Consider the following 263658-nt stretch of genomic DNA (forward strand, 5'->3'; position numbering starts at 1 on the left):
GAAAGCATTGGTTTGCGAGTAGGAAAGTGTACCTGAATTTCCAGAACCTTCTGGTTAGGTTGTACCTTCTGGTATCAGCTAATGGAGTCTTGCAGACCGACTTTCCGCTTTTGAGGGTGATAGGAACAGACATGTTAACACCGAAGTTTGTCTTTTTTGGGTTTTTGGTGCTTTTTTGTTTTGTTTTGGTTTGGTTTGGTTTCATTTTTCAATTCTAGTCTTAGGTCTTTTATAACCTTGATATTTTACACCATAGGTTTGTACTGCCGTGCTTTTGTTTTTAAACTATGTAGATGTGGGATCCTGCTACTTCCCCTTTCGGAAGTCCAAAGTATTTCTTTTCAGTACAAATGGCAGTATACTCTCAAGATACCAAGCTCTCCTGACCTAGAATTGAAAGGCTTCTTGCATAATTTCAATAATTCCAGAAGCTTCTGAGGTTAAGCCAGTTTGAACAGACATCTCACCATTGCAATGAGCTTTTGAGACACAAAATCCCAGCCAAAGGCTTGGAAAATTTGGCAAATGGATCCCAAATGGCTTCCCCCAAAATGCTTTTTTGTCCTTAGCTAGAAGAAAGCAAATTAACAAGAGACCGGATTTAGAGTACCTCAAATGACAAACATTGCTGTTGCCTTCACAACATGAACAAATTATTACCAGAAATCTAGGTTTTTTGTACCATCTAGTGGTACGTCCCAATACAAGTGATACATAAATGGGTTTTTTAAAGTTCACAGTTCTTTGAGAGCGTCTCTAAAGGCTCGGGTCAGTGGCTTGTGTCATAATAGAGCTTGTCAGGACGAGGAGATGGTCGCTTCCTCACGCTGTTATTCTGAGCTTCGCAGCTTGATTCCTCACCTGTTGTCAGCACCACAGATTGGGGTCTGCAGTTTGCAGAGTCCGGGTCAGCACTAACCACAGAGTGAGAGCAAGGAACACACTCACGCTGTGAGAGCAAAGAATAGAACGCGTCCACCTCCTTGCTCTTAAAGCTCCCAGCACTCTCTAAGGGGTTTTTAAAGCAATTTTTTTAATGTGCTCAAAAGCATGTAACATAAAATTGCCTATCTTAGCTATTTCTAAGTGTATAGTTCAGTCTATCAAGTGCATGCCCATTGTTGTGCAACCCATCTCTAGAACTTTCCATCTCACAAAATGGAAACTGTGATTCTGGGGAAATACACCTCCCAATTCCCCCTCCTCCACTAACAGCGTTTACGAAGGGATCACTTCAGGCACGTATTCCTCTAAGGGCCTGTGTTTTTACCGTGCTTATTAAATTACAATATATAAATATGCGAATAATGAATAATTGTCATGAAAAAGCAGTCATTATCACAAAAACAAACAGCTCTCGCTTGCTCCGGGGCCTACTACCGCGGGAACAAAAGGATGATTCTGCAGTCGTGATGTCTTATCTTTTGTTAACCAAATCTCGGAGCCGAGTTCCTGTTTGCCAGCCCTCCTTGCTCGCGACGGAGGGGAGCGGGAGCTTCGAGACTTTTGCATGCAGGATTCTGTAAAAAGAAAAAGTTAAAATTATTATTTTTTGCAATTGCAGGACTATCTCAGAGGGATTCCAGGCGCACCAGGGAGAAGTCGCGGAGATCCCTGGGGGCGAACGGGGGCCAAGGGAAGAGCGGGTTTGGAATTGTGGCTCGGCTGAGTTTCTAGTTGTGTGGCGGCTATAGACTGAATGTTTTTGTCCCCTCCCCGTCCCCCTCCCCCCCCCGCCGGCCCTGGCCAACTTCTAGGCTTTACCCTAATCCCTGAGTATTTAGTGACGGTTTTCGGAGGTGGGGCCTTTGGGAGGTGATTAGGTCCTAAGGGTGGAGGCTTCACGAATGGGAGCCGTGCCCTTGTGGAAGGGACCCGAGAGCAACCTCGCCCCTTCCCCCTGTGAGAACCCAGCAAAAATGGCCGTCTATGACCCACCAAATCTGCCCGTGCCTTGGACTTGGAATTTGCAGCCCCCAGAAGTGTGAGAAATACATCTCGGTGGTTCAGAAGCCACCCAGTCTGCTAATTCGTTATGGCAACTAATGGAGCGAGACAGGGGCCTTGAGGGAAACTACTGGCCCTCTAACAGCCTCTATTTCCTCATCTGCAGGATGGGGGAAAGATAGAATGAAGTAAGTTGTGTGCCGTGACGAGCACATAGGCAGTGCTCATTAAACACTCACCCCGTCCCTTCTCCCGTTGTTGGCAACACGTAAACCTATCTCCCTAAGCCTCAGTTTCCTTGTCTGTCAGTCGCATGGGTCACTGTGATGTTCAAAATGGAGCAGTGCGTGTGAAAGTAACTTCGGAACAGACAATAGGTGTTTTTAGAAAATTCATTTTTAGGTCTACAGAGTTGTAACCAGTCGAGAAAGAAAATAATCATTAAATACAGGTAATTAGTATTTCCCAAAGAAGGTTATTAACACTTCCTGATAAACCATGATCTGTCTTGAATCACTTCAATAACGTGAGCGTCTGAAGCGGGGGGGGGGGGGGGGGGGGGGGGGGCTGGCCTGGGTCATCTCTCCAGGCTGTGTCTGACCCCGGGAGTGTTTCACTCTCCTCCAGTCTCACAAAAGGACCAGGACTCAAAAAGAGAATGGCTCTGGGTTATTAGGGAAGCTTTGAAAGAACAGAACACATTTGCTGCTTCACAATAATCACACCACTTAGAGAGAACCACGGTTCATTTTCTAAGAATTTTCTGCGTAAGCCACGTATGAAAACTATTTTCTCAGGAAAATTACACATGCTTGTAAAAAGCTCCAACAGCGCAAAAGGGTATAACGTGAAAAGTAAAATTTCCCTGACCAACACCAGCGGACACAAATACACACTATGCACACATCAGCTCCCCAAACCCACTCGGCAAAGAAATCACGGTTGACAGATTGAGATTCTCCCACTAAGTATCCATGCATGTTCTATGCATGTACAAATACGCATACACTGGCTACATGCACACAGACACACAGACACACGCATTCCTGCATATACATACACACACATACACACACCCTGTGTTTCAGAGAGACCCTTAGTTCCATAGAAGATCACGATAGGGGGGTGGGGGGATGGGCTAGCCCGGGGATGGGTAGTAAGGAGGGCACGTATTGCATGGAGCACTGGGTGTTATACGCAAGTAATGAATCATGGAACTTTACATCAAAAACTAGGGATGTACTGTATGGTGACTAACATACCATAATAAAAAATTTTTTAAAAAAAGATCATGATAAAAGTGAATGGTACCCCTGAAATTGCATAATACCGGGCAAAGCAACCACTCGTTCCCCCCGACACACACACACACACTCACCTCTCCTTTTCCAAGAAACCACAAAAGGATAACACCAAACTGCTATTTTGTAACTTGCTTTTCTCAATGATATTGCTTTCCATTTCGGCATACGTAAATCTACCTGACTCTTTGTGTTCCCAGTGTTCGATCGTAGAGATGTATTATCATTTATTTAGCCAATTTGTTTTTGACAGAAACTGGGGTCACTTCTAGCTTTTTTTTTTTTGCCACTACTAATACTGTAATAAACAATTACACCTCTTCGAGTAATATGCGGCTATTGTACAATGAGCTTTAAGTCCCTCTGTGTGTGCAGTGCATGTGTGGTCGGTTTTTGTAGTTAATAATGTGCATTTTCAGGACTATAGACCTGCAGGATCGTTTTTTTAAAGTTTATTTATTTATTTTTTTATTCACGTCATCTCTTCGCCCCATGTGGGGCTCGAACTCACAACCCCGAGATGAAGAGTCGCATTCTCCGCCCACGGAGCCAGCCAGGTGCCCCTATAGCATCATTTTTAAAGGCTGTACATTATATTGGATTGGAGTGGATGGATGAAATGTAATTTGTTTAACAAATGCCCTGCAGTTGGGGATTTATGCTGTTGCTGATTTTTCACCATTCTACACAATGCAGCGTTGAACACCTATATACTGAAATCTGTGTGCGTTTGTCAAATTATTTTCCTCGGATACATCCCTAGAGGTGAGGTTGCCAGGCCAAGGGGTATGCCTATTTGAAAGAGTGGCCACTTCATTTAAAAGAAAAACTGCTAATTTTGTCATGGGAATTTGCCACACAGAGGGCCTCCGATACGATAGCCTGGGGTGGGGGGAGCAATTACATCAGATAGGTAGGTGGTTTCCAGCCCTGATGTGGCAGGGCAGGATAATAGCCCCAGGGAGGTCCCCGTCCTAATCCCCGAACCGAACCCCATGACTATCTTCAGCGACACGGCAAAGGGGAACTAAGGGTGCAGATGAAATTAGTTTCACTTAGCCAATCAGTTTCACTTAAAATGGGGATTATCCTGATTATCTAGTGCCCAAGGTAATCGCAAGGATCCTTGACAGTGGAAGAGGAAGCAGGCACTTGAGTTAGGGGTGCGAGCTTCTGGGGGCTTCAACCTGTGAAAGGTATAAGGGGGGAGGAAGCGGAGGTGAACAGAGGGAGACTCGGGCCAGGCACTCAGTGAACCGCCCTTCCGGCAGCGGAAAAGCAAATCTGGGACCCGCACAGTTCTTCCTTCTGCTCCTCAGTCTTCCCGACCCTGGCTGCTTCTTTGAGCCCCGGTATGGCAACTCTTGGTAGGCCTTGTTGTAAATACATTTGTTTCAAAATGCAGCCCATCAGAGCTGGAAATGACTTTAGGGATCATCTCATTTTCTACAAAGAGAAAAGGAGACCGGGCAGGGTGGGGGCCTCAATGGAGAGGAGAGCCCGCTGCAGTCAGGACTGGAACCCAGGGGTCCTCGCTCCGGGCTTGCAGCAGCATTAGGAAAAGGCTGCTTGGAGGCGCCTGAGTGGCTCAGCCCATTAAGGGTCTGACTCTTGGTTTCCACTCAGGTCATGATCTCAGGGTTATGAGATGGAGACCCTTGTCGAGCTTCCCCCTCTCCCTCAGCCCCTCCCCCCACTCGCACACACTCTTTCTAAAATTAATTAATTAATTATTTTAAAAAAGGAGGGGCGCCTGGGTGCCTCAGTCTTTTTAAGAGTCTGACTTCAGCTCAGGTCATGATCTCAGGATCCTGGGATCAAGCCCCATGTCAGGCTCCCTGCTAAGCTTCTCCCTCTGCCCCTCCCCCTGCTCATGTGCTCTCCCTCTCTCTCTCTCAAATAAATAAATAAAATCTTTAAAAAAAAAGTCTGCTCATTTGGAAAGATTAGTGGAGGGTCACCGTGTTTTCACCAAAAACGTAACTGTCATTGCTATAAATAGACTCAACTGCGTCAAAGCATAATCATTAAAAGGAAAAAAAATAACCAGACTGCTCTTTGAGAAGATCTTTGAGGCTTAACTTAATCTTAATTAAATTTATTAAAAAATAGCGATAAAACTGTAAGCCTTATAAAAATGCGAGAGCCCAGTTCATCCCCACTAATCTGTAAAAATTCACAGCGACAAATGGTTTTAAAATCTTACACAAGGGGGGCGCCTGGGTGGCACAGCGGTTAAGCGTCTGCCTTCGGCTCAGGACGTGATCCCGGCGTTATGGGATCGAACCCCACATTAGGCTCCTCTGCTATGAGCCTGCTTCTTCCTCTCCCACTCCCCCTGCTTGTGTTCCCTCTCTCGCTGGCTGTCTCTATCTCTGTCGGAAAAATAAATAAAATCTTTAAAAAAAAAAAATCTTACACAAGGTAAAGGCATTGAGATGGGCCATTGCATTATTAATTGCACATGTGGAAGATACAAATGGTTTACTAAACTATTTTCAATTCATTATATCAAGCTAGGAAAACCATTATGGAAAGGGCAGAAACCGTGTTTATGAGAGAGAGAACAGTTATATTCTAGTTAGCATTCATTTGTGGAGGGATGACTTTATTTCCAGTACTACCCGTGATGCTGATTCGTGGAATGGAAACGTGCTTCCAACACCAGCTCAGTCAGATCTGCAAACAACATTCTTATTCAGAGTTCTTTTTTTTTCTTTTAATGTTTTAGTGGGGGTTTTTTAAGTGATATCTGCACCCGACATGGGGCTCCAACTCACAACCCCAAGATCAAGAGTCACAGACTCTTCCATCTGAGGCAGCCAGGCACCCTTCTTACTTGGAATTCTTAAGATGGTCTTTGCTTCTAGAAAAAGTAAGTTGTCACCTTTTTCTCCTTGCTTTTTTGGTACAGGCATTATTCAAGTATGGGAGTTTCCCATTTGAAGCAATTACCATTCTTCCCAACTGTCAAGTTCAGGAATGGGCTTGTGTTTTGGGGGGAGGGGCGGCAGCTGGTGAGTCAATCAGGTCACTCGCCCATTTCCTAAAATTATAAAGATGTAAACGAGGTTTGTGGACTCTAGCCCTATTGGGCCCCAACTTCCCAGGTTCAAACCTTGATCCATCTGCTAATTCTACACCCCTCACCCCCAAACTAGCATCTCACAAGATTATCAACTAGGAGTGGAGATGAAGCCACAGACAACACAAAGGGCCAGCCACGCCACCTTCGTGTGTGGATTTTTAATTCCGAGAGTAAATTGCCAAAAGTGAGTCAAAGAAGTGCTTTTCGAGGTAGCTTTTGGAAGTGAGGTGGGAAAGGAAACAAAGGACAGGTATAGAAAGCCAGAAGTCTAACTCTAGAATTAAGTAGGAGTTGATCTGGGTGGGGATTTACTGGTGTATGTCAGGAGGCCTGGTCTTCCCTCTTTATTACAGTGGGAACATGGTTTATGGCTTTCAGCTTTACTCAAGAGAGAGCTTGGGAATCCGCAAGGAAATGTGATCAGATTTTACCAGTCTGCAGAAGATGCCAGCCTTCTTGGAATCATTTCTTCTTTTTCCCTAAACAGCATATTAAGAGTTCGATCCTGATGGTACATACTATCTTTGAGCACAGATTAATCTTTCTAGAGTGAGTCGAGAGAAACACACACTTGTGTGATTATGCAGCAAAGTGCTAGGCTGAGCCCCCACCCTGAATTTCCCCAACCATCACCTAAAAAAGAACATGGCTTTTGAAGGTAACTCAGAAACTGTATTAGCCAAGTATCTTTTCTCTCACTAAATCTAGGAAACATATGTGACACACTGGAAAAGCTGTAGTCTCGAGACAGTTACTGTATTAAACTGCCAAGGTCATGGATTCACTCACACAAGAGCTGTGGTCTTTATTTACACAGCAGGCGGGAGGAAAAAGATGGAAAAGCCACGCTGATGTTAACCCTTGATAAGTAGTATGGTGGGGAGACCTTGGGCAGGTCACTTACCAACACCAAGCCTCAGTACCCACATGTATTACATGGAGGTAATGCCAGTCTCAGGGTTGCTGGGAAGTTGGCATGAGATCATGGATGTGAAAGAATTTGGAACCAAGAATAGCATAACCCAAGAGTGGTTTTATTATCCACCCTCCGAGCTATGACACAGGAGCAAGCAGGGGGGAGGGGTGCTGCATGGATGGCGTTGACAGCAAGGGCTTCTGGGGTTGTCACAGGCTAAGTGCCAAGCTCACACTGGCCACAAGGAGATTAGAGCCATGAAGGAGTTTGAAGAAATATGTCATTTTGATCTGGAACAATCTGTAGGGAGGTCCTGCTGCCATGTCTTAGATGAAGCCTTGTCTTTCCCCTCCAATTTGTCTAAGATGCTGTGGCTATCCACATGGGTGGCCACAACGGCTCTGTGCTGAAAAGAGCTAATGGTTCCCAGATGTCACTAACGGTGAAAGAGCTAAAGGGAAGGCTTCCTTGTTTGTGGAAGCCAGGTGGGCCCCTGTGTCCGGCTGGAAGTTGTCACCAAGGTCCAGATGAACACCCACGGGAGGTCGGATGCCAGAGTCCTCGCCCTCAAAGTGAGGGCAGAAAGAAACTCATGGATCCGCAACTAAGAAATGCTCTTGGCACAGAACTTAGTGTAGGCCCAGCCCAGAATGGGGCAGTCTGCTAACTAATTTCCAATAAGTTAGTTCTCAGATTTCTCAGCAACTCCACTGGGAATCACTTTTTTTTAGAATTGAGGAATCAGAAATCCCAAGCGAAAGGACCTCATTCATGAGAGCCTTCCTGAACTTTCTCAGCTTCCTTCCAGACTCTGAAGATGCAGGGAATACCCAGCCTCAACTTCTTCAATGGGTCTTGCCCACCCCGTTTTCATTTTGCCTTTGGTAGAGGCAGGAGGGCAGGTGGCCATAGTCTGGGTTAAGGTTAAAAACCTTTGGGCCGTTCCTGGTATCTCCTCCATTCAGTTAACAAAGTGGGACAACCCCATAGGACCCCACGTGGTCAGTCTTGGTTTGAAAGACCCTGCTGGTAGAGGGTAAGGGGACTGATTTCTAAGTAGGAAGGCAGCAGGTGCAGGGAAGGTGGGAGAAGCGGGGGGGGGGGGGTCCTCTATGGTTCCCATCTCTGAACTGCTCTTTTAACCATGTCATGCGCTGGGGAGTCACTGAAGTCTGAAAACGCCTGCTGCAGCGCATAGGTGCCAAGCAAGAGAAGCGTTGAATTTTAAGGGGAAACAGGTGACAGAAAGAGGAAAAGGACGGTGCGGTCTCTAGGCCCTCTAGATTCACAGTAGAAAATCACAAGCAGGCTTGGAAAAAGGAATTCTCTTCTTCGGACTGAGGTTCAGTAAAAGAACACATTTCTTCGTTCTGGAGCCTGGTTTTCTGAAAAACAGGATAAGCATAATGAGGAAGAAGCTGTTTGAATCCTGACTCCCCTCGTTGTGCGACCGAGGACGAGTTACCTAGCCTATCTGAGCTCCACATTCTCATCAGTTAAACGAGGCCGCTAATGCAACCTACCTCCCAAGGTTCTGGAAAGGTGAGTGAATGCAAGTCAATTAAACACATGGAAAGCCCTACGAACAGTGTCTGGCGCATATATGCTCAGTAAATGTTAGCTACTATTTTGTTAAAGAGGCAGTGTCTTTGGGGCACCTGGGTGGCTCAGTCGGTTAAGCACCCGATGCTTGCTTTCGACTCAGGTCACAACCTCAGGGTTGTGAGAGCGAGCCCGGTGCTCGTGGGGAGTCTGCTTGAGATTCTCTCTCTCTCCCTCTGCCTCTGCCCCTCCCCACCAACACATACACCCTCTCGCGCTCTCTCTCTTTCTCTCTCAAATAAAATCTTTATACATATATATATATATACACATATATTTTTTTAAAGAGGCACTGTCTTTATACGTAGCAGAGTGGAATCGGCATTGTAGGGAAGACCAAGGACTTGGAAGTCAGAGAAAAGGGACTCTGGCATTCACTCACCTTGACTTTGGGCAAATTACTTAACCTCCCTAAACCTCAATTTTCCCATCCTGTGAATGAGGATAATAGTACCTGCCTTGTAGGTAGCTACTGGTTCTTATTTTGCTTCACTTCCGTGAATCTTACCGTTCTCATCTCTAATGACCTTTTGCTTCCTTCTACCTCAGCCAGCCATTCCCACGGCCAGACACTAGACTCGGTTGTCGCCTACACAGGGGGCACCCTTGCCATTTCCATTTCAAACATCCACTCTCCACCCACCACCTCCCATGTCATTGGCGTAAGTCGTCTTAGCGCTACATGTTTCCATAACCTAATCTTCCAGTTCATCGACCTCCACTACCCATCTCCCCTCATCGGCCCCCTTTTCTGTCCTTCTTTGTGCAGCTCAGAGACCAGGCTCCCGTGTTACAGCCACTCACTTGCAAATACCCTCAGGGTGGTGGGATGGAGCCCCCATCGGGCTCCGCGCTCAGCATGGAGTCCGCTTGTCCCTCGCCCTCTGTTCCTCCCCTTGCTCTCTCTCTCTCTCTCTGTCAAATAAATAAAATCTTAAAGGAGAATAAGGACACAGGTGCAAGTCAATTTGCACGTTTGTTTGTGGGGAGTCAAGGGCACTAATCAGATGAACCCTGCTTTCTCCATCAACCCTGGGGCTAGAGCATCAGCTGAGAGTGTGAATCTGGGGGTTGAAAAGTGGGCGAGTATGGGAGTCATCAGCTTCCTGAGTGCCCAGCTGAAGTCTGAGGTCAGGAGTCGCAAGTAGAAACAGCCGGGTGGGGTGGCTTTCCTGAGCACTGTTTGTTTAGGGTGATTCACAGAAGGGAGACAGTGAGGTTCGTCTGGGATGGAGGCTTTGGTGGGTGAGCGTGATGGATGGGGGGAGAGGAAAAGTTGCTGAGGGAGGTGTAGGGAGGTTAAGTAATCTGCCTTGGCTAGCAGGAGGGGACTGGACCCATATCGGAGGGGCAGGAGGAGACTCAACCTTCCTTCCTTTGACCAATCCTTATCTGGGGCCTCACACACGGAATCTTTCAGAACTACTGAAATTCCTACTGAAAGGCTCATCCAGTTCACTTTGAAATCAGGTTCATACAAAATATACAAAGAATCGAACGTCTAGAGGCAATGGAGTTCCGTGCGGAACTCACAGGAAGTGAGGACGCGGAATCTGTGCATTTCCCACGCTCCCCCGTGGTCCTCACCATCAGCAGACACTGGGAACCTGGCGGCATGCTGAAAAGCAGGGGCTTTGCTGGGGTTCCCGGAAGTGGACCCCTTCCCAGTCCCTGGGCCCTGCTGCCTCCCTGTGCCCAGAGCCACAGTGGCAGGAGAGCTGACTTGGGACTGTTGGCATAGCCAGGGTCCCACTCCCCATCTCCTTTCAACCACTCTCTGCTCGGAAAGTCCATCCACTTGCCCTTTGCCCAAGGTGATATTGTTCCTGTGCCTGCTTTCCAAGCATCCCCCGCGCCCCGGCTTATTTTAGGACAGTGTCTTGGCCACAGATAGTGAACCCATATGCAGTGAAACGATCTTAACCGTTGCCAACTCTCACTGTGGTACACTTGATTTAACTTGGAATTGTTTTTCAGGATTTATGTGTATTGTCATTTATGGTTGAGGACGGCTTTAAGACTGAGAGCAAAGAGAGGAACACCCCTGCCACCTGCTTGAGACCCCGTCTCCTCATCTATGAAATGAGAGTATTTATGCATCCGTTCAATCCCTATTCACCGAAGACCTGTTGTCTCAGGCACCTAAGATATGCACATGCCCCATTCACAAGGTCACTGTGGGCACGGAGCAGGATGGCGCGTGTGGGATTTGGCTCATAGTCCCCCCCCCCAACCCCGTACATGTTGTTGCTGTTATTTTTGGCCTAGGAACGATTTAAAGCATCAAGCTTTCAGTAATTCTAAGGCTTAACATTAAGAAACGTACAAACTATTAACAAATACTTAGAGGAGACTTTATAATCCCGACTGTCATTCATTAGTAGGCTAGCAGAACTCAGCCTCTTGGGTAGACTGATGTGAAGCCTGACTCAGCCACACTAAAGCTCTTGAACCAGCCCTAAATCCCTCTCCTCACTTGGGCACGGCCAATTAATCACCAAGGGTGGTTCTGGCTTGTCTGTTGGTCTGTCTTACACAAGGGCTTCAAACAAAAGAATTTGTACTGGATCGGTGATGTATTTTTACTATTTCTGTCTTCAACGTTCTCTACTGTTTCCAGCACTCACTCATTCATCCATTCAACAAATACGTCTTCCCCTCTGTGCGGCGCTCTGTTGCAGGTGCTGGGATGTGGGTATACGCCCCTCGAAGTCTTGGCCCTCATGGAGCTAACATTCTAATGAGGTCTACTGCCGCCCTCCCCCCACTCGACACTAGCCTGTAAAGCATTTGAGATCGGGGCCACGGTGGCAGCTCTTGCCTTCCTTATACCCACAGCCCGGAGCAACAGTCACTTTCTGATGGCTTAGTGTGTGCCAGTCTTACTCTGTGGGTTTGGTAGCTTACTTTTAATGGCTTACTGCGGCTAATTTACATTGGAATGTAGGTCCTAAGCATTTACATATGCTATGTCATTTAATCCTCATAGACACTCTATGGGGGGATACACTATCTTAATCCTCACTTTACAAATGAGCCAACTGAGGAACGGAGGGGTTAAGAAATGTGCCCACGTGTCTGAAGCTAGTAAGTCATGAGCCCAGATTAGAATCCAGGCCATAAAGATCCTCATGCCTTTCCACCCAGATTGCTCCCCATTGTAAGTTTCTCCTGACACCACTTTCAAATTGAGCATGGAGCCCAGAGTCCTGGTCATTAGCCTCAAGTGGCATTTTCCTGGGTCACAGAGTCCTGGCATGGCCGTATGTCCTAGGCTGAAAATGAAACATCTGGGACAAGCAAACTAATCCTCATGAATTTGTTCATTTCGCTGAGTCATCTGGGTTAAATGTAGTTCAGGTAAAAGAACTCAATTCAGCTGCTCGGAGAACAAAATAAGAAAATGGGGAAAAAAAGAAGAAGAAGAAAGAAAATGGTCAAGACATTTTACAAGGCACCAAGCGCATGGGTTCTTTGAGATGAAGATGAAACAAAGTCCAACTATGAAAACACCAAGTAAGAGAAATCAGGGTCTTATCAGCGGAAGAGCCTGGGTTTCACACCATGAGCTTCTCCTCCAATATTGTTCTCAGGCTCTAGTGACAAAGTGTGAAAGGCACAACCAGATACTTACTTTCACTTGCAAGGTTGGCAACGGCAGGTCCACCATCTGGGGGGAAATATATTTTCTTATCTAGAAAGGAAGAACACAGGATTAGAAATCTCCAGGGACTCCAAATGGCCTGCCCCTCGCTTTATTTTTAAAGATTATTTATTTATTTGTTTGTCTGTTTTTTTATTTATTTATTTGAGAGAGCATGAGCAGGGGGAGGGGCAGAAGCAGGCTCCCTGCTGAGCACAGAGCTGGACGCGGGGCTCGATCTCAGGACCCTGGGATCATGACCTGAGCCCAAGGCAGACGCTTCACCAACTGAGCCACGACCCAGGCGCCCCCTCCCCCTCCGTTGATAGACACTGGGCATATTTTCTCTTATCAGATGTTACAAAAACAGGGAAGTTTCTGTTTTTAAGGTACCTTGGGGGCTTGTTCCCATCTTACAGGCAGTGTTCCTGTCTTCCCCAACAGAATCCTAGACCATCGGGCCAATTAATACAACTAACGTCAATGTTAGTAGGAGAGCGTGAAGTTCGCAGTAGTCAGCCTTGGTGATGAACATTTAGGAATTGTCTAGAGGTTTCAGAAATAGGATCACGCCTGCATCCTAATTTTGCCACGATGCTCCTGGCGTATAGTAGATGTTCACTAAATATTTGCTGAATTGGGCTTGAACCGTATAGTTGTTATGTTTGGGAGGTGAGGATTGGAGCCATCTGTGTTCTAACCAACTGTTGAAACAGGGCTCTGCTGTGTGTATGCACAGGCATATATGCAAACACAGTTGGCCTAATTTTTCCTCTGAATCCAGGAGGAACAGATTTTTGAAAAAGAGTACAGGGGTGGGAATTTTCATGGGTTTCCCAAGCATGACACTTTTATGATTTACTCTTGAAGTACATTCCTAATCAGACTCTGGAAATGACAGAGTGGTATTTTAATGGGAAATTTGTTTTTAACATTAGGCTGGAACACAGTGCCTGACTTCGGTAGGCTGCACTGAACAGGCCCTTTGTGTACTGTATATTTAGTTCCGAGGAAAGGCAACTTCTAGCAATTTCTTTCAGGCGTGGAACACTAGAACTACAGACACGTACGGACTAGGGGGCTGTAAAAGAAAATTCATCCCGAGTATACAGAACGCCAGAGGATGTGGACTTGGCCCCATGAAACCATAAAATACAGACTATTACCAATGTTTCATATGAAAGGCAAATTCGAGGTTGTTCTGTTGGTGAAAGTCTACCTCAGGCCAGTTCTCCCCCAGCCTTTCAAGAAGGGAGTCTTGTGTTTTGGTAGGCATTTGGCACCTAGTAGGGGCACTCATTAAATATTTGTTGGGTGAATGAGTGAATGAAGAAGTGAATGAGCCTTATAAGGTGGTTTTCGTTCAGGAGGGAGGGGTGGTGCCCAGGACACAGGCACCCAAGGGAGACCGAGCAGGAGGGACCCAGGGCGCAGGCGCGAGCCAAAGACAGCCAGGCACTGTGGCGGTCTCCAGGCAGCAATGCGACCGCCTCTACGGTGGCTTTGAATTTTAATGTTTGGAGCAGATGGTTGGTATAGATTGCCCTTGTTTCTGCCCAGGAACCTGGCATCACTGCAAGTTGCCAACCTGTTTAGAGAATAGAGTTAGAGCCTGTAGGTATGTCAGAGAGTTCTGTTTTACAAGTGGATTATTTGGTGGCTGACGGTGAGGTGAACGCAGGACCCTGAGATTTTAGGCAGCAGCCTAAATCATTTTTCTAGAATAAGTCTAAGTCAACAGACTGGGGTGAATATCCGGGGCCAAGTCCATCTGGCAGCCTATCTCTGTAACCCTGACTCATTAATCTGTGAATGTTGATGAAGCTTAGTGAAGATCTACAGAACATCGAAGCAGAACATTCCATCCCTCGGAAGCCCCATGTCTGAAGAGGGAGCAATTAGCCTTAGCAGCCCATCTCATTGCCAACTCCCTCTCCACTACAACCCATCAGAGGCCATCCTCCACGTATCTAGAGGCATTTCCCTACCGTGGGCTGAGCTGGAGGACAAGTCGCAGAGCAATCCCACGCTTCTGGCTACCTGGGCAGAGCTGCAATCCTCCCACACTGCCGATTCCGGAGGGTGGACTAGGTGTCGGTCTTGTTGGAGGAGACTTAGGAAGGGCTCGTACTTCTCATCAGGCTGGGGCTCTGGAACCATGTGCCCACTGGAGTAGGCCTGAGGGTAGCCAAGCTCTGAGGAGCTGGGGCTGCCTAGGGAGGGGTAATGCCACAGCTCGTCAGACTCAACGGAGGGGCTCCCTGCCAGGGACACTGGGTACTGATCCGGAGTCAGGAGACTGGGCCCGTGCAAGTCGCAGTGGGTGGCGCCATATGCAAAAGATGCTTCTGGCTCTGGCTTGGTCCACGGAGAAGAGAAACGCCACTGATTTGGAGGCATGTCAGTATCTGGGAAGGAAAGATTCACAAGACATGTTAGGTGTTTATTGCTTTCAAAATGGAAATAGCTTAATTGTTTCGGGTGACTACAGACTGTTTTTTAATGTGAAGAAAATGTAGAAAAAGTAAAAAAAAAAAAACAACCAAAACCCCAAAAAACAAACCCCACTCAGACTACAACCTTTAGGTATACTTCTTTCTAGGATTTGTTTCTATTCAGGTCCACGTGGTTTTCACATCACATAGGATTTTTAAGGCTGCTTTTGCATCATTAAAATATTGCAAATACCCTCCCATGGCACTGAATAGAGCCAGCGCCAGCATGGGATTCACTTATATTAACAACACCGTGATGAACATCTTTGCACCCATGTCCAATGAGCCCCTCCAGGAAACTTTTCTAGAAGTACAATTGCTTGATTCCATGTGATGTGTGTTCGGTCATTGCTGGTTGGCTTGATTTCATAGCTCGCGGTTTGAATACACCAGAGAGAAGGACACCTCCACAGGCTTTATAAAGGGCTTAACGCTTGCCTGCGTCCAAGTCACTCATACCAAGTCTAGGCGTCGAAACCCCATTTTCTAGAGGGATCGGGGGCATGGGGACGCTAAGACCGGACCAAGTTAGCAAAGCAGATCAGTCAAACAGGGATCTGAGCTGCAGCAAGAAGTGACGGGTAGGGAAGGGATTGCTTGGACCTCGTTCTGCAAAAGCAAAAAAAACGTGCTCCAGGTCAAGCAGTGACTCAGTTTCTTCTCACAAAGTTCTTGTGGACTAGCTGGGGGGGGGGTCTCCTTTGGTCTCATAGATGCTATTCTAACTGTGCCTAGGGTAGCAGCTGAATCTGAGTGTTCGAAAAGTCTAGGGCAGCTCATGACATGGATGGATGTTTTCCCCATTCGCAACACCCACTCAGGCGAGAGGGGAGGAGGGAGAGAGCTCCGGCAGATGGTGCTTAAAGCCTAGAGCCTCTCATCTATCCAAGATAATGAAGGGGGGCGTGGGCGTGGAGACAAAGGAAGATTGGAGGGCTGGAGAGACTGTCTGGTCCCCTCCCCCCCTCCCCCCCCCAGTCCATGTGTGCCTCTCCCAGCTCTCCCGAATGTTCCACTTGCCTGGATTTTGTACAAGATAAAAGCGTCTTGAGTGGTCTGCACAGCGACACCGGAGCGCCCGCCCGCCCCCCCCCCCTCCCTCCGCTCGCCCTCCCATCATAGCTTTTCATGTAATACACAGAAGAGCAAAAGAAGTCCAAACCTATGTGGCACAAATATTCTACCCAACATTTCACATTGCTCGCAATGAGCGGGGGGCGACGGTTGGCCTCTTTTAATGAAACCAAGGGCAAGGAAACATACTAAGATTTGTTCTTGGGGATGAATGCTACTTTTTGAGAATTGGTATCTGCAGACCGGTAGCCATTCAGGGCACTGTGCAGCACAAAGAGAGTGATTAAGCTGACTTAGTATAATCGCGAGGCGTGCTTCACGTTGAATAAGTGTACTACGTGTTCTGAGCACAAGTTAGAAACAATGTGTAGCCCGACAAGCGGGCAGTTGCCATCTGAACTGGCCTTACAGGTTTCATACATATGACCTAGAGACTGAATGCTTGAAATAGACAAGGCAGGACCCCAGTGGCTTTTGAGTATTTCCTTTAAATGTTTCCGTTCCAGAATTTTCTTTTCTTTTCTGTTTTTTTTTTTTTTTTAGGCCTTCCAGAATTTTCCAATCAAAATGTCCAAGGCCCATCTGGTCACTGACTGCACCAGAGCACAGTTTGGATGGCAGCATGGGGGGAGGCAGTGTCCCAAATCCCAAATTCACAGCAAACCCATAGTGGATCCTGGGGGACCTAGGGAAAGCCATCTTTCCAGAGCAGACTTGGATGTTGGTGCCCCGTGGAGTGGAGACCCTGAATTTTTTGGGGGGCACTCTTTGCTGCAACCACACTCACCTACCCTGTCAACCGTGAAGGCATTCTAAGCCACAGCCCTGACTGGCTCGAGGTGGCTGCTGCCGCTGTTAGAAGTGGCCCTGGTGACACTTTCTTACCCAAGGTCCCCGCCTCTTAGTTACCTCTAGAGATGAGAGAGAGGGAGCCCCAGGGAAGACTGCTGCTTTATCAAACCCCAAAATACATGAATGAATGGAGACCAGTCCAGGAACGTTTTGGTTCTGGGACTCTTGGGGCCGCCTGGATCTTCCTTTCAGTAGGGATACAGAAGGCTTCCATCCCATGTACCCCAACTCTGAGCATCTAGACCGTGCCTCTCAGTCCCGTCCTAGCCTCAGACAGTGCTGGGGAAGGGGAGAGCCCGGGGCTGAGCGCAAGAGCCCGCAGCAGCAGCAGCAGCACTCGAGGGCAGGTATGGAGGGCGGGTGGTGTAGACAGTACTTGCAGGAGAGAATTTTCAGAAGCCATTGCTCAGCGCGTGTCCATTTCCAGGATTTGATACGCCAGACGCGGGTAGGAGCGATCGCAAATCCACAAGTTTTGTTTCCTGAGCGCTTATTAGGGGCCAGGCGCTTCGCTTAGCATTCTGCCCGCGTGAGCTCACGTGATCCTCATGGCGACCCAGATGACAAAATAAAGACTTGGAGTGGCTCAGGTAACTCGCCTAAGGCCACGCAGTTGGCAAACGCTCTGGCTGGCTGATTGCAAACCTCATGCCCTTAGCAGCTCTGCCTCCCCGGGACTGCAGAGAATGCAGTGAACTGGGTGCTCTCACACACGGGGGGCTGGATGGTGGCAGATGGCATTTCGTTTCTGGGGGCTATTTGTACGCACCCTTTGATCCAGTCATTCCCCTTATAACAACTGAGGGATATAATCAATGATGTGTGTAAAAACGTAGCTCCGAGGGTTTTCAAAAGGATATTTATAATATAGTGAAAAATTGGCAACAACCTGATGTCCAAAAGTGTAACAGATTTGGTGCATCTATGAAAAGGATACTCTGGAGCCATTAAAATGATATTGTAGGGGCACCTGGGGGGCTCAGTTAAGCGGCTGCCTTTGGCTCAGGTCATGATCTTGGGGTCCTGGGATACACACACACACACACACATATATATGTATATATACAGGTGTGTATATATATATATATATATATATATATATATATATATATAAATACACACATACACGACTTAAGTACAAAATGATGTTACAGTGTAAAACTTAGCATGTATGCATAGATACACATGTGCTTATGTCCTGAATGCTTATCTTCGTTTTCTAATTTTCAAAAAATAACAGTACTTTTGTGATTAAAAAAAGTTATTTTTTTTTAAGTAAAAACTGAGGAAGCTACTTCACTCATTGAATCAGAGTCGCAATTGTAAAAGAGCAATGCATAATGGTGGCTTTCCTTCCACCCATCCTTGCTTCTCGTCCGCCTCCCCCCTCTCTGTCTCTGCCTTTAATACAAATCATGCTTTATGACGAAGTTAAGACCAAGCACCCTCCGAACACACTCACATCTTGCATCGTGACAGTCCAACCTTCGGCCTGTCCGATCTGTGCGCACTGACTCTCCCTTCTCGGTCTTCTTGGCTAGTGGCACTGGCCTCTTATTCATTCACCCCAGAAACAAAGAGGATATTGTTTGTATTAGCCGAGGTTGAAACAACACCGGGGACAGAAGGACAGCTTACAGGACACGGTCCTGTTCCAAGGCGCTAGGGTGGCCTGCTCAGTCCCACTCCTTCCTTTACCGTCACCTCCCCAGGGTACCAGTCTTTTGCTGATTATCCAGAGACTCTGCCCAGATGAAAAGGAAGATGAAATGCAGTATTTGAAAGTGTCTAAGAGCTCAGGATCGGAGTCAAACTGCCCTGGTCTCGAAGAGCCACCCCTTATTGGCGGTGGAATCTTGGACAAGTCATTTGGCTCTCTGAGCCTCAGTTTCCTTCCCAGGATAATGGGCACAGTGAGAGTTAACCACTAGCTGGTGTGAGGATTCAATGAGCTAATCCATGTGGGAGCCCCCAGCAAAGGGCCCCGCACACAGGATGTGCTCCAGAATTCTTAGCCATTGTCAACAGCATTAGCGATAGTCCTGCGTATTAGCCCTCTCACTGGAGTGCTGTCAGGAGGGTCTACAAAGGCGGGACAGTGGACTAGTAAAGAGTCCGATGGCCCTGGGTTTCAATCTCTAGCCCTCACTGGCTGTATGACCCATCTCAACGTTTAACCCTACCTGGGCTGCGCTTCCTCCTCCGTGAAGTGAGGCTATTAATACCCCTTGTAAAGTGGCTTTGGGAAATACAACAGGCATGCAGGAGAATGTGCCCGTGTGCCGCTGGGGGAATGTTCACGAACTAGGTAACAAGCACCCAGATCAAGGAACAGAACATGGCCACCATCCCAGGAGCCCACCTCCCTAGAGGTAACGGCTCTCCTGTTTTCTGACACCATATTCAGTTTGCCTATCTTTGACCTTCCGAAATCTCAGTGGCCTTTGAGGACTGAAGTGCCTACAGTCACTGGAGCATGGGGTCTCGCATCCAGTGGGAGCTCACTCTATGTTGGTGTGGATTCCTCTCCCTCACTGGAAAGAAAGACACGAAGTTATCAGTGTTCACGGGAGCCAGGAACAACTAACATGACTCTATTTCAAATGGATATTCACACTCAAAAAACAAAACAAAACAAAAACCCCAGTGTTTCTCCCCCACCCTCACTGGATTATGGTTGAGGGGAGAGAGGAGGTATGATCTTTTGGGTCTCACTACAGAAGACCTCTGGGTGCTCATTCACCTTCTCACGCAGCCCTTTCCCGTGGCGGGGGGAGGACCATGGAGTGGGATGTGCATCCGGACCCTGTCCCCCCCCCCCGGAAGTGGCAACTACTGAAGCTTCCCTGGTTACCTACTCTGAAATCCTCAATGTCCTTTAAAAAGGGAGATCATTCAAAAATGCCTCCAGCCTGTGTTTTCTTTTCTAAAGTCCAGCCAGTATAAAATATACATAAGTAAATAAAAAAATAATTTGGATTTGGGAAAAACAGCCAGCAAATTCGATGGCATTTCCTAGCCACATGGGCCTCTGTGTTTGGGCTTTGCATATTTGGCTTGACAGAGCGCCCTTAGAAAGTGGCCGAGTCCGTAACGGGAGCCTGTGAATGGGAGCCTGTTCTGTTGGGCATGGTTCAGCCAGGGCTTGGCGGCCTGGGGCTGGCCTGCAGGGACTGAGAGGCTGCTAACGGTCAGTAATGAAAGGCCACTTTATGGATTTCCCACCATTTCCGAAGCTGCTGCGGGGCTCTCACATAACACCTCTTGTGAGAACCACTGGGGGACTGGCCTTCTTTCACGGGGGCCTCCCGAGAGGCAGCAGAGCCTCTGAGAAACTTGATTCTTAACCGTGATGAGAGGCCTTGAGGAAGACAGGCCTTCCTTTGCTCAGTCAGCTGGACCAACTTTTGCCCTGCCTGCCCCACACTCTGTGAGGAAGACATCTTCACAGTCAAGGGACCCATGAGATTCCCACAGGGTAAATGCAACCAAGAAGGTAAGCAGAAAAGATGGCTGCCGCTCTGTCTGGCCTGGGAAGGTTGGCTTGGGCAAGAAACAGGGCCACGTCCCAGTTCCCTTCATGCACAGGGGTGTCCCAGAATAGAAAGAAGTCAGAAGGCATAGGAAACCATACAGCTGCTACATGGCAGAAGCCCCCTAGAAAACTCACAGTCTTCCAGAAGAGGCCTGCTGCTCTGTGATCCTAGTGTTTTGAACGCAGGCCCCCATATCCGCCCTAGCCACTCAATACGCCAAGCTTTCATACCCACCACACAAACATAACGAACACCTACATGGCACTGCGTGCCAGTGGACACGCATGATCTCACGGACTCCTCCTATAGTTGAATAATACCCAGCTTTAGAGAGGAGGAAGCTGAGGCACAGATAGAGGGAGTGATGTGCCCTGAGATCACATGGTTAATAAACCATACACCACACTCTCTTCGGCGACTCCATCCGTGGCAGACATCAGTACCCTGTGATCTGAATCACGATTTCATTCATTCAAGCAATATTTGACTGTGCACCTTCCGTGTGTCAGGCTTTGGGCCAGGTACTGGGGAAGTAGCAATTAACGGAGTCCCTGCTGCCACGGAATTCAGAGTTTAGAGGATGGGAGGAGATAAGAAAGAAAATACATAAATATATAATATGCCCGGTGGTGACAAATGCTAAAAAAAATAAAATAAAATAGTGTAAGAAGACAGAGGGTGACGGTGGGGGAGTGTTCTTATTTTTAAAGGAGGTTGTGCGGAGAGGGCCTGGCTGGAGAGGGGACATTCCGATGGAGACCTGAATGGAGAAAAGGGGGAAGTCATGCAGTTATCTGGGGAAAGAGCATTTCAGGGAGAGGGGTGGGGAGGTGCAAAGGGCCTGAGGTAGGATCATACTTGACATGTTCTACAAATAGGAGGAGGCTAGATTGGATTACATGAGGTGGGGGTGGTAGGATATGAAATCAGAATGAAAACGGGGCCCCGTGCAAGACTTTGGATTTGATTCCAAGTGAGACGAGAAGCTCCTGGAGGGTTCTGACCAGAAGAGACATAGGATGAGACTTTCCATTTAGTGGTATTGTTCTGACAGCTATCTTGAGAACAGAAAGAAGGGGAACAAAGGTGGAAGCAAGGAGACCAGTCAGGAAGCTACTGCCAAAATCCAGGGGTGAGATGACGGTTTCCTGGACCAAGATGATAGCAGCAGAGGTGGGGAGACGTGGTCAGAACTTGGATATATTTTGAAGGTAAAACGGACAGAATTTTTCAAAGGGCTGGGCATGGGGTAGGGGATGAAGAGAGGAGTTAAACATGACTTCCAGTTAACTGGAAGGATGCAGCTGCCGTATATTGAGACGGGGAGACAGTGGACAGAGCAGCTCGGGGAGGAGAGTAAGAGCTCAACCTGACACTCATTGTTTGTGATTCCTAGTAGACATGTGAAGGGATCAAGTAGGCAGCTGGATAGACAGGACTGAAATGCAGTCTGGGATGGAGGTAAATGCATTTGGAATTGATACAGATGGTACTTAAGACCAAGAGACAGAAGAGATCCCTTAGGGTGTGAGTGTAGATAAACAAATTGTCCGAGATCCGAACACTGGGGCCTCCAAACATTTAGAAGCTGAAGAGAAGAGGACATCCAGCAAAAGAGACCAAGGAGTAGTAACCTGGGAGGAAGGCGGAAAACCAAGAGAATGTGATGTTATGAGATCCAAGGAAGGAGGCATTTCTAAGAGGGGGGAGCAACTAACTGCAGCCAATGTTGCTGACAGGTCAAAAAAAGATGGAGACAGGGAAAGACCATTGATTTGGCAAGTGGAGGTCACTGGCTAACCTTGATGAGAGTGGTTAAGGAGTGATAAGGGTGAAAGCCTGAGTGGAGTGAGTTCCAAAGAGCAGGAGAGGAAGAGGACAGAGTGTGCAAGGGTGCCATTTTTGAGTCTTGCTATGAAATGGGGCAAGAGGCCAAGAGTTGGTTTTATTTCAGGCTGGGTTTTATCAGGCAAGCGGGACGGAGGACGTGAGGGACTATAGGTAGATGGCGCTTACAAGGGAATGATTATAATGAATCCAAGCCAACGTGTTCAGAAGTCGATCAAAGCCAAATAGCCAAGGTCCATGCATGTGAAATCCATGCATGAAGAGCTTGGGGTTTTGACTCTTCCAAGGAGCCGATTAGATCCTCCGAAACCCACTTATTCCATTTATCAGCTCTTACTACACGTTAATTCCCCAAATGACTCAATCAGTCATTCCTGCTCCTGCTCCGAAGTACTCAATGCGCTCTTGGCCATCACCACCCCACCCTCCATTGTGCCCATTGTAACTGCAAACCCTACATAGTTTCCTCTGTCTACTGCTACCACATCCCCTTCCACATGTTTACTTAACTCACAAGAGTCTCCGAAAATCTCGTCACCTGACTGGAAAAATGATTTCTAGGACAGAAGTAAATTCTGCAAAGGTGACTACGTCAGATATACACCAACTCCCCGTCCAGGCCCAAAGAGCAAAGCCGGAACAATGGCTCCTGAAAAGAGGGGAGATCTTCCCCCACAGGCAGACGTCCCCCACTTGGCATCTTTGCACAAAGTGAACAACCCTTTGGAGGCATGTACATCCTCCAGTGGGGGCCAGGCATTCAACGTGGGTGCTGGGCAACTACAACAGAGAGTTCTTAAAATCAACCAGACCCTGGTCTATTGCACATTTCAAAATGGCGGACGGACTCCCAACCATCTGGTGAGGGTGACTTCTCCATGAGGCACCGCAGGTACGGTGCCTGGGGCCCACAGATACTTTTAGGGGCCCATGAAAATGTTTTAACATCTTTTAAATTCGAAGAAAAACGAATATAACAAAATAATGAATACATAAAAATGAATCCAGCCTGGATTAAAGTTGTTTTTATACCAGTGCACTCACAAGATGTCCTCTTTCATAGCTGTACTGAGGAAGAAGCCCATAGAGTCAGAAGTGGCTAGGGTCCACGAAAGTCCTACTAACAGCCCTGCAAGCTTAATTTTTATAGCTTTCCCCAAACCTGGGTATTCTGATGAGAACTCTTTGACACAGCTTTCCTGAAATACTTGTTTGGAGATGTAAGCATGCTTATTTATTTATTTATTTATTTATTTATTTATTTATTTATTTTAGAGAGAGAAAGCGCACACGAGTGGAGTGGGCGGGCAGAGGGAGGGGGAGAGAGAATCCCAAGCAGACTCTGCACTGAGCACAGAGCCCAACTCGGCCCTTGACCTCATGACCCTGAGATCATGACCTGAGCCAAAACCAAGAGTCGGACGTTAAACCGCCTGAGCCACCCAGGCGCCCCAGGAATGCTTATTTTTTAAAAAATTACCAAACAGTGTGTGCAATTGACGGCCCGATGCTGTTAAGGGCGGGGAGAGAGGTGCGGCGAGACTCTCCGTGGACTTCTCTGGAGCCCTGCCCTTGCTCAGCGGATCATCCGCTATTAGCTGAAAGGAGGCTGGGTGCACCTTCCCAGGACACACTGTCAGGCCAGTAGTAGGAGCAGTAGTCATAATCATAATAATAAATAATAAAGGCTGGGACGCCTGGGGGGCTCAGTCGGTGAAGCGTCTGCCTTCGGCTCAGGTCATGACCCCAGGGTCTTGGGTTTGAGTCTCGCATTGGGCTCCTTGCTCAGCGGGGAACCTGCTTCTCCCTCTGCCTGCCGCTCCCCCCGCTTGTGCTCGCCTGCTCTCTCTCTGACAAATAAATAAATAAAATCTTTAAAATAAAGAAATAAATAATAAAGCCTAGTCATGGTGAACCGTCATGGCGCTCTTACAGTGTACTAAGCAGTGAACCCAGCACTGGATTAAGGAAATAATGAAATAGGTGAACTAGCTGGATTACAGTGTTGATTTTCACACTAAACTTCCAAGAAATGGGTGCAGCTTCTCACTTACAGTGTGACTTGCCTTCCGCAAATACATACACCCACCAGTGCATCCAGGGCATGGGAGAACTGCTCTTTCCGTGATCGCCTGGATTGAGAATTCCAGCCTCCCCCCTCCCAACATGCTCACCATTCCTCAGGATCACATCTGAGCTCTGGTTCAAGGGGCTCCATGCCTGGGGGCTCTTGATATTGCTCAGAGCTCTGGAGAAGTGTTCGTCCACTACGCTGCCGATGTCCCCCTGGAAATAGGTGAACAGGACACACCGGGAATTCCACTCAGTCTTTACAGGTTTCTGCAGCTGGACACCAGTCTTCCCCATCTCTTCCATGGTGAGCAACACCGGCAGGGGACAGCTGCGGATCGAACACAAAATGTTACTGGCGCTCTATTTTCCAGGTGGCTTGGCTATAGTTTGAATGAGAGGCGCTTTGGGGGCAAGCAGTACCAGGTCTCACTGCCGTTCCAGGGAGCCACTGAGGACCAGGTCAGGAGCCTCGTCCGATCGATGTTCTGGGAACAAGACAGAGCTCTACGAGGTGCCGAAGGGGCCCTCAAGAATCACACAGGAGAATTATCATCTGACGACCCACGTAGAAGAACAGCGGGAAGTTTAAAGAAAAAAAAGGCATGGAGGACAAAAGGGTAACTTGACTTCTGGGGAAGTGCCTTCCTCTTCCAAAACCAAATGAGCCAAGACTGACCCAGAACTGCGCGTAGATGCCCCTGGACAAAGGCCTGGGCACCCCTGGAGAACTTGACTAAGCCATCTAGTGGTTAGTCCCCGACTTCACTTTCCGTAACAAACATTGCTCTCCATCTTGACCCCTTGCGTGCGAGAATAAGACACATCAAATTCTCAGACTCCGCTGTTGCCGGCCATCCGCCTCCGATGGTGTCCTACCCCCACCCCCCGACCCCACGCCAGGAACGGCCAATTACAAACGACACGAGGCCTAAGGCCTCCAGACAGACACATTCTGAACCAAATACAGATCTCAAAACCCAACGTTTTCTACGCTAATATATGTGGCAACATGGGTGCAAAGTTCCTGGAAGATTGTCCGATTGTCAACCCTGTTCACCGCCGTATCCTCCGCACCTAGAACAGAGCCTGAGACGGAGTCGGCGCGCAATTGCTGTTGGCCGAGTTGCCTTAAACTTGGCCTCCATCACAGCATCCTAACCGCGAGCTCCTTTAGAGCAGGGGCTGTCCTCATGCACCAAAGTCAGGACCGGGCACACCGTAAAGGAAGGCCGCACAGCATCTCTTTACTAGAAGTAGCCTGTCCAGAAGCTTCTTTAACTTTAGCCACCCGACCGGACTTGGCAGCGTGCTCTGGCTAATGGCACTTTTATTCGTTCTTGGGAATCTAATGCAGTTGTTTAGAGTTTAATAGTCTCTGTTCCTCTCTAGTCCTTGATGGGGGGGGCCTTTTTATTCATTTCTTTATCCCTAGCACCTAGCATAAGTAGGTCAGTAAACAATTGGCTGAATGCCTGAGTTGCATTTCATGCAGAGAAAGCACAATGCAAGGAAATCAGACCAATTAGGAGTCAGAGGACCTGGGGTTTTCCTCAGCTGTGTGATGTTGGGGAGAGCACATAGCCTCTCTGGATTCAGATTCCTCTTGGGTAAAAATAAGAGGTTGGAGAATATGAATTCTGCAGCCTATTCTTTCATGGTCCTGCTAGAAATGTCAAGAAGGAATCTGGCAGCGAGCAGGGGGCCCTTCTAAAAAGGTCTCCTTTCAGACTCATTCTGGCCCCAGCCATCATTGCATTCTGCCATCTCCAGAAGCCTTCCATTAAGCACATCACTGTTTCCCCTGGTCGACAGCCGTGCTAAACAGAACCAGGCACCACCTGAAAAATGAATCCATTGCATCCTTATTCCCAAAGCCATGCAAACAGCCACTCTGTTGGGCAGTTTCTTCTCAAGGGAAACACACGCTTATATATGGCCCAGCAATCCTACTTCTAGGCACGTACAATCAAGAGAAACGAAAACGTATGTCCGCACAAAGCCTCGTCCGTGTGGTTCACAGCGGCTTTGTCTAAAGTAGCCAAAAAGTGGAAACGAGCCAAATGCCCATCATCGAGAGGATGAATACACGAGCTGTGGCACTGTCACAGAATGGACTGTCATTCAGCAATAAAGAGGAACAACCTACCAATCTACCCAACAGCATGGGTGAATCACGAAAACATCATGTTGGGCGGAAAAAAAGCCAGACACAAAAGACCACAGATTATAGGATTCCACTTACACGGGACAGGCACAAACAAACTGTGGGGACAGAAATCAGAACAGTGGCTGGCAGTGGGGCAGAAATGGGGAGGGGAGGGAGGAACTCCCCGCGGTGTTGGCAACATCTGTCAGAACTCATCAAACTGTATGCTTCTTAAGATCTGCGCATGTCACTAAAGGTAAGTTGTTTCTCGATTTAAGAAACAAAACCACATGCTCTATATCCAGCTTCTTGGAGTTAATCTGCATATAACTTGACTGCTTAACTACTAACAGCCTACTGTTGACCGGAAGTCTTACCAACAACATAGTCAATTAACACACATTTTGAATACGTATTATACGCTGTATTCTTACAATAAAGTAAGCTAGAGAAAAGAAACGCAAAAAAATCCTAAGGAAGAGAAAATACACGTACAGCACTGCACTGTAAAAACATTCGCGTCAGTGGACCCACGCAACTCAAACCCATGTATTTTCCGCGTGGAATTTTAAAAAGTTCAACTCCTAGAAACAGAATAAAACGGTGGTTACCGGGGGCTGGGGGCTGGGGGGGACTGGGCAGGTGTTGTTCAGGGTACAATGTCACAAGCAGTAAATAAGCCCTTGAGATCCAAGGCACAGTACAGCAGCACACTCCCCCAACTTGCAAAGAGACTAGGACTAAGTTATTCAAGCTACTCAAAAGAAAGGATAATTATTCGAGGTGATAGAGGTGCTAATTATCACTATAATGGCAATCATGTTACAATACATAAATTTATCAAACTAACATGTAACCCCTGAAATTTACACAGTCATACGTCAAATCTACCTCCCAGACACAGCCAAAAAAGAAAAAAGAAAGTGGAGGTGTTACAAATTATAAAATAATGATAAATGTTGGAGCCAGCCCTTTTCCTAAAGCTACAGTTTACAAAATACCGCCTCTGTGCCAGAAGCTCTATGCATATTTTCTCTAGTCTTTACAACTCTCAACGTAGGTAGTATTAGCCCCGTTTTATAGATGAGCAAATTGGGGCCCAGAAAGTGAGATGAACTGCCCATGCCACACAGCTAGGTGGGAGCCGAGCTGGAATTTGAACCCAGGGCTCTCCGGCTTCAAGGTCTGTCCTTTCCCCACCATCCCTTGCTGTCTACCCGGTGGGACTCACAGAACCCCTCCATGAGCTCCAGTTTCCCCATTTATCAAATGTGAAGGCTGGACTTCTGATCTCTAGGGAGGCTTGAGCCAGGCCGTAAGCCGGCCATCTGGTTTCCTTTAGGGACCGCAGACAAAACATCTGTCCACTCCCTCCCTCCGGGCTTCTCCTTAGAGCCTCTGCTTGCAAGGGCTGCTTAGCACCTTTGGAAGACTCACAGTTTTACCCCTGGAGATGCCAGTGGCCACTTCTCTAGGCTCAGGCTTAACACAGTTTTGCAAATCTATCGTAGAGGAGTCCCCCTTGAAGTTACAAGGAAGGCAGCCGACCAGACCTTTGGGACATCAGGGCCATGGAGATTGCTCCTAGTCTTCTCGAGTAAGGACCACAGAGACCACAGGCTACTGGCCACAGCCAGGAAAGGTTCGAGAGGGAGAAAGTCAGAAGCACTGTCTCATCCCCATCACCTCGGAGGGATCAGACCTTAGGCAACTGGGATCCTGATTAAGGTACAAGGGCGACCTCTCCCCAAACACACGGACACACCTCCCAAAGGAGAATCATGGCTTACTTCTCTGGATTGAGCTCTCAAGCAGTTCTCCGGGCTGCACTCAGACCTCCGTGGAGAAGATGTGCATCTCGGGGATACTGAAATTCTGAGAACCGTTATTGGCTACAGCCTTTGCAGAGCTCCGTCTCACTGCCCCCTCTGCAGAAACGTGGACAGTTCCATCTCCAACTGAGCCCTCTGCGAGGGGTCTCCTGATGCAGGGGTGAATTGGCTGGGGTCTGGCTTAGGAGAAGGGGTGCTGCAAAGCTGGAACCGAGGGGACAGCAGTGAGGGGAAGGGGGGGGGACTTTCTGGGAGAAGACGATCCTGTCCCAGTCCCTGGCTTGTGGTAAAAGCCCCTTGCAGACAAAACCCTGAGGTCAAGCTTTGCTAGCTGTGCAGTTAAAATAGCGTAATTACGAAAGTACACGGCACCTTGCAACCTTTCCCCAACGCACAAACTATAAAGACACCTAGCGCTCCAATTCGACCTCAAAATGATGCCCAAACGTCTGCACAATATTTTAACACGGCATCCAATGCCAGCAGTTCGGCCTCAACTCTACCAGTCTGCCTGCAAGGACACGGTTACCACCCTGCTGCAGAATGCTACCCAGCACCTTGGGCGTGGGCTGGGGTGTCAGAGAGGTTGTCACAGGGATCACTTGGAACGAAAGCCCCAAAGGGACCAGATTGTATCGCGGTGAGCAAAGCACGTGATGCTCACTGCTCCCCCTGCCCCAATTCCTGCCCAGCTGAATCTCCATCCCTCCCTGCCCCCCAGAAATCACCAGCTTCTCCTACCTTAATTCCTGACCATGGACGGAGATAGCTGAGCAAAGGCGTGTAGTGATGCTGAGTGGTTGGGCCCACCTAGGAGCAGCTCAATGCTTGCGGAAGCTGGGGCTGGGGATTTTGTACCCTCCCCTCGCTACTTTCTACCCCTCCAGCCCGGGCTATAAGAGGCATTTCCTGCTGGCTATCTATTAAGAATGCAGAAAATGCGCTCCAACAAGTCATTCGGGTTGGGCACCTGCAGGAATGAGGAAAATAGGTAGCTCTTTTTTATTTCTTTCTTTTTGCATTAAAAAAAAGCACTTAGTGATATCGTGTCTTAAAGTAGGCTGCCAGTTGTTTGCCGGAAACCACATACAGAGTCAGTAATGTCTGAAACGTCAGTTATGGGGCTAGCCTTAGACTGATGACACCTTCACTCTCAGGAACTGGGCAAGCGTGTTTGGCTCATCACGACTTTCTCCCCTTCTCCCCGCGGGAAGAGAAGGGGAGCCCAGACTCCTAGAATTCTGGACATGTCGCGGGCTTCCGTGGGCCCCAGAGGGAGGGAGTGTGTCTCCGAACCCGCGACAGTATGAAGCAGTTCAGGGACCACAGCTGGAGGCTTGGAGCAGGGCGTCCCGACTCTCACCTTGAAAAATCTTCAAGATGACCCCGGTCGGCAACACCGTCATTCAGGTCCCAGACCCTGGAGCCATTCTTTGCTCCATTCGTTTCTCCGTTTCAACAATATTTCACAAACTTTTAGTAAACACCTGCTGTGTGCCGGGCACTGTTCTGGGAGCTCTGTTCTAGCATGAATGACACAGACCAGGTGTCTGCCTTTGTGGAATAAATATGCACAGTTTATATGCCCTGGTGTTCATGTTACAGGTACCCACTATATGTATCGGGCAGATGGTAGTAAGTACAACAGAGAGGAATTGACCGGGAAAGTGAAGCAGGGAAGGGGGACATACAGGACCACCGAGAAAGGCTTTTCTGATAACGTGACATTTGATCAAACCATGTGGGTATGGAATACCAAATGCAGAAGGGGTCTCATGCTGGGTCTGTTCACAGAAGGGCATGGAGGCCAGCATGGCCGAAGAGGAGGGAGGGAGGAGAGACAGGCCTCACGGGCCCTGCCGAGGCTTCTGACTTTTGCTCAAAGTGAAAAGGAAATCCACTGCAGGATCTGGAGAAACCCATCAACAAATCCTGAAAGTTCTACCTTCAAACTGCATTCCATCCTGTGCTTTCAAGCCACCTCCACCCCCAGGCTCGCCCTCGGCTGAGCGCCCACCATGGCTCGTCAGCCCACGCCAGAGCCTAGCGGCGCTCCCTGCTTCAATCTGTTCACCTCAAGACAGCACCAGTGATCATTTGAGAACACGCAGACAATCCAGTCACTCCTTGTTTAAAAGCTTCTTACGGCTTCTCTTCCCAAGTCTGGGCTACAAGGCCCCAAGGGAATGACCACCCCCCCATCCTGATCTCACCACCCTCCCCTTCACTCCACTCCAGCCCCACAGGGTTCCTGGCTGTTCCTTGAATAGGGTCAACATCCTCTTGTCTTCACCCTCCCATTTCCTCTCCCCGGGGATGCCCATCCCCCACACGGCCTCTGGACTTGCCCTCTGGTTGCATTTACATCTCTGCTCCGACAGCCGCTCCAGAAGTCTTCTCCAACCATCCTACCCAAGTCAGCAGGCTCCCATAGTCTCTGCCCAATTACCCCGCTTCCCTGTTCTTCCCAGCACTTTTCACCGCTTGCCGTTATATTGTGTATTTATTTCTTTACAGTGCGTGGCCCCTTCTAAAATAATGCCTGGCATACAGTAGGGGGCTCAGTAAACATTTGTGGAATGAATGAATGAATGAGTGGCGAGGGAGAGAGAAATTATTCAGTCACACAAATAAACGTACAACAGCAATGGTACTAAGTCAGCGTCTGGTACTAGAAGAGCCTCTGATAAGAAGCTCTGACTCCATCAGGGAAGACCGTCTTCCCTGGGGAAATAACGCGGGGCCTGAGATCTGAGAGGCTGAGAAAGGGTTAACCACATGAAGAGGGGAGAATAGCTAGTGCAAAGGCCCTGTGGTGGGAGGGGCCTGGCACAGAGAGTGTTGGAAAAAGGAAGCCGCGCTGGTGTTGGAGACAGTAGAGGGAGCACTACGTGAGGAGGAATGACCTAGAAAGCTGAGCAGGGGCCAGAGCCAGCAGGGCTTTGCAGGCCATATTGAGGAATTTTGTCTTTTTCCCAGGAATAAAAAGAAGCTACTAAAGGGCTTAATGGAGGTCTGTGTGGAGGGCCGTGGGGATAGGGAGGGGGAGGAAATCGACCTGAGCAGATACGGCCGAAGCCATCAGTCTGGCTGTGGTGCGGAGAAAGGATTGCGGGATCAAGGCCACGGGCACAGACCCGTGAGAGCGGCGCTCCAGTGGTCTAGGGCAGAGATGAAGGCAGCTGCCTCTGGGGGCTGGGGGTTGGGGAGGAAGTGGATGTAGAGAGAAGCGGATGGATTCAAGACGAAGTCAGAAAATAAAATCGACAGGTTTGGCGCTGAATCGGCTCTAGGGGATGAGGAGTACCAAGGAAAATGTTGGTTTGGGGGTTGCATAACTTGATCGATTAGCGTGCCTTTCACTGAACTATGAAACATTGCGAGAGGGTGCCTTCTTCAGGAGAGAAAATAAAGCTTTCTGTTTGAACATGTTGATTTTGAGGTGTCCTGGAGCCATCTAAGAAGACATGACAGCAGTCAGTGAGTAGAGGGAGAGGTCTGAGTTGGAGATCTAAATGCAGGGGCTGACAGTATATGGATGGCTAGCGAAGCCTTGGGCTCTAACTCACAGGGAGTGTAGAGAGGGAGACATAAAGAATTAAGCTACTTTGAAAATGAGGAAAAAGAGAAGGAAGACCAAGCCTTGTGTGACCACAACATTGACTGGCCAGGTTGGCATCAAGAGCCAGCAAACATTACTGAGAAGGACTGGGCAAGGAAGTGGGATAAAAGAGGGGAGGGTGTTAGCGTCCCAAAGCCCAAAGAAGAACAGGTTTCACAAAGGGCGGAGCTCAGCACCTGGGTCCAGCGTTGCCGAGAACTGGAAGAATCTGGTGCCTTAACATGTTCTGTTGGACTGAGTGGCATGGGGGTCACACAAGATCTTAATGAGAGATGTGTGCTGGAGTGACGAGGCCAGAGGCAGATGCAAGTGGGGTGGAGGGGGGAAAGGAAAGCACAATGGGGAGGGTACTTTGCAGGAGTTTGGAGGTGAAAAGGAGTAGGAAGATGCAGCAGAGTCTGGGGGTGGAGGGAGGGCTCCAATAGGTTTGTTGTTTCTTTTTTTTTTTTTTTTTTAAGATTTTTAAAAGTCATCTCTACACCCAATGTGAGGCTCGAACTTACAACCCCAAGATCAGGAGTCTTGCACGCTCCACGAACTGAGCCAGCCCGATGCCCCTGTTGTTTCTTTTTCCACATGATTAAAGGACCTAGTTTAAAGCAAGAGGTTGAAAATGCCGAGGAAAGCCGGAGAGGATGGGATGAAAGTCCGGGTGGAAGGATTGGCTTTAGATAGAAGGAGGGACTGTTCTGTCGTAAGGGGAGGAAAGGGTACAAGATGGGCACAGACATATGAAGTTTGTAACCTTGGTACTTCTGGTTTTTAGTGGTAGGGACACTGGACTGGGAAGCAAGGATCTGTCCCTCTAAATAGATCCGCAAACTTGGAGAAGGTATTTCTCATTTCTTTGCTCCTTTTAAAAGAGAGAGAGCTCTATTAGATGGTCTCCAAGTTTTCCTATAGCTGTGCTAGTCTAAGTAACTACCCAGAACGCTCATTTTTACCGTTTTCAAAAGCAAGTGCTCACGTCCAGTTCAAGGTGATGGACAGAGTTTATGTATTTCACCACCTCTTCCTTCCAAAATCCCACTAAAATGCCAGAAGAAATATAAAAATAAGAACAACTCCGGAGCAATGCTGGGAAACCAGAAAAGGTCTCACTAGCAGACCAGAGGAATGGACCGGCTGAGAGCTATTCGGTGTTTCCAATGGGCCACCGCAGCACTAAACAATTTACATGTATTAAGCCATTTAAATAATTCCACAAAACAGGCACTATTATTATCCAAATTGAAAGATGAGTAAACAGAGGGGGTTGGGCGAAAGGGGAAGGGGATTAAAAGATACAAACTTCCAGTTATACAATGAGTAAGTCCCGTAGGGAATATGGTTAGTAATATTGTAACAACACTGTGCGGGGACAGACAGTAGCTAGATGCATCACGGTGATCACTGCCTAATGTATATAAACGTTGCATCACTATGTTGAAACTAACATATTGTTATGTCAACTACACTTCAGCAAAAAAAGAAGAAGCAGAAAAAATGTTTGCCGATGCTATAGGGCTAGCCCAATGAGGCAATATCAACAAAATAAAATTTCACACTGCAAAAACAGTAAACAGAGCCACAGAGAGGTTAAGAACTGTCCAAGCCAAGCAGTGTGACCTTTCGAAAACAATAAGAAATTTCTGGGAATCATAAGGTGGAACCCATAGCCTGCTAGCACAGGAATAAGAGAAGGATATTGGAGAAATGATTATGAATCTTCCAAATAGAGCCCCAGAAAAAGCTCTGAATTAGTAGGGGCTAGAGTGAGTCATGGAGCAGAAAGCAGAGAAGTTAGTTAAAGGTCTGCCAAGGCAAATGGGCCCTTCTCCAACTCTGTGCACAGTGTCTTGCTGTAGTTTTCACCCCTGGCTACAGCCAGTGAGAACGACTTTCTAAATAAAGCACTTCTTGTGCCCAGAGAGGGGGCCCAGCATGGACTTTGTGGTTGGAGAGAGTAGGGAGTGCCCAGGTAATTGGGGGGCCAGCCGTAAGAATTTAGAGACAAAAGGCACCCCAGCAGAACAGTTTAAGTCTCTGAAGTTCTATGCATCTGGTTAAGACACTGACTGCAACCTGTTCCCTACGTCTGCTTCAGAAATCGGAATCCTCCCGTGGGCATACCCCCAACCATTCCCCTGCACAGCTGTGTCAAAGGCAGAGTGAAAAACCTCTCAGGTGAACAGCGACCTTCACAACCGCAGAGGACCCCAAACCACTTACCAAACTGTAGTGATCTAGTCCTTCCGATGAATGGCCAATCACCAGACACTTAAACAAAACCAACAGCACAGCAGAGAAAAACTAAGATGAATGAGCAAAACCACTGACTTTTCAAGGAAAAGCCAATGTGGAAAACGTTTTAAAAATGCCAATCAGTATCTTGAGAGATGTCCAAGAGAATATTGTGTCCATAGAACAAAATCAGTCTGCTATGAAAAAGAAGTAATCAAGAGAGTGAGGCAGAGTTCTTACAAATTGGTAACATAATCGCCGAAATAAGAAAGGTGATTAGCAATGGACATAACGTGCTTGGAAGCCCAAGTCATGGACGATCAGAGGAATGATCTGTAAAGTACACAAGGGAAAATTCATTTTTTTGGAGGGGGGGAGCAGGGTGAAAGGGGCAGAGGAAGAGGGAGAGAGGGAATCTCAAGCAGGCTCCATGCCCAGCACAGAGCCCAACTCAGGGCTTGATCTCACAACCCTGAGATCACGACCTGAGCCAAAACCAAGACTTGGACGGTTAACTGACTGAGCCACTCAGGCACCCCTGAAATTTTCATATTTTTAAGATTTCAAATCAGTAGGGAACAGATGGATTAATCAATTGATGGTATTGAGACAATTGCCAATTCACTTGGTAATGAATCAAGTTGGAAGCTTATCCCAAACCTCTGTTATCCCCTTTCTCTCCTGCTTCTATTTCCCCATCTCTGCTGTTTCCATCATCGTTCAGATACGCCCACGTATCTCGCATTTTTATCAACCGCCTGCCTCCACTTCCATTCCTCTGTTCCCCTTCAGCAAGACTTCTTGAACTTGCTGTCCACAGCTGGTCATTACCTCTGCTTCCTTTCACTCCTAAAACCTCCTTTAAGAGGAGACTGAACACATTTGCACACTGTTGCTCTGAGTGGTGGTGTGAGTCCCACACTTGTGGAGGGCAATTTGGCAGCATCAATGAAAATATAGAATATACTGATTTACGATGCAGGAAAGATGATGCAGGGAAGCTACTTTATGAAGTCTCTTTTAAAGAAATACTAAAAGATATGCAAAAATAAATTTGCATTTCACAAAAACAGATTTTTGATTTTAATGCTTCTTCTTCTTCTTTTTTTTTTTTTTTAAGGAGGCTCCGTATCTAATGGGGCTTGAACTCGCGACCCTGAGATCGAGTCGCCCGATCTACTGACTAAGCCAGCCAGGCATCCCAAAAACAGATTTCAGATTTGTAACAAGATAATTGCAAGGCAGCTGCGGGGTTTCAACATGAACACCGTTCATCGGCACGAAACTCCAGAGAGACTGATAACACTGTTAGTCTTTGCTTAATTTAAAAACAAGACAAAATTAGGGGCGCCTGGCTGAGCCGGAAGAGCATGTGGCTGTTGATCCCGGGGTCGTTTAGGTCTAGCCCTATGTTGGGTGCAGAGATTACTTTTAAAAAAATACACTTTGGGGCACCTGGGTGGCTAAGTCGGTGAAGCTTCTGCCTTCAGCTCAGACCATGATCCCAGGGTCCTGGGATCAAGCCCCATGTTGGATTCCCTGCTCAGCTGGGAGTCTGCTTCTCCCTCTCCCTCTGCCCCTCCCCCACCCTTGCTGGCGCTCTTTCTCACTCTCTCTTTCTCTCTCTCTGAAATGAATTAAAAAAAAATTAAAAAAAATTAAGACAGAGGCGCCTGGGTGGCTCAGTCAGTTAAGCATCGGCCTTCGGCTCAGACCATGATACAAGGGTCTTGGGATCAAGCCCCCGCTCCACATCGCATTGGACTCCCTGCTCAACGGGGAGCCTGCTTCCCCCTGTCCGTCTGCCCCCTACTCATGCTCGCTGTCTCTCTGTCTCTAGTGCTCACTCACTCGCAAATAAATAAATAAAATCTCTAAAAATACAATCAAAAGAAATTTAAAAATAAAGCAAAAAAAATACACTTAAAAAAGTGTTATAAATGAATTATGATTCCTATAATCTAAATTCACAGTACAGAAATAACCAAGGGTCATTCAAAGCTTCCCCCCTCGTATTTGTTTACTAAAACACATCCAATAAGATTGCGTTACCTGAAATCAGTATTTCCTTGGAATGGTCGCAGATGCATTCATTATGCTTGTGTTAACAATCGGTGTCCATTGCCACGTGACCAATTTAATCTCAGCTGCCAACACCACACAAATAAATAAACGCCCTTCAACTCCTCCTGGTGCCGGCATTCCCCAAACTTCCACACTGTTGCAGCTCACATACCTCTCCTACGAAGCTTTTCCTGACCTCCTCCACTGAGAAGGAATCTGGGCTTCCTTGGGCCCCACTGGTCCCAGACCAGACTCCTATGAAGACCAGCAGTCGCAGTGGCACCCGAGATCCTGCTCGAAATGCTGGATCTCAGACTCTACCCCAGACCTACTGAATCACAATCTCTGAAGAGGGAGAGCAGTGTTCACGAGTCCTTTGGGTTTTACATGCTTAAGAAGCACCGACCTAAGAGCACTTCACCAGAGCCTTGTCAGTCTCTGCGCACAAACGAGGTCACATTGACATTAGTATTCAAATGATCTGAGCTCCCTTGATCACCTACTTTTGCAGGACTCTTAAGCCCTTGTTGGGTCTGCTTCTTCCCCCCAGAGTATTTCTGGGAGTCCCCAGGCTGTGCTCCTACAGGCACCAGCACTGCTGGGGGACTGCTGCCCATCTCTGCAGTGCCGGATCTCCACTGCGATTCAACATGCGACTTTTAAGCAGACTGTTCTGCTAGTCCGGTGGCCAAAGTGAACGAAAAGTACAAAGTGTGTTTTGGCCTGGTAGGGTGAGATGAGAAAACTGCTGGACACAACGCAGGGCTATAGGTGATGTTGGCCACTAGACAACTCGCATCGATCAATGAAATTGCCCAGCCAAAGGCCACTTGATTGCATCCCTCCCACTGAAACAGCCCTACTCCGGGGCTTGAACTCGGCCATTATCCTCTCCTCTCCTGCACAGCCATTCCTTCCTTCTGTGGCATCCCAGCAGCACACTACGTGATTTAATAGAACCCACTGAAAAAAAAAAAAAAAGATTCCCCCATGCAGGTCTGGCAAGTAAAAAGCTTGGAAGCCACCACTCTGTCCTAACAAGCGGAGAGCTGAACCAACTGAAAAATCAACAACTCTTCTTTGACATTCACTAGAGAAGTGAGGTCACAGGGCAAACTGCTGCCCTGAAAACTGGAGGGATGGACAGGCGAGTACAGAATCACAACCTCCCGGAGCAGAAAGCTCCAGGGGAAGCAGCGCAGGGCAGGAAACCTGCCATGTAATTGACATGTCGCTGGAGGCTTCGCGCGAGAGACCGAAGAGTCCAGGCGAGCCCAGGCATCAGTGGGTCGCCACAATTTTGTGCGTTTTAGCTCTAGGAGCTTGGTCAGGTTCTCCCGCTGACTCTCCAAGAAAAATCCCGCCTCCTGCTTCTGGCAGGGGGAGGGGGCAACGGAGCACTTTGAACACATCAGACCATTCTGGGGTTTTTGTTTGTTTGCATTGTTTTTTCTTAACAAGGTCTGCCCTCAAGAGAAGCAAGTTGCTAGGGCTTTTATCAGAGCTTAACTGACCTGGGGGAAGGGAAAGTTGACTCATGAACAGCGTGGGTTTGAAAGGCACGGGTCCACTTACACACGGATTTTTAAAAAAAATACATTACTGGAACTGTAGTTTCTCTTCCTTATGATTTTCTTTTTTCTTATGATTTTCTCAATAATATTTTATTCTTTCTAGCTTTACTTTATTGTAAGAATACAGTTTATAATACATACACCATACCAAATGTGCGTTACTTGGCTTTATTTTATTGGTAAGGCTTTCAATCAACAGTAGACTGTTAGTAGTTGAGTTTTGGGGGAAACAGGGGCGCTTAGCTGGCTTAGTCAGTGGAGCATGCAGCTCTTGATCTCGGGGTTGTGGCTTTGAGCCCCACGCTGGGTGTGGAGATGACGTAAAAAATGAAATCTTTTAAAAAAAGAAAAGACAAGAAGAACTTACAAGACGTATTAAAAGGCAAAAAACAGTTGGAAGAGACAGACAGACAGAACCAGAGTCAGATATGGAGGAATGTTGGAAGGCTGAAGACTCCTCACCCAGGCCCCTGGCTTTAAATATCATCTCTATGCTGATGTCACCAAATTTCAATCTCCAGCTCTGACTTCAACCCGGGGCTTTAAAGGCATATCAGATTGCCTGTTTGGCATCTCATGCAGATGTCATATAGACATCTCAAACCATGTGGCTGGGACGGAAGCCATCCGTTGCTCCCCTTGTCGAACCCGTCCCTTCCCCAGGCTTCCCTACTACAGCGAGGGGCACCAGCAGTCACTCACTTGGCCAGGACACAATCCTAGAAAGTCATGCTTGAGTCTTCCCTTGCTCTCAATCCCCACATCCACTCCATCAGCGGATGCTGTCACCTCTGTCACCTCTACCTCCGAACTGTACTTGGATGAAATGCGGTAGCTTCTCTCCATCTCTACTGCTACTTGTCCAGTCTGAACCACCATCATCTGTCACCTGGACTCCTGCCCTCTCCTGCATTGTTCTCCTCTCCAGTCACAGGGATCTTTTATTTATTTATTTATTTATTTATTTATTTATTTATTTATTTCCTATTTTATTTTATTTTATTTTATTTTATTTTATTTTTTAAAAGTAATCTCTGTACCCAATGGGGGGCTTGAACTCATGACCCCAAGATCTCCAGATGCATGTTCAACCGATTGAGCCGGCCAGGCACCCTACAATGATCTTTCTGAAGCATAAATTAGATCACATCACTCTTCTGCTTAGAAGCTCAAAAGGCTTTCTCTTGTACCGTCTGTTTGCTACAGTGTGTGTTTCTTTGGTGGGAATTACCGGATAAGCGATAAGCGATAGGGGACTGACGTTGGTATAACACAGAAATTGTGTTGGTTCACATGCTGTTTTTCTAGCACGGCAACATCTGAAGCAATCTGTGGCAAATGTCCTCACCATTAAAAAGCAGACCTTAGCAATATAGGAAGAGCCCAAGCAGAAAGCAGGAAATCTATGGAGACCTTCCCTTAGTGCTAGTGTAGCTAGCTTAGTGGTTCCGATCACGGCTATGGTCTTTTCTATGGGAAGCTATCTCTCAAAGCTGTGAGTACAGATGAAGCTGTTATAAAGGCATTTCTCCCATGTTAAAATGATGAAAAATAACAAAGCCTATGTCCTGGATTATTTATTTAACTTCAATGAAAATGGTGTCTGTTAGAAGGGAACGCCCTCCAGGACTCCCATCCTGGAAGAGGAAGCCCACCCGGGGTTGAAGGCGGGGGAACGATTAACTGGCTGGGGGACACAGGGCACAAATGCCATCAGAGGTAGAACTCTAGCAGAGATATTACTATTATTGGAATTGGTGTTGCTCTTCTTAATGCTTTGGTTACAATGTTCTAGGGGTTTTGAGGTGGTTTACGTTAACCCTAGATTTTCCCCAAACCCTATTATTTTTAGCACACGCTTTAGCAGAATGTGAAGGTTTTCAGAATCATCGTTATAGTAGAAACACCTGTACTTACAAAACCCAAACTTCTTAACGTCCTCATCTCCCACACTATACCTACCTCCGGAATGTGTTTCGAACCCAAGCATTTCTCACCACTCTTACAGCTATGACCCGAGTCCAAACCACTATCTCTACTTGCCTGGTCTACCAAAATTGCCTCCTTTCTACTCTTTCTTCTAGTTCATTCTCTACACAGCAGTTAAAAAGATCCCTTTGAAACAGAAATCAGGTTGCATTACCGCTCTGCTTACAAATCGACTCTCGGGGCGCCTGGGTGGCTTAGTCGGTTAAGCGTTTCACTCTTGATTTTGGCTCAGGTCATGATCTCAGGGTGGTGACATGGAGCCCCGCATTGGGCTCCATGACCAGAGTGGAGCCCGATTAAGGTTCTCTCCCTCCCTCTCCCTCTGCCCCTTCCCCCTCCCCCTCAAATAAATAAATAAATATCAACTCTGTAATGGCTTCCCACGCCATTCCAAATAAACCCATAGCCTTTCCATGGCTCTTGAGCCATGCCTCAGAACCTTTCTGTTTGTTAGTCCCTCTGTCCGGAACCGTCTTCCCCAGCTCTTCACCTGGCATGATGTTTCTCATCATTTGGGTGCTGTCTTAAATGTCACGTCCTTGGCCACCTTCCCTTCTTATCACCCTAAAGAATGTTCTCTCTCTACCAAATCATCTGCAGCAACTCACCCTGATTTGATTTGTTTCCAGCACTATCTGAATTTATCTTTTTTAAAAGATTGTATTTATTTATTTATTTGAGAGAGAGAGAGAGAGAGAGCACGTGCAGAGGGAGGGGCAGAGGGAGAGGGAAAAGCAGACTCCCCATTGAGCAGGACGTGGGGCTCGATCCCAGGACAGTGGGATCATGACCTGAGCTGAAGGCAGCCGCTTCACCGACTGAGCCACCCAGGCGCCCCCTGAATTTATCTTTTAAAAATATATGAGTATTGTCCTTTTCTCCCCCAATTCCTTCTTGTTAATCCCTGTATTCACAGACCTAAAACAATGTCTGGCCCATAGTTTGAGTTCTTCTGATGAATGAGCAAAGGAACTAATACTTCAGAAAGTTTTTTTTTTTTTTTAGATTTTATTTTCAAGTAATCGCTACATCCAATGTGGAGCTGGAACTCCATCCTGAGATCAAGAGTCACATTATTACTCAGCCATCAGAAAGGATGAATCCCCACCATTTGCTGCAACATGGACGGGACTGGAGGAGATTATGCTAAGTGAAATAAGTCAAGCAGAGAAAGACAATTATCATATGGTTTCACTCATTTATGAAACATAAGAAATAGCAGGCAGATCGGTAGGAGAAGGAAGGGAAGAATGAAGGGGGGGGTAAACAGAAGGGGGAATGAACCACGAGAGACTATGGACTCTGGGAAGCAAACTGAGGGTTTCAAAGGGGAGGGCGGTGGGGAATGGGATAGACTGGTGATGGGTAGTAAGGAGGGAGCACGTATTGCATGGTGCACTGGGTGTTATACGCAAACAATGAATCGTGGAACATTACATCAAAAACTAGGGATGTACTGTATGGTGACTAACATACCATAATAAAAAAAATTTTAAAAAAAGAAGAAACGCATCGTCCACCAACTGAGCCAGCCAGGCGCCCCACTTCAGAAAGTTTTATAAACAAACTCCCAATTGCATGGGACTCAGATATAAAAGTCTAAGATTTGTAGACCTGTTCTTGTATTCCATGCAAATGCTTGTACACTCCCACTCTTTCATTTGAAGAGGTTTGCTGGCTTCACCATCACCCCTGTCATCATTCTGGGTGATTTCCACATCCAAGCGGAACTGGAGATGAAGTTCCCGGCCTGGGTATTAGGGCAGCGAATTTGTAACAGAGCTATCAGTAAATATGTAAATGAAATGTAGTCTTCTTGCCAACGGGTCCAAATCCCTACAGTAGTGCTGACATCTGCATTTGAATCTCTGGCTCTCATTTCTTCATTGTCATCAAAGACGAAGATAGTTCCAATGGTTAATGATAACGTGTCTAGTCAGACTGGAAGGGACCCAAACAAGTCGGTAACGTCACAGATTTGTGGTAAAATTTTCCAGTTTGCGGAGCAGGTAGAGAGAATAAATGATAGGGAAGAAGAGTGTGGGAAGCCAGAGAATCAAGTCATTTTATTTCTCTTTCAAAGATTCCGTCTATTCATTTAGAGAGAGGGACAGAGAGAGAGAGAGAGAGAGCGCACAAGCAGGGGGGAGGGGAAGAGGGAGAAGCAGGCTCTCCGCTGAGCAGGGAAGCCCACATGGGGCTCCATCCCAGGACCCCGGGACCATGACCCGAGCCTAAGGCAGATGCTCAACCAACTGAGCCCCCCAGGCCCCCCAAATCAAGTCATTAAGAAATCAAATCGGTATTTTCCAAAGGAAATTTTACATAATTCGTTTAAGAAAGACCTTTTATATCCAGTAATTTCCAGAAATGTGGATTCCATAAGCTCCCCTCTGAGAGGTCCTGGTGATGTTAGAAAGCTTAACATGTCTTACCAAGACTTTTTACTCTAATACAAATCCAGTTCCCCATGAAGATAATGAACGAGAAGATAATACAACTGTAATAATATAATCTTTACGTCCCCAAGTAGTGATTAACTCTACCAGCGAGCCTCGTATTTTCAAAATCTTCTCTCACAGGTTTAATATTATAGATAATTGTTATTACTCCTCTTCCCTTGCCCTACTTGAAGTTCTGCACATTTCTCTAAAAAATGTGGAGCTCCTTACAGAATACAACACATTCAGGATGATTATTCCCAAGCCTGGAAAGGTATTCGGTTGTCTATTACGTGCCAGTCACTGCTGTAGGCCCTGGAGAGACAGAAGAGGCCAGGAGAAAGCCTGGTCGTTATGGAGCTAGGGGGAGGGGAGGAGGGAACAAGACAAGTAAACAGAGAAACCAGAAAGTGTTAGAGTGTATGACTGCTCAGAAGAGGGTTCCACGGTGGCGGCATGGAGGGGGAGCTGGGGGGGGGGGGCGGGGTCCTGCAGATAGGATTGTCAGGATTTCTAAGTAGGTGAGACTTAAGCTGTCCGAAGGATGACACAGATGTAGCTTGGCTGGGAAAACGGCATCTCAGGCCAAGGCACGTGCAAAAGTCCTGAGATCAGGATGAGAAACAGCTAATGCCCGCGTGACTGAAGGGCGGTGCGCTAGGGAGAGCCACGCTGCGATGAGTCTGGACGGGCAGGCCAGCAAGACCACTCTGAACTATGTGGGCAGGCCACAGTAAGGAGTTTGGATTCTATTCTAAGAGCCACTGGAGCACAGTAATGGCGTGCTATCGGGGCATTTCACGTAGTGAAGTTTTAATTGCCCTGGAAAGTAAGGAAATTCTTGGAAGGGGACAAGGGTACAAATAGGGAGCTCAGCTCAGAAGCTCTCTGAGGGCTGATGGCGCTTCGTACTGCTGGGGGGGGGGGGCAGGGCATGGGGAGAAGTATTCAGATTCTGGCTGTATTTGGGCTTAGAAGCCCCAGCAGGGCTTGGAAGTGGCGGGGTGGTGAAGGAGACCGAGAAATCAATGATTCCTAGATGCTTGGTTTGCACAGCTGGGCTGCTGGGGCAGGAAGGCTGGGGAGAAGAGCAGCATTGTTTACTTCAACACTGAAACCACCACGAATGGTAACAAGGTAGTGGGGAAGCCAATGAACTTCTTCAATGGTGATGAATGGGGGTATGCAAATATATCCATAGCATAAATGAATTCATTCAGCAACTGTTTACTGAGCCTCTATTATGTGGCAGGCACTGTTCTAGGCTCTGGAAATGAGATTGCTGGACCAATGCCACATTGCGGGGGCTGCCTTGTCTCACATAGATTACGACTGCCGTTTGAGGGGGGTTTATGCCTAATGCTGCCTTTATCCCCACCGTCCTACCTCTTCTAGCATATTAATGGGCAAGCAGCAGCCTAATCTCTACTTGTTAATTGATTGAACCAAATTATATTAAACAGATGCTTATAGTAACTGTAAATACACTAACACTTCTAGTATTTCAGTATGTGCTATCAAGTGCAGTGAAGAATGATAGCAAAAGCATTGAAGTGGGGGCGCCTGGGTGGCGCAGTTGTTAAGCACCTGCCTTCGGCTCAGGGCGTGATCCCGGTGTTCTGGGATCGAGCCCCACATCAGGCTCCTCTGCTAGGAGTCTGCTTCTTCCTCTCCCACTCCCCCTGCTTGTGTTCCCTCTCTCGCTGGCTGTCTCTGTCAAATAAATAAATAAAATCTTAAAAAAAAAAGATTGAAGTGATATATAAATTTTTGAGACCCTAATCTATAATTTCTTAAGAATCACCAATAAACCAAAGCTTTATGGGGCTCCTGGCTGGCTCAGCTGGTAGAGAATGTGACTCCTGACCTCGGAGTCCTGAGTTCGAGCCCCACATTGGGTGTGGGTTACTTAAAGAAAACAAAAAACAGAAACCCCAAAGCTTACATTGCTTAAAAGTAGTATAAAATACTTTAAGAACAAAAGAGGTCAAGTTATCACTATTATTTAAATCTAATTTCTATGAAGAAGTTGGGAATGGCAGATCAAAAAATGCTTTTTTATTTTTTAGCCAATTAAAAAAAAATTTTAGGGGCGCCTGGGTGGCACAGCGGTTAAGCATCTGCCTTCGGCTCAGGGCGTGATCCTGGCGTTATGGGATTGAGCCCCACATCAGGCTCCTCTGCTATGAGCCTGCTTCTTCCTCTCCTACTCCCCCTGCTTGTGTTCCCTCTCTCGCTGGCTGTCTCTATCTCTGTCAAATAAATAAATAAAAATCTTTAAAAAAAAATTTTAGTAACCTCTACACCCAGTGTGGGGCTTGAACTCACAACCCCCCAGGTGGAGTTACATGCCCCCCCCTCGCCCCAGCTGAGCCAGTTAGGCATCCCCAGGGTTTTTTTTTTCCAGTATAGTTAGCGTACAGTGTTATATTAGTTTCAGGCGTGCAGTATAGTGATTCAACACTTCCATACCTCACCCAGTGCTCAACACGACAAGCGCGCTCCTTAATCCCCCCCCCCACACCCATCCCTCTGGTAACCATCAGTTCTCTATAGTTAAGAGTCTGTTTCTTGCTTTGTCTTTTTTTTTTTTTTTGCTCATTTTTTGGTTTCTTAAACATGAGTGGAATCATATGGTATTTGTCTTTCTCTAATTTTGCTTAGCATTATACTCTCTAGACCCATCCATGTCATTGCAAATGGCAAGATTTCATTCTTTTTTTATGGCTGAAGAATATTCCATTGTATATGTATGTTATACATACCACCTCTTCTTTATCCATTCGTCTGTGGATGGACACTTGGGCGGCTTCCATCATTTGGTTAGTATACATGACGCTGCAGTAAAACACAGGGGCGCATGGATCCCTTTGAATTCGTATTTTTGTATCTTTGGGTCAATACCCAGCAGTGCGATTGTTGGATCATAGGGTAGCTCTATTTTTAACTTTTTGAGGAGCCTCCATACTGGTTTCCAGAGTGGCGGCACCAGTTTGCATTCCCGCCCACAGTGTAGGAGGGTTCCTTTTCTCCACATCCTCGCCAACACCTGTTGTTTCTCGTGTTGTTTTTAGCCATTCTGACAGGTGTGAAGCAGTGCTTTCTGCTTAGAGCTTTACTCTTCTCACATCACCATTGCTATTGCAGCAGAAGCATTAAGAAGTGGTGGAAATGCTGGTGTCGGCAAAGCCACCTTCGTGCTGCCGCTGGGCTCGCCTTCCTTCCCCAGCCCGGTAGCAGCAGCGCACCTCACTGTCATAGTCTGGAAGTTCTACAGAGAACTGGACTATAGACACAAGCGGCCCTGCTTTTGTTCTCTATGTGCGTGTGAGAAGTGAGACAAATCTGTGGGACTTAGTTATGAACTCAGTTTAAAGTTTACTACTTTACACCACGAAGTATTTTTCTCAAGCAATTGATCCCTGTGATAACTGGTGTCCGGGATTTTCGGCTGTTTGCAGTCCCCGATTTGTGATTTTATAAAGGGCTAATTGTCACTTTGTTTTCTTACATCAGGCTAGTATTTTACTTAGAGATGAACAAGCCAGTCATGTAAATGAGGTGCGGTAAGAGGCAAAAATCATCCGAGCAGTCTGATATTAAATGAAGTGACCGTCTAAAAAAAAAAAATCAAAATCAAAATGGCATGCAGTTTGTATGTGAGACTTCATAAGGAAAAAATAATCTCTAAGAATACAGGCAAATACTCACATGGGGCACATTTATAAGCCTCTTCCTATTGTCCAAGCCCTGGCTTTGTTCAAACAAATTAAGAGCACTTCTTGGCATTACATTGAAATGTTTGGTTTACTTAAAGATTCACATTATTTGAGAAAGGCGTATTCAGAAAATCAGCTAATGCCAACCTTTTCTCCGAGCCTCAGAATGCTCAAATAATTTCATACCAGAAAAATAGACTCCGCTCTTAAAAGGAAAAGGCAATGGCTTCCAAATGGACCAGATTTGGCCACCTGGGGCTTCAGAAAGAGCACAGAGTTCTCACAAATGGAGGAGAAAAGCAGAGACCTTTGCAACCAATTACTCCAAATTTGCCCTGTCAGGTTTCTTTTGTAGAAAGCAGGAATAACTTCAAATATCTCGTGAATATTGCAAGGCCAGTAAGATCTTTTTTTTTCTTTTTTCATTTTTTAAAATTTTATTATGTTAGTCACTATATAGGTATATGTATTTTTTTAAATTATGTTAGTCACCATACAGTACATCATTGGTTTTTGATGATTCATTGTTTGCATATAACACCCAGTGCTCCATGCAATACGTGCCCTCCTTCATACCCATCACCGGGCTAGCCCATCCCCCCACCCCCCTCCCCTCTGAAACCCTCAGTTTGTTTCCCAGAGTCCATAGTCTCTCAGTGGTTCATTTCCCTGTTTTTCCCCTTCCCTTTTCCCTTCCTTCTCCTACCGATCTCCCTGCTATTCCTTATGTTCCACAAATGAGTGAAACCATATAATTGTCTTTCTCTATTTGACTTATTTCACTTAGCATAATCTCCTCCAGTCCCATCCATGTTGGTGCAAATGTTGGGTAATCGTTCTTTCTGGTGGCTGAGTAATATTCCATTGTATATATGGACCACATCTTCTTAATCCATTCGTCTGTCGAAGGGCATCTCAGCTCCTTCCAGAGTTTGGATATTGTGGATGTTGCTGCTATGAACATTGGGGTGCATGTGCCCCTTCTTTTCGCTACATCTGTATCTTTGGGGTAAATACCCAGTAGTGCAATTGCTGGGTCATAGGGTAGCTCTATTTCTAAAGTCTTGGGGAACCTCCACAGTTTTCCAAAGTGGCTGTACTAACTTGCACTACCACCAACAGTTTAAGAGGGTTCCCCTTTCTCCACATCCTCTCCAACATTTGTTTCTTGCCTTGTCCATTTAGCAACATATTCTTAAGGAAAATCGAGCTTAGACTTTATCAGGTAATTGTTGAGCATCGCTGTGCTTAAAGCCCACCCCTGCACTGTTCTGTTCTTTTGCTACCAGGATGTATTGTTGCCTCACAATAAACTCCATCGTCAGGACCAGTAAGACCCAACTACTTAGTAAATGGGTGACTGCACGTGCGTGTGTGTGTGTGTGTGTGTGTGCGCGCATCCACGCGCATCTGTGCACACTTCATGACTCTTAATGTCTGTCTGTCAATATCACCTCCCAAATCATTTACCGTTTGACAGCTATTTGTCACCTTTGCTTCCAGGGTGTTTACATAAAAAGAGCATGAGTATTTCCTATCAGCCAAATTATTGAGCAGGGGAGAAAAGTTAGAAAGAAAACAGCCCCCCCTTCTAACGGTCTTGGGAGTTTGTCTGTGCTGTAGGTACGCTGTGTATGGAAGAGCAGCAGCCCGTCCCTTGGGAAACCAACCCTCCAATAAATGGAATGTTGAAATGCTTCTGGCTTACCTTTAAAGGGAACCTGAGTTTGGTCTGCAACTTTTCTTTCTTTTTCTTTCTTTCCTTCTTTCTTTCATTCATTCATTCATTCATTCATTTATTTATTTATTTGACAGAGACAGCCAGCGAGAGAGGGAGCACAAGCAGGGGGAGTGGGAGAAGAAGAAGCAGGCTCATAGCGGAGGAGCCTGATGTGGGGCTCGATCCCATAACGCCGGGATCACGCCCTGAGCCGAAGGCAGACGCTTAACCGCTGTGCCACCCAGGCGCCCCTGCAACTTTTCTATATTTACCTTTCTTTAGCTCTTTTACGGATTTGTCCCTGATGAAAATCCCGAAATTTTAAAGAGATCCCAGACATCAACTACTAAATTCTCAGCTTTGTCTTGAAATACAAGAAATCTTTTTTTTTGGTCTGAAGAGGGTAATGATTACACTTACAGGCGGTATAATGAAAAAGCACCAATGCAGTTTATTTTAATGCTTCTAATTCACGAGTCACTTCTTAATGCTACAGCAGAAGTCAATTCACCAATACTTAATTTGGAAAGCACAATCAAGAAAGACTCCAATTTTTATTGGGACTACACAACTCAGCACAGTACTAGGCACCATGAATCTAGAACAAAAAACTAAAGTACACATGATACAATTAGATCTTAAACTCGAGGGGATCCATGAACCTCTGAAAAGTGTATACAAAAAAGCTGTGTAGTGTGAGCATACATTTTTCTGGGGAAAGGTTCCATGACTTCAATCAGCTTCTCAAGGGGCCCAAACAGTACACAGGAGAATTCTCATCTCCTCCATATTTCCAGTAACGGGAGCTGCAGACCTCAGGAAGTTCACTTTCGCACATCTCAGAGTCCATTTTCGCAGAAAGAGGATGGAAAAGAAAACAAATGAAAGTAGCTCGCAAGGACTAGGCAGGGAAAAACTCCAGAGTGTTATTTACTTCATAAGTTTAGTAACATGTTCTGGGTTAGGGAGGGGAAGTGGGGATATAAGTGCTAAGGGAAGCTGGAAGCAAGAAGACTCCTACGAGCTTTATCAAGTCCTCACAAACACCACACTTTAGTATGAATAAAGCAACAGCAAGAATTTAAAATGCAATGTAACGCAAGTCCAATTTTTCAGTTTCGGCATATTAACAACTTATTTTTATTTTTGAATTATCACAAACTTCAATCGGAATACTTTAAAAAATATTATTCTGCATGCGTTTAACAAATCTGACAAAGGACAAGTACCCAGCTGACTTGCATTATACTATGAAGCTTTACCTGAACGGCCAATTAACACAGATTTAAAATCATTAAGTACAGGGAACAGTGAAAACTTCAATGCTGGCATCCTACCACTAGGCACACGTTCATGTAACACTACTAGCAATTACCCTGGAGCGCGGGCAGAATGCAGATGGAGGAAGCTCCCTACAAAGCAAGTTTAAGGGATTAAATGTTGTCGACGTCGTCGTCGCTACTGAGGACAAAGCTGCTGCCCGTGGACAGGGGACCTTCATCTTTCACATTCCCCACGCCCCTCACTGTCCCTCTCTCGTCGGAGTCGTCAAACAGCTTCTCACTGGAATCCTCGTCGTCGAACAGCTTCCCGTTGGAATCATCCTCTTCGAACATCTTTTCGTCCACGTCTTCATCTTCCTTTACCTCTATTCCTTCCTCGTCTTCTTTGTCGTCTGAATCTTCAAACATCTTCTCGTCAGCGTCTTCGAGCCCCTTTTCATCTGCGTAGTCTTCGTCCTCTTTTTCATCCGACTCGTCATCAAACACCTTTTCGTATGTGTCTTCTTCTTCTTCCTTGTCATCGGACTCTTCATCAAATTCTCTCTCAGAGACTTCCTCCTCAAACACCCTTTCAGAGCTGCTATCTCCAAATTCCGATTTGTCAGAGTCATTGTCTTCGAACTCCCTATCGAGAATGTTTTCTTCGCCAAACTCCCTGTCGGAGCCTTCCTCATCAAAATCCTTCTCGAGGCCGTTCTCTTCGAATTCTTTCTCAGAGCCATCGTCAAACTGCTTTTCAGAGAAGTCTTCTTCGGATTCCCTTTCCGAGTCGTCTTCATCAGACTCCTTTTGGGGGCTCTCCTCCTCTTCATACTCCTTGCTGGGGCCATCTTGGTCAGATTCCTTTTCAAGGCCATTCTCTTCATAATCATTTTTGAGCCTCTTCTTTTTGGATTCCCGCTCGGGGCCATTCTCTTTAGACTCTGTTTTAGGACTACCCTCTTCAAACTCTTTTTCAGGACTGCCTTCTCCAGACTCTCTCTCAGGGTAGTCGTCTTCACGCTCTCTTTTGGGGCAGCCTTCCTCAGACTCCGTTTTGAGGCAGCCTTCTTCAGATTCCTTCTGGGGGCAGCCTTCTTCAGCCTCTTTCTCTGGGCCACTTTCTTTGGCATCTTTTTCAGAAGCATCTCCTTCAAATTCTCCCCCATCTTCGGTTTTCTCAAACTTCTTTTCATCGATAGGTTCTTCGAATGCCATTTCATTTGCGGCTTCTTGGGCATTCATTTTAGATGTGCTAGGGTGCTCTGAAAAATGCCTCACCCTAGAAGGCCCTGCCCTTTCTGAAGCACAGACGGAATTCGAACGCCGAAGGCCTCTATTGGCCTCGGGAGCATTGAGGAAAGCCTCCCATCCTCTCAGCCTTTCCTCCCTTTCTCTTGTGGTCTCTTCCACCTGTGGAGAAATAAGAATTGCCATTAAGATAAGTTTTAGGCACAAAGAAGTAACAATCTCTCTGCACACTTCGGATAATGACACAAGTACCCTGACTTCATAAGGCATGTCTTCTTAGGAAATCAGAGCATTTCCCTATCTTCGGTTTTCAAAACTTTACACTTCAATCCATTAGACTTGATCTTAAGATCATTTAAATAAATGCCAATACCACAGTCCTACAGAAATGTTTCATCAGTGAGAAAGTTAATAATTGAACTCTCCGTACCTTACTTATTACTATTCTGAGCACGCCTCAAAATTTCAAGCTTAAAAACTGAAGAGACTAAAACGTTTTTCTTTCTATGCTCTGAAGGCAAAGTATTATTTAGAAGAAGTATTGTTACATTAAATAGATTAAACTGAACCTGAAACTTATCTTGAAGGACCACTAGATCAGTATTTGTTGGTAATGATACAATGTGCCCTCGACACAACTGCAGAATTTACCTGGTAATCTGTAGTTCCATCCCACGCCTGGGCAGTGATTTGACGGCCACCAAACCACCTTCCATCGAGAGTCTGAATACAATAATCAGCTTCCTCTGGGTCCCTGAAGGACACAGAGGCCACACCATCTGGGTGTCTCTAGAAAGGGAAGAAAAAGAAGGAAGGAATGAGAAAACTAAAAATAAAACACACATTTGACAAAATAGGTACGCCGTAGTGTTCTTTCTGATGATTTAAGCTTCAAGGTGTTATGTATGAAGCCATTCTTCTTTTTTACCCCAGCCAGTGACTCGAAGCTAGCTGCTTCTTTTTTTAAAGATTTTATTTATTTGAGAGACAGAGAGAGAGAGAGAGATAGCGAGAGCGCACGAGCAGGGGGAGGAGCAGAGGGAGAAGCAGACTCCCCGCTGAGCAGGGAGCCCGATGCAGGGCTTGATGCAGGGCTTGATCCCAGGACCCCGCGATCATGATCCAAGCAGAAGGCAGTCGCTTAACCGACTGAGCCACCCAGGCGCCCCAAAGCTAGCTGCTTCTTTAGCTTAATCTTGTCTATCAAGAACCAAGCACGATGTCCTTGGAAATGGTTCTGCTGACAACACCGTCTAAAGAGAGGCAAGATGGTACAATTGTTAATGAGTGTGGACTCTCAAGTCAAATAGCCCTGGGATTAAATTCTGGCTCTGCCACTTAACAGCTGACTCATCTTGAGCAAGGTGCTCACTCAATCTCTAAACTTCCAGCTGCCTCATCTGTAAAATGGGTATAATAGTACCCGCCTACCTCAAACGACCATGAGGATTAAATGAAGTAACACATAACGTAGCTCATATGCAATCAATAAATGGCGAGTCTTTTAATTATTATGTGTCGATCTTGGAAGTACAAAGAGTAAGAAGGGGAACATACAGAAAAACACCTTGCTTGATTGTTCTTCTCCAAATTTGGAGGAGGGAATAATTCACAAAGATGGGGACATGTGGGCAAACAGGGAACCACAAGGTCTCACACGTCTTTCTCATACTTCCTTTCATCTGATCATACACTCCAGAGTGATAATAAAGGGAAATCACCAAGGCATACCAAGTCCACCAAAGCCCTGACTTCCGAACCACGTTCATCTAATAATTGCTAACACATGACTACCACAAGATAGCAGACCTACCATACAAAAACATGAATCCGAAATTTGGGACATACCGCCATCTGGGAATAACTTATCAAATGGAAAGAACAATTGCTTTACGGATCATTTGTCTAAGCCACAAACTTACATCAAAGAGAAGGAGCTTCCTAATTTGTCCAAACTTTGAACACTCTACTCGAAGGTCTTCTCTGATTTCATTCAGCACCAATGGATCATCCTGCAAACATACACACGATTAAAACAGATCTGCCCCCTTCTTTAAATACAAACCCTGAGAAATCAAATTTCTTGCTTTGACAAACCAATGTATAGAAAAAGGTTTTACTTAAAAGTAGTTACTCTTGTCTGCAGTCTACAGAATTTTAAAAAGTCAAAACCAAATGACGTTAGATCACCAAGGCTGCAGCTGCTGCTACCAGGCGGCCCTGCTTTCAGCCAGAGGAAATGGCTAAGCATGGTGGGCAGCAGCGGGACTGTGCTGGAGCAGAGGGGAGGGGGGCAGGGAAGGAGGACTGGAAATCCCAAATAACAGCAGCTGTAAGGGCAGGAGAAGTCCTCTGGCACGTGAGAAGTCAGACACCGCTAATTCCTCTGTTCTGCACGGGCATCATGACTGTACTGACCAGAGCCCTTTGCTTTGGGTTTTGCATAGATCCCTATTTACAGAAATGTTGTAATGGGGAGAGATATATCCCTTTCATTGACTAAGTGTTCTAAGATAGTTCTTTGTGCTTCCAAGATTCTATTTTAACTCACAGGGTAAACCTCCCTTATAAGGATTCCTGTCCATCTTGTCTCCTACCACACTGCCACAGAACCACACAAATAAAGAGCTGCTAATAAGCACACAATAAAATACATTCTTGGGGCGCCTGGGTGGCTCAGTCGGTGAAGCGTCTGCCTTCGGCTCAGGTCATGATCTCAGGGTCCTGGGATCGAGTCCCGCATCGGGCTCCCTGCTCAGCGGGGAGTCTGCTCCTCCTTCTCCCTCTGCCCCCACCCCCACCCCACCCCCCTAGCCCCACTCATGTGCTCTCTCTCTCAAATAAATAAATAAATTCTTTAAAAAAATTCACTCTTAGCTGTTGCTTTCTTGCAACTATGAGTCTATTAAGAGCACTCAAGTGCTGCTGCTTCTGGTGGTCTTGAGTTCGGGCGGACTCTCTGCCCCGCAACAAAAGGATTTAAGATCACCTGTAGGAATCAACAACTCTTTCCCCAAGTCCCAGTGCACTGCAAGGGCTCGTAAAACGTTACATTATCAACTTGAATTTCAACTACATATAAACAAAACGTCCTGTATATGAACTTCTACTGAAGTAGACTTACGCTTTTTAGGAAACATTTAACTTCATCTTGCTCACGGGTTTTTATTTTCCTCACCAACTAAAGAAGAACTGCAAAGAACAAAAAAAAAGTGCCTTTTCCCTCCTAAAGTTCTCTCAAAAAGCAAAAAAGAAAGAGCTGGTAGGCAGTTACTGACATCAAATTTAAAATAAAAGAATATCCTATAAATCTGAGTCTTCTAAAAGTACAGCTGGCTGGCCCCCACTTTTAAAAATCTCATTTTGGAGAAGACGCTGTTTGTTTTATATAGATTTGTCAGCCCTGAGACGAATGCGAACCGGAGCCTAAAAGGCACGTGGCGGCCTTGAGGGATATGTGTGTATGTGTGTGTGTGTGTGTGTGTGTGTGTGTGTGGTCGGCCCCTATCAGACTGTGCTTTCCGAAGGCAGGAATCTGGTTTGAACGTTTCGTCTGCCTCACGGAACCCAGCACAGGTGTTTCCACATGGTGAATAGCCAATAAAAAACTTTTTCAGAGTTAGAAAAACAATTCCCAATACCTTAACTTTATTCACCAAGGGAACTCAGAATTACAGTAAAAACATACAAAATTGTTTCAAAATATTTAACAAATGTAAGTGTGATTCCATTGTGTGTGGGGGGGCATCGCTCTATTTCTGTAGCAAAGTCTCAGTGCTTTTTTTTTTACAAGGATATCAGATTTTAGCCAAAATCTTCCTACATTTCCGTTTTCATTTATACCAGCTTGAAAAACTAATATAGCCTCACTGTTGTATAGTAGCCTGAAGCTTCAAGATAACAATCCCCTCCTCTAGGAAAACTCTCTAACATAGCTAAGAATGGAAAATTTCTAAACACAACACTTGGCAAGCAATAGACTTGAGATGAAATCAGACAGATGCATTGAAACCTCCTGCTCAACACTCCTAATTTTTTTTTTCCGGGGTGGTGTTCTGTTTTCCCAGGAAGAAATAAACCCTATTTCTCATTCCTTTCCAATCTAAACCTACACTGGCCACGATGGTGGCCACTAACCACATGTGGCCACTGAGCACTTAAAATGTGGCTAGTGCCAATTGAGGTGTGTTCCAAGTGTGACCCGAACACCGGATTTTGAAGATTTAGTACCAAATTGGGGGGGGGGGAGAAACAACATAACTCATTAATACTTTTATATCACACGTTGAAATTAAAAATATTTTGAATATACTGGGTTAAATTTCATTATTAAAATTAATTTCCCCTATTTTTTTCGTATTTAACTGTGGCTCCTGGAAAAATTTAAACTACACGTGTGGCTCACATTTGGTTTCTGTTGGCCAGTGCTGGTGTACAGAACGAGAAACCCACATTTGCAACACAGTTTTGGTTCTTCATCTCCTAGTATTCAAATTGGCCAGGCATGCAGTTTTATTTATTTATTTTTTAAAGTTTATTAATTTTTTTAAATAGTAATCTCTATACCCCACATGGGGCTCGAACCCACAACCCTGAGATCAAGAGTCATACACTCTTCTGCCTGAGCCAGCCAGGCACCCCCAGGCATGCCTTTTTAAATAAGGCTTTGAATAAAATACTGAAAACCCTCTGAAGTTACATTAAAAATATTAGCCTTTGCATGGTTCACCCTGATACCAAAGAGTATTTTTAGGTATTTTGCTTCTCACACTGGTCAACTGTTTGGAGTAAAAATATATTCCACCTCCCCCCGCCCCAATCTGGTTTCTCTCTGACACCCTGGGGAACCTGACAATTCAGTTTTTGTTTTCCCCTACAAAGCTCAATGCTGATGACTATTCTTTAGATTCACATGGAATCTTGAGTCAAATCAAACGCTCCCCCAAAACGTCCAATAGCACATTTTCCAGCAGCACACCTCGATGATGAGTTATACAGTGTCTACACCAGGGGTGTCCAACAGAAATTCCTGTGGTGACAAATGAGGATCTGTATTATCCAATACAAATGGCTGGTACGACTAAGGAATTCCATTTTTAGTTTTCTTTCATGTCAGTTAAATTTAAATAACCACACGTGGCTGGAGTCTACCCTACTGGACAGTCTACTGTGTTGGAAAGATTTATACTGACACACTTTGAAGTTCAGTCCCAGAGACCCGGAACAAAAACCAAGTTCTTTCTCACTCTCCCTCTCCCTCTGCCCTCCTCCCCCCCCCCGCCCCCCCACCGGCTCGAGTGCACGCGTGCTCTCTCTCAAGTAAATAAATAAATCTTTTAAAAAAAACAAACACACAACAAGATCCCTCTGTCTGACAGGCTCGCATGGAGCTGGCAGACCGCACAAGAGCAGGCAGGTAGGCGAACAAGGACAGCACCCGAGGGTTTCTCCGTCTGAGCTCTGAAGCCCATCCCTGCCCTCTCAGCTTCTGAAAAGAACACTTTCCTTCATTTGCAAAGATGCTCAAGACAAAACGTGTTATCCGCGGAGTGAAGCAAAGGGCTCTGCCTTGTAACAGGACTCTCATTCAATCATTCTGTCACTTTTTCTTCATATAAATATTGAGGGTCTGTAAAATAAATACATATTGAGGGTCTACTGTATGCCAGGCAGAATTCTAACCACTGGGAATATAAGAGCAAACGAGGGAGACAGAGCCCTGGCTCTCACGGAGCTCACATTCTAGCAGAGGAGATCCGATTATTTCAGAGAATCATAAAAGTTATGAACAGTTTTTCAAACTGGTATAAATGAAAATGGAAGTCTAAGATGACTTTGGCTAAATAGGGTAATTTAAAGGCTCTTTAAATAACTCCAAAGTAATGTTTACGCTAAACCAGTAAGAGCGTTTGAGAAAAGAACAAAGAATTTACAAGCATGAACCTTCTATCCTTAAAACGATCCACTGGAGGGAATTTGTAGGGGTCAAAATAAAGTAAATGTGGCTTTCTGGAGGAAAGAACACTCGTTAAGCTCGGAAAAACGAAGCCTGCACAACGGGACCGCCAGATTCAAATTAGGTGGTCGATGAGCAAGGCAGAGCAAAACACAAACACATATGTAATTACACAACAGACTTCTACTTACCGAGGTTCCAGATAATTTCAATTAAGTTTGCATTAATATTCCCGTTTGAGCATTGCAAGTATGGAATGCGTGCATCAAGGACGTCAAGTCATAGACATTCATAGGTCATGTAATTTTAAAAAGCCAGTTATTTACGTGGGGAATAAAATGAGATGAACTTTAAGAAATCTGGAGTTTGTACCTAGCAGACCAGATACCCTGATCCAATTATGTATTCCTTTCAAATCCCTACCTGGCAGGGAGAATGTTTCAAAAAGTGTTTCATGATTCTTCAGAATTCTACTCGGAAGAGACATCAAATGTTACAAATTGACCACATGTATCTCCCCAATGACCTCAAAAGATACGCAGACCCCAAGGGTGTGCCGTGAACCCTATCACATCACTATTGGCTGGGACCGGGCTCCACAGACCACTCTGGGGTCCTCTCCAAAGAGGCTACAATGAAGCTGCTGTTCTCACTGTTTCAATGCACAGAAGGACTAAGAGGGGGCTTCGGTTGCAGCTAGATCTTTCCAAACCTGGAGTTGTACAAATGAACATTTTTTTTTTCTTATGTAACTTGTTATCTTCATGGTTACTTGTTGCCTTTCTCTACCTCGTGTGTAGCTGGTGATCATTAATTTCAGAGTCCAGGCAGAGAATAAAGCCTTGTTCTTCCACAAATGCCGCCACAGGTCTGTGGGAAAGACCGACAAGAACAAGAGGCAGAAAGCAGTGCAAGGCGCCGTAGCAGCAGTCTAGGCCTCGTCCGCCTCTTGCACCTCTCCAGCTCTTTGTCCTCTAGTCACTTTTACTTGCTGTTCTTAGAATTTTACATGGACAGTATTATAAAGTCCTTCCAACAGCCACGAAGGCATTGTGTACGAGTCAGGTCTCGAAAAGCCACCGTCACCATTTAAAACATCGGGAGCTGTATTTCGTGAACCTGAGGGTTTTTTAAAGGATCAGGTTTGTAGTACCAAAGTGAAGTTCTCATTTGCAAGTGTGAAATGACTCCCCACCAAAACCAGCCCGTCCTTGTGGAAATGCACTCAAAATCCACAAGCAGTGCCCAGAAATCGTTCAGTGATTGTATTTTTAATGATTTCCTCAAGTAGCTACCGTTTGCGGCCGCGGTGTGGGTGTGAAACAGTGTTCCCTGGGGAACAACTGGAAGAACCCTGGGCTAAACACGGGAAAATCCTAACGTTTCGACGGACTCTCTTACTTAGCTACGTGGACGTGTAGGATGTGACAGGAGAAATGCAGGGCGAGGCAAGCTTTGGACGCCCTTGAAAGAAAGCACATCAACGTTTCCATCAGCGGGAATATCACCTCCTACCTCAAAATCCATTGGATGGAACATATTTTTGATGATGACAACTCGCTCGTGGCGCATTCGGGACGGGCCAGCTCGCCTCTCAGGTCTCCAGTCCAACTGCCTAATGCGACAAAGCAGGAATAAGAAACTGAATTTTGTTTCGTACTTGTGGGAGAGGAGAAAAGGAGTTGCTACAATCATCCTTTATTGAGTACTTAATGATACTAATTATCTGATGCCAAAACAGCTGTACGTGGTTTAGTCGCAGTTCCCACCGGGAGACTTTCTAAAGTAGGAACACTAATGGGTGGGTGAAAGGTGGACCCAGTGTCTGAAATCCCCAGGATGGATCTTTTTTTCAGAACTGCGGTCTGGTTACAAACATTCCAATGAGGCTCCTGTAAAGTGCCGATTATTTAGTACTTATGACTATCTGGTATGTACGACTACACTTCGAAGGCAAAAAATAAGCTCAAATTGTATTGGTTTTCAGGCATTTTATGATCACAAAGAACAAACTGCATTGAAATATGTAAAACTACTCTGCTATACAATCTTAAATTTTACTGATAGGTGTTTACATAAAATTGGTAGGTATCTAGTCTAACTTGTCCTATAAAAACTACAGGACATCACAACTCTTTTATCATCACCGTGTCGTTGGTTCGAGCACAGTGTTAGAAAGGTTATTAGAACTCACGCTGATAAAAGAAAGTACTTAACGCTTTAGTTCCCGGTGTAGCTGATGTCAATTCACATCAAAAATGAACTGATGGCTCTGGTATACAAGCCTAAACTGTTTTACTTAATCTGATGTTCAATTTCTTCCAAAGAGATGGCCCTCTCATCTCACTGAAGCCCATGTTACATTATGAATCAACACCCCAGAAAATAAAAACACTGCCTCTGCCAGATCATCCTACGGTACAGATTACTGAAGGTTTCTGATGATCTAATGAAATTCTTTGAAAATAATTTATATGTACATTTGACGGAACAAAACTAGGGGGCTATACCAAAAACACACTCTAGGATACTTATACGAAATCTTTCAAAGAGGGAAAAACAACACAAACTTCTGTTGCAGAGACAGCTTTTTCTTGTAGTCTTTGCACTTCTTCTTCTTCTTGGAGGCATCATATTCCCCCTTCAGCTGAAACTTTGCCACTTCAACATGTAATTTGTAGCCTCTAATTTCATCTTCATCCAAAAGTTTTAATGCGAGATCCACAGATTCCCTCTTTATAAAGGTAAAATGAGATAGTCAGGAATTTACATGCCGAAATGAAACTTTGGGAGGTTTTTTTTTTTTTAGACGAACGATGACTATACATACAATAAAGATTTCATCATAACTACCTCCTTTGAGATAAAGAACTCTAGGCTGCCTTATCAGGAAACCTGCACTCTAGACACAGCTGTCCTCAACCAGCTTTGTGAACTTGGGCAAGTTATTCAATTTCTTCATCTGTAAAATGGGAAGAGAAATGCCTTCTTTGCAGGGTTCTTGACAAAATCAAACGAAAGAATGCACATAAAGGATAGAGACTGGCATACAGTAGGTACTCAATAAATTACATTATTATTGGACTAGTAGTATTGCCTCTTGGAGTCTCAATTTCTCAATGAGGCAAATGGACTCGTGTGACTTCTAAGGTACGTTCCAGTTTAAAATTCTAAAGTATTCCTACTTAAAAGACTAGATGACTCAAGGAACTGGGAATAGCATAGCCAGCCTTTAATTTTTTTGTTCACCAATTAAAATGTAGGTCTGTGATTTAGTGTGATGATTATCTGACGACTTGTACATTAAATACATTTGTGGATTCGGGGCTCTACACAAAGAGGGCAGTTGTCAGCCCTATGCAGAGTCAAAGATCTGAGGACCCGAGGAAAACAAAAAATAACTGAACTTAGCTGCACAAATATGCATCTTAAAACAACTATATATTTTTAGAAGATTTTAGCTAGAGAGAGAGAGAGCAAGCGCGCACGGGAGCTTGTGAGCATGAGTTGGGGGGGGGAGGAGAAGAGGAGCAAAGGGGGATGCAGAGGGAGGATTCCACACGGAGCACAGAGCCCGATGCGGGGCTCCATCTCACAACCCTGAGATCATGACCTGATCCGAAACCAAGGGTTGGATGCTTAACCGATTGAGCCACACAGGTGCCCCTTAATTATATATATTTTTTGGAACTCCATTTACTGGTTGGTCCATCTTGCACAAGTTATCAAAACCCCATTTTTCTCTTTAAAAATTTAGGAAATCCAATCAAACTCCCTAAGAATCTGTTCACAGATTTTTAGTAACCCTTGAGGAACTTGTAAAACTCTCGAATCTCCTTGTATTTGAAAATTAGTAACTACCTATAATGGCCATTACTCACAGATGGCCCGTTCACACTCAAGAACCAGATTCAAAACGTATCTTCCGAAGAGCTGTCAGCTTAACCCTACCCCTTTCTGATTTCACTGAAACGCTGTATGCTCGCAACACACCTGTGGTGTTGGTACTGTTGTTTAATCACTTCGATTTTACTTTATAATTATTTTCGCCTTCCATGACATAGGTACACGTCATCGTTGTGCACATTTCTTCTGTATTCTGCAATAATGTATAAAACGTGCTCCTAAGGTGAGAAACGTTCCAGAAATAGTGACTGCCTTTGACACTGAGCTCTCCCTGTGCAATGGATGGTACCATGAATACATACAGTTCTGCAAATTTCTATTAATACCAATCGCTCTTCTCTCCCATTCAAAATACAGTTCAAAGCAGTCAGCGTAGCTATCATCTCCTTTATGGTCTAATTCAGGGCTCCGAAAACTTTTGTAAAGGGCCAGTTAGTAAATATTTTAGGCTTTGTGGGCCACATGGTGTGTGCTGCAAACACTCAGCTCTGCTGCTGAATCACAAAAGCAGCCAGAGACAAATGAGTGAATGAATGAATGAATGTGGTGGTGTTCGATAAAGCCTGATTTACAAAAACCGGCAGTGGGCTGGAGTTTGCCAAATCCCGGCCTAATTCATTCCAGTGGGTAAATAAAATGTTACCGGCTTTCTTTTCCTTGTGGATTTTTAAAAATGTGTTCTGAGTCGATTACATGCATATACTCCTAAAGAGATCTCTGCAGTGAGAATTCTTTGAAGACAAAAGAAGCACTTCAGTCACATAACTTACATAATAGCTCGGACTGGTAACACATTTTCCTACAACAAGTAAATAACCTCACCGGTGCGATACGCAGAGGCACAATCTGAAATTTTAGTTTTCTTCACATCCTGTTTTGAATAGTTCTCAGTCTTGGTTATCATCTATACAAAATTACAGCCCTTGTTCCTGAGTTAAAAATGGAAATACAAGAAACTTATCTGACCACATAACTAACCTTCAAATAACAGCAAAGACCATCTCCTTTAAGATTTCCTTGATTATCTTTGTAAAGTTTGACCTTAAATTCTTCCGTTTGAGGATCTCTCATAATAATGCCAAACTTGGACATGAGCTGTATAAATTCATCCACTGTAATGTCTGGAGGCAAACCTGTAACATTAGGGAAGAAAATTATAAAGGCGCGTACAATAACAGAGAAGGTTACTTAAACATTCTACCAATTAGAAATCTACAACTTAGATGAGCACAAGTCTGATTTTCTAAATGTACGTAAAAAATCTCACACCTATAGAACTGAGGTCATTTCATGTTTTAATGTATTCAAATATACACTAAAATCATGTTTTGCTTAAGCCTTGTATCACTGTAGGGGCGAACTGCCACAAGTTACCTAAAGCAGACAGAAAGGATGGCATACAAAGTTACACGCTTGTAATGTTTCTTAGTTTTGTAATAAACAAAAAAGTATCCCTTACAAATGTCAACAGCTGAACAAAAAAAAAATGACATAATGATAAAAAACAGACTTTAGAGAAGCTGAAAAGTAAAAATGACTTCGTGAAAAATCTCAACATCAAATATTTTCTACTCTCCATTTGTTTAAAAGAGGTGGGGGGGTGCCTGGCTGGCTCGGCTGGTAGAGCACGACTCTGGATCTCAGGGTGCTGAGTTCAAGCCCCACGCTGGGTGTGGAGCCTACTTAAACAAAGAAATAAATAAAAATAAAAGAGTATACGTACCAGACACATAGACATTTGTATTTCTGTCTTCTTCAACATGAAACCATCCTAAAAATTAAAATAAAAAACACACATGCAAGAAAAGGTAAGGGTCACATTATGAAATTTTGACAATGTAGCAGTTTCTCGAAACTTCTAGGACTCTTTTCTTATCCTTAGAACAAAAGAGACTAATTCAAATCACTGTCCAGTTTTCAAAGTACTCGGATCTTTGGACACTTAATTCGTTTCAGAGCCCTGTCTAAAAAAGGATGGCTAGTTATCTTGGTTCTTTATGATTCTGATACTACCTTAAAAAAAAAAACCCTCATCCTTACACTGACTTTAGGCCCTGCGTGTATAAGTTGCTTCTGACTCCCATCTACTGGGTTAGATGGAGGCAAAATTGCCTTGAGTTCCATTTAATTAACTCAAAAAATGTAAGAACATTATCTTACAAACAGAGCTTTTGATAACAGCTCTATTTTGCAAAGGAAGAAACTGAGGCACAAAATTGAAACAGCCTACCAATGCCCATAAATTGGTGCGAGAGCCAATATATGAACCCCAATAATTCAAAAAAACCCTTCATCTTATAGGATTCCTTCAAAACTACAGTAATTCTCCAAACAGTAACCATGTATACACATAGTAACATTTACAATTTTTACATTCATGTTTTGCAAGCTAAATCCACTTGCCTGATTCGGCCTTTCTCTTTTCTCCCCTCTTTTTGGGGTCACTGGGTTCAGGGGTTTTTCTCTGCGGAGGCTCTTCTGCAGTCCTAGCACTGCCTTCTTGGACATTTGCAGTAGAGCTAGATGCCCCATCATGAGAAAAGCCGTAATTGGCCTGATATGTAGCAATGAAATCTTCAGTGATCTAAACAAAAAATTCAGCACACACACATACAGAAATTCAAAAATGATTTCTTCCCATAAGAAGTTTACACTGTGTTACATTTCAGCATATTTGGTTATACAACTGGACACAGAGGTGTTTCTGCAGATAAAGGTTGTAGTAAATAGTGCGAACGCGAGAACAGTCACCTACAGAAAATGTGCATAAAATGATAAAACAAAAGTAAGACATGGGTACTTGGGTTATCAACACAAAATTCTACTGGCATTTTAAGTGATGTCGGCATGTTTTCTAGTTGTTTCATTTGTAAATCACTGCCTCTCTACAGTCTACTTGACTAAGGCTACAGGTACATACAACAAAGGAAGTACCAGGTAACAATAGAACAAAAACCAACAGTCAGCTAATAATCTAACACCAGAACCAATTTTTCTTCTGCTATACCGATACATAAAAGTATATACACACTAAATATTTGAGTATCTGTATGCAGAGAGCACGCAGAATGGAACTGATTTGTTATATAGTGACTAGGGCTAACAATTGTAAAACTAAATGCTTATTTTAACTCCATCAGTAATTAAATCACACTATCATTTAGTGTCAGAAGAAACTAAGAACAAATTCAACTCACATCTATATTTCCGGCTTTTAGGGAAAAAAAGCACAGTTGCACAATGAAAGAAATGGGAGTTCTTCCTTCATTCTGGTCAATGTTACGCACACACAGGAGTGGGGAAAATTTTAAACTTAAAGTTTCAAGAGGTATGGGCTTCCATAGCATAAAAAGATAAAGAGTCGCAAATGAATCCATTATCAGACTATTGTTAAAAGTACTCAGAAACCAAATCTGCTCTGGAGCTGGCAAGACCAGGACAAGCAAAATAATAAATTTAACAATGTGGAGGGAATGGAGCATACACACAAATACAAAATGGAAAATAAAAAAGTTGAAATAAATAATTTTAAGGGTAATTTGAATTGCACAATGGAGACACGCTTTATATTACCAGCTTGCAAGTCGATTAGTGTGCTTCAAGTATCTTTTTCCACCCACATGAGACTTTGATTAACAGGGTACTTTTACCAAAAAGTTTACAGAACCAAGGTAACACCAGATACACTGCTTTCAAGCTGGAATAAAATACTTAACAGTTTCTAAGCACTCTAAACAAAAATACACAGATCTTTTCCACCCATATTCCGTGCCTGTGGTTATACGGTTCAAACGCACATGCCTAGAGACAAAATTTTCTGGGAAAGAGAGGTGCAGACAAAGTTCAATCCGTAAAGAGACATAAACGGCTAGTTTTTTTCAAACCGAGAAGCTGCCTTTTGCACAAAGTACATAAGCTAAACAAATATCAGAATTCCCAGGATAAGTGAGGTTGGCTATCTGAGATTAACAGCTACTAAATTTGCTCCTAGTGTTTTTCCTCTTTGCAATAAAAAGCAGTCACCAATGCAATGACCAACTGTGACCTTCACAGACAAAATTAATAAGGCATAGAAAAGACTTAAGAATTAAATTACATTTAAAACATCTCAGTAAAGATTTACGTTTCTCTACACATCGGTTCTGCAACAGAAACAACAAAAAGAAACGTCACCATCCATGGGGCTCTAACTCAGGACCTCAGCAAAGAAAACGGAAAAGGGGAGCCTCGCGAGGCTGGCCAGGCGGGCCCGCTCTGCAGTGGCGCCCGTGCCACTCTCCTACCTTGGGGAACCAAGCCTTCTTGTCCAGGTCCCACTCGTACGGGGTGTCAGCCGGCTGCTCCCCGAAAGAATCAGGTTCTCCACTGGGATCTTTCTCGGTGTCGCCGTCCTTGGCGTCGCCGTACAATTCTTGCATTCGCAACTGCTCATCAAACTCGTCGTTCCCATCCAAGTTGTTGCCGCTCATGTTGCCGACTTAGGCAAGGGACAGTGTCCGCGCGAGCGAAGAGGAGCGAAGAGGCCGAGATGCAGCCGGAGGCTACAGAGAAAAGGAGATGAGCCGCACTCAGCCCGAGCCCCGCCGCCCCCCGGCACGCCTCCCCGCGGCGCCCCAGCAGCCCCTGGGAGGTCGGGCCGCCCGGCGCCCGCACCGCCCCCAGCTCCGCCCGCCCTCCCGCCGCGCGCGCGCGCGCCGCAGCTTGCAGCCCGGCCGCGCCGCCGCCCACCTGGCTCGCTCCACCGGGCCTCCGCGCAGCGGTTCGACCCAGGGCGTGGCGGGAGCGCGCACGCGCGCCGCCGCCGCCGCCGCCGCCGCCGACCGGGTTTGAGACGCCTGCAGCCCCCGCGGCTCCCGCGACCCCCCAGGGCACTCGCGGCAACGTCGGGAGATTGCTGGAAAACTGAGGCCCGCTCAGGCTGACGCAGTCGCCATTGTCGGCACGTCGCGACGTCGCGGGTCGCGCCGACACGCCTCCAGTGGCGTCAACAAGCGCCGACGCGGGCAGGCGGGCGGGCGGTGCTGGGCCCTATGGGCGGGGCGTCCGGGGGCGCGCTGCTATCGCGCGCCACTGTCACGCGCAGCTGCCCACCCGGGCCTCTTGGGCGGGGGGCGCGGGGGCCGCGGCGCCTGGGGACCTTGGGCTCCGCAGAGGCCGCGGCGGGCGGCAGCCGGGGGCGTGGGAATGTTCCCACTCGGCGGGCGCCATCTTGGGGGAGTGGATGGGGCGGGCGGGACGGGTTTGTGTTCCTGAGAAAAAGATGGGCCTCCTTTCCCCGTGCCGCATGGGAAACAAGACTTTCGCTTGTTTCTTTATGATTTCCCTAGAATCGGCGCCGGCTCTTGGTCGTCATCTTGGCCTAAGCTCCTAGCACAGGGTGTGGTGTCTAGTGCGTATTGAGTGAGTGAGTGAATGAATGGACGATGGGTGGGGACCAACCTTCTTTTCCCAACCTCAGGCCCCTCCTTTATCTCTCTGGTACCTTCTCAGGCTGGAGATAGACTCTGGAAAGGTGGGGACGGGGGGCAGTAGTTGCCTTCCTCTTGTACACCATGATTCATAAGTGTTCAAGCTCCAGACCCGAAACTTAAAACATCCAAGTATAAGCACCACCTTTACTGGCCCGGGAACTTCGGATCTTTTGTTTTTCTTTTTCGAAAAGCACAGAATATTTTTCCTCTATGCAGCCTTTTCCCAAATAACATATTTATGGTAGAAAATAAAGAGGTCTGTATTTTTTTTTTTTATCGGCAGATATTTATTGAGCAACCAAGTGCCAGGGACTGTGCTAGGTTCTGGCGAGCCAGCATACAACAAGACAGGCACAGCTCAAGAGAGACACACTTGTTCATGTAGATGATTCTTATGAATTCTTGTTGCACCAAAAACAACCGTTTAGAAGTTTTTGTTAATTCTTTTAAAAATAACAATAATAAACCTATTATGTATAAAGGTAAAATTTTAAATTTAAACCAGACTTGAGGGTGGGGAAAAGCTTACCAGAAGAAATTGGTTCTGCTATTCCGGTGACCTTTTGCTTCTAAATATAGCAGTTGCGTATGGGCTCTAGAAAATCTTAACTCCCCAAATACCAGCTGTGAAAATATGGTTTCAACCTTAACAGCGATTTTTAAATAGTAGCTTGGGTTTGGGTGGGTTTTTTTTTTTTTTTCAATTACGATTTTTTCCCCATGAAGTTCTTGTTCTGTTGCGGGCTATCAGAGAACTGAACTTTCATGCGTTTTTATAATATAGATAACATGAGTTTTATTAGGCTCGCTTATTTAAGCACTGCTAAGTATTTCTTCCTGGATCCCAAAATAGTGTACAGCTGTTTTCAGCAATGTGTTATTGGGCTCCCATTTCATTCCTGGGTGAGTTCACAGCATAGGTGATAATATGCTACACAGCCCTACTATTGCACGTGACCCTCTGAATGCCTGCTGTATCCACAGGCCCCTCTGAACAGGTGGCCAAAAAGGTTCCTTATGCCTGGGTCCCACGTGACCCAGCCGCTGTGGCCCACAGGCTGCCCCGAGGCCTGTGAGGTGACCCGATAGAGTAGCCCTGCATTCTAGACTGAATTGGGCTATACGAGCCAATAAACCACCATTCCCAGGGACAGGAATGAGTATGGAATGGGCAGGGACATGGTCAGAGTGGCACAGAGGCAGGAAGGCCCATGTAGGGAAGGTAGAAAGCAGGACAGAGGCCTGCTGTGGAGAAGTTCCCTGGAGTGAGAGGAGAAGCTGAGGCAGTGATGCGGGGTAATAGTGGAGCAGTGGGGTTGGGAGCTAAGCACACATGTACCCACAATAGCATTCTGTTTGGCCATGAGACCTGACAGTTGTTTTAAAAGTGCTATTGTCTCTGTGAGGCCTGGTTCTTGTGGGTTCTTATTTCCCTGTGTACTCAGAATTAACTCCCTAGTAACTGAGGTAATCTGTAAGCATCTCTGTCTTTGTAACCTGTCTTTTTCAAGATTTTTTGCAAGTCACAGAAACACACAAAGCAACAAGCAAGAATTCCATGATGGTAATGTAGGTGGGTCCCATGAGGGGCTGTGGGACCCAGGGAGCCGAACCAGTTCTTAGGACCCAGACAGCCAGCTTCTCTCTGAATATCTTCATCTTTCTCTCTTCGACCTCTTGTTAGGGGCGGTATGTGCTATACTCCTTGCCTTGGTAAGAGGCATGGCCTTCTTGGTGGATAAAAATACATTACCGTGTAAAAGCAGAGACTCCTTGACCAGAGAAGTCTCCCACCTGGCTTAGGAACTCTGGAAAATTACTGAACTATACCAGACTTTTTTTTTAATGGCCTATTCAAGCTCACTCGGTTCAGGAATTTGCCTGTCCCTGCTTCCTGTAATCTCGACACTTAGTAGAAACAAAAGTAACTCCTTTTGACAAAAAGATTGATGGATCCTTGACCTAAGATGGTTGAAACTGCAGAAATTCTTTAAAGCCAGATTTGCTACTTTCAGTGGGTATGCCAGTGTTAAAATGTTTTCTAACACTTTCAACTTCAATGACAAAGACTTACCCATTGCACATTTTGTTTTTATCTAAGTATGTGACTTTGATTTCCTGCTTTGTAGCATATTATTAATGGTCCTTTATTCTAAGTCTTCGGTCAGGGCAGACCCTGAGCAAAATGGGGAAGTATACAGAATTTGTTTTTCAGGTACCAGCCTTTTTCCCATTTAGGACCCTCTCCAAAGAAACGAAGTCTTCCATAATCACATTTCTGGCACCACAATAGGCAGCGTGGAAGAAATTGTGGATACTGGGGCCTACTTATAAGGTTAGCTCCAATTCGGATCACCTGTTAAAAAAAAGAGAGAGAGACCACCCCCTCCAAAAAGAAAAACAAAACAAAGCCATGGATTTTAATCCCAATTCCCCAACTCTGGATGCGGGGGCCTAATGCCCTGTAAAACCGTTTAGGGAATTATTTTATACCACATCCCCAAGTCACCTAGGGATTACTAAGAGTGAGGAAAATGAAAGTTCTTTGAGTTCTAGTTTTATCAACTGCTAAACAGCTTTCTTGGCTTTTGTTATCTGGTACTTCTATCAGTTATTTCTAAAATGCTGTGCTTAAGAGAGTAAAGATGTAGTTTTTACTTAGAGTGAGGAAATAGTAACATCTCTGGGAGATATGTCACTTGAAAATAACTTAGGGGCGCCTAGGTGGCTGGCTCTTGATTTCGGCTTAGGTCTTGATCTCGGGGTCCTGAGATCGAGCCCTTCTTCTGGCTCCAAGCTCAGTGGGAGTCTGCTTGAGATTCTCTGCCCCTCCATCTGACCCTCCCTCCCCCCCCCCGGCTAGCATGTGCACACTTTCTCTCTGTAAAATAATTTTTTAAAAAAGAAAATACCTTAAATGTTATTAAAATGGGTTCTCAGTTATATGTCAGAACTATTGTTTTTAGAATATAAAGTTACACAAAGTCATTTGAAGCTTTATTTCATATTTATTTGTTTCCCACCACTTATCACAATGTCTAACCTAATACTAATACAATATTGGCACCCCCACTTTTGGTAAAAACAATTTTACAGAAATGTAAAGTTTAGTGTTAATATATGTTCCTTTTTGAGCCACATTATTAGCAAAAGTTCACTACTACACAAGCCATTTAAGGAAAGCTCAAAACTACCAAAAGCACACTCCAAAATCAAGTTTTTGGAAGTACAAATTTAACTATAGTGCCAAACATATACTTCAGTTTGCCCCAAGAAAACATTTTCTAAAACCACAAATCTAAATTTGACACATCTATTGACAACAGTTTGTTTGAAATCACAATTATTAAGCTTACAGCGTTAGCAAGTAGGAGCAGAGGATAGAAAATCAGAACCTTCCGTCTGATTTCCAAGGGCAGAGATTAATTAGGGCACACTCTTACAGGACTTAGGCACCTATCGGGTTTAAAGTCAAGCAGGAAGATGATCTGCTAACAATTGCACACCCAGATGTTAGGGATCTCTTGTGGTATTTCTCCATTTTTTAGAAAGAGGGCACTGCTTACCAGAAAGAAATGGATTTCCTTAAAGGAAGAATTTCAGACACTGGCAGGTTCAGACTTTTCAACTGGGGTCCTTCTCCGGGGCCTTCAAAATAACAGTAAAGTGGCCACTTAGTCTGCCTGTGAGTAAGGCGAGTTCTTCACAATATTTGTGAATGATTATCGCTCAATTATCAACAGTAGTCATCAGTAGAACTACATTAAGTAAGGGTTGACCCAGTAAGGCAAGCACCCTGCCCCAGATCCTTACTCAGTACTTGAGACTCGCTGACCCCAAAACAATTTCACTGTAATTGCAGAGCTTTACTCACCACGGAATAGAGATTAATGGAAAAGAGCTGTCAGAAAACCCTGCGAAGGTTTATTTTTTAGGACTTAGTATCTTAAGAAAACTGCAGAAGAGATGTTTTATCTCTTTTTGATCCCCTTTTCATCTGCAAAGTATAATCTCTAGATTTACACCACATAATAAACACAAACAGTTTTATGCACATCACAGGAGTGTAGGAGAAATTAGAAGCCTAGATGTGATGGGAACAAATTAGATTTTCCAGTGTCATCTTGTTTATTTCACCTTCTCTCCTCTTCCACCTCCCATAGGACCCACTGACATACAGACGTGTCTTTCTACACCTAGTGGGGCTTCATGTGATTTAGAAAGCCCGAGAACATTAATGTTTGTATGTTGACAAGAAATCATGGTTTGTCTTTTACTTTATAAGGATCTTTCACTCCTAAGATTTCAGCACAATTCACAAACAACAAAAATCCTGACACCATACACCTACGCACAGCTCAGAGTCGGATACACATGCTGGGAGGAAAAATACCATTTTTAATTGAAAAGCTAGACTCTGTCATCTTCCTTCTTCACACTGCACCCAGTGAACAAGGTCACACTAATTTCAGACACCTGTGAGCTTCCAGGGCCTGGGACCCTTCCCATCACAGCCAGGTTGTTAAGAGGGGTATCGGCAGGAGGAGGGTCAGGCATCTCGGCCTTGCAACACAATAACTGAGCTTTAAAATGCTGCTGGAAGGTTTTGCTCAGCCAATAAAGAGCAAAGGGGTTTACACAAGAATTGCTGAAAGCCAGAACCCGAGAGAAAATGGTGATAATAAAATGAATGGCAGACGGGTCCACGTAGGTTTGGTAGGTGAACGAGTGGTAGAGGTACAAGAGGTGGTTCGGCAGCCAGCAGAGAGCGAACAGAGCCACGAGCACCAACACGGTTTTGGCAATTCTCTTCCGGGATTCAATCTAGGAGAAAAATGACCACAAAAACAATTATTTGGCTGGCAAGGAGTTTTTCGAAGCCGTTCTCTAGATTTACATAGAAATTTACAGCTAACAGGCTGGAGTCCCTTTGAGCATGCGTCTGCAAGAACTGCTCAGGAGGGGTGGGGAGGCAGCCTGTGCCTATAGAATACAGCCAGTTAATTGGCATGGTAACCCCGGATCTTGGTCTCATTAGCTCTAATGCAGAGACTCCCAGCCCTGGTTCTGAGAGACTCCAGGATGCCTCCAATTATCTCCAGGAGTGTTGTGGAATTCTTGAAATTTTAATTTAATTAGAAATAGAGAGATGCGATACCAAACTGCTTTCACTGCCATCAGCAGAGGCTGACTACGTTAGCGTATCCTTTCGGGGTTTATGGAAGTTGCCAAGTCAGTACCCAAAATGGTTTATAATCTATAGGGATTGTTCACATGGGCATTAAATATGCCATTTTGGCCTCATGAGCACCCCTCTGCTGAACTAAACTCAGGGACTGGTCAAGAGGTCAACGGAAGCATCTCCCCCGACTCCCCACTCCCCACTCCCCAAGAAATATAGAACTCCTGTTGTTGTTGTTGTTGTTTTAATCAAATGGAACAATGTTTTGGCAACATTCCTTTTTTTTTCTGTTCATATTTATGGAAGAAGGGCACACCTGGCTCTTGCAATGGTCTTAATCAAGCTTCTGTGAGCCACTGTGTTCTCCTGCCACTGGCACTTACCTTATCCCTTGAGCCCACCGTTTGCTCATCTGTGTGTGAGTGGTTTGCATTGAATAATGTTAGGGTGTCTTGCCAGTTCTATCATCCCGTGTCTATCATTCTGTGACACTTTCTAAAACAAAAGATGCTTCCCTTCATAGTCTCACCTTGAGTGCTGTTCCTCACTATTCCACGGGGTAAATAATTCTGGCTGCTCCCAAACTTCAGCTGTCCCCTTTCTAATAAGAGCAGCCCCACCACGCATTGAATTCTTACTGTGCTCCGGGAACTATGTCAAGCATTTCATATATATCACCCGGCCCCCATCTACATTTTACAGGTAAGGAAATAAGCTCAGAGACGTTAAGTAACTTGCCCAAGATTGCTCAGCTAGTACGTAGTAGAGCCGGAATGAAATCCTGGGTCTGACACACTCCAGAGCCCGTAACCAGAACAAAAATACTGTACTGCTATTGTATTTATTGCTCACAGGTGCACAAGTAGGAATTTCATGTCTAAATCCATGCACAAGTCCTGATTAATACATACCTGCTTACGGGCATGGCTTTGTTCCTCAGTGGGGATGTTCAGGGTGCTTTTGTAAAGAGTTCTAGCAATCAGAGAATAATAGACAGAGATAATCGAGAGTGGGATAATATAGAATACTAGGAAGCACAGCAGAGAATGTATCTCTTGCATGAGCTTCTCAGAAACAGGATAAGAGGTACACGCTTCAAGTGTCATATTTTTGTTGGGATCTTGAAGAGTATATACATTTGAAAATATAGCCTCTGGCAGAGCAATGATCATAGACACGATCCAGACGCAGCCAGCTTTGGCACAGGTCTTCAGGATGGCATTGGAGGGCTGCCGCTCCAGTGGCTTCACAACTGCCTTGTATCTAGAAACACATAACCGTAGGCAAAGGTCAAAATAAACATCAAAACTATAGAATCTTAGGGTTAGAAGTGACCTTAGTGGTTATCCACCTCTGCCTCCTATCCACATGTATATAACCAAGTTGACATTAATCAACTGGAATCAGTTACAATTTCAAACACATAATAGGTCCCGGTATTTGATATTTATACTAATCATCCCTTTCTCTTATTCACTAAGTAGGAAATATTTCAGATGTGCAGTTTTATAATTTTGTGTGTAGATCCTCTGTTTAAGACGAATACATTTTTTCAGCATGATTTTTTTGAATGATTGGGAGTCATTCATTACCTGTGTATTACCTTACATGTTCTGAAAGACTTCCTTTTTGTATAAGTGACTGGTTTTAAACCTAATTCTCCTTCCTTCATGAGTGAGCAGTCATCAGCCTTCCTAGAAAAGATTTCCCTGAGTTTGTGCAGTGAAGAGAAGAGGGTTAATTTCTTGCCTGTTCATAAGTGCTACTTTGTTGCCCAAGCTGCTCTGTAGGTAGATTTGGAGCAAGGCAAGGGTGAAACCGGACACCCTATGCCCGTGCAAAGGTGCCTCCTTATTCTGACAAATTCACCTTTAAATCACCTTAAAGCCTTTAAGTGAATCTGCCCTCAAATAGAATATAAAACCAGCCAAAGCAAAAATCCATAAAAGACACAGGGGAAGATTTTTCTCCTCTCAGATTCCAGAATTTGAAGAAGCTATTCCTACTGGTACTGCCAGGCATTGATTACTTACAGGCTTCTTGTAGCCTTTTTTAAGCGTCACTTTTAACATTTGGAGCCTCAATCCCTCCCCACCCCGCTTTCACAGTTATTCTACAGTAAGAACACAGAAAAACGCAGTACTTATAGACTGAAAATATCCTAACAGAGCCTGAATACACGGACTGCCAGAGGTTCTCACACACTCTATCCACAGACCTCTAAAAGTCAACCGGATTAATTTATTTCTCCGGGAACAAGACTGTCATTGAATGCCTATAGAGAAAACAAATACAATTAAGTGTTGACATTACCCGGAGTTAACAGGCAGCCGAAAACCTCACCGTTTTTCTGCCACTGGTTAATTTGATGAATTTCCAATAAATTAAATGCATGCATCTTTTTACCATCCTTCCGGGAGACAGTAATATATATGTGGTCAATTTCACACCTGTGCTGATGTTCTAATGTTAACAATATTGCACCACTAGGCTGCACTCATGTATAAAGCATGAATTGTTTTTCTTTTACACCTGGAACGATTTGCCTTACTTACTTAATAAATAAACGGGGAGTGGGGGGGAGAAGAACACCGTTCAGTATTCTTTCAAGCAAACAATTACACTTCAAAGAGAATAAATTCTTCCTAAAGCACACAATGTCAGCCTTTCCTCCGATGCTAACACAGGAATTTTAACATTCTTACACCAACTTTTATTTTCAATGCACCCCCCCCGATTTTCTCGTCTCACATCCAGGTTACAGACTGTAAGAAAAGCAGAATAGTAGCCCGTGAACGCTAAGTACAAGCTTTCCTTTCTATTTTTTGCCTAATTTCACATCCTGGCAAATAAAACTGAGAAAAGAAACCCACCTGTCAGCGCTGAGAATTGTTAACGTGAACACTGATACACCAACAGAAGTGAGCCGGATGAAAGAAAGCACCTTACAGCCAATTCTCCCGAACAGCCATCCCTCTGCAAGATAGTGGGTTGCATCCACCGGCACACAAGTTAGCAGAAGTAGCAGGTCTCCGAAAGCAAGGCTGGTGATGAAAATATTTGGAACGGTTTGCATGGATTTGGTCTTGAAAAAGACTTTGATGAGAATAGCATTTCCGAGGATGCCCACCGAAATGATCATGGCATAAGCGATGTAGATGGCACACAAAGCTTCTATTCCTGGAGAGCTGTCTCCGGTCCGTCCTTTATTTGTGGTATCATTAGGAACGAGAGAGCTTGATGATTCTGTGTCATTTGTGATTGGAATTAAAGTCTCATTAGGTGACTGAGGCTGTCTTTGAGACATTTCTTCTGAAGACTCTGCCTGCAATATTTCTTCTGCTCAGTTTAAATGTAGTTGATTGTCACGTCTAGTGCCTACGTCTAGTAACGAGATGGTAGAACAGAGCAGAATGGCAAGCAAATTCAAGACACCCGGATACTCGTTTCCTTCAGTTGTTCTGAGTCTCCCAGCATGCTTGGCTAAATGCTTACCGATCTGGCATTGAAGGGTGGGAGGTGGAGGAGTTTTATTGGCGTTTCCGTGACAGAGGGAGGGGGGTTTGGGAAATGCTCTGCAGTTGCTTGTTCTTCCCTGTTGGGGAATCTTACAGATAACTAGTTATTATCAAATAACACTTATTGTTTATTAGAATCACCCTCTTTCCTTGTCTGGCCACGAAAATCTATATAGGTCTTGTCCGGTTTTTCCCCGAACTCATTCATGTCTCTGCCATCAGAAGATGGTCTAATGCATTTGCTTTTACATGATAAACAAGTATGTATGTCCCCTGAAGCACAAACTCGAATCCACTTCTCTAGATTTAATATCAGAGAGGCGCTGAAGCAACAAATCATTCACACTTTGACAGGGCTGATGTCACTTCCAAGGAGGAATGATTCAGGTGACCCTAGGCTTATCACCTAGCCCCAACACAGTAATTCCCCACTCTGTGCACGTTACTGGGGTCGTGCACCAGGATAGCAAAGCAACCTTTAAGAGAGGAAAAATCCAGGCAAACCACCAGTTGCTTTGTCTCTAAATGTCCTAATCAAGCAGTTTTTACTGTTTGACTCTCTGTTTTAATGCCATATACATTTTTAAATGCTGTTTCGGGTTTCTCTGCTCAGCAATGGTTAAAACGAACCTGCTTTGTTCCAAAACAAAGTAATACACGGCCCTGCTCAGAGGTCCCGACACAAAAGGACCTGTAAGCATGAAAGTCATGCTTTTCCAATGAAGAAATGCCATAGGTTACTCCAGAGATGACGGGCACGTAGATGATGTTTACATCAAGTGGAGGAGGGAGAAAAGTAAGGCAATCACCTTAGTAGCAGCAAGAAAAGTCCCTTGTTGCAGAGAATGGAAGGATGTGATTTCTGTGCATGTCCGTGGGGTGGGGGCTTGCTTGGGAGTGAGAAACCAGCAGTCTGAAGGCATTTAATAATCTAACCTGCTAAGAAATACTCCCTGAAATGATCAAATTCAAAGGATGATCTCTCGGCTAGGAGAAACTCTGTGTAGTGAGGTTTTTTTTTTTTTTTTTTATAAATATGTTCCATATCAGAGTTAGTCTGGGAAGTGAAATGAAAAAAAGCAAAGTATTTGGCTAGCCAGTGAACAGGAGATGCAAGCAAGGATTGCTCTTTCTACCTGACAGAGTGCGTGCAATAGAGGCTGCAGGCAAAGGGAATGAGATGAAGTGAATCAATTATTTGGTTAATTCGAGCGCCCCCCAACCCACACCCATCCCCCCCTTTGTGAAACTACCCCCGCAACTTGAATCACTACTCAGCCAAATAACCATTCTTGGATGGGAATGGGGAGGGGAAGTGTTTGGATAAACCCAACTCCATCAGCTTTCAAGTATCCACACAAATAATTTCATGCACTGGGCTGGCTCTTTAAGATCATCTCTCCAGAAAACGGCTCTCTATACAGTTCCTATCTTGTTCTCACAAGCCAATGATAAAATCTCTCTGGGATTCCTGTGTGTCATGTAGCAAAGAGCAAACAGTATCTTCCAATTCACACCTCGGCTGATGGCCACACAGCACTGTTTCGTAAGAAGCAAACTCTTGCGTATGAGTTCCAAAATTATCTGAATTCCAGAGATCTCGGGCGTGCTTTCATGAGGCTGCAGGCCCCCAGTGTGCCTTTCTTCCTCCCCGTTCCTCCTGGACAGGGGACAGCAGTGGTGCGGGGCTACTGCTGGAGCAGTGGTGTTCTTGGATCTCTGCAATTTGAGAATTCCAGAATGTCAGAGATGGAAGTGAACTTAGAGATGCTGAAAGCAAATCCTGTTTTTCTCAGGGGCAGAAAGGAGGTTCCCAGGGGGGAAAGTATCTCAGGCAAGGTCACACAAGTTACTCAGTAGCAGAGCTGAGATGAAACAGGTTCTCTTCGAATTCTGAAAGGTTAAAAATCAGTGACGGGAGCAAACAACCCTCAGTTCCTGACAACGAGCCATATTTGCTCATTTGGCATCAGGGACTTTGGTTTTCTGCATGTTCTGTTAACCAAAGGACAAGGGGTTTCCAGGCTAACAAGCAAACGATGATAGATATAGATAATTTCAATGCATTTGCCTCTCTCTCTACTTATTTTACCTTGTAACTCACCCATGAAACGTAACAATGTCTAGTTAATTGTTCCTAGTTAAAGTTGCAGGGCACCTTAGCCCAGACAGAAGGATGAAATCCTTTGGTGTTCACGTTTAGTGCGTAATTGGTCAGTATTATCACCCCAGTTTTTCAAAACCAACTACTCCTTAGAGATTAAGCAATTGTAATATGACCCTAATGTAGCCTTTTAACTCCAAGTAAGTGTTGGGTAGTGAACAAATAAACCGCCGGTTTTCTGAGGTTGGGCTTCCTGGTTCAGTCCCATTCAGTTAGTGTTGCTAAAATCTGTTTTTAAATCTCCAAGGAGCTGGGGTTTCTCTGCCTCTGAAAGGGGGGCAGGGATTAGAAAGCAGTCGCTGGAGAGAGGCTGCACATTTGGAGCCAACGTTCTCAGCCATCAGTGAAGCAGAACAGTGTTTCCCAAAGTTTGGCTTGTGTCCGAATCACCAGGAAGGCTTATCAGAGCAGATTCCTGGATCTCACCTCCAGAGATTCTGATTTAGGTAGGTCTGGGGGTGGGGCCCCAATATTTGCATTGTTGTTGTTGTTGTTTAAAGATTTTATTTTGTGTGTGTGCGTGTGTGTGTGTTTTAAGATTTTATTTTGAAGTAATCTCTACACCCAACGTGGGTCTTGAACTCACAACCCCGAGATCAAGAGTCACATGCTCTACTACTGAGCCAGCCAGCTGTGCTCAAATCTTCTTTTTTTTTTTTTTTAAAGTAAGCTCTACACCCAATGTGGGGCTGGAACTCACGACCCCAAGATCAAGAGTTGCATGCTGTACTGACTGAGCCACATAGGTGCCCCAAACATTTGCATTTCTAGCAAGTTCCCAGGGGATACTGACGCTGCTGTTCAGGGACTACACTCTGAGAATGACTGAGGCAGGACAAGAATAATCCAGCTGTTCAAGAGAAGCATGGCTTTCCTGATATTGAGATCAAAGAGATATTTCCGTGGGTCTTCATTAAAGACAAGGGAATTCTGCGATGTGATGAATATTTCAAACATCTTGCCTATATCTCTCAGGCCCTGGTAAGCCCTATTTCCAAGTCACCCAAGGGGCTCGGGGTGATCTTTCCAACAGGAGAAAAATGAAGTGGTTAAGCTTTTTGTCTATTACTCAAGCACAGTTTGTATATTTGAGAACTGACGAATGAATGAAAAATCAGAATTCTCAATCTGTAAGTCTCTAATTACAGAGGTTCCTGTTCAAAAAATAGTCTTTTTTTTAAAGATTTTATTTATTTATGTGACAAAGAGACAGCCAGCGAGAGAGGGAACTCAGCAGGGGGAGTGGGAGAGGAAGAAGCAGGCTCATAGAGGAGGAGCCCCATGTGGGACTCGATCCCGGAACGCCAGGATCATGCCCTGAGCCGAAGGCAGACTCTTTAACGACTGCGCTACCCAGGCGCCCCTCAAAAAATAGTCTTAACGCTGGAAAACAGGATGGATTTCTTTGTTATTAACTAACTGGGCTAAATCAATTGTGAGGCGACACAATTTGACTTGGGGGGTGTATTTGGATCTATGTAATAGTGATTCCTGTTGTCACAGTTCTCTGTTCTCCCTCGATTTCCTTGCTTCAAAACTTGACCGGTATAGTTTCATATTTCCAGGGGAGACTGCTATTCAGAAGGACCTTTGCAGAGACCAGAGAGAATAAAAACCAACCATACAAAGGGAAAAAATTCCAATCGACTCTTTTAAGTGGAATTTTTTGGTTAAAGCTAATTCTTGCCTCAATTAAACTTAATGGCTCCCTAAAAGTGGACGTCCCCGATTACTGTACTTGTCCATGCACACGTGCCTGATAGCGTGTCCTATGGTCTGTGTGGTATCCCACAATTATAAGAGATTGAGGCTGTTTTGCATCAGATAAAATGTTTAGACTCCCTGAATATTGACGTATAAATTATGAAGTAAACGACATTATCTCTTAGTGCATTTCTTTTTTTTTTTTTAAAGATTTTATTTATTTATTTGACAGAGATAGAGACAGCCAGCGAGAGAGGGAACACAAGCAGGGGGAGTGGGAGAGAAAGAAGCAGGCTCATAGCGGAGGAGCCTGATGGGGGGCTCGATCCCAGAACGCCGGGATCACGCCCTGAGCCGAAGGCAGACGCTCAACCGCTGTGCCACCCAGGCGCCCCTCTTAGTGCATTTCTACCTCTCTTCTCAGTGATTCCCTTTTTCCTAAAATTCTCTTGTATCCCCCTAATCATGTATCTTATCCCTCCGGGGCTTAGTTTCAGCCTCCTACAGATTAATCCCTGCCACGGTGCTTCAGGTCAATGGAGCCATACACTTACCAGGTAGCCCCACACTTCCACTCCTACGTTTCTACCCAAGATAAATGAACACCTGTGTCCACCCAAAGACTTGGGTGCAAATGCGCAGGGAAGCATTAGTCCCCAAAACAAACGGGAAACAACCTAAATGCCCATCAGTTAGCAACTGGATAAGCAAAATGGGGCTTCTCCCTAAGTGGAATACTACTCAGCAATAAAAAGGAACAAGGTATTTTTTAATCCAGCTCGTTGGTTATCAATTTTACTTTTTTTATGAGACATAAATATTAGCATTCTGTGTCTATTTAGTTAGCAATATGAATCCCGTTCACAATCTATAATTTGTAGTGGGACTTGTTCTAAATTAGAATGAAGACTTGCAAAATTAGAAATTGCAGATTATCAGAGACACAAGGGATTAAATGAATTTTTGTTACTCCCCTCTCAGCTTCGCTGTACGATTGGAGCAGCCTGAGAAGGCTGGTTTTCCTACATATTAACACTAAACTTTAGGGTTCAGACTGGTCACTAATCCCAAGTAAGAACAAACTATTGATACGGGTTACAACACGGATGAATCTCCAACATACGGAATGAAAGTCACCACATCCTCTGTATGATTCCTTAATATGAAATTTCTAGAAAAGGCCAAACACTAGTCATGGAAGGCACATCGGTGGTTGCTGGGTTTGGAGGTTGGAGCAAGGGCGACCGCTAAGGAGCGCAAGGGAAAATTTGCGGCTAATGGAAGTGTTCTTAAATGATGTGGTGATCATAGCTGTGTGACTGCATAAATGTGTTAAAACTCAAACTGTACAGTTAAAATGGATGAATTCGTGGCAGGTAAATTATACCTTACCTCAAGAAAGCTGAAAAATGAGCAAACCGACAGGAAGGCTAGATGCTGTCAAGGGATAGAGCTGGGAAAGACGTTTCTAGCCCCGGGGATGGTGGAGTGGGGTGGTCTCCCCCGTGCTGGGAACAGTATGGCTCCGCCCAGCAGCATTCCACCAGCTCTAGTGCTCATGCTTTGGGGAGATACCAAGATGAACAGAACTCAGCTCTTGTCCTCAAAGAATTTAGAGAGATAATGTGAGGACAAAAATCACCAAGAAATCCAAATTCTCTGGCTCCTACACATAGCTGTTCACACAGGATCTTTAGCTTCTTGGGACTATCTTTATTTACCTCAAGCACTTCCGGCAGCCCCTGAAGATGGCGGTCTCACCCGTCGTTGGGGACTAAGGTTGTGCCAGGGTCAGTGGCCCTTGGTCAATCCAAGTCTTTGGTAGGGTCTGTGCTCTTGAACACATATATTCCCTCCCACACAGTCGCTGCTCCGCTGGGGGCCCCACACTGTGCCCTACAGTGTCCACACCACTCTGTTGGGTCTTCCCCACTGCCCCACCACCGCGGTCCCTCTCCAGGGACCACCACTTGTGTGCTGGGTGCTGCCGGTGTGACAGGGTATGGTAAGCCTACCAAAGAAAAATAAGGTCTCCTTAATTCTTAAAAGTTCCCATTGCAAGAAAAAAAATTTTTTTGTAACTATGTATGGTGACAAATGTTCACTAGGCTTTTTTTTTCTTTTTAAAAATATTTTTCCCTGTTATTTTTTTGTTGTTGAAGTCTAGGTGACACACAATGTTACATTCATTTCAGGTGTACCTGTAGTGATTGGACAAGTCTATGCTGGGCTCAGTGCAGGAGTGTCGCCATGCAACACTGTTACGACACCATTGACTGTATTCCCTGTGCTGTAACTTTCATCCCCATGACGTATTCATTCTGTTCGACTTACTGTGGTGGTCATTCTGCAATATATGCAAATATTGAATCATTATGTTGTACACCTGAAACGACTCTAATGTTTTATGTCAATGAGACCTCAATCTAAAGCCTCTTATCTTTCAATATCCAAGTTACAATGGCATAGAGGATACCCCTATGCACACGCATTTTTTTCTAGGAAGATTTTTAACAGTTCTCCTCCTTAAACAGACCCCAGAATCTCTCAGGTTGCTTCCCCATGGGCCCGAATCTGTCCTTTATTTATCCAATCCAGTCTGCTGGATTATTGGCAACTTAATCTTGCCTCTTGAAATGAACTTCACAACTGGTACCATTAATGTGGTCCTGCTTGCAGCTCTCAGTTGAGTGACTCAGTTATCCCCACTTACATATGAGAAAGCTGTCGAAACCAGGTAGCTGGTTCCAGAGTCAGCACTCTGAGCCCCTACCCCCCCATTAAACATACATGGCTCCCACCAACCGTTGGCGTTCTGACTGGTTCCAGCGTAGAATGCTGACTCCATCCGTCCTCATTAAGATGGTTTTTCAAGGTGTCATCTGCATTCTGTCAGACTCAGGGCAGAAGTGTCCTAAAGAAAGACTGCCTGGGCCCCTAAGGGTTCTAACTGCTTAGTGGCTTAGACACAGCTCTTTCTTTTGAGGATGACTGCATGTTCTGAACCAGACCTTCCTCTAGTGACCTGGGCCCTGGTCATCATTGTGGATCACCATCCGCATTCTCTTTCAATGGAAAGGCTCCTCTCAGAGCACCCACCTTGGTCCTTCTCTTCAATTTGGCCGCCTTTGGGACTATCCCAGGCCATTAGACATTGTTTATGCCTTTGGACCTCAGCAGGCTGTGTTAGGAAGAGAGGGTCAGGATCTTATTCCCTTTGCCACCGTGAGAATCCCTCCTGGATGCACATAGGTGCCTGGATAGGACACGGACATGCATCTAGGGAGGCTGGGCTGGGGCAGATTCAGCGAATAGCCATCATGTTGGACCCCAACTTGCTGCTTCCTACTTCAGACTTGGGTTTTGTGCCTGATCAGTTCTGTCATGCTTTGTGATTTCCTCCCCTTGGGAGGGTTTTTGTTTGTTTGTTTGTTTATTCATTTATTAATATTTTATTTATTTGAGAGAGAACACAAGCAGGGTGAGGGGCAGAGGGAGAAGCAGACTCCCTGCTGAGTGGGGAGCCTGATGCAGGGCTCGATTCCAAGACCCTGGGATCATGACCTGAGCCAAAGGCAGACACTTAACTGACGGAGCCACCCAGGCGCCCCAGGAGGATTTAAAAAAATTTTTTTATTTTTGTTTTATTTTTAAAGATTTATTTGTTTATTTGAGAGAGATAGAGACAGCATGAGCTGGGGGCAGAGGGGGGGAGAGAGAGAAACTCAAGCAGACTCCCTGCTGAGCGCAGAGCCCCACACAGAGCTCAATCTCACAACCCTGAGATCATGACCTGAGCCGAAATCAAGAGTCGGACGCTTAAGTGACTGAGCCCCCCAGGTGCGCCCCCCCCCAGGAGGATTTATCTCCTTACCACTGTTCCCCCAAGTTACTGGACTACTGAGTATGTCTGAACCCCAGCAAGGGTCACAACCTCGGCTCAAACGAGAACCCATGTCACAAGTGAAATAGAAAGTAAATTCTATCACGGTTCAGAGGGCAGAGAGATCACACCAAGTTGGGGGAGACTCCGAAGGATTTCAGTAGGTAGGGATAGAGGACAGGAAAGAAGCCATACATCAAAATAAACAGCGAAGGGGTGGAAGCGTTTGGGGGCACGTTTGGGGAATAAACAGTCCAGTTTGGCGGAAGTGTGGCGTGAAGAGGGAAGCAGGGTAGAATAAGCCTGGCAAGGCAGGTTGAAGTTAACCTGCAGAAAACATCTGAAGGCTGGGGGCTGAGACTGCACTTAATTCAATAGGCAATAAGAAGTTATTTCAGGGCCCCTCTCCACAATTTCAGACCAGAAAATCAGGGGCATTCTCATAGATTTGGGTTGGCAATTTAGGAATACGGCAGCCACACTATGCTTGTGGCTGGGCTGTGCAGTTGGGCAAATTCAAGTGGGTATCTGGATTACCTTGGCTTCTTTAAAAACGTACAAGGCATACCCTGTCCCTCACGAGGAGCACTGACCCGTGCCCAAGGGCTATACCCTGGCAGGCTGGCTGTGTTCCTGGAATCATTTTTGAACATCACCTTGACCAGCCGGCACCTCATCTTATCTTTGACCACATTGTCTCCTTACTTGGTTTTAAAATGTGTTTTTTTTTAAGATTTTATTTATTTATTTGACAGAGAGAGAGCCAGCCAGCGAGAGAGGGAACACAAGCAGGGGGAGTGGGAGAGGAAGAAGCAGGCTCCCAGCGGAGCAGGGAGCCCGATGTGGGGCTCGATCCCAGAACGCCAGAATCACGCCCTGAGCTGAAGGCAGACGCTCAACGACTAAGCCACCCGGGCGCCCCTAAAATGTGTTTTTTAATCCAGAGCCGGCTCTGAGAGGTAGGTGATGATATGCTTTTGCGTTTCAGTGGTGAAGAAACTAAGGCTCATAAGGTCAAGAAGTTTGACAAAGCAATCTACACATTCAATGCAATCCCTATCAAAATGCCACCAGCATTTTTCACAGAGCCAGAACAAACAATCCTAAAATTTGTATGGAACCAGAAGACCCCGGATAGCCAAAGGAATGTTGAAAAAGAAAACCAATGCTGGTGGCATCACAATTCCTGACTTCAAGCTCTATTCCAAAGCTGTAATCATCAAGACAGTATGGTACTGGCATAAAAACAGACACATAGATCAATTGAACCAAATAGAGAACCCAGAAATGGACCCACAACTCTGTGATCAACTAATCTTCGACAGAGCAGGAAAGAAGATCCAATGGAAAAAAGACAGTGTCTTCAACAAACAGTGTTGGGAAGACTGGACGGCAACACACCGAAGAATGAACCTGGACCACTTTCTAACACCATACACAAAAATAGATTCAAAATGGATGAAAGACCTAAATGTGAGACAGGAAACCATCAAATCCTAGAGGAGAACACAGGCAGAAACCTCTTTGATCTCGGCCATAGCAGCTTCTTACTAGACGCGTCGCTGGAGACAAGGGAAGCAAAGCAAAAGTGAACTATTGGGACTTCGTCAAGATCAAAAAACTTCTGCGCAGTGAAGGAAACAATCAACAAAACTAAAAGGCAACCTATGGAATGGGAGAAGATATTTGCAAATGACATGTCTGATAAAGGGTTAGTATCCAGAATCTACAAAAACTTACCAAACTCAACACCCCCAAAACAAATAATCCTGTCAAGGAATGGGCAGAAGACATGAACAGACATTTCTCCAAAGAAGGCATCCAGATGGCCAACAGACACATGAAAATATGCTCAGCATCACTCATCATCAGGGAAATGCAAATCAAAACTGCAATGAGATACCACCTCACACCGGTCAGAACGGCTAAAATTAACAACACAAGAAACAACAGGTGTTGGCGAGGATGCGGAGAAAGGGGAACCCTCCTACACTGTTGGTGGGAATGCAAACTGGGGCAGCCACTCTGGAAAACAGTATGGAGGTTCCTCAAAAAGTTAAAAATGGAACTACCCTGCAATCCAGCAATTGCACTACTAGGTATTTACCTAAAGGATACAAAAATACTGATTCAAATGGGGTACATGCACCCCAATGTTTATAGCAGCGTTATCAGTAACAGCCAAACTATGGAGAGAGCTCAAATGTCCACTGACAGATGAATGGATAAAGAAGAGGTGGTATATATATATAATGGACTATTACTCAGCCATCAAAAAAGAGAAATCTTGCCATTTGCCACACTGTGGAAGGAGCTAGAATGTATTATGCTGAGCGAAGTAAGACACTCAGAGAAAGACAAATACCGTATGATCTCACTCATATGTGGAATTTAAGAAAGAAAACAGATTCTAGGGGAAGGGCGAAAAGAAAAACAAGAGAGTGGGAAACAAATCATAAAAGACTCAACAATAGAGAAGAAACGGGGTTGATGGGGGGAGGCAGATGGGGGATGGGCTAGATGGGGGATGGGGATTAAGGAGGGCACTTGTGATGAGCACGGGGTGTTGTATGTAAGTGATGAATCATGGAATTCTACTCCAGAAACCAATATTGCCCTGTATGTTCACTAACTAAAATTTAAATTAAAGAGAGAGAGAGAGAAGGATTTGGGCCCATGTTTAGAAAAGGCAGGGAGAAGGTAGGGTTGAGGTTAAAGTAAATGCAAAGGCAGAGCCACATTGGTCAGAAAAGAAGCTTGAAGCCGAGCCCAGAATGCTTCCGAAATACCTCTTTGCCTCAAAGCTGGTACTGCTCTTATGAGCTGGGGGTTGGGACTGAATGCACAAGTGGGGGTCCTACGGTCCCACGAATAGTCTAAGAAGGTGACAGGATGCTCTCCGCCCCTCTCATGGGCTGTAGGAAGCGCTCGAGGGTCTGGGGCAAGAAACAGTGTTCCGTGGGCCTGGGCCGTGCTTACCCCCAGAACATTCCTCTGTCAGAAGAGAGACTCCCAGGCACCAGGGCCCATGCCCTTGGTGCCTTTGCTACGGAGTGTCGTTTGGGCCGAGTAGAAGTCCAGAGGACCCGAATAATACAACATCGCATACCAGGAGAAGAAAAAAACCAGATGTCAATCCTAGAAAAACAAACATGTAGATGAGCTGAGCTAATAGTCGTGAGCGATAAAGACAGTTCGGAGCTCTGGAGATGCACGTAAATGATAACAAGTGGACCATGGACTCCTGACAAGCAAAACAAACTGCTTGGCATTGTGAATTGGTAATTATGCTTCAATTCACATTTTCTTTCCTTTGTTAGTTATAAGATGTTATTCCTTCAGTTTCACACCATCCGCTTTCTTTCCGGCAGAATGCTGTGGTAAATGGCTCTCTGTACCACCTCGGGTGTGTAAAAAGCAAGGGGCCCGGCCCCTCTCCATCCCCGGGGGGAGAACCCAGGCCCCCCCCCCCCCCCCCCCCCCGGCAGCAGCAGCAGGGGGCGGCGGTGAGGAAGGGCTCGGCTTTGGCTTGGGTGGGGGGTCACCGCTCAACTGGCCTTTCCTCCACCAAAGCCCACTTCACCCGGGAGATGGCTTCCCATCGGGCTTTGTTAGGCAAACCCAAGCGTGCGTTCTTCCTTCCTGGTTAGGATTCAAGTTGGCCCGGCCTGCTTCTGGTAGCGGCGTGGGCCTAGGGAGGCAGTTCTGTGTTCCAGGCCGCTTAGCAGGATGGCTGCGTGGACTTCGATGCCAATCCGAGTCCCACGGCCCTTAGCTAACTAGGGGTCCGGGGTGGACAAGAGGCTGGGCAACAAACATCCCCAGATGAACCTGAGATTGGTGAACAGAGGCGGCATAAGAAAAAGGCTGCCCAAGCAAGATTCCCCTGCACCTCCAAGGTCCCTGTCTTCCAGAATATTCAACAAGCCTGCCTTAGTGATGTCTGTACAAGGGTAATGCAATGAACTGTCTTTTAGATCTCTCTCATACACACCACATGTTTGAGCACACATCAATATGCAAAGTTACTTACATAATCTCAAAGATGATCTCTTGGAAGACTTTGAAAAAATTATATGATTCCGACGATCCAGAGTATGGAAGGAGGGCAGTGGTGTTTGGGTCCTTACCAGGCTAGAGTGAAGGACTCAGGTTAACGTTTTACTCTTTCTGCTCAATCTACCATGGACAAGTGGACACTACCTCTCTTGGCTTCTAACACGAGTAAGCCGGGACTAATTTTTGAATCTTTGATGGTGAGTCTCAGTGGGGTATAAAGATGAAGGATAGGTGGTCATGGTTTTCAGGAGGATAAGAACAGAAGCCAGAAGACAAAGATTCAGGCTTCTCCTAAACCAATGAATCCTCTTTCCCCAAGGATCAAGGCACTGTCTACATGCTCTCCTGCATTCTGTTTTCTTCTCTCTGTCCTGGTCAGTCTAGGGGTCCTCAGACCCCTCCTCCCTGTGGGATAGACCACAACTGCCTTTACAGGAGCTGGGGAAGCAGAGACACCAACAGCTTTTCCATTTGCCTAGAGCCAGACCTATTTTCCTTGCAAGGAGTCTGATACGAGGGAGATGGATAAAGACCCATCCTTCCCTTGCTAGGTGGCTAAGAGGAAGCCCGGAGGCTGACTTTGTCGAATGGCCCAGACAAGGAGATCTGGCCTTAGTCCAGGAACATGGTGGAACGGCAGAGAGAAATCTGCTGCCCTGTTCACACTCACTCCCCCTTCGTGGGTGTTACTCCGACAAGAGCGAGGCTTAGTGTGAAGACCCAGGCTTAGTGTGAAGACCCACACGGGGAGCTCTGATATTGGTTCTCCTGAGTATGGTAGGCACCGCGGAAAACACATTTCTGCTTTGGACCAGAGGGTGCGGAGATCCCCTTTCGGAGATACAGCAGCTGTGTTCTCGTCTTTACAGAGGCAGGTGCCTGGTATTACTCATAGCATTTCGATCATCCTTGAGCTTTAACCGTGTGGAAGGGATAAGTGTGGGTGGTGATTTGTGGTAGAAAAATTTGCATCAATAGTGATCCGTGCCTTGTGTGGTGGGCTGAGGGAGAGCTCGGGGGCTGGTTTGCCAGAGGCTGGTCCTGCTTAGGGGCCTCTGGAAGTATTCTTGGAATGGTAGGAACAGCAGTGGAAAAGTTATGGCCCTGTCCCCACTAGCACCCCATTTCTGGGAAGTTTCTAATGTGCCAATAGACCCACTCGCTCTCCACCTGCCCATCCATGCTCTTTTTACCGACGCTTCTGGGTTTTTGCCTCATGGACATAGGGGCCTGGAACACCTAATGCCCTTTCCATTCTTCTGCTTAATTGTTTTCGGAGGGAAACTGTGTGTTGGTTCATTGGGGAAATGGATCAGTTCGCAGATGGTTCCTTCTAGGGCTTTAAAAAGGGCCCACCCAAGGGAGACTAGAGCCCAGGGATGCTTGAGTATTCATTCACCTCAGGACTAACTCAGCAGTGGTAGAATTGAAGTTAGACACGCAGCGGAAGGGTGGTTGACTTGTGGTTCACCGAGCCAGCAGAGGCTACAACCCCTCTTTCCGAGGCCGGCCATGGTTCAGGGTAGCGGTGCCACCCCTCACCCAGCCTGCTTCCCTCAGCTCCCTCCCCGTCCCATTTTATCAGAGAGTCTCTAAACCCAAAACCGACCAAAAGTGAGAGAGCCCAAGCTCAGAAGGAACATATTCTCTGGGTGCTGGGGAAAGTCTGGGGCCAAGCCCCCACTCCCCTCTCCCACACCACTCCCCAATGCCCCCCAACCCTTTCTGACTGGTGGCTCCCACTACGGGGCTATTCCTACTCAGAAGGAAGTGTGGCCTAAGGGCCAAGGGCAAGGCCTCCCTTCCCTAACCCCACCCCACACCCACTCCTTCTTTCCTCCATGCTAAGGCTTTGGGGAGCAGGGAGGGGAGCATTCCTGTGGGACCCCAGGGGATCTGGCTCAGGCAGTAGCTTCCAGGGACCCTCCTGCCTTCAGGTGTGCTCTGTGGCCCCCCTGTCAATGACAGGTACCCCACCTCTTCTTCTCAGGGAGCACAGCCCCTCAAGCCCCATTGACTCAATCTAATGAAGAGTTAGCACCTCACACCCACAGCTGACTCTCCCCCCGCCCCATTCCTGCCACTCTCCTACCCTCTCTGCCTTCCTTCCTTTCTCTTCAGTTCTGTGAGGTTGACTCTTCTAGAACAACAGGCCATGGCTCCGGATTAGGCCTGGGTGCCTGGCCCAGGAAGCAGAGGACCGCCTCCAGGAGAGCGGCTCACTTTCCCGCGGAAGGGCAGCCCGTGCGCTCCGCCTTATCTCCTGTTGGCTGTGCGGCTAGTGGTCTGGTCATGTCACCCCAGAGTAGGACCTCCTGCGGGTTCAGGGCAGGTGGGGCTTGGTGCTTTAAGGAGGGCCTTCTCTGTCTGGCTTCTTCAGGAACATTCTCTATTCCTAGACTTGCCCTGAGCTGGGAGGGTCTGAGGAGCACTCCGAGCGAGCCAGAGTGGGAGCCGGTGAAGGCCGAGACCATCAGGAGCCGGAGATACTTGGAAATGTGTAATGCAAACATCCGTGTTTGCTTTACTTCAGGCCTGACGGAAAGACCAGGTGAGCAGGCAAAGAATGACAACAATAAAGTGTAAGATTGCAAAAAAAGGGGGTGCCTGGGTGCCTCAGTCGTTAAGCATCTGCCTTCGGCTCAGGGCGTGATTCCGGCATTCTGGGATTGAGCCCCGCATCAGGCTCCTCCGCTGGAAGCCTGCTTCTCCCTCTCCCACTCCCCTGCTTGTGTTCCCTCTCTTGCTGGCTGTCTCTATCTCTGTCAAATAAATAAATAAAATCTTAAAAAAAAAAGATTGAAAAAAAAGCGAGAGACAAAAAAGAAAAAACAATGCGTCTCCTATATGGGGTTTTCTTGGCCTGACAGACCCCACTTCACCATCCCCGGGGCTAGAAACCTCTTCCCCAGCTCTATCCCTTGACAGCATCTAGCCTTACTGTTGGTTTGCTCATTTTTCAGTGCCTTTAGTCACTAGACCTCGTTAGAAGTGTTCTAAAGTGATGTGGTGATGGTACCTGTGTGACTGTATACATTTATTAAAACTCAAACTGTGGGGCGCCTGGGTGGCTCAGTCATCAAGCGTCTGCCTTCGGCTCAGGGCGTGATCCTGGGGTCCTGGGATCGAGCCCCACATCGGGCTCCTTGCTGCACTGAAAGCCTGCTTCCCCCTCTCCCACTCCCCCTGCTTGTGTTCCCTCTCTCGCTGGCTGTCTCTCCCTGTCGAATAAATAAATAAAATCTTTTAAAAAAAACCACCTCAAACTGTACACTTAAAATGGATGAATTCATGGCAGGTAAATTATACCTCACCTCAAGAAAGCTGACTAAGGCCCCTCCTCCCTTGCCAGCCTGGCAAGGGCCCCCTCAGGTGTAGATGCCTTACGGCTCTTTCTTGGGAATGTTCTCCCAAATTACAGGCCGTCCTTGCTGCCCCTATTTGGACAAATAATTGCTGTAACAGGGACCCTTGCGGGATTAGAATTACAGGTGGCCATGAGGCCGTCCCAATACTTCAATCTACCAGAGTACAAAAGAAGCCCTTTAAACAAAGTTACCAATAAGGGCTTCTGGGGCCCAAATCACAGGACCCCCAGCAGACTCACGGGTACTGCGAACTTGGAAATCGAGGCTTTGGCAGTCGCTCAATCTCAGCAAAAACCATCTGGGGAGGACAGGCCATCTTAGAATTGGCCTGTCAGTTGCACCATCGAACCAAAATAATTAACAAAGTAACAAAATTTCACATGAAGTGCCCTAAACTCCCATGGATCTTTCCTCCTGGGTCACTCCCCCCTCGCCACCTCCCGGCTCCACTTAGGGATTCTTCTCGATTTTGCCTACAGCTGGGTGAGAAGACCTGTTGGTTAGAAGGCTCTGTGATGTTCAGGCAGAGGAAAAGAGAGAGTAACACACACACACACACACACACACACACACACACACAGAGGACAGTAGCCTACCTACAGGATTTTTTGATAATGCCAGGCACTCGTTCTGGTGTGGGGCAGGGATTTGGGGGGGATCAAAAGAATCAGGGCAGTTTGTCTTATAAGAGACTTACTAGGCATAGCGAGTACAGCTGGGCCTTCTGGCAGTTTCTGACATGACAGATGTAAATGGTTTGGTCAAATGTCATTTTCTAGGAGTGCCTTACTGAGCTCAATTCTGTTTTCCCACAAGTCACCCCTGACATTTGGTTCACCTTGCCAGGACTCTTGAAAGTAGCCTTGTGTGTCCGCGGTGCTGGTTTGCGATGCCTGGCTAAATACCTAAGTCACCTGCTAGCAGGGGGGACCCTAGAACAGGAGAATTTATTTGGAGTTATTTTCAGGAATCTGATGGGAATGGAGGAGTTGGCTAAAACACCCCAGTCCATCAAGCTACCTCTTGACCCAAACACTTGGCGAAGATAAAACAAAGTAACAGTGTGTGTGAAGTATCGACTACAGTGCCCGGCAGGTGGTAAGTAGAAGCCTAACAAAATCCCATTATGCACTTTGGTCCACGAAGACTAGGCTTACGCCGCCACGATTGGCCGATTGGACTAGATGTACAGTGATTCTTAGTTCTTACTATGCCCCAGAATCATCTGGGGAGCTTTTAAGAGATACCTATGCCGAGGCCCCAGCCCCAGAGCCTCTGAATCAATTGGTCTGGTGTGGGTCCCTCACCTCTGTATTTTTTTTTTTAAACTCTCACAGTGATTCCTAAAATGCAGCAAGAGTTGAGACCAACGTTGGGACCTGGAGATGCTGTTAAGGCTGCAGCTGGGGGTCAGATTATCATAACCTAGGAAGAAGGGAGTCCTGAAGGCCCTGCGGATGAGTCAGAGCCTTCAAAAGTAGGGGTGGTGGGGATGCTAAGTGACCACATGGGTCAAACCACTGGCTGTTCCCTTTGTCTTTCTTTTGCTCGTGAGACGTAGCGTTGTGTCAATAGCACGGTAATCACAGTGTTTTTTTCTACTGCTTTTCCCAGTGGAAATGCCATCTCATAAAATACTTTGGGAACCCACTGGTTAATTGAATGAATAATTCAATCTTCAGGAAATTAGAAACAGCACAAACAGCCTTTTTTAAAATTTCTACTTTGAGCTCAAGATGTTGCTTGGCAAACGCATTTGAGAATAGATCTCTCTTGTTTATTTCTGGGTCCACCGCATCTATTCCGGTGACTTATACAGAGTAGGTTCTTAGTAATTATTTGTGGGACGAATGAATGAATGAATGACATGAACATGGTGCCCCACGCTGATCGATGGAACTGAGCTTACCTGCTAAGACATATTCTAGTTTAGAAATGCACAAATGCGAGGCAGTTGTCTTGTCTTTCTATTAAAGAGTTAATGTTACTTTAAAACAAGTTATTGTAACAAGGAATTCTCACGTGTGCTGCCACCCTCAGAAGGCTTGAGTGAAGAGGAGGTAGAATTATGACTCCGAGCTGGTCTATCAATAGTTCTGATACTTCCTTCTTGAAGTAAGTTAGCATTTTGATTATTGAAAAAAAATACGTGGGTCACAGTGTATAGAAAATACCAAGGAATCAATGAAGAAAGCCTGTGAAATTATTGAGTTGGCAAGTGTGCAGGCTATGAGATCAACACACAAGATTACAGCACATCCTTATTAGTAGCGACACACACGTGGAATGAAAATTAAAAATATAATGCCCTTTTTTAATCACCCACAAAGAAAAGGTAATACTTAGGTATAAATCTAACAACATGTGTATAGGATCTCTATGCTGAAAATTATGAAATTCTGATATAAGACATCAAAGATTTAAATAAATAGACATAACTTGTTCATGGATTGGAAGACTCAACATATTAAAAATGTAAATTCTCCCCCAGTTGGGCTATAGGCTTAGTGCATTTCCTTCTTTTTTTAAAGTAGGTTCCACACCCAGCGTGGAGCCCAACGCGGGGCTTGAACTCACAACCCTGAGATCAAGACCAGAGCTGAGATCAAGAGTCGGACGCTTAACTGACTGAGCCACCCAGGCGCCCTACATAATGCATTTCTTATCAAAATCCCAGCAAGATGTTTTGCAGATATAGACAAGATTATTTCAAAAATATATATGAAAGGCAAAGGAGCTAGAAGAGCTGAATTTGTTCTGAAAAGCTAAAGTGGAAGGAGTCATTCCACCTAACATTAAGACTTACTATATAGCTACAGTAAGCAAGACAGGGTGGTATTATTGGCAAAGAAATAGACACTTAGATCATTGGAACGGAGTAAAGATCCTAGAGTAGATGAACTCCAATATGACCAATTGCTTTTTTTTTTTTTTTACAAAGATACAAAAGCAATCCAATGGGGGGAAGGTTAGCATTTTTCAACAAATGGTGCTGGAACAATTGGAAGTCCATCCACAAAACCAAAATGGACCTCAATGTAAACCTCATGTCACACTCGAAACTTAATTCAAAATGTAGGTGAAGAAAGGGATAAAGAAAGGGGGGGTAATCAGAAGGGGGAATGAAGCATGAGAGACTATGGACTCTGAGAAACAAACTGAGGGCTTCAGAGGGGAGGGGGGTGGGGGAATAGGATAGACCGGTGATGGGTAGTAAGGAGGGCACGTATTGCATGGTGCACTGGGTGTTATACGCAGCTAATGAATCATCGAACTTTACATCGGAAACCGGGGATGTACTGTATGGTGACTAACATAATATAATAAAAAATCATTAAAAAAAAACTAATGATGTACTGTATGGGGAATAACATAACATAATAAAAATTTTTAAAAAAATTAATTCAAAATGGATGATAGATTTAGATAAAAACATCAGATCCTTTAAACATGTTTATTTCTATTTTTAAAAAAGAGTTTATTTATTTATTTATTTGACAGAGATAGAGACAGCCAGCGAGAGAGGGAACACAAGCAGGGGGAGTGGGGGAGGAAGAAGTGGGCTTCCCAGCAGAGCAGGGAGCCTGATGCGGGGCTCGATCCCAGGACCCTGGGATCAGGCCCTGAGCCCAAGGCAAACGCTTAATGACTGAGCCACCCAGGCGCCCCCTTTAAACATGTTTAGAAGAAATCATAGGAGAAGAATCTTTGGGATCTAGGGCTAATAGGCAGAGTGTTCTTAGACACGATGATAAAAAGCATGATCCAGAAGAGGAAAAACTTAATAAACTGGACTTCCTTGCAATTAAACCTTTTCTCTGGAAAGATCCTGTTAAGAGAGTGAGAAGACCCGAGGAAGACTGGGAGAAAATATTTACCAACTGGATTTGTTTCCCAAGGTTGCCATGACAAATCACAGCAAACCTGGTGGCTTAAGACAGCAGAAATGTATCGTGTCACAGTTCTGGAGGCGAGAAGTCCAAGACAGAGGGGTCAGCAACTTTCTCTGAAAGATCCTTCCTTGCCCCTTCCTGGCTTCTGGTGTTTGCTGGCACTTCTTGGCTGTAGACATATCGTTCCAATCCCAGTTCCCTTTGTCCCATGGCGTTCTCCTTATGTGTCTGTGCCCAAAGTCCCCTCTCTTATAAGGACACCAGTTATTGGATTACAGCCCATCCTCATCCAGTAGGACCTCGTTTTCACTTGATTATAGCTGCAAAGACCCTACTTCCAGATAAGGTCACATTTATAGGTATCGGGGTTTAAGACTTGAACATATCTTTTTTTGGGAAATACAATTAAGCCCCTGACATAAAGCATATATTCAACAAAGGCCTTATAATCATGCTAAATAAAGAACTTTCAAAACCTCAACAGTAAAAATGTGATGCGTCCAGTTATAAAATGGGCAAAAGCCATCAACAGATGCTTCACCAAAGAAGAAACATGTCTGGCAAAGAAGCACAGGAAAAAAAGGTTGAACACTATTAGCCACCTGGGGAATGCAGATTAAAACCAAAAGGAGTGCTCACTACACACCTATTAGAACAGCTAAAATAAAAAAATAGTCATAGTACTAAATGCTGGGGAGGATGTGGAGAAACTGGACCATTCATGCACTGCTGGTGGGAACGTAAAATTGTACAGATGCTGTAGAGAACAGTTTGTCCGTTTCTCATACATTTGAGCATCCCTTAAAGCATATGACCCAGCAGTCACACTTCTGGGCATAAATAAAGGGAAACTTGTATCTATGCACAAAAAAAGTGTGCACTCTTACTCACATCAGCTTTACTTCTAATAGCCAAATACTGGAAATGTTCAAACATTCTTCAGTAAGTGATGGTTGCACAAATTTCTAGTATATCCATATAGTGGGATACAGCAATAAAAAGAAAAGAACTATTATTGATACACACGACTTGGATGGACCTCAATGGTATTATGCTTAGTGGAAAAAAATCCATCTCAAAAGGGTATATACTGTCTGATTCCATTTATGCAACATTTTGAAGCGACAAAACTTCAGAGATGGAGAACAGACGAGCGGTGGCCAAGGGACAGGGATGGGGGTTACATGCAAATCCACAGAGGAAGCATCAGGGAATTATTATAATTTCTGCATCTTTGTAGGAGAGGTTGCAAGAATCCATACTCGGGGTAATAAGCACACATAAGTGAATGTGAGTTTAAAAACTGAAAACTGAAGCTCCTGGGTGGCTCAGTCGGTTAAGCATCCGACTCTTGATTTCGGCTCTGGTCATGATCTCGGGGTCGTGAGATCGAGCCCCGAGTCCAACTCCATGCTGGACGTGGAGCCTGCTTAAGATTCTCTCTCTCCCTCCACCTCTGCCCACCCTCCCCCCCCCCCGCCACTTGCATGCACGTGCTCTCTCTCTGTCTAAAAAAATAAAAATAAAAATGGTGAAAACTGAATAAAGTCTTCAATCTAGTTAACGGAATTACACCGTCAGTTTTCTGATTTTGATACTACACTACAGCTAGGTACGATGTCACCGTTGGGGGAAGCTGGGTGCGGGGTAGGCAGATCTTTCTACTCTTTTTGCAACTTCTTATGAGTACGTAATTATTTCAAAGTACAAGTTGTTCTTTTTTTAAGGTCTGCATGCTAGGTGTGTGGATTCTATTAACGTATCGTAATCATTTTTAGCAGGATGAGTAGAGGTATTACAAGCTCTGTGTAGTAATAATAAAGATTTACTGAGCACTTAGTATGGGTGAGCCAGTGTGCTAAGCTTTTTACACTCATCCCATTTGATCTATGCCAGAGCGGGAAGAAGTAGGTAGTATTACGTCACCTGCCTTTTCTAGATCGGGAAACTGGAAATCAGAGAAGTTCAGTAACTTGCCCCAGATCACAGAGTTATAATTGGCAGAACTAAGTCTTGAATCTAGGGCTCTCTAATGCTAAAGCTGGTGATCACACAGGCAATGCCAGAATGACTCTGTACTTGGCAGCTGGGAGGCCAAAATGAGGCCTCATGTGTCAAGTGCCCAGCTCCGTGTCTGGAACATAACCGGCATCCAGCGACCAGCACGCTTTGCCTCTTCTCCTCTTCATCATTGTTATTTGCTGACTGTGGTCTTACCCTCAGCATTGAGGGCCATCTATCTGGTCCTTACACTCAGGGCAATGTGAATCGTGCCAGGAGAAAAGTCAGATCCTTATTGGTGAGATAATAACAATGCCTACCCACACAGGGTTATTGTGCATTTTGAGTAGAATTAAAGGTGATAATATATGTGAGAAGTGCTCTGTAAACAGCGAAGCTCGCTGCACGCCAGCTGCGTTGCGTTTTCTTCTATTACCTTACCTCTAGCTTGGCAGCTAAAAAGCTTTTTGCCTCTCAGCCGTGCTGCAATTCACAAGCTCATCACCCTGCTCGCTCGCTGTGTGTTTCTATGGCATCAATCACCATAGTTTCTAGATTCTCTGACAGAAATATTAGGTGAAAGGCAGTTTAACAGAAGGAATCGGTGAATTTGATTCAGAGAACTCCATTCTCTCTACCTCGAAGCAGCTTCCCCATTCACCGCTTCCAGATTCCTTTTGCAAAACTTAAAAATAAAGTGATGAATTTAGAGTTATTTGTGAAGCTGTCAATAATTGATAGGTTTCTCTCAAATCAACTTTCCTCCCGGAATAGACTCTCACAGTGGTTCCTTTACATCAGGGGTTGGCAAACTATGACCTGTGGGTCAAATCTGGCCTGCCATCTGTTTTCGTGTGGTCCTCAAGCTGAGAGTGGTTGGGTTTTTTTTTTCCCAATATTTTTTTAATTCTTGAAAAAAAACCACAAAAGAACACTATTTCATGACACATGAAACTTACGTGAAATTCACATGTCAGTGTCCATCCATAGAGTTACATTGGAACATAGACTCTCATTGTTCAGGCAGAACTGAGTAGTTGTAAAGCTGAAAATATTTACTATCTGATCCTTTACATCGAAAACTTGGTGATAAGAACTTCAGTGACCCAATATGGAGTCCAAGAAAGGCTAAGTAGGTCTACACTCAAACTACATTTATCCCCACCCCCGACCCCTACACACCATTCTCCACTCCCGTATTTTGAAGCATACCTGTCTCCCACACTATAGCACATTTTGTCTTTCATCTTTGTATCTCCCGAGGTGCTTAACGCAGTGTCTCACTCTTAGAGTAAAGAAGACCTTTCTAAATATGCCAGAAAACCCAGAACCACAAAAGAAAAGATTGATGCATTTGACTACACAATAATAAGGAATTTCTGCATGGCAAAAACCACCTAAACAAAGCAAAAAGACAAACAAACTGGGGGGCAAGGGGGTAAATATCAGATAAAGAGCAGATTTCCCTAGAGGAATAGCTTTTACAAGTGAATAGGAGAAAGACCAACAAGTCTTCCAGAAAAATAGGCGAAGGTGAATGAGCAGTTCACAGAAAAGCAAATACACATGGCTATTGACATACGAAAAGGTGTTCAGCTTCAGTAGTAATAAGACAGGTGCAAATTTAAAGTCCACCATGATGCCATTTTCACCTATAACATTGACAAAGCTAAATGGCACATTTCATTGACAAAGGTCTGGAGAGACAAGCACTCTCGTGCATTGCTCGTGGAAGTACAAATTTTCTCTATATGAAAATACCCATGCCTTTTGACTGACAACCTCCATTTCTAGGAATTTCTTCTATAATTACACTCAGGTATGTGTTAAATAATTTACTTACAAGGCTAGTCACCGCAGAATTTTTTTATAACAGCAAAATATTAGTCAGTAGTTGACAGGTTAAATAAATGATGTTAAACTCATACAATAAAATACTAGCCGGCCACTAAAAAGAGTAAGGGAGTGCTTTACAGACCAGGGACAGGAAAAATGGTAGAACTCTCCACATATAACCTTTCATAGATTTGGAATTTGTACCATGTGACGCATTGCTTATACAAAACTAAATTTAATTTTTTAAATGTGTGTGGCTACTTTGGGGATTGTTTTCCATTCCTTATGCCTATGCCATACATTTCGGTATTTAGTAAAACCCATGAAAAATAAATGTCTATTTTGAAGGGTAAGGATTTGTTAATTTAGGGAAGACTGTAGGCTACTGGTCATAAATGTTAGCACTTAAAAATGGAGTCTGAGGCTTTGCAGCGAAAGTCAAGGTTTGTGGAAATATAAACACATTTTCATTTAGTCATGGCACTGACGGTGATGAATATAGGCAAAACCTCTCACTTATACTGAATCATTAATTTTGACAATAGAAGTGTAAATAGGACCATAAATAGAATTTCCAATTATTCTCCTGTTCCAAATACATCAGATAGGGTTTAATTATGACTTATTTACAACAAGTGATATTTCTCCCTTATTTTCTGCACCCTGTTCTGTGCAGTCTAGTATTGACCACAGGAGCATGAAGGACTCTGCCCCTCCCCAGGTCTGTTTGGTTTGTTATTTCTCCAGACAAATATCAGATAAATTGGGACCATTAATGGCTACTGCATAAGCTAACGAAATGAGAAAAATTCTTTATTCTCCGAGTAGATTGTTTCTAGGGATGGAATTTGATTTAAAGCATGTCTACACACGTATAAAATTAACTGTTAGGGTGCTTGGGTGGCTCAGTTGGTTGAGAGACCGACTCTGGATTTCAGCTTAGGTCATGAGACTAAGGTCTCAGGGTGGTGAGATGGAGGCCAGCGGGGGTGGGGGGCTCTGTCCTCAGTGGGGAGTCTGCTTGGGATTCTCTCCCTCTCCCTTTGCCCCTCTCCCCACTCGTGCTCTGTCTCTCAAATAAATAAGTAAAATAAAAATAAAAATGAACCGTGATAACAGTAATTTATTTTACTTACACTAACTACCAGATCTGAACTTCTTCAAGGTCCAGTGTAATTCTCCAGTATCCAAATAATATACTATATGATTTTAGTATATTTTACTGAGGCTGGGGGGCTCAGTTGGTGAAATGTCTGCCTTCGGCTCATGTCATGATCCCAGGGTCCTGGGATCGAGCCCTGCGTCGGGCTCCCTGCTCAGTGGGGAGACTGCTTCTCCCTCTCCCTCTGCCTGCTGCTCCCCCTGCTTGTGCTCTCTCTCACTCGCTATCTCTCTCTGTCAAATAAATAAATAAATAAATAAATAAATAAATAAATAAATAAAATCTTTAAAAAAGATAAAACTCTAGGACTAGCCAATGCTTTCCAATGACACAATATCACACCCCATCTTAAGTGTTGTTTCCGGTTTGGTGGTCGGCCTCCCCCACTAGCCCGTGTGCTCTATGCGAGCGAGGATGGTACATTTCATCATCCTTTCAGCTCTAGATTCCCATAATAGTCAGCATAGGATAGACGTTCAGTCAGTTGTCAAATGAATGGATAAGTACCCCCTCCCTGTTGTTTTCTGCCACATTTTTTTAAAAGCAAGAGTAGAGACATTATTGTGTAGGTTTTGGGGCAGAAGTCATAGGCAGAGGGCAAGCAGGACTTCCCAGGAGTGCTTTAGTGTCCCTCTGAGCCACTGACCCACTACACCCTAAGTCATATGGCCTGCAACTACTGTCACAGAGAATCAAGTATAGGAACCCGAAAGAATACATAAGCACTAAGTTTGGACCACTGCGCTCTTGGCTCCCACACCAATTTGTGCCTTGCTCATTTTTTTTTTTTTTGGTTAATGCTGCTTGATTCATTTACCAACATGGATAAAACAGAGCCAGACAACATCCAAGAGAAAAGCTCACAACTCAGACCAAGCTGCTTATGGAGTAAACTTCTGCTCATTAGTTTAGTGGAAATTAAATGCTTGCAATTCACTCGAGTACGTGTTCCTAACTAGACTTCCTGCCTTTATTCATTCTCAGCTCTAAGGCACTTGCCACACTATAAATCAGAAGTTGGCAAACTGTGATCTATGCATGGGCCAGTCACCTGTTTTTGTAAATAAAGTTTGATGGGAACACAGACACATCCATTTGTTGGTGTCTGTGGCTATTTTCACAGCAGGAGCTGAGCAGCTGTGACAGAGAGCTTGCGGCCCCCAAGCCTAAAATACTTACTATCTGGCCCTTGACAGAAAAACTTCACTGACTCCTGCTATTTCTGCATGATCATATAACTAAGGATCTAAAGGAGGGTACATTCACTCAACGAATAACTAGTATTTAACTGAGCTCTACTATATGCCAGCCACTAGGAATTAAAAGATGACAAAGACCCTGAGCGATGTTTGTACAAGACATACTTTCAGCACCAAGGGAAGTACACATTCTCCTTCCAGATGACAGCGTAAATGACGCCGCATTTGAAATCTAAATGTTACCACGAAAAGCCACCAGACACAGGATGGAGATCCGAGGCAGACTAATCTGCTCTGCCCCTCACAGAAGCAATTACAGACTTTCTAGAAACCTGAAAAATGTCATTCATTGCAGCTGAGAAATACCGAACTCAACCAACCGATATACCGGGAAGCACATGGGACTGAAGGTAGGAAGGCTCCTAACTCTGTTGTTACTAACAATAGCTAATACATGTAGCACGTATTACATGCCAGGGACATATATGAACTCATCCAATGCTCATAACAACTATGAGTGAGGGGCTTTTTTTAATTGAAGTATAATTCCCATACGATGTTATGTTAGTTTCAGGCATGCAACGTAGCGATTCAACAGTTCTATACATTGTTTAGTGCTCTCCGCGAGAAGTGTAGTCCCCACCTGTCACCAAACAACATTATTACATTATTATAGACTATATTCCCTGTGCACCTGCACTTCACACATAGGGAAACCGAGGTGCAGAGAAGTGAAGTAACTTGCTCAAATCACAGAGCTAGGAAGTGGGAGTAGGGATTTGAACCCACTTCGTCTGGCTTTGGGGTCTGGGGTCTTCACCATTGATACTGCCTTTAACTGCTTCTGTGACTTTGGACAATTGACCCCATCTCCCTGAGCCTCAGTTTCCTCCTCTGTAAAATGAAAATGTGGTCTTGATCTCTCGGGCACTCCTAGCTCTAATATTCCAGGATTGTTGGCTTTAAGAGACATTCACGCATAACTAACACTGTGGCAATTACAAAAGACAATATAAGACACACATGATCTAGTCAACGAACAATTAATGAGTCTCTGCTGTGTACTAAACTGTGTTTCAGTCGCTGGGGATACAGCAAGGAACAAAACAGAAAGCCCTGCTCTTCTGGGGCTTATATGCTAGTAACGATCCTGACAAATGCTTGCAGGGCACTGACATCGTGCTCTGTCATTTACATGGCTTGTCTCTTTTCATCTTTACAGCAGTCATGAGCCCTATTGTACAGACGACAAACCGAGACTTAGAGAACTTAGATATGCAGAGGTCACACCGAGTGAGTGGCAGAGCCTGGATCTGTCTTCTCGCTGAGTTCAGTGCTAGCTTGTGTTATGCCATTTTCCTTGCAAAGACTTTATAACCAATTAACTGGCTAACATCCAGTTATAGCAAACTGGCTTAAAAAGAATTTCTTGGTATTTTGATTATTTTTCAAAAGTGAAGCAAGTAATCTGCAAAGTCACATCAGAAACTCTGAGCTGACCAGCCGGAACACAAGGATTGCTATCGGTAATGACCTCTGGCCTCGAGAGAAATCACAAAAGGGATTCAGAGATTGACAGTCTCCCGTATTAGAATTAAAATTCTGGGTTAAAGCAGGAAGGCAAACAGTGTCCTCACCTCTGGTGGAGTGGGGTCACGCCCCAGGATGACAGGGGATTTACGCTAAGGGAAAAGAGAGCAAGCAAGCAAGAGAATATACTTGTGGTGATTTGGGTCTTGAGCTTGAAGTCATCAAAGAATGCATTATGACCCCAAGTGGTCTCAATCAAAGGCTCTCCAGCCCCGATCCCAGAGGAACTACAGAATGTACTGCAAAGTGGGGGCGCCTGGGTGGCTCAGTCGTTAAGCGTCTGCCTTCGGCTCAGGGCGTGATCCCGGTGTTCTGGGATCGAGCCCCGCATCGGTCTTCTCCGCTGGGAGCATGCTTCTTCCTCTCCCACTCCTCCTGCTTGTGTTCCCTCTCTCGCTGGCTGTCTCTCTCTCCATCAAATAAATAAAATAAAATCTTAAAAAAAGAATGTACTCCAAAGCAGGGAACTGGGAGTCTGGCAGTTTTTGTGGCAAAACCGTACAAGGACTCAGAGCCCAATTTCGTGAATGTCCTCAAGTTGGGTGGGACATTAGGAAACAGTTTGCAAAACCTGAATAAATTTGACCCTTAGTGGACTTCGGGAGGTCTTTAGGTCTTTCATACTTGTGGGACTATAGCTAAAGTAAAGCCAAAGGCTATAAAAGTATCCAGTGAATTTAAAAACTTACATTGTCTCAACCGTCATACAAATGTCGTAGCCATCAATTGGTGCACAAGGGATCCAATGGGCTGGGTGGATGCTAGGATTTGGCTCTGTCGGTGGGATGTGTGTGTGTGTGGGGAGGGTCATTCAGGTTTGAATCTAAGTGAGGACACAGACATGTCTGCATTCTTCGACCTCATGAAGACCTGTAATCCACTGTTCCATTGATTCTCCTCTCAATTCTTCAGCTGCCTCTCAACCTCTCTTCCTTGTTCTGCTTGGGTTCCATGAACCATTATTATAATCACTTCTTTACAACTTCACAGTCCTTGGGTCTCTCTCTCTCTCTCTCTTTCTCATCCCTCCACTCCACCGTAGTGTTCTTCTGGCAAAACCCCAACTCTGATTGAACTCAGCACCCAAGCCACTAAATGTTTCTGGACATAATCACAGAATTGGGATGCCTGCCTTCACTCTAAACACATGTTCACGAAGATCCCATGTCACCTAATACCACCAGGAAATGCTGGTGCATTTCCCTGGTAAATTCATTATCTCACTCTCCAGAATAATTATTTCATATCTTCTCCTCTCTCTCCTCAACCCTCCTACACTCCTCGTTCTCAGCTGGTGACCTCACTCTATATTTCACTGAGATAATGGAAGCCATCTTGAAACAGTCTTCCCTTGTATTGTATGAGGTCTCTGCTCCTCAGAGAGGTCTTCTGTGGTTACCCTTGAAAAAAGAACCACTTCACTTTCCCGTGCACACAACCACCCACTAATACTTTACCCTATTTTATGACTCTTCATAATGCTCCTGCCTCTGAAATTCTATTACAGATTATGTGTTTTAAATTCTTCATTACGTGTCTTCTTTGCCTATTTCACAGTATCATCTGCTACAGCCCCAAACAGTGCCTGGTATGTGTTCATTGAATAAAGGAGACTTCTTGTCACCAAATCCACGTTTCTAATCTGCAACTGCCCCTCTTTCCTCTTGATATGGTGAAAGCCATCTCCCTCTTCCCAACAAAGACCAAACTCACCACTGTGATCTGTATCCCAACTCTTCCCGCCCACTCGAGGCTTTGATTCCTTTAATTATGCCCCTCTTTTTTACATCTTCAATCACTCCATCTACGGTAGAACATTTCCATTTGGCATTTGAACATACTCTATTAGCACCCTTCTTAGAAAGATTATATAACTCCACATCCCATCCAAGATTTCCCTGCTCCCCTTTGTGGCAAAAGTCCTTTAGAGTTGTCTTCAGATGTTGTGCTGTCTCCACTTCCTGACCTCCCATCCATTCCTCAGCTCCCTCAGGATCTAACTTCCTTTCCCATCACTCCATCAACACAGCCCTGAATAATTCTATCAACAATCATTGTGTTCCCAACTTCAATGGACCCTTTAGGGTCCCCAAATTACTTGACCTGCCAGCAGCATGCTACTCACTCCTTGAAACTTTCTCCCTTCATGATGTCTGTGAATGACATCAAACTTTCTGTTTTTCCTCTTCCTTTACTGGTCATTCTTTCTCAGTGTCCTTTGTGGGTTTCTTCTTGTCTACCTGACCTCTAAATGTCATGATTCCTTAGAGCCCTCTTTCTCTCTAACCAGATGGTTTTATCTGGTCCCATGGCTTTAGGGACTATCTAGGTATCAGTGAGAGCTCTTGGAAAGCACTGGAGCTCAACATCTTTCCTTTAAGTTCCCCTCTAATAGGGTGTAACAACAGAACCAAAAGAGAAGACAGACCTCTTCTCCCACTGGGAAGCGGGGTAGTATAGCTTTCGTATGCTAGATGCCGTGGAAAATAGCCATGATGACTACATATTTTCTATCTGGTGCTTTTCAGGATATTGACATGAGTGAGGGAGGGGCAAAATCTGTGTCTGACTCTATCCTGCAAAAGCACTTCTCACTACTTGCCCAGCACTACTAATAAATAGAAGAGAATGTCAATCGTTTTGCAATCATTATTTCCTCGAGGAAATTTTAAGGGACACAGTCAATTGGCAAAAAGAAAAAAAAAAGAATAGTTATAAGTCAGTACATTTAGGCCATTAGTTTGCAAAGCTTTCTAAATAACCCAGATATAATTAGATAACCCTTCCAAATAAGTGTGGCTCTACTTTGATCCACTAGCAGAGGCTTGTGATTTTAAAAGTGAGTATTTTCGAGTAAAGATTTCTATAATTTTATCAAAGGATCAATTACCTGGGCCAAATTGTCTTCCTTAAGACAGAGGAACAGGATCCTGGGTGGCTCAGTGGGTTAAGCGTCCAACTCTTGATTTCGGCTCGGGTCATGATCTCAGGGTCGTGAGATGGAGCTGGTGTCAGGCTCTGTCCTGGGCATTGAGATTCTCTGTCTCCCTCTCCCTCTGGCCAATCTCTCTCTCTCTAAAAAAAAAAAGGGCCATCATGTCCAAACAAGTCATTGTCAGTGCTGTTGATGAAAGTACAACAGAGTAGCAACCTTTTGTGCAGAAATCCAGGGGTATAGTGACAGCTCCATTGAAACTATGGGACCTTAAGAGATTCTTAAAGTAACTCTGGCCAATGAAACAGGTATTTCCTATTTAAGTCTACAGTCTAGTTTTCCTTAGCTTTTTATTTATTTTTTATTTTTTTGTTTACGTTTTAGTTAGTGAACATACAGTGCAATATTGGTTTCTGGAGTAGAATTCAGTGGTTCATCACTTCCATACAACACCCAGTGCTGAGCTTTTTAGGTATACAGGGGGTGGGGGAAAGTTTGGGGACACATCAGTGATATCTTTGGGCATCTGTCACTCCTGGATCATCCCTTGGAGATAATACCAGATAAACTCATGGGAAGATGATGGTCAATGGCTGTTCTCTAACTGATGTCAGTTACGGTACTAAATTTTTTTTTATAGATTTATTTATTTTAGAGAGAGAGTGGGTGCACGAGTGGCAGAAGGACATAGGGAGAGAATCTCAAGCAGGCTCCCCACGGAACACAGAGCCTGACGTGGGGCTCCATCTCACAACCCCAAGATCACGACCTGAGCCCAAACCAAGAGTCCCGTGCATAATGGCCTGCTCCACCAAGGCACCCCTACAGTCCTGAACTTCTAAGTAGAGATGACCAACGACCCTTATACTTACTTCAATCTGTAAGATCCCTGAGCCACTTTGTCTTCAGCCGTCCGAATTGGTCACCTTGGGGATAACACTTGAAGAACAGAATTGAGAATGTAGATATCAGAAAAGGCTTAGTGAAATGACAACGATCACAATAACAACAGCAATGACAAATGCTGAACCCGAATTGTGTATCGGCCCTGTGCGGAATGCTTCGCGTGCGTTTTCCTATTTCACCTCCACACCTCCTATAAGGGAGGTGCTGCTTACTGACTCCGCATTGTAGGAGGAGCCGTGGAAGCTCCAAGAGATTAAATGACTCGAGGTCATAGGACTCGCACGTGGCAGATCCTGAATCCAAATCCAGGTCTGTCTCACCCGAACCCCACCGTGTGGTGTTCGCTGTGCTAACCTGGACGAAAGGAAGAAGGTGTGAAGAAGAATGACAATGGATAAAACGTAAGCTGTTATACTGAAATGCCTCAAGATATCCCTGATGTGTCTCCAAACTTTCTCCCTCCCGCGACATTACTAAAAAGCCCAGGAAAAATAAATATATTTCAGATGAAAGTCAGGCCTCTGTGGAAATCAAGAGTTGGACGCCTAACCGACTGAGCCACCCAGGCACCCCGGATTTGTTGCATTCTTATTCTGACTCTTGGGGTGGTCGTTGGTGCAAGAACCCTCACCCCTTGCCAAGTCTCTAGCTAGGGCAAGGTAGACTGCACAGGGAAGTCGTAACAGTCCTGCAGCACCATGCCAACTAGCAGGGTTCCTGTCTGAATGTCTGAGCACGTTGCTCTCTGTCCCTCCTTGCCAGCGTGGGGAAGTTGGCGATGGAGGCAGAGAATCAGTGAGGATACAGGCCAAAAGTGGTGGACCTTGGATCCCAAGGGCTGGAGGCTATGACGGGGCATTCCCCAAGGCGGCCAGGAGTAGAAAGAGGCCAAAAGACCGGTGTAAGTCTTAACTGGGTACTGAGAACCAGGCTGGGGAAGCAGGTGCAGAAGTGGAGAGGAATCTGGGAGATAGCCAGAACGGAATGGGAAGAAGGCCAGGAGCCAATTGAGAAGGTCCCCGACGGCCGAGTAGTGCTTACAAACACCTGAGCTCAGCATTCTGGGTGCTCCAACTTCCTTTCCATCTTCCCTCTCCTCTTCCTCCCTTCATGTAACCCCGGGAACCAACTCATCTTTCAAGGGTCTACTTAAAAGCCACCTCCTCCATGAAGCCTTCCTCTTCCTCTTCAACTGAGAATTAGTCGCCACTGCACCCGTCTGCCATCAGCCGCTTTAATCGTATCCTTCAGGGCAGAGAAATCAAATGCGATATAGCAGTTATTGTGAACATGTCTGTGTCTCTTACTAATGTGTAAGTTCCATCAGGGCTCTTCTGTGTCTCCCTTAGACCCTGTTCCTTGGGGATATGGACTTTTTATCTTGTCCTATTTGTCTTTGTGTCCCCAGAGCCCAGCAAATGATCTGGCACAAAGTGAGGCTCTTGCTGAAGGTTTATCAAAGGAATGAATGAAAGGCTTTGAATGATGAGCTGATGAATGAATGATGGAGACAAACCATGGCATGTAAAATGAGAAAGCAGCAGACAAGACCAACCCCCAACCCCCGCGCCCCGAAAAAACCTGCTTTATTTGCACACATTTTGTTTCCAAAAAGAATTTGACGTAGTTTGAAAGTCACATATATTTAGATCAGGGCAAATATACAATTAGGAGGTTGCCGAAGAAGACAGGAAATGAGTGATTTTGTTGTAACAACTAATCTCCTGGTTTGACAGTAAGAAATAAAAATCCATCTTCAAAATCCCATTTTCTGCTTTTTCGCTCTTGGCAGAAACACACTAACTCAGCTCAGATACACAGGATACGAACACACGTTGCCCTTTCCATTAAATTTTTGTTATTCCTTTCTCAGAGCTAACTGGCAGCGTACATAGGTGAGAAAACAAACGGCAAGTAGAGATGAAGGAGAGAAGCGTCAAAAAGAAATAGAGACTCAAGGAAGAGGATGAGGTAACCTTTGCCCGCTGGGATACGCTGTTGAGTGAGTCACCAGGCTTTAGACCTAACTTCCAAACCGACTTCACTTAAACCAACTTCTTAAGAGGATTCAAAGGGGCTTACTCTGCGTATGTGTGTATGGGGGGGGGGGGAGAGAAAGAGACAGACAGAGACGGAGACACACACACACATACAGAGAACATCGACCCAGATCAGTGAGAGGAAAGATAAGAAGTCGGTCTACGATGGGCTACGAACCTCTCCCTGTCTAAGGAAAACGGGGGCACCGAGAGTCATCGACTCTGGGCTCTCTCTCGCAGACAGGATGGCTCTGCTTGAAGCCCTCCCCCACCCTGGCCGGTGGATGCCCTTTGGGAGCTCTGACGCGCGCTGGTGGGGTTGGCTGTGACTTCGGAGTGCGGGGCGGCGCGGGACATTGCTAGCTCCGTGCCTCCCACCCGCTCAGCTGCCCGGCCGTGGACTTTGACAAGCGGTAGATAAGAAACATCCCCCCGAAAAAATGTATTTTTAAAGCAAAGATTAATATTTAAAATGCAAACATTTCAATTATTTACCTTGGCTTCCTTTTTTAAAGCAAACTCTTGAAAATTACAGTGCAGGCTTATTTCACTTCTCAATTTAGAAAACCTTTGCAGAATACAAGGAAGTAATAACTGAAATTTTCTATTTCTTAATTAACTTTCCCCATTGCCAACAGCTTAAACCTAATCCCCTCCTCCCCAGAAAGACAAGTTACAGCTAATGCTTAAACACTCATCTCCCCTCCTAATCGCTGTGTAGGAGTACTTCTGTGATTCTGGAAGGAAACTTCAGTGAATAAATGAACGACTCTCTCATTTGCTATTTGGAAGTTATAAAAATTACAAGACATCATTCCATTATATTCTCTCATTTCCTTGTCATTGGAAAAGGTTCCAACCTTTCATCATATTAAAAAGCAATTATCAAAATGTTTTATTCCATAATAAGTTTGACTACTAGGAGAGAAAGTATTCCGAAATCAAAATAAGGGGATTCTTTTAGCATATAAACAGGTGAGTCAACCCTCTGAATTTGAAAAAAAAAAAATCTTCGGAACTTGGTGTCTTTGGTGTTTCTCTACTGCCTGTTCCCTGTGAGGCCACCGTGCTTGTCCTCTTGCTGACTCTGCCAGCCGACGGAGTTGAGTTACAGCCCCTTCGCAAGTTGGCCCACGGTGCTGTTCGCCACGGTAAACTGCGCTTTGTTAGAAAGAATGCGGAGAGGACACGCTCCCGCAGCCGGTCAGCCAGTCGTGTGGGCTCTGAAGCCACCACTGGGCAGGGCACCGAGCTTCTGAGCCAGGGAGAATTACAAAGGGATTTAAAGATATGCCACCTAACCCCTTCGTAATAATCCTTAACATTTGTACAGAACCTTACAATTTACAAAGGGCTTTCCCCTAGGTTATCACTTTTGATCCTCACAATAACCCAGAGAAGCCAGTACAGCAGGGCTTGCCAATCCTCCTTTGATAAGTGAGCAACCAAGGCTTGGAGGGTTTATGCGCCCTGCCATGAAGTGAGTCAAAAAGGAGCCGGGCTGGAGCCCCTGGCTTGTAATGAAGAGTACTCTGTGGCTTCTTCCTTATCAGCCAATGCGGGGCACGCATGATAGCGGCGAGCAAAATCCCCCTGTACACAGAATCATCGATCTGAGTGATGGGTCGGCAAGGAGCGAAGGGTAAAAGGGTGCAGTGGGCTGGGCTGTCGCCCAGGGCCCAGGCGGCCAGACCATATGGCTCTTTTGTATGAACTAGAGAAAAGGCGCTTGCTTCTGATGGGTGTGGTCCCAGGGGGGCGGTGCTCGGAGCTTCCAGAGCCTCTGTTGGTGGCTGAAACAAAGGGGCCGAGGGCACCCCTTCCTTCCAGCACCTGTGGCCAGTATCAGGGTGCAAGGGTTGATGGGCAGGGCTCAGATTTCAACCCTCGCCACCCTCCTTGGTTGGCTACCTTGGTACCGGGCATCTCTACCCAACTGTACACGGGGGTCCCGGCTCCAGTGGCTAGAAGGCCAGAAGAGCGATAGGGAACACGGGCTGGGGTCTTCACTGCTCCAAGTGTGGTCCTTGGCCTGATGGCATGGGGTTCGGCTGGGAGCTTGTTAGAGAGGCAGACTCTCGGGTACCCCTTTCAGACCTTTCCAGACTGCCAGCCTGAGCTGCGATACGATGGATGGCCCTCGACTTGAGCCAGACAGGACAGCAGTGGGGGCCCTCCCCGAAGCCCTGACATGCCTCCAGCCGTGTCAGCAAGTGCCGATGCGGACGGGTGGGCGGTCGGCGCTGGGCCCTACGGTCCCTGCTCTTGAGGAGGTCACTGTCTCAAGATAAGAGAGAGTGTCCAACCCAATGCAAGGAGCACCCCCACGAGGTGCCCGCGAAGCGCTGGGTGGGGGGACAGAGTGGCAGAAAACACCTGTGCCCGTGATCTTCGAGGTGGGTGTGGAAACAGGGAGGGCGGTGTCTCTCCACGCAGAGAGAGAGGTGTGGAACTCCGCGCTGAACTGTAGACCTTTTGTGGGCACTTGGTTTCCAGATATCTCCCTCCCCTTCCCCAATCTCCAGGCCAAGCGTGGGGGGCAGGGGGTCAATCCGGAGCTGTTCTTCAATGAGTGCTTGTTAAGGGACAGGCTCCTGCATAAGCGAGTGACCAGTGACCGGCTTGGGGGACAGGGAGGAGCCATGCAAACGCGGGAGGTGGAGAGACCTTCTAAATGCCCAGGAGTGAGGTGATTAAGATCCTCATTGGGATGATGGCTGGAGAAATGAGGGAAAGATCTAAGAAATACTGTACTATGCTAGGATCTCTCTTGAAAAAAAATGTAGCAACGAGACAAAGACATTTTTAAAATACACCTTTGTTAAATCTGAATGCTCCTTAACAATGAGCTGAGCGAATGCAATCAGATCCATTCTCTCCAAATGGGTTGAGTGGAGGGCCCTGGGAAAGGCTGCTGTCAGGAATTAGACCTGCTTTTTCCAGCTCGCCGTGGGGTTCCATTTTTGCTTTGGGTGAGAGAATGGGCATTTTCTTTTCACACACCTCCGTTGCACAGAACAAGGCAGGAGTCCCCAGAATGAAGTCCGGCCATTAGTCTTCCTTTTATAATCTGCATAATACTTCCGGCGAAGGGCAGAGGGAGGCCGGTCCCAGACTGATGAGCCGATGAGCCATGAGCTGGGGACCCAAAGGGGCTCCTCCGGGCCCTGTTAGCACAACAAAGCACCTTGCAGCCCACCAGCCCGCAGAGCCTCCTTGCACTGAATATTCAGTTATGTAGCGTAATTGGCTTGGAGGCTGAACACAGATGGCGTTTTCTACAATATAAGAAATACATTTCAGAAATGTAAGTGAAGTTAGACTCGGCTCCTTAGTGTAAGAGATGATCAGACTTTGGGGGAAGGCCATGTAGTTCAGTGTGGTTGCAGTCAGAAGAATTGGCGGTGGGGTGGGAGGGGCAGGAGGGACTTCCCTTAAAAGGTGTGGAGAGCCTGACCCCAGCCCATGGTACCTGGGGACGAAGAGGGGAGTAAGCGTTCCAGAGTCATTTCGGAACTGTGGGACACATCAGATGTGGGTGGCCAGACGTTGGAGCGAACGGAGATGGACTCGCAGCTTTCCAGTTTGGGCCATGGCACAGACGGGGGCAGAAAGGGATGAAGCTAGTGACTTTGGATGTGAACACGTGGAGTTCGAGGCGTCTACGCGTCATTTAGGGGCAGGTGTCCAATAAAAGTTGGAAATATGGAACTGGAGTTCAGTAGAGAGCTTTGGGCTGCAGATACAGACGTGAACCTTATAAGCCTGTTCCTAATAACGAAAGCCCTGGAAGTGAAGTCTCTCTCCCAGGGAGAATACACAAAGCAAGAGAACAAGACTAAGGAGAGGGCCCTGAGAGAAGCCGAGAGCCAGGACCGCGTAGTTAGCTGGCAAGGAAGCTGAGGGAGCACCATGTGTCAGCAGGGAGGGGTCGTCCCTGGTTTGGAATGCTCAAGAGATCGGAGAGGATGGAGGCTAGGAGGGAGTCATCAGATCGGCTGATCAGTGGGTCCCCGGTGATGTTTGCCAGAGCAGTTTCGGTGGTGCAGGGGACGGTGGAGCCGGGTTTCAGGGGAAGGAAGAGGGGGGCCTGTGAGGGATTGGGTGTGGCAGAAAGAAGAGGGGGCGGTAGCATGAGGAGGAGCCCGGGCCTGGGGAAGGAAGCTTAATGTGCCAGAAGTGTGGGCATCGTGAGCAGAGAGGGACAGACTTGCGTCACGGGCCGGTAGGTCACCGAGGGAGTGATGGGAGGAAGAACTCCTTCTCTTTGAAACAGGAAGGAATTAACAAATAAACACACACAACAGAATGCGGTGTTTTGGAACACGTCCGCATCGTCAATAGATGTATTAGTGCCTAGAAAATTAACAGAGGAAAGATGCAATCACACTTGGCTGTGTAAAAGAATAACTAATTTGAATCGCTCATGCCAACGGCTCACCGGTTATGCCTAATTAACAAATGGCACCCTAACTGTTCTGTGTAACCGAGGCTCGGGTCAGGTTCACTTTGTTTGAAGTTATGTGTTCTTTCACAGCTAAACTCTCTTCAGGACTGCTCAGTCTTCACAACGCTTACGTAATATTGTGTGTTCAGGATCTTTAAAAAAGGGGGGGGTTTAGACGGAGCATCGGCTTGGACAGAAAAAAAAAGTCTCGTGTCAGTTTCCTTCTATGGCACTTAACTGGGCAACGAGGGGATGAGAGAGGAAAAAAATTATCGTAGGTACAGGAAAAAAGGACGCAACTTTACAGCCTTGTGATACTCAAGAGACGGGCTCGCTAATGGAGACGCTCGTCCCATTTTGAGAGAAGATTGTGTTTTCGAAAGAAGCTTTTTTCTGAGGCCACTGGTAGTTACATGTAATTACTACATCCTAGGGAACATAAATGTGATGAAAACTCAGCAGATGTGTTCTTTGGAGGTCATCTTGTGAGATGTGGTTTGCTGAGATTTTTGTTTGTATGCCTCACACAATGACTCATCTAAGACATTGGTCCAGGACATTGAAGTCGGTATTATGTAAAAAGGTGTCAGAATATGCTTTCAATTCCAGTGTAAACAACGTAAAGATAATGGCTGCCATTTATTGAGAACCTACTACATGACAGGCATGTTACATGGACCGTTGCAGCGCGCAAAATCGTTCCGTTGAGTCTCTTAAGTTTTTCAATAACACTGAGAGGCGAGCAAGACGATTAATCCTTTTTGACAGGGGAGCAAGCTAGGGCTACCACCCATTTCTTTGTTCCCATTCACAGCACATTTCAATAAAGAGTTGTCTCTATTCCGTGTCTCCAGTTTTTTTCTTAGAGCCACTCCAGTTAGGTTCCTGCCTCCACTACTCCATAAAACGTGCTCTAGTTAGGTCGCCGAGAGCCTTCGTATTCCCAGCCCGTGGTCAGTTCTCAGTCATAGTCTTTCTTGATCCATCAGCAGCGTTGAAGATGGTGGATCGCTCCCTCCTCCTAGTCGCACTCCCTTCCCTTGGCTTTCAGGACACCACGCTGTCTTGGTGTTCCTCCAACTTCTCAGACACTCTTTAGTCTCCTTTGCTGTTCGGGCCCTTCCTCTGATTCTCCATGCTGTGGGGCCTCAGGACTCAGACCTCGGGGCCCTTCTCTTATTTCCATTCACTCCTCTGGTGGTCTCATCTAGTCTCCAAGTCATCTCTACACCAGTGACTCCCAAATGCATACCTCTAGCCCAGACTTCCGCCTTAAACTTTTGTATCCAACTTCCCACTCAACATCATCACCGCTAGGATTTCCAGTAGACATCTCAATGTGTCCCAAACACTGCTCCTGATCTTTCCCTGTGATGGAAAAATAAGAACAAAGGAAAACCTGCTCCAACTGTACCCTTCATCAGATGTAGGCAGTAGCACCGTTCTTCTCATCATTCAGGCCAAAAACCTTGGGGTCATTCTTGATATCTTTTTTTTTCTCAATCACTATGTCCAATTGGTCATGAATTGTGACAGATCCACCTGCAAAATATATCCAGAATTCAACCATTTCTCACTGCTATCCCCGCTGCTACCTCCCTGTTCCTCGATCTTGCCGAGAATACCTCTGCCTACCATGGGTAGCCATGTGGTTAATTCCCTTTTCTCTTTGTTCAGACATCACCTTCTCAAGAAGACCTACCCTGACCACCCCACTTAATACTGCTACCTGTACCCTCTCCCCGGCAACCCGATGCCCACGTATCCTTCTCAGCTTCTTCATTAGCCCATGACACCACTTCTTACCCCATCACATAATTTACTTATTTATTATGTTAATTGTTTGTTGTCTCTTTCCCCCTATTAGAATGTCAGCTCTGCGAGGGCAGGGGTTTTCATCTGTTCGGCTTGCTACCCTACCCCCAAGCACCTAGAACGGTACCTTGCATATAGCAGACCCATTTATGTTTGTTGGCTCCAGGTAAAAAGCTGAAGTATCTTGCCAAAGGTTGGTTACCCGGTGATAGGTCTCGCATCGAGACTCTGGAGTCTCTGATACTAAAGCCGGTGCCCTTAACGACTCCATTCTGCTATATTCCATTGCAGCTTTGAGCAGTGGTTCTCAGCAGGTGTGCCCTGCACCCTCCTTGAGTGCCAAGAAAGCATCGTAGTTTTGCGACAACCGAGCATACGACGTGTTACGATGATGGCTGTCCTAAAGAACCTTGAGTTGAGTAGGTCATGCAATATAGAAGCAACTAGAATTCAGTTTGTGTAAGGGGAAGGAGGCATAGGGCAACATCAAACAACACGGTACAGATGTTGTAGAAAAGTATCAGCCAAGTCTCCAGAAAGCTTTCATGTTCACTTGTCTCCTGGGTATATAAGTGACGGTGGTCGGGGCAGGGAACTGCTCTACTCAAACCACAACCCAAGGTTGACATGTGTTGAGAAGCACATCGGTTAATGTTATGCCTCCTCGGTCCCCATGAGGCATTGTTATAATGCAGAGGGGACTGCGTTGTTAGTATCACTGAATTGCTTAGTACGCTTTTGGAACTCCTTGAAGCATGCTGCCACAAAGTCTAGTATTCAGTAGTATGCCATAAATTAAAACAACAACAACAACAACAGTTGAGAACTCTTGCAATCTGAAGGTTCACTGGTTTTGTATCGGCAGCTCAGGGCTGAAAGAGTAAAGGAAGCAGAAACCACAGGATGGAGTCAACTTCATTTAAGAAGCAAACGGCAACAACGAAACATGGGAGAATTTTCCGGAGTGGGTACACGTGATCGGGAGAAGGGAATCCTGGGCCCGGGAGGCCTGGGTCTAGTCTAAGCTTTGCAACTGAGGGCATGACTTTGGCCTGGTCATTTCTTTTTTCAGGGACTCAGTCTCATCCATAAAATGAGTGGTGAAGGAAGGGGCAGCCCCAGATGGCCTGCTCGCTCTCCTCCAGCTCGTCCTCCTGGGTGAGCCCATCCCTCTGGGCTGGAGATAAAGGTGTATCTGGAAACAAAGTCTTCAAGAGGCTAGGAAGTGTTTCCATTTGTTTCTTCATCTCTGCATTTAGGTGTCTGGTTTAATTTATTTATTATTGCCCGTCACCCCCACACCTCATTCACGTGCTCCCCTCTCCCTCATTGGCAACCTTTCTCTTCTGTTTAATCACTCTATTTTTGTTTCTATGTGTTCTTACAAAGTATGTATTCTCATTGTCAGTAAATGTCTTTTTAAATTTCTGTAAATGATAGGGCTATATATATTATTCTGTCTCCTGCTATTTTTTTTCTTACCCAGCACGATGTTTTAAAAGCTTATGTGTGTTGCTGCTCTATGTACATCGAATCCCCTGGTTCTAATTGCTGAAAACGACTCCAGTGCGTGCCTCCAACCACATTTTGTCTCTCTACTCTCTTGGTGGTGGATGCCAGATTGCTTCCAACTTCCTGTCACCCTGAATAATGCTGCAATGAGAAGCCTTCCAATTTAGAACAGAACTGCAGGTGTGGGCGTGAGCAGGGAAGGGGTCACTTCAGAGCCAGGACTAGAATGGCAGAGTGCTACTGGTAGGGTCTCCTTTGCTCCAACACGCTGGAGAGCCTCCGGTGACGGAACGACATCCAAATGCATCAGCTAGGGCAATAAGCTGAATTGGGGCTCTTGCGATGCGGGAGTGCTATGGGAATAGGTGTTCTTCACGGAATCGACTAGGGGTTTGAATCCATTGATCCAGCTGGTCAGAGATTTTGCCGTCGTGTAGACCCCTCTACCTCTACCCTTCCTCCCAGGAGATGGCCTCTCATAATCCCCCCAAATGACACAGACCATGGTCTTTCACAGCAAGTGAAGCTTTAAGGAGGCCTCCCATTCTTCTGTTTCCCTCCTCGGCGCTTCCTCCTGCTCTTCCATCTTGTCACTTCTCCCCACACTCTCAGCAGGTTCTATCACCTCCTACTTTGTGGAGAAAATAGTAGCTATCAGATGAGAGCGCCCTTGAATTCCTTTTACCAACTCTATCCATTTGCTTACGTCGACACCCACCCTCTCCTTCCTTCCTGTGGATCCCATCCCCTCCCTCCTTGCTCTAGTGGCTAAATTACATCTTGTCCCCCTCAACATTTGGGTCTCTACACTTCTACTAGCTACTTCCCATCACCATGTCAAGTCTTTCTGATTTTAAGACTACATTTTAAAAATCTCTCTCAGGGCCCCTGGCTGGCTCAGTCAGGAGAGCTTCCAACTCTTGATCTCGGGGTTGTGAGTTCAAGCCCCACGTTGGGTGTAGAGATGACTTAAAAATAAAATCTTAAAAAATTATGTAAAAAAATTTCTCTCTCAACCTCAGTCCCTTCCAGTGACCATCATCTCCACCATTGACTCCTGCAACTTAGCAACTGCATTTATCGAAAGAGCTGCATTTGCCCCCATTCGCACGCAACCTCCTGGATCTCGCCAAAGCTCTCTTGTCATTAAATCCAGAACACATGTCTCTCTCCTTAGCGTATGTCCATTCGCACCAGCATTTGTCACCACCGAGTGGTTTGTCCCTCATGACCTTCTCTCTCCTTGGCTTGCGTGACACCTCATAGCTCTGATCTCCTTCCCAACTCTCTCGCCGTTCCTTCAGGGTATCCTTTGCAGGCTGATGCACTTCTGTCTGTTCCTTGATGTTCCTCATTTCTGGGCCCCTTTGTTCCCCTTATCCTTCGACATACTATCCCTTTGTAATCTCGTTCAGTCCTACAGTGGCTCGGATTGCCACCTGTATCCCCGCATCTCAATCTCCATCCCTAATTGCTCTCCTCTGCTCCAGACCCACACATCACCTCCCTTCCAGACGTCTGCATCTCAAAACCAGACGTCCAAGACTGAATTTAGCATCTTTCTCACCAATCCCTTCGATCACCTCCACTATTATTATCTTAGTGGGTGAATGGCATCATCAGCTAAAAGCTGAAAGACCCCACCAGTCACTCTCCCCAGAAGTAAGCCACTATTGACAAGGAGGGTAGCATTCACACACACAGTTCTGTAGGTACACGTACTTTACTATATTATATGTACCATTCGGCAACTCGCTTTTTAGCATAAAAATATATTGTGGATATCTTTACAGTTTTAATCATATTGATATAACTTACTCTTTTTTTTTTAAAGATTTTATTTATTTATTCGACAGAGAGAGAGGCAGCCAGCGAGAGAGGGAACACAAGCAGGGGGAGTGGGAGAGGAAGAAGCAGGCTCATAGCGGAGGAGCCTGATGTGGGGCTCGATCCCATAACGCTGGGATCACGCCCTGAGCCGAAGGCAGACACTTAACCGCTGTGCCACCCAGGCGCCCCTAACGTGCTCTTTTTATCAGCTGCATATCATCCCATATTATGTATAGGCCATGTTTCTTTACCTATTATGATATCGCTGAACTTCAGTTTATTCCCAGTTTTCACTATTCCAGGGTTTCAGTAAATAACCTTGCCCATGGACAAAAATTTATAAAGGGGATTAAGAGATACAAACTTCCAGTTATAGAATAAATAAGTCACAGAGATGAAAAGTAGAGCAGAGGAAACACAGTCAATATTATTGTAATAATGTTGCATAAGGACAGATGGGGAGCACACTTATAGTGATGAGCGCTGAATAATATAATATGTAGAATTGTTAAATCACTATGCTGTACACCTGAAACTCATATAACATTGTATGTTCATTATATTCAATTAAAAAATAAAAAGGTGAACATACAGAAAAAGAAATAAAACTGAAAAAAAAAAAAACCCCTTTGTCCGTAAATCTTTGTATTCCTGAGCTGGATAGAATGTTGGAAATGGGGGGGGGCCTGGGTGGCACAGCGGTTAAGCGTCTGCCTTCAGCTCAGGGCATGATCCCGGTGTTCTGGGATTGAGTCCCACATCGGGCTCCTCCGCTATGAGCCTGCTTCTTCCTCTCCCACTCCCCCTGCTTGTGTTCCCTCTCTCGCTGGCTGTCTCTCTCTCTGTCAAATAAATAAATAAAATCTTTTAAAAAAAAATAGAATGTTGGAAATGGGATTCCTGGGGTAAGTATATGTACGTACGCATTTGGACAGATACTGCAAACGTGCCTTCCAAAAAAGTGTGTGGCTTTTTCCTTCCGCTTTTCAACTGAGACCCAGCATACACACAGTAAATGCATGAGGTGCACTATTTCAAGTGTGCAACGGGATGAACTCTTACAGCTATAGATATCTGTGTAACCACCATCTAGACCAAGATCTACACCTTCCCGGCATGTACCCCTCCCCCAGAGATCACCCCTATTCTGATTTCTAGAATCATCAGTTGTTTTTGCCTTTATAAATAAAATCATGCACTATGTACCCTTTTGTGTCTGGCTTCTGTGACTCGACATATTGTTTATAAGTATCCATGTGGTTACACGTATCCAGAGTTCATTCTTTTGTTACTGTTACACAGTATTCCATTGTACAAGCAGCCCACAGTCTGTCTGTCCATTCACCTGTCGGTGAGTAATTTCAGTTGTTTGCACTCTCTTGGCTCTTACGAATAAAGTGGCTGCGAACCTTTGTGTGCCAGTCTTTTTGCGGACATATGTTTGCATTTTTCTAGGAGTGAAATGGCTGGGTCACAGAGTATGCTTAACTTTTTATTAGAAGCTACAAAACAGATTTCCCAAAGAGGCTATGCCCGTTTGTCCTCTCACCAGCTGCGCAAATTGGAACCCCCACTCATAGTGGATGAGAGTAGCACATGCTGGGCTGGGATTGCACGCTTCCCCTTCCGTCTTCCCAGACGATTGTAGGAGCTGTGTCTGTCTTGTTCGGTACCTCAATCAGAGGGGGTGCTCAATAAGATTCGTGGGATTAGATTCATAATTTAGGGGCTAAAGGTCACTATCACACAATTTGAAGAGTTAACATATGTTATTGTGGACCAGTTGTTACAGGGGTGGATGTTTTATTACCCCAAGGATGGTCCCGGTTCGTTATATGATAGAGCTCTGGCTTATTCACTGTTCTATCGTCCATGCATCGAACTGGGCACAGAGGAAGTGTCTGTAATGCCCAGCGTGCTGTACTTAGTTAGATTACGGGTAAAAAGAACGTCAGACCTTCCTCAAACCTTTACTTGCTCTCATTTCTGGACTCAGGTCAAAAGGAGGCAGAGACGGGTCCTCTCCTACCTCTCCTTAGCTACAGAGCTACTGGCCCCGATACTAGGAAATATTCCCCCAACCTCAGGTCCACAACGTGATTTCTAGTTTTTTCTACAGGTACAAGGCTATGTATTGCAGTCTTTATTTGAAAGAGCGGAAGTGTGGAAACCATCATTAGGGGATCTGCTTAAAAATGATGGTATAGCCATACCATGGAGTACAATACAGCCGTTAGAAAAAAGCAGCTCTTTTGTGTCCTGATGAATTGTTCAATGTGACGCAACAAAAACAAGACAAAAAAGTCAAGGTGCAGAAGCGTATGTCTATTTCACTACCATCTGTGGTCAATAAAGCGTGGGGAGAGGACTTAGGAAGAGTATTTCCTGCATAGAAGACAGCTAGGGTCTGAGCCAGCCTGCTGTCAGTCTTCACAACCTCATTCTTTGGTCCATGAAAGACCCAGGTGATGCGGACTGGGGAATCCGACCCACCACAAAGTATCCCCCTCCATCTCTACCCAAAAGGGCCAGCGTCTGAAGATTGGATGGAGCCTGTTGCACTGGTCTTCAATCTTCCCCTGTAACTGCCTCGAACGTTTTCCATTCTTCTGGAAATTTGTGGGCTGGGGATTTTTTTTTTTTAAATCTTTCTTGCATGAGCTAGGCCTTCATCAAAATTCACTGCAAGTCAGATTCATTTCCACTTCTAGCCCCATTGCTGCCCACAGCCAAGCATGATGGATGAGCTGGCTAACATTTTGAAGGGAAAAACTATCATCTATCTATCATCTATCATCTCTCTCTCTCTCTCTCTCTCTCTCTATCTATCTATCCATCCACCTTTCCATCTATCCGTTCATCCATCCATCTAGCCATCTACCCAGCATGTCCCAATACGAGTGCCTTTACCCTGTTAATATAACATATCCTTCAGTCTTGCCTCCTCCCACGTCTACGTGCTATGGGATGTAAGCAAAAATCCTCAATCTTATTTCTATGATGAATACTAGGTTAACATAAGAAAATCTTGGAAACTTGGGAATTTGCCAGTTCCAACTTTTTGTTTAATTTACATAATCATTTGCATAAGACTGCATATGTTAAGGAAACATCTGTAGTTTTCTTATATATTTAGATGAGATGAATTTTTTTCAATATTTGAAGTTACCACTTACTCATGTTTTCTGGTTCTTTTTTTTTTTATACTCACACTAAGTCCTCCACTCAGGCAGGGCCCTGAGTGCCATATGCCTCCCCCTTTTCTATGAACCTCACTTTGTTTCTACCCTGCATTTATTTATTTGACAGGGGGTGGGGAGAGGGAGAGAGAGAAGCAGACTCCCTGCTGAGCAGAGAGCCCGATGCGGGGTTCGATCCCAAGACCCTGGGATCAGGACCTGAGCCAAAGGCAGACGCTTCACAGACTGAGCCACCCAGGCGCCCCAAGAATGTAATGAGTTGTGAAGTCTTCTGGAGAGATATGGCAACACCATAGACAGCCAAGCTCGTTTTCATATATCGATTTTCCTCAGACTGAGGTCAACCTGTGTACCCAAGATCCCTTAAAAATCACCATTTATAACAGCACTCTTCTCCATCATTCTGGGATGCTTATTTCGAACTCTTCGGCTTTTTCAACATGTCCTGATATACCCTAGCCTCTAAAAAACAAGTGAATACATGAATGAGGCATGGGGGGGGGACTCCTCTTCCAAGCATTGTTGCACCCTCATTGAAGGATTATGTTACTGAAGGAGCAATTCATTCAACCAAAATACATTCTGTCCCATACTGTGCATAGTGAGCAAATGTGGGATTTCCCCCAACTACTTGTCCACTCTTAACAGCACCCTCATTTCTTTGTGTGGAATGACTTCTCCCCCGCCGTGGGTGTTCTTGGTGGGATGGTAAATCCAAGCTCTTGTCCTACCACTGTGAAAACCAGAAGGCTCCCTGAAGGTCTCTTCTGCCATATCCCTCATCTGACTGCTTAGTACAGCACAAAATTTAAGCTCAGCTGATCAGAAGCAGTCTCGTGAGACTCTGAATCTTAAGCTGACAACACAAGGATAGAAGAAATTACTCTTTATTTTCCCCAGGATTGATGCCCTTACAAGACGTTTCCTGGCTTGGAAGCTACCCCCCGTGGTTCCTGATCTGTAGACTTCTTTTTTTCAAGCCTTATTCTTCAATCTTCCCATAAATTATTTGAGGTCCCCAAGCCCATTTCACCAATTCCCTTTCCCTTGGGTAACCAGAACTGACAATATTGTCGATTTAAAGACATTTTGTTTCAGTCCCTAGGTACCAAAGAGTCTCAACTGAAACACCGTCAGGCACTGACCGCACAGCAATCAAGACAGACAAGAGTTCTGCCCTTGTGAGGCTCACATATGAGTGGGTAACATAGGTTTACTTAGCACCAAGGTAAGAAACCCTGGATAAGGAAGTCGGTCATTGCTTTTGTATACTCTGTATTGTAGACCATTCGCTCATCCATGCATATGATGAATGTGTATGGAGGGCCTATGAGGTGCCAGACATCATAAGAATGAATTTAACCCATCTCATTTGTTTTGTCTAATCAACAGAAGTATAACTAGGTCCTTTCTCCATTGCTTCAGACTCATGATGTCCCCTAAATGCTTGATGGTTAGTCAGGACCAGAAAGACATCAATTAACAATAGGCCTGAGTTGTCAAAGACATGAGCCTTACCTCCTCTTACATTCCTTACCCCTCATCTTACCAACCTTCCCCTGCTTCTGGGTTCAGGGGAGGCGGACCATCACAGATAGTCACCATCACCTTTGGGACTTCTGACAAAACAAATAAAGATTCAGGTAGTAGGCAGGAGATTCCTCAAACTTGGTCCAGATAAAGTGTAGCACTGCTCAGTGTTTTCAAGCTTGCCTGCAGGGTGTCTAAGACATGGCAGCGCCCATGCTCTGAAGCTCCAAAGGGGCTTTGTAAATTTTTTGACTTGTACTTCACACAGAACATTTGCCTGTAGTATTGAGAGATGAAACCCTGCTATACGGAAGCTGCCCCCTTCCAAACCTTCAGCTTGACTAAAAACCGCCTCATGTACTGCTTGGGAAGCATTACTCTTCCACCATATCCTCGCTGCCTCGATCACTGACTATTCTTGTGTGTGTATCTGGTCCCCTCAAGTGGATGGTAAGCTGTCGGAGGTAGTGACCTACAGATGATACATCTGAATCTTTCTGTCCGTGTCACGACTCAACGAATACTTGGGGGTGGATTGTTGACTGAAAGCAGCACAAAGGTTCTAGGGTCTCTTTTACATAATCATGTGGGCCTGCCTTCACACAAGTGTCAGCCATTTTGGGAGCCCAGAAAGAGCAAACCAAAGGATGTCTGAAAGACGTTTAATCAGTGTTTTCCCTAAAATTTCAAATTGTTGTCTAATTTGTGGAAAACCATGTTTTACTAATTAGTAGGAGAAGTCATGACAGGAGTCATGAACTTTTCTATAAAATGTTTCTGTTCCTGACAGCATGTCAGGTCATTAGAGACAGCTGTACATTCATCACTCCAGCAGGAGCAGAACAGTCATGGGCATTTTCACAGCCAAAATGATCCCCCAAGTCAAAGCATTTGCAGAATGTATATATTTGTAGATTTGCTAATGATACCCAAATCCTGTCCCTAAATTTGTTTTTTGAAGGAAGGTGACAATATTGTTAGTTCTAAGACATTTTCCGACATTCAAGACACAACTTGCTCATTCTGTGTCAGTCCTCTCACACATGCACGCACGCACACTCACACACTTGCCTTACCCTACAGAAAAAGTACACGTACAGGGGCGCCTGGGTGGCTCAGTGGTTAAGCGTCTGCCTTCGGCTCAGGGCGTGATCTCAGGGTCTTGGGATCGAGTTCCCCCATCGGGCTCCAGGCTCTGCTGGGAGCCTGCTTCTTCCTCTCCCACTCCCCCTGCTTGTGTTCCCTCTCTCGCTGGCTGTCTCTCTCTCTGTCAAATAAATAAATAACCCCCCGCCAAAAAGTACACATACAGAACTATGGAGAAAGATGATTGTGGGACTACCTCAAGAGCAATATTTCATAGGCAAAGGGATTGACTCCGAGGCAGGTATCCAGGGGTTTAAGGGCCTGCCTACATTTTTTTATATTACCTCAGATGGTAGAGGGGGCGAAGGGGAATCCAGGAGCTTCATCCCAGTGACTGGCACCAGTGGTCTGGCCCATTTAGTAGTCAGCATTAACTCTTGCTTATGGGATCCAAGGTGGTAACTTTAATGGGGCAAATGTGGTCGGTGGGTCATGGGGAGGCGAGAGGCAAGCGGGCATGGGTTATAAAGAGAAAGGGGTTAAGATGTACTGGGTTTCACTGCACTAGAAAATGTGTAGACTTTGTGTAAGTCTCACCTGAACTCTATAACGAATGGACTATTACTGTTATTTCCCTGGGTCTCAACTCTAAGAAGTGACAAAGCTGGGATTTGAAGCCAGCTCTGCTGTCTCCATAGCCCACTATACCAGACGCATTCCCAAGGATGATGGGGGACTTGATTTATGGTATTGAAACCCAGGAGTTTATCTTTCTTTCTCATTGCAAAGGTCCAATTCCCCATTTATCGCCTAAAGAGCAATATAATTTCTCAGGTACAACATTCAAAAGCCATCAAGAGGTATAGGGCGAAAAGTCCATCTCCCTTCTTCCCAGACACCCTGTTCCCCTTCCTCAAGGCAACCACTGATACCAGTTGCTTGTGTATCCTTCCAGAGTGTTCATCTCTTTACTCCTTGCCACCCAAGGCCAAATGTGAGCAACCTGTATGGCTGGGAAGGCTCAGAAGCAATATTTGGGGGAGGATTAAGAAGCCCACACATCGCGCTTAGCCACAGAGCAAAAAGCAGGCAGAATTATCCTCAGCACTCACGCCATTGCCTCTGGGTGACTCCTTTTTACCTCTATCCTGGCCCTGTCCCGCTCACCCTGGCTTGTCCTTTCTTCCCTAGAGAGAGCCTCAAACAGCTCCTGCTCTGTTACATTCCTCAGCACCCTGCTCTCGCTGTCTCCTCGGGGGCTGTCTTGGCTGAGAAATCCATCCCCGCTGAGGAGTTCACTGGTGCCTCTGGATTGATGAGCCGTCCTCTTCACAAAACATGTTTACATGTCAACAAGGGGATTCAATCAAAGAGTGACTTGAATAATGAGGATTTCAGATGCTTTGTCATGACAGGCCAACAGGGTATTTTTTCCCAAGAGGTATGACCTTGTGACTCTCCCTACTTCCCCTGTGGGTGTCAAGCCAACTGGGTATCTGAAAACTTCGGCCATCTGACATGACTTCATTCCCAGCGCAGTTAAGGACCCTGATCTTGATTCTTTTCTTTCAGGATGGGACACTTACGAGTTTTTGAAACAAAATCTCCAGTGCTGTAGACATGTGTCCACTAACATACTATAATTAACTATAGGCTCAAATCTTACCTAGAAGAAGAAAGAAACAGCTATAACAATGAATAGGAGACTTATTCTGACTTTAATATCCACTAAATGCTATTTCATTCGGCTCCTTCCAAAATAATATTTAGAATACAAAGTCACAGCAGATGGCTTCACAAACTCAACATTTTCCCTAATCTGGGGCTGGGGGGAGGTGGGTGTCTCTGCTGGGAATTATTCCAGAAATCTTTGTGAGTGGAATTCATTTTGACTTCCACAGGTAATATTCTTCCCACATAATTAGGCTCAACTTCACAACTCAAGGGAGAGAAACAGTAGGGATCTTCATCAAAGTCACCTGCGTTAAAGAAAAAAAGAACATTTTCAGCCGTGGCACTGGGGACTTCGCGGAGAGTAGAAGCAGCAGACATTTTTTTACCGAACGAAGGAGTGAATAGAGGAATTAGAAAGGAAGTAACGATTGTGTGTGGGGCTTTCCTTGGATAGTTCATACTGATCCAGGGTAAATTCATGCAGCCCGACGGCACCGTTCGGACAATTACACTGCTTATGTTCTTCCTGCCCTGTGAGTAATAGGCTGTGTTACTCATGGTAACCTTAACCTAGGGGAGGATATTCACGGACGAACCTTGGAGGTCTTCAGGAAGGGACAACACAAATGGGTAACACACACATATCCATAGTGCCTGTGACTCTGATATTCTTGCTCGGAAGTCTTCGCTGTTTCTCAAGCCTGAGAGTGCCCAGTGGTACGGAAGGTACGACTTCACTCTGTGCTAATGGAGATTAGGCTGCTGGCTCGGACTGTCCGATGGCAACATCCAGATTGGAGATTTGGCACCTGTGGCCCAAGAGGCTAGACTACCTGTCTCACCAGCTGAGTCACGGTCACAACTCAGGCCCCTTGGCTGTCCTGATCTATTGCTTGGTACAACAACATTAAAATCCTGGGCATGCTATTAAAAACAATCCTAAAATCCTAGGCACAGGGGCGGGGGACTACCTTCCCCCTGAAGAAAGACACATATATTCGAGCTATATATTTGCTAATGAAACAATATCCCCCAGGGACAGCAGGAGAGCCAATATTAATGAACCCTTTTGCAAAAATGCTATCTCCCTATCAGCCTCAACTATTATTTACTAAGCAGCTTCCACAACTCCTGCCCTCTAGTATATGCTGTGGCTCCCCTGTGCCTCCATATAAGCATGAGAACATCTCTGCAAGTTAGCTGGCCAGAGTAATGGACACCTGTGGGTGTAGAGTGTTTCCATATGTGCCAACTTTCCAATTCAGAGAAGGAGACTGAGACTGTACACTAGTCAACCAGCCCAAACTGGGAAACAGTGTTGCCCCACACAGTCCAGAAGCTGGCAGGCACTTTGGAGATTACCCATCTACCCTAGCCTCCTCATGCTCGAGGTGGAGAGAATGTAGCTCCGAGTAGGGAGAGATGTGCCCAAGGTCACAGAGTTAGTGACAGAGCTAGGAATTGAACCAAAGCCTTCTGACTACAAGTTCGGTGCCTTTATTTTTTTTTAAAGGTTTTATTTATTATTATTTTTTATTTTTTAAGTCATCTCTACACCCAACATGAGGCTGGAACTCATGAACCCGAGACCAAGAGTCAGTCACATGCTTTACCAACAGAGCCAGCCAGGTGCCCCTTGGTGCCTTTATTTGTTTTTTTTTTTACCCACCGTGCTGATTCCAGATTGGCCGCAGACCTTGGAAATAGAACTGCTGTGTGGAGTCAACATAATGAAAACTACAAGTGGCAGTTCCACCACCTGCACCGAGAAGGTGTGAGAATGACTACAGCCAGGCCGCCAAAGGTGTTCTGTATGTGTGAACTTGAATCGACTTTGGTCCTTAAGAAAGGCAACCAAAAGTCACTGCACCGTTGTCCAGCTGCGAGTACACAACACGGGGGCATCACAACATCAGCTTGAGTTCCTAAGTTCTTGTTCCCTTTGCCTTTCTCTTCACTTCAGGCCATTAGATCAATCCTTTCCCGGGATGCCTGGGTGGCTCAGTCGGTTAGGCGTCTGCCTTCGGCTCAGGTCATGACCCCGGGGTCCTGGGATCGAGCCCCACGTGGGGCTCCCTGCTCAGTGGGGAGCCTGCTTCTCTCTCCCTCTGCCCCTCACCCTACTCGTGCTCTCTCTCTCTCACTCTCTGTCTCTCTCTCTCTTAAGTAAATAAATAAAATCCTAAAAAGATCAATCCTTTCCTTACATATTCCTTTCCAATTCCTGTAGGTACAGAGAAAGTTGAGCAACTAAGGGTGTCGTGCAGCTCAGTGGGTGTTCTTGGTGGCATGGGATGTGTGCTAGCCTGCGAGCCAGGACACCCGAGTTCCGGCCCCAGTTCTGCTGCTGAGAGTGAGTGAGTGTCCATAAGACATTTTCCTTTCCCTCCTTAAGGTTCCTCATCTGGAAAATGAGGGGATCACTCGAGACATTGTCTAGGGTTCCTTCCGGCTTTCACAGTCTCTGACCATTGCTTTGAATTACACGTGAATTTGTTTTGACCTCTAGTCTCTTCCCTGCTGCCTTAGTCGAATAACCCACCAGGTTTGCACGTACTAAGTTCACTAGGTGCTTCTATGCGCACTTTCTCAGCCAGGAATGAGCCCTCATATACGTGCACACATGCTTTTAGTCGTGAGGGGGAAGCATCTCCCAAGGCCACGCATGTGGCCTCCGTTGAGTCAATATTTCTGGAATGTAAGGGTAGACAGCCTAGGTTTCTCTCACCATTTGGGAAGCTGATTTCTGAAAGAGTGCATTGTCCAGAGCCTAAAGATTTGAGGGTAGAACTCGTGGCAGTTGACTTGAGGGACGGTGTCAACAATTTCTCCTGGAAGGTTTTCTTCAGTCTCTCTTGTTTATACCCAACATGTAGCCCACACCTGCTGTCCCCATCTGAAATGACACCAGAAAAGTTAAAACCATAAAACGCATCAAATTCTACACTTAACACGGGCGAATTGCATGATGTGTAAATCGTACCTCAATAATCCTGTTAAAAATATAAAGCCCAATGCACAGAGCATCTGTTCCAGGTACTCAAGGAGTCAGCCTCTCTAGGAAGTTGTGAGAAGTGAATCGATACTGTCACGTGTATAGTATATCGTGTAAAGGCAGAGCTAATTCACGTACCAAGGATGCCTGCTTTCCTTAGAGCCTGACACAGGGACCAGTGGGTTACTGACAGGCCCAGCCTAAGGGAAGGAGATCTCTGTGCTACTTACAAAATCATCAAGTTCAAGCACTTGCCTTCCCTAAAAGAAACAGACTGGGCTTTGCATTGAAGCTGAGAGAAGCTGTCTGAATTGGATGGAAGAGACTTTGATACATAGAAAATCAATTTGCCTGGACTGGAGATATTCTCAGAGGCAACCTCGGGGTCTACCACATCTCCCACTGTAGAGGGTGGACCATCGCTCCATCCAGCTAGGCTTCTCCCCACCTCCACTATCTCTCCTTGCTTCCCACATCCACTCAACCTGCTGTTGGCTACAGGCCCACTCAATCCCAGGGCCTGAAACACAGGAGGGCACTCAATCAACATTCTTCTTAATTGAGTTGAGATTGAGGTGACAGTGAGGACAAGCAATCTAAGAATCCGGGCCAAAAGAGAAGCTTCACTAAGTTAAAATGTGGCCCAAGTCACATCCTTCATTTGTCTTCATTCATCCCAGCATGAAAGTACAAATCGTTTGCACGACATGGAAACAGCCTCCATTTTGATGCCGATGCTCTGTGAACTCAAGTCATGGGGCAAGTTAATCAGATCAGTTGTGCGAAACCTGTAAAATTCAAAACCTTACCCAAACTGCCATCTTACCGGAAGAGTTATCCAGTCGTAACCACCCACAACAGAGGTGTATCCGCCACTGCTCCCGCACACTCTCCTTCATCAAGCAGTAAAACACGAAAATGAGGAATCCTAAGTCGAAAGAAGAAGGGCAATCTGTGTCAGCTTCTTTCGCCAGTGGTCACCAACGCCCAGACCCAGATCTACTCTTACCACCACAGACATTCCTCCTAAGGAATCCCAGGGCCATTATGGCTTTCTTTTCTTTTCTTTTTATTCATTTTTAAATTTATTTTATTTATTAATTTGACAGAGAGAGAGACAGCCAGCGAGAGAGGGAACACAAGCAGGGGGAGTGGGAGAGGAAGAAGCAGGCTCCCAGGGGAGGAGCCCGATGTGGCGCTCGATCCCGCAACGCCGGGATCACGCCCTGAGCCGAAGGCAGACACTTAACCGCTGTGCCACCCAGGCGCCCCCCATTATGGCTTTCTGAGCTCATCTTTCTAGCTTCCCTCTCAAAGGCAGTGATGGTAAGAAGGTCTGTATCAAGACTTCATATCAACCACAGTTTACCACCGGGGATGCTGTCTATCCTAGAGCTTGAGAGAGCATTCCTGCAATGGTAGTCAGCCTGCAGGATGGCTCTCAATGATCCCTACATCCTGGCATTTGTATCCTTGCATCATCTCTTCCCATACTGTATCAATAGAATATGGCAGAAGTGATGTCATGTCACTTCCAAGAATAGCTTATAACAGACATTGTGGCTTCTCTCTAGCTCTCATTACTTCCTCGAAAGGAATCCAAGTGTTATAGCTTGAGGACACCCTGTAGCCCCGTGGAGAGGCCCACATGGTGAGGAAGTGAGGCTTCCAGTCCCCAGCCATGTGAGTGAGGCTTCCTGGAAACAGATTCACCAGAGCCAGCCAAGTATCCACATGACTACAGCTTGGCCGACAGCTTGACTGCAACTTCCCAAGAGTCCCTGAGCCAGGGGCACCTCGGTGCCTCAGTTGGTTAAGCGCCCAACTCTTGATCTCAGGGTCGTGAGATCCATGCTGGAGCCCACTTTAAAAAAAAAAAGGAATTGGAGCACCTGGGTGGCGCAGTCGTTAAGCGTCTGCCTTCAGCTCAGGGCGTGATCCCGGCGTTCTGGGATCGAGCCCCACATCGGGCTCCTCCGCTAGGAGCCTGCTTCTTCCTCTCCCACTCCCCCTGCTTGTGTTCCCTCTCTAACTGGCTGTCTGTCTGTCAAATTAATAAATAAAATCTTTAAATAAATAAATAAATAAATAAATAAATAAATAAATAAATAAATAAAAAGGAATGAGTCCCTGAGCCAGAACCACCCCACTAAGCTGCTCCTGAATTCCCAACCCTTAGTAACTAGGTACGATAATAAGTGCTGTTGCTTTAGGCTGCTAAACTTTAGGAGTAATTTGTTACACAGCAATAAATAACTAATACATGTGCTCTTTGTCACAATTACACTGTGTGGAAACCATAAATTTGGTGCCCTCGTTTTCCACTGCCTGCCCCAATTTTGCCCCAAAAGTGGGATAGAGAGGGGCTGAGGGTATTCACCAGCAGCACCGGCCATTTCTCATCCCCACCCTCTAAACTATTTCCTCGAGGGGATGCCTGGGTGGCTAAGTCGGTTAAGCATCTGCCTTTGGCTCAGGTCATGATCCCAGAATCCTGGGATCGAGTCCTGCATCAGGCTCCCAGCTCATCTCTCTCTCTCTCAAATAAGTAAATAAATAAATCTTTTAAAATATTTCCTTGGGAGAAAAAAGTAGGACTTGAGATTTTCCTGATGACAAATGCTCTGGAGGGCCAATTGGATCTCCTAAAGTTTGGGGGTGGAATTGGCAGAAATAACTCCCATTCACAAAACCTTTCCAGGGGCCTCAAACTGAAATGCGTCTCTCCCACTTCTGAGCTCCACAGTCTTCATGTGTTGCCCATCTCTCCTCCCAGCTGTGACGTCTTTCCATCCTCATATCACTTCTCCCTTTGCCTCCAGTACTCTGTGTGGCAGCCCAACAGATACTTGTTGACTTGAACTCCAAGGCACTTGATACACAAACTCTCATAGTTTTCCGCAACCTTCATATTATCTTCTTGGGCCTCATAATCTTTCTTTCGGCCCAAGAGCAGTTTGCAACCCTTTGTTCTCTCTACAAGGTTCAGCTTGCCTCCTCACTGACCAGTCGTGCTGAAGTAAATGATTAGTAATGGGTCGGAGTGGCCTTAACTCACTGCAAGTTGAGCACGAGTCAAAAGTAAATGTCCCCAAAGCTCGCTTCAGCTAGGGCCTTAGTGGGAGTCAAGAATGTTGGTTGAGGTGGATAAGAGTCTCCTGCCACCCTGCCCCAGTTCGGCCCTTTCTCCTACCAGCACCATATTCAGTTCGGGAGGCTTCGTTTTGAAACGATGATGACAAATGGAAGTATTCGAGAACAGAGAAGACTTGGAGTGGGAGCACAGGATGGAGAGAGATGGTAGCTATAGGGCTGGCATCGAGAGGACAAATTAGGCTTGTTCTGTGTGCTGGCTAGGTTAGAAGCAGGAGCAATGGGAGGAAGCCACAGAACCACCACGTGGTGACACATCACAGCTAGGATTTGCGAAGTCATGATTATATCCTAGATGACATCTATAAAAATGACGCTGATGGCACAATGCCTATGATACAATCATATAATTGACACGTCGTACCCCTTAAATTTACACCATGTTCAATGTCAGATATACTTCTATTAGAAAACGAGAGAAATTGAACGCTCTGCTTTATGGAACGGTGAGCTCTCTGTCTCTGGAAAGTTTCAGGTAGAGGCATGTGACTTTCTGTCAGTCACCGGGAAGTTGGATTGGGAAGATCTCGGGTCCCCAGCCCCAGCCCTGAGACTCTCCGATTCCAGGTGGGAGGCAGCAATCTGGAGGCTAAACGGAATGGAATGACGGGTCTCACTCACTCCCCTGAGGGCTTTATCTCCCTGGAACCCAACACCGGTGCTGATGAATCGAGCTGCGGCCACCCGCAAGGCAGTGCGGCAGCCTGGTGCCCGCAAAGCCCCGTCCCCGAGCCTGTAGAACTCCTCCAGCTTCAGCAGGGACAAGACGCAACAGGGACAACAAGCACCTATTATTACCGCTCTGATTTCCTGCATGGAGTTGAGTTTGTTCTCAGACTTAAAGGTTATTATGTGAATTCCAATGAGCTGCCTGCCAGCTCTCCCTCTCTGCCTGTCAGCCTTCCCTTTTCTTTCCAATAACAGATTGATCTGCTTACTCACTAGAACATAGGCATGAGGGAAGATGTCAGGTTTTTGTCACCTGCATTTTTATTTGTGCATCCCTCCTTCGGAAATGGCCCATGATGCGTGGCATTTTTTTCATACCTGACCACAGGGCAACCCCCTTCAGCCAGAATTGCAAACTTGCCATCTGTCTTTTAAATGGCTAATTTGTTCACTTGTTTCATTGCATTCTTGCTCTGAGTGCGCATGCATGCGCACGGGTGTGTGTGCGTGTGTGTGTGTGTGTGTGTGCGTGTGTGTGTAATTTGAGTTTGAAACTCAGGGCTCTGCAAACCCCCTCTCTGGAAGCTGGCACATTCTATCTTGTAAGGCAGGACGAGGAGAACTAGAAACGCTTGGTGCTTGGTTGACATAAAGCGTATCTGACAGACAGAGACAGCTTGGCTCTGTCGATGCTGGATCTGTGGGACTTTGGGCTCCGTCCTCAGGAGATTCCCCAGCTGGATTCTGCTTCTAAGCCGTGGAGGCTTTCTGCTTAGAAACTACTTTCCCTTTCCACCACAGGAATGGAACACTTGCTGCTTTAAAAACACCCTCCTCCCTTCGTAAGCTCTAAACCACCTTGCTTTCTGGTCCTTTCGTCAGCTTCCCCGTTAGCCCCTCTTTCCATAGGGTCAGTGTGTTTCTCCTCTGAATTAGTGAGTGGACTTACTGCTGAGGAAGAAATAGGCCCAGGCATCTGATTCCTAATCCACTCCTGCATACCCTCTACACCCGAGCACTTCATGTCTTTTTACGTTCTAATCAGAACATGCTTGGGGGGCGCCTGGGTGGCTCAGTCGTTGGGCGTCTGCCTTCGGCTCAGGGCATGATCCCAGGGTCCTGGGATTGAGCCCCACGTCAGGCTCCTCCACTGGGAGCCTGCTTCTTCCTCTCCCACTCCCCCGGCTTGTGTTCCCTCTCTCACTGGCTGTTTCTTTCTCTGTCAAATGAATAAATAAAATCTTTAAAAAAAAAAAAAGAAGAACATGCTTGGAAGGATCTGGTGGGACAGAAATTTCAGCTGATACACTCCATTGCTCTAAAATGAGATGGTTTCTTGAATTGAAAGACATGAGAGCAAAAATTGTGCCTCATTCTAGATTGTTCCCCCATCTCCCTGCAACACCCTGCAAATGCCTGGCATAGAATAACTATATACCAATTCATATTTCCCAAGATTCTGCAGGGGTGAATAACCCACGACAAGGTGCTCTGAGGTTTTTTAAATGCTAGGTTAAAACAAATTTTTAAAGGTGTTTTTTTTCCCCCCAGCAGAATTTCTCAGAGTTTTTACCATGGTAATAAATATGGTGCCATTTTAAGAATGGGGGAATATAGTTGGCTGCATTTCCTCAACTTCTTTGACCATAGGACTCTTCTTTCTTACCAGAAAAAGGCGATGAAATGAAAGAGCTATAGAGACATGAGCTCGTCTAATTCAACCAGTGATGGTGACTTTTCCAAGGTCGGTGTGGAGCAAAAACCAAGACTAGAACCTTGGCCTCTTCGTGCCTTTACAACTCTCTAATTTCCTAGCCTGGCTCCTTCCCACAATATTTGGATCTCCGGTGTAGCCAGAGTCTAGGGGGTCAAGAGTTTTATGTGTCTACTGTCCGGCGATTATTGTGTTCGATGGGATTGCGCACTTCAGAATGTCAACACGAGTGTGAATCTGTACACTTACGAGCACGATGTGGTGATGTGCTGAATATTGTAGAAAGGATCACCAGCCGGGGTTCGACATAAACATTGTCAACTAGCCGGAGTTGAGTTAGCTCTCCGGGCTTTTCTCTATATCCCCAAGTTAGAGTGAGCTCGTTTAATGAAGTCCTAACATCTGGGTCATGTTTCCAATGGCTGCCCGTCAATTTATTGATAGCAGAAGCCTCTTGGAGTATCTTTTCCTCCTCTCAATCCCCAAAAGGTGAGATTATTTTCCAAAGCAGCAAAACTTTTGGCGGAGGTCTGGCTAGCCACAGGAAGTACAAAGAAGCAGAAGTTACCTTGCAACGTGTTGAAAATGGCAAAGAGATATAAGAACAAGATCCTCACAGGTCCCCAGGCAAAAAAGGCAAACCCCCAGGTGAGGCCCAGTAAGAACGTCAGGCTCGTTGTGCCTTTGAGGTCACGCAGGATCGTCTTCCGCCGAGTCTTCCGGCTTTGGGAGTTCATGGAGTTCAGTTGAACGAGCACAGTGCAGAACATGGAGAGGTTCATTAGAAATATGAGGCAAAAATAAGCCACAACTGAGGTGTAAAAGGTAGAATCATCTTTAATCCAACAACTGAAAGAGACGGAGAAGAGAAGGCCATTGTGAGGTAGAGAAACACAAACGTGTATTTTTCAGTGAGATTTTGAAGATCACCGGGTCAGTTTTAGTTCACCCGAAAGCGTCTGCACCTCGAGAGAGGCACTGCCTTGACAAGAGTTCACTCACACTCACTGGGGGCAGAGCGGGGCTCGAACCCCAGTCTCCTGAGCCCCAGTCTGGGGTTCTTTCCAGTGCCGGAAACCCTAGAGGCTATGCAGACACTTCTCAGTCCAATTCCCTAGGAGGCTATTCTGTTCCTCAACAGCAGAAAAATTAATGAGGTATTTTCCTCCAAAGCGGCTCTCCCCCCACCCCGCCCCGCCACTTTCCACCTGAGTTTTGTTTGCAGGATGAGTTCTGCTTTGCACGATAAATATCACAGTAAAAGGACATGAGCAACGACTGGCTTTCCTGAATGCTGTATCAAACAATGAAGAGATCATCAGCGTTAATGATGTATATTTTATTTTATTTTATTTTTTTTATTTTTATTTTTTTTTCTCTTTCAACTATCCTTGCTCCTTTAAATGATGTCTATTTTAAACCTCCCTCCGCAGCCTCGGGTTTGAACGACAAAAGGCAACCCTGGCCACTGGACTCCTCATGGCTCTACCGTTTCAATGAAAGAAGAAATACGTGATGATTCCTATGAACAGATACCTCATCTAATAACATTTCCCATTACCAGAGGCATTACCTCTGAGTTTTGAACACGGCCAAGCTTCCTAATTTAACTGTGTGTCAACTTAGCTGAGACTTCGTTTCCAGAACCAGGAAAATCCCTTGCCATCAGATTGTTCGTGTTGGCGTGGATACTTGCACGTGTGTGAGTTTGTGTGTGTTTGCGCGCACGCTGAGAGGAGTGAGGGGAAAAAAGCATTGAATTTCCCTAAGAAAGTCTGAGACGTAGGGTTCCCTGAATATCATGTTCAGCCTTAAAGGAGGCTATAGAAGACATTTTAAAAGGGGCAGTTCTATATGTTTGGAGACAGAATCATCTCTAAGACATATCGTTAAGTACCAAACAGTGTATATCTACCATTTGGATAACAGAGCGTACAAGAGAATCTCTCGACAGATCTGATTGCCGGTAATAAGATTACATCAAGGAAGAGAGACGGTGCAGCTGGGGGTTGGGAGCGGGGCTTACTTTTCATCCTCTACCCTTTTGTGCGTTTGAATTTTGTACCACGTGCGTGTATTACTTCTTCAAAATATAATTATAAAAAAAAAAAGCTCTTAGAGCACTCTGCCTCTTACTAACCAATTCACGTATGAAAGGGCTCTTTTCAGGAGGAGTGGAGTTGGTTTTGTTCTGGTTTTGCTTTTGCTTTTGATCTTTTGAAGAAGAATCACCAATAGACACTGGGGGCCCTTTAAGCCACAGAACAGGCGAGGAGCAAGGATGGAGGAGATGAGAAGGAAGGGAAGAGAAAAGGGAGAGAAAAAAAGGAGAACCAGAAATTACGTAATTAGAAAGCACCTGCTGGAAAGAACAATATAATTTCGACCCTCCAGAAACCATCATTTCAACACAAAAGACGGAGGAGTCTGGAGGGCGAGACCTCCTACATTTAAAGAGGGAGAGGAAATTTGTAGTAAAAAAAAAAAACACAAAAAAACAAAAACAAAAAAAAAAACCCCCCAGCTTGAGAGGCAACAATAAAGAGAATGGATCTGAGTAAGTAAAAAACAATCAGAAGCATGAAAGGAAAGCACGCTGTCCAAAGGACTACATGGTAACTAGCTATGCACCTGTAAAAGAAGGTTCTGGAGAGGTAAATAGTGACTCCTTTGTGGCTGTGGATGAGAACCGCAGAGACGGGTTTATACATCAACACTAAGTTGTACACCTGCAGCTAATGTAACATTGTGCGTCCACTGGACTCAAATAAAAATAAAATAAAAAAATTTAAAAAGAACAAAAAGAAGAGGGGTGCCTGGGGGGCGCAGTTGTTAAGCGTCTGCCTTTGGCTCAGGGCGTGATCCTGGGGTCCTGGGATCGAGTCCCACATCAGGCTCCTCCCCTGGGAGCCTGCTTCTTCCTCTCCCACTCCCCCTGCCTGTGTTCCCTCTCTCGCCGGCTGGCTCTCTCTCTCTGTCAAATAAATAAATAAATAAATAAAATCTTAAAAAAAATAAAGCATTAAAAAAAAGAACAAAAAGAAGAGAAGAGAAAAAGAAGAGAAGAAAACAAAAGGACAACAAAGCTGAGACAATTTACAGAGGAAGGCAGTGGAATCTTTCAGGGGAGACCGTTGTTGATGGTGGAGAATGTCTTCCAACCGGCTCCGTATTTCCTTACAGCGCTCACTACAGCTCTTTCTGGGTTCCTCGAGCTTTCTAATCCTAATCGCTGCCCGTTAGGTAGAACATGTGGAACAGGCCACATGCTGAGCACTTTCCATACGTGATGTCATTTTAATTTGCACACTACATTGACAGCAAACATTACTGTCCCCATTTTCCAGTGGAGGCAATGGAAGAGGTAAAGTAAGTTGCCCGAGGTCCCACTGAGCCCAGGCCCTTAACTGTTATATGAGTGCACCCGGACTAAGCCAAAAAAGTCTAAGGCTGAGTGCCCCCCTGAGCCAGCATCAAGACCAAGCCGCAGGTCAGGACCACCCCCTAGCCCCCAGCCCCTGATGGCCGAGAGCATCACCACCTGAGAAGAAGAGATGCTGGTACTTACAATGGAGTCGTTGAGCTCAGAGTTCCATACAGATCTTTTTTCACACTGAGTGTGACGGCCACCATGATCCCTGGAATTCCTAGAGGGGAGAAGCAAGCCAAAGACATCTCATTAGGAAGTGGGAGAAGTCCTGATCATTGACTGTGTGCCCTGATACACCATGACACTGTTTAAATGAGCCACAGATGTGCGGGCATCAAAATACCATTGTTTGCAAAATGTTTGTGAATTTTTCCAAGTTAAACATTTCTAGGAGTGCTCCAATCTGCTAAACTAAACAGCATGCCAAAGGCTCCAATACAACGCCCACTGGTTATTAAAAATAGCTCAAGTGCCAAAAAATCAACTTGGCGATAGAAGTATCTAGTTCATGGGAATACAGGTTCACATCAAGCATTTCTTCCCAGATGACGGGCTGCCAATTTTTTTCTCCTTTTCAATAGAGCCCCTTAGTTCCCAGGATCTTTTTGTCTAGGTCCCCTTGGAGGAAGGGCAGAGGCAATCAAGCTGCAGCCTTCAGTGCTTTCGGACAAGGGGACCGTTTCCACACTCGCTACTAGTTTGACACTTTGACTAGATCGACCAGTTAATGACCAGTCAATTCAGCTAGATAAAGCAATCAGTTCAGTCAAAGTGATCAAACGTGATGGGAGTGCAGACACAGGATTTTAAAAATTCAATTTCATGTACATTTGCAAAACTTAAATGATTTCTTTATTTCTAACAATGCATTTCTCCTAAACGAAGAGCATTACACCTGCACACATTTTCAGGGTTTCGTAAGATGCTTTGCAAGGCTGTTCTAAATCCCAGAGTGTCAAGCATCTTGAAAAATCCTCCACGGTCCTGTTTCTCGCAGAACATTTGATCGGTATATCACACACTTAGCACAGTGCCTAGCACGATGTAGATATTTATAAAAATAACTTGAAAAAAAGGGGGGGGACAGTCCTATAAATACAAAGAACAAACTAAAGGTTGCCAAGGGGGAGGCGGATGGGGGGATGGGCAACACGGGTGAAGGGGAGTGGGAGACGCAGGCTTCCAGTTATGAAATGAATAAGTCACCAGGATGAAAGGCACAGCATAGGGAATGTCGAGAATGGTATTGTAACAGCGCGGCGTGGGGACAGATGTCAGCTACACAAGCGGGGAGCACAGCAGAACGTATAGACTTGTCCAGTCACTGTGTTGTACACTGGAACTCAGGTAACATTGCGTGTCAACTAGACTTCAATGAAAAAAGTCTTTTTAATCAGTTGGAGGCCAGAAAAGAGGGATGGAGGGAGGTCTCGCATTTACAGTGGAAGTTGTGAGGCGGTTCCCAAGCTGTGTTCACCCTTCGGTAATTAACAAATTAATAAATTATCGGTTAATAAACAAAAAGATCCCTACTGGTTATTAAAAAAAAGAATGTGGACCAATCTACCACCTGGGACAGGGATTTAAAAACAGGAGTAAAACCTTTTCAACAGGTTGCTTTGGCGTTAGGAAGCCAGAACTTGGAACATAAACAGATGCTAATGTTTGTTTTCCTTGCCGTTGATTGCATTTGTTTAATATTGAAATGCTCCGAGTGTCCCCATAGCAGGACAGCTCTGCGGTGGCTGCCTGGCGACCTTGCAAGGATCCACAGAGGCAGGGCAGGCAAAGGCTGGCCCAGCAGCTGATGCGAGCTTGGGCAGAGTGCCTCGGGCGCCGGCGGGCTGTGACAAGGTACTCTGAGGCTGGCCCCTACTCGCCCCTCCATCCCCTCCAGGAGGCTGTCTGAGGCAGTTTCCCCGTCCCTCCCAGTTTCGGGGGGCGTGTGGGGCTTTGCACCCTGCCCCCTCGGCACAGAGCTGCAGGGTGTAAGAGTGCACAGCTCCGGCTTAGAACCAGCTCTTCGGCGACAGGGAATCCCTCAACTCGTGTGGCAGCCATCTGTCCCCTTTTGTTTTGATGTCGTTCTTCGATGGTATGTGGCACAAGGACTTGGGAGCTGGCGCCCTCCACTAACTCTTCGGTTCTCGCCGGCTCTGGAAGCAATCAGCCCCATCTGAAAGCAGCTTGTTGCATCTGCACTCTTGAGCCAGTCAGGGCTTGGCCTTGGCTCAAGTATGTCCTTGACGCTCCCTAAGTTTATCCGGCCTCCGAGTACCCAGTCTCAGCCTTTTGCGGCCGCTCCTTGCACCCTGGCAAGTGTGTGTGGAACGAGAAGAGACCCAAGAGAGCAGAGGCAAGCCCTGGGCAACATCGCCCCTAAGGAGCGAGTGAAGGAGGAGGGGTCTGAGAAGGAAGCTGCGGATGAGAGATGACAAAGGGGAAGGAAAGCGGGGACCAAGAGCGTTATTTCCAGCCCCTTCACAGTTAGACACATGTGGGTTATCTGCATTGGGGATTATTCATGAAGCCTCTTCCACAACGGTTTTCAATGTCCCAGTTGACTTGAGATGAGGGCCCCCAGGCCCGGGAGTGTACTGACTGCTTTGGGCCCCGCGCTTCTGATGGATTGCGAAGTGGACGAAAACAATTTTAGACTATGCTCTGCTTAGTATTTGCTGTCTCCGCTCCCCACATTAGCATGGATAATAGCGCAGACTGTGTATCCAGTGAAAGCATGTGCTATGTTAATGAACTCATTAAAAGGATGAGTAGCTAATTGGGAAGCTATTGTCTTTACAAAGGCAGCGGAAGATCAAATCTGTCCTCACATGGATCCTATGGTCCCACTTCATACACGTCTCCTGGGTCTCCAACACATTCTCTGAACTCAAGATCTGTTTTGAACAGGTAAAGGGACAGGGGAGAAGCTGGGCTGACCACGTCAGAAATACGGGACAGCAAACCAATGAAATAACATTTAAATTAGGAAAGCTTCGTGCTGGGTTCCATTCCTGGCCTCTTCTATCCAGGAGCAGTGCCGATGACCGCCATGAGGCGTGGTGGGAATCAGGACGTGTCTGACCCAGCAGCCCTTACTTACATGTAAGTGCTGGCTGTTTATACCACTAAGTATGTGCTGGGCTTGTAACTTCTGTAGCAGGAAGGATAAAATCTGACAGGTTCATTACAGTAGGTCCTGCATTTAGTGCAGTTCACAAGCAGGTGCTCAAGAAATACTTGTGGACCAGTGCCTCACCATAGAGGTTAAAAGTCGAATTTATAGAACACTACCGAGAGAAAAGCAGAGGCTCACCCAAACACCAGGGAGGCAATCCTTAACTTCTTACTGATGACAATAACAGAATTTGGTCCTGAATAATGTGTCTCATGAAGCCGGAATTAGAAATACCCACAGGCTTAACACAGAGGCATCAAGGACAAGCAGATATCCTTACCCCAGCCAACGAGACAGAATTTAAGGATATAATTGGGGACGTATATGTTGAAGACTCTGACGAGAGACAAGTACATGTGGACCCCCTCCAGGCCCATCCAAGTCAGAGAGACGAGCAGGAAGTAATGAAGGGCCACTGCAGCTGTAACACACAGCCCCACTTCCTGAAAGGCCGAGGACCAGGCATTGACCAGGAACGTCAGGTTTAACATCAGCAGTGCTGTGCACAGGTTGATCAGGATTTTGGAAGGATGATCTTTTCGAAGTTTGCTGAAAAAAAAAAACCAGCACAGCGTTTGGTTAGGTAACATTTCTGGTTTTCTTTTTTTTAAAGATTTTATTTATTTATTCGACAGAGATAGAGACAGCCAGCGAGAGAGGGAACACAAGCAGGGAGAGTGGGAGAGGAAGAAGCGGGCTCATAGCAGAGGAGCCTGATGTGGGGTTCGATCCCATAACACCAGGATCACGCCCTGAGCCGAAGGCAGATGCTTAACGACTGAGCCACCCAGGAACCCCGGTAACATCTCTCGTTTTAACCGAGCATTGCCACACCTTATCTGCCTAAGGGAAAAGACAAAAGAAGTGCCTCGGGGCGTCTGGCTGGCTCAGTAGGTTAAGGCTTAGCAGTCAACTGCGGATTGCTTCTGAGCTTGTGATCTTGGGGTCGCGAGATCGAGCTTCGCGTCGGGCTCTGCACTCCGCAGGGAGTCTGCGTGAGATTCTCTCTTCCTCCGTCCCTCTCCCCACTCACACACACACTCTCTCTCTCTCTTTAAAATAAATAAATAAATCTTTTTTAAAAAAATCCTAGAAAAGGAGTGCCTATTAAAATTAACTTGCTCAGGGACGCCTGGGTGGTCCAGTCGGTGAAGCATCTGCCCGTGGCTCAGGTCATGATCCCAGGGTCCTGGGATTGAGTCCCACATCGGGCTCCCTGCTCAGTGGGGAGTCTGCTTCTCCCTCTGCCTGCTGCTCCCCCTGCTTGTGCGCGCTCTCTCGCTGACAAATAAATAAAATCTTTAAAAAAAAAACAGCCTTAAAAAATTAACTTGCTCATTTTACCTTTACATGTACTGGATTTTTTGAGCTCTCCACCCTTTTTCCAGCTAGAGTCAAAGTATCCTAAATACAGTGACCTTCACTACCAGGAATAATAATAGCCTCTCCGAGCTAAGCAGCACCCTTTTTTCTTTTTCCTTTTCTTTTTGTATTTTGGGGAGAAGGAAGGAAGGAGCTTCTTGGATACCACCATTCTGTCATCACTCCTTCAGTAGACTCAGGGCTGGATCTACTTATTGCTTCTTGTTGATTTTAGCCCTTCTGACAGGTGTGAGGTGATATCTCACTGCAGTTTTGATTTGCAGTTCCCCGATGACGAGTGACGTCCAGCATCTTTTCATGTGTCTGTTGGCTATCTGGATGTCTTCTTTGGAGAAATGTCTGCTTATGTCTTTTGCCCATTTTTAATTGGATTATTGATTTTTGGGGGGGTGTTGTATCACTTTTAATATTTATTTTTTAAACTGTTTAATTGTACACTTCTTTAAAGTTTATTGATTTTTTTAAAGTCATCTCTACCCCCAACGTGGGGCTCGAACTCATGACCCTGAGATCAAGAGTTGCACGCTCCACTGACTGAGCCAGCCAGGTAACACAGTTCTTTATATATTTTGGATACTAACCTTTTATCAGAAACATCATTTGCACATATCTTCTCTAGAGGGCCTAATCTCAAATCTCAGGAGCCTCCTTCATTCTTTCTCCCATTCAGTAACCTCCACCCCTCCCCTGCCCAATACACACACAGTAGAAGTAACCAATATTCTAGCTTTTGGCCCCACAGACTTAGTTTGGTCTGTACTTAGAACTTAGTATAAATGGAACCATGCAGTATGCTGTCCTCTTTCTCTGGCTTACTTTTTGTTCAACAATATGCCTATGAGATTTAAATACTATGTTCTGTGTTATACGGAGGTAGTCCATTCTTGTTCACTGCTGCGAGGCGTTCCGTTTTATGAGTGTACCGCAATTTATTCATCCAGTCAACCGTTAATGTCCATTGGGGTTGTTTCCAATTTGGAGCCACTATGAATGAAGCTGCTGTGAATACTCTTGTATATACCTTTCCGTGACCATATGCACTCATTTCTCTCTAATAGTGAAGTTTCTGGATCAACAGCTAGATACGTATTTATCTTGGGTGGGTATCGCCAAAGAATCTGTTAAAGTATGTGTCATTTTACATTCCCACCAGCAATGTATAAGAATTCCAGTTGTTCCACACCCTTGTTGGCACTTGCTCTTGTCGATATTTTTAATTTTAGCCATTCTGGTAGGTGCACAGAAGTATAACTGTGGTTTTCATTAGCATTTCTCTGATGAGTCATGATGTTGAGAACGTTGTCATACGGTTATTAGCCATTTGGGTAAGGATTAGGGTTAGGCATGTATATCCTCTGTTGTGAGGTCCCTTTCAAGCTCTTTGCCTACTTTTAATTGTATTGTCTATCTTTTTCATTTGTAAGAGTATACATACTCTCTCTCTCTATGTGTATATATAGATATATATGTGTGTGTGTATATATATATATATATGGTAGAAGTCCTTTGTCAGATAAATGCATTGCAACTATCTTCTCCCAATTTATGGTTTTCACTATCTTGATTGCGTCTTTTGGTGAAAGAAGTTCTTAATTTCAATGAAGTCCAATTTATCAACTTTTTTCTTTTATGGTTAGCGTTTTGTAACCCATTAGAGAAATCGTACCCTACCCCAAACCTCTTGCTTTTTAAAAATCCAATTACAATCTCTCTCTCTCTCTCTGTCTTTTTTTAGAAGAGCCTTGGTTGTTTTTTTTTCATCTGTCCACTTCATAATCTAATGGATTTGACCTCTTCCTATTGTGATGAATAGGAACGTTTTATGAAATTAATGTGGCTACAATGACAACAGCATCCATCAAACCAAATTAAACCCACTCAGAGAAAGACTTCATCAACTTACTGAAAAGCTATGTATGTCACTATTGCGACTCCCAGGAAAATGGAGGAGATTCCACATCCAATGTATGTTATCAGCACTAATATCCGTTCATTCACTGCATCCATTGCAGACCTGGATAAATCCTAGGAAATGCAATATGTTGTATTTTATACGTTTGCCAGAGCAAGTTTCCGGTAAAATGCTTCCAGGGTTCACTAACAGGAGGTTCTCGGGATCTGTAACATCTCTGCTATAGTTCTTATAAAACCAGAGTATGTGGACGCATATACAGTAAGACTGTATATTGTTTGGTGAATATGCCTAGTGCAACTTACTGTGTACAGGTCATAGAGAGCCATCAACAGCACTGCAAGAACATTTAGTCCTCGGCTTTATTGTCATTAACATGTTCCACACTTAAAATATGACCGAACTAATAGATGTGAATTTGGGATGCAAAGTGAATCATTATTTGAACTAAGTGTCCCAAAACACTACACAGAACATCCAAAAAATAAAAAAAAATGTTCCTGTCCCTTAGACCTTAAATAACTTTCATAAAATTAAGAGACAAAATGGACCTTAGAGATCACATACTCCCCAAATTTCCTAACCTGAGGGCCATAAAAGACCTGAAATGGCATGCAAAATCACTGGACTCTATGTGCGCATTGTTCTGGGGAGAAGGTCCAGAGCTCTCGTCAGATCGTTATACAGATTCATGAACCATAAAAGGCACTGGTCTACCCTGGTTGTTCTCAACTGGAAGCGATATCGTCCCTCCCCCCGGGACATCGGCAATGTCTAGAGATATTTTTGGTTGTCACGACTGGGGAAGGGGCTCCAGGCGTCTAGTGGGCAGAGAGGCCAGGGACGCTGTCAAACACCCTGCCGTACACAGAACAGTCCCCCTCGACAAAGAATTATGTGGTTCAGAATATCAGCAGTGCCCAGCTTACCATGAGGAGGAGAACCAACTCGTGCACAACACATTCTCTGAATGACAATTTATAGAATATATAATAAAGTAACTCAAGAGAACTAAGAAAGGACTCAGAGAGGGGTAGAGAAGAAGGAACACCTTTGAGAGCCATTTTCTTTCTTTCTTTTTTAAGTAAACTCTGTGCCCAATGTGGGGCTCAAACTCCTGAGCTCGAGATCTAGAGTCAGGTAGGTGTTCTTCCGACTGAGCCAGCCAGACGCCCCTTTGAGAGCCATTTTGAAGGAAAAGTCAGCAAGTTGCCATGTTAGGTGAGGGCCACAGGGAACTGAAGAGATGGAAGAGTTAACTAATGATAACTCTGAAACTCTAAGCCTGAATATGAGAATCGATGGGATGAGTCTTGTTTGGTTAAGTATTGCAAGAATTTTAAAAAATATATCTTTCCTACACTGCTATCTGACAATTAAGAAATTTAATGACCATACCCTCTGACCCAGCAATTCTGCTTCCATCAATTTATCCTACAGAAACAGTTACACCAGTGTTAGAAGAGAAATGAATCAAAATGTGTATTACAGCATTGTTCATTATGAAGAAAAACAGTAACAGCTAAAATGCCTGCGTGTAGGGGATTGGTTAAATTCACAGTGTTAAATCCACACGAGAGAATTCGACAAAGGTATTTGGAAAATTGAAGTAGATGGATGTGTATTTGCCTGAAAGGTGCCCCATTGTATTGTTAGTGCAAAGCAAGTGGTAAACAGCGTGAATAATTTGATCCCGTTTGCATAAAACAAAAACATATATTAATATACACACAGGAAAAGAATGTGAAAGAATTTACATAAAGGTGTTAAAGGCAGTGGTCTCTTGGGAGGGGGCTTATAGGGGCCTTTTCTGTAATGTTTGAATTTCGAGGAGCAGGCATTACTTTTATAAGGAGAAAAAGAAATATTTATTTCAATCTGCTCTACTTTGGATGAACAAAGAGGGGGCTTTTTTCCCACTCGCACGCCACTTCTGCGTCACAGTTCACACGTGTATTTCTGGTCTGTAATCCAATAGAAGTTGTCCCAACTCTATCAAGGAGTGATTAAGAGACAACTCACCATTAAGACCCCAAAATGGGTGAGGTGGTCACACTGACAGATTGTGTGATTTACGTTCGTTTCCTTTACTTTACAGCCTGATGAATTCCATCCACCTTGCCCATCTGCAGGAGACAGAAGGGAATTTCAAAGCAATTTTGTTTTTCTCAGAAATGTTTAACTTTACATTATAGGCACCTTCCAAGCATGTGTTATAATTAGTATTCTTTGTTAAGAGAGCAAGATAGAGGTATAGCTGAACACTGAAATCAAATTCAGTCTAATAGGCAAAATTGACTTTTGGGGGACTTCGCGCATGGCCTACCTTCTTGGGCTCTCACTTCCTGTTCCCGCAAGGAACTTCTACAGATTAGGACAGACTCTAATCATGAACCACAGTCCTGCCACCGTGCTGGGATGACAGAGTAAGGACTGTTTTCTTAAGTAACACAAATAGGAAACAGGTAGATCTAGAACTTTCTGAAGGACATGAGCTATGGAATCTAGGCTGACATTTGGGCCTGCTTGGTGGCGCTGGAGTAAACATCTGAAACAACCAGTTCAAGCCAGATCGTGGTCTGTCTGTCACTCCTTAGAGCCAATGAAAGCCTCTGGTTTACTTGACGCTTGCCTAGTTTCTCACTCCTGAGTTTATTCAGGGTTCCTAAACCAACCTTCATAGCTTCCTGTAACTGTAGACCTCAGGTACTAGACCGGATCTAGAGTAGAACCTCCAGGGTGACACTAGACCAGGGAGGTTATCAAAATGTCAAAATGTGTCCATCCAGGATAACTCCATAAATTCCAGAGGTTCTGGATCCATGGACAGAGGGTGGGGGCAAAGGGTGACCTGGGAGGAGTCTGGCCACTGGATCAATTTATTGAGGCTGTCAGCGACAAAGCCCATCACTTTACAGGAATCTTATCCTGGGAGACTTGGAGAGGGCCAGGAAAGGATGTGCTATCTCTGTTGTAGGGAAGGAGTAGTAGTCCCAGGAACTCCCACATCCTGGGGAGTCAAATGGGAGGAGAATTTCCTTTTTCTCCCAGAATTTCAAGGACACCGAAAAGGGAAATTTTCCCAGGCAGAGGGGCACATAGCCACTCCTGGCATTCCTAGGAAAATGGATTCTGGGTGGGAACACTTTTGAGATTTGGCAATATCCCTGGAGATTTCAATGGAGAAGGGAAACCTGAGAGGAACCCGCAATCCCCATCCCCAACCCCTTCTCTTACTGTCCCCAAAGACTTATACCTAGCCAAGCAGGAAGGGCCCTTGAGACCAACCAGGAAGTCTTATCCCCTCAATGAAAAGATAAAAAGATTGGGTCCCCAAGAGAATAAATGGACTCCCCAAGGTCACACAGTCAGTCTAGAAGAGATGAGGGAAAACAGGAAGAAGGTAGTCGATGTTGCAAATCTCCATGGGAAAACGCAGATGAAGAGCCAGGTGTTCATTTCTCAACTTGCTTCAAACAGCTCAAGACTACTCTGCACTGGCTCTTCCAAATTCCCTTATTCCCGAGTTGTATGATTTTTCTGATCCCCCAAATAAGTCTCTTATCAAAAAGAAAAGCTTTTTTTTAAAAAAAACCTCCCATGCCCTAACTAGATGTAAAACTCATATTTGTATCTTCGTCAGTCAGAGTTCTCTGTAGGGTCTGGTAAGACAGTACGGCTTCCTCTCATCCAATTGCCAACCAGGAAAATGGTTGGGGCAAAGGCTCATTGAGAGCCGAAGACAAAGCTTGCCAAGAAAAATACTTACTGTTACCCTCGAGGTCCCAAAAGGCACAGTGAACTTGATCATAATTCTAAAAAAAAAAGAAAAATCAGAGGTAAACACCTTTCCTTGCAATACTTACCATACAATGACGATGACACCCAAGTGTTTTCTTCTCGATGTTTTTTACAAACAATAGACAGACAGACGCACACGCACACGCACACACGCACGTGCACATACACTTGGACCATTTGTGAGTTGGTTTATAAGGGGGAAAACAGCATGCCCCTTTAAAATATTTGGTAGGGGCATCTGGGTGGCTTAGTTGGTTAAGTGTCTGACTCTTGGTTTCAGCTCATGTCATGATCCAGGGTCCAAAAGCAACCTTCATACCTTCCTGTAACCTGTAGACCTGCAGGTGCAGATGAACCAGCGAGGTCATCAAAGATGATATTTGGCCCAATCTGTGACCGCACTACTTGGTTCCCGATATGGATGATGAAGGAGGGGAAGAAGAAGAGGATGATGAAGAAGGAGGACTGGAAGATATTGACGAAGGGGAGGAGGCCGAAGGTGAAGGAGGTGAAGAAGAGGATGAGGGGAAGGAGGAGAGAAGGAGGAAGGAGAAGCTGTCATGCAACGCTGATAGATTCCAACTTTCCTTTTTAAATTTTCTCCAGTCCTTGACAGCAAGTTCCAGTCTTTTTTTTTTTCCTTTCCCTCCTCTTGTGCTCATTCACCCAGTCTTTTCAAGTCTCTTTTCTCTCCCTCTATACCATGGTTCTCAACTTATTTTGGGGGGGAAATGCCTTGAGCAGAATACAGTGGGGAAAGAATCTCTACCCTTTCTGTTTCAAATTCATTTTTATCCCTTCCTGTCTCAACACAAACTTTCTGGAATCAACACCACCACCGTGCTCTGTGGGAGAAAAGGAAACCCTTCTGCTCCCCTAGCTCTGCTGGAAGCTGGACGATGCGGGACCCCTGTGCAGTAGTGCCTAGAATTCCAGTTTCCTCCTTTCTCTGGATATTGAGCTCAGAGATTACAGTGTCTCTATGTGTGTATGGACAGTTAACATTGACCAACATGCCTCTGTCTACTTTCTCTTGGTTAAAAAAAGAAAAATATATTTTAAAAATTGGGGTTATAGGGGCACCTGGGTGGCTCAGTTGGTTAAGTGTCTGCCTTTGGCTCAGGTCATGCTCCCAGGGTCCTGGGATCGAGCCCACATCCGGCTCCCTGGTCAGTGGGGAGTCTGCTTCTCCCTCTGCCTCTGCCCCTCCCCTTGCTCATGCTCTTGCACTCTCTCTCTCTCCTGCACTCTCTCTCAAATAAATAAATAAAACCTTAAAAAATAAAAATAAAATAAAATTTCAAAGTGGGGTTATAGAACGTCAGCAAAAGGTGGGTTTGAGATGTTTGGGTGGGTTAAGTGGGCATTCTGACAACATGGCCTCTCCCCTGGCATGTTTAATTGTGATGTTTAATGGACTTCCTTGCAGTTTAAGATGACACTTTTAAATTAAATTCTCTCCTAATAATGACTTGAGCCCTGCCACTCGATGGGAGAATTAGCAGTACCTGCAGGATCTTGTTTGGAGTAGACATTCTCTATTGTTAACTTTGTTCCTGTTTATTCTTAAATTTTTTGTTTGTTTCACGGGAAAGGAAAGATGATGCTCAGGGTTTTGTTTTGTTTTTTTTTTCAAGATTTTATTTATTTATTTGAGAGAGCGCATGCACAGGGGGAGGCGCAGAGGGAGCGCGCCAAGCTGATTCCCCACGGAACGAGGAGCGCGACACGGGGCTCCATCCCAGGACCCTGAGATCATGACCTGAGCCAAAGTCAGATGCTTAACCGACTGAGCTGCCCAGGCGCCCCAAGATGATGCTCAGTTTTACCTGCTAAACGTACAAGTTGCTTCATTACAATAAAACTAAATGTGTACACACACAACTGTTTGGTGACATAGGAATTTGCCACGCCCTCCTGGTGCAAGGCCCAGGAGGAGGTTATGAATGGTCAGTGCAGGACTGATGTGCGGTAGGTGTTCCTCGCAGAACTTTGCATGTGCAGCTTACAGCTGAGATCAAGCCTTAGGGATACAAAGTTGAGCTGCTTGCTCATTAGGCCTAGGGAGCATTCCTGGGGCCTCCCCAGCTCCTACGAGCTCCAGGGAACTGGAGGCAATGAGTATTTGCTGTTGGGGGATGCTTGGAGAGCCGGGCCCAGGCTGGAATTGAGAGATCTTACACCCATCGAGCATGTTTCATTTGGTATCTGTTTTTTCTTACGTCCCTCTCCCACCCTTCCTTCTTCCCTCCTAGAATTCAGACCTGTGAAAAATATGCTGTACCATATGGTCGTTTCGATTGGGAATGAAGGAAGCTATTAAGACTTCACACTGGACATACACTAACATCAAAGAATGGAATAGTAGTTCCTTCTCATACTACAGCTAAATTTGATCATTTAGTAATATATACCGTATGTTATGCCATATGACTATGGTTTTAACTCGTTGGTGATAATTAATACATATTTAATGCTCTTCGTGGCAATTCAAAAGGATCAAAATATTCAATTATTTTAAATTGTTTGCCTCACTCCAAAACAAATGGAATTAAATATCATTTAGTGTAATGGGACAACCAAAAGATCCACCTGCCCTAATCAGTCCTCTGCCAATCTGTCACAGTGCTAGAAGCCCACCATTACTTATCCCTTTAAGCGATGGCATTATTTCTAGAAGGCCTCAACTACAGCACACCTCTACTGCCCGAAATGGGACAATCTCCTTTAACCTTAACCACATCTGTTAACTAGCCCATTTTTCAAAAGATTTTATTTATCTATTCGACAGAGAGAGGCGGGGGGGAGAGAGAAAGAACAAGCAGGGGGAGCAGCAGAGGGAGAGGGAGAAGCAAGCTCTCTGCTGAGCAGGGAGCCCGATGCAGGGCTCGATTCCAGGACCCTGGGAACATGACCCGAGCCGAAGGCAGATGCTTCGCCGACTGAGCCACCCGGGCGCCCCACTAGTCCATTATTTTTAACAGGAAGTCCAAGGAGAGGTTCGGAGGCCTTGCTATTCTGAGATGAAAATGGGTATAGTACCTGGTTTCCTTCGACATGCTGCAGAGTGATAACCACTGGCTCAGCCAAGTTTTCAATGGCTGTGTCTGAAACACTGGCACTCACCACAAAGGTGCTTAGTGCTTTAGTGACGCTTCCGGTCTGTGGGTGAAACATAAGGAAGAGGCGTTCAGTTCCTAAATTTCCAACTTCTTGCATGTCGATAATCAGTTCAGGATTACTAATGCATGGCAGGAGGCACGGAAATATGGAACATAAAATCACAAGCTGAAAAGAAATTTTTATGTGTATTTATTCATTTGTTTTTAAGATTTCTTTTTTAAGTAAACGCTACACCCAACTTGAGGCTCAAACTCATGACCCCGAGATCAAGAATTGCACGCGCTACCGACTGAGCCGGCCAGGCGCCCCTGAGAGAAAGTTTTTAGAGGTCATTTAGCTCATCTCCAGTCTTCGGGTAAGGTCTCAATTCTGCCAAACCGGAACAATTCACTAAGCCAAGCCCTCCATCGAAATATGTCTCCAGCAAGCATCTCGGCACCTCACCAGCAACCAAGTGAAACCATTCCTTCCTTCGATAACTCTGAACCCCGACATTTCACAACTTACCTTAGTCCTAACCCCTAACCACCCTTACTTACTTTTAAGGGGCCCCTCCTCATAAGGAACATAAATTCATCGTGCGTTAATTATAAGCCACCCCCTTATTTCATCCCCCCCGAAGCTGGAAGCAGGTTGATAAACATCCAGGTTGAAGTATGTTTCTTTTTTTTTTTTTAAGATTTTATTTACTTATTTGACAGAGAGAGAGACAGCCAGTGAGAGAGGGAACACGAGCAGGGGGAGTGGGAGAGGAAGAAGCCGGTCTCCCAGTGGAGCAGGGAGCCCGATGCGGGGCTCGAGCCCAGGACCCTGGGATCATGACGTGAGCTGAAGGCAGACGCTTAATGACTGAGCCACCCAGGCGCCCCTGAAATATGTTTCTGAGGACCGTCATCTCCTCCCTAGGGGACCACGAACTCTGAGGTCAGAGCAGAGGCGTGGTGTGGGCCCATGTCCCCCGCATGGCCAGACACACACCAACTAGGTGACAAACATGTCTTGCACCCAGAAGGAGCCAGTGACATTGTTAGGGGCTTTCCACACACACTACCTTCGGTCCTCACTGAAACAAGATAGGCATTTTCTGGATCAACGGAAGGTTGGGGAGGCTCAAAGGCTTGGACAAAGATCCCACAGCTAGTGCAGGATGGCCCAGGGATGCTTCATAAGTGGTGGTTCAAAGGAGATCAAGCAGAAGGTAGCTGTTAGGATGTGGTGCCTGCTAATTCACAGGGCCAAAGGGCCACAGGCCCAGGCCCCAGGGGGCGAGGCAGCTGAGAGACTACTGCTTCCGGGGCATGCGTGAAGACGCAAGAGATGAGGCAGGCACAGGACAGGAGGGATGGGAAGAAAGTCCTCTGAGGACTTGCCCGGAAAGCCTAGATGAGGTGAGCCCAGATGACGTCCTTTGCAGAGCCCGCTGGGCCGCTTTCAGAAGATGCCCAGCGCTCCTCTTCCTGAGCCCTGAAGCCACAGAGAACTGCGTAACTGTGAACACAACACAACCTGGGGCTCCACCAGGAAGCTCTCACTTCCGGTCCACGACCAGCTCTGCTCATGGAAGCCAGCCTGGTGGTTCCATGCTCCCTTCACAGAGGACTCCCCTGCGGTAGCCTGATGGAGAGGTGGAGCTATGGAACAATATGGTGGCAAGGCCCTGGCTGGCCGGCCAAAGCTCAAGTGCTAGCCTGAGCCCTCTTGTTCCTCGAAAGTCTCTTCCCCTCTCAGTATACGGATAACAGGAAGAAAAGGGGACCAGGGATATCTAACAACCCTCTCAACTTAGTCTAAGACATACTGTTTTCTGGAATGGAAATTCCAAAAGGGGGGAAACACACAACAACCCAGGACTTAATTAACCTGTCCTCTGGTTTTATTTCCCTTTCGTACAAAATGGCAGCTATACAGGAAAAGGCGCTAAATCATTTCTCACTCTTCCACTCTTTGGCTCAAGGTTCAAGTGTTACCTGTTTCACTTCTGAACCTTTTAGAGAAGTTGTTCCCTCTGCCAGAAGCACTCCTCCATCCTTTGCCCTGCATCCTTCTAGCTTCTACTCAACCTCGGGTTCCAGCCGACATCTCTCTAGGCCCTTCCTGCTCTCCCTGACCTTTCCTCTATGCTCCCAGAGCCCCTGTGCCATATTGTACCTGCCTAGTGCTTTGTCCTTCTAGAGACCTGCCACTCGCGGAGGAGGGGGTATGTGTTTTCCAAGAGTGGCGTCTTATCAACAACATTTTTTTTCAAGATTTTCTTTGTAAGTCATCTCTACACCCAACGTGGGGCTGGAACTCACAGCCCTGAGATCCAGGGTTGCCCACTCCACTGAGCGAACCAGCCAGCCTCCCCTTAGCTATGATCTTTAGAGTAATATGTTATGATAACACTGAAGATTTTGATGAAAAGATGTCAGAGGAAGCACCATGAAGGCGAGGCTGTGAGACTTGCGACTTAGGGGAAAAGGCGATTAGAGGGTGACATCTCTTCCTCCCCAGCAATCAGTGGCACAGCCCCCAGGCTCAGGCCACCCCCTTCAGAGTTAGACTCTGTTAGTTTCTCTTCTCCCCACTCTGACCAAAAGTTCCATGAGGTCCCACACCTTGTCTCTGGTGCTCGCTGTGGTATCCCCAGGGCCCAGCACCACGCAAGTCACATAGCAGGATTTCGAGAAAGATGTGCTGGCTGACTAATAACTGCATGACATTGTGTCACCTCTAGCAGGTCCGTTCCCCTCTTTGAGTCTCAGTATTGTCATCGGTAAAATGAGATGGGCCACTGTGAGTTATAAGGGCCCTTCCAGGTCTGAATGTGATGGCAGGCTACTTCTAATCCATTATGTGGCACTATGACGTCTGTAGGCTAATTTTGGCAAAGATCTTTAATCCCCTTCAGTGGAAGATGGTAGTGAATAAAAATTACTTATTAGGTGTGAAATCTATGCAAAATAAGTTTATCTCTTATTCTATGTGACAGGCACAGCCCTCTCGAGAAAGGAGCAAAATTAAGACAAAAATAATGGTATGTCAGATGATATAGAGAAATTTCAAGTTTACCAAAAGGGTCAGAGTGCTAGGAACCACATTCTTCGTTTTTATTAAAATTTTTGTTCATTAACTGTCTTGTCCCGGGTCTAACCAATTTTTTTCCATTTAAAAACAAGGCTTAATAAATATGTATCTACTGAAAACATGTCAGGTAGCCAGCCCTGTGCCAGGTGCCATGAAAATAAAACATGTCCGACCCACGACATCCGCCACAGTCTACTTAGGGAAACCAGACTAGAGACTCGGTGGATATGGAAGACAAGAATGCAAGCAGGGAGTGGGGAGGAAAGCAGAGGCTCATGAACTCCAGGCAGGCTTTCTGGGTGGGATTTGAGCTGAACCCACAGGAATAAATAGAATGAATGTACATAGACAGAAAGGGGAGCCGCTAGAGAATTCCAGAACAGAACATCCTACAGCTATAACTGGAGACAATGTGTTAAATTTGAGTTGGTATGTGGTATATTTCAGTTGGCCCAGTGCAATCTCCCTGCAATAACTCTGTGAATATTTGACCATTATAAATTCATTCCTTTGGATAGCTTCTCTAGAAAATGAAAATATGCATGGGTGTTAATGTATGGAACTCTTAAATACTTCAACTTCGGAGTAGACAGCCTGGATTTGGTTACTAGTTTATGCCACTTCCTAGCTGTGCGACCTTGAGCAAAATCATTTAGCCTCTTTGTCTTAGTCCTTTCTAGCTGTTAGAACAAAATATCAGATTGAGCGCCTTCTAAATAACAGAAACTTTTTTGTCACAGCTCTGGAGGCCGGAAGTCCAAGATCAGGGTGCCCACATGGTCAGGGTCTGGTGAAGCCTGCTTTCCAGTTCAGAGATAGTTTGCTCTGTCCTCACAAGCAAGCTCTCTGGGGCCTCTTGCATGAGGGCACTCATCCCATTCTGATGGCTCCACCCTTATGATCTCCTCCCTTCCTGAAGGCTCCATCTCCTAATACCATCATCTTGGGGGTTGGGATGGCAATGCATGAATTCTGGGGGACACAAACATTCAGACCACAGCACTCTTGAGTCAAGGTTTCTCGCAAGTAAAGGAGATAATAAAGTGTGAACATTAATAATTAATAGTGATCATCAACCATTTCATGCTAGCTCTGACTGCTGTCTTCCCAACAGCTAGATGGGACAGAGTGTGCCAAATGAATGAACCTTTTATTAGCCAGAGCCCCCAAAGAGGAAAATAATAATAGCAACGCAAACAGTTACCTGGTGCTTATGACACGCGAGACAATGTTCTAAGCACTTTATATGTATTAACTCCCTTAACCCTTAGCCCAGTGAGGTATTACTATCATCCTATTCTACGTAGGAGGAAATTAAGGCCCATGGAATTGGGTAACCCGCCCAAGGTCCCGCAGTTAGACTATGGCATAGCCGCCTTTAAATTCAGCCGATCTGGCCCCAGAATCCAGGCCCGTAACCACCACATCATACTGCCTCCTGGATTTAATAATGGGCGAGGACTGCAACCCTCAGAGAAGGTTCTGGAAGCAGTGGGAAGGAGCAACAAATGCCTGAGGGCCAGTGTCCTACTGCACACTGCTCAGCTTCCAATGAACTGGCCCAAAAGAATGGGCATGAAGGCTTTGAGGAGCCAGGGGAGATGCAGGAGGAAAGCACCAACAAATTGAAACAACACTCATCAGGAGGACTCGCTGTCCTTTTCTGGTTTTACAACATCTTGAGGCCTCTGTTTGGTCACCACATGATCCTTAAGGTCCCTTGCAAAGCTGAGAAGCTGTGAAAATTAAAAGCTGAGGAACATCATTAAAGAAGACATTGATTCATGTTGAGGGCCAGGGGTTGTGCCAGGAGACTTGCAGAATAAATCAGTGAGCATATTCTAAAATAAACAGAACATTATGAAAATAGCAAGAGCTCATAATTACAATGAGTCACCATATGTCAGTTCATGACAGTTTCCAGAGGCAAAAACTTACCTTAAAGAGTGAAGTTTGGCCAAAAAAATTAAACAAGATGGTATGTAAGTTGCTAAGAGGAATTCTCTCCCTCAGTGATTTAGGCAAATATATGGAAGCCAAAATCCTTCCCAGAGGGGCCTCACCCAGGTAAATCTGCCAAGACAAGGTGGGAGATGGAAACTGGAATCATCATCCATGAGCCGGAAGCCCTCCCCGCCTCCCCAGTCCCGGTGCAACGCCCAGAGCACCACGCTGGAAGGCTGAAGGGTGGGAACTACGTCCACAAGCTATGCGGCACCTTTGATGCGCACGCGCACACGCGCACACACTCAGATCGTAGGGCCAGATGTGACCAGAGTGCACACACACGCACACACACACACACACACCCCTTTTCTTCCCAAACTTATCTCTGGCATCCTTGCACCTGGGTATGCATAGAGGTGGAAAGGGGAATGACCAATTAGGTGATTGGCTCTGATTCTCGGAAGTAAAGGCCAGTCTTTGAAAGTAGACCCCCTTCACCCATACAGTTCTGAGAGGGAAAACACCAGAACAAAAAACCAATACGGTAGCATTAGGCATTACCCCATATTTTATTGGGCAATGCTTTTGTTGAAAAGTAAGGCAGGGAAGCGAGGCTCACTAGTAAGAAAATTTGCTGATTTGATGGTTAACAGTGTTCAGGAAGTATTAGAACATTTTTTAGAGTGAGAGGGGGCTTTACCAGTAAACTGAGACCACAGTTGTAAACCTGGACTCTCCCAGGCAAAACAGGGTATATGGGCACCCTTACATGTATTTACTCATTCAATCCCTCTATTGGCTCTGAAATATATGTTGTATGATGATATCAGGAAATGGCAGCTCAGAGAGGTTAAGTGACTTGCCTAGGGTCACACAGCTGGGATGTAGTTGAACAAAGATATGTGTAATTTGGGCCACCGTTTTCCACTTTACCCATGTGGCCTATCAAGGAACTATTATCTAGCTAGCTGTAGAGGTGGAGGAGATGAAAGTTTATAATATTTTCAAAAATTATTTGTGAACCCCAAAGCCGTGACTCTTCTGCCAGCACAAATAAATTCTGCCAGGGCAATGAAGCACCTTGGAGAAGTTCTGATTTTTTTAAGATTTTATTTATTTGCTTGTCAGAAAAAGAGAGACAGAGAGAGAGCACAAACAGGAGGAGCGGCAGATGGAGAGGGAGAAGCAAGCTCCCTGCTCGATCCCAGGACCTTGGGATCATGACCTGAGCCAAAGAAAGACACTTCACCGACTGAGCCACCCGGGCGCCCCAGAGAAGTTCTGATTTAGCTTCAACGTGTAAGCAGTTTGGTACCAAGAATGTGATTGACTCGCTTCTCCTCCAAAGTCTATGTAATAGAAAACCCCATATGTAACCAACATACAATGGGAAGTCAACCTGTGCCTCCAGCACGGCTGGGTTGTTCCGAAGGGACTTGACCCTCCTGCATGTGACAACTATACAAAATAACTCCAACCCGAAAGCACTGGAAAATGAACAAAAGCAGGCTGATTCTGGATCAGAGTAGACACTTGGCAAAAGGTAACATTACAAGGTGAGTTACCTGTTTCTACAGCTCTTAACTTGATGACAAGGTGAAACGAATGTGAAGAACACTCAAAATTCTGATAGAAAACCTGTAGTCTTAGTGGCATGAAGAACCATAAAACAAAGATCAGGGTAACCACCACCTGTCACTGGCAAGTCAGCCGGTGGAGAGGCGGGGGGGGGGGGGGCGGTGTCGGGGGCAGAGAAGGAGCAAGGAATTGTGGGAAGGAGAAAGCTAGAGAGGAGGAGCCAACATTCTTTTTTTTTTTTTTTAAGATTTATTAATTTGAGAGAGAAAGTGCGCTGGTGCGAGAGGGGCAGAGGGAGGGCAGGGGGAGGGGCAGACCAGCCGAACCCACAGGGAGCCCATGCTGGGCTGGATCCCAGGACCTCGGCTTCACGACCTGAGCTGAAGTCAGACACTTAACCTACTGAGCCATCCAGGCACCCCATCAGAAGGAGACAAAATTCTGAGTATAAACTCTGCCGGGCCTCTGAACCACTAATGTTGAAGAAAGACTCCAACTAAGGATAAAGGAACTTAACTGAGATTTAAGCTGCCATCCAAGAGATGGAATCTACAGATGGAGTCATTTGCCTAGTATAACAAAAGTCAATAGTCTTCTGAAAACCACAGTGGAATCCAGAATTTCCACCACATAACATTCACAATATCCAGGACATAATCCAAAATTACCCCATGTGTGAAGGAAGAATGAATGTGACCCATTTTGAAGTGAAAAGGCAATCAGTGGAGATCAACCTGGAGGTGACCCAGATGTTGGAGTCCGCAGATAAGGAGTTTTAAGCAGCTGGTGTAACTGTACTCAGGTATTTAAAAGGAAATATGCTTGCAGTTAAAGCACAAAAAGGAAATAACAGCAGAGAAGCAAGCAGAAAAAGAACAAAATGGAAATTCTGGAACCAAAAATACAATATCAAAAATGTTTAAATTGCACTGGATGGGTCCAAGAGTAACAGGAAGATGACAGATGTCAGTGAACTTGAGGAGAAATTGGTAGAAATTATACTATCAGGAAAATAAATCGTAAAATGATTAAAAACATGAACATAGTCCCAGGGACCTGTGGGGCAACACCCCAAAATCTTAAGTACATGTAATTGGGGTCCCAAAAGGAGAGGACAGAAAGAATGGTGAAGAAGCAATATTAAAGAAATAATGATGGAAATTTCCCCAAATTTGATAAAAGACATAAATTTACAGATTCAGGAATCTCAGCAAACCTCAAGCAGGATAAATGCAAAGAAAACACACCTACACACATAATACCAAACGGCAAAGAAACAAAGAAAACACTGAAAACAATCAGACAGGGTGCCTGGGTGGGTCAGTCCATTAAGCATCAGGCTCTTGATTTCAGCTCAGGTCATGATCTCAGGGTCCTGGGATCCAGCCCTACATGGCATTGGCCTCCACGCTCAGCGCTCAGCCGGGAATCTGTATGTCCCTCCCCCTCTGCCCCTCCCCCTGCTTGTGTTCTCTCTCGAAAATAAATATAAATCTTATAAAAAGGAGAATAAAGGCAAAATAAAGACATTCTCAGATAAATGAAAACTAAGAAAATTCATCACCATCAGACCTGTGCTGTGAGAAATGCTAAGTAAATTTCTTCAAGTTGAAGGGAAATATTACCAGATGGAACTCTGACCTTTAGGTAAGAAGGAAGAGCATTGAAAATTATAAATATCTGCATAAATATAAAAGACTATTTTTTCTTTCAATTTCATAAGACTCTTTATTTTTTTTTTTTATTTTTTATTTTTTTTAAAGATTTTATTTATTTATGTGACAGAGAGACAGCCAGCGAGAGAGGGAACACAGCAGGGGGAGTGGGAGAGGAAGAAGCAGGCTCACAGCAGAGGAGCCCGATGTGGGACTCGATCCCGGCACGCCGGGACCACGCCCTGAGCCGAAGGCAGACGCTTTTTAACGACTGCGCTACCCAGGCGCCCCCATAAGACTCTTTATTTTTTTTTTTTTTTTTTTAAAGATTTTATTTATTTATGTGACAGAGAGACAGCCAGCGAGAGAGGGAACACAGCAGGGGGAGTGGGAGAGGAAGAAGCAGGCTCATAGCAGAGGAGCCCGATGTGGGACTCGATCCCGGTACGCCGGGATCATGCCCTGAGCCGAAGGCAGACGCTTTAACGACTGCGCTACCCAGGCGCCCCCCCCATAAGACTCTTTAAAACAAAGATGGTAACATTGTCTTGTGGGGTTTCTGACCTTAGATATAATACATATGTCAACTGTAACATAAAATACAGAGGGTATGAATAGGTATATATGGTCAAATTCGTGTGTTTTGCATGCATTAGTACAATGGTGCCTCGAAGCGACTACAAAAGTATAAGGATGCATATTGTAATCTCTAGAGCAACCATCAAGAAAATAATGCAAATAGATATAACTGAAGAGTCAGTACAAAATTAAAGTTCAATTGTAATAAAGATTAAAATAAACCAAAAGTCATCAGGAAAAGAGGAACAAAAACCAGAAGGACAGGTAGAAAATAAAATAAAATGGTAGTCCTAAAGCCAGCCAGATCAAAGAATACATTAAATGTTAGAAGAATTATACACTCCAATTCGAAGGCAGATATTTTCAGGATGGATAAAAAAGTGAAACATAAACTGTATGCTATCTACAAGAAGTGCACTTTACATATGAAGAAATAGAAAGTCAGTGGGTGCAAAAACATAGATACAACAGTAAACATGAGAAAGCTGCAATGACTATATTAAAATCGGAGAAAATGGACTGTGAGACAGAGTATTACCAGAAATAAAGAGAACTATTTCATAAGGATAAATAGGTTAGTATTAGAGTTATTATGAGGATGCCATAACAACATATATGTATATTCACCTTATAGCAGAGCCCCAAAATAAACAAAGCGAAATTTGACAGAACTAAAGGGAGAAGGAGACAATTTCGCAAAGTCAGCGATTTTAACACCTCTCTAAACTAGGAAATAGCTAGGAAAAAAATCAGTGAAGAGATGATCAGAGCAACATTATCGACCACTTTGAGATCTAATTGATATTTATAGGACAACATATCTGACAACTGTGGAACACACCAAGTGTTTCAAGTGTGTGAAACATCAAAAGAGATCACACACTGGGTCATAAAACAAGCCTCAACAAGTTTAAATGGATTGAAATTATTCTGAGTACATTCTGTGATCCATGTGAAATAAACAAGAAATCAACATCAACAATATGTCTTGGATGTTCCTCAAATACTTGGGATTTAAAGAACACACTCCTGAATAATCCACAGATCAAAGAGGAAAGTAGGAAATATTCTGAACTGACTGCTCGTGAAAATACAACATATCAGGGCGCCCAGGTGGCTCCGTTGGTTGAGCGACTGCATCTTGGTTTTGGCTCAGGTCATGATCTTGGGTCATGGGATCAAGCCTGTGTTGGGCTCCACTCAGAGTCTGCTTGAGGGATTCTCTCTCTCCCTCTCCCTCTGCCCCTCCCCTTGCTTGTGCTCTCTCTCTCTCTTTCTGAAAGAAAGAAGGGAAGAAAGAAAGAAAGAAAGAAAGAAAGAAAGAAAGAAAGAAAGAAAGAAGAAAGAAAGAAAAGAAAAGAAAAGAAAAGAAAATACAACATATCAAAATTTGCAGACCGCAGCTGAAACAGTGCTTAGAGAGATATTTATAGCTTTTAATGATTATATTAGAAAAGAAGAAGTGTCTAAAATCAATGGCCTATGGATCCACCTTAAGAAACTTGATAAAAGGGGCACCTGGGTGGCTCAGTTGGTTGGGCATCTACCTTTGGCTCAGGTCACAATCCCAGGGTCCTGGGATGGAGCCACGCATCAAGCTCCCTGCTTGGCAGGGAGTCTGCTTCTCCCTCTCCCTCTGCCCCTCCCCCCACTTGTGCTCTCTTGCTCTCCACGTCAAATAAATAAATAAAATCTTTTTTTAAAAAAGAAACTAGATAGAGAAGAGCAAAATAAACACAAAGTAAGTACACAGAGGGAAATAATAAAGCTAAGAGCAGATGGTAACAAAATAGAAAACAAACGATAAAGAAAATTAATGAAGTTGGTTCTTAAAAAGGATCAACAAAATTGAAAAATCTCTAGTTATACTAATCAAGAGGGAAAAAAAAGAACAAGAAAAGAAATTAACATTATCAAGAATTTGGGGTGCCTGGGTTGCTCAGTCAGTTAAGCATCTGCCTTTGGCTCAGGTTGTGATCCCAGGGTCCTGGGATCCAGTCCCTCATTGGGCTCCTTGCTCTGCAGGGACCCTGCTTCTCCCTCTGCTTGCTGCTCTTCTGCTTGTGCTCCCTCTCTCTCTCTCTTTCTCTGACAAATAAAAAATAAAATCTGGGGCGCCTGGGTAGCGCAGTCGTTAAAGCATCTGCCTTTGGCTCAGGGCGTGATCCCGGTGTTATGGGATCGAGCCCCACATCAGGCTCCTCCGCTGGGAGCCTGCTTCTTCCTCTCCCACTCCCCCTGCTGTGTTCCCTCTCTCGCTGGCTGTCTCTCTGTCACATAAATAAATAAAAATCTTTAAAAAAAAAGGAATACTTTAAAAAATAAATAAATAAAATCTAAAAAAATTATCAAGAATTAAAGAGAGATTTTTACTGTAGATCAGAGATTGATAAATTGGTCAGCAGACCAATTCCTACCCAAAGCTTGTTTTCATATGCCTCAAGCTACGAATGGGTTTTACATTTCAGTTTTTAAAGAATGTAACAAAGGAAGGAAGGAAAGAAGTAAGGGAGGGGAGGGGAGGGGAAGGGAGGGGAGGGGAGGGAGGGAGGGAGGAAGAAAGAGAGAGAGAGGAAGGAAGAAAAAGAGAGAAAGAAAATTAAAATGTTCATCAGACCTCTAGAGACCACCTGTGACTTACGAAGCCTGAAATATTTATTACCTTTTACAGAAAAAGTTTGCTGACCACCCCTATAAAACCTACAGACATTAAGAAATCATTAGGAAATATTATGAACAACTATTGTCAACAAGCTTGACCAGTTAGACAAAATAAATTCTTGGAAAAATATAACTAACCAAAACACACACAACATGAATCAGAACATCTGAATGGCTCTACATCCATTAAATTAATTGGGTTTGCCATCAAAATACTTTCCACAAAGAAATTCCAGACCCAGAGAGTTTCCGAGTAAACCCTATCAAGCATTTGATGAAGAAATAACACCAACGTTATGCAAACGTTTTCTGAAAGTATAACAGGGACCATTTCCCAACTCACTTTTATGAAGTTGGCACAACCCTAATCTAAAGCTCGATTTTTAGAAAATCAGAAAAAAATTCCAGACCAATATCCTTCACGAACATTAGTGTAAAAATACTTAAAATATAAGCGAGTTGAAAATAGCAGTATATAAACATGATAATACATCATTACCAGTAGGTTTTCTTCCAGAAATGCAAGATTGGTTTAACATCCTAAAATCAATGTAATTCACCATATTAGAAGGATAAAGGAAAGAAGCCAAACGATTGCTTCAAGAGATACAGAGAAAAAAAAAAAAAACATTTGACAGAATTTGGCAACCATTCATGATAAAATTTTTCAGCAAACTAGAAAGAGAAGGTAAGGTCCTCAATCAAATAAAGGGCATCTAAAAACAAACAACAACAACACGGCTAACATCACAGTCATGGTAAAATAGTGAATACTTCTCTTCTGGTATCAAGAACAAGACGAGGATGTCAACTACTTCCATTCAGCATGTTATTGGAGGCTCTAATAGCAAAAAGGCCAAAAGAAAGGAATAAGAGGAATAAAAATCAGTAAGAATGACATTAAACAGTCTCTGTTGCCAGATGACATTACATAGAATGTCCTAAGGGATCTCTAAAACAACTGCTACGACTAACAGGTGAGTTTAGCGAATTCATAGGATTCAAAATTAGATGATAGACAGTTGATAGATAGACGATAGACATAGAGTACCAACTTTATTTTTATATTTAACTAAAGACGTGATACCACTCCACTTAAAAGTTCAAAGCATGGTGATACTATTCTACTTAAAACTACAAAACAGGGGCGCCTGGGTGGCTCAATCGTTAAGCGTCTGCCTTTGGCTCAGGGCGTGATCCCGGCATTCTGGGATCGAGCCCCACATCAGGTTCCTCCGCTATGAGGCTGCTTCTCCCTCTCCCACTCCCCCTGCTGGTGTTCCCTCTCCCGCTGTGTCTCTCTCTATCCAGTAAATAAATAAAATCTTTAAAAAAAATAAAAGCCTTTAAAAAAAAAAACTACAAAACAAAGGGACACTTGGGTAGGTCAGTCAAGTAAGTGTCTAGCTCTTGATCTCGGCTCAGGTCTCGATCTCACCATGATGAGTTCAAGCTCCACATTGGGCTCCACACCGGGTGTAAATAAGTAAATTTATTCCTAAATATTTTATGTTTTCTGATGCTGTTGCAAATGGAATTTTTTTACAATTTTTCTTTTTTTTTTTTTTTTAAAGATTTTATTTATTTATTCGACAGAGATAGACAGCTAGCGAGAGAGGGAACACAAGCAGGGAGAGTGGGAGAGGAAGAAGCAGGCTCATAGCAGAGGAGCCTGATGTGGGGCTCGATCCCATAACGCTGGGATCACGCCCTGAGCCGAAGGCAGATGCTTAACTGCTGTGCCACCCAGGCGCCCCTACAATTTTTCTAATTATTTGCTGCAAGTATATAAAAATAAAGTTGATATACTCTATCATCTAGGAGTGAGTACACTTGTGATGAGCACAGGGTGATGCATGGAAGCGTTGAATCACTATATTGTACACCTGAAACTAATATAACACTGTATGTTAACTCACTGGAATGAAAGTTAAAACTTAAAATGATAAATAAATAAATAAATAAATAAATAAATAAAGTACAAAACATTGCTAAGGGAAATTAAAATCGGCCCGAGTAAATGTTACTGGAGGAGAAAACTTAATATTACTAAGAAATCTAAATAAATAAAATTTTAAAAAAAGGGGCGCCTGGGTGGTGCAGTCGTTAAGCGTCTGCCTTCAGCTCAGGGCATAATCCTGGGGTTCGGGATCGAGCCCCTCATCAGGCTCCTCCGCTAGGAGCCTACTTCTTCCTCTCCCACTCCCCCTGCTGTGTTCCCTCTCTCGCTGGCCGTCTCTCTCTCTGTCAAATAAATAAATAAATAAAATAAAAAAAGAAATCAATTCTCCCAAAATTGATCAATAGCTTCAATTCAATCCCAATCACTCTCCACACATTTCTTTTTTGTACAAATTGATACGCACATTCAAAAATTCCTATGGACACGGGAAAGGCCTAGAATAATCAAAGCTATCTTGAAAAAGAACAAAGTTGAAGGACTCCCACTCTCTGACTTCATGACTACAGGAATCAAGATAGTGTGATCACGGCATAAGCATCTACAAAAAAAATTAATGGAACAGAATAGGTATGGTGTAGCCTATGGTTTGGAGTTCATGTTTTTCCATCTAGATCCTCGCTTCTTCCAGCACTATTCATTGAAGACAATTGCATTCAATTAGGCTCTTATATCTTATGAGCCAGCAATCCCATTCCTAGGTATTTACTCAAGATATATGAAAACATATGTCCACACAGAGACTTTTATATGAATGTTGAAAGTTGTATTTCTCGTTCTGATAGCCAAAAAACTGGAAACAATCCCAAGTCCATCAACAGGAGACTAGACACACGATCTTTGGTATATCCATACAATGGAATGCTATTCAGCAATAAAAAAGAATAAACTATAGAAACAAAAGACTGCTACATGCAAGCAGTCTTCTACAAGACAGTACATATTTTATGATTCCATGTATATAAAGTTCTAGAACAGGCAAAACTATGGTGGCAAAGTATCAGAACAGTGGTTGCCAGGGGAGGTCACAGCTCTGGGGATTGCCTGGGAAGGGGAGGAGGGGAATTTTAGGGGTGAGGGTAATATTCTATATCTTGATAGGGGTTTGAATTGCACAGGTGTAAGCATCTGTTAGAATTCAGAAAATATATACTTAGAATTGGTGCATTTCCCCATATATAAATTTAACATTTTTTTTAAAACTGTAAATTAAAAAAAAATGGTGCCCTCCAAAAATTGTTTTCTGCAGCGGTTGGCAGCCTGTGGCCTGCCAAAGGCTGAGGTACTATGGTGTGATGGAAAGGGCTCAGATTTTAAAGCCAGACAGACATAAGTTCGAATCCTGGCTCTGCCATTAGGCTGTGTGTCCTTGAGCAAGTTACTCAACTGCTCTGTTTCCTTTTCTGTACAGACAGTAGCTCAATGCCCCAACATATAATAAGTACTCCAGAAATGGTAGCTAATAATAAAGTAACATGTGAGATGATTTCGGCCCACAGGGCCAAAGGTGGTGTCATTTCACACCTCATGGACACCGTTCTGACCCCAAGGTGTTTGGCTACTAAGGGTTCTATGTGAAGCTTCCCTGGGATATTTGTATTTTCATAAGGTCCCCTGAAGACTAAAACCTTTAAAAAGTATCTGCTCTCTCTCCCAAGGAGTAAGTGAATGAGAACTTGGAACAGCGTTTGCCTGATTGGTTCTCAGCTTCCTGAACCAGACTCACCTCAGGGTCTGCGCCTTCTTCAAGGGAGCGAATCCCGAAGGCCATGCCTTCAAACGCGTGGTCCACCCGCAGGACGGCCAACGCCAGCCTGGCTGCCGTCAGATTTGCTGTCCGCCCAGAAAACTCCATCTTATGACCAGCACGCTCGATTATCCTCAGAATTCTGCAAGGAACCACAGGGAGGGAAGAGCATTCCTACCGCTTTAATATAAGTCCCATTCTCCTTCCGAGATTTCCTCAACGTAAGACTTCTTCGGTTTTAATCACTGTCTTTGTATCGTTTAAGGAATTATTAAATCAGAGCACTGGCTCTGGAGTCAGGCTGAGGTTTAAATCTTAACTCCTCTAATTTCTAACTGTGTGGGCAAATAAAACAACGTGGCCGAGCTTCTGTTGACTCACCTGCAAGCCAGAGGTAATACTGGCCCTTCCCTCGCAAGGTGGTTCTCAGGATTAAATGTCACTGTTGTATGTAAAGCCAGATCCTGCCTGGCCTCATAAGCCAAGAAACTTGGATTTTATTCTACGTGTAACAGAAAGCCACCAAGGAGTTTTATTTATTTTTTTAAGATTTTATTTCTTTATTTGACAGAGAGAGACAGCCAGCAAGAGAGGGAACACAGGCAGGGGGAGTGGGAGAGGAAGAAGCAGGCTCCTAGCGGAGAAGCCCGATGCGGGGCTTGATCCCAGGATCCTGGGATCACGCCCTGAGCCGAAGGCAGACGCTCAACGACTGAGCCACCCAGGCGCCCCTCCGAGGGGTTTTAAAAGCAAGAGAATGGGGGCGCCTGGGTGGCACAGAGGTTAAGCGTCTGCCTTCGGCTCAGGGCGTGATCCTGCCATTATGGGATCGAGCCCCACATCAGGCTCCTCCGCTATGAGCCTGCTTCTTCCTCTCCCACTCCCCCTGCTTGTGTTCCTTCTCTCGCTGGCTGTCTCTCTCTCTGCCAAATAAATAAATAAAATCTTTAAAAAAAAATAAAATAAAAGCAAGAGAATGGACGTGATCTGATATGTGCATGAAAAGATCCTCTGGTTGTCATGTAGAAGAAAGACCATAGGGAAGCAAGTGTGGTGGGGTGGGGGGAAGCCCAGTGAGGAGGTTACTGTAGGGCAGCGGAGAGGTATGAGGCTGGGACCGGGGTGGTGGTGATGGTGGGGATGAACACAAGCAGACGGGTTCCAGGAATATTTCAGGGATTAAAAACCTCACATCTGGTGTTTCCTACAAGACTTGGTTACTGATGTGCTGTGAGGTAGAGGGAGGTAACTAGTATTATTCCTAAACTTTTTGCTTGAGCACTGGGCCGATGGATTTTGTAGAAATTGAGGGGGCACCGGGGCTGGGAAAATAGAGTGAGGTCTGGTTTGGGGCAACTATTTACTTGCAACGGGGCTATGACTAAAATTCAGTTAGGTTTTCGCAATGCATTGCTTCCCAATCAGGATTTGCGTGGCATTGGCCCCGTTGCATCACAGGAACTCAGCTTTCAATGCGCAGCCACCTGACCTCGAAAATTTGGTGGACTGTACGCCAAGGAATGAATAACAAATATTATAAAATTTTAGGAAAGAACTATTTTACCAAAGCTTTAGTACTTACTCATTTCTCACTTCGTGCAGATCAGATGCTGAATTGTTTTGCTTTCCCAAAAGAGCATTGATTATCTGTAATATAATCTGCGTTAGATTCATACTTATCTCATCACATCGTGAAATATCGGAGACTTTAGAAACAATAATCTTTGTTTCTTCTTCATCCAGAGTGGGGGATTCATTTATTAAATTTAAAACGTGCTCTGCAACATCATCCACGTTCTCTGGGGAAAGAAAATTGAAATAGAAAACCTGCGTTACTTAGTTTGGGGCCATACTGTTCTGCTTCCTTCCCTTTAAAACGCAAAGGCAGTCAAATGCAAATAGCTACCCAGGCAGCAAAATTTATAGTAAAAAAAATGCTGGACCTCCATTTCTACAATAGGCGGAGTCCCAGAAAATAGCACATAAGTCAAGTTTTTATTCATTAAATCCTTTTTAAAATACACCAGGGAAACCTTTTTGTCACTGAAGATTATCTTGCAATTAGATTCTAATTAAGTTAAGACTTTTGAGTATTGGATTGAGTTAAGTAGATCCCACCTGTGCTAAAATATCAGCAAACACTCAGTCTGTGTTTTCATAATCAAGGGTGGTGATGATATTTTTCTGTCAAGAACCAGCAACCACAGTGAAAAAGCAAGTATGGACCACATATAATAAAGAGCAATTTAATTTAGATTTTTTTTTAGAGAGTAAGAACAATAGGTATTAACTCGCCCACTTTTTTCTTCACTTTTTATTATGGAAATTTTCAAACACGCACAAAAGTAGAAAGAATAGTATAATGAATCCCCATGTACTTCATGAATCACCTAGCTTCAAGTGTCAATGAAGAGCTAATCTTATTTTATCTACGCTCTCACCCACCTTCCCCCAACCCCAGATTATTTTAAAGCAAATCCCAGACATATCATTTCATCCATAAATACCTCAGTATGCATTTCTAAAACAGAAGACCTCTGTTTGTCACAACCACAATGCCAGTATTTGTTAAAACAAATACAACACAAATTAGGCTTTAGTTTGATATAACTCATATAAAGCTAAGCTCCTTGTGGTGCCCTCCTAGCTTAAAGCACTCACATTTAAGTCCAGTAACCAAAATATAATGGAAAATAATCGAGAAATACAATCCGTTGAGAAAAAGTCCAGAGAGAGATTATATTCATAACTTAACCCGGGTTACATTACAACCAACCAAGTCTGTTTGGGAAAACAAAATAAATTACCATAAACATCATCCTCTCTCTCTCTTTCTCCCTCTCTCTCTCTGCAAACAACTCCCTGTCCTTGTCAATATAAATTAAGCAATCTTAACTGAGATTCTCTCAATGCCCCCCCTCCTTAATAATGACTTCAATCTGCCCAACGATGGCCTACCTAGGAACTGAGATAGAAGAAAGGGGGAGGTCGAACAAGGCTGTAATTACTTCTAAATTAATATTTTGTCCTTGTTACATCTATCTTCTGGTCAGTTAAAGAAACTGAGAAAACAATAAGACAGGGGATGGAAGACGAATGTAGTGCTCTCATTCACTGATCTTTCTATTGCTCTTATTAAATTTCCAGGCTTTGCTGTAAATGGGATAGCCAGAGCTGCCTACCTGGAGTCATTCTTTGGGCCTTGGTGGTGTGACTTTACTTCATGCAGTCCCTGCTGTCAAAGGAGGAAAGTAAACAATAGGCCAACAGGAGACTAACTATATTGTGGAAAGTAATTGTAGACTTTTCATCTAGAGTTACATGGTTTTTAAGTCAAATTCAGGACAAATTACATGCATTGTGTAAAAATTCTAAGCCCTTGAGCAAAAGCAGGAAAAGGAATCCTCCCTTTTTCATTATAAAATAAATAGATCCCCCATTGCTTGAAATAGTTTCAATTAATCTGCCAATAATTGTAGCCATCAAAACAATAATATATCTGTTATTGATTGAGCAATTTCTATGAGGCAGTATTGGTGTCGTCTACAGCTGCGTAACAAACCACCCCCAAACGTAACAACTTCGAACAAGAATACATTATTATCCCTCATGGTTCTGTGTGTTGACCAGTTTCAGGTGAGCGGTTCTGATTTAGGGTCTCTCATGCAGTTACACTCAGATGGCAGCTGGGACTGGAGTCACCTGAAGACTAAGACCGGGCTGGAAGTCCGAGATGGCTCGCTCACATGGCTGGCGATTGATGCCCATGCACCAGTCAGCTGGGGCTGTTGTCCTCTGGGGGTCTGTGGATGCTGTTTCCGACACATGGCCTTTCCCAGTGGCTTAGGCTTAGTGGTATGCTGGATCCAGCTTGTGGTATAACTGGAGACAGCTGGTGACAACTTGTCAGAACAAATCGCTAAATTTTCGGGAATTTTGTGAGCTGATTGTTAAACACAGCCATTACTGAAAATTAAATTATATCAACTTTTAATTAAATCAATTCTATTAAAAACAATGGTGATACCCAAGACTCATCACTTCCTAATGATGTGGCTACATTTTTGTAATCTCTGCTTTGGTGCTTATTTATATCTGTGGTATCTGTGTATCTCTGACCAACTCCATGTTCAGCACTTGTGTGTTGTAGTTTGTCTTCAGCCATCGGGGCTGAAAAAATCACCAAGAAAATCGGCAAGTGCGACAAAATTAACTTTTTTGGCAGAGCTGGTGGTTAACATTTTCCAGGCTTCTTAGAGCATGCTGTCTGGGTTCTGAGGGGAAGAATCCCTAGTGAGAGCATACAAAAGAACGGAAGCAGAAATTTCCAGTTCCCTTAAAAGTTAGTCCCACAACTGGCACAGCATCAGTGCTGCCGAATTCTACTGGGCTAAGTCGTCACAAGGCAGCCCTCCTTCAACTTCTAATTGACAAGGAGGGAATGAATCGATGGTGGGCATTTTGGAGACAAGATACCATAAGGCGTTATCCATACATTCTCCAATTTCAGCATCACGATAGCCCTGTGTGATGGGTACTAACATTATTCCCTTTATACAGATTAAGAAATTGTGCCACGGAGGTTCTAACCCAGATTTTAATCCAGGCTAGTGTTCTTGAATATCACTTTCTACTACAGTATCTGTGCCTTTCTCCCTTTCCTCCATGGTTTGGGGGCTGGAACTGCTGGGCTACACCATCCTTTTCCCTGACATCCTGGGAATTAGATCGTTCTGTCTCCACCATGCGCTATCCTGCCCAGGCAGGGAGATGGACACAGCCAGGAGACACTGTGAAAAGTTCCAGCCAACTTCATTAGGGTGCGCTGCGTCTTCAGTATTTTCGAGGTCACAAAGACGGGGCAAAGCAAAGAACCCACAGACCTCTGAAATAAGGGTACCTTTTTGAACTCTGCGATATTAAGGAGTTACAGGAAATGAGCATTTAACTGGAGAACTGACAAGTTTTTCTCCAACCAAGATATGTAATGCTTGTCAGCAAGATTGAAGGCTAAAGAAAAATTGTTTCAATGTGAATGCATTTTCTTTCCCTTACGTTGTACTCATTTTTCATTAAGCTCCTAACTCACAAGGAGACGCATTCCTCCGAAGCTAATACATTTGATCATTTATTTTCAGTTATATACATTACAGCCACCATGCAACTGTTCTCATCCTCTGCAGACTTTTTTTTTTTTAATAAAGTGACTACTGATAGTTAATTTTCTAAAAATCCTAACCCAGTGCAATGCTTTTCTTGTTGTTATGGTTGTTTAAATTTTTCTCCTATGGAGAAAATTCTATTATCGTGTCTCAGAAAAATGTGTTGCTCAGAGGAGGGAGGTCAGCATGAAACACAGACCTCTCTAACTCACTGCCCACTTGCTTCAAGCTGCAACCCTCCCTAGGGTCCTGACTTAACGATTTCGAACCTAGAAACCATCAGAGCCATGCTTACTTTGCTAAATCTTCTAGATATTTCTTGGCAAGGATCCCAAATTTCCATCTTCTGCAAAAAAGACAAGTCCGAGGAGTTCACTGCCTCATGGCAATTCCCTGGCTGTCCTGGAAGGCACTGGAATGCCTGTGCCTCAGTTTTCAACTACTCATCATGGGTTGGGGGGGGCATTCACATGGTAGAGCTACGCCTGACAAGGTGTGTATAGACTGAGAGTTGATGAGGGAAACTTAACGCACACTTTCAAAACACCAATAAGGAGGGGCAGGACTTTAAGAACAGGACTGTAAGGAGGAGTTGGGGAAAAGTTCACCAAGAGTGACCTCTATTACTCTGCTCAAAATTAGCAAAGACAACCATTCAAAGGGTCTGGAGGTTGATGAAAGATCTTCCAACCAACTGAGATGCATTTAATCAACGAAATCTATGGAAACTTGATCAGTACAGTGAGAGGCCGTGGCATTTGAGCTAGGAACTTTACCCATCTCCCATAGCTCTGCCTTGTGGAAGAAGCAGCTGAGTGGTAGTTACGATCTCCCCCAGGTCCCTGAGGTGGAAGAACTATTCTGAGTGGATCATCGCAAGTCACACATTTCTGGCTCGGGTCTGTGGAAGATCCCTCCCGGGCCACGATAAGTCCCCCTTCCCCTCAGATTCATGCACAGCCCCTGCTCCACAGGGAAAACCCTTGTGAAGCATCTTGTGAAGGATACATTCGTCACCCCACCATCTCCCAAACTCTTGCCCCATAGGACAGATATTTTTTTCCACCAAGAAGGGTGGGAGAAAGCCTCAAAGACTGGCAATACTCTGCCCCTGGAAGGGGATGGGTTATAATGGGATCAGACTATGAAGCAATTTATGCCCCAGGGTTTTGTCAGAAACAACAGAGCCATCAAGTAGCAATTAGAAGGCGAACAGCTGGGTGTGATATGGAGAGAGGCGCACCATCCAGAAGCTCAGCAGGGAGATCAGAGAAAGAAACAGAGAGAACTGAGCTAGAACATTCTCACAGTCATCCCTGGTAGGGAGAATGTGTAACAAGCCCAAAGCTCCATCTTCGAAGGAGAAGCATCAGAAGACGTACCCTGCAGGGACAACACACTTCACTGAGCTAGTCCAGTCAATGGTATCTTTTACAGAAACAGAAAAAGCAATTCTCAAATTCATACAGAACCACACACACATGCGCGTGCACACACACACAAACCAAACAGCCAAATCAATCCTGAGAAAGCAGAGCAAAGACATCACACTCCTTGATATCAAAATATAATACAAAGCTACAGTAATCAAAACAGCATGGTACTGGTATAAAGACAGACCTACAAACCAATGGAACAGAATGGAGAGCCCAGAAGCAAATGCACACATACACCATCAACTGATCTCCAATAAGAGTACAAAGAACACACAATGGGAAAAGGATAATCTCTTCCATAAACGGTGTTAGGAAAACTGAAAATTCACATGCCAACGAATTAAACAGGCCCTCCTGTTACACCATACGCAAAAATCAACTCAAAATTATTCAAGACTTAAATGCAAGACCTGAAATTCAAAAGCTCCTAGAAGAGAACATAACGGAAAATCGTCATGACATTGACCTTGGCAACGATTTCATGGATATGACACCAAAAGCACAGGCAACAGAAACAAAAATTAACAAGTGTGACTACATCAAATAAAAAAGTTTCTCACAACAAGGGAAATAACCAATCAATAGAGTGAAAAGACAACTTACTGAATGGGAGAAAATATTTGCAAACTATATGTCTGAAAAGGAGTTAATCTCCAAAATACCCAAAGAATTTCTATAACTCATGGGGCACCTGGCTGGCTCAGTCAGTAGAGCACACAACTCTTGATCTCCGGATCATGAGTTCAAACCCCGCATTGGGCATGTAGCCTACTTTAAAAAAAAATTTTTTTTAAGAATTTCTATTACTCAATAATGAACAAACAGGTAACATGATTAAAAAATGGACTAAGGGGGCGCCTGGGTAGCACAGTGGTTAAGCGTCTGCCTTTGGCTCAGGGCGTGATCCCAGCGTTCTGGGATCGAGCCCCACATCAGGCTCCTCCACTAGGAGCCTGCTCCTTCCTCTCCCACTCCCCCTGCTTGTGTTCCCTCTCTCGCTGGCTGTCTCTCTCTGTCAAATAAATAAATAAAATCTTAAAAAAAATGGACTAAGGACTCAAATAAATATTTCTCAGAAGACATAAAAAAGGCCAATAGATACATGAAAATGTTCTCAACATCAGTAATCATCAGGGAAATGGAAATCAAAAGCACGATGAGATATCACTTCACAACTGTCAGGATGGCTATTATCAGAAATCAAGAGATAACAGAGTGTTGTCAAGGGCGGGGAGAAAGGGGTACCCTGGTACACTGTGGGTGGGAATGTAAATTGGTGTACCCCTTGTGGAAGATGCTATGGAGTTTCCTCACAAATTAAAAATAGAACTACCCTATGATCCAGGAGTCTCACTTGTGTATGTATATCCGGAACTAAAAATCATTATCTCAAAGAGACACCTGCACTCACATGTTCATTACAACATTATTCATAATAGTCGAGATATGGAAATAATGTAAATGTCCATCTAGAGATAAAGAAGATCTCTCTCTCTCTCTCTCTCTCTCTCTCTCTCTCACACACACACACACACACACACACACACACACACACACACTGGAATATTATTCACCTTCAAAAAGAAGGAAATCCTGCCCTTTGCAACAACGTGGATAAACCTGGAGGACGTTATGCTAAGTGCAACAAGCCAGACACAGAAAGACAAATGCTGCATGATCTCACTTACACAGGGAATCTAACACAGCCGAACTCAAAAAAGCACAGAGTAGAATGGTGCTTGCCAGGGGCTGGGGCAGGGGAAATGGGGAGTTGCTAATCAACAGGCATAAAGTTTCAGTTAAGCAAGATGAATAAGTTCCGGAGGTCAGCCATACAACATCATACTTGAAAAATTTGTCAAGAAGATAGACCTCATGTTAAGTGTTCTTACTACAATAAAATAAAATTAAAAGAAGAACGAAATTAGATTGGAGGTTTCCAGGGGCTGTGGGGAGGGGGGGAAGAGAGTGCCTGCTAATGTGTATGGGGCTTCTCTTTGGAGGGATCAGAATGTTCTGGAATTAGTGGTGACTCTTGCACAATCTAGTGAATATGCTAGAAACCATGGAATTATTATTATTTTAAAACCAGAACCAGATATCAATTTCTGCTTATCAAATCACCGAAGATCCAACAATCTGATCACATGCCGTGTTGATAAAGGTACCCTGAGACAGGTGCTTTCCTACCTTGCAAGTGGGAGTATGAACCGGTATAAGCAAGCATTACTGAGAGCATTTTGACACCACCAAAAGTATGACTAACCTGACAATTCTACTTTTAGGAATTTATGCTTCAAGTACACCCCACTTACACAAAATGACATATGTACAATATCCATTACCGCAGTTTTATAAAAATAAAATGTTATTAACAGCTTAAATGCCCACTCACAGGAAATAGGTTAAAGAAATAAATTGTGGCATGTCCATGTCGTATAATATAATGCAGTGATAAAAAGCATGAGGAAGCTCTTCATATACTGAAATGATAATTTCTGCAATATATTGTTAAAAGAAAAAGGCAAGGTGCAGAGCAGCATGGATAGCACGCTCTACTTTGTGTTCTAAGAGGAAGGGAGCATATGCATGTATATGTCTCTGTACGGTGTGAGTGGGTGCGTAGATTTCCTCATAGATACATGAAATATCTCTGTGGATATTTATTGAATGGCTGGGTCAGCAATGGGAAGATGTTTCACTGTATTTCCTTTTTGTTTTTGCAAAATTGAACTATGTGAAGAATTACCTATTAAACCGGTTTGGGCTTTTTGAAGACTTTATTTATTTATTTATTCATTTATTTATTTATTTATCTGAGAGAGAGACAGAGAGAGAGCAAGAGAGTGGCAGAGGAAGAGGGAAAGAACCTCCAGCAGATTCCGAGCTGAGCGCAGAGCCCGACGCAGGGCTCCGTCCCACAACCCTGGGATCATGACCTAAGCTGAAACGAAGAGTCAGATGCTTAACCGACTGAGCCACCCAGGCGCCCCAAAACTGTTTTTGTAAATATTTATTTATTTATTATTTGAGAGAGCGAGAGAGAGAGCACGCGCGGGAGCAAGCAGGTGGAGGGGTAGAGGGAGAGGCAGAGAGAGAATCTTAAGCAGACTCCCCACTGAGCCCAGAGCCAGACGTGGGCTCGATCTCATGACCCTGAGATCATGACCTGAGCCAAAACCAAGAGTTAGACTTTTAAGTAATTGAGTCCCCCAGGCGCCCCCTCATTAAAACTGTTTTAAAATGAAAAATAATGGGGCGCCTGGGTGGCTCAGTCAGTTAAGCCTCTGCCTTCAGCTCAGGTCATGATCCCAGGATCCTGGGGTCGAGCCCCACGTCGGTCTCCCTGCTCAGTGGGAAGCCTGCTTCTCCCTCTCCCTCTGCCATTCCTCCTGCTCGTTCTCACTTTCTTGAATAAATAAATCAATCTTTAAAAAAGTAAAATGAAATGAAAAATAATAATTAGCCAAAAATTATAAAATAAAAAACACTAGAAAGCAAAAAGACCTTGACGGTCCCAACTTAGCATGCCCCACTCCCGCCTCTACCAACATTAACTACCTGGTTTCTGAAATTGGATCGCGAGGTAGTTTTCCTACGTGAGGCTTGCCTGTATCCTCTTAGCTCAGGTCAAGCAGATGAACCAACCAAGATTCCATTATGTCATTAATGTGTACACAACAGTCTTACCATCACTGATAGTAATGTTAGCAAGATCCACAATCTTATCAGGAAGTCCTTGAAGCAGTTTGCATTGTTTCAACTTTGGTTTTTCCCACTGAGACTTGCCAGTGTTGATACTGATTGAGCTGAAAAAGAGGGGAGGGAGGGACAAAAAACTTTCTCATTGGAGGATGAGGCCAGAAAAGTCACCATGCAGCTCTGGCGTGCCCCACCCCCCGCCCCCGCCCACTCCCAGCCTCTGGGCTGAGATAGCAAAGGCAGGAGCCCCATAGAAGAACACTTTGCTCTCGGGGAACAAGGGAATGTTAGGGTCCCCATGCGGGAGGTGGAAAAAGGCAAGAGAGTCTGAAATGAAGCGTGGCAACGTGAGGCAGAGCAAGAGTCTCGGTGGAGGTGTTGCCCCTCCGGACACGGCTCCTTACCCTCACTTTCCCTTCTTACCCCCATCTGAAGAGGAAATTCCTGGTAGAATGCGGTCCCTAGCTCCGCACATCATTTCCCGAAGGCAATGAGCACAGCACCCTCTGGAGCTCACCCGCCCTCATCATCCACCCTCCCCTATGCCTCATCCAATTCAATCCAGTTCATTTCAAATGAGCTGGCTCATTTATTGAGCACCCACGATGTTCCAGGCCTGCTGACAGGTAGTGCAGACAAACAGAGTGGGGTCCGGTCCCTGGAGGAGCTTGTTGTCGCGTGGTGGTTCGAGTCTGTACATGTAACTACATCTATTAGGCAAGAGATGAGACAAAAAGCTGTACCAACAAAACTGAATCGATCAAACCACTGAGCAAGGAGAACTTCTGTCCCACTTTTGAGCTGAGCTGGACACTAAAAGGACGGAGATGGAGAAAGGGCCCCCTCTCCGCCCCAAAGCGGAGCCAATAGCACAGGTGGCGAACGAGACACAGGGAGGCACCCATTGGGGTCCACAACAGCAAACGGCCCTTTCCGGCTGGCAGACGTGGTAAAAGGGAACCTGTGGGTCTTGAGGCAATGTGGAACCAGAGTGGGGGAAGGCAAGGAGCCTGTTCTAATAGACAAGGGATGATAGTAAGGGTCTGCACCGGGGTCGTGGCGGTGGGGATGGAAAGGAAAGGCTACATACAAGCTCTGTGATCACAAAACCAGCATGATTTGCTGACTGATTCGATGGACGAAGAGAGTAGGACCCAGTCCAAGATGTTGCCTTCCAACAGAGAGCTTTTAAGCCTCTGTCAAAACCCGCTGCCCTTCTGGTCTGTCTACTTAAGTTAATGGCACAAACCATTAACAGCAGAGAGTCAGAGAAGAGGGACTGATGATTTAAAGAAGGAAAATGATAAGGCAACAATAGAAGGGTGATTTAGTAAATTATGATGGCCCATCAATGAGGTAGCTTCTGAGGCAATTTTTCGAAATGGTCATTAAGAAGAAGAACATAAAACATGGAAAATGTTTGATCAACTATTGAGTGAAAAGGTAAATCACATTATTGAGATGAGGACAGTGATTACCACTACATAAAACTACATAAAACTTAAAGGCACACAGGGAACAGGGAGATGAAAAAATATGCCCACCTAAAACCAGCGGTGTTCAGGTGGCAGAATTATGGGTGACTTCTTCTCTTTTGTCTTCTTGAACATTTTTCTAGAATGCCCTTATGTTGCCTGTGCATGCTGAAGTAGGTCCAAAGGGTGGAAGAAGGCAGGACAGGGTAGAGGGGGACGGTGCGGGGCCCACTCAGTTGAACGATGGAAGCAAGGCCCCCATTAAGCGGATCTTTGAGTCTCTGAACCAGCAATTAGGTCTTGGCCAATACGTACCAGAGTCTAGTAGCGTTTTCATGCCTGTTTTTTATGCATCTGGTTTGGGCTGTGTCAGTAGGGTTCGTTAAGAGCCACTTATAGGTCCCTTTGTATTTAGAGACTGTTTCCTGGGCTTCGCACCTTCCTGGCTCTATGGAGAAAATGTATGCATTTGAAGGGGCAAAAGGCACTTTCAAATGTCATGAACATCCATTACGACCCATCATTATTACCCTACACATAAACACCAGCAAATAAAAGAGGAAAATTTTTCTACCAGGCCATTTAAATCAGGCTTCACTGAAAATACATGAAATGCTGTCTCTCTCTCTCTCTTTTTTTTTTAATAAGCCTCCCGGGAAAAACTCACACTTAGTCCTTTTCATTAAAACCACAAGTTGACAGGCTCGGTTTTAAAAAATGTTACATTTGCCTCGAAAGAAGTTCAAGCCACAAACAAAAAAATCAGAAGTCCTCACCTGCCAACTGCCCTCCTTCCGAGGTACCCTCACTGTCAGTGACAGGAAACCAAAGGTTGACTTCTCCTTCTGGATGGTTCCTCCCCTCCTAATGGACTCTGGGGTGGATTTGGTTTTAGTCAACTCAATGTATCTGCCATCGTCAGTATTAGACGTGGGAGCTCTGCTCTGTGGGTGGCGCCAAGGGCAAGGTTTTGCTGCCAAGTGTGGTCACATGAAGGGAGAAGGGACCTGGGCTAAGTGTGTGTGATAAGTTCCCAGTTTCTACTGACCACCCACTGGGTTTGTGACCCTGATTCCAGAAGTCTTTCCTTCACGTGTTGACAGAGTGGCCGGGAGAAGTGGAGAGCCCAGAGAATCAGCTTCCTCTGAGGACAGCCATCAGCGCCATTTGCATAGTGGGCTCTACTTGTGGCTTCTACACTTTTCTGCCTCCCATTTCACTGTCGCTTGCAATCACAGCCTGCCCTCTGCTACCCGATCAGTTTGTTGCCAAGGATTGTGTGTTCTAACACCTTTGCGTGTTCTCTGGCTTAGCCCGATGTTTTTACCACAGTCCGCTGGGAACCAGTGAGAGAGCTGGCAGCCATGGCAAGGAGATAGAGTGGTCTGATAGCCTTTCTCTTTACCATTAAAGGAAAGAGATGCCTGTGAGAGAAAATCTGGGCCGTTCCCACATCCCTTTCCCAGATGAATAGCCTGGCTATATCGATCAATAAATTAGCAAGCATCTATTGGGCAGTTACTGTGTGGAATGAGGAAGCTCCCCAGGCCTCTGGGTAATTATGCAAGAGAGCCAATCCTCCCACTCCGAGGATGGACTGGCCACTGCTGACATCTGGAGCTGACCGATGGTCTCTGGTAACCCCTCTGTGTTTTTCATAAGCTCTTACAGCTAGAAAGGTTGTCAGGGCAAGTGAGTGCTGAGGATGTGGAAAGGAACGTGAAGACAACTCCTCTCCCCCAAAACTCAGGATGTCTTACTGTGCATGCGTTATGAACTCTCTCGGAAAGGGAGTGAATGCGCGAGGGGCGTGGAGTACCCCTCCCCCCAATTACCTAGTTTTTTCACCACAACGTGTTCGGATCTTACAAATAACGTCAGTTGACCTTGGGTGAAGTTTCCATGGGTGAGGTTGCCATGTATTTTACTTTTGATCCTGCTAATCAATTCCTTGGCTGCTAAGGAAGAGCTGGCCTTTAGGATGGTATGACAAACATAGCTAAAAAGCAGAGCAAAAAAGAACAATGTTGCAGTTAGAGCAACAGAGTGCAACCTGGCCTATGGTGCTGAAATTCTACCCAGATGACTTAATTGGGAGTCCATAAATACCAGACATTTCACATCGATCAACTGGCAAATCTTAAGAAATGGTGGCAGACAGCATATTGAAACCTTCTGATCAATGTTCTCATATGCAAAACAAACAACTCAAAACCTGTTTTCAATAGAACGGTCAGCAACCATTGCATTATATTAAAATCAACTAGCGGTGCCTGGGTGGCTCAGTCGGTTAAGCAGTTAAGCATCTGACTCTTGGTTTTGGCTCTGGTCACAATCTCAGGGTCTCGCAATCAATCCTGAGTCTCTCTGCATTCAGTGGGGAGTCTGCTCAAGCCCTCTGTTCCTCCCCCTCTCAAACAAATAAATAAGTCTTTAAAAAACAAAATAAAATAAAATAAAATGAACTAGCCATGGATTCTCTAGAAGTTTATACTAATTAATAGAGAAGATGGAGTACTTGGGACTTACTACTTCGGAGAAAACCTTTTATCCTTCTGGTCTCCAATTTACCCATCATTACTGCAAGAAGGCAAATGGCACATGCTTTAGAGACACACCAGTCTCTAAAGATGTGTTCTGTAAAAGGCCTATTTCTATAATAGAATAATAATGGAGATAATGGTAGTGACAGTAGCTAACATTTGTAGCACTCTCGCTCCTTGTGTGTGTGTGGTTTTTTTTTAAGATTTTATTTATTGGACAGAGAGAGACACAGCGAGAGAGGGAACATCAGCAGGGGGAGTGGGAGAGGGAGAAGCAGGCTCCCCACTGAGCAGGGAGCCCGATGCGGGGCTTGATCCCAGGACCCTGGGATCATGACCTGAGCGGAAGGCAGACGCTTAACGACTGAGCCACCCAGGCACCCCTCGCTCCTTGTGTTTTGAGTCATGTTACCTTCACAACAGCCTCACGAGCAGAGCTATCACGGTCCCCATTCCACAGATGAGGGAGCTGAGACTTAGCCAAGGTCACAAATACCTAGTACATCCCTAGAGTATTCTGTCCACTCAAAGATATGTTACAAAAGAAGAGGGCTGTGCTTGACCTCAACCGCCGGAGCAAGGTCCTCAGAACATTCTAATGTTCGTTGCTATTCCATTTCGGAGCGTCTTTAAGCTTAGGGGCACCTGGATGGTTCAGTTGGTTAAGCGGCTGACTGGCTCAGCTCATGATCCTGGGATCAAGACCCTCATCTGACTCCCCTCTCCCTCTGCCCCTCTTCCCCTGCTGTGCTCTCTTTCTCTCTCCAGTAAATAAAATCTTTTTTTTAAAAAGTCACAAGCTTACCTAGATCTTTTCCCCCATTTCTATTTGCCAATACATCTTTTGGAAGCACACATTTCCTGTTTCCTACAGCTGTTGAAAGTTAGATGTACCTGTGTTAACTCGAAATTTCTCTTTGTCCAATGTAAGCCGTGCCTCCCCCTCCACGGATCCACAGTCCCTGGAGTCCCTGCTCACCCCGCCCTTCCATGTGGAGCCCATCTCTTCCCAGCTCTCATTTTGCCAGTCTGAAGAGGACCCCTCTTTCTTTAAACCTCTCCCTTTGCTGCAACAGACTCTTTACTCTTAGCACCCTGAACATGGCAGTGACCTTCCCATGAGCCTCTCTGAGTTGCGTCAAGCAGGGCAGCAAGAGCCAGTGTTCTGGGGGGAGCCAGAGCACGAGTCTGAACAGGACCAAGGCGGCTTTCCATGGTGTTTTTCCACTGCCCTGCTCAGTATTTCCTGGACTTTTTTGACGACAACAAACACTTTATTCTCCCATCCCCAAATTATGACCACTTTGGACCCCATTTTCTCTTCACTACAAAGAGGCAGAAGGCAGGCTGCTAGGCTGTGCCATGACCAACTGAAACAACTTGTTTCATGAAGGCAAGAGCCCAATTACAGCATCTGTAAAATAACCACCGGGTGCTTTGATCTCCTTCTGACAACTCTGACCAACGGGCTGCAAATACAGAATTAAATGGAAGGAAAATCAGAACTAAATGTACCAGCTATGAATAAACTCAGCTCCTACCTGGATGGTACACGGGAAATTGTAGCCATTCCTTGCCCTTCTCTCTGTGCCAAAATAATGCAAAACAAAAGTACATCGTCACTGAAATCTTTCGACAAACGTCACATTTGAGTACAGGGCTTATTGTCAACAACAGCAATCATAATTACACTTTACATTTATGTAACTCGTTGCCATTTGCAAATCGCCCTCAAAAAAGTCAATGCATCTAGTCCTCACATCACCCCTGTAGTGTGGGCAATGCAGGGATTATCACCCCATTTCCCAGTTGAGGAAGCTAAGTCTCAGAGAAGTTAAATAATCTGCCCAGTATCACACAGCTGACCAATCACAGAATTGGGGCCAGAATCTGAGCTTTCTGGACTGGACCCTAACGTGGTGATGACAATAGTAAACATTACCAAGCATTTACTATGCCCTGTGCTAAGCACTCAATATACATCATCCCGTTCCATCTTTCCAACAGCCCTGGGAGGGATGGTAATATTGTCATCCCCATTCTACAGATGAGGAAACTGAGGCACAGAGAGTTTAATTAGGCTGCCCAAGGTCTCCCAGCCAGGAAGTGGAAGAACGAGGGTTCTAACGAAGGCAGCCTAATTCTGGGGACCACATCGTCACCAAAAGGCTTCTTACACCTATTATTTGAGAGGAATGTTACTTAGGTCATGTTATCTATAATGTATTAAATTAAGAAATTCAGATTCCACTCTTTACAGAAAGCATTTTAAATGATGGCACATAATTTGGAAGGCGCTGTAGGCTTGATTGTACTTTGTATAATCAAAATTTTTCTCTCATGACTATGGACTATGAGAAACAAACTGAGGGCTACAGAGGGGAGGGGGGTGGGGGAATGGGATAGACCGGTGATGGGTAGTAAGGAGGGCACATATTGCATGGTGCACTGGGTGTTATACACAACTAATGAATCATCGAGCCTTACATCGAAAACCAGGGATGTACTGTATGGTGACTAACATAATATAATAAAAAATCATTATTAAAAAAAAAATTTTTTTTCTCTCATGGGGTGCCTGGGTGGTTCAGTCATTAAGCATCTGCCTTTGGCTCAGGGCACGATCCCAGCATTCTGGGATCGAGCCCCACATCAGGCTCCTCCGCTGGGAGCCTCCTTCTTCCTCTCCCACTCCCCCTGCTTGTGTTCCCTCTCTCGCTGGCTGTTTCTCTGTCAAATAAATAAATAAAATCTTTAAAAAAATATTTCTTTCATGTTTAAATACCTTCCAAGGTCTGTGCTTACTGATCCTTTCAGAGTCTAACATGGTAAAGCTTGGAGGCACCAGAGTAAGTACTGAGTATTGGGGTAAGGATGATGGGAGATAGTTCTGTCACACCCTGATTTCAAATCTATACAGATAAAGGGTGGGTTTATTATGTGAATGCCAGTCTTGCAAAAATTGTGTCATTCTTGGAAGAACCAGGCTTCTTTCCAAGATGTCTACAACGAAGAAATTCCATTTGCCATTTACAATCCCCAAGTCATTCCACACGCCCATAGCCCACAAAATGTGCCTCCAAAAAACGGCCCCACAGGAATTCAGAACAACAGAGATGGTTTTCTCACTGGGTTCTTGCGCAGATGCCAAAGAAAGTAATGTAATTTGACCCTCGATGACCACAGTTGAGCTTTGCCTGATGTTCACTTGGGTGGAAGCACTATTTTATTTACATCTACTTAGGTATTGAAGGAGTCACAAGTAGATTCATTTTGAAAAATTACTTACTACAGCTTGGTCCATGGTTATTTCTCCCTCAGAAGTGTCTCTGTAACGAAAGCATAAAAATATTATATATATGAAATATGGTGCCCAATACATTAGGACAAAAGCTCAGGAGAAAGACAGCTGTGAGGCAGAGCAGTAGAATCCCCCAGCTTGGAATTCAAATACTAGGGCTCTAAGGGGACACCTCAAAAGCCTGGTCATTATCTATGTACCAAAATGGTGGTAAGTCTTTGACTGAGCAACCCCACTTCCAGGAATCTATCCCATAATAGTACAGCAAGGGTGCATACAAACATATGTACAAGAGTGAAAATAATTGAAATGTCCATCACTAGGTAATTGGGTAAATACACTACGGCACACCCATGCACAAGAATCTTATGCAGTCATTAAAATGAAGAAGCTAAATCCATATGTATTGGCCTGAAAAGCCGTACGTGGCGTATTTTAGAGGTATGAACCAGAGTTCTTGGAGAGGGTGCGGAAAGGCGCGTCTTCTCTTTGTCATCGGCTCCTTGATACTATTCAATGTCTGCTGGTCCAATGCAACCGCCTCTCCAAATTTGTGCCCCAGGCAAGTCTTAGACTAGTCAGCATTCCTCGCTTTAAACATTTCAAGTTCCCTTTGGAATTTCTAACTCCTGAAAGTGCATTATTGGAAAATAAAGGGTTTTATAAATCTTCCCCGTTGGCCGTCCCTAGCCTTTCATCCCTTTAAGGAATGATTTTTTTTTTCCCCAAAGTCACAGAATCATAGCATTTTAAAGCTAAGAGGGGCATTAAAGGTAACTGAATCCAATTCTACCGGTTCTCGGATTTATTTCCTTCTGTTTTGTTCTCCCATCGGCTTTACACCCTACAGTCATGATAGAAATGTCTTCCTTATTCCAAAGAGAACCTACACTCAGAAGGGAAGATTCAACTCAAAATGCACTCCCTAAATTTCAGACAGAAAAAAAAAAAAAAAGAAAAAAAAGAGAAGAAAAGAAAAAGAAATCCCCTCTGGATAGGAACATACCCAGAATCCTTCAAACTGCCTTTGACCCACAGCAGATGACACTGACATACCTGGTTTTGACTTGAATAGACAGATTAGCAAGAGCAAACTCACTGTCCTGAAATATAGAATTCAACTGTAAAAGATAAAACATGCCAGTTTTAGTATTTTCACTCCTCTGTCTTAATCCAGGAAAGTTACCAGAGACAATGTCATCATTAAGCTACATTTATTATTTTGGTTAGTTCAACATTTCCATCTGCTCCACTCAGTTTTTCTATTTTGGGGTTGAATTGTGTCCCCCCCCCCCCGCGAAATTCATATGTTGAAGCCCGAACCCCCTAATGTGACTAGATTTGGAAGGAGGGCCTTTAAAGGAGGCAATTAAGGTTAAATATGGTCATAAGGGTGGAGCCCTAATCTGATAGGACTGGTGTTCCTATAAGAAGCGAAAGAGACCCCAGATCTCTCCCTCTCTCTCTCTCTCTCTCTCTGGGGGGATGTGTGCATGTATGCGCTATGTGAGGACACAGAGAGAAGCTGGTCCCTCTGCAAGCCAAGGAGAGAGGCTTCCGGAGAAACCAATCTTGCCAAAACCTTGATCTTGGACTTCCAGCCTCCACAACTGTGAGAAAAGAAATGTCTGTTGTTGAAGCCCCCCAGCACCTCCTATTTTGTTACGGCAGACCTAGTGGACAAATACACCCGCCCACTTTCAAGCACTTATAATCATGTCATATATGCTTGCAAAGAAATGCTGATGGAGAAAAGGAGGAAACAGACATGATCGTTTACTGTTGGTGGGGTGCAAATTGGTAGCACTTGTCAGGGAGGCCACTTAGCTCTAGTTACTAAAATGTGAAATGTTCATATCCTTTGATCCGACAATTCCAGTTCTGAGAATTTATCCTATAGAAAAACTCAAGTGCCCCCAAAATTTATTGCAAGGGCATTATTGTCAGCATTGTTTCCAAATAGAGAAAAATAAATAAATAAAAGCAACCTAAATGTCCACCAGTGGATGTCTGGCTTTAAAAAAAAAATACTACATTACAGCCATCTAGTGAAATCCTTGGTATCTGATGAAATATATGAAGTAGGTTAATATTTGCAGCATGAATTGCTCAAAGATACACAGTTAAGTGAGCAAAAGCAAGTTGCAGAGCAGCGTAGTTGCATGATTCCAGTTATTTTTGTCAAAGAACATACTTGCATCAGTGTTATTGCAGGTAGAGGAAAAAAATCTGAATGAATATACCACGGACTGTAAAGAGGAGTCAATACAAGGAGCAGTATTAGAGAAGACATTTACTTTCTGGGTCTCAGATATCAGTGTCTGAATTTTTTACAGAGGGTATGTATTACTCTTATTATCAGAAAAGTGTAAGACTAAATAAAACATTTCTTGCGTAGGAGAGAAAAAAATTAAAATGCAGAACATGAACACAGGTAAATACAATAGCATATTGTTATCCTGCTCTCCTACTTTTCTCCAAATAGGAAAATTTGGCAAAGGCACAGAATTTATGTCAGTGGAGGGAAATGGACAGTTCTAAACAAATTAAAATAATAATATCCCATAAAAGCTTTCAGCATTGGCACTGTGAAAGAGAGACCACATCCATCCTTACGGTGTTACTTACCGAGTGGATAAATTTGCGGCAAAAATATCAAAACCAATTAGCTGTGAAATGTATTATGGGCAGAAAAAAAGTAAAGCCTAGTTTTAATCTATTCAGTCCATCATGTGTGTGTGTGTGTGTGTGTGTGTGTGTGTGTGTGTGTATCTATATAGATAGATATATCTTCACATATTTTATATGTACCATAAATATTTAAATATTAAAAATTTAAATATTTAAAAGATTATTTTACCCAATTTTCTGCAAATTCCTTTACAACACTGGTAATAGGGATCCTTGGCTTTTCATCAAACACAGAGAAGCTCATTTCAATATTGTAGAAGGAAACTGAAATTAAAAATGAGATTAATTTCATTCACTTAGTTCAAGAAATTTAACTTCCATAAATTTGGTGAAAATTGCTTGTCATTTTAAAGAGACCAACAATGAAGTCTCATTCTTAAATTTTGCTTAATTTAACTCCAAGGTCAAGAACCAGCACTCTGGGCTCCATATCCAAAAGCAAAACAGATGTACCATCACATTTTTGCTTTAATTATTTGGGCAGTTTCCTGATGGCTACATAGCTGATGGACATTCTGAAAATCCTCCAAATCTTCAATTTTCATTAGCCAACACATTTCCAGTCCATCTCATGGTCAAGCTGAGCATTATCTCACAAGATCATTTGCCCTGAGAAAATATTTCTTTCTTCCTGTGCCTTTCCTTCTGCTTCAGGTTTTTCTCTCTTTTCCTCTTTCTCTTGTCTGTCCTATCAGATCTCAATTCGGGAACGTTAAAAGTTGAAGGGACATCCAATATTTGAACGACATGGAAGGCAAATACTCCCCAGCCACGGATAAGCTTTCCAAGCTGGCTGGAGGCGGAGACTGGAGAAGCTGAGGCCTGCATAAGGGGCAATGGAAAAGGCAGGCTAGAATATCTCCTGGTGTTTGCTGCTATGCAGTCATCATGTCAGACCTATGGCCATATAATTCTCTACCGGGAGAGGGGGAAGTTCCTGATCCATGTTCGCACCGGCAGAGACAGAGCATCCGGAACAAAATGGCTGGGAAGGGTGTTTAGAAATGTCACGCTGAATGAAAAGATCCATTTGCATTATAGTTCAATAAACCAAAGCTAAGCGAGATGGCTAGAGAATTCTGTGTTTGGACAAGGTATCCACTGGACCCACTGTCTGGAGGAGAGAAGAAATGGCTATACCCTTCTTTATCCTTTTCTGCCTTCAGAGAAATGGCCGCCATACAGAACACATGACCCACTGTGCATGCGTTCTGTTAGCGATGCACTGCACCTGTTGTGGAACATACCTGTGGACACAGCGGCAGCAAGGGAAGTCGCTGTTTCCCTAGACAGAAAAGAAGGTGTGGAGTCCAGCCGGGTTGTCTCAGAAGAGGAAGAGAGTAGTGAAGACACAGTCGCTGTAGAAGGATGTGTTAATCCAGTGGACGTGAATGGAAATGAGGTTGTGGGAGCAGTAAGCATAGTGGTGGTTATGTTTGGAAGGGAGTCCAGCGTGGGCTTAGGAAGAACTAAGGTAGGGGACGCTGATGCAGCTGGGATTCTGCTCCATGCAGATGTTCCCACGGGGCTAGGCAGAAGTGCGGGACTAACAGATGGGGCGTGGTCCGTTGCAGGAGGTGACCTACTCATTCTGCTCAAGGGTTGAGGTTGAGACACAGATCTGGACTTGGCAGTCACAGTGGTTCTGGAAGATGCCTCGGGGGATTGGGACATGTATGCACTGTCAACTGTGATATTTATAGACATGGGGAGAGAAGTTGGGAAGCCAGTAGTGATACTGCCCACGGTCGGTGGAGGAGTGGTTTGGGTGAGTGCGGCGCTTACAGCAGCAAAGGGTAGTGTTGTAAAGTTAGCGAATGAGTGTGCTGGTGTGGCATCAGAAGTCAGAACTGCGGACTTTGACACGTCTTCTGGAGAAGAAGTTATAACGTGGGGAGTACTGGATACAGTTGCCAGTGGAGAACCCGAAGGGAAAGTAGATAAAATCCAAGCCAGCATAGATGAACTAGTAGCCTCTGAAAGTATAGATCCTGAAGTGGCACCAGAAGGAGTCCATGCGAGTGTGGTCCCAGGAGTTACAGATGTAGCTTTCTTCTCAAATGTGTGCTTAATATCAGCCAAAGTGATGGGGGTAGATCTTGAAGATATTGGTGATGAAGGGCTGTCAGACATCCCCAAGGTAGGAAGAATTCCTGATGTGGAAAGTGATGATTTTGCCATAACATCTCCAGATACAAGACCAGTCTGAGAGGCTGTGAATGTCAACAAAGACCCAGGAACAAGGTATGGAGTCTCTGCTTCCATCTTGCGGGGTGTAGATATATGAGTAGTGGTGGAAATTGGAAACTGAGAACCTTTAGCTGTGGGTGTGTTCCAGGAAGTCATAAGCAGAGACTGGGTGTTACCAGATGTGATTCTTGTTCCCAGAACTGGAAATTCAACCATTCGGGATGTCAGGGGGAAAAAAGTCTCTGAAGTGGAGAACTTGGCTTCAGGACTATGAGGTGAAAAAATAAATGATGTCAAAGAGGGTGGCGTTGCAACGGATGGAGTCCGTGGGGTGTACGAAACAGGGGGACCCACAGATGTGGCACCTTTTGTTAGTTCAGCTGCTGAAGTATTTTCTGACAAGGATGTCATATTTTCTGTATTCGAAGAAAGGTAAGTAGTGGCTTTTACCCTTTTTGTGGATCCAGGAGTGCTCTTAAAGCTCGTCAAAGATGGGGAAACCTGAATAGTCAATGAAGTATGGAGATTATCTGATAGAGTAGATGAAAGCACATGTTCAAGGGCAGCTGTTCTGGAATAAGTATTTGTGAAAGTGGTTACCGTACTACTGCTTCCAGGAGAAAAGGATCCATTAGCAGTCCCAGATAATACACCCAGAGTTGTAGTCTCATCTCTTTGTGATGACTGTCGAGTTGTTGATTGAAATGGTGAAAATGTGGTCTTTGGGATGGAAGAAATCGCTTCAGTGTTCCTAGAACCGAGTAGAGAGAAGGCAGTGGTGCCTACAGATGGAGTCGCCATCCCCGCCATAACAGTGGTTGGAATGGTTTTCACAGAGGGAAAAGTTGGCACCTTTGTCCTTCCTGAAGTAATGGAAGCAGAGGAAAACAGTGAGCTTTTTGAAGTAGGCCCAGGTGTGACATCCAAAGTAGACGTTTGTAGGGTCATAGTAGTCCTAGGGGTAGTTGAAGACAATAATGAAGAGAATGAGCCAGCTTTTGTAGAAGTGGCAAAAGAAACAGCTGGTGGTGAGAGAGAGGAGCCGTTAACTGACATTGACGGCATCTCAGACATAGGCCCAGAAGTGGCTATGGAGGGACTTTTCAAACCATCCGGGTGTGCTGTTTTAGAAGATTTCGTTATTGCTATTGTGGGAGTGTCAGAAACTCTTTTGGAGCTGAAGGCAGTGACACGAACTGGCAGTGAGGACATCTGGTAGGTAGGGGTGGACGTTGCCACAGAGGTTTTCTCTTGAAGTGCCGTGGGTGCATTTGGAGCAGACAGGGCTGTAGTGATCCCATCAGTAGAGATGACAGTAAAATTGGCACTAGATAGTCTGGTTGTAGAAAGAGACAGGGACTCAGGGGAGGTCTGTGTACTTTCAGAAATGGGAGAGGCAACCGAAGTCACCTTAGTTTGAGTTTTAGGGGAAAGCAAGTATGAAAGAGTTGTGTTGACATTTACAGGATTGGATATTCTGGTTGTCCTGGAAGTTACGGTGTCTGCAAATGAAGTATCCTGGTGGTATGAGAAAGGGTGAGTCACGGAGGTGGCACTTACTATCATTTTCTCAGTCCTGGGAGTATATATTGAAAGGGCGCTGACGCTTTCTTTTTCAGGAGACGAAAATGTGGTAATTGTCAGAGGTTGTGATGGGAGGGCTGTTTTCCCAAGACTGGTAGACATTTCCGGAATGTGAGCATCTACTATGTGACTTGAGATAGAGGTAGGTGTAGTCCGTAGAGTCCCAGAAGGGGGAGATGAAGCTGAAATCCTGTCAGGTGGAGTTCCAAGTGGAAACTCTGAAGGTGAATGTGTTTGGTGACTGGAAATTGTTGTGGTCTCAGCAAATCCTGTATCTGTCATTTCCAAGGATGAAGTACTCGGGGAGTCTGAAATACAAGGATTCTCGGATGGGGATATTTCTGTCACCTTCATGGTTCTAGAGGTGTTTCCCGGGGATGTGGTCATCTGCTCTTTGTCGGAAGATAAGGCAGAAATGTCAGTCACTGATAGGGTGGGGACCAGTGTGTTTCCAAGACCTGTTGAAGACTGAGAAATGTGACCATCTACTGTAAGCTTATCGGCAGAGGTGTGCAAGGGCACGGTCTCATCAACAGCAGAAGTTTCTGTGGAGCTAGGAGCCGAGCTCACAACATCCCCACTGCTGCTGAGAGTGTACGGAAGGCTAAGAGCATGGCTAGAAGTCTCCTCCCCTTGAGATATGGGCTGGGTTGCTACTGGTGTAAACATGGTTGAGATCACATGGGTGGAGGACACAACAGGAATGTTGTTGGGGGGAGATTTAGAGCAGACAAGAGTGGGTGTAAATGGGGTTACTGTGTCAGCTGAGGTGAAGAGAAAGGTGGTCTTGGCCTCAGTTGCCACAGGAGTGGGAGGTCTCCACAAGGGGACTGGAGTCTCTGTCAGAGAGGGAACTGTCATGGGTGTCACCCTGACCGAGAACACTGTGGCTTCTGAAGTGGGGGGAATTGAGTGTCTGTGGGTAGGCACAGTATCGCCGGTTGTAGAAGCAGTCTGATCCAATGGTGACACCGATGCTGGGGTCACCGTAGGTGATGGCACAGGGGCTGCTGAGGAAAGGGTGGCAGTAGGCCGTGGAGGCCAGATGCCAGCAGACAAGGACATAACTGTCATGTCTGTAGAGACAGTGGCAAAACTGGTCCCCAATACCCTTGTGGTGGAAGCACGTGGGGGTTCAGGGAATGTGTGTGTGCTCTCAGAAATGGGAGGTGGAGTTGGATTCCCCTCAGGAGGTGGAGCCTCTGAAGTCCGGTGTGCTGTGTGGGTGTGGGTGGAATTAAAGATTTCTGTGGTGCCGTCATATGAGCTCTTAGGTGTGGTTTTCATCGATTTTGTAGAAAGCCAACTTCCTCTCACCTCAGTGGTGGTAGTTTTATTATCCAACGGGGTGGTCCACTTTTCTACGTCAGGAAAAGGGGAAATGGTGACAGAAGCCGTTACCATTTGTGCAGCTTCCTCCGTGGCTTCCAGCGTTGTTGCAAATGGGGAAAGCTCAGCTGTCACTTGTAGAGTTGATTTTCCCTCAAGATAACGGGACGTTGTTTCTGTCCTTGTCTCAGGACCATTGCATCTTGGTGGTGTTGTGGACTCTGGTACAGGAGCTGTTGTCTCTCCGCATGCAGTTGTGCCATTTGTCTCTGTTAGTGTGGTCTCAGAAGCGCTCTCCTCAGTAGAGACTTTTGGCTCAAGGTCAGCAAGGGTAGATAGTCTATCTACCGGTGGAACGAATGTCTCCCTTGGTGTTGAAAGAAGCTCACTTCCAGCTGCTGTGGGCAGAGGGGTAGTTTTTAGCCGTAAGGTGGTGAGTTTAAACTCAGGCAATTTGGTTACAGATATGGTTCCCAAAACCGTGGAGAAATTAGCAAACCACGAAGTCATCATGGTGGGTAGAGCTGTGGCGTATCTCTCTGTAGTAGCACTAGCAGGAATACCAACATCAGTGACAGCAGTAGCCTCGCTTTCTGAGGCGGATCCTGGTGGGATAATAGTAGTGCTAGTAGTAGAGGAATGTCCTGCATTTGAAGCGCTCCCGTGGAACGCTGATGTCCACAGGGTCTGTTCTGCCCTGGGAGTCCACGTGGTTTCATTGGTAGAGAACAGATGGGCACTGTCACCAGTTATCGATGTGGGACCAGACTCAGATGCCTTGACTGTGGAAGCTGAGCTAGTTGAATTCAAAGGAAGCATGTTTCCGCCACCTGTGGGTGTATTCTGGGTATATACTGGCCCAGGTGTTATGGGGGGTAGCAGAGTGTCAGCCGCCGTGGGTGCAAGTGTGACCCCAAGAGTCAAGGCTGCATGTGTAGTCTCAGCATCAAGAACTGGCTGTGTACTCTGTGCTCCGGTGAATGGGGAGGGTGTCCTGAAAGAAAGAGCCACAGAAGAGGCCTTCATGGGTATGGAGGTAGATATCGTATCCTCCATTCTGGGTGAAGAGACGTCCTGGAAATTTGTAGATGTCAATTCTGCTTCAGCTGTTAGCACAGGCATCGTCTCAACAGGCCTAGTTGGGAGCGTTTTTGAGTGAACTGGAGATGCTATTTCCATGTCGGTTGTTGCCAATGTGGATGCTGTCTGATTTCTAGGAAATACAGAATCCACTGGAGCAACCGTGGAGTTGAGCACAGACTCAGGTGGGGATGCTGATGCAGTCCCAGCATGAGTACTTGTAGCTGAAGTCTCTTCTGCCATGGACCAAGGTACTGTTCCAGCAGCTGTAGAGGCAAGAAATTCCTGGCTAGCTGTGGAGATTGAAAGTGCATCAATACCTGTGGATTTGTGTTTGGGCCAAGATGTTGTAGATACGGGTATCGATTCAGCAGATGAGAATAAAGATGGTGTCTTCATAATGGTCGACTGAGATCCAGTCACTGAAGTGTTGGATATAATTGAATTCTTGGTAAGTCCGGACGTGTGTAGAAAATCTGTAGCTGTAGTTGGATGAAAGGTCTCAGTACCAATGGCTTCAGCCATTTTTGTTGTCCTTGTGCTATCTGAAGTTGGGGATTTAGTTATTTTCATGGAATTGGTAGTAGTGCCTATGGAGGTACTCTTGGTAGGCAGAGTGATGGCTGCTAAAGTAGACAAAATGTCTGCCACGAATCTGGTTGTCTCAGCTATGGATGTCTTCAGAAATTTTGGTGTAGTCATTGTTTCCAGAGGTGGAGATGTTGTATTAGAATATGATATGGTTGTATAATCAGTTGCAAATACAGGCATGCTTTTAAGCATCATTGTAGAAGAATATATTGTCTCTTGTGGTTTTAGTCCAGTAACTTGGGATGGAGTTGTCAAATCTATTTGTTGTGAAAGAGTTGTGCTCATTTCTTGAATTGTTATATTTTCAGAAACAACTGAAAAATTAGAAAGCCTGTGTTACTTTGGATTTAGCTTTAGAAATCAGAGACAATTCTGTTAGAAAGAGCTCTATAATTTGTTCTCGTGTTTTTAAGAGGAGGTAAGTATCAGATATAATCAAGCCACTTGATTACTTGGTTTTTCTTAAGATAATTTTCTAAAATCTCTATATGGTTCCCAAAATGCCCTCATTATGTAACAAGTAGAAGGACACACATTTCATGGGTGCCTGGGTGGTTAAGTGTCCAACGCTTGATTTCGGCTCAGCTGATGATCTCAGGGTCCTGGGATCAAGCCCCGCATTGGGCTCCCTGCTCAGCGGGGAGTCTGCTTCTCCCTCTCCCTCTGCCCCTCCCCCCCACTTGTGCTTGCACGCATGTTCTCTCTCCTCAAATAAATAAATAAAATCTTTAAAAAATAAATAAAACCTTCCTCATTATCAAACTCTGCCCCCACATGTTTATTAAGTAACTGTGCCCCTTACTTCACAGGAAAACGTAATTGAAGTGATCAGAAACTCAGCTGTGCTACCACCTCAGTTACCCCTCATCAGCAGTTATCCCTCCTTTCCCTAAGGAGCCTCTCCTTCCTGATTTAAAACATCTTCAAGTCTCTTACAATAAAAAAATTAAAGCCCCACATCTCTGCAGGCACTGCCCTATCTCCCTCCTTCCTATCACATGACTTTAAAGGAAGTTTTATCTACACTGACTGTCTCCACCCTCCTCAGCCCCATTCTTTAGCCCACACTAGTCTGGGTTTTGTCATCATTCAGCAGCACAGCACCCGCAAAGGCCACCAATGGCCTCCATGAGGACACATGCTATGGATAGTTTTTCAGTCTTCATCTTACTTGACCTCTCAACATTTTTTGACAATGTTGACCACTCCGTTCTTCTTAAAATACTCTTTTCATTGATTTCCATGACATAACACACTCTTGGGCTTTCTCCTAATCCTCCAGCCACTCCTTTTCTATCTCCTTTGCAGACCCATCCTGTCTAACTCAGTCATTAAATATTAGAGTTCCTCGAGGCTTGGTCCCAGCACCTCTTCTCTTCTTACCCTGTGGTTTCTCCACACACCTCCATATTCGAGTTTACACCTGTACACAGATGAAAGTCAAAGTTATATCTCTAGACCAGATCTCTATTCTGAGTTCCTTGCTTACTTGACATCTCCTGGGTATCTCATTAACCCCTCAAACTCAACATGCCCCAATTTGAACTCATTGTCTTCTTTCCAAACTGGGTCCCCTTTCAGTACTCTCTCAGTGAATGGCATCATCCTACATTCAACTATGCAAGCCAAAACCCTCTCCCTCAGTCTCCTTCCTTCTCTCTCTCACCTGCCATAGCCAACCCATAATTTTGTCCTATGACTCTTATCTCCTAAATAGCTCTTGACTCCATCTGTTTCTATCTTGATCACTTATCACCCTCACCAAACCACCATCAGTCTCTTCACCAGGACTCTGCAGTAGCCTCCCAACTGAACCCCCTGCCTCTGCCCTTGGCCCCCCTCCAATCTGTTCCATAATTCAATCAGGATGATCTTTTTTGAAATGCAAATGTGATTTTCTCTCTCTCTCTCTCTCTCTCTCTCTCTCTCTCTCTCACACACACACACACACACACACACACACACACACACACTTAGCTCCCTTTAGTGGTCTTCCATGACTCCTAGGATTTAAAAAAAAAACATTGTGTTTCTTAATAAAGCTTATAAAGCTATGCACAGTTCGGTCCCTACCCACCTGTCCAGCCGCACTTTGTGTGAGGTTTCTCCCTTGTTTCTTTGGCTTCAACCCACCAGCCTCGTTTCAATCCTCCAATATTTGGCATTCTCTTTCCCACCACAAGACTGCCACCTACACTGTTACTGTACTTGGAATGTTCTTCCCATCCTTCTTCACCTGATTAACTTCTCCTCATCCTTCAGAGCTCCGCTCAAGCATCCCTTCCTCAAGGAAGCCTGCTACCGTCCTTAGCCTCCATGACTAGGTCAAACCAATCTATTCTAGGCTCTTAGGACATCCCATACCTCCTCTTCAGAGTAGTTGTCACAGCAGCAGGCTTATACTGGTGTGTGCTTATTACTGTCTGTCTTCCTCACTACGCCATATGCACAGGGCCTGACACAGGGTAGAGGTTTGAGAAATATTTGCAGGTTGACTGAATAAGTGGATGATGAGGGCTTAGAATGAAATAAGAGCAATGCGGCAGATTCCTAAAGGAAGAATGGACAGGTTACAGTAACAGAGAAGCTGACAAGTTGAAGAAAGACAGAGAAATCTCGGAAGACTCAAAGTTTGCTTTTGGGCGACTTGGAGAATAGCAGTGATACTCACAGGAAATAGGAAAATTGGGAAGGTGGCCTCTCTCAGAAGAAAAATATGCACTTCTGACTTGGATAAGTGGAATTTGGGGTGATGGAACATCCAAGCGAAAATGGTGCATAGTAAACTTCAAGGCTGAGTCATAATTTTTCTCCAGTTCAGATCACCCAGAATGAAATCATGCATATTTACCATTGGGAAATTAGCATTTTGCATTTATCCACCTGGGAAGCGTATTACTTATGATGTAGAAATAATTATGGTGGTAGACAGTCTACTAACTTGTTCCACTGTCTTGAGCATTAAAATGACTTTTAATTTGCATAGATAGAAATTCTGAGATGTATGTAGGATGTTCTTTAGGATTTTGTGGTCATTAGCAAGTAGGCTGAATGACACTCAGAAGCCTGCCACTGACTGTACAGATACAGTTGACAAAAGTCACACATGTATAAAGTCACAACACGCGTGTGTGAGGGGGATAGTCAGAGTTACAGAAGTACTCTCCCACTTAATTTTACACCATCATTCCAATAATCAGAGATCTGTATTCTATTAGGCCTTACCAAGAAACTGCTATATTTCTGCAGCACAACATGTATTTCAAGCTCTCTGCCTTCAAATGCGTCCACAACTACAAGTAGATGGAGAATTGTCAGGATTTTGGTTTCCATTTTTGCAGAAGGCTTTACCACAGCCAACTGGCTTAGCAAACCTGTTAAAGGGTCACTTATGCCACTCCTGAGGAGCGGGGCATCCCAGAGCCTGAATCACTCTCCAAGAATGTGCTAATTCCCGCTCTTTTACGAATGATTCATGATGGAGCTGCCCTCACTTTTTAGGAAAGCAATAAAATACTGAATACCACAAAAGTCCAAGTTCTCTTCTTTGATGCAGTATTCAAAGAGCACTGCTACAGGAGTCCTAACGAGTAACAGAAAACTCTTTCAGAACACAGAGGATGGAAGTTAGGGATGATATTTGTATCTAAAGATGGTTAAGCTGTAGATGTTAATAGTTACTAACACTTCCAGTAAGCATCTCCAAAAGAAGCATAAAACTTAGGAAGGGGGGGGGCGCCTGTGTGGCTCAGTGGTTAAGTGTCTGCCTTTGGGTCAGGTCACGATCCCAGGGTTGTGGGATCGAGCCCCACATCGGGCTCCCTGCTCAGTGGGAAGCCTGCTTCTTCCTCTCCCACTCCCCCTGCTTGTGTTCCCCCTCTCACTGTGTCTCTCTCTGTCAAATAAATAAAATCTTTAAAAAGAAAAAAAAGGAAAGGAGGGGGGCCTGGCTGGCTCAGTCGCTGGAGCGTGGGACTCTTCATCTCGGGGTTGGGAGTTTGAGCCTCACATTGGATATAGAGATGACTTAAAAATAAAATCTTAAGGGGTGCCTGGGTGGCTCAGTCGGTTAAGCATCCGACTCTTGGTTTCAGCTCAGGGCATGATCTCAGGGTCCTGAGATTCAGCCTCTCATTGGGCTCTGCACTCAGCAAGGTGTCTCCTTGAGATTCTCTCCCTCTCCCTCTCCTTCCCCCTTGGTCCCTCTTCCCACTCTGTCTCTCTAAAATAAATAAATACATAAATAAAATATTAAAAAAATAAAATAAACTCTTTAAAAAAACTTAGAAAAGGAAAAACAAATGAGTTGAACAAAATTGCCAAGCAGGTAGCATTTTAAGTACTAGGTATCTCTTAGAAAATAATGCAACTTACGCTGCCGCACTTGAACCTGAAGCCTGGATTTCTCTATTTCAGCAGACCCCTCATCAAATCTTTCAGATGAGAGAGAGGGTTTCTCCAGATGGATTACTGTACCAAGTTTTTCCTCTAGTGCTTTTATTAACAAAGACTCAAGTCTTCCTTGATTAAAATCACACAGTCATAGAACTAAGTCTTAGGGATTGTATTCAATCCCTTCATTTAGAGACTAGGCCCAGAGAGGTACAGTGCTGACAGGATGAGATTTCCACAGATGAAACATGTAGCGAAGTAAGACAGGGTGTGCCCCTGTTTTCATTATCTGGTACCCATAAGTGCATGCCCTCAATTTACACAGAACCACCACAAACCTAGGAGAAAGGAGACACTCTACATAAAAAAAACCCAAGGAAAAACGAACTTAGATAATAAAAGCCAAGTTCTGCAAGTGCTGAACAGCTCAAGAATAAACAATCACCCAAAATAATGAGACATAAAGCCTAGAGGAGAGTATCATGGTGCTAAACCAAAACATGAAGTGGCCCTTGCAAGCCTGGGCATCGAAACCCAACGGGGATCCCAAATTACAACCATGCCCTGAAAACATATCTGCCTTGAAGAGTCATTCCTATCCCAAATAAAGTCAATCCAATCAAGTGTCAGTAGCTTTTTAACCAAGATTTGTAGGAATTAAAGATTCTTTCAAACCCCACGTCTGGCGATTAATTACGATGGGTTAGGAAACACATTCAATTGATACAGAGAAAGCATTTGACAAAATCCCATGTACATTCATGATAAAATCCCTTGCAAGTTAGGAACAGAGGGTATTTATGTCAACCTGATAAAGAACTCTCACCAAGAAACCTACATTTAAAATCAACCGGGGACGCCTGGGTGGCTCAGCTGGTTAAGCATCTGACTCTTGATTTCAGCTCAGGTCGCGAACTTGGGGTCTTGAGATCAAGCCCTGCCTCAGCCTCTGGACTCAGCGGGGAGTCTGCTTGAGATTCCCTCTCTCCTTCTGACCCTCCTTCCACTCATGCACATGCTCTCTCTCTCTCCCAAATAAATAAATAAATAAATAAATAAATAAATAAATAAATCTTTTTAAAAAACATAAAATCAACCATAATGATGAAAGACTGAATGTCTTCCCTCCAAGACTGGAAGCAAGGCAAGAACGTCCACTCTCACCACTGTTAGTTAACATAGTCCTGGAAGTCAGAGGCATTCCAGTAAGGAAAGAAAAAGAAATAAAAGGCATTGCAGTGGCACTGGGCTGGCTCAGTCAATAGCGCATGCATCTCTTTTTTTTTTTTTTAAAGATTTATTTATTTATTTATTTATTCTACAGAGATAGAGACAGCCAGCGAGAGAGGGAACACAAGCAGGGGGAGTGGGAGAGGAAGAAGCAGGCTCATAGCGGAGGAGCCTGATGTGGGGCTCGATCCCAGAACGCCGGGATCACGCCCTGAGCCGAAGGCAGACGCTTAACCGCTGTGCCACCCAGGCGCCCCAGCGCATGCATCTCTTAATCTCAGGATTGTGAGTTTGAGCCCCATATTGGGGGTAGAGTGTACTTAATTAAAAAAAAAATTTTAAGCATTGCAGATTACATGATTGCCCATGTAGAAAATCCCAAGTAATCTAAAAAAAAACCAACAACAACCACCTCCTGAAACTTAGAAGTGAGTTCAGCAAGGTGGGAGGGTACAAAATTAGCACGAAGCAAAGAGTTCTTCGACTTGACACCAAAAGAAAAACTGATAAATTGGACTTCACCAAAACTAAAAGCTTTTGTTCCATGAAAGCCCATGTGAAAAGGATTTTTAAAAACAATCTACAGACTAGGAGAAAATATTTGCAAAACATATATCCAACTAAGGACTAGAATATATAAAAACCTCTCAAGACTCAACAGTAAAACAAATGCAAATTAAAAAATAGGCAGTGGCACCTGGGTGGCTCAGTTGGTGAAGCATCTGCCTTCAGCTCAGGTCATGATCCCAGGGTCCTGGGATCGAGCCCCACATCAGGCTCCCTGCTCAGCGGGAAGCCTGCTTCTTCCTCTGCCACTCCCCCTGTTTGTGTGCTGGCTCTCTCTCTCTCTCTCTCCCTCTGTGTCAAATAAATAAATAAAATCTTTTTTTAAAAAATAGGCTAAAGACATGAATGGGCAGTTCATGGAAGAGGACGTACAAATGGCAAATAATCATAGAAAAGGATGTTCAATGTCATTGGGTACCAGGGAAATGCAAATGAAAACCATAATGAAACTGCACCACACACTTACCAGAACGGCTAAAATAAAAAGTAGTGGCAACACCAAATGCAGGCAAGGATGGAGAGAAACTGGATCACTCACCCATTGCTGGGGGAAATATAAGAAGGTACAGCCACTTTGGAAAACAGCCTGACACTTTCATATAAAACTAAATGGGCAGCTACCATAGAGCTCAATGATTGCACTCCTGGGCATTTATCCCAGAGAAATGAAAATTTGTGTTTACGTAAAAACCTGTACACAGAGATTCATAACAGGGTGTGGGGTTTTTTTTAGGGGGAGGGAGTGGCTATAGCCAAAAATTGGAATCAGTCCAAAGGTCCTTTATCAGGTGAATGTCTAAACAAACCGGGGTACATCTGTCCCATGGAACCCGACTCAGCAATGGAAAAGGACAAACTACGGATGCATACAACCTGGACGGATCTCAAAGGAATGATGCTGAGTAAAAAAAAGTCAATGCCCAAAGGTTACATACTGTCTGATTCCATTTACTAACATTTTGAAATGACAAACTCATAGAAATGGCAGACGGATTAGTGGTTGTCAAGGGTTAGGGATGTGGGGAGCAGAGGGAGGTGGAGAGAAAGGGCAGGAGGGAGGCGGGTGTGTGTATGAAGGGCAATGGGAGGGATCCCTGAGGTACTGAAAGTGTTCACTACCTTGAATGTGGTGGTAGGTGCACAAATTGACACAAGTGATAGAATTATCTAGAACTTAATACGCACGCGGGCGCAGGCGCACACACACACACACACAGCTGAGTCCAAGTAGAACTAGGGAAATCTGAATAAGATCGGTGAATTGTATCAATGTCACTATTCTGGTCATTACACTACAGTTTTGTGAAATGTTAGTCTCCGGAGAAACCAGGCGAATTGTACGAGGGATCTCCAGCCACATGTGAATCTCCAGTTCTCTCAAAAGAAGGCAAACGCAAAAGCCCACATCATCTGCTTCGCAGAAGCAGGTAGCTGAGTGATAACCGAATGTCCATCCCTATTGGAGGGACCACAGCAACCATGGAGTCCGGCCTCCATCTTTGAAGGGCTTGCGAACCTATTTTGCCATATTCATTCTGTTCCCATTTGTGAACAAGTGATCATTTGCACAAATGATTTGCATGAGCTTTGCTATCTCTGTATTTTAAAGTGGGGATAATCCATGCTAATTCACAGGGGCCTGTGGGCTTAATTGCCATTTGCTCCTTCGCTCTAGACAAAATTGTATTATTGTAATCATTGGGAGCTGGAGAACAGAGGTATAGAGTAGCTGAATATTTATGAGGCATTTTGTTACAGATGTACCTGCCAACAGAATATTAAGTAGAACATTTGCTAGGGTACCCAATTCTGCCTGTGATTCGGGTATATCACCTCATATTAAATCTTTGTGTTTTTCTAGCCTACATATCGCATCTGGTTTTTTCTTTCAATCACGACCTTTGGAAATATAATTCAGAGTGTGTTTATTAGATTTGTGAGAGATAACAGTGACCAGAAACCATCACAGACAGATCTGCCCGTGGGGTAGAAAAAATATGAAATGTGTATCTTTAAGATGATGAGAAAATAGACATATTTTTCAAAATGGCGTCTGTATTCAGTTTCCAGGCAAGGACATGAAAAATGAATTCTGAGATAGGGAGAGAGACAGGCTAGAGCTTCCATCTCTGAATCTATAGGAGAATGTCACCCTGCGCAGAGGAATACAAATAAGGAGGTTCGAGCAAACTACAAACAGTTCCTGCTTATCTTTCGCGATAAAAAACTAGGATAGCACAGAGAATTGATATACAAGGGCCAAACCAAATTGCCTTTTAGCTAGTAGAGCCCTTCACTATGGAACCTTTCCTATCAGAGCTGATAATTGCTTAGAGGGCTTCATGGTGGGCCAAACAAAGGCCTTAGAAAGTGCGTAAACTATATACTCAATCTCTGTATATTCGAAGAATGGCTAGCTTATAAAGTAATTCAAAGCAGCTGGAGCATGAGACCAATTAATACATCTTAGCAAATCAATAGCTCCACAGATACAGGGACCCCGGGTTTTGATACAGTGCCGATTTCCCAGGATGGACTCAGTTCATGTTATTTCATTCTTTCCAAGGGGGATTTCTCAAACGCACATCCAGGAGTCATTACGTCTGCGTATCTATAGGAAGACCCTTCCTCTTCATACATCCACAAGTCCGAACAAATCCTTTGTTGGGTCATGTGTCTGAGCTAAGATTAGGCAATTATGCTCAACATACCTAGAGAGGAATTTTAGCCTGTGATCTGTCCCTAATGGTCACTTCAAGAAATTCCTGTCACCGTCCATTCCTTTTCAAAACACTGTCACAGCTAAAACCTGGAAACAACTTAAAAGTCCTTCAAAGGGAGCTCACTGAATCAATTATAGGAGATCCCCACTCTGTCATACTAATCAGCATCACCCCCCCCAAATAATCAGACAGCTCTATATTCTGTATTTTCTGATATGGGAATACTTTCCAAATATATTATTAAATGGATAAAAAAGATATAAAGACTATGTGCATAATGATGATCTCAACTTTGAAAAAGAAAAACAAAGGCTAAATGCATGTAAACCCAAGTTTTAAATTGTTCCTGCCACGATACGTAAGAAATTGTGAACAATCGTCACTTTTAGGGAGAGAAGCTTAGGGTAAGAGATTGATGAGAAAGGAGGCTTTTACTTTTAATTTCTATCTTTATGCATTGTTTGAGTTTTTACCAGCATATCTATTACTTTTACTTTAAAAAATAAATCCATTTTAACGAACAGGTAAAGTAATAAAATAGTAAAAATGGTAAATCAATTTAAATTGTAAAAGCTTATATTCTCTTCCCTTGAAATTCTACTTTTACTAACATGTCCTATGAAACTGCAAACCCACATACACCAAGAGGTACGTGCAAGGAAATTTATTACAGCGTTATTTATAACTGTAAAAAATTGGAAGCAACTTAAATGCCTATCAGTGGGGAGTTAAAGAAATCATAGTACATCTACACAGTGGATATACGCAGCCCTAAAAATGGATGAGGTTGATCTAAATGTATTGATGTGCCCGTGATAATATTAAGTTAAACTACATCGAACTGTAAAACATTATGTATGGATGTATACACTATTTTTGGTTTTTTTGAGACTATACACACACATTAACACTTATAAAGCCATTAAAAAAATCTAAAAGAATGGACACCTCCGTGGAGAGGATGTAGGATAGGTTTTACTTCATCCTTCATGTACTTTGTATTGTCTGAGTTTATTTTCTAATATATTCCATATAATAACCATAATGTATCGCACTTGTAAATTTTTTTGAAGATTTTGTTTTTTGGGAGTGCCTGGGTGGCTCAGAGGGTTAAGTGTCTGCCTTCAGCTCAGGTCATGATCCCAGGGTCCTGGGATCGAGCCCCCTCATCGGGTTCCCTGCTCAGTGGTGGGGGGGGGTTCTGCTTGTCCTTCTCTTCCTCCCTCTGCCCCTCCCCCACCCATGAGTGCTCTCTCTCTCCCTCTCTCTTTCAAATAAATAAATAAAATATTTAAAAAATATATATATATATTTTTTTCTTTTAAGTAGGCTTCACGCCCAACGCGAGGATTGAACTCACAACCCTAAGATCCAGAGTCTCGCCCTCCACCAACTGAGCCAGCCAGGCGGCCCCTGCGTTTGTAATTTGTAAAAATAAACAAAAAATGCTTAAAAACAGCTCTGAAACTAAATTACTAATGACTGGCAACTTTGCTGTTGTTATCATTTATCACTATGTTTAAATATTCCTGAGACATCTCCAACTATAGTGAATACTTGTTTATTAAATCCAGGTAGGGTTCATGGTTTTCAGCAAATGTTCCCCAAAAGCCTTGTTCTCATGAATATATAAATATATACATATATAATTTATGTGTAAATAGATTTATTGAGATTTGTAACCTAGCAATGTGCTCATTAAAATTTATTTCTTAAAGGTCATAATCCTTCTATGGACCATAAATACCAATTTATTAGGCAAAAGCTGAAGCTAGGCATGTTGTAATCACTCCTATTTATTCCTGTAATTGCCCCTTTCCCCCAGATGTCACACAGCCAGGATGGAGGTAGAAGAAATTCTATGGTGTTACAGCTCCTTCAGCGGTGAGCAGGCAGTGCCTGCAGCTGGTTCCCTGATTTCCCCAGGTGGGTTATTAGCGCCAGCAAATCCCTTCAAAGGAAGCTTTTAAAACAGTGGTCAGAATCTTTTTGGGGCCACAGACTCCCTAGAGGTAGTCCTGCATGGTGCGGGGGTGAAAAGAACATGAGCTTTGCAACTGGACAAATCTTTGCTCAAATCCCAGCTCTGCTGCTGATTTAATAGATGACATGAAGCAATTTTACTTAACCTCTTTGAGCCTCTTTGTCCTCATCTATGAAATGCCTGGCACGCAGCAAGAACTTCGTAGAAAGTAGCAATTATCATATTATTTTTGAATATGATGGGAATTATAGACTCTGTCCTCAGAGAAGAGAATCCATCTCGCATTTTTAGTACGTGGCATGCAATTTCGAGGGCTCTGTCCACCCGTCAAGGCCACTCTGGACCTGAGGTTAGAAACCCCTGGTCTAAGGTTTAGAACGAGCATCCGAAGAGACCCGAATAGGAAAAATAATATGTTCTACTCCTTTTGCTGGTTGTCATTTTAGGTAGTGCTTTCTTTTCCTTTTTGTTATTTTGGATTATTTGTGTATTATGCCTATCGGAACTGAATCAGACCGAGAGGATAGACTGTACATTAGAGAGGGTACAAAAGAGCAAAGTAAATGAGTGTTGTCTTGCACTTTTAACAACATCGGTTAGATTTAGCGATTTGCCAGCAAAGTGGTAGGAAAGGCCATGGCAATTCACTGGCCAGATTCGGTTTTCAAAGCCCGCTGCTAAGCATACGGATTTAATAGAGCCATACTTCCGGTTCTTCAGATCAAAGATAAAGTTACTTTCAACTGCTTTGGGTGAGCTGTTCGGGCTTAACCTACTAGTCCCTGGCTCCGTTTTGTAATCAGAGCCAGCTAGGACTATTGTCTCTTATTTTCAAGGCTTCGGAAAAGAGAAAAACCAAATGCCTTTGCGTTAGTCTGATCTCAAAGAAACACAGAAACCCCCTGGAATGTGTCTCTGCCATTAAGTCAAACAGCACCGGGACTGCTGGTGAAAATATATCTCCATAGTCTGTGAGAACCTATTAGGCGTGGATCTAGCCCCCATTCCCTAGATACCCCCCAAATCCCTAAAAATCGTAAACAAAACCTAGAATGAGTAAACATTTCAGGAAATGAGAAAAAAATCCCATCTTGATGCTGTTATCACTGATTTTACCCACGCTCAGGACCGCTGCTGCTGAGGGTGGAAAAGATTGGATTTGAGGGGAGAACAGGGTTGTACAGAGAAAACCAATCCTATATTGTCTCATCGAAATTGGGAAGAAGGAGAAAAATACATGTGTCATTCCAAAGAGTCAGTTTTCTTACAAGAACTCCAACCCAAACAGTTCCTAACGTCATCGCTGCTCACCCAAAAAAAAAAAAAAATGAGTTGGTTTATAAATCCCATCCCTTGCTAACAGGAACCAGGACTCTGGTAAAATGGCTGATTCTTGCGCTGAGCAGAGAAAGTACCAGATGAGCCTATAACATCTTGTGCTAAAAGTAAGGAAGTACTCAAAAAATGATGGGAACGTGTCAAAAGGACACAAGAGCCAGATGGAAGGACTCCCACTGGCCCAAACTGGGCCAATTTGAACATCAAAATAAATGATAGCAACAGATTGTAACCCATTGACTAAGGTAAGAATCCATGAGTTCACGCTGGTATAAACTCAGAAACAACTGAAGGAATATCTAAATAAATGTGGAAGAAGAAAACACTCTTCTTTGCAATAGAATACTAACTAATAAATGTTGAAAAACAATGGCGTTTTAAAAATCAACATTCTGTGACTATTGTATAAGCCATTGAGGTAAGTATCATCGATAGAGGTAAACCTACTGGGTGAAAGTTTGATAACACGGACGCCTGGGTGGCTCAGTTGGTTAAGTATCTGCCTTTCGCTCAGATCATGATCCCAGGTCCCCGGGATCGAGCCCTGCATCGGGCTCCCTGCTCAGCGGAGAGCCTGTTTCTCCCTCTGCCTGCCACTCCCCCTGCTTGTGCCCTCTCTCTCTCTGACAAATAAATAAATAAAATCTTTAAAAAAAAAAGTTGGATAACAACAGGATATTTACATAGCCTCCAAATATCTCCCCAGAAATTAGGTTTTTTAAAAAGATTTATTTATTTATTTATTTGTTGGGGGGGCAGAGGGAGAGAATCTCAAGCAGACTCCCCACTGAGCCCAGAGCCCAATCCCACAACCCATGAGCTCATGACCTGAGCCAAAACTAAGAGTCAGGGGCGCCTGGGTGGCCCAGTCGTTAAGCATCTGCCTTTGGCTCAGGGCGTGATCCCAGAGTCCTGGGATCGAGCCCCGCATCGGGCTCCCTGCTCCACTGGAAGCCTGCTTCTTCCTCTCCCACTCCCCCTGCTCGTGTTCCCTCTCTCGCTGGCTGTCTGTCTCTGTGTCAAATAAATAAATAAAGTAAAATCTTTAAAAAAAAAAAAAACTAAAACTAAGAGTCAGACCCTTAACAGCCTGAGCCACCCAGGCACCCCTCCCCAGAAATTAGTTATAAATTACAGAGGGAAAAATAGTAACCAGTGGAGAAATCTTGAAAAAATAGCTATAAAAGAAATTAATAGGACAATTGGCTAAATTTGAATATTGACTATGAATTAGATACTTGTACTGTATCCATGCACAGCAGTAAGAGAATATCCTTATTCTAAGGAAAGACACACTGAGATATTTAGGGGTAATGAGGCATTACGTCCACAACTTACTCTCAAATAATTAAGAAACAGATTGTGTGTGTGTGTGTGTGTGTGTGTGTGTGTGTGTGTGTGTGCGCGCGCGCGCACATGTAGGGAGGAGGAAAGAGAAAGAGAGAGGAAGAATACTAAAACCCAGGGAAAATGTAAGTCAGTGAATCTGGGTAAAACACATGTAGAAGTTCCTGGTCCTGTTGCAATTCTCCGCCAAGTTTTAAATGATATCAAAATAAAAGACAAAAAAAAGAAAGAAAAGAAGAAGGAAATAGTATTTGTTCTACGTTAAAAAGCAGATGACACGGGGCGCCTGGGTGGCACGGCGGTTAAGCGTCTGCCTTTGGCTCAGGGCGTGATCCCGGCGATCTGGGATCGAGCCCCACATCAGGCTCCTCCACTATGAGCCTGCTTCTTCTTCTCCCACTCCCCCTGCTTGTGTTCCCTCTCTCGCTGGCTGTTTCTATCTCTGTCAAATAAATAAAATCTTTAAAAAAATAAAAAATAAAAAAAAATAAAAAGCAGATGACAAAACTGGCAACCTCGGGCCCCTCTGAGGAAGACAGAGCCTTAGCCCAGAGCGGGTTCTCCAGAGATGCGAGACCACATCAGCACAACCCTGGCCAAGGAGGACGGTTCAGAAGTTACTCACAGCAGCGCAGTCTCGTGTCAACAGTTGGGACAATCTTGCTGATGAGCCAAACATCTTCTTCCCAACTAACAACGTTTCCACCCACACACCTCATTTTCCAGGATGTGGTCCCAGAGTTGAAAGTAATACAAGCTGCCAGTAAAGCCAGGCAGTGCGCTTTCTACCTGGCTGTTCCAGTTCGTGAGAAAACGTCCTAGCATCAGAGTCCCATTCGGTGTCAGGTTTTGTGGTTGATCCATCATGATCAGTATCCTTTCCGAATTCAGGAACAGCTCTAATCTGCCCTTCACACCATCCCACATCAGGCAGACTGTATGCCATTGAAAGGGAGTCAGGTGGTAACGGATATAAAAGGTCTTGCCCAAGTTGTAGAGTATTAGCTGCTGATGGTCTCCTCCAAGTCCAAGGTCTATGTCTTCTCTGCCCAGGAAGGCATTATTAGTAACATAGGAGAAGGCCATCCAATCACTTAATTTGTCATCCACGAACACCAGGTCAATGCATGCTGTGAATCTACTGAGTTCAGGAACCGTGTTGGTCAGACTCACATAGGTGTCAGCTCTTCCATAGAAATCCAGTCTTTTTCCTTTTAGTGAAAGTGCCTCTGCCCAAATTTGGGGAAGGGAAAAGAGAAAGCAAATGAAATTTAGAGAACAAAAATTCAATTTCATCATCTTTAGCCACATAGTCAATTCCAGATTACACAATGCTATTATGAGTCAATACTGGTGCAAAAAAAAAAAAAAAAGTCCAAATAGTGGATATACACAAATCATCTCTATTTGACATTGGCATGTGACATTTTCTGGCAGAAGAGTTTCTTCCTAATTATATTTGCCTGGGCTAATAGGAAGAGTCAGATTAGCGTTCCCAGAGCACACACCAGCTGGACAGTTTGGGGAGGCAGTAGAAGTGTGTAGCTAGTTGGCAGGGAGGAGGCCAAGGAAAAGGCAGCTTGAACTTAAAAATTTGCTGCACATAATCTTGACTCGTGTAATCAAAAGATAGCTATTTCCATCTACCTAACTGCCTTATTATATTCATGGTGCAACAGCAATTTATTTCTCCAATGCCTTTTCCTGAGCCAAATTACCTGATTTATTCGGTCTCTGGAGACTGCTTCTCACTGAAGGCACCAGGGGGGCCCGGAGGATGACCAGTTGGACAATACCCACGCTGCACGGCTCTGTTTGCACTCAGGACTGGGAGAAATGGCCCCACGCTGAGTGTATCCTGATCCCTTCCCTCCATCTCCTCACCAAGGGGGCTGCGTATCTTCCAGAGTTTCCAGATGGTGGGCGCCTGGGTGGCTCAGTTGGTCGAGCGTCTGACTCTTAATTTCGGCTCAGGTCATGATCTCAGGGTCCTGGGATTGAGCCGCATGCCAGGCTCCCCTCTCAGCAGGGAATCTGCTGTCTCCCTCTCCCTTTGCCCCACCCCCCCCTCTCTCTGAAATAAATCAATAAATCTTTTTTAAAAAAGGTTTCAGGTGGCCATGGATCCCGTTACCCCTGGCTCTGTAGTCAAAGAGCCTGAGTTGGAATCCCAGCTCTGACGTTTATCAGCTGTGTACCTTTGAGCAAGTACCTTCACCTCCCCATGCCTCAACGTTTGCTTCAGTAAAATGGGAATTCAGGGCTACAGTATGCACGCACAATTCAGGGAGCCAGCATTTACACTATAATCTCTGCCGGATAATAGCCCTATCTACTGACCGTACAAAACCGGTTGAAAATTAAGTGAGATGATGTATGCAAAGCCCTGTCGAACATTGCAGAGGAATGTGTCCATCCGCGGGGGCCTGGGTAGCTGAGTGGGTTAAGCCTCTGCCTTCTTCGGCTCAGGTCGTGATCCCCGAGTCTCAGGATCTAGCTTCCCCCCCCCCACCCCCGCCATGGGGCTCTCTGCTCAGTGGGGAGTCTGCTTCCCCCTCTGCCCCTCCCCCTGCTCATGCTCACTCGCTCTCTTGCTCTCTCTCTCTCAAATAAATGAAGTCTTTAAGAAAAAAAAGAACATGTCCATCGGTACAGTTATTTGGTGGGCAATTTGGCAATATCTATGAAGATTTTAACTGAGTATGCCCTTTGCTTCATAGGCAGCTATTGGGGAATCATGATACTATCACCATGACAAACCTCACACCCCAGTCCCCTAGGCAAACATCTGAGAACTGCCGAACATCAACCTAATTTCAGGCCCAGCACAGCCCAAGACACACCAAAAACAGCTTTAAGGCGGAACGGAATTCCAACCTCTCTCTAAATTAGGGGTGTGACCTTGGGACCAGCACTCTAAAACTGCCAGCCAGAGCAAATCCAAATTACAGAGGCTGACTGGAGGTGACCACTTCCCTGCTTCTGAGAGGTGAGACAAGCTTCTAGATATTCTCTAGCCCTACAATATTGTCTCCCACCATTCCTGCACTGAATGTCTTTCAAAGGCAAGCAAGTATATGCCTGCCCACACACATACGCATGCGTGCGCACGCACAGCCCGCTCCCTGTGCCGGAGCCCCTACCATGCACCTGCCGGGGAGCTATTTCTGAACTGTCCATGGTGGATGAGCAAATGTTTATTTCTGTCCCTGGCTTATGTGATGATATTATCTTATCATCTTTCATGTGGCTAATAAATCAAAAGATAACCCTACAAGGTGATAATCACCAAGAAACCCAATATCGATTATGGTTGGCCAACTGCATTTCTGCTCAGCCCTCCAATATGACGTCAAATACAACGTTTAAGAACGGGTTTTATGGTGAGCATAAATCTCCAGGGCTTATTTGTCCCTTAAAAGAGAATGTACCATAATCCCGTATTGTCTACGGGGCTTCTCCACTCTGCAATACACTAATATAAAGCCAGTTGCCGAAGGGCACAAACAAGCAACTTACTAAATCAGAAATACAAAAAGATGGCCTCTTCCTATTTTTAAAACACAAGTTACAATGAGATACTATTTTTACGTTTTGAAATGATAGCATTTTAGACTAAGAATACCCCGCAAAGATGAGCTTGTGAGGAAACAAGTCATTTTAATGCACCGTTTGTGGGAGCACCCGTTAATATGGTGTGTTTTTTTTAACTTACTTTTTAGTAATCTCTACACTCCACGGGGGACTGGAACTTACAACCCCCGAGATCAAGCATCACCGGCTCCACCGGCTGAGCCTGCCAAGGGCCCCAGTAGTCTTTTTTTCTGAAGGACAGTCTGTCAGTGGCTATGAATATTTTCTGTTTTTCTTTATTAAAAAAAATTTTTTTTTCACAGAGAGAGAGCACATGTAGGGGGAGCAGCAGAGGGAGAGGGAGAAGCAGGCTCCCCACTGAGCAGGGAGCCCCACCCAGCGCTCAATCCCAGGACTCCAGGATCATGACCAGGATCATGACCTGGGCAGAAGGCAGACACTAAACTGAGCCTCCCAGGCGCCCCTCTGTGAACATTTTCATTGTGTATGGCTGGGTCTATGCTTGTGACCCAGCAATTCCATTTCTATCAATTTATTCTGGACAAATATACATGTATACGAAGATGCAAGTACAAGGATATTTATTGCAGTATTGTTTGTTATTGAGAAAAAGTACGAAGATCTGTACGCCTATCCATAAGTGACTAGTTAACGCAATTGTTACCTCTCTATAATGGACAATTAAAACAAATAGGATAGATCTGTGCAGTCAGGGAGAGATTTCCAAGGCTTCGTACTCCATGAAATGGGAGTCTCATAAGTGCAGATACAGTATTATTGTACTTTTTTAAATAAGAGAAAAATACGTGCATTAGCAGAGAATAGAAAAAATCTAGAAGAACACACATCAAGCAGTTAGGAATGAGTATCTTTAGGAGTGAGATTTGGGGGGGGGGGAACTTTTGCTTTCTATGTTATTTATTTCAGTAATATTTTTACTTTTTATACAATCGTGTGTTAAATTTAAAATCAGAAAAATAAAGATGGATGGATGGACGGACGGATAGATAGATAGGTAGGTAGGTAGATAGATAGATAGATAGATAGATAGATAGATAGATAGATAGATAAAACGAACCACTTGGGGCCATACTTGAGATTCTGTGGGCAGAGCTAAGTTCTACTTAGATATGGGAAGAGTGGTTTAGTGGAATCCAAAAACCCATCTTTGAGCCCCGGTTCTGCCCCTTACCAGCTGCATCAACATGACAATTAATGCATGAGAAAGCTTTTAGGACAGTGGCATTTAGTGAGCACTGTATGAATGTGCACTAAACCCACGTCACTGCTCTGTGTCTCCTTCCTCCGTGCTTAAGATAGGAATACTAATTAGCTTCCTGGCAGGGCCGTCGTGAAAGATGCAGCCATAATATAACTGCCATTTACGTTCTGTATGTGAAATGTTTATAAACTGTGAAGCCCCAGGTAAATGTCAGCTGCCATGTTTGCCACTGTCAGGATTAGAAGTGTCTTTCTTCTCCCACAACCTCCTTTGTACCCTTACACAGCTAAGCACATCTGCGGGGAGCCCTGCCGTAGCCCCCGGGGCCCCCAGCAGGGCTCAGAGGGGGCCAGGCTGCTATGAGGTGGGGCAAAGTCTTTGCCCTTCTGTTTGGTCAGGCAAGCAGCGTTCTCTGCTGGGCCTCTCCAGGGCCGGCTTCAAAGGCCACTTGTGTCTTTGCATATGATTTAACTATCCATTGCAGATGTCTGCTTGGACGCTGCCATCTGTTCCCTGGCAATTTTCAAGTCCAAATTGCATGATTGCTCCCCTGAAGCGTGTTCTCTCTTGATTTGGCTCCTCTGTGTCTCCTCGCCTCTATTCTGTTTCCTTTTATTTTAAATTACATTTATTGTTGTCCGCACTTTAAAAAAAAAAGGTGTTTCTTCCATTATAAAAGTGATACTGTACATGCTTTTTAAAAGAAAAAATGGAGTGTATTAGAAAAGTAAAAAGATGAGAACAAAGTCAGCCAGAGTCCTACCACCCAGAGACAACATTTTGGTAAATTTCCTTTGGCGTTTCTTTTCTTCCGGGCACAGGTTTTGTTTGTTTCTATGTGGCTGAGATCATATTGTATAGAAAGTTTAATACCCTGCTTTTCTCACTTAACGTGATGACATGAGTGCTTTCCCTGTTAGGAAAACGTTGTCATAAGCCTCTTTCAAACGGCTATGGTACAGCCCTTGGAGTGCCAGGCACCATTTTATTTGTACTGAGAAAGTTCACATCACACAAAATTCACCATATTCCTAGTTTTAAGATGTACAATTCAGTGGCATTTAGTACATTCAGGATGGTGTATGACCATCACATTATCTAGTTCCAGAACATTTTCATCATCCCAGAAGGAAACCCCATATCCGTTAAGCAGCCATGCCCCCCCCCCCCCGCAACCACTAATCTACTTTCTGTCTGTATGGATTTGACTATCCTAGACATTTCATGTGAATGAAAACATACAAGTGACCTTTTGTTTCTAGTTTCTTTCACTTCACATAATGTTTCCAAATCCATCCATGTTTTAGCACACATCAGTACGTCATTATTTTTTAAAGATCTTCTTAAGTAATCTCTGCACCCAACGTGGGGCTCAGACTCCCAACCCTGAGATCAAGAGTCGCATGCTCTATGAACCAAGCAAGCCAGGCACCCCAGTACGTCATTATTTTTAATGGCTGAATGATATTCCATTGTATGGCTATACTGCATTTCGTTTACTGATTCATCTGTTGATGGACATTTCAGTTTTTTTCTACCTTTTAGCTATTATGAATAGTGCTGCTGTGGACATTCATGCTATTTGTTTAGTTTGAACACGCTTTCACTTCTTTAGGGTGTATATCTAGGATGGGTCATTTAGCAATTCTATGTTTAACTTACTGAGTAACAGCCACTGTTTTCCACAACAGCCATTCGACATTCCCACCAGCAGTTTATAAGCGTTCTAATTTCTCTACCTCTTCACCAGCACTTGTTGTTTTCCATTTTTTTAAATTAGTATTATAACCATCGTAGAGGGTGTGGACTGGTATCTCATCGTGGTTTTGATTTGCATTTCCCTAATGACTAATGACATTGAGCATCTTTTCATGTGCATTGGCCATCTGCATATCTTCTTTGGAGAAATGTCTATTCAAGTCCTTTACCCATTTTTAAATTGCATTGTTCGTGTTTTTGTTGTTGAGTTGTAAGCACTTTTTATATATTCTAGATACTAGGACCTTATGAGATATGTGAACTGAAAATACTTTCTCCCATTCTCTAGGCTGTCTTTTCACTGTCTTGATGGTGTCCTTTGATGCACACATCTTTAATTTTGATGGAATCCAATTGATCTATTCTTTCTTTTGCTGCTTATTCTTTTGGTGTCAGTTCTAAGACTCTACTGTTAAATCCAAGCTCATCCAAGCCCAAAGGTCATCCAAGGCCAAATCCAAGCATGTGTCTGTGCTTTCTTCTGATTGCTATAGTTGTAGTCCTTACCTTTAGGAATTTCATCCATTTTGACTTAATTTTTGTATATGGTATGAAGAGAGAGTCCAACTTCATTCTTTTTATGTGTTTACGTGTATATACATGTATACATGTGTACATGGATATGTATTTACACTTCCAGTTGGGCCAGCACCATTTGTTAAAGAGACTGTTTTTCCCCATTGAATGTTCTTGGCACCCTTGTGGAAAATTAATCGACCATATGTATATGCATGTGTTTCTTCCTGGACTCTCAATTCTGTTCCATTAATCTGTATCTATCCCTATGCCAATAACACAGTTTTGATTACCATAGCTTTGTAGTAAGCTTTGAAATCTAGATATGTGATTTGTCCAACTTTGTTCTTTTTCAAGATTGTTTTGGCTATTCAGGGTCCCTTGCAATTCCACATGAATTGCACAATCAGCTTTTCCATATCTGTAAAAAAAAAAAAAGCCATTGGATTTTGATATGGCTTGCATTGAATCTGTAAATCTCTTTGGGGGAATATTGACATTTTAATATTAAATCTTGTTATCTTTTATTAAATCCACGAACATGGGATCTTTTCCGTTTACTTAGGTCTTTTTTAATTTCTTTCAGCAATCGTTGTAATTTGAGTGTAGAAGTCTTTCAACTACTTGGTTAAGTTTATTCCTAGGTATCTCACTCCTCTAGATGCTATTGTAAATAAAATTGTTTTCTTAACTTTATTTCAGATTATTCACCCCCAGTGCATAGAAATACCACTAATTTTTGTGTTGATCTTGGATCTTGCGGCTTTGCTGAATGTATTTATTAACTTGAATATCTTTTTTTGTGGATTCTTAAGGACGTTCTGTATGTAAGATCGTATCATCTACAAATAAAGATAGTATTACTTTTCTTTCCAGTTTGAATGACTTTTACATCTTTTTCTTGACCAAGTGCTCCGGCTAGAACCTTCCAGCATAATGTTGAATACAGTGGTGAACATGGGCATTCTGGTCTTGTGCCTGATCTTAGGGAAAAGCTTTCAGTTTTTCACCAGTAAGTATGATGTTTACTGTGGGTTTTTCATAGATGCTTTTATCAGATTGAGGAAGTTCCCTTTCATTTCTAGTGTGTCAAGTGTTTTTATCATGAAAGGGTGTTGGATTTTGTCATATTCTTTTCCTGCATCAATTGAGATGATCGTGTGGGTTTTCTCCCCCCTTCAGTCTATAAATGTGATGTGTTACATTAATTGATCAATTTTTACAGGTTGAACCACCTTTGCATTCATTTGTGGAATAAATTCCACTTGGTCAAGGTATATAATCCTCTAAATATATTGCTGAATTCAGTCTGCTATACTTTGTTAAGAATTTTTGCATCTAGGGGCACCTGTGTGGCTCAGTGGTTAAGCGTCTGCCTTTGGCTCAGGACATGAGCCCAGGGAACGGGGATCGAGCCCCGCATTAGGCTCCCTGCTCAGTGGGGAGCCTGCCTCTCCCTCTCCTGCCTCCCCCCTGCTTGTACTCTCTCTCAGTCAAATAAATAAATAAAATCTTCTTTAAAAAGAATTTTTTGCATCTAACTGGGTGTTATACGCAACTGATGAATTACTGAACTCTACATCTGAAACTAATAATGTGCTATATGTTGGCTAATTGCATTTAAATTTAAAAATAGTTTCAAAAAAAGAATTGTTGCATCTAGGGGAGCCTGGCTGGCTCTGTCGGTAGAGCATGCAACTCTTGATCTCGGGATCGTGAGTTCAAGCCCCACGTTGGGCATACAGCTTACTTTTAAAAAAGGGATTTGGGGGGCCACCTGGCTGGCTCAGTCAGTGCAGCATGTGACTCTAGAGCTCAGGGTTGTGGGTTCAAGGCCCACACTGAATGTAGAGATTACTTAAAAATTTTTAAAAGCCTTAAAAATAAGAATTTTGCATCTATATTCATAAGGGATATTGGTCTGCAGATTTCTTGTGATGTCTATGTCTGCCAGCTACCATTTTTTAACTCTCTAGCAGATTGATAGAGCAAAACATTGTGCTCCGGGTCTATCTCTGGCAGAGCCTGGGGAAAAGGAAACTAAATCTTTTGCTACAGTAGTTACTCAATATGTAATTTTATTTTGCCTTTTGTGAAGTTCCCAAGCTGCTTTGCCTGGTGATGCCATGCTTACACAATTTTTAAGCAGAACGGAATTCACGGAGCATTAAACAGTGCCGGTTTTCCCCAGGATGCTTCAACTTTTATAATCTCTGATTTTTCAGGGCAGGGCATTACCTGAGTCTTGGCCCTCAACTGCCAGTTTCCAGTGCCCAGCATCATGGTTGGCACACAGCGGGTCCTTTATAGCTATTTTCTGAATAAATGGGTTGCCCGCTATGAGGACACTGGGTTGGACTCTAATGGATGGCAGATAGAGGACTGTTTCTCGGGAAAATGTATCAAGGACCTGGGTGAAGCATTTGGCATAGAATGAGAAGTTCTGAACTGCAGCCTGAACTCGAGTCCTGCCCAAGAACTTCGGGGAAAAGTTCAGGGGAAAGTTAGTTCCCTCTTCCTATCAGACCCCAAAATAACAAATACATTCATTTTAAAAGTCCGTGTGTAGGTGGCTTAGAGCCCCGAGAGAGGCAATCCAAATAACTTTTTTTCAACAAAGGCCCTTAATTTTCTGAAGACAGCACTGAGTAATCATCCGATATAGTCTGTATTTGTTTCTCCGTCCTCTCTTGGCCAAGGTTCTCCTTGCAGTGGTAAAGTGTTTCAAAGGGTAGGGGACGGAGATTCTCTGCGCCCTGCCCTGAACCATCTCAGGAGTGGACAAAGGAATTTCATCGTGGTCAGACACTGGAGCCATGGCCTGGTCACTGTTTCTCCCCCACGAGGTGACCTGCTTTCCTCTGTTTTATTTAAGATTTCTGATCCAGAGAGCCTGACTGAGCGGGGGTGGCTGCGTGCGTTCATTGCTTAGGTGCCATAACCCAGTACGAGCCGAGGTCAACGTGTCGGCAGGGGCTTTTCCTTCTAAGGGCTCTGAAGGGAAGGTCTGTTCCACGCCTCTCTTCTAGTTTCTCGTTCACTGGCCATATTTGGTGTTCCGAGGCTTCTGTTGCATTCTCCCCGGTTCCGCCTTTATCACCGCCTGGCCTTCTCCCTGTCCACGTGTCTATGTCCACATGTTCCCCATTTATAAGGACACCAGCCATGTCAGGTTAGGGGCCACCCTATTCCAGTATGACCTCATCTTTACTTAACTAATTACAGTTGTAATGACCCTATTTCCAAATGTGATTACATTCTGAGGTGCTGAGGGAGAGGACTTCAACCTATGAATGGGGGGGGGGACACACACAATTCAACTTAGAATACTGTATCAGGCTCAAGGCCTAGCTAACCACCTGGACATACCTCCTATCACAAGAGGGAGACAAGACAGAGCAAATTTTAGGGAAGGGACCCACCAGAGGCATTGGCTACATTTATACTGTCAAGAATCTGGACACTCTGAGGATGGGCATTCTGCCAAGGGTACACCATGCCTGCCTCAAGTGGGAAATGTCACCACTCACTCACAAAATGGGAACGAGCAGGGGCGCCTGGGTGGCTCAGTCAGTTAAGCATCTGACTCTGGATTTCGGCTCAGGTCATGATCTCAGGGTCCTGGGATTGAGCCCCTCGTTGGGCTTCCTGCCGAGTGGAGAGTCTGCTTTTTCCTCTGCCCCTCCCCCCTGCTCATGCTTGCTCTCTGTCTCTCTCTCTTAAATAAAATCTTTTAAAGGGGGGGGGCAGAGGGCAGACACTCATTTCTATAGTAACAAAACCTATACATGCACAAGGAGTCTTCTGGCTCTTAATATCACAAATCCTTGCAAATGAACGGTCAGGAGCTTTGAAAATTTTTGTAGACCCGCTCCTGGTCTAGCAGACTCGTGGCTGCCTGAGTTGATATGATGGATAGGTGCTTGATACTGGGGAGTTCCATTACCCACAACACCGTGGTCATCATGTGAACAGCCACAGAGAACTGGAGTTACTGGTCTGCCACCCACTGGCTACATTTCCCACTGGGCTCGTGAGTAACCAGCCAATCTGGTAAACCAGATCGGCCATCTATAAAAGCAGCCATCTTTAAGCCTCATTTCTGTCACCAGTCACTCATCACTGAGTTATCCAACACATCCCCTCCTCTAGGACCCAGGCTGCTGGCCACACATTTGGCCTTCCAGGCGTTCTTCTCAGAATAAGAAGCGGAAGATTTACCTCCACATAGGTAATGTGATTGGTCCTTCAAATTTTGGATCCAAGGCCAATGCCTCACCCACCAAAATGGATGTTTTTACTCGTAAAGCCAGAAGCACCCTGGCAAATTCCTTTACTCAACAGCGATAGCCACTGAGCCCGAGCTATGTGTCAGTGCTCGAGTACAGTGTTAGAGTGAACTCATACTCACACCAGGTCCTTGGCCCTAGTCCACTAACATTCCAGAGAGAGAGGTAGTCAATCAACAAATATAAGAATTACAAATTATGGAGCACCCGGCTGGCCCAGTCGATAGAGCATGGAACTCTCGATCTTGGGGTTGTGAGTTCGAGCCCCATGTTGGGTGTAGAGATGACTTAAAAATAAAATCTTATTCAAAATAAGAATTACAAATTGTGAAAAGCCTCTGAAGGAAATTAATAGGCTGATGCGTTAGCTAATGCAAGGGACAGGGATGAGGCGAATGGGAATATCTATATTAGACAGGATAGTTAAGGAAGACCTCTTTGGGGGAAGAGTCCTTTTCACTTATTTCGAGGAGACTAAAAACAACTAGCGTTACGAAGATGTGGAGTAAGAGTGACCCAGACATGGGTAATAGCACATGTAAAGGCCTTGAAGTAAGGCTGTGCTTGGAATGCTCAAGGAATAGGAAGAAAGCCAGTGTGTCTGGAATGGAGTGAGAGTGGAAGTATGGTAGGAAATGAGGCCTAAGAAGCAGTGGGAGGCCAGATCATGCAGCGCTTTTTAGGTCTTATAAAAGAGTTTGGATTGCATTCTAATTGTCATGGAAATGTATTTGGCAGTCTTTGAGGAGAAGAGTGACATGATCTGACTTGACATAGGCAAGGATTGCTCTGGCCGCCATGTTGAGAACGGGGCTATAGCAGAGCAAGAGTGGAGGCAGGGAAACCAGTGAGGAGGCCATTTCGGCTTCATTCCTTATCTCCTGCTCCATTCTGCAACTATTCAGTTCCTGACCTATCTTCATCCCTTCTTGCTGTCTCTGCTCTCAACCGTTAGGCTTTACGACAGAGTTGGTTTCTTCTTCTTGACCCGTGGTATTCTTCCAAGAACATGGTTTTGCTCCACACTCTGGTTCCATCCAGTTAGTGCATCTGAGTCACCCTCTGCCTCTATCCTACAATGGCCCTCACAGTCAGGAAGCTGGTGACTTATCTGGAGCCTGAAGGAGACTGAAACTTAGTTACGCCATTGTTTCAAGGACAGAATCTTCCCTGCCCCATCACCCACCCCCGGGAAAGAAAATGATGAGTTTCTCACCAATTGAAGAACAATTAGAATTACTTGTTTGATAATCTGGAAAAATCATTGTCTTGACCCATGGTTTTGAGACTTAGTCTGCAAAACCTTGGGAACGCTTTAAAGTGACCTCTTCAGCGTTCAGATCTGCACATCTATCAGGGTTTCCATTGACCAATGACATTCCTCACAAACTCATTCTAATTTTCCAGTACAACACACTCTTCCACTTTTTCTTTCATGACTAAAGACTTCTAGATCCCTCTGTTCCTAGATCCCTCTATTTCATGCCCCATGACCCCTCAAAAAAAAAAAAACCCGCTTGCAGTCTGTGTCCCATATACCACCATCATACATGTGTTCAAAGTTGTGTGATTTCAAATTGCATTGATTTATTAAATAAAACAAATCTCTGAAATCAGCAAATATGTACTGAATACCTAACCTGCATGTCAAGACCTGTGCTGGACGTTTTGGATAAAGAAATGGAGAAAACAGTTTCTTGCCTTTGAGGAAACAGACGGGGGAAAGATAAATCAACATCTTAGCAGGTAGTCAAGGCCAGGTGACAGAGTTGCCACTGTGCCCCATAGGTCCCATTTTAAGCCTTATTATGAGAAACATGGTTTTCCATCAGGCCCTGCACATAGCAAGAAGGCGGTCAGTGTTTGTTGTTGATGGTGATGATGATTTGGTATTTTTCCAGAAGATTAGCTCTCAATCTGAGGGCTATTCAAATTACACCCCAGATCTATTTCATCAGGGATTGTCACTCACTGGCATGTACGACCTTTTAGCTAACGATTGATGTGCTAAATGAACAATTTTATCAACTGAATTTACTTAATATGGACGAGATTGCAGTTTTCCAAGGCAACCTTTTCCTTAAGTCTCCAAATTATCAGCTACTTCAGTTGAATGGTCTTAATCATCTATTCACTGCAGAATAGGTACAAAGACAGAACCGGTCTGCATTCCTGTCACAGGGCCTAGGCAAGATCTGAGCCACCCCAGAACAGACACCTGTTTGTCCCTGAGAATCAGTGACCAGCTTTTGGCATACTTTGGTTTCCCCATCTCTATTCTATGATTGTGGCCATATACATATAAAGGACAGACAGATGATCTCATAATAAAATTAAGTCAAATACAAGAAAAGAAGAGTGACCACACAAAACAATAAAAAAATTGTTGCATTTAAAATATATGCCTTAGGGGTGTGTGGATGGCACTGTAGGCTGAGCATCTGACTCTTGGTTTTGGCTCAGGTCATGATCTCAGGGTTGTGGGACTGAGGCCTGCCACCAGCTCCCTGCTCAGAGCAGAGTCGGCTTGAGACTCTCCTCCCTCTGCCCTGCCCCCGACCCCCTCTCTACTTTTGCTCTCGAAATAAATAAATAAACCTTTTAAAAAAATAAGACATATATCTCAAAAGAAAAGAAAGATGATTTCATCATGCTCCAGGGAATGTTATTTTTTTTAAGATTTTAAAATTCATTTTAGAGAGAGAGAGGGCTCACGCACTTGCAAACAGGGGAGGGGCAGAAGGAGAGGGACAAGCAGACTCCCCGCTGAGTTTGGAGCCTGACTCAGGGCTCAGTCTCATGACCCTAAGATCATGACCTGAGCTGAAATCTAACGCTTGGGGCACCTGGATGGCTCAGTTCAAAGGGTCTGCCTTTGGCTCAGGTCATGATCTTGGGGTCCTGGGATTGAGCCCCCCATTGGGCTCCCTGCTCAGCAGGGAATCCGCTTCTACCTCTCCCTCTGCCTGCTGTTCCCCCTGCTTGTTCTTCTCTCTCTCTCTGTTAAATAAATACATAAAATCTAAAAAAAAAAAAAAAGAAGTCCAAATCTTACCGACTGAGCCATCCAGGCACCCCTCCACGGAGTTTTAAATAAGGAATTTGCATGAGGGGCGCCTGGGTGGCTCAGTTGGTTAAGCATCTGCGATCAGCTCAGGTCATGATCCCAGGGTCCTGGGGCTGAGTCAGGCTCCCTGCTCAGTGGGGAGTCTGCTAGTCCCTCTCCCTCTGCCCCTACCCCCCATTCGTGCTTGCACTCTCTCTCTCAAATTAACAAATAAAATAATAAACAAACAAACAAACAAACAAATAAAGCATCTGCATGAGAGAAAACAGCCCAAAAGAAAACTCAAAGCTTCCACTGGGTGTGCGTTAGCTACCGAATGGCATTTCAGAGTTACTTTAAGAAATGTCAAGGACAGAGGGGGCGCCTGGGTGGCTCAGTCATTAAGCCTCTTCCTTCGGCTCAGGTCATCATCCCAGGGTCCTGGTATCAAGCCCCGCATCGGGGTCCCTGCTCAGTGGGAAACCTGCTTCTCCCTCTCCCATTCTCCCTGCTTGTGTTTCCTCTCTCACTGCCTTTCTCTCTGTCAAATAAATAAATAAAATATTAAGAAGAAAGAAAGAAAGAAAGAAAGAAAGAAAGAAAGAAAGAAAGAAAGAAAGGTCAAGGGCAGAGGGGACGCCCAGGTGGCTCAGTCATTAAGCGTCTGCCTTCGGCTCAGGTCATCATCCTGGGGTCCTGGGATGGAGCCCCGCATCGGGCTCCCTGCTCAGTAGGAAATCTGCTTCTCCCTCTCCCACTCCCCCTGCTTGTGTTTCCACTCTCTCTGCCTCTCTCTCTCTGTCAAAAAATAAATTTAAAACAATCTTAAAAAAACAAAAAGAAATGTCAAGGACAAAGCCTGGCCGGCTCAGTCAGTAGACCACACAACTCTTGATCTGAGGGCTGTGAGTTTAAGCCCCACGTTGGGTGTGAAGCCTACTTAATTAAGAGAAAGAAAGAAGGAAAGAAAGAAAGAAAGAAAGAAAGAAAGAAAGAAAGAAAGAAAGAAAGGTAAAAGACAATAGTCCAAACTACTGTCTACTTGAGGCCAGTTTTCTATCAGTCGTACACAATCCTGAGTGAACGGATTCATTTACTGAAATTGCAACCTGTCCTACAGCCATGTTGATCGCAAGGAAGCCATGGAGAGGCAGCCCCACAGCTTTTCAAACGGTTTATTTCCATAACCTACTGTATATGAGACATTGAAAGAAATCATAAGAATCCATTTTCTTACCTGAGAGAAAGATAAATCTCAACATGAGAATCAATCCATAAAGCCTCTGACATGTGATGTGTTCTTTCATTGCGTAAATCTGCGTTCAAAAAGGCAGAAATAGGCCCAGCTGAGATCAGAACAAACAATGTCTAAGTGTATGTGACCACACTTCTTCCCATCCGACGCCAGGCTTTTTCCTGTTGCTTACAGCCATGGCCGCCGGCGGCAACACTGACGCTTACCTGACTTAGGCGGCCTAGCTGAAACCTCACGGATTGATTTATGTGCCCATCCTCCCAACAAACTTCGCGGAGGGCCTGTATGTGCCAGCCCCTGTGTTACACACACACACACACACACACACACACACACACACACACACACACACACGGGCAGGGCGGCTGGGAAGACAAGTCAGCCCAGAGGGGAAGACAGACACGAAACGCATAATTACAAAATGGGATGCGTTCAACTTTAATGCACACAACTTCAACCCAACAACTTGCAAATTTAATGACCCTAAACATTTTGAAGACAGCACCGTGCGAGAAGGCTTTATTGGCAAAAGTAACTCATCAAATCCTTTCTTTTTTTTTTTTTTTTTAAGAATTTATTTATTTATTTATTTGACAGAGAGAGACAGCCAGCGAGAGAGGGAACACAGCAGGGGGAGTGGGAGAGGAAGAAGCAGGCTCCTAGCGGAGGAGCCTGATATGGGGCTCGAACCCAGAACGCTGGGACCACGCCCTGAGCCGAAGGCAGATGCTTAACCACTGCGCTACCCAGGCGCCCCCAAATCCTTTCTATTTATAAAGCAGATTTGCTTAGAGAAACCTGATCATCTCCTTACATTTACCCAGATTTCTCCTTTAAAAAGTGTAATTGGGGCGGGGGGCACCTGGGTGGCTCAGTCAGTTAAGCGTCTGACTTCGGCTCAGGTCATGATCCCGGGGGTCCTGGGATGAGCTCTGAGTTAGGCTCCCTGTTCAGCGGGGTGCCTGCTTCCCCCTCTGCCTCTGCCCCTCCTCCCTGCTCGTGCTCTGTCTCTCTCAAATAAATGAATAAAATCTTCAAAAATAAATAAATAGGGGCGCCTGGGTTGGCTCAGTGGGTTAAGCGGCTGCCCTCAGCTCAGGTCATGATCCCAGAGTTTGGGGATTGAGTCCTGAGTCAGGATCCCTGCTCAGCGGGGAGTCTGCTTCTCCCTCTGCACCTTGCCCTGCTCGTGCTCTCTCTCTCTCTCTCGCAAATAAATAAATAAAATCTTTAAAAATATATAAATAAGTAGATAAGTAAAACAAAATCAAATAAAAAGTGTAATCAGGGGCACCTGGGTGGCTCAGTCCGTTAAGCATCCAACTCTTGGTTTCAGCTCAGGTCATGATCTCAGGGTTGTGAGATCGAGCCCCGCATCTCGAAAGAGTCTGCTTGAGATTCTTTCCCTTTGCCCCTCCCTCCACTCACACTCTCTCTCTCTCTCTAAAAATATCAATAAGTAATTTTTTAAAAGTGTAATTAAAGCTGGTTATTTGGGAAATACACTGGAAATCCCCTTATCTCCAGCCAAACTGGTGTTATATAAACCTTACAGAACCGTTTCACAGAAGCTTGACAGCAGGGTGCTGATGGGCCTTTTCTGATTTTAAATAAAATGCACTTCTGGATGATTTACTACTGATTTAAACATTTCTTTTCCTATAGGATAATGCCACATATTGTATTTCTTACCACTTCGAAGTGGTATTCGGAGCGAATAGCCTCGCTTTACTTTTAAAGTAACAGAAGCCAATTAGGAAACCAAATGAATCTCAGGCTCGCTAGGATCGTAGGTCATTAATACGGCTCTTCATATTTACCAAGTGGTCTTCTGCCATTCTCGTTAGAATAATAATGGAATTTGCACGACTCGGATGGATTTTCTAAACTACAGGCTTAGAAGTAGGGGATGTCTAAATCTTTTATGACTTGCAAGATGAAATTCAGCTTGAATTTACAGTGCTGTAGGAGGACGAGACTGAGAATCCGTAACTAGCCGTAAGACCATATTTCTGTTCCTTCATTTCCCTGGGCCTCAGTTTCCTTATCTGTAAAAATGGAGATAATAATCTGCCTATTTCCCAGAGCTGCTATTGAAGAGGATCAAATGAGGTGATATTTCAAAGGCAATTTTCAAAGTCTAAAGTGCCATAGAAATGGATATGATTGCTATCTATAAAATGGAATTTTCAGTAGCAAACAATCCAATTTATATCTTTCTTGCATTTCCTCTAAACTTTTGTAACAATTCCAATGTATGTTTCAGAAACTTACCTGGCACCCAATAAATACTAACTCATGGGACGCGCTGCAGAACACTATGCAGCCATTAAAAGGAATCAGGTAAGTCTATGTGTCTGTCAGGTATGAGAAGGTGGGGGGATGGGCACTGAGAACTTTCTACAGCATACGATTCTGTACTGCTTGGTTCTTTTATGATTATCACCCATTACCTATGTGATTTTTAAAATTGAAGGAAAGGAGACAGGAAGGGAGGGAGGGAAGGAGAGAGGAAGAGGACAGGACAGAAGAATGCGTACTAAGTATGTTTCCTCTATAGCTAATACCGTTCTGTACTGTTGAGTGTTTTATACTAAGTATGCATTACTTTTATAATTTTTACAAAATGGAAGAAAGGAGAGAAGGAGGAGAAGAAGAGAAAGAAAGAAAGCGTAGAGAGTAAGGACCTTCGTTTTATACCTCATACAATTGCATGCAATTGGGTTCTTTAGTGAGGAATATGTGTTTCTTTCATCATTTAAGAAAATGCAAAGGCAGGAAGAAAGGAAGGAGAGAAGGAAGGAAAGAGGGAGGTGGGGCAGAAGGAAGGGAGCGTGGAAGAGAGGAAGGAAGACACTTACCTGAGAGCTGGATTCTTTTAACTTCCCACCCTGTGTCACTATGGGGTCCAGAAGAATTTGCTCTACGAATGACCAGATCTGGTCTCCAAATCGCTATGCTTGATGTGAAATGGAATGAAGCAAAACGCAGGAAGGCTCCTCATCGACTGGCTATGCCTCAGTCACCGTTTTTTATTTTTTTATTTTTTCTGGATCAACCCAGCCTCTCTGCTCTCAGCTTTATGGGGCTTATTGACCAGGGCAGATCTTCTTTCTGTGGCTCATGGTACGTCATGGGGCTGCTCTCCCGAGCATGAAATCAGCCTGAGCAAAGTACTCAGGTTATTACATACCTGCAATAACCCATTAATTTGAGGTCTCTTTCCCAGTGCTCACTAAGGATTATCTGCAGTTGCTAGTTGATTATCACTTTAATTAAATTGGATATATGAAACCGGTACTTGCTCACTTAACTAAGGCTCATTTCACTTTATTGAGAAAATGGGGACGGGGGAGAGTGTTTGGAACTACGAGCGGAAAACAGAGGCTAACGAAGTGTCAGCACGTTCACGTCTCACGCCGGCAATGAGCTGGAGCCAGCGTTTGACCCTCACTGCAGATCCATTCTTCGAATCGCTTTGAAAATGGATTTACAGAACTGGTTTTGTGTCCTTCTCAAGAAAGGGATGTGGTTTTCGCCCCAGAAGGTGTCATTGTAACCCTTTGGAAGGATGGAAATATCATCAAATCCCATCACGCATCCAGGGATGATTCCTGCCAGCCTCTGCGTTTCCAAGGTCAGGACCCTAAGTTCAGAGGGTACGATGACTTGCTCAAGGTCACAGAGATTATGAGAGCAGGAGTTAGGACTGAGGGCTCCTTGTTCCCAGACCAATGCATTTTCCCCTCCATCTCACACCTTAAATGGAAAAATTCAGTCTAATAACGAACCGAGTCAACCTGTTATCTGTGGGCCAGTGGTTCTCCACGGGGGAAAGGGGAAGGAGGGGGTGTATCAGAATTATCCATTACTCATCTCCAAGCCCAGAAACTGTGACTGGTGTGGTGGATGAGAGCCCAGGCTTTCCAGAAGGGTAGACTAGAGTTTGATTCTCAGTTGTGTGATACAGGGCCAGTTCCTTAACCTCCTGGGAGCCCCCAGTGTCCTCGTTTGTAAACTGTGGCTAATGGCACTCATCTCATATCCCTGTAAAGATTACGTGAGACGGTGGGTGTAAAGGGCTGAGCCCAGGGCCTGGCCCAAGGTCCCTGGGCCACTGCTCCTGCCTAGAACACCATGGCTTTCTCTTCCCACTGTGTGCAAGGCTCAGCTTTTGTGGCCTGCTCCCCACATGGTCCACACAGCTTACAAGGGGGTGTGGGGCAATGGCCAAGGGTCATCTTCACGTTTCCTTGGCAATGGCTTCTATTTCACACCAGGCCCACTCACTGGTCTGCCTTCCCCACCCCCATGACACTATGAGCTCTGGAGGGACAGAGCTCCATGTCATTCAGTGGCTCGCACACGGCCTGGCACAGAGAGAGCGCTCATTGAATATCTGATAAGTAAACAAATACATGACTATGCCTCCTCCCACCCCACTAACACGTGCACTTGCTGAGGACAGGGAAACACATCTCTGTTCTCTTCACGCCTTGCCCCAGGAGTTGGCACAGCGCCTGGCACATAGTAGATGCTCACGCATATTTATTGAATTGAAAAAGAACTTAGAGGAGACTATATTCGTATGTACTTGGGTATGTTAAGAAAATTCTGTGGGAGGAGAGACCCTGATGGGAAGAGATGATTCTAGAAAAGGAGACTGAGAGGGGTTTGGATGGGAGGGAAACTTACTTTTCTCTGCATATGTTTTTGTTTGGCTAGAAGTTTCATCATTTGCATGTGTCACTTTTTCCAAAAAAACCCACTATGTTTACTTTAAAAAAAAAAATCCAGTATAGTGTGGGGCACCTGGCTGGCTCAGTCAGTGGAGCATGTGACTCTTGATCTCAGGATCGTGAGTTCAAGCCCCACATTGGGAGTAGAGCTCCCTGAAAAAAACAAATCCAATGTAGCACAAATGACACAACTGATTGAAAAGTGAAACATGCAGAAAAATGAAGAGGCTGGAAGTCTTTGGTCAGGAAAAAAAAATGCCACCTAAGGAGGGTGGACTTCAATGTGTATCTTCCATTCTCCTGAAGGTTAGAAGGAGAACGTTGACCATCTGTTCTCTGTATCTACAGAGTAATAGGAAATGGGCTGAAATTGTATTGGGAGATATGAGTTAAACATACGTAAGTCATTACTGCCGATAGGAGTTGATAAACACCAGAAAAGGCTGTCACGGGATGCAATGAGCCATCCTGGAAACTCAAAGGTCTAGAGAGTTCATGTGGCTCTGTTGATTTACTTGTCCTCCCATAGCCAGAGATGGCTGAGCTTACTGAGACTCTGTCCCTGTTTCTTCTTTTTTTTTAAGATTTTATTTATTTATTTGACAGAGAGAGAGACAGCCAGCGAGAGAGGGAACACAAGCAGGGGGAGTGGGAGAGGAAGAAGCAGGCCCCTAGCGGAGGAGCCTGATGTGGGGCTCGATCCCAGAACCCTGGGATCACGCCCTGAGCCGAAGGCAGATGCTTAATGACTGAGCCACCCAGGCGCCCCGTCTGTCCCTGCTTCTGACACTAGAAGAGACCTTTAACCTGGCGAAGGTCCATGCTGTCATCATTCCCTCTTCCCTTCCCGGTGAGAGCATCCCACCAGGCCAACTGAGAGTCTGGTGATTTCCATACAACATGGCCCCCAACCGCAAATCAGCTATTGAGTTTGGATCTCAACCATAGAAATAATGAAAGGGTCCAATGCTGGGGAAAAAATCATCTCTGTTGGGGACTTGCTAAGCGATTTTCAAGGGCAATTTTGATTAGGTCTGCCTGCCACATCAAAGACTACCGTCCAACTGACTCCCTGCTGGTTGTCATTCCCATCATACCCTCGTACATTTGCTACATATGTGGGCATCATTTATCAATGTGTTTTTAGACATCACATAAATGTGCGTGCTCTTAAACATGACATAAAAGGTACTGTACCACAAGAGAGTATTTAGTAAAAAAGACTCTGAAACCACACTCCTTGGGTTCTCTCTTGTCTCGCTGCCTCAGCTTCTTCATCTGCAAAATGGGGATGATGATGGTGATGATGATGATGATGGTGGTGGTGATGATGATGATGATGGTGATGATGATGATGATGATGGTGGTGATGATGATGATGATGATGATGGTGATGATGATGGTGATGATGGTGGTGATGATGATGATGATGTTGATGATGATGGTGATGGTGATGATGATGGTGATGATGATGGTGATGATGGTGATGATGGTGATGATGATGGTGATGATGGTGATGATGGTGATGATGATGATGATGGTGATGATGATGATGATGGTGATGATGATGGTGATAATGGTGATGATGGTGGTGATGATGATGATGGTGATGATGATGATGATGGTGATGTTGATGATGATGGTGATGATGATGATAGTATCCACGTCTAGTGTTTTTTACGGTATAAATGGGATAATATATGTAAAGCACTTAGAATACTGCATAGTACTTAATAAATTTATTTTTCAACCTCAACAGTATTCATTTAGTCAAGAACACGTGATGAGTCTAAGATGCTGGGGATTAGGCAGTAAACAACACAGATAACTCTCTCCTCATAAAATTTATGTTCGGATGTTCTAGAAACAGTGCTGAGGTCTGTGTGCCAGGAACAGAGCAAGGGAAGGGGACCACAGTGAGAGGAGAGACATACTGGAGAGCCAAATCACACACACAGGCTCTGGTGGGCCATTTTCAGAACTTTGGCTTTACTTTGGGGAAATGAAGAGCTGCCCTTGCAGAGTTGTTCCACACTTGGGACTTCTAAATGACATCAAACTTGCAGAAGAAAGTTGTAAGAAAATTGCAATTGTTAACATTTGCCACCGTTGCCTGAACATCTCTCTTTACATTTATTTTTCAAACACCTAAGCAATAGAGCATGGGATACTTGATCTGGAGGTTGTGAATTTCAGCCCCACATTGGGGGTGGAGATGACTTGAAAATAAAAATCTTACTAAGAAAAAGAAACACTTAAGAGTAAATTGGAGCTATGGTGCCCCTTTACCCTGAACACCTCAGTTGGCATTTTCCTAAGAACAAAAAGAGCTTCTTACACAACCACAGTTATAATTATCGAAATTGGGCAATTTACCTTGATGTAAGCCTACCTCCTCTATGGTCCATATTAACATTTAGCTACTGTTTCACTAATATTGTCTATTGCGCTCCTCCCTTCTGATCCGGGAGCAATCAAGGATGACCAGCTGCTTTTAGCTGTCATTATTTTTTAGTCTCCTTTAATCTGGAGATATTCTTCGGACTTACCTTGACTTTCATGACGTCAACATTTTTGAAGTGTACCGGCCAGCCGTTTTACAGAACATCCCTCAATTTGGGTTTGTCTAATCTTTCCTCCTAGTTCTGGTTATGTATTTCTGGCAGGAAAAGCACAGAAGTGATGTTGTGTCCTCAGGGCATTGCATTAGGACACACATGATGTCATTCTGTCCCATGATTGAAGATGCTAACTTTGATCAGTTGGTTAAGGTGACATTCACCAGATTCCTCCACTGAAAAGTTATAATTTTCCACTTATAATTCAGAAGTGATTTACAGGAAAATACTTAGAGTCTGTGTAAATATCCTGTCCCCCTTGTCTTAGTCTGTTGGGGCTGCAGTAACAAAATACCGTAGACAGAGTAACTTATAAACAACAGACATTTATTTCTCACAGTTCTAGAGACTGGGAAAAGCAAGATCGAAACACTGGCCAATCCAATGTCTGGTGAGGGCCCACCTTATGGCTCATAGATGGCCATCTTGCTGTGTCCATACATGGCAGAAGGAATGAGGGAGCTCTTGAGACGTCTAATCCCATTCAGGAGAGCTTCACCCTAGTGACCTCCCAAAGGCCTCCAAATACCATTGCACTGGGGATTAGGACTTTGACATATAAACTTTGGCTCCTTTGAATTCTGTTAACAATAGTGGAACTAAAATTTTTTTTAAAAAGCATGGCATTGCAAAGAAAGCCCTTCCACAGCCTGGTCCCTGCGGACTTCTTCCTCTCTATCCCCCACTGCTCCCCCTCCTCAAATCCTATACTTTGCCTGTAGGGAGCCATTTAGAATTCCCCAAATGTCCCATTCCCTTTCATTCGTCTGTGCTTTCGTAAATGTTGTTCTCTTTGTCTAGAATATTCTTTTTGCAGCCTGTCCTCCCCCATCCCTGGGCTACCTGAAGATTTTCTACTCATCCTTCAAGACTCAATAGTTATTTTTTTTTCTTTTGTGAAGTCTTCCCTGAGCCATTCCTTCCCCTTGCATCCCATCCCAGGTAGAAATTCTCATTCAAGGGGCGCCTGGGTGGCACAGTGGTTAAGCATCTGCCTTCGGCTCAGGACGTGATCCTGGCGTTATGGGATCGAGCCCCACATCAGGCTCCTCTGCTATGAGCCTGCTTCTTCCTCTCCCACTCCCCCTGCTTGTGTTACCTCTCTCACTGGCTGTCTCTATCTCTGTCAAATAAATAAAATAAAATCTTAAAAAAAAAAAGAAATTCTCATTCAAGCCACTGTGGGCCGAGAGTTCCTCTCCTTCAGCCACCTTTCTGGACTCCTAGGAGAGATAAAAGTCACCTTTTCAGGTTTTTTGTCTTAATGTCTCGAGGGTAATGATCGGCCCTATTGATACAGGTGAAGCCCCAGTGCTCGAGTACTGACACCCTTAAGGCATCGCAGTGGTGGTAGGGCTCCCAGGAGAGCAGAGGCCTCCTCGGACCACCCCGGGGGTATGGGTAGACCAGAACTCAAAGGAACTTGGGGCACAGGGAAGAGGGAGACAGGCTTCCTTAACTAGGAGACACAATTCAGTTGAGTTTTGAGGCTTCTGTAAGGACACACCCTTTCCCTTAGTGGCTTCCAAATCTTTTATAAATGTTTTTAATGTAGCCTCTACACCCAGCGTGGGGCTTGAACACGCGACCCCAGGGTCACGAGCTGCATGCTCTACTGACTCAGCCAGCCAGGTGCCCCTGGGCCCTCCAGATCTTCTTTTTTTTTTCCTTTGGCTTGTTATCTGACAGCGAGCTGAGATCATCCAAGTCGGTCACACCCTTTGTGTCAGCTGGAAAACTGTGTAGGAGACCTTAAGGTCATCTCCTGCAAAGGTCTAGCTTCCGGAAACATTTCCTTCAGGGTTTTTGGAGATAAGTCTCCTTAGCAGCTCTTGGGTCCCATCAACATTCTTCAGTGTTCAGCACCCACCCATCGAAGGCCACTAGGAACACATCTGTATTGGAACAAGTTGAGTTTATTCCTCATTGCAACAAGGGAGAACACACACCGTGGGGGAACCATGAGGCATCTCAGCAAGAGAGAGTTAGGGAAGGCTTCTGACAGGATTTGGGCTTTGGTTGGGTAATTTGGGGATGGTATAAGGAGGTAAGGGCTTGCTTTAGTTTAGGTGCTCTCAGAAAGCGGGAACAATTCCATGCTTGGGTATCTTAGTAAGTCTAATCTACAGAAAGAACCTACTACAGTGAGGATAAAGCTATAGTTGTCCCCTCTGACCCACAGGGGATCCATTCCAAGACCTCCAGTGGATGCCTGAAACCATGGATAGTACTGAACCCTACAAAGACTATGTTTGTTCCTATTCATATATATCTATGATAATATTTAATGTATATATTGGGCACAGGAAGAGATGAATAAGAACCAATAATAAAATAGAACAATGATGACAATACACTGTAATAAACGTTCTGTGAATGTGGTCTCTCTTTCTGTCTCTCAAATATCTTCTTGTCCTCCTTCTTGTGATGATGTGAGATGCTTAAATGCAATGAGACGCAGTGAGGTGAAGGACATAGGCACTGTGACACAACGTCAGGCTACTGTGGACCTTCTCATGATTCATCAGGGGGATCATCTCCTTCTCGACTGTGGTTGACCACGGTAACAAACTGTGGAAAGCAGAACTGAGGGGTAAAGAGAGACTCCTTTACCTTAATTTGTAGAGAGGCAGCAGTCACTCACACTAGCCAGGAGGGGGAGATGTTTGGCATTTTGTGGGCTACAGGGTGATCTTGTTTTTGTCTACACTTAGACAAAATTGTGAAGCAGCCTTACTTGATCTTACTCTGTCGTGGTCTTCGAGCACCCTTGGCTGACACCCGTGATCTGTTAAATTGTTTACGTCTAATGGGAGAATAACGTAGTCTAGCACTCAGGTCTCGCTGTGAGCATCAGACCACTTCCTGGATGACAGGAGCTGCTTCTTTTCTTTCTCTCTTGGCCGAGGACAGATGAAATCCAGCTACAGGATGTTACTCCATGATACCCAGATTTCCCTACTGCTGATCAGGGTGGCTATCTAGAGAATATCGGCTGTAGTTGGGCTGGGGTTAGTCTCTCCTGCTCGCTGCGGGATGAACTACTGCATTCTCTGGGATGAAAATGACTGCATGGTAAGAAGTCAATATAAAAAGACTGGGAGGTTTGCATCAGCCAATGTAACACAGGCAATTATCCAAAGCAAATATCAGTAATAGGTCTTGAAGGCAGGGGCCTAGATGATGAAACCCAGCTAATGAAACACGTCCCAGAATCCAACCAAGTCTGTGTTAGACTGGAAGGTGGCTTTTTCCTTTAGCTTCGTCACAAACTCTTCTGCTTGCCCTGTATTGTTTACATAAATGTAACGAGTGGTATTTGCTCTATAGTACGAACTCTCCCTTGGCTGGCTAAGAGGAAATCGAAAGCTAGGTGACCATCTGTGACAACACCAGCTGATGAATTTAGATGAGACTTTTGGGCTTCCAGAGCAGAAGGGTGTCATTTATGACTTCTATTAGTGGCAGAGACAAGTTTGGGGCCACCTATCTAGTTGTACTACCCCCCTCATGGACTTGCAGCTCATAGTATAGGCATAAAGGGGGAATCAATTATTCCCTCTTACAGGTTCTCTTGAACAACCTGTGTTTGCCTCCTGTGGGAGGCTTCTGGGTGTCCTTCTCAAGGTATAGGGCTGACGTCCACGCAAAAGTGGTACTCTAGTGGGGCACAGATTATATTAGAAATATAACTATTGGGGCGCCTGGGTGGTGCAGTTGTTAAGCATCTGCCTTTGGCTCAGGGCATGATCCCAGCGTTCTGGGATCGAGCCCCACATCAGGCTCCTCCGCTAGGGGCCGGCTTCTTCCTCTCCCACTCCCCCTGCTTGTGTTCCCTCTCTCGCTGGCTGCTTCTCTCTGTCAAATTAATAAATAAAATCTTTAAAAAAAAAAAAAGAAAGAAATATAACTATTGGGGCGCCTGTGTGGCTCAGTCTGTTAAACGCCTGCCTTCGGCTCAGGTCGTGATCCCAGAGTTCTGGGATCGAGCCCCACGTCAGGCTCCCTACTTAGCTGGGAGCCTGCTTCCCCCTCTCCCTCTGCCACTTCCCCTGCTTATGCTCTCTCTCTCTCTGTCAAATAAACAAAATGTAAAAAAAAAAAAGAAATATAAGTAGGCATAAGCCAATTTGTGTCTCTCGAGATGGACAAATACCTTTAGTGGAGTTAAACACTTCTTGCAAAGTAGGTTGAAAAGAACAGACCCTTGCAACAGGAAAATCCCCAATACCGGTGCCTACTCCTGATTGACTAGGACTTGCTGATAAGATCCTAAGGACTTCAGCAGAAGCGTTTTATTGCTCTGAGGTCAAGGTCCAATTTTTATATGACCAAAGGTCAGGGTTAACACTGTGAAGGAAACAAGTACCAGGAGGAACCTGTAAAAGGGAGCCTACCTCCTGAGGTGTTTAAAGGAAGAGCTATTAAATTTTTGTCAGCAGGGATAGACGGGGGGTAACAGATCCAGCAGTCAGTTAAATTCAGGGCTGTGGTTATGGAAAAAACGCATAAGAAAGTTTGGGTTTTTTCTTAAGAGGCAGAAGGAGGCAGAAGGAGGCAGAAATACTCAGATGGAGACAAGGGATGTCACATTGGGTTCTAGAGGGCATCAAAGTAGAATAATAAGCAAGGTTAGTGGGAGAATAAAAGAACAAAAAGAGTGTTGGAGAATCAGAAAATTAATCTGGGGGGCGCCTGGGTGGCTCAGTCATTAAGCGTCTGCCTTTGACTCAGGGCATGATCCCGGGGTCCTGGGATCGAGCCCCGCATCGGGCTCCCTGCTCTGCTGGGAAGACTGCTTCTTCCTCTCCCACTCCCTCTGCTTGTGTTCCCTCTCTCACTGGCTGTCTCTCTCTCTGTTAGATAAATAAATAAATAAAATCTTTTAAAAAAATAAGAAGAAAATTAATCCTGTTCTGTCATCTTGGGCCGAAGCTGTCCACCTCTGAAGTCAGCAGCTTCTGGAAGATTCCCAAGAATCCAAAGCTGAAGGTCTCTGAGTGGCGGGGATGTCAAAAGACATACATCTTTTGAGTTGGAAACCGTGAACCCAAGGATCAATACTTTGGATCTCTACTGCTATGACAGCTGTTAACAGGACCCGATAAGGTCCTTTTTGTGACAGCTCAAGAGCAGTTTTCCCCCAGTCTTTTCTAGAAGACAAAATACCCAGCTTGCCGAGCATGCAGAGGCTTTTTAGGTAGATAGCTGGAAATGTGGCTTGTACCTGCTGGTGATAAAAGCGAAGGTGTGGTATGAACGTCTCGCATGAGCTAATCGTATCTGCTTGTGGTAGGGTGGAATCCAAGGCCGGGGAGGGGGTGAAATTCCCAAACACATAGGGCTTATTATTTCATGAATCCTTATTAATTCATGAGCTAACCTGTGGGTCCCAGTGGGTGTTGACCTTACAGACATTAAAGCTAATGGTAATACTTTGAGCCATGGAAGTGTTAAGGTCTGAGAGCTTTGCTAGTTTTGCTGTTGGAGCTCCATTCATTCTCCTTATTTTTTTATGAGCACTCTGGATGATAAGGGTGGTGGAGTTTCTAGGTAAAAGGGAGACATTTACAGAGCTCCTTAATAACAGTGCTGGTAAGTGAGTCTCCCTGTCACCGGAGAGAGAAGTTGGAATGCCCCAGACAGGGAAAAAATGAAATCAACATTTTATTTTGCCACATCTAGGGCCTGTTATGTATTGAACTGTGTACCCTCCCCAAATTCAAATGTTGAAGTCCTAACCCCCAGGACCTCAGAATGTGATCTTATTTGGAGATAGGGTCTTTGCAGATATCATTAGCTAAGTTAAAATGAGGTCATCAGGGTGGGACCCTAATCCGCTATGACTACCGTCCTTACAAAAAGGAGACACTTGGACACAGAAACAGGCACCCAGAAAGGGAGATCGGTGTGAGAAAGAAAACATAGGGAAAGGCAGCCAGCTACAAGTCAAGGAGAGAGGCCTGGAAGGACCCTTCCCTCACAGACTCAGGAGAAACCAACCTGGGGCACCTGGCCGGCCCAGTCAGTAGAGCGCGCAACTCTCGATCTCAAGGTTGTGAGTTCAAGCCCCACGCTGGGCGGAGCGCTGACTTCAATCCATCAGCCAATCAATAAAAAAGAAGAAGAAACCAATGCTGTCTTCATCTCGATTTCGGACTTCTCATCTCCAGAACCGTGAGACAACCAGTGTCTCTTATGTCAGCTGCCCGGTGTGGGGTACGTTAGTACCCGGCCCTAGCACACGAATCCAGGGCTGTACTCGCTAAGAGGAAAAGCTTTACCCGACCCCGAAAACAAACAATAACCGGACATATTTCTAGCCCTATTGAGGCGACATTTGTATAAAGTCTATTTGGAGGTGTTCAAAGGGCTTTGGTTCCTGTCCATGACCCACTTTACAGTTTAACCAGGATTGTGGTGTTAGCTGGTAGGGCATGTTTTAGAAACATTTGGACAATACCTCTAAAATTACCCCATCGACAGTAATGTAATATCATGGCCAATTTATCTCTACTGCTGTGGATATTATCATGAAGAATTCTTGCTAAAATGCATCTGAAAGGATTTGGCACTACCAAGCAGCCACACTGACATGTGCCAAATAGTCTCTTTATGCAATGAGCCTTCAAGTATTTCCCAGGTATCTTTTTTTTCCAAATTAAAGGCTTCTCTCTGGCGGTTTACAACCGTTAATGACAATCTGTCTCTGACAGTTAGCAACGATCTCAGAAGAATCTATTAATTCCTCCGAAGTCTTCTCCTTTCTGAGTGATCACAGGAGCAATTATCTGGGCCAAAGCTATGTGTCTAGCATAGCGGTCAGCTAAGGTTTTCTTAGAAGATTCTGGGTCCTTGCACTTTGAATTGTGCTCCCCCTTTATTATAGCTGCTTCCTGATGTTGACAGCATCTAAAAGTTCTTGACTTGGTGCATTTTTACAGGTGTTTCTGTCACGGTCAGCAAACCTCTTTGTTTCAAAGCATTTTGAAGTCAGATTAACCTAAAACCATATGCTATCAATATATATATTCCTTCATCTCTTGGCATTTGGTCAATCTAGGCAAAGACAACCAATGAAGCGATCAGAACTGATTTGATTTCTGTGCTAAGTTTATATTTGAAGAGTAAATTTAAGTCTGCGATCATCCTGTTTGCCAATTTCGGGGTTTTGCTTTTCATGTACGAACAGTTAACAAGCACAGTTAAATCAGCGTCACTCAAGGGAGTCTCTAGAAGGTCTATGCTGTGTATGGATAGTTGCTTGCCTTTTTTGTAACAGAGACAAGCAGTTTCAGAGTTTCCTTTTTCAGGCAAAGGAAGGAGGCTGGCTTTATAGTGTTGCAGCAATGGACGGTGGTGTCCGAAGGAGAAAGCAACGCCTTATGGGAGGTAGGTAACAAGCTAAAAAGTAGTGAGCATTGTTTTTCATTTTTTTGTTTTTGAGCGAGAGAGACAGAGCATGTGCAAGTAGGGGAGAAGGGCAGAGGGAGAGGAAGAGAGAGAATCTTAAGCAGGCCCCACGCCCAGCACAGAGCCTGACACAGGGCTTATCTCAAGATCCTGGGATCATGACCAGAGCAGAAATCACGGGTCACTCCCTTAACCGACTGAGCCACCCAGGCGCCCCCAAGTGACCATTGTTTTTTTATTTAATACAAGAGGGGTTTTTTTTAGTACAAAGGCATGAAGAACCATTAGGTTTAATTAGCACTGACCTAGCTGAGGGGTGCCTAAGTGGCTCAGTTGGTTAAGCAACTGCCTTCAGCTCAGGTCATGATCCCAGGATCCTGGGATCGAGCCCCACATCAGGCTTCCTGCTCAGCAGGGGAGTCTGCTTCTCCCCCTCCCCCTGCTCATGCTGTCTCACTCACTCTCTCTTTCAAAAAAATGAATAAAATCTTAAAAAAAAAGGAACTGTCCTAGCTGAAGTTTCATGTTTAGCTACTGCTGTGATGGCCCTGAAACAAGGGGGATGTGGCTTGGCTACTGGGTCTGACAAAAAACTGAAATAAGCAATAGGCCTCTGATGAGTGTCATGGAGCTTGTAAAGCACCCACCCCAGGGCCTCTTCACACTCTTTATGAACAGAAGGAGTGGTGGGATTGTGAATCCAGAATTCTGAATAAGTTTGTGGGAAGGTTATTGTACCAGTCTTTGTGCTTATACAGAACTACATTTCCTTTACCTTGAAAAGTATCAGTCATCGAAATATAGCCATCTATAACCTAGTCCTGGTCCACCTATGTCATAGTGCGGGCCAGGTCACAGTGGGCCAGTTAGCACACAATAGTGCAGTCTGGGTGGAGCCTGGGTATAAATACGAGCTGACTCCCTGGGACAGCTCAGACACTGGAGAAGAGCCTAGATGAAGACATCTGGAACCCACCTTCGTGGAGGGAAGGCTGGTATCCAGAGAACGGCCAACATCCATCCACCTACCAGGTGAGCAGTCCCATCAGTAGAACAAGGCAATGGGGGGTGTGGCAGGTGGGGTACATAGAACGAGGAGGGCTTAGAGGAGCAACTGTCTGAAAGAGACCATTTCTTTATTGTTTCTTTATTCATTTATTCTATTTGTTCCACAACGAATTGGAGATAGCTTACAAAGACTCATTCAATATAGCAATCTCTTTTTTTCAATATAGCAATCTAAAAATATTTTAAAGAAAGAAAGAGATAGAGGGCCAAGGGATAAAGGCACTAAGCAGATAAGCTAGTCAAAGATCCAGTTCTGACACTGGGTCTCAGCTCAAACTGGCAGGGAGAGGGAGCATTTCAACCAGGGGGGAGAGACCTTCGAAGGAGCCGGTGAACCTGGACTTGGAAGGGTAAGTAGCACTCATATGGGTGGAGATGAAGTAACAGGCACCAGGCCGAGGGTGAGCCCTGATACCTAGGCGCCTAGAGTTGAGGTGGTGGGGGGAGCAGAGGGGGCCGAGCAAGCCACATGGGGTCCTGAAAGCCTGCTAAGGAGCAGGACTGGGCTCCTTGGCAAGGGCACCACAGTTTCCAGAGGTTCCAAAGTGTGAAAAACTGAGATGCGCCTTAGAAAATATGTTAGACTCATACGGTAAATGACTTGTCTCCACGTAAATCCCTAGATACGGGAACAGGCAGAGACGAGTATCTTTGACAAGGGTTACCTTTGACAAGGGTTACCTTACTATGATGTAAGGAGTCTATGACATCACAGAATAGCGGCAGGGAGACTGGGTGAGGATACTAGGGCAGGAAAGACTTCGGGGACCTCTTAGTTGATAATGTTCTTCTTTATTTGCACTTTTGCCCCCAAGGGAAGCTGTTCAGGGGGAGAAATACATTCCCTGACAAGGTACTCTCTTGAGGGGCTGAGGGACCCATGGGAGGAAGGAGCCATGATGCCTCCATTGTGAGGCGTTGATGACCTAACAAACTAAGGACTCCCATTGGTGGAAGGTGGCTGATGGCTGCCTCCTACATAATCATCCTCTATATCAGCAACCAGTGGTCTTGATTCCCACTAAGGCACGCATATCATAGCGTAGGACTGTTAAGAGGAATACAAATGGCCCAAGAAGGTAGTGCTCCCCACCCAACTTTAGCATTTCCACCTCACACACTGAATCCTGCTCTAGGGAAAGGAATACAGGGGAGCATTATTCATTCCTGACATCACTATTCACACGTCAGCACCAGATTTTGTCAGAATAGCTATGGGACCCATGGAGGATGGTGGGAGAGGAAGGGGGAGGAGCCATGACGCCTCCATTGTGAGGCACTGATGGCCTGGCAAAACAAAGGTCTCCCATTGGCGGAATCTTGCCAATGGCTGCCTCCTACATAATGACATCCTCAGTATCAGCAGCCAATGTGCTTGACTCCCATCTCAGCACCCATATCATAGATAGGATAAGACTGTTAAGAGGAAAAGGGATGTCCCTAGAAGGTAGTGCTCTCCTCCCACTACATTTCCACCTCACACAATGAATCCTGCTCTAGGGCAAGGAATAGAGGGTGGCGTTGGTCATCCCAACGTCACTATTCACATGGGCGGTGGGGAGGGGAGGGGAGGTGAAGAATCATGATGCCTCCATTGTGAGGTATTAATGGCCTTGCAAACTAAGGTCTCTGATTGGTGGAAGCCGGCCCAGTAGCTACATCCTACTTAATCAAGACCTCTATGTCAGCAGTCAATGGGCTAGATTTTGATTATAGCACTCCTTATGATGGGTCATTAGGAGCAATAGGGGTGGCCTTGGAAGGTAGTAGTCCCCCATGACACATCCACTTCTACCCACCAGATCTAGTCCTAGGAAAATGACTTGAGAGGGTAGCAGAAGTCGTCCCTGACGTCACTATTCACATGTCAATACAAGGCGCTCTCTGATTGGCCAAAGGACCCACATAGCGGCGGATGATGCCTCTATTGTGACGCATTGTCGGTCTCTCAAACTAAGGTCTCCCATTGGTGGAAGCTGGCCCAATGGCTGCCTCCTACTTAATCACATCCTCGGTATCAGCAGCCAATGTGCTTGACTCCCACCTCGGTACCAATATCACAGGGTCATTAGGGTAAATAGGGATGGCCCTAGAAGTTAATGACCCTCCTCATAACACTTCCGTCTTCACCTAAACCCAGTTCTTGGGGAATGAATAGAAGGTATCTTAAGTCATTCCTGACATCACTACTCAGATGTCAGTACAAGGCGCTCTTTGAGTGGCTGGGGGGGGGATCATGACGCCTCCATTGTGAGGTGTTGATGGCCCCTCAAACTAAGGTCTCCCATTGGTGGAAGCTGGCCCAATGGCTGCCTCTTACTTAATCACATCCTCACTATCAGCAGCCAATGTGCTTGACTCCCACCTCAGCACCCATATCATAGATAGGATAAGACAGTTAAGAGGAATAGGGATGGCCCTAGAAGGTAGTGCTCCCCTCCCACTATATTTCCACCTCACACACTGAATCCTACTCTAGGGCAAGGAATGGAGGGTAACATTGGTCATCCCGACGTCACTATTCACATGGGCGGTGGGGAGGGGAGGGGAAGTGGAGAATCATGATGCCTCCATTCTGAGGTATTAATGGCCTTGCAAACTAAGGTCTCTGATTGGTGGAAGCCGGCCCAGTAGCTGCATCCTACTTAATCAAGACCTCTATGTCAGCAGTCAATGGGCTCGATTTTCATTGTAGCACTCCTTATGATGGGTCATTAGGAGCAATAGGGGTGGCCTTAGAAGGTAGTAGTCCCCCATCACACATCCACTTCTACCCGCCAGGTCTAGTCCTAGGAAAAAGACTTGAGAGGGTAGCAGAAGTCGTCCCTGACGTCACTATTCACATGTCAATACAAGGCGCTCTCTGATTGGCCAAAGGACCCACGTAGGGGCGGATGATGCCTCTATTGTGAGGCATTGTCAATCTCTCAATCTAAGGTCCCAGATTGTTTGAAGCTGGCCCAATGGCTGCCTCCTACTTATTCACATCCTCAGTATCAGCAGCCAATGTGCTTGACTCCCATTTCAGCACCCACATCATAGAATAAGACTGTTAAGAGGAATAGGGATGTCCCTAGAAGGTAGTACTCCCCTCCCACTATATTTCCATCTCACACATTGAATCCTGCTCTAGGGCAAGGAATAGAGGGTAGCGTTAGTCATCCCAACGTCACTATTAACATGGGCGGTGGGGAGGGGAGGGGAGGTGAAGAATCATGATGCCTCCATTGTGAGGTATTAATGGCCTTGCAAACTAAGGTCTCTGATTGGTTGTAAGCCGACCCAGTAGCTGCATCCTACTTAATCAAGACCTCTATGTCAGCAGTCAATGGACTCGATGTTCATTGTAGCACTCCTTATGATGGGTCATTAGGAGCAATAGGGGTGGCCTTGGAAGGTAGTAGTCCCCCGTGACACATCCACTTCTACCTGCCAGATCTAGGCCTAGGAGAAAGACTTGAGAGGGTAGCAGAAGTCGTCCCTGACGTCACTATTCACATGTCAATACAAGGCGCTCTCTAATTGGCCAAAAGACCCACATAGCGGCGGATGATGCCTCTATTGTGAGGCATTGTCAGTCTCTCAAACTAAGGTCTCCCATTGGTGGAAGCTGGCCCAATGGCTGCCTCCTACTTAATCACATCCTCAGTATCAGCAGCCAATGTGCTTGACTCCCACCTCGGACCAATATCACAGGGTAATTAGGGTAAATAGGGATGGCCCTAGAAGTTAATACCCCCCCACACACATAACATTTTCGCCTTGACACTAAACCCAGTTCTTGGGGAATGAATAGAAGGTATCTTAAGTCATTCCTGACATCACTACTCAGATGTCAGCACAAGGCACTCTCTGAGTGGCTGCGGGGGGGGGGGGGGTTATGACGCCTCCATTGTGAGGTGTTAATGGCCCCTCAAACTAAGGTCTCCCATTGGTGGAAGCTGGCCCAATGGCTGCCTCTTACTAAATCACATCCTCAGTACCAGCAGCCAATGTGCTTGACTCCCACCTCAGCACCCATATCATAGATAGGATAAGACTGTTAAGAGGAATAGGGATGGCCCTAGAAGGTAGTGCTCCCCTCCCACTGCATTTCCACCTCACACGGTGAATCCTGCTATAGGGCAAGGAATAGAGGGTAGCGTTAGTCATCCCAACGTCACTAGTCACATTGGTGGGGGTGGGGAGGGGAGGTGGAGAATCATGATGCCTCCATTCTGAGGTATTAATGGCCTTGCAAACTAAGGTCTCTGATTGGTGGAAGCCGGCCCAGTAGCTGCATCCTACTTAATCAAGACCTCTGTGTCAGCAGTCAATGGGCTCGATTTTAATTGTAGCACTCCTTATGATGGGTCATTAGGAGCAATAGGGGTGGCCTTGGAAGGTAGTAGTCCCCCATGACACATCCACTTCTACCCGCCAGATCTAGTCCTAGGAAAAACACTTGAGAGGGTAGCAGTAGTCGTCCCTGACGTCACTATTCACATGTCAATACAAGGCGCTCTCTGATTGGCCAAAGGACCCACGTAGCGGCTGATGATGCCTCTATTGTGAGGCATTGTCTGTCTCTCAAACTAAGGTCTCCCATTGGTGGAAGCTGGCCCGATAGCTGCCTCCTACTTAATCTCATTCTCGGTATCAGCAGCCAATGCGCTTGACTCCCAACTCAGTACCGATATCACAGGGTCTTTAGGATAAATAGGGATGGCCCTAGAAGTTAATGTCCCCCCCCATAACACTTCCGTCTTCACACTAAACCCAGTTCTAGGGGAATGAATAGAAGATATCTTAAGTCATTCCTGACATCACTACTCAGATGTCAGCAAAAGGCGCTCTCTGAGTGGCTGGGGGCGGGGGGGGGGGGGGTCATGACGCCTCCATTGTGAGGTGTTGATGGAACCTCAAATTAAGGTCTCCCATTGGTGGAAGCTGGCCCAATGGCTGCCTCTTACTTAATCACATCCTCACTATCAGCAGCCAATGTGCTTGACTCCCACCTCAGCACCCATATCATAGATAGGATAAGACTGTTAAGAGGAATAGGGATGGCTCTAGAAGGTAGTGCTCCCCTCCTACTATATTTCCACCTCACACACTGAATCCTGCTCTAGGGCAAGGAATGGAGGGTAACATTGGTCATCCTGACGTCACTATTCACATGGGCGGTGGGGAGGGGAGGGGAGGTGAAGAATCATGATGCCTCCATTGTGAGGTATTAATGGCCTTGCAAACTAAGGTCTCTGATTGGTGGAAGCCGGCCCAGTAGCTGCATCCTACTTAATCAAGACCTCTATGTCAGCAGTCAATGGGCTCGATTTTAATTGTAGCACTCCTTATGATGGGTCATTAGGAGCAATAGGGGTGGCCTTGGAAGGTAGTAGTCCCCCATGACACATCCACTTCTACCCACCAGATCTAGTCCTAGGAAAATGACTTGAGAGATTCGCAGAAGTCGTCCCTGATGTCACTATTCACCTGTCAATACAAGGCGCTCTCTGATTGGCCAAAGGACCCACGTAGCGGCGGATGATGCCTCTATTGTGACGCATTGTCGGTCTCTCAAACTAAGGTCTCCCATTGGTGGAAGCTGGCCCAATGGCTGCCTCCTACTTAATCACATCCTCGGTATCAGCAGCCAATGTGCTTGACTCCCACCTCAGTCCCAATATCACAGGGTCAGTAGGGTAAATAGGGATGGTCCTAGAAGTTAATGACCCTCCTCATAACATTTCCGTCTTCACACTAAACCCAGTTCTTGGGGATGAATAGAAGGTATCTTATGTCATTCCTGACATCACTACTCAGATGTCAGCACAAGGCGCTCTCTGAGTGGCTGGGGGGGGGGAGTCATGACGCCTCCATTGTGAGGTGTTGATGGCCCCTCAAACTAAGGTCTCCCATTGGTGGAAGCTGGCCCAATGGCTGCCTCTTACTAAATCACATCCTCAGTATCAGCAGCCAATGTGCTTGATTCCCACCTCAGCACCCATATCATAGATAGGATAAGACTGTTAAGAGGAATAGGGATGGCCCTAGAAGGTAGTGCTCTCTTCCCACTACATTTCCACCTCACACACTGAATCCTGCTCTAAGGCAAGGAACACAGGGTAGCGTTAGTCATCCCAACGTCACTATTCACATGGGCGGTGGGGAGGGGATGGGAGGTGAAGAATCATGATGCCTCCATTGTGAGGTATTAATGGCCTTGCAAACTAAGGTCTCTGATTGGTGGAAGCCGGCCCAGTAGCTGCATCCTACTTAATCAAGACCTCTATGTCAGCAGTCAATGGGCTCGATTTTCATTGTAGCACTCCTTATGATGGGTCATTAGGAGCAATAGGGGTGGCCTTCGAAGGTAGTAGTCCCCCATGACACATCCACTTCTACCCACCAGATCTAGTCCTAGGAGAAAGACTTGAGAGGGTAGCAGAAGTCGTCCCTGACGTCACTATTCACCTGTCAATACAAGGCACTCTCTGATTGGCCAAAAGACCCACGTAGGGGCGGATGATGCCTCTATTGTGGCGCATTGTCGGTCTCTCAAACTAAGGTCTCCCATTGGTGGAAGCTGGCCCAATGGCTGCCTCCTACTTAATCACATCCTCGGTATCAGTAGCCAATGTGCTTGACTCCCACCTCGGTACCAATATCACAGGGTCATTAGGGTAAATAGGGATGGCCCTAGAAGTTAATGACCCCCCCCCCCACATAACATTTCCGCCTTCACACTAAACCCAGTTCTTGGGGAATGAATAGAAGGTATCTTAAGTCATTCCTGACATCACTACTCAGATGTCTGCACAAGGCGCTCTCTGAGTGGCTGCGGGGGCGGGGGGGTCATGACGCCTCCATTGTGAGGTGTTGATGGCTCCTCAAACTAAGGTGTCCCATTGGTGGAAGCTGGCCCAATGGCTGCCTCTTAATCACATCCTCAGTATCAGCAGCCAATGTGCTTGACTCCCACCTCAGCACCCACATCATAGATAGGATAAGACTGTTAAGAGGAATAGGGATGGCCCTAGAAGGTAGTGCTCCCTCCCACTATATTTCCACCTCACACACTGAATCCTCCTCTAGGCCAAGGAATAGAGGGTAGCGTTAGTCATCCCAACGTCACTAGTCACATTGGTGGGGGTGGGGAGGGGAGGTGGAGAATCATGATGCGTCCATTCTGAGGTATTAATGGCCTTGCAAACTAAGGTCTCTGATTGGTGGAAGCTGGTCCAGTAGCAGCATCCTACTTAATCAAGACCTCTATGTCAGCAGTCAATGGACTCGATTTTAATTGTAGCACTCCTTATGATGGGTCATTAGGAGCAATAGGGGTGGCCTTGGAAAGTAGTAGTCCGCCATGACACATCCACTTCTACCCGCCAGATCTAGTCCTAGGAAAAAGACTTGAGAGGGTAGCAGAAGTCGTCCCTGACGTCACTATTCACATGTCAATACAAGGCGCTCTCTGATTGGCCAAACGACCCACGTAGCGGCGGATGATGCCTCTATTGTGAGGCACTGTCAGTCTCTCAAACTAAGGTCTCCCATTGGTGGAAGCTGGCCCAATAGCTGCCTCCTACTTAATCTCATTCTCGGTATCAGCAGCCAATGCGCTTGAGTCCCACCTCAGTACCGATATCACAGGGTCTTTAGGATAAATAGGGATGGCCCTAGAAGTTAATGTCCCCCCCATAACACTTCCGTCTTCACACTAAACCCAGTTCTAGGGGAATGAATAGAAGGTATCTTAAGTCATTCCTGACATCACTACTCAGATGTCAGCACAGGGCGCTCTCTGAGTGGCTGGGGGCGGAGAGGCGGGGGGGTCATGACGCCTCCATTGTGAGGTGTTGATGGCCCCTCAAATTAAGGTCTCCCATTGGTGGAAGCTGGCCCAATGGCTGCCTCCTACTTAATCACATCCTCACTATCAGCAGCCAAAGTGCTTGACTCCCACCTCAGCACCCATATCATAGATAGGATAAGACTGTTAAGAGGAATAGGGATGGCTCTAGAAGGTAGTGCTCCCCTCCCACTATATTTCCACCTCACACACTGAATCCTGCTCTAGGGCAAGGAATAGAGGGTAACATTGGTCATCCCGACGTCACTATTCACATGGGCGGTGGGGAGGGGAGGGGAGGTGAAGAATCATGATGCCTCCATTGTGAGGTATTAATGGCCTTGCAAACTAAGGTCTCTGATTGGTGGAAGCCGGCCCAGTAGCTGCATCCTACTTAATCAAGACCTCTGTGTCAGCAGTCAATGGGCTCGATTTTCATTGTAGCACTCCTTATGATGGGTCATTAGGAGCAATAGGGGTGGCCTTGGAAGGTAGTAGTCCCCCATGACACATCCACTTCTACCCACCAGATCTAGTCCTAGGAAAATGACTTGCGAGATTCGCAGAAGTCGTCCCTGACGTCACTATTCACCTGTCAATACAAGGCGCTCTCTGATTGGCCAAAGGACCCACGTAGGGGCGGATGATGCCTCTATTGTGAGGCATTGTTGGTCTCTCAAACTAAGGTCTCCCATTGGTGGAAGCTGGCCCAATGGCTGCCTCCTACTTAATCACATCCTCGGTATCAGCAGCCAATGTGCTTGACTCCCACCTCAGTCCCAATATCACAGGGTCAGTAGGGTAAATAGGGATGGTCCTAGAAGTTAATGACCCTCCTCATAACATTTCCGTCTTCACACTAAACCCAGTTCTTGGGGATGAATAGAAGGTATCTTATGTCATTCCTGACATCACTACTCAGATGTCAGCACAAGGCGCTCTCTGAGTGGCTGGGGGGGGGGGGGGTCATGACGCCTCCATTGTGAGGTGTTGATGGCCCCTCAAACTAAGGTCTCCCATTGGTGGAAGCTGGCCCAATGGCTGCCTCTTACTAAATCACATCCTCAGTACCAGCAGCCAATGTGCTTGACTCCCACCTCAGCACCCATATCATAGATAGGATAAGACTGTTAAGAGGAATAGGGATGGCCCTAGAAGGTAGTGCTCTCTTCCCACTACATTTCCACCTCACACACTGAATCCTGCTCTAAGGCAAGGAATACAGGGTAGCGTTAGTCATCCCAACGTCACTATTCACATGGGCGGTGGGGAGGGGATGGGAGGTGAAGAATCATGATGCCTCCATTGTGAGGTATTAATGGCCTTGCAAACTAAGGTCTCTGATTGGTGGAAGCCGGCCCAGTAGCTGCATCCTACTTAATCAAGACCTCTATGTCAGCAGTCAATGGGCTCGATTTTCATTGTAGCACTCCTTATGATGGGTCATTAGGAGCAATAGGGGTGGCCTTCGAAGGTAGTAGTCCCCCATGACACATCCACTTCTACCCACCAGATCTAGTCCTAGGAGAAAGACTTGAGAGGGTAGCAGAAGTCGTCCCTGACGTCACTATTCACCTGTCAATACAAGGCGCTCTCTGATTGGCCAAAAGACCCACGTAGGGGCGGATGATGCCTCTATTGTGACGCATTGTCGGTCTCTCAAACTAAGGTCTCCCATTGGTGGAAGCTGGCCCAATGGCTGCCTCCTACTTAATCACATCCTCGGTATCAGCAGCCAATGTGCTTGACTCCCACCTCGGTACCAATATCATAGGGTCATTAGAGTAAATAGGGATGGCCCTAGAAGTTAATGACCCCCCCCCCCCACATAACATTTCCGCCTTCACACTAAACCCAGTTCTTGGGGAATGAATAGAAGGTATCTTAAGTCATTCCTGACATCACTACTCAGATGTCAGCACAAGGCGCTCTCTGAGTGGCTGGGGGGGGGGGAGTCATGACGCCTCCATTGTGAGGTGTTGATGGCCCCTCAAACTAAGGTCTCCCATTGGTGGAAGCTGGCCCAATGGCTGCCTCTTACTTAATCACATCCTCACTATCAGCAGCCAATGTGCTTGACTCCCACCTCAGCACCCATATCATAGATAGGATAAGACTGTTAAGAGGAATAGGGATGGCCCTAGAAGGTAGTGCTCCCCTCCCACTACATTTCCACCTCACACACTGAATCCTGCTCTAAGGCAAGGAATAGAGGGTAGCGTTAGTCATCCCAACGTCACTATTCACATGGGCGGTGGGGAGGGGACGGGAGGTGAAGAATCATGATGCCTCCATTGTGAGGTATTAATGGCCTTGCAAACTAAGGTCTCTGATTTGTGGAAGCCGGCCCAGTAGCTGCATCCTACTTAATCAAGACCTCTGTGTCAGCAGTCAATGGGCTCGATTTTAATTGTAGCACTCCTTATGATGGGTCATTAGGAGCAATAGGGGTGGCCTTGGAAGGTAGTAGTCCCCCATGACACATCCACTTCTACCCGCCAGATCTAGTCCTAGGAAAAAGACTTGAGAGGGTAGCAGAAGTCGTCCCTGACGTCACTATTCACATGTCAATACAAGGCGCTCTCTGATTGGCCAAAGGACCCACGTAGCGGCGGATGATGCCTCTATTGTGAGGCATTGTCAGTTCTCAAACTAAGGTCTCCCATTGGTGGATGCTGGCCCGATGGCTGCCTCCTACTTAATCTCATTCTCGTTATCAGCAGCCAATGCGCTTGACTGCCACCTCAGTGCCGATATCACAGGGTCTTTAGGGTAAATAGTGATGGCCCTAGAAGTTAATGTCCCCCCCATAAAACTTCCATCTTTACACTAAACCCAGTTCTAGGGGAATGAATAGAAGGTATCTTAAGTCATTCCTGACATCACTACTCATATGTCAGCACAAGGCGATCTCTGAGTGGCTGGCGGTGGGGGGGAGTCATGACGCCTCCATTGTAAGTTGTTGATGCCCCCTCAAACTAAGGTCTGTCATTGGTGGAAGCTGGCCCAATGGCTGCCTCTTACTTAATCTCAAACTCTGTATCAGTAGCTAATGTGCTCACTTACCACCCGAGCATTCCAAATCATAGGGTCAAGCCATTAAGAGGAATAGGGGTTGCCTTGGAAGGTAGTAGGCCCCATTACCCGTTCACTTCCACCCACTAGACCTCATCTTAGCAGAAAGACCTGAGAAGGTAAAATTAGTCATCCCTGATATCACTCTCCATATGTCAGCAAGAAGGTACTCTCTGAGTGGCTGAGGGACCCGTGGTGGGGAGGAGCCATGATGACGCCATTGTGAAGTGTTGATAGTTCTACAAACTAAGGCTTCCCATTGGTGGATGCTGCCCAGTGGCGGCTGCCTCCTGAATCAGATACCCTGTATCAGCAGCTGAAGTACTTGTTTACACCCCAGCTCCTGAAATCATAAGGCCTGGCCATTTAGATAAACAGGTGTGACTTTGGAAGGTAGTGCTCGTCCTGTGACACCTCCACCTCCACACAGTACAATTCACCCTGGGGAAGGATTTCAGAGGGTTCCAGAAGTAATCCTGACATTACTATTCACATGTCTGACCAAGGTTCTTTCCAATTGGCTGTAGGGGTGAAGAGCCATGACGCCTCCATTGTGAGGTGTCGACTGGCCTCTGAAGCTACGCATTCCCATTGGAGGAAGCTAGGCCAATAGCTACGCTCCTACTTAATAATGGTCTCTCTCTGCCAACCACGGTGGGGGTTTGTGTTAGATCGAAAGGTGAAAAGGTTTCTCCCCCATTACCATTCTCCTGAGTATACAAAAAGCATAAGTGGGTTTTAATGAAGGGATTATTATGTCTTGAGACATTAAGTGATAAATGTCGCTGAGAGTTTGTGGAATAGGAAAGACAGTATTACACAAAATGGGAAAGAAATTTTAAAACCTTTCTGCGTAATTATATGTAAATGTATATAATATATTATCTATATAATTTATATATTATATAAACATATAATGTAAAAACATTGCCAGTCAGGAAAGGTACGGGCCTTTTCCTGACCCCATTTGAATCTGTTGAAAGGGATTTTAATTTCCTTTTGGGATATATATATATGAACTGGGTCGTGGTTGCTATGGAGATCTCAAAGCTCATCCTAACTTCTCCGTGGTTATGTCTGAAATTATGTCTTTGGGGAGATTCAAATTATGAGAATGAGGACTGTGGGTGTCTGCCTCTCAAGATGCCACTTGTTATCAGCTCCCCTCATCTACTAAACTAGAAAGACTCATAGATTCCCAATCTTAATAGATGATTACATTTCATAGTAGATCTTTTATCCTGTCAACCATCCTGAATAACACACCAAATTAATTTGGGGGCATAAATGGATGTGCTTTTTAGGAGAGTTTGGCTCTATTTTCAGCTGTGAATTATGCATTAGTAAGAATTATTTGGACAGCATTCATCATCATTTCCGAAGTTAATGAAATTCCATTACACTTCAGTACATTTTCATTTCACCCAGTGGTAAATTAATTCTCTCTCCCTCTTTCTATCTCTGTCTCTTGCTCCCCTTGCATCATTTACAGTAGTTACAGAGCGGGAACATGGAGAGGCTTCCTAAGTAGAATAAGTTAAATAAGGGCCAGGAGAGACAGATGTTACTGATTCCCTCCATAATGACGATGTGCTCTATAACTCAATGCCAAGATGAGCAAGGCTGCGTGTTTTCACAGCTGTCACTGCTGTTCCACTGCTCGAGAATTTGGGGCCAGGTCTGGATTCGGGGACATAGCTAGGCTACAACTTAGAAGTCTGACATACAGCTCATCTCCTTAACACACAGCTCCCACTTGTGAGCTGCCCGCAGCAGTGCATGCCACCCTGTCACATCTCCGAACACATGGCTTGATCTGGGGGAGCTCTTTGGGCAAACGGGAGGACCAATAACATTGCCAGGTCCAGCTTTGCCCCCAAGGAAGAGAAGCAAGCCCGGAGCTCTCCTAGGTGCTGGATATTTCCCTTTAATTGTTACTGGTCTCATCCTTCCTGGTCCCGCCCCGCTTACAGGCTGGTCAGTGGCTCAGGCCAAATCCTGCTCCCAGAGGTCCCCTGCCCAGTGGGCAATAGATCTCTTCCATCTGGCTCTCTAGCAACCGATCAAAGTGCACCCTGGAAGCTACTTGGACCACCCACTCACAGAAGGCTCTGCATGTTTGTAGACTGAGTGCAGTGGTTAAAAGGGAGTTCTGGCTCTGAACTCAGAAAGACCAGGGTTACAGTGTCTTGGATTTCCATGGGAACACTGCCAAGTTCTGTACCAACATGAGTCCTAGTTTCCACAGCACAAAATGGGATAATATCTCTCTCACAGACTCATTATGAGCAAGATATGAGATAATGTATGGGAAAGTATGGAGCACAGGGCTTGGAACTTGGTAAATGGCAGTTTTTACGATTATTACTAGCTCATTCTAATGATGCTCACTGACTGCTTTCTGATTTCCTGCACCTTTTCCCTTCAGTTTACTGTTGAGCATGACCTCCTGTCCATCCCCCATGAGGCTTCGAGGGGTAACGGGAGGCACTAAGGCAGGGTAGGTCTAGCCCCACTCATACCAACAACCCCCAGTTTCCCAGTCTAGGCCGGTCTAGGCCACGCTAAGCTTGCCATTTGCTTCCTCCCCCATCCCCCTCTTGTAAATACACCGGCCAGCTTTGTTTACATCAACAATTTGGAGGTTCGCATTCTGCCTACAGAAAGTGAGGGAAGGGTAGGGCTTCTCTCTTCTAACCATTCCATTCAGCCCAGCACGGAGCCCCATCAGGCACTGTGCTAGGCAGAGAAATATTTATTGAGCACCTGTAAGTGCTGGGAGAGGCTGGGAGTCAGAGATATAATAGATATGAAAGTAGGGGCGCCTGGGTGGCACAGCGGTTAAGCGTCTGCCTTCGGCTCAGGGCGTGATCCCAGCGTTCTGGGATCGAGCCCCACATCAGGCTCCTCCACTATGAGCCTGCTTCTTCCTCTCCCACTCCCCCTGCTTGTGTTCCCTCTCTCGCTGGCTGTCTCTATCTCTGTCGAATAAATAAATAAAATCTTAAAAAAAAAAAAAAGAAAGTCATCCCCAAGATGCTGCAGGACTTGGGGCAAAGAGGAAGTCATTTCCAGAGTGTTTAGTGATTTAATTATACAAGTAACAGGCGACATATTACCAACTTTCAGCCTTCAGACAGGTGTGTGTTTTATCTAAGAAAAAGAGTGGGACCTTTGGGACACCTGGGCTGCTCAGTCTGTTAAACGTCTGCCTTCAGCTCAGGTCATGATCCCAGGGTCCTGGGATCGAGTCCCACATCGGGCTCCCTGCTCAGCCGGGAGCCTGCTTCTCCCTCTGCCTGCTGTTCCCCTTGCTTGTGCTCCCTCCCTCTCTGACAAATAAAATCTTTTTAAAAAATTTTAAAAATTTAAAAAAAAGAATGGAAACTCTGAATCATTTATAGAGGAAAAGGGCTCCAAATTCCTAAATATCAAAACCATACAAAAACAAGTCTGTTTCCATGGGTGAAAAAAATCCTCAATCAATCAGTTCTGTCAGAACAATTAGAAATGATCACAGTCAGATGGATTGTTTTCTGGTCGATGGTATTTGGCCAAACTAACCGGAATGAAATCAAGCAGCTGGCAATGCCATTGATTGTACAATCATTGGTCATTTTCTAGTCCAAAAAGATGACCTCCACATGAGCAATTCAGGCACGTAATAACAACACAGACTCTCGATTCTCTGCAGTAGTTATCACTTTGGATTACTCTTCGGCTTGATTAAGTTGCCCTCTGTAACACAATGTATATTTATTCAGATTATTTGGCGTTCTCTATTTCAATTAACTCCAGACAGGTCCCCTCCAGAGGTAAAAGGCAGAGAGCATAAGTGTATTTACCTACATTAACCAAATTGGCAGGTAGTCAGGCAAACAGAACCATGGCAACATCTGTCTAGGAAGCTGCCCGGAGCTCCCGAGCCAGGAGGGTGATTTGAGTCTGGTGGAGATAAGAACGTAACCTTGACTGTAATTCATAGTTGTCAGGGAAATGGCAGAACTGGGGAGGCGCCTTATTCTTGCTGAAAGCAGAAGCCATTAATGTGGGGAAGTAATTGGTATTGATTGAGATAGGTACAGTAAATCCTGGGACCACGTGCAGCCCCGTATCAGGAAATGGTTTGCAAGGGTCACCCATCCCAGGAAGTTCAGGTTGCTGGGACTCATTTGGAACACATCAGCCTGAGGGCTAAAAGGCTGCAGGAGGAATTGGCCTGGGCTCCCAGAAGCTCTTGCAAAAGGACAGTTACACCAGCTGATCACAAGGTCTCCCCCCTCTGTCTCTTTCTCCCTCCCGCCTCCCCCTCTCCACCATCCTGCAAACTTCTCCCTACTACAAGCAATCTACAGAAGTGGTCAATTTCTTAAAATTGAAAGGAGACATGTATTCTCTCAATGGTGGAAATTAGGTTCCCAGAGGGGCGCCTGGCTGGCTCAGTTGGCAGAGCACGCGACTCTCAATCTCAGGGTGGTGAATTCAAGCCCCACGTTGGGCATAGAGCTTACTTTAAAAAAAAAAAAAAAAGGTTTCCAGGGGCACCTGGCTGGTTCAGTCAGTGGGGCAGGTGGTTCTTGATCTTGGGGTTGTGGGTTCGAGCACTTTGTTGGGTGTAGAGATTACTTAAAAATAAAATCTTAAAAACAATCAGGTTTCCAGAAGTATGTAATTCTAACAGAAAGAATGTCAAACTCCCCGTCTTCGGAGCAGGCTTCAGGCTCAGATCAGGAACTTAAGTGTTTCTCCAGAGTTCTTCGTTTTACTCTGGGATGATTTAGTCACTACATAATACGTGGCCACTACTGTTTTTAGCTACTGCCCCGGTCGGGACCTACTTATAACAATACTTTCTTTTCCCCGCCGACAAGAAAAGGTCCATTCTAGACAAGAGACTAAATTAGTACACATTTGCATCCTGCTCTCCTTGAAGATTTCTCCTCTCACCAGCAATATGCGAGGGGTTCAAACGATTTTGGTAGTATCGGTTTTGTTTTTGCTTTGCTTCTATTTTAACCATCCTGATCCGGTATGCAGTGGTATCTCACTGTGGCTTTAATTTGCATTTCCCTCATGACTAATGAGGTCGAGCATCTTTTCATATGCGCGTGTGCACATAATAATTGCTCCCTGCCAAGATTTCAGGTGGTTTCTACCCTCTTCTTCCCAAATGCATGATTTTAACAGAGGCCACCAAGAGACAAGATCTTACCTCCCCTTGGGGGGGGGTGTTAAGTAGCTGTCACGTGCTGTAGGAGGAAGGCATGGGGGAGCTAGGGAGACAAAGGGGTGTCTTTGGGAACTTCTCACACGCCACACCACGTTAAGTGAACACAGACTTCTGGTAGCGAGAATTGTCCTAATTCGGAAAATGCTTTTCAATACTAAAAATTATTTTCAATTCTAGCTTCTCTGGATTAAACACACACAGGCACACATGCGCGCGCGCGTGCGCACATACACAGAGGCAGTTTTCTCTTTTTAATTAAACAGTTGTTTCCGTGAATTGTACCCTACAGGTAGACAGCTGGATTGGAAGGTGGCTGTAACCAGTTATGATTCATATAAAATGAGATGAGAACATTTACCATCTTTTAAGCCTCCCCTTCACACTCTGAAATCAAGTCTCTATAGTTCCTCATTTCTTTTGCTGCTTAACAAGAAAAAAGCAACTTGATTCTTGAAGCCTGGAACCTGATTGCATTTTGACTTACTCAATATTTATTGAGTAGCTAAAACATGCTAAAACTAGGCTAGACAAGGGGGGGGGACTTAATGAAATATGAGACATAATCTCAACCCCAGGAGGGCAATTTTCGGTCGTATACCTTGGGCTCATTTCATGAAACAGCTGAAAATTCTGCTTGTAGTCCGGACTTGGTGCAAGGGACCTAGGCATGAGAGTCAAGGCCTCTTTTAAAAAAAATAAATAAATAGGTCTTTTTCTTTTTTGATGACCCTCTGAACACAAAGTTTCCTTTAGTCCCCGACTCACTTCCTCTTTTTAACAGCATTCTCAGCTCATGTTCAACTGTTTCCTGTTCACATTTTCCAAATGCCCTTGTTTATTATTCTCCGCCTTAAAAAAAACTATGGAGAGACAGCCTAAAGTGTTATCTAAGCCTTAGCATGTATTCTTAGCCCAAGGAACCAAAAAAAGTCAAGTGTGGGGAGAGGTAGGGCGAGAGTGATATTACTATTGTACAAATTCTGTTCAAATTACAGAGATGTATATATATATGTAATAGAGACACGGATGATAGATAGATAGATAGATGTTCTTGTTTAAGGAAGCTGTTCATCTAATTGATAATTTAATGGGAGGAGGACGGGATTATATCTGACAACAAACACTGGAAGGAAGTCCGTCCCTTTCAGTGAATAATTCTTTGCCTGCTTGTTTATTACCGAAGAGAATTTTATGTGCGCCAGGAAGGTTTGAATCACTTAACTACGCAGTCAATTCTTAATTATCCATGTTAAGAGAGAGAAGCAATTGCTCTGATAAGCTGAAACAACAGATAATCAAAAATTCTTCCCCTTAATTAGTCACCTGTCCTCCTACAGTCTGTCTCCCCCTCCACCCGCACCCAGCAAACATTTGTTGTAAATTAGGGAAAATGTTTTTCCGAGGAAATCTCTCCCCCTACAGGCAGCTAGCCTACCAAACCAGTGGATCAGTTCCCAAGGAACCGTATCAGATCAGAGTGCCCCTGCACTTGGCTCCGGTGGGGTCTGTGGGGGGCTGGCGAGTTGGAAATGTGCGTGTCCACTGGTCCATGTCCGGGAGGCCGAGCTGGCCGGAAGGAGGTGATACAGGGTAGTGATTGAGGGCTGAGAAAGTCAGGAGGAGCTGTGGGGCTCTGGGTACAGTGCTCTCTGAGCCTCAGTTTACTCGGTTGTAAAATGAGGATCATAATAATTATTACCTCATTGGGCAGTTGTCAGGTGTAAATAGGAGACAGTGCCAAGCCCCCGACTCAATGGATGCCCTTGGTCACGTCACCCATTTCAGTCTTCTTATTAAAGATTGTTGATTGTGCAAAGAACTATTACGAGGGTAAGTGGATCCCCTCAACTAGGCGCTGTGAGTTTGCTGCAAGTGATTCATTCCAATCATACTAAAAACTTTTGACTGCTTAAAATACGTTCTAGCAGAAGCAGGTTAGCCTTGCAAGAGCCATTGCTTTGGTTCTCACTTCTGGGAACTCTTTCCTGTAGGCAGAGGGGAAAGCTAAGATTACACCTGGTGCCCTGGGAGCCCTGGGCACGCCCCCCAAGGGTGGGAAAAGTCTCTCCGGAAATTGAGATTCTCAGGCTGGGGGGCCTCAGGGAGTCTCGGGGAGCACTTCCTTCAGCACCGAGCACCCCGTTGAGCTTAAAGCTCGGGTAAGCAAGGGCTCCTGGTGGGGGGGTGGGGGTTCCGGCCTGACCACCCTCTCTTCCCCACCGGAACTACTCAGGCTTTCTTTAAATATGTAAATATCATTGATTACATCTCCAAACCTTGCTCCAGGCCTGGGAGCTATTCTCTTGGGAAGGTGATTTTGCAAGTAATTTAATCTCATCCATTCTAGGTGGATTTTATCAGACCACCTTCCGGAATTCTGGGAGCAGTCTACTGTCACCGCTGCCTGCGTTACCTACCTGCGTGACCTCGGTCAAAACACTTGTCCTCTGTACTATGAAATGGGTTGCCCTAGAAATTCTCTGAGGGTAGTTTCTTCCTGCTCAGACCTAGGGTTCTAGGATTACATGTGGGAGGGGGTATGAGAAGCTCTTCTCCTAACCTCATTTTATTTATTTGTTTTTAAAGCTAATCTTTTTTGACAGAGAGATTGAGAAGGAGCAGAGGGAGAGAGAGAATCTTAAACAGGCTCCATGCCCAGCACGCAGCTGCAAGCGAGGCTCCATCTCAGAACCCCAAAATCATGACCCGAGCCGAAATCAAGAGTCAGTGGTTTCACCGACTGAGCCACCCAGGCGCCCCTCTCCTTACCTCATTTTAGATGAAGGGACAGATTGGCTTGCAGAAACACCCTACGGTTTAACTGTGAAATACCATAAATTATCTGGTCAATTGAATGATTTCTGCTAGTTTTTCCCTAGACCACAGCAGAAGGACCAGACCTTGCCCGGAGGCCATGCTCCTTTTCCTCACTAGGTGGCAGCAACACTTAGCTTTGCCAAAGAGAAAAAGGGTCTATTGTCCCTAGTATGAAGATCTCTATCTAATGTTTGATTTGGGAACATCGCCATACTGTTTGTTTCTGTTTCTATTTTTATTTTCCTGAACAACTAGTAATCATAAATAATGATACAGGTTTCAAGGGGGGGAAAGTCATAAAAGAACCAAAACAAGAACTGAGTGGGACCCTTTAACTTGTAGTGGATGAAACGGCTCTGGCCGAGGTCACGGGGGTAGGTGAAGTAGCAGAATGGGGACTAGAGCTCCAGTGTCAACTCTCCGTCCCAATCTCTTCCACCTTCCTTCTTTGGGAAGGCAAATATGCCCAAAGTTTTCATTTAGCCACTGTGTGCCCTGAGGCAGATTAGTTCACCTCTCTGGGCCTGGAGTTCCTCATCTGTAATAAGGCTGTAATAACATTATCTATTTCCTAGGATTTTACAAGAATTAGAGACCAGGGGCGCCTGCGTGACTCAGTGAGTGAAGCATGCGACTCTTGATCTCGGGGTCATGAGTTGAAGCCACAGATTGGGTGTAGAGATGACTTCAGGAAATAAAAGAAAAAAAGAGATTTAGAGACCATGTGTGTAAGAGACAGAGAGGCACGTGACACTCAGGGAGACAGGCAGGTGGGTCACACACAGGTATGCCTGAAGACATTTTGTGCCACAATTTCCCCCAAGACAGAGTCTGATGCAACATACTATGTACACAGTTTTCCTTCTCTTTACCCCACACAGAGTAGTGCGTGCATTTTTGAACAAAAGCAGTAAAGCCATCCTCAGGAAATCAGGAATGGGAGAGCATAGGCAAGGCCTCTTTCAAAGCTAACCGTCTCCCAACAGTCTCTGATTCGGTATGGGGGTAAACTGTGTCTAACTCCAGGTCTCTCCCTTAGGAAAACAAGTGAGAGACAGAGGCTCCTTCCATTATTATCCCCTAACTTCTTCGCTCGCCCGCTACAATAAGACCTGCGGTAGAGAGCCCAGCTTGCTCAGAGATGAGTCTCTAACTACCACGTCCTGTCTAGTTCATCGAACTCATTTTAAAACATGCAAAAGGCCATCAAGAACAAGAACATCAATTCAGGTGAGTGTCCTTTTCCTCTGTACAGCCTCATCATCGGGGAGCCGTGCATTTGCAGGTAGCATAGGGTAACATTAATCAGGGACCCACTGCACAGAAATTGTTCTTAGGATAGAAACCACCAAGTCTCTCCAGAAAGCCTAGGGCCCGGCTAGGTGCTGTGGCCCGTTAGAGTCCTACAGAGTCACCTCAGCTACCTTCAACCCAAGTGATAATAATAGCTGACATTGATAAAATGCCTACCCATCTATATGATGTTTTGTCTACTCTTTACAAAGCACTCGGGGATTCTGGTCTCATTTGATCCTTGAAACAATACTGGAGTCAGCGTGGCAGATAAGTCACCGTATCCTAAATGAGAGCGGGACAGGCAGGACCAGGAGGAAGCACAGAGGCCTTCGAGTCAAACAGAGCTGAGTTCATATCACAGCTCAGGCAGTTCCTAGCTGTGTGACTCTGGGCAAGTTATATCAACTTTCAAAGCTTCTATTGCCTCATCCATAAAATGGGGATGATAATAGTGTTCACTCCAACGATGGTTGTGAGGATTAAATGAGACGCTGCATGGAGGCAAAGGGCCTTGACACTAAAACTCTAACTTATTGTTATTAAATCAGTGACAATTTGTAAGTGGCAGAAGTCAGAACAGGCACCCCAAGCCCAGTGGCCCGAATGTTTGAATTCAAGGCCACAGATACACAGAGCCATAGTTAGATTTTTCATTCTGAAATGGCAGGCTTTTCTTCAAAACCCAAATCGCTGTTTTGTTTTGTTTGTGATGGAAATTCACAAGTGACTCTCCAGGATTTGATTTGGTGAAGCCCTTGGGATAGTCACACTCCATGCCAGGCTTTTGTTAGATTTTAATACAGAAACTGTTCCTTCTGTTCTGTACTAGCACGGTCACTTCTGCTCCAAGATACTGAGCAGGAGGAGGAAGTCAGAAAAAGGCCAGGAAAGCACGATCACTGCCAAGGGTATGGGGGTGGGGGGAAGGGGTGGGGGTGAAGGTGGGGGGTGGGGGGTGGGAAAGGAAGTTTCAGGCAAGAATCCCCAAGTTCCTTTTCTATGCCTAGACGGAACAGTTACACCACTTTTTTTTTTTTTTTGCAATAATATAGCCTCCTGTCACTGGTGACACACAAACACAGTAAAGTGGTGGTATTTCTCTGGAGAGCAATCTGGTTTGAGAGCTCTTTCTATGTCTCATTCCATTTTTGAGAACATATTCCAAGGAAACAACCCCAAAAGGGGTACAGGGGTGGGAGGGCGGTAAGCTATGTAAGATTGCTCCAAGTCCCACTATTTATAATGGTGAAAAACTGAAAACAACCCAAATGTTCAATAATGGTAAAGTGTCTAAAAAGAAGTAGTCTACCGACCAGATGGAACGTTCTTTAGACATCAAAATGGTAAGTATGCGGGCTATGTTAAGTGAAAAAAGGAGATCACAATGTGGTATAGACACAAACATTACAACTATGTAAACCTAAAATATGTGTGGACGTGAATATAAAGGAAGGAAAATGTGTAGTGCCTGGAACGTGTTCATTCAGTTTTGTGTAGCTACTGTGCATGGGGCTTTACAGACATTATCTCATTTAATTCTCATGGCAACTAATCATCTTGTCAATTTCAACACACAAAAAAGACCCCCTGCCAGGACTGGATTGTGTATAACCATATTTTGAAAATGGGGTGTTAAAACATATGACTCTGTCATTTACCAGCCGTGTGACCTTGGACAAGTCGCTCCCTCTAAATATTTCCTTTGTAAAATAAAGAGGAAGCTGACTAAGGTTTAAATCTCAAGCTTTCAAAATCGAGTGCCTTTGAGCTCAAATAAGTCATCATTTAAATTTTTCTCTCTCTGGTGCTTCTGAGGAGTCCCAGCTCAGAATGCGCACCCCAAAGTGTTCCTTAACTTGTTGTTTTGAAAAGTGTGGTGCAAAATGCTCCCGGAGAAAAATACAACTGACTTTCCTATTTTAAAACAATACACAATTCCAAATATCGTATTACTGTCATTCATATTTCTACAACTTTTGGAGATGAGACTGAAAGAGCTTCCTTTCTCCCACACCCAGAGAATTGGCAGAGATTGGGGGGGGGGTGGGAAATGTACTCAGAAAGAATTTGGAACCGTGCACAGATAGTGTAAGTAAAAAATGTTGGAATTTTGTGCTGTGACATCCCCAAGGCCGAAGGGAAATTTGAACCTGCTTTGGTTTCAGTTAGTATTAAAATAATCTTGTCATGAAAGAGACACTATGTGTCCCACAAGTGCAAGCTGTCCTTCTGGGATGGGTGGAGGGGTGTGTTTAGTCATTTGACCTGGCTTAACCCCAACAGACCTGAGGTTCTTCAAGGCCCCTGTGCTTCCCTCTTTGCCTTTCTCCTAAGAGAACTGTTCTCTTCTTGCAAGATCTAATAAGGCCATGTTCATTGAGAAGAAATGAGCGGGGTGCCAGCACCCTAGGGGCTGCAATCTATGTGTTTGGGCTCTATCTACTCCTTCCTTGTGCCTTCCCCATGGGGAGATGTGCCTGTGGGTGGGGGACGGGGTCTGTGACTGCAAACCACCTCAAGGGAATAGACCCGACCCTGTCCCCTTCTGAAGAAGGCCTCCTCCTCCCCTACAGCAGAGGAAAGCAGAGAAGGAAGGAAGGTGAGTAGCAGTGACGCAAAGGGTAGTGACTCTTCTAGTTTATCATAAAATTTCAAGTGTGTGAATGATTCCCATGTTCGTTTCCCCCCAAACAAGCCTCTTTGTTAGTTACACACAGTTATTATTCTTTGCGTGTAAACCTGACCACCTCGTCTCTGACTGCAAACCCCTCTTCCAGCATTTGAGCTCCAAAATGCTTGTTCTCTTGCTCTCCTGTCTTTATTGTCCTATCACCTTGTGAAACATCTCCAGCCTCCTGGCCGCAAATGAAAACTCGGTAGGGGAAGGTGTGGGGGCAAATAGGCAGGATTAGACAGTGTGGAATTATCTATTCCAATCTGAGCTGTGTGCTGTATTGTCATTATTAATGGTATTAGGCATTTTAGGGGGTAACTCTACTGGCCTCATAGCCTAATTGTCAAGAATAAGTAACACAATATGAAAAAAGCAGGTAACTCAGGCCTGGCACGTGGTATGTGCCTCCAAAATGTTAGCTGTTGTTATTACTACTATTTTATATTGAGCTCATACTGAGAACTGTACCTGATCCTTTCTATCAACAAAACAGTTTTTTTTTAAGATGTTATTTATTTATTGAAAAAGCGAGAGAGAACACAAGTAGGGGGTGAGGGTCAGAGGGAGAAAGAGAAGCAGACTCCCTGTTGAGCCCGTCGCAGACTTGATCCCAAGACCCCAAGATCATGACCTGAGCCTAAGGCAGACACTTAACTGACTGAGCCGCCCAGGTGCCCCATCAACAAAGCAGTTTTAAGCAACTGTTATTATCCTCATTTTACAGATGCAGAAACTTAGACTTGGTGTCGAATAGTCTTTAAGTGGCAGGACTGGGACCCAGGCCACGACACCGTAATGGTTTATTTGGGTACTTCACAAGTTAGCCAATCTGTTACTCTCCTAGCCAGTCAGTTACTAAATTTTGAAAGCTTATATAATGACAGCATTTCTCCCAGAACCAATTTTCTTCAAATGTCATTTCCTCCTTCTATAAACAGACTGAACACAACCCTGACTCACATTTGAACAAATTCATTTCACATTTCGAATTTTCTTTCCCCTGCAGTCAGCCCTATGGCAATTCCACAGGCCCAGGGCCAAATTCCAGCTCATACTGGAGGATGTGTGAATACCATAGGCTAGGAAAATAGCATGAGACCAACTGACAGTGGTCCCCGAAGTGTTATCTTACCCAGCTATTCCCCAGCAGGCCGTGGATTAAGATATAAATGAAACATATGGAGATGGGAAAAAGCATATGTCAGGCCTGCTGTGGTCCACGTTCTTGTCAAGCGCACGCACTGGGTCATTTTTAATCATGAAAACACCACCAAGCAGGCTTCCCAAATATTTCTACAGAACTAAAATTGAAATCAGGGCTGTATTTCTCGCACCTTACTCCTGATGTCAGACTCAGCTGCAGTATCCCACTGTACACACATCCAGAACAAACCAGGATTTGGCACACACTCTCCTCTTCCCAGGAAAAGAACTAGTTAGTTCCTCCTGGGTATGTTTCAGTTGAATTAATCACCCCCAGGCATAATAATAAATATCATCAGTAACAGCACAAACCCTCTACAAACACCGTGCAGAGTTCTGAGGGTAACACATGTAAGAATTTACCATCCAATAAATAGCAACCATTCATACAGCCTGGTTGTAAGAGCAACTTCTGGGAAACCTCTCAGGCTACACTGGTACTTGGCCATCTCCCCCGTTCCCACACCCACTCCCAGATTCAAATAGCAATTCGGTTTTGCTACTCTTTTTGCCCTTGGCATAGGCTGCCAGGCCCTGTTTTTAGGGGCCCTTTCTTGCTCTGGCTCCTACTACCTCTGGAAAGCTCGAGAACTCTGGAATCAGATTATCCCAAATCGGAATCGTGCCTCTATGAGGTGGGGAAAGAGTAAAGAGGTGCCCAAGAGCCAAGGTGTTTGCCTGGTTCTGCTGCTGCAGAAAAGAGTTCCCGGGAGGAAGTAACAAGAATTGAGTACCGAGCAGCAGACAGGAGCCAACTCATTGGACCCCGTACAAAAAATCACGGTTGTTCAACTTCCTTTTAAGTGTGCCTTTACCAACGTCGTGGTATCTCAATCTGTTTCCCTCCTGTGTCCCTTTTCCGTTTCATCGGGAGGATATGGGGCAAATTCCAGCTGGATTACATAATGGTTCCCAGCACCAGATCAGCAATTCTCACTTTTTTTTTCTTCCGAAAGATTATCTGCACAGCTTCTCACGTGTGTGCAGGGAAAAAGAGCGTTAGCTAGGGTTCCGGCTGTGGGAGCTGGAGTTGAAGCGAAGGACTGAACTTCGTGGCCTTGCCGGTCGTCCTTAGCTCTCATCTCTCGTGGCTGTCTCAACAGTAATATCTAGAAACTACAGAAAAGCAAAGTCAAGGGTATATGTCTTTCATGAGAGCAGAGAACTATGGTTTATTTACCCATTGGCCTCAGGGATAGCCTGCACTTTCTCTTCTCTGCCCCATCCACCCCAAGAGCCTTCTCTGAAAACACTCCTCAGGGGCCTGGAGGGGTTGGCTGTTGGGCAAATCCGACCCTGAGAAGTTTTGCTCTATTGCTGAGTCCTTGACCCCAGCTGCACACATGGATGAGAACCCATTGGCGAAACTTGCCTGGGCTCTTGGCTGCCCAAGTGTGCATTCCGCTGGACCCACGTGGCCTGAGGAGTACGCACACAAGCTTCCCTTGTACTCTCAGGGCCTTTTTTTTTCTGAAAGTACATATTCTCTAAATAGATCTGCTAGCTGGCCCTCAAGGAACAACGGGGTTTACAGTGTAGGCTTTCCACTACAACCGTATCGGCCCATGGACAAACAATTGAGTTTTGCAAAGGGAATTTTTTTTTTAAGATTTTTTTATCTTTGAGTAATTTCTACACCCAATGTGGGGCTTGAACCCATATCCCCAAGATCAAGATCATGTTGCCCCCCCCCAACTCCCACAAAAGGAAATTCTTAAGATGAGCCGGAATAAGGATGGAATTTTTTTTAGGGGGGGGGGAGAAGGAGAGAGCGAATCTTAAACAGGCTCCACATCCAGTGAGGAGCCCAACATGGGGCTTGATCTCAGGACCCTGAGATCATGACCTGAGCCGAAATCAAGAGTGTGACACTTAACTGACTGAGCCATCCAGGCTCCCCAAGGATGGAATTTTTTAACCACTGACAATGCTTTTATTTATTCTTTAAGTAAACTCTACCCCCAAAGTGAGGCTTGAACTCACAACTCTGAGATTAAGAGTCCCATGCTCTTCAGACTGGGCCAGCCAGGCGCCCTGAGTCTCAAAGTCTTAAAGATCTAAGAGTTTTTAGAACAGTATGTAGTCCCAGATAAAACTTGATGATTCACAAAGTACAGTACATAAATATGGAAGAGATTCCTTCCATCCACATGACTTTAAAACATCTAGATCAGACCCAAAGGAACAAACCATTCCCTCTGTTGCGGAGGCATGAGCTTACTGCATGATAAACTAGAGGCTGAGTGTAGCGGGTAAAGGGACATGATCTACCCTAAATCTGACCAGAGTTCCCTGGGAAATGTGTCTCTGTCTCTCTGTCAGTCTCTCTCTCTCTCCAGGAGAGTTTCTTCTGCATTTCGCTTCCTCTGTGTGATCGGGATGTTTCTCCCCCCACTCCCCCAGTCCTCCAACTAGCTCCTTTTAAAAATGTTGGTGCATATGTGCATACACTGTGCTGTGGGGTGGAGGGAAAGAGAAGGAAAACCGAGTATGTTGTGTGTTGTATCAGAGACCGGCCTAGGAAACTGTGGTACAAAATGCCCTCAGGCATCCCTCCCTGGCTCACCTCCCTGTGTGTGATGCCCCTCCCTCCGCTGTGATGCTCTTCCCTGTGTGAGGCTTCCAGGCGTTGCCATGACAATACCTTGGCTTTCAGAGCACTCTAGGGCAAAGCATCAGCCTGCCCTTAAAGAAAAAAAAAAGTTAAG

At 45.1% G+C, this 263658-nt stretch overlaps 4 protein-coding genes across 5 annotated transcripts; all 4 read right to left on the reverse strand.

Annotated features, from left to right (window-relative positions):
• Positions 1-7112: 7112 nt before the first annotated feature.
• Positions 7113-29242, reverse strand: VGLL1 (vestigial like family member 1). Its single transcript, XM_087859763.1, has 5 exons — positions 29095-29242; positions 24477-24703; positions 14486-14905; positions 12489-12548; positions 7113-8637 (listed from the first exon to the last, which is right to left on the reverse strand). The coding sequence occupies exons 2-5, from the start codon at positions 24676-24678 to the stop codon at positions 8597-8599; spliced, it is 723 nt and encodes a 240-aa protein (XP_087715889.1). The 5' UTR covers positions 24679-24703; positions 29095-29242; the 3' UTR covers positions 7113-8596.
• An 18891-nt stretch (positions 29243-48133) lies between these two features.
• Positions 48134-65038, reverse strand: HTATSF1 (HIV-1 Tat specific factor 1). Of its 2 annotated transcripts, XM_045790418.2 has the most exons (10): positions 64809-65038; positions 64364-64621; positions 62484-62664; positions 61804-61851; positions 61059-61213; positions 58745-58908; positions 57690-57789; positions 52141-52230; positions 50870-51007; positions 48134-50380 (listed from the first exon to the last, which is right to left on the reverse strand). In XM_045790418.2, the coding sequence occupies exons 2-10, from the start codon at positions 64547-64549 to the stop codon at positions 49139-49141; spliced, it is 2304 nt and encodes a 767-aa protein (XP_045646374.1). In that variant the 5' UTR covers positions 64550-64621; positions 64809-65038; the 3' UTR covers positions 48134-49138. The 2 variants fall into 2 exon arrangements, with proteins under 2 accessions (XP_045646374.1, XP_045646375.1); XM_045790419.2 differs by lacking the exon at positions 52141-52230.
• A 4923-nt stretch (positions 65039-69961) lies between these two features.
• BRS3 (bombesin receptor subtype 3) lies at positions 69962-74040 on the reverse strand. The gene is made up of 3 exons (XM_045790421.1): positions 73607-74040; positions 71645-71996; positions 69962-70375 (listed from the first exon to the last, which is right to left on the reverse strand). Exons 1-3 carry the CDS (start codon positions 74038-74040, stop codon positions 69962-69964), a joined length of 1200 nt encoding a protein of 399 aa, XP_045646377.1.
• Positions 74041-85655: 11615 nt separating this feature from the next.
• ADGRG4 (adhesion G protein-coupled receptor G4) lies at positions 85656-208480 on the reverse strand. The gene is given in 25 exon segments (XM_087859705.1): positions 85656-85781; positions 124328-124389; positions 126813-126980; positions 127906-128007; positions 133184-133464; positions 136184-136262; positions 139504-139772; positions 142510-142631; positions 144541-144644; positions 146288-146333; positions 149362-149481; positions 154447-154581; positions 164615-164777; positions 166218-166434; positions 174924-175042; positions 176726-176858; positions 178246-178409; positions 180495-180540; positions 182236-182282; positions 183311-183375; positions 185115-185209; positions 186193-192033; positions 205926-206014; positions 206016-206529; positions 208444-208480. Coding segments are annotated over 25 exon segments (9144 nt in total).
• Between the last annotated feature and the right edge of the window lie 55178 nt (positions 208481-263658).

The sequence above is a fragment of the Ursus americanus genome, chromosome X, assembly GCF_024610735.1.
Source record: "Ursus americanus isolate L20-20 chromosome X, mUrsAme1.1.p, whole genome shotgun sequence".
Lineage (NCBI taxonomy): Eukaryota > Metazoa > Chordata > Mammalia > Carnivora > Ursidae > Ursus > Ursus americanus.

What these genes read in the sequence shown, in the direction of transcription:
- VGLL1 (XM_087859763.1), bottom strand. Translation starts at nt 24,678, where the DNA reads ATGGAAGAGATGGGGAAGACTGGTGTCCAGCTGCAGAAACCTGTAAAG. An exon ending in GTCCTCCAGCTCAGCCCACG is followed by an intron (nt 12,549 to 14,485) that starts GTAGGGAAATGC and finishes CTTCCTTTCTAG; the next exon opens with ATAAGAAAATATATTTCCCC. An exon ending in TGCCAACCTTGCAAGTGAAA is followed by an intron (nt 8,638 to 12,488) that starts GTAAGTATCTGG and finishes CCTGTTTTTCAG; the next exon opens with AAAACCAGGCTCCAGAACGA.
- HTATSF1 (XM_045790418.2), bottom strand. Translation starts at nt 64,549, where the DNA reads ATGAGCGGCAACAACTTGGATGGGAACGACGAGTTTGATGAGCAGTTG. An exon ending in AGAAGGCTTGGTTCCCCAAG is followed by an intron (nt 62,665 to 64,363) that starts GTAGGAGAGTGG and finishes TTTTTTGTTTAG; the next exon opens with ATCACTGAAGATTTCATTGC. An exon ending in GGAAGCTCCTTCTCTTTGAT is followed by an intron (nt 51,008 to 52,140) that starts GTAAGTTTGTGG and finishes TTCCCTTTCTAG; the next exon opens with AGACACCCAGATGGTGTGGC.
- BRS3 (XM_045790421.1), bottom strand. Translation starts at nt 74,040, where the DNA reads ATGTCTCAAAGACAGCCTCAGTCACCTAATGAGACTTTAATTCCAATC. An exon ending in ACAATTCTCAGCGCTGACAG is followed by an intron (nt 71,997 to 73,606) that starts GTGGGTTTCTTT and finishes ATGTGTTTCTAG; the next exon opens with ATACAAGGCAGTTGTGAAGC. An exon ending in AAAGCCATGCCCGTAAGCAG is followed by an intron (nt 70,376 to 71,644) that starts GTATGTATTAAT and finishes TTTTTCTCCTAG; the next exon opens with ATTGAATCCCGGAAGAGAAT.